General features: G+C 45.3%; 1 protein-coding gene and 1 long non-coding RNA gene across 9 annotated transcripts; both read left to right on the top strand.

Moving 5' to 3' along the window:
* The first annotated feature begins 80,689 nt into the window (after nucleotides 1-80,689).
* LOC132498643 (uncharacterized) lies at nucleotides 80,690-197,891 on the top strand. 3 transcript variants are annotated; one of them, XR_009533783.1, is made up of 6 exons: nucleotides 80,690-81,031; nucleotides 81,440-82,171; nucleotides 82,944-83,019; nucleotides 189,408-189,607; nucleotides 194,619-194,765; nucleotides 197,840-197,891. It is a non-coding gene; the product is annotated as an uncharacterized LOC132498643 (long non-coding RNA). The 3 variants fall into 3 exon arrangements; XR_009533782.1 differs by having other exon boundaries at nucleotides 81,440-82,228; XR_009533784.1 differs by lacking the exons at nucleotides 189,408-189,607; nucleotides 194,619-194,765; nucleotides 197,840-197,891 and adding an exon at nucleotides 110,832-113,456 and having other exon boundaries at nucleotides 81,440-82,228.
* Nucleotides 197,892-222,693: 24,802 nt separating this feature from the next.
* Nucleotides 222,694-257,835, top strand: PARP11 (poly(ADP-ribose) polymerase family member 11). Of its 6 annotated transcripts, XM_060113833.1 has the most exons (9): nucleotides 222,694-222,889; nucleotides 223,434-223,489; nucleotides 241,294-241,422; nucleotides 242,280-242,400; nucleotides 244,714-244,789; nucleotides 247,823-247,895; nucleotides 247,975-248,105; nucleotides 255,482-255,633; nucleotides 257,365-257,835. In XM_060113833.1, exons 3-9 carry the CDS (start codon nucleotides 241,297-241,299, stop codon nucleotides 257,679-257,681), a joined length of 996 nt encoding a protein of 331 aa, XP_059969816.1. In that variant the 5' UTR covers nucleotides 222,694-222,889; nucleotides 223,434-223,489; nucleotides 241,294-241,296; the 3' UTR covers nucleotides 257,682-257,835. The 6 variants fall into 6 exon arrangements, with proteins under 6 accessions (XP_059969816.1, XP_059969815.1, XP_059969814.1 ...); XM_060113832.1 differs by lacking the exon at nucleotides 223,434-223,489 and having other exon boundaries at nucleotides 241,297-241,422; XM_060113831.1 differs by lacking the exon at nucleotides 223,434-223,489.
* Nucleotides 257,836-288,358: the final 30,523 nt, after the last annotated feature.

The raw sequence follows: 288,358 nt of genomic DNA, 5'->3' as shown, positions 1-288,358 counted from the left end.
TTGGAGGAGAGGAAGGTTTCCAGCTGGGGGCTGGAGGTCGTGGGGCAGGAGTGCCCCAGGCACTGCAGAATTGATCAGCTATAAAATCATTCTAATCCCTTCCCTGATCCAAAAAGGTAGGAGATTGTGAATAGAACATTCCTCACGTGAAATACTGTCTATACTTGCCTAGGAGAAGCCTTGGGAAAAAACAGTCGTGTGTGTTTAAATGATGAGCCTCAAGGAAAATCATCAGAGAAGTCCTAGTTCTCATCCTGCTCAATTAACATATGTTAGCCTAGTTTCCAGCCAAGATGGGGGCCCTGCAGAAAACTGGGATCGCTAGGGCCACGGTCATGGCTGTGGGAGCGGAGACTGGAAAGGGAGATGGGCCCTCAGTGGGGAAACGAGTGTGCGGTCGCTGCCATATTCACTCCACCGTGGCCTGGCTAATGGGCCACATTCCTTCTGCAGCGGCATCTTCTATGTGAGCATATACGGTAACCGAGGCATTCCAGAGCCCAGCCACTAGCCAATCAGGACTTGGGGCCTTTCTTCATTTTTTTTCTTTAAGAAGAAGTTTTGGGTCCTCTTAGGAACAGCAAATCAACTGCCTTCTACAGAGTTGTCATCCCCTCCCCCAATCTTCCACCCTCTGGCGTTGTGATGGGGGTGTGTGTGTGTGTTAGGTGGACCTTGGTCCCCATCCTGGGGAGAACCCCATGGAAACAGGCAGTCCCAGGTGTGGGGAATGTGGGCACTGGGGGGAAGAGAGAGAAGCTAGCTGACCAGCTGGGACCATTGTCCAGGGTGAGGGCACTTGTAGGGGGAAGGAAGGGAAGGGAAGAGAGAGAGAGAGAATTCTGTAACTCTCTGTGTGTGTGTGTGTGTGTGTGTGTGTATCTCACCCCCGGAAGCTCTCCCTACTGGACTGGGCAAGTGGCAGGGTGGTGGGAAAGACAAGGAGCTTGATTCAGGATGGGAAAGGAGCAGCTGTCTCTCCAAGAGACGGCTTCTAGAAGCAGCTGCAAGCTGGGGAGGGCCACGGAGCTGCCCGCTGCAGGGATGGACCAGGAGAGGTGGACGGGGTGCTTCAGTCTTGGGGGGCGGTGTGCTGTGATAGTCAAACTCAGAGCTGGCCAACCTCAGATTTCCTTCCTGTTCTTGAAATCTGGGTCCCAACCCTCCTGTCTGTCTCTCTGTCCTTCTTAGGTTTGACTGACTCTGCAGCCGAGCCCCTGGCTCTGTGGCTGTGACCTCTGCTCAACTGCAGGCTGGTTCCCTTTTCTCCCTCTGAGGCTTTGGAGGCTGCTGTCCGGCCTCTTCCAGATGCTGTCCTCTTCCTTCTTCACTTCTCCACTTAGTTCTCCTTTTGTTCAAGGCTGGACAGGTGGACAGACCCACAGGCAGCGTGACCGGCAACCTAGAAGACCAGGTTGGCCTTCTGGGCACGTTTCTTGGTCTGAGCACCTGAGATGCTTTGCTCCCTTAAGTCTTGACTTAACACTCCCTTTGCATGGTAGGCTGTTACTCAGATGAGGACTTTGAGATCAACAGAGGTAAAATAAAGCAGTTTCCAACTCAGGCACTCACACCCAACATCTCACTCAAGCACCTGCCTTGCTCTGGGACCTGGGGCTGTGAAGATAAGGATGCTCCTGCCCTGATCTGAGCTACTGCGCGGGCTCCTGCCAGGCGCGGGCTCCTGCCCTGAATGTAGTCCCCTGACCACCAGCAGCAGCATTACTTAGGAAATTCTTAGAAATGCAAATTCTGAGGTCCCACACCTGACCTGATCAGCCACTCTGGGAGCAGGGCCCAGAGATCTCTGTCTCCTTCACCCCCAATGCTGGAGAAGGACAGCCCTGCACAATGATCTCACTAGACCTTCTCAGCTGGAGGATGGGGCCCAGGCCACATAAACATTTGAGGTCAATTTTCCAAGCTTCCTCTTTCGGTGATTTCACTGTGGAAGGAAGTTGAATATTTATCCACAGCAGGCCTGGGTGCAAGTCCCATTTTCAGATGCAGTGGCCTCAGCCCTACTGACCTTCTGAGAATAAGGATGGTTGATTTCAGTTCGTTTTACACCCTGTTCCTTCCTTCCCTTAATGATTTGAAGCTTGTCCTTTCACAGAAGCTTTTTCCGAAAGTGGTAGTTTAAGGATTTCAAGCCTAGGAAGGCATATCACATGGGAGAGAGTTTCTTAAAGACAGAATAACAGCACGAGACATTTAGGTTGATCAGTTCAGTAGTGTGGCAGTATTGATCTGGATTTTTGGGGGTGGCCTCAATTTGAAACACAACGCCCTCGAATCCACACAAGTACAGTGATACTTGCAAGATGACATTTTAAAATTTTAATTTCTTAGTTGACTATTGGAAAGTGATTACCATGTAGTTGGAAGACAAATTAATGCCTCACGTAGGGAATATGTCTATGGGAATCAGGGAAGATGCACAGGGAGGTGTTGTTTAGTCCAACAATTTGTATGAAGTGGAAGCACAATTTGGTGATGGGTCCCTTTGGGCAAAGACTTTAAGGATGGAGCTGGGGGTATAGGTGACTTGGAAGTTTTAATTCTGATTCTTCTCACTAGTAGTATGGTATAAGCAAGTCCCTTAAATTTTCTGTGATTTCATTCCCCATTTTGTTTTCTTTAGATTTTTTTTTAGCTTTTCATTTTGAAGTTGTTAGCAGACAATTTTCCATGGTCTTTCCTGTTTCTGCACATGTTGTGAAGAAAGCCATGGATAGACTTTTGTTCAGGATTATCTTTTTAAGAATGTTTGTACAGCCAACAGCCTTAGGTATTGGAGAGAATGTCTTCCTTTGGAGAAAAGGACTGGTTTCTTTTGCAATGTAATAAAGATAACGTCTCTGTCCAGGCCAGGATTTGGGTGGGTTTGCATGCGCCTCCTATAAGAGATGGGGATTTAAGTTGTGTGATAGAGACTCGCTGCCTGTGAGTCACCTGTGTCACCCTGGTGGGACTTGGGGGGAGAGGTGGAGCCATTGTGATTATGATGCTTATGCGACACGATCTGCCAAAAGAATGAAGTCTTTCGTCTCTGACCCTGGAGTAGGAGTATCATGTCTTCTGCCAGCATTACTGACATTGTAGCAGGTTAAGTTGTGAGTGTACAAGCAGGGTAAAATCTTAGATCCTTCGCAGTTCTTGGCAGAAATAATTTCAGACTGGCAAAAATGAGACAATGAATTTCCATTTCTCCTTCACTCACTAAAATTAGTTTCCCCATGTGTTACCTTATAGAACCACAGTACAATGATCAAGAATTCCCTGGTGGTCCAGTGGTTAGGACTTGGTGCTTTCACTGTGGCCCAGGTTCAATCCCTGGTCGGGAAACTAATCCTGCAAGTCACGCGACACAGCCAAAAAAAAAAAAAAAAAAAAAAACTGATTTGATTACAATGATCAAAGCCAGGAAATTAGCATCACACACAATTTATACTATTAACTAGTACTATTAATTAATCTAGAGATCTTATTTAAATTTCATCAATTGTACTACCAGCGTCACCTTTCTGGACCAGGATCTAATCCTGACATTTAATGCATTTAGTTGTCATGGTTCTTCTCCTGTCCTTTAATCAAGGTTGGTCCTTCGTCCTGTTTCTGTCTTTCATGACCTGGACACTTGGAAAGGTATTGACTAATTTTTTGTTAAAAGGCCCTCAGTTTGGATTTGACCAACGTTTCCATGTAATTAATGCACTTTGGGGGAAGACAAGACAGTAAGATTGTGCCTTTCTGAGTGCACTGTACACGGAAGCACACGATGTCACATTATTTCATTAGTGGTGATGTCGATTTTGCTCATGTGGTGAAGATGGTGTTTTCCAGGAGTCATCCCTATAGAAGTTACTATTTTTTCCTTTGTGATGAATAAATATCTTGTGGTGGGATACTTTGAGACTGTGCAAATATCACGTTTCTCATCATATTTTTGCCTACTAATTTTGGAGGCAATAGCTTAACAATACTTTTAAAATATACTACTTAGCAGGTGGGACAACAAAGGAAGATCTCAGAGGCCAGAAATGAAGATCACCTAGAGTACAGAATAATGAGCAAGTACTGGGATTGGTATCTGCCATGTCACTGGTGACCTAGCTTAGGTTTCAATAGGTCATGCATTGAAGACAGAAGACAAAGCATCAGGTCCATCCACGTGAGGAGGTCCATGTTGGAGAGTCACTCAGAAAGCTGGGATACTTTCAACGTCTGAACCAAGGGAAAAACTCACCTCCTAGGAGAAGATAGTAGGATGTCTATCCTACTACGGCATATAAGGGAATAAAGGAAAAGTCTCCTTTGGGACTCTGCAATTTCATGCTCATTCCCACATGGGTTGTGACCTGACATTAAAAAAATCTTTCCGCTAAAATGATAGCTCCCCTAATCACCTGGCAAAAACCAACAGAAACTCTCTCTGAAGAAGTACACTTTAAACCCTAGCCTCAGAGAATTCCTTCCAAAGAATGAATATGAGCTCACAATTAAAATGTATTTTTTTTTACAAAACACGGAAATCAGAAATTCATTAGCTGAAAACAAGCAAATTGCAGATTCAGATAGACGAAGCCTACAACTATTGTGATAATCAAATACATATGTAGTATAAGTTAATTTCCATGCATAAAAAATAAAGAGGGTGTTTAAAATGTAATAGAGGAGAAGCATCTATCAGCCTTGACCAGGCACGTTTGAAAAAGAACCAAATAGAATTTTCAGAAAAATGGAAAAATGATTGAAATTGAAATTCAATGGATGGATTCAACAGTAGCTTAGGCTTAACTAAGGAGAGAATTAATAAACTGGAAGATATATTTAAGGAAACCACATTGAATATAATAAAGACAAAGTCAAAAAATATGAAAGAGGTAAAGAAACATTGGAGCCAGACTGAAAAGTTTTAATATGGTTTACAGTTATGGATGGGCAGAAAACAAAGAGAATGAGGAAGAAAGGAGAATTAGAAGACATAATGGTTGAGAGTTTTAGTAAATTGTTGAATGGCATGGTTGTTTAGAGTCAGGAAGCTCTATAAATTCCAAGCATGATAAATATTGACATATTCATAGTAAAACTACAAAGCACCAAAGACAAAAAAAAAAAAAAGATCTTAATAGCTAGAGGAAAAGACTGCTTATCTATAAAGGATGACTTTTTAGCTGCAACAGAGGAAGCTAAGAAAGCTGCGCACTGAGAGAAAATTGGTCTTGATCTAGATATACATACCCAGCAAAGCAATCTTCCTAAAGGGGGGATAAAATAAAGATGTTTTCAACAAAATCTACCAACAGGGCTTCCCTGGTGGGGCAGTGATTAGGAATCTGCCTGCCAATTCAGGGGACATGGGTTCGAGCCCTGGTCCGGGAAGATCCCACATGCCGAGGAGCAACTAAGCACATGCACCACAACTACTGAGCCTGTGCTCTAGAGCCCGTGCTCCACAACAAGAGAAGCCACCGCAACAAGAAGCTCACACACCGCAGCAAAGAGTAGCCCCCGCTCGCCACAACTAGAGAAAGCCCGCGTGCAGCAACGAAGACCCAATGCAGCCAAAAGTAAATTTAAAAAAAAAAAAAGAAAAAAACTACCAACAGATGTTCAGTAAAGGAACCTCTAGACTAGGGTATAGTTCAGGGAGAAAGAATGATTCCAAAAGAATTGAGATGCAAGAAGAAATGGTGATTGAAGAAAAGGATAAACACATGGGCAAATCTGAACATTCAACAAAGCAATAACAATAATGTGTAGTTTGTGGGGTTTAAGGAAAGAAAGAGCTAAAATAGGGCAAAAAAAGATAAAAGTTGGGGTGAAGTACAACTAGGGTTGAAACATGCTAAAGTCCTTGTATTGATCAGGAGATGAGTAAAAAGTTAACTTTTGATTTTTGCTTAATAACCACATGAAGAATAGAAATGGAAGACTATAACGTTGAAACGAGTGAAGGAAAAATTGAATGAGTTTTTTAAAAATGAAAGAAGACAGAAAAGAAGGGGAAGAAATAAAGAACAATATGGTAGAAATAAATATATCAGTCATCACTAAAATGTAAATGGACTAAATCTCCAATGAAAAGAAATGAAATAATTGTTAGATTAAATTCTTCCACAGAAGGGCAAATATGGTTAGACTGGATTTAAAAATCTGATCTATGCTATTCTCAAGAGACACAGCTCAAACATAAAAATGCTAAAAGAGTAAAAGCAAAAGCCTGGGAAAAGATCTACTTGATAAAAAGTAATAAAAGAGGAAGTAATATCAGACAAAATTTACTATAAGGCAAAAAGCTTTATTGGACAGAAAGAGACACATTCACAATGATAAAAAGGTCAATTCACAAGAAAGACACAACAATCTTAAACTTGTATGTAACCAGTAATGTAGCTTCAAAATATATAAAACAAAATTGTAAAAACCACAGGGAGAAACCGACAAATCCATAACACAGTGGAAGCTTTAATATTCTCTCTCAATACCTGATAGGTCAAGCAACAGAAAAATAAAAGAATATAGAAGATTTGGACAATGCAATTAATGAGCTTGATCTAAAGGATATATATAGAACTCTAAAAAGAGGCATTGTTGTTAAAGAGTACTTGAAACATTTAAGAGAATTGTCTACATGTTTTGCCATAAGCCAAGTCTCAAGAAGTTTCAAAGGATCAGTATCTCATAGATTACATACTACAATTACAAAGAAATTAAGTAAGAAATCAAGAGCAAAAAGATAATTTTAAAAAATAATTCTGTTTGCAAGTTTAAAGATACACTTTTATATAACTCTAGGGTCAAAGAAGAAATCATAATAAAAATTAGAAATACTTAATATTTATTGATAAGGATAACATTGTATATTAAAATGTAGTAAATAAGGTTAAAACAGTGGCTATAAGTAGTTAGAAAGTGTTAGAGGAAAATATATAGCTTATATGCTTCCATATGAAGAGAGAAGAAAGTTTGAATAGTAGCATGTAAACCTCCAAATTAAGAAATTATAATAAAAGAATAAGCTTTTTAAAAGTAGAAGGATGAATTAAATAGAGCAGGATTAATGAAACAGGGGAAAAAAAGATAAAAGAGGATTAACAAAGCTGAAAGATGTTTCTTTAAAAGATTGATGAAATTGAGAACTCCCAGCAAGAATGACTAAGAAAGAGGAAAGGTACAAACAAGAACATTACAAATGAGAAAGAGATGGGACTTCCCTGGCAGTCCAGTGGTTGGACTCCGTGCTTCCACCACAGGGGGTGCGTGTTCGATCCCTGGTCGGGGAACTAAAATCCCTCATGTTGCATGGCATAGTCTCCCCAAAAAAGGAAGAAAAAAAGAAAAGAAAGAAAAAGGAAAAATGAGAAAGAGGGTTTAACTACTTGTTATGAGTTGAACTGGGTCCCCCACAAAAGATGTGTTTAACCCCTAGTACGTGTTAATGTAACCTTAATAGGAAACAGAGTCTTTGCAGCTATAATCAAATTAAGATGGGGTCATTAGAACAGTCTATAATCCAATATGACTGGTGTCTTTATAAGAAGGGAAGAGACACATTTATAGACACAGTTAGTACATCATGGAAAGATGAAGGCAGTGACTGGAGTGATGTGTCTACAAGCCAAGGAACACCAAAGGTTGCCAGCCATCCTCAGAAGCTAGGGGAGCGGCATGGAACAGATTGTCCCTCAGAGCCCTCGAAAGGAACTAACTCTGTTGACACCTTGGTTTCAGATTTCTAGCCTCTAGAACTGAGACAATAAATTTTTGTTGTTATAAGCCACCCATCTTCTGGTGCCTTGTTATAGCAGCCTTTGGAAACTAGAATTCTGCTGATGCAGCAGCAGTGAAAACCTGAAAGAACATTTTAAGTCATTTATTGCCAATAAATTTGAAAACTTAAATGAAAAGGACAAATTACCAGCAAAATACGAATTGCCAAAATGGACCCAAGGGTAAACGGAAAACCATTACGTTTGGGTAATGAATAGTTAACAATCTCTCTTCTTAGAAAATACCAATCCCAGATGATTTGATAGATGAGTATGCCAAATATTAAAGAAAATGATAATTCCGATGTTATTTTGGCTCTTCTATAGAATAGAAGGAAAAGGAACATTTCTTAAGACATTCTATGAGGCCAGCATACTCCTGATGCCAAGTTCAGACATAGTTGTCAGAGAAAAAAAATCACAGAACCATTTCACCAATGAATGTAGATGCAAAAAATTTAAACACAGCAATAACATTGACACTAGCCAAATAGAAAAAAAGATAATAAATGATGACCAAGTTGGATTTTTTCCATGAAGTCCAGCATCAGAAAATTTCTCTATGTAGTTCACTATATAACAGCTCATTAAAAGAAGAAAGACTATATGATCATCTCAATAGAGACAAAAAGCATTTGATAACATTGAATATTTTTCCTTACGATAAAAAGCTCTCGTCCTTGCCCAACAAGGAATCAAAGGTAACTTCCTCAACCTGATAAAGGTTTTGTGGCACACACTCATGGGTGTGTGAGCTCATATGTGTGCACAAACACAGTTCTCCTAATCACATATTCAATAATAAAATATTAAAATTTTCCTTCTTGACATTCTGGAGAAGGCAAAACTACAGGGCTGGAAAACAAATCAGAGGTTGCCAAAACCTAGGAGGTGGTGAGGGAATTGTCCATAAAGAGGCACAAGGAATTTTGGGGGTGATGGAAATGCTCTCCATCTGGATTGTGGTGGTGGGTACACCATCCATCGGGCTGTCAAAATTCCTAGAATGTTAAACCCCCAGAGGGTAATTTTACTGCATATAAATTAGACCTCATCTCTCCTGATTTTTTAAGAAAGGAACGCTATATTACTTAGAGACACATCTACGAATGGCAAAGCTATTTTTAAAAGCAAGTTACTTTTTTTTTTTTTTTTTGCGGTACGCGGGCCTCTCACTGCTGCGGCCTCTCCCCTTGCGGAGCACAGGCTCCGGACGCGCAGGCTCAGCGGCCATGGCTCACGGGCCCAGCCGCTCTGCGGCACGTGGGATCCTCCCGGACCGGGGCACGAACCCGTGTCCCCTGCATCGGCAGGTGGACTCTCAACCACTGTGCCACCAGGGAAGCCCTAAAAGCAAGTTACTTTTGAGAGTGAGGGTGTCGGGCAGAAATCGGGAGCAGCACATAGGTGACCTCAAACTTTGAGAGTTAAGTGTCTTCAGGTAGAAAAGGAACAGAACTGAATTGTTAAAACAGGATTATATTATTTGGGAGAAAGGGGTGAAGTGAAATACTAACCCTGTCCTCTTGGCTTGAGGTCACTCATCCACGAGGGACTTGGGGGAACTGGGGGTGACCGAAGGTGTGGGATGGCGCCTAAAAGGGAAGGGCCAGCATTTTTCATTGTCCCTGGAGCACCGTCCTCCATCCTTCCTTGCTGAGCAGGTGCAGAGGCAGCTGGACACCAATATCTGCCTTAGTGCCTTCCCCAGTCTGCCCCCTGCACGTACGTTTTGTTTTCTTTTTTTGGCTGCACCGCGCGACATGCAGGATCTTAGTTCCCCAACCAGGGATCCATCCTGTGTCCCCTGCAGTAGAAGCGCAGAGCCCTAACCACTGGACCGCCAGGGAATTCCCCCAGCCTGCCCTTGGAAGTGAAGAAGGCAACCAGTCCCAGAGGAGAGCCTCAGGCTGGTGCCCATGCTGACCCCTATCTTATCCACCAAACACAATTTCTTAACCAAAAGACAAGCTGGAAAGAAACATTCTTGAAGGCAGGGATCACATGGTAATAGAAAAAACGTGCACTTTGGAGTCAGAACAAGTTTGGAATCCAGGCTGGTTTACCAAGTTGAGTGCCCTTGGGCAAGTGAATGAACCCTTTGAGACCTCTATTTCCTTGCTGATAAAAATGGCCATTATACCTACCCAACCTGTAGGGCTTTGCTATACTGTGATGTGTTTTGAAATAGAGAAGTACAGTCTGAAAACCCAAGAGGAAGGGCCAGAGAAGGTGGGGGCTTCCTGGAAGACCAGCTCCTGGTGGCGTGAGATCTTGGTCTGCGTCTGGCCCTCCATCCAGTCCTGGATCTCTGCAGGGTCAGCTCTGGCATCTGAATGGAGCCGCTTGGGGCTGACACTCGTTCTCTCCTTGGGGATAAAGTACTCGGGAAGTCAGGTTACACTCACGTGGCCGTTTGGTGCATACAGAATGAAATCACAAAAGTTGGTTGTAAAATGAAAATGTGTCATTCTGTCATGTGATGATAATTTGATGTGTTCATCTCCACAAGAAAGACACAGCTGTCTTTAGCACCAAGGTATTCTCTCCAGGCCAGCTCTCTGGATTCTCCCTAGGACTCCTTTTTTTCTGTGTTTCTGTGGCTGACCTGTCGCCCCCTTTTAGGACTGTCCACCTGTTCTATAGGTGGTCCTTCAGATGGAGGCTGGATGCCTAGAGAATCATTCTCTCCTGAAGGTCATTGCAGGCTCTGCTCTGAGGCAGTGTGTGTTAATTCCACAGTTTGACCCTGTGAGAGCAGTTTTATTCCCCTCATTTCCAGATTCCTGGGGGCAGAAAGGAAAGGGTGCATCCCCACGTCCAACGGGCGTCCCATTCACCCACGGTGTTTTCTTGATCACTGTTCCCTTTCCACGTACGTAAGAGACTCATTCATTCCTCATGTTAAGTTATTTACTGGGGTACTTTGCGTGTGTGAGTGTGTGTGTGTGTGTCCAGCATTGTGCAGGGACAATTATGCTGCCCAGAAACCGTGGCACTGGTCCCTCCAGATGCTGCAGCCACAAGACAGCCCCTGAGCCTATCCCTCCTCCCTCCAATTCTCTAAATACGACATCAGGACACACTGTGAATCGTGATGTCTCTGGGGCCTGCGGGATCAAGGCTCATCCGTCACCAGCCGCTCAGGGTCTTCTCCAACAAGGCCCCGACATCCCTCTGTAATCTCTCAACACAGCTATAGACCTATAACCACAGCTTCTGCTGCCTACGGTCTGCCTTCCTCAGTGTCTCTTGTGTTTATTGCCCCTGCACCGGCACCAAACATTCATTCCTTTTCTCCTTAGGCTGAACTCATGACAACAAGGCCACATGTCACCAAACAGCCCCTGGGACCTGGTCTTTCTCTGAACAGCCACCTTGTCACACCACCCTTGGCTCTCACCATGTATTTATTTTTCAAAGCCACAAAAAGAACTAGGAGGCAGGAAGGCGAGAACAGGTCTGAGCTCACCAGGGGATCTCCCCTCCCCTAGGGTCCGGGAACATTCACTGTCTGTGCCGCCCCATTGGCCATGCTTCATAAGGACTGCACATCCCGTAGAATTTAGGAACGATGCTCTTCCTTGGTACATAGCGCATGCTGACTCTATGTAGATCCGAAGTCTCTACTTAGAATATGAATGAATAACTGAAATGAACAAATGAAGAATTCCTGGTAGATAGGGAAGAGGATGGCTGAAAAACACCAGTTGTCACAGCATGGTGGTTGGTGCCTGAATACGGGAGGGTTTCGTGGAAGGGAAAAGAGGACTCAGGGTATATTCTGAGCGACAGCTTGGTGTAGATGCTGAAAACATATGCTTTGGAGTCCGATAGGGTTTGAATCTGAGCTCGGCTGTGTGACCTTGGCCAAATTACTGAACCTCTCTGTGCTTTTACTCTGTCACCGGTAAGAAGGGGATGAATACCTACCTTGCAGGGTCGTTATGATGATTAAATAAGATAATCTGCGTAAGTGCCTGGCCCAGAGGGATGTTCCATAAAGGATGGTCCATTATGATTAGAGAGGACAAGGGGAGCTAAGAGGCAGACTGGAGGAAGGCCACGTTTAGGGAGTTTGGAAGTGTGTCTAGAGCCATCCCGCGCTGGCCCCGTGGTTATCAGTGTCTTCGCTGTCTTGGCACAGACGTCCCGGAGCCCCCATTTTGGTCGTGGCTCTCTCTGGCTTCTGGAAGTGGCAGCCACAGGTGCCCGCTGGGTGGTGGCAGGGGCGGGGGTCGGTGTGAATGGTGGTTTGGGGGAGGATGGAGGGTATTCAGGTGGGGGAGGAGGAAGGGATAGCAGTGGGGGAGCACTGAAGCTGAACCGTTGGTTTATTTCAAGGTTGCAAGACCTCCAACCAGCTCTTCCTATAAGCCCCGCTGACATGAGGGCACAGGAGCTGAGCCGGGACCAGATGTTTCCTCTCTCTCACCATCGATGGATGGCTTGGCGACACGGGGGGAGGGAGAGGGAAGGAAATAAGGCAGTGAGACAGATTCCTTCGTTGGGAACCCATCCTCCTCCACGTGGGTCTGCAGCTTGGAGCGTCTGCCCCCTGAAGTTCTAGGAAACACTGAGATTAGTTGCACGGCCAAACTGAGGGTCATATGGCCCGTTTCCTGGAGGAGCCCCTTGGGAGGGAACTTGGAGGGTGGTTAGAAGCTTCTGCCCAATTCAGTGAAGAATAACTCAGGACAGGAGAGGCTAAGAATAGCTCTTTGTCAGAAATAGACTCACAGACATAGAAGACAAACTTGTGGTTACCATAGGGCATAGCAGGAGGTTAGGGGAGAGATCAGTTAGGAGCTTGGGATTAAGAGATACACAGCACTGTACATAAAATAGATAACCAACAAGGACCTACTGTAGAGCACAGGGAACTCTACTCAGTATTTTGTAATAACCTATAATGGAAAAGAATCTGAAAAGGAATATATGTATATATGTACACACATGTATATATGTGTAACTGAATCACCTTGCTATACACCTGACAGTAACACAACATTGTAAATTAGCTATACTTCAATTAAAAGAGAGTTAAAAAAAGAACAGCTCTTTGTGTCACTTGGAGAAATCCTGAGCAGCAGGGATAGACTCTCAGAGAGTCCAGCACCTTCAAACTCCACCACCAGGATCTCCCTGGCATCAGTTTTTCCATCTGTAAAATGGGGAGAATACTCACACCTGTCCAGATGACTTTACTCCCTCACTGGGAGGACTTCATGGGCAAGAATTGTCACGACAGTGCTTTACAAATGTGCAGGATCAGCGGGAGGGAGGTTTCATGCAGCAGCAGCACAAGGGACCTCTTTGCAGGTGGGGGAAGCACTGAAGGGCCCACCACCTGCTGTACCACAGAGGGGCCTCAGGTTGGGGGCAGGTGTACCTCCCCCCCCGCATTACTCTGAAATCAGTGTGGGTGCCCAGGAAGCACTTCTTGGCTAGAGAACAACTGAAAACTGCTTCGGGCTTAAAACCTCCAGCACTGATTAATCATTTTGGGGCCTTTGGTCTAATCTCCTTTCCTGAGATACATCTTTTTTTCTCACGCGAGTGGCTGTGAGGCCCCCGTGAATCAGCGAGTGTACCGAGCTGAGCTGGGCACACGGTTTTTCTTGGTGGTCCTCCCAGTTTCTATCTCTAAAGGCAAAGAAGGTGCCTTCATCCCTCCCGAGACTCTAAAAGCCCAGCCAAGCTTGAGGGTCTTTGCGATGCTACTGGGAATGGAGGGAATCGCCTCCAGGTGTAGTGGGTTCCCTAGCCCGGAGGCGGTCGACAACCAATGGGGCATATTTCCCAGCACTGACACCATGCGAAGGAGGCCCTTCTCGTGTGCTATCTTCACAACGGCCACAGCCCTCTGAAGAGGGAATGATTATCATCACCTCCCCCCATTTTACAGATGAGGAGACTGAGGCTCCAGGAGGGTAAGTGGCCCTGGTTTCACAGCTGCATGGCGGCCTTCTGAGAGCTTGGAGATCAGGCTGCTAGGGATAGGCATGGCCCGCCAGGGGACCACACGGCCCACTGAGTGGGGCCCAACGGGGCAGCGGTGAATTCCTCTCCAGAGGGAAGGGCTTTAGCTGAACCTCAGAAAATCTACCCTGGCGTCAGCCTTGACCACCCTCACACTCCACCTACAACAGGGTGCACCCTCCACCAGGGCTCACCTTCCTCCACCTCGAGCCAGAGGGGCTGGGAGGGAAACCTGAGAGGTGGGTACAGCATGACCTGGGAACGATGCTTTTACCCTTCATAACCATGATACTGAATGCTGTGTGTGTGTGTATGTGTGTGTGTGTGTGTGTGTGTGTGAGAGAGAGAGAGAGAGAGAGAGAGGAAGAAGAGAGTGTTGTTTTTGTATGACTGTCTCTTTTTCTTTCTTTCTTTCTTTCTTTCTTTCTTTCTTTCTTTCTTTCTTTTTTCTCCCTTCCTTCTTTCCTTCCTTCTCTCCCTCCCTCCTTCTTTCTTTCTCTCTTTTGCTAACCACAGACCAGCTACACATTCTTTGGCAGTTTCCCAAAGATGAACTTTAGATTTTGTGGAGAGAGAGAGAGAAAAAAAAAAAAGAAAGAAAAGAGCAGGGGGAGGGAAGAAGTGGAGGAGAAAGCTATGGAGCACATGCACACACACGCACACAACGCCTGGCAATCGGGAAGTGAGACTAGATCTTTTTCATGAATGGGCTTAGCTCAGTCTGGCTTCACTTCCGCTCTCCCATTCACCAGCATTCAGATTTCACCTCTGACCATCCAAGGCAGCTGGCTGCTGGCCCAGGAATGAGGAGCAGTTTCAGATCATCCCCCGACCACAGGCAACTGTGTGCTCACAAGAATCTTCTTTTGTGAGCTGGCAAATGCAAATGATCAGCGTATTTGTAGGACACCAGGTTTGGGGCGGGGGACACTGACCCCTGGGTCCCCTGCAACGACAGCGACCCCCAGGGCTGTGGCTTACATCCTGGGAAGCTCGGAAAGGACAGCAGGAAGTGCCTGCAGAGGACACGCTCCCTCCAGGGGCTGCATTCTGCGAGGTGTTCGCCTGCTTTAAGTGATGCTGGGAGATGAGCCTCACCGTTTGGAGAGGACACTTAGACTTCTCCCTCTGGGGGCCAGGGGGCAGGGGGCCGTGGCTTGTGGCCTGAGAGGGTGGCATTCTTTCATTCTGGATGGGAGCTGGCTGAGGAGCAGGGTGCCACTGAAGCTGCTGTCCCTTGAAAATTGGTCTGGCGTTTCCAGAGGGTTCTCCCGGGCTGTGGGACGTCCAGCTGCAAGATCTTGATCATGTCATTGAATTTTGCAGTGGCTGGGAAATCTGGGGTGTTAACGCCTTCTGCAGAGCTGCTGTGACACCTCAGTGAGCTGAGGCCGGAGAGTGGCCCCCCAGCACCTGCCCCGACCAAGGGTGCTCAGTCACTGTTCACATAGGACGGACAACCCTGCCGCCCTGAAGCTCCAGGAACGGGGGCTGAGACAGGCTCTGGATTCATGGCCTGGAAGGAGAGGGAAGCAGGGGTGGCCTGGCCTGGACACAAAGCAAGAAGAGGAAGGAGAAAGGTGAGAGTGTAGAGACCCCCCTGCCCCTGGCTGTGCTGTTCTTTCTCTGTGCTCCTTCCCCCCTCCTGCAGCCCTTCTAGTGGAAGGTCAAGGAGACAACAGAGAAAGGGACATCATTCTCCTGTCCCCACCCTGGTGCCCCTGGTCCCCACACTCGGATGGGTCGGCGGGGGGCGCCCCAAACACCCACGTCTTCAGATATTTCGGCCCAGAGGCAAGGGCATGGATGAGATGACCTACAGAGTGCCTCCCCTCTTCTGGGGCCACGAGCCTTTCCCCGAAAATGAAATCCAGGGCAAAGTGCTGGGGAGCCGCATTCCACTCCCTGCAGCTGCCGTGCTGCCGGGCCCAGCTCTGGGCACTGGGAATGGACTCGGAAATACCAGTGGGCTTTGTTGGGGCTGATGACTCACAGCAAAGGAATGACATCCATTCCATCAGACTTTCTAGGAACTTGCCTGCAGCTGGAGCGTCCATGTCCCTAGGTCCTCCCTCGAGCACAGAGAGGATGCTAGCAGAGGCCTGGTGCTGCTCACGACGGAGCGTGGACCGATGCCAGCGGACCCCAGGAGGGGCCGGTGTGATTCTCCTTTGATCAAGTTAGGCTCTGAGGCCCCTCCCCTGTGATAAGTGAAGGCATCTTTCTTGACCCATTCTCCTGTCTCCTCTCCCTCTTCTGCCTGGCCACCCCCCATACACACAGGCAGAGCAAAAGAAAGCTGGATCTGAGGAATGTGCACTAGGACAGCAGTGATGTGAGGAAATGCCCGCTGATCTTGGGGGCTCTGATCATGAAAGCCGCTCTATCTCCCCTAATCCTCGCAGCCTGCCTTCCAGCAGCCCTATCGCTGTGCACTTTTTACAGATGCTGACGAGGAGCCTCAGAGAGATCAAGAAATTCTTCCGAGATTACACAGCTAGCAAATGGCAGAGCTGGGAATTAAGTCCATCTCCGCTCAGTCGCGAAGCCTGTGGGTTTAGCTCGTCTCTCTTGGATGCACCCTATCAGTTCCACTTTTATGAGGAAGAGAGATGAAGCACCACCGGAGGGGAAGGCCACATTTTACTTTTTCTCCATTTATCTCTACAAGATACCCACAACTCCTCTGAAAAAGCAGCGGCCAGAATTGGCTGGGATGCTGGAGGATGTGCAGGATACGCTGCCTTGGCGGGGGGTGGGGGGTGGTCTGGAGGCCACAGGGGCTGAAGGGACGCTAGAGCAAGTCTGGACCTTGTCCCTCCTGCAGGGGCGCCCCTTCCACGGCTGCTGATCCACTCCTATTGCTGCTGTTCACGGCTATGTCTCCTTCCCCATCTTCCACCAGGTCCACCTGCTGGGGTTTTCCCGCCTCCTGGTCCATGCCTGCCTTCTCTCTGCTCCTCCTAACCGTCTACCTGGAGCCCGGCGGCCCAGTGACCACTTTTCTCTCCGCTCTCCTTCCCCGAGCCACGATGGTTTCCGTGGCTCCCTCTCCCTCTGTCTCTAAGCTCCTGGACCACCCCCTCTCCGTGTCCTCTCAGTAGCTCACATTCAGAAGTCCTGCCGGAGGCTCTAATTGGTTAGTGACTGTCCCATCTAGAGCCATTGTAGCCAGCCTGACTTTCAGGCAGCTGGCCTTCTAGAGGGGACCCCAGGATCCCACCCCCTGTCCAAGTTGTTGGGGCCACGGTGGCAGGGTAATGTGGTCCAAAGCATATGGGTTCAGTTGTGTTATCCCCAGTTTAAAGATGGGGACCTGACACACAGAGGTTAAGCAACCTGTCTGAAGTCAAGTATTTAGAAAACAGTAGAATCTAGGATCCAGATTAGGACACCAGTCTTCCGTGTCCAATAGCCTGAGAATTTTCTACTCTATGGTGCTTCCTCCCAAGAAAAATGAATTGTGTTTGGTTTTTGTGTTTTAGAGTAATTAATTACATTTTATTTTATTTTATTTATTTTTATTTTATTTTTATTTTTATTTTTTTTGCGATATGCGGGCCTCTCACTGTTGTGGTCTCTCCCGTTGCGGAGCACAGGCTCCGGACGCACAGGCCCAGCAGCCATGGCTCACAGGCCCAGCCGCTCCGCGGCATGTGGGATCCTCCCAGACCGGGGCACGAACTCGTTTCCCCTGCATCGGCAGGCGGACTCTCAACCACTGCGCCACCAGAGAAGCCCCAATTACATTTTAAATCATAGAAAAATGATCATTTCTATAAGGTCTTCCCCTCAGCCAACCGGAAACTTCCGTCATTCTGAATAAATGAAAACATATTATCATAAGGGTGTTAATGTTAAATAAAAACCTTAGCACTAAGTCTGACATAGAATTGCTTGAATGATGATAATATTATTAATAGCATTATTCGTTAATTACATACCAATTACTGCTGTTTGCTAAAAATCAAAACAGTAGAACTGGTAGTAATAATACTGCAAAAATCTATTCAGAACAAAACAGACACAAAAGCAGTGGTCGTGGATTAAGAGGCTCGACTCAGCTACCACGAGCTGGCTCTGTGGTGGGGCAAAATGTTGTCCCTCTGGGACCCCTCAAACGAGGGGCTTGGACTTCCCTGGCGGTGCAGTGGTTAAGACTCCATGCTTCCACTGCAGGGGGTGTGGGTTCTTTCCCTGGTTGGGGAAGTTCTGCATGCCATAGGGTGCGGCCAAAAACAAATGAGGGGCTTGGTCTAAATAATCTCTATGACTCCTTCTAGCTCCAACATTCTACAAAGCTAAGCATTTGGTTCTGCAGCCACACAAGAGGCTGAAGAAACTATGTAAACTGAGGGTATATTGCAGCTAAGCCATGAGACCTCCTCCGCCCTGCAGCTGGGTGGTCTCACGGGACTTGAAGGCAGGGACAGTACACAGAAGAGGTTTTTGCTACAACCTGAAGACTTCCTGTCTGAGCCATGCTAACTGGTTGCCCTTCAGGGACTAAAAAGCTTCCTCCACACTCCACTGGACACACATAGGTCATCCCAGTGGCCATGCCCCCTCCCTCGGTTCTCATCTGCTGGCCTCTACAGGCAGCAGAATTTCCATCCGCTCAAGCAGCTGCCGATAGCTGCAGGGTCTGGGGTGGTCTCTGTTAACCCGCCAGCTGCTTCAACAGCAGGCGGGAGGAGCTTCCTCTGGCTTGAATGCAGCTGCTCAGAGCCTCCCTGGAACAATGGTTGACTTCCACGACAAGAATGTGTCAAAACCGATTTTTTTTAACACAGAAAATGATTTCAGATTGACTTGCAAACTAGTCCAAATATGTTCTCTGGAATATACAACATGGTGATAAAGTGCCCCCAATAATGCCTCACACGTAGCAAGTATTCAGTAAATTTTACCTCATTATTATGAATATTAGAGCTCCCAGGATAACGAGATTGAAATGATGATGATATCCAAACTCTACTCATCCTCCCCAGACCGGCTCAAATTCCCTTTCCTCCAGAAATTTCTCCTGCACTCCCTAGTCTATATTCATATTCATTCATTCATTCATTCAGCAAATACTTTTCAAGTGCTTGGGGTTCTAGGTGTTGAGGATGTCATGGAGAATAAGAGTCAAGGTCCCTGCCCTGACCGAGTTTGTATTCTGGTGGGCAGAGACAGATCATAGTTAACACATTAAAAAAACAACAACATTCATTCATTCAATTAAATACTTACTCAGCACCTACTCTGTGCCAGACACATTTTTAGGTGTCTGGCGATACAGTGTTGAGACAAACACCATCTCCCAACTTAAAGAGCTTTCCTTTTAGTGGAGAGACAAAGAACAAACGGATTAAAAAGTTCAGACATGGTAACTGTTTGAAGAACATGCAACAGGGGTGTGTGCCTGGGGTGAAGGGGGAGGGGAGGTGTGCTGCTCTAACCAAGGAGGTCAGGTTTCAATCATTTCTGGAGAATACAAATCACAACCCTAACTCCTACTGCACTCACTGTCCAGCTCAGTCATTTCCTACACTATATCCTTAAAGACTTCTCCTGTTTAAACATCTCTGGAACGCTGGCTTAAATATAGTAGCCACCTGCTGTATTTGAGGAGTTTCTTAGTTGAGTTTAGCAGAGAATAGGGAAAACAAGCTCTTTAGCTTGAGTGAAGCTACTTCTGAAGTGTCTCCGTTACAAAGGTCTTAAGAATCTGGGGGCTTGTGTGAGCAAGGGCAGGTGGGGGGAGAGTGGTGGAAAAGAACTTTTGGGGAGCACAGGAGGATGAGATTCTATAAAGAAGTACTAGAACACACAGGCCTGACTTCCAGCGAGAAGCCCTGACTGACATCACAGGTTGCTGAAAGCAAAGCCTGGCTCTTCCGCAGCCCAGCCAGGATGTCATTACACATCCTGACACTACCACTACCTCCCCTCTGTATCAAGATTTGGACTTTCAGAACACTTTTCTTTCCAGCTTGAGGTTTACGGCATCCTTGCGAGATAAAAGTGACAAATACTATTATCTCTGTTGAGAGTGAGGGGGTGGAGAGAAAAAGGTCAGAAGTCTTATCCAAGGCCACCCAGTTAGTTGTCAGCTGGGTGAGCAGCCAGGAACGGATGTACCCTCCTAATTCAGAGTCCTCTCTTCTGCCCACCACATGGCCCGTCAGTACCATAATTCGCTAGATCCGCGTGAAATACGCATTCATTCTGAGCTCTTCTGTGCGTTTAGAATAATGATCTGACTTGGAACTTTTTCTTGAAGAATGAACTCTCCGTCTTCTCTTTGACTTCCCAGATGCTGCCTGGCTTTCCTTGTGGGTGGTGGGGAAGGAACCCACAGCTATGGGCAGTGTAGGAGGCGGACACTTGGGGCTGAGCTCAGGACAGCTGTCCCTGATTAGGGAAGGGTGCACTCGAGTCCCCAACACAGCCTGCTCCACACTGTTCCTGAATTGCTGAAGGCAGTGAGGAAAACCTCAGCCAGACTGTTGACCAGACAGGACAGTACTGGTGGGTCAGGCTGGTGGAGACCGACACCAGGTCTCACACTTAGCTGCGACCTTCTCCTCCCAGGTTTCCCTCCATCTCAAGAAGATGCACACTGGCCTGTGTGAGGGATAGTGCCTTGTGAACCCCTTGGAAAGAGGGCAATTTCCTGTTCCTACACTGACCTCTCTTCATCCCCTGCATCCCCATGCCCATGCAGCCGTCAGCGTGGCCTTTGAAAACAGAGCTCATCATTACTCTCTCCTGCTTGAAACCCTTCAAGAACCCCCTTCTTGCTCCAAGGATAAAACCTCACATGGCTCACAACTGCTTGCAGGATGTGGTACCTCCCGCTTACTCACCAGCATTATTTCAGATCAGCTGCCTCTCCCTCTCTCCTCATGGTCTCTCTGAGCCTTGAAAGTGCCAAGGTCCTTCTGCCTCAGGGCTTTTGCATAGGCCCGTCCCTCTGCCTGGAACCCTTCCTTCCTGTCCGCTACTTCTTTGCTTGAGCACCTCTTACTCACTTTCAGATCTCAGCTTAAATGCCTCTTCCCTTGATTCCTCCGACTAGATTATACTCCAGTTATATTTTCTCATAGCACTTTCCCACTTCTCTAACGTAGTACCTTTCACAATTGTGCTTAAAAAAAAAAAAAAAACCCAATTGTTTACTAATTCACCTCCCCCCTCCTCCTTTTGGTATCAGGAGCTCCCTAGTTCCTAGGACACTGCCTGGCCCTCCATTATTTGTTGAATGATTGAAGGAACCCACATGTCCTAACGGTTGGGAGGACTTTTAGGATCATCACATCTAATGAGTCTCCTTTGCAGCATCCCTGCCGGCCATCCCCTAGTTGTGCTTTGGAGCCTCCGTGGAGGGGAACGTGCTGGCTCTCAGGGTGGCCAGTCCGTGTAAGGACACAGCCCCACCAGGGACTAAATTCTTAGGGCCCTGAGTACGTTATTTAGCTCCTCTGGTTCCTCTCCTGTAAATGTGATAAGAATAATACCCACCCACAGGAACGTCGTAATTATTCAATGAAATCAGGGACGCGAAACGCAGTGACGGACACCACGCAATGGTTCCATAAATGTGAGTTAATAGTATTATTATTTCCATCATCGTCGTCACAGAAGAGGCAATTTTCCTTACGTTGCATTATAACGGATTTCTCTGTAAATCCGCTTCTACCTTTGGGTCTGCATAGAATGTCTCTGGCATGTTCCACGTGACAGCCATTGGAATCTTCGAAGACAGAGTCATGTTGACAGTGTCTTCTCCAGTTTACCCTGGGACAGATACTGGACTGGTTTCGAGCTTCTCACCATCTTGGCCCCTCTCTGAATAATTCCTCTTCGTCTACGTCCCCTGATGTCTTGGGCCGTCCTAGGGATGAGGAAGGTGCTGGTCCTAACAGATCCAGGGCTATGGGCATCAGAGAGAGAGTGACAAGGAATTGTTAATACTTAAGCTTTGGACCCAGTTAAGGTATAAGGAGATTTACGGGTTCTTTAGCAAACCTTGGGGGTTTCCGTTCTCCATCTTGACATGGGAGCTGAAGGATACAACGTGAGGAGTTCAGCTCTGACCATAGGCAAACTTGACCTGTTCTAATCCACCATTTCTTTTCTTCCTACCTCTTCTTTTTTTAAAGGCTATAACAGGCACCCAGTGCTCACACGCCCCTCCAGCTCACACACAGACTGTCCCACGTACACAACCATGAAAGTTGCACAGATCTTCTCTTTAGAACTTACCGGTCTTTCGTTAGACTCTTCCAAGGTCCTTTCTCTCCTGAGTTAATATACCAGATTAGTTCCTGCTAAAGTGTTAATGACTAACCTTGGTCCCCTTCCTGCCTGCCGTCTGTCCCCCCCCACTCCCCAAAGGGCTGGATACATTTGAACTTTAGACGTGGATGGCGGGGTCTGTGAGGGAGTTCATTTCGAGCAGGTGGAGATCTCACCTAGGGTTCTCCCATTCGCCCTGTGCAGGTGGCTTCCTCTTCTACCTGTGCATGAAGCCAGCCAACCCTACAAGTTGCACAATCCGGTGGAAAAGAGGGTTGTTCCAGTTAGGAGTCAGTTAATATGAAGACCGCCATCTACTGGTAGATGGTATCTATCGGCCCCATTGGTGTGCTTAGTGAGTTACTGCTTCTGCCTCGACTTTCCTGATTGGATTGCCTGAGCAAGGACGACCGGTCATCTCCCCCATTCCTTTTCTCTAATCTTACTTTTTAAAAAATTCCTTTTTAAATGGTGATTCCTTAATGTACACAATGTTTCACAGAGCCTTTGAGCTGAAAGGGATTGTTGGAGTCATAACCACTGTAAGCCATTAACACTTTAGTATAAATTAACCCATTGGACTACCACCATTCTAGAGACTGAGCTGGAATTCTAAGGAGATGACAAATCGGTTGTCTTCCTTCTTTCCTTCCTCCCTTCCTCCATCTCTTCTTTTTTTCTTTTCTTTCTCTCTCCGTTCCTGTCCCTCTCTCTTTTCTGTCTCTCTCCCTCCCCGTGTCCCTCATTCCCTTCTCCCTCCCTCTGTTCCTCTCTCCCTTGCCCCCCTCTCACTTTCTCTATCCTCTCCCTCTTCTATCATTGAATATAAAACTTCAGCTCAAAAGCAAAATCTTACCTGTGGATAGGAAAGGATGGCAAAACATTCTCATTTACCAAGAGGTAGCTGTGGACATTTTTAAAAAGGTGTTGTTCCACTGGCGTTACTTACTCCATCAAAGCTCATTTGTACCCATTTCTGAGTCTCTGAAACAAATGCAACTCCTCCGGAAATCTCCCATCTTCTCCCATATTTCCAGTTCCTTCCCCCCCTCTAACAGTCTCCAACCTCCCTTCCAATTAGAAGTGTAAATATATTTGCCATCTTCTTAACCACGTTTTATGTGTGGTGTGTTCATTTTATGTGTGTCCATCTGGCCTCTCCTCATGGGTTATTACTTCTGAAGACATTTGGCTTCTCTTTGTTTTGGGGCTTTTTGGGGGACAGAGAGTAAATCTACTCTGGGTGATTTGTTTTACAATGATGACTGCCTTCAATGATTAGGCTAAATTGTGGATGTTATTCATAAAATGGTGTGTTAAATCTGCAGCTTTTAAAAGCTTGATAACAATAAAAAATAAAGCTTATGATAATATAAAATAATTTTACAAAAAAGTTCTGGCAAATATGTATTGAATTAACAATATTTCGATTTATCTAACTCTAGGTATATCAAAGTAGAAGGTACCTTTAAGAAAAAGAATAACACAGGGCTTCCCTGGTGGTGCAGTGGTTGAGAGTCCGCCTGCCGATGCAGGGGACACGGGTTTGTGCTCCGGTCCGGGAAGATCCCACATGCCTTGGAGTGGCTGGGCCCGTGAGCCATGGCCGCTGAGCCTGTGCGTCCGTAGCCTGTGCTCCGCCACGGGAGAGGCCACAGCAGTGAGAAGCCCACGTACCGCAAAAAAAAAAAAAAAAAAAAGGATAACACAGATAATTAATAATCATTTGATGTGTCTTAGTCAAGTATTTTAAATGACTTCTCAGAAACAGAGAAGGTTAATGACTGCAAAGACTGAAAAATAGATATTTGTAAGTCAGATGTTTTCTGATTCTTTGCTTTCAGTGATATCAGAAGAGGACCTAATGGAGTTGTCAGCTGATAGATTATTAAAAATAATTCTTGATGATAGAGCAGTATGTTATTTTTGGCATAGAACTTGGAAAGGGTTCAGAGAGTTAAATCATATCGCTATAATAAAACTCCTTCTAAATGATTTATGTGAACAAAATTTCCCAGCATTACTTCTATAAAAATGAGAAGCAGGAATGGAATGGAATGGATACTGCTCTCTGTCTAATTCTAATAACAAGTAATATCACTCATGGATACATAAAGTAATTAAAAATAAAAGTCTTAATCTTTTTATTAAGGGATAATTTTCTAATAAAAATTCTTAATTGAACTTCTTAATTTGAGAAAATAGATTCACATGCAGTTGTAAGAAATTTTACACAGATATCCTGTGTACGGGCTACCCAATGGTAACATCTTGCATACAATATTGTAACCAGAACATTGATACAGTCAAGAGATAGATTCTATTTCCATCACCATGAGGGTTCTTCATGTTATACTTTTATACCACACCCTCTTCCATTCTGTCTGGCACCTCCTTAACCACTATTCTGTTCTTCATTCCTATGATTTTGTCATTTCAAGAATGTTGTATAATAGAATTGTACACTATGTAACCCTTTGGGATTGGCTTTTTTCACTCAGTAATATTCTCTGGAGATTCATTCAGGTGTTATATGTATCAATAGTTCGTTCCTTTTTGTTGCTGAGTGATATTCCATGGTATCAATGGACCATAGTTATTTAACCATCCACACCATCCTTTTCCAGAATGTTATATACTTATAATTGTTCAGTGTGTGGCCTCTTCTGATTGGTTTCTTAAAATCAGCAATATGCTTTTAAGGTTCCTCCACTTCTTTTCATGGCTTGATAACTCATTTCTTTTTAGTGCGAAATAATATTTCATTGTATAGATGTGCCACTATTTTTTTATCCATTTACCCTTTGAAGAACACTCATTATCTGGCAATTATGAATAATGCTGATATAGACATTTGTGCACAGGGTTTTGTGTGGGCATAAGTTTTCAACTCATTTGGGTAATACCAAGGAACACAATTGTGGATTGTATGATAAGATTACATTTAGCTTTGTAAGAAGCTGCTGGACTGTCTTACAAAGTGGCTGCACCATTTTGCATTCCTACCAGTAATGAATGAGAGTTCCTGTTGCTCTCTCCTCACCAGCATTTGGTGTTATCAGTGTTTTGGGTTCTAACCATTCTAATAGGTATGTAGTACCTGTTTGATTAATTTACAGTTCCCTAATGATCTATGATGTGGAGCATCTTTTTTATGCTTGTTTGTAATTTGTGTATCTTCTTTGGTGAGGTTTCTGTCAAATCTTTTGCCCGCTTTTTTATTGAATTGTTTGCTTTCTGGTTGTCTTATTGCTGAGTTTTAAGAGTTCTTTGTATATTTTAGATAACAGATTTTTTAAAAAATCAGATGTGTGTTTGGCAAAGATTTTTTTTCCAGCCTCTGACTTGTCTTTTTCTTCCCAGCATCTGACTTGTCTTTTCATTCTCTTAACAGTATCTTTCACAGAATAGAAGTTTTTAATTTTGATGAAGTCCAACTTACCAAATATTTCTTTCATGGATCGTGTTTTGGTGTTGTATTTAACTGTCATGGCCAAATCTGATGTTACATAGATCTTCTCCATGTTATCTTCTAGCAGTTTTATAGTTTTGCATAATGTCTGTGTCTAGATTAATTTTTTTCTTTTTGCATGTGAATGTCCAATCATTCTTCGCACTATTTGTTGAAAATACTATCTTTTCGCTATTGAATTGCCATTGGTCGTTTGTCAAAGATCAGTTGACTATATTAGCATGGGTCTAGTTCTGAATTCTCTCTTCTGTTCCATTCATCTATTTGTCTATACTTTCGTCAACACTGTACTGTCTTGATTACTGTAGCTTTATAGTAAGTCTTGAAGTCGAGTAGTGTCTACCTTCTGATTTCGTTCTTTTTCAGTATTGTGTTGGCTATTCTGGATCTTTTGACCCATATAAACTTTAGAATTCGTTTGCTGGGATTTACACTGGGATTGTATTGAATCTATGGCTCATTTTGGGAAGAACTTTAACATCTGAACAATATCGAGTCTTCCTATCAATGAACATGGAATATTTTTCCACTTATTTGGATATTCTTTGATTTCTTCCATCAGAGTTCTGTAGTTTTCCTCATATAGTTTTCTCACACGTTTTATAAGATTTATACTTAAGTATTTCATTTTTGAGGGGTGCTAGTGTAAATGGTGGTGGGTTTTTAATTTTTAAATTCCAAACATTATTGGTATATAGGAACGCAATTAAATTTTTTTGTATTTTTTGTATTCTGCAACCTTGCTATAATTGTTTATTAGTTCCTGAAGCTTTTTTCGTTGTTGCTGTTAATTCTTTGGGATTTTCTACATGGACAATTGTGTCATCTGCAAATGAAGAAAATTTTAATTCTTTCTTATCAATTTACTTCCTTTCTTGTCTTTTTGCATTAGCTAGGACTTCCAGGATAATGTTGAATTAGAGTGGTGAGAGAGGATATCTTTGCCTCATTGATTCAATTATATTTTATTTTAACCAGTCTGATGAGGGTGTAATGATATCTCGTGATTTTATTTGCATTTCCCTAATGGCTAATGATATTGAATCTTTTTTCATGCACTTATTTGCTATCCTTATATTCTCTTTGGTGAAATGTCTTTTCATGTCTTTTGCCCATTTTTTAGTTGGATTTTTTGCTTTTCCACTGTTAAGTTAAAAAGTTTTACCTTTCTGAAGGAGTTTTTTAAAAAAATACATTCTGGATACTGGTATTAGTCTGCAGATATTTTCCTCCTATCTGTAGCTTGAATTTTTATCTTCCTGATGGGATCTTTTGCAGAGCAAAAGTTTTAAATTTCGATAAAGTCTAATTTATCAGTTTTTTCTTATACAGATTGTACTCTGTGTCAGATCTAAAAACTCGTTTGCTTTGCCTAAATCCCGATGATTTGCCCTTATTTTTTTCTACCAAATTTATAGTTTTATAATGAACATTTAAGCCTGTGATCCATTTTGAATTAATTTTTGTATAAAGTGTAAGACTTAAGTTGAGAAATTCTTATTGTTACTTTTTAAAATTTATTTTTATGTCCATGGCTATCCAATTGCTCCAGCACCATTTGTTGATAAAGCTAACTTTCCTCCATTGTGTTGCTTTTGCATAATCGTCAAAAAGAAGTTGGATAACTTTGTGTGTGTCTGTTTCTGTGTTCTGTATTCTGTTCCATTCATCTTTATGTCTGTTCTTTCACCAATAGCACACGGTCCTGATTATTGATTTATTGAAGCTATAAGTAAGTCTTGAAATCAGGTAGACTGATACTTCTCTATTTTTGTTTTTCAAAATTATTCTGGCATTTCTAGTTCCTTTGTCTTTCCATTAAAATTTTAGAATCATCTTGTGAATATTTACCAAAATCTTGCTGGGATTTTGATAAGAAGTGTGTTGTACATGTATATCAATTTGGGAAGAATTGACATATTTACTGTGTTAAGTCTTATGATACATAAACACAGCATGTCTCTCCATTTAGATCTTACATGTTTCATTAGAGTTATACATAAATATTTCCGTTTTTCAAGCAATTGTTAATATGATATTACATTTTTAATTTTGGTGTCCATTTGTTTGTTGCCAGAATATGGGAATACAACTAACTGGTTTTTGTATGTTTATCTAATATTCTGTGAACTTGCCAAACTCACTTATTAGTTCTAAGAGTCTTTTGTAGATTCCTTGGGATTTTCTTCACAGACAATCATATCATCTGCAAATAGTTTTATTTCTTTGTTCTGATCTATATGCTTTTAATTTCCTTTTCTTGCTTTATTGCCCTGGCAAGAACTTCCAGCACTATATTGAATAAAGTGGTAAAAGCAGACATTGTTGCCTTGCTCCCAGTTTTAGAGAGAAAGCATTTAGCTTTTAAACTTTAAGGATAATGTCAGTTATAAATTTTTTGTAGATGCTCTTCATCAAGTTGAGGAAGCTCCTCTCTATTCTGTATTTTTTTCCTGAGAGTTTTTATCATGAATGGATGCTGAATTTTGTCACATGTTTTTTCTGCCTTGGTTGATATAATCATATAATTTTTCTTCTTTAACTTGTTAATATGGCTGATTATATGGATGGATTTTTTAAAGTTTAATAAAATGAAGTTTATTAATATGTTTATTATAAAAATATCAGCAAAGCTATCCACATTGTAAATCTTTCCAACCTTCCTGAATAAGGAAGTAAAGTATACTAGAGAAGGAATCTTTTTCTTCTAAAATAATAAATAGCCATCAATCAAGCCCTCAAGTCTCAAATCTTGACTATGTTCTGTTGCCTTTCATTGATGGATTTTAAAATATTGAACTATCCTTACATCTGTGGAATAAACCCCACTTGGTTATAGTGTATAACTCTTTTTATAATTGTTGAATTCTATTTGCCAATATTTTATTAAGAATTATTATCTATACTTATGAGATTTATTGGTCTGTAGGCTTTTTTTTTTGTACTGGTTTTGGTATCATGATAATACCAGCTTCATAAAATGAATGGAAATATCTTTCCTCCTCTTGTGTTTTCTGGAAGAAATTGTATAGAATTGGTATTAATTCTTCTTTAAATGCTTGGAGAATTATCCAGTGAAACCATCTGGGCCTGGAGATTTTTTTTTTTTTTTTTTTGAGTTTTAAAGTTACAAATTCAATTTTCGTAATGGTTATAGGATTATTTAGATTATCTATTTCATATTGAGTGAGTTGTAATTATTTATAAGTTTGTGTCTTTTTGAGGATATGGGGAGGGGGAAGGGTAAGCTGTGACAAAGCGAAAGAGAGGCATGGACATATATACACTACCAAACGTAGGGTAGATAGATAGTGGGAAGCAGCCGCAGAGCACAGGGAGATCAGCTCGGTGCTTTGTGACTGCCTGGAGGGGAGGGATGGGGAGGGTGGGAGGGAGGGAGATGCATGAGGGAGGGGATATGGGAACAGATGTATATGTATGACTGATTCACTTTGTTATAAAGCAGAAACTAATAAAAAAAATAGAAAAAAAAATAAAAATAATAAAAATAAAAAAATAAAAAAATAAAAAATAAAGAAAACAATGAAAAAAAAATAAGTTTGTGTCTTTTGAGGCATTCATTGGTCCATTTCATCCAAATTGTCAAGTTTATGAGAGCAGAGTTGTTTGTAGAATTCCTTTATTATCATGTTGATGTCTTCATCTAGCACTCTGTAGTGATAGTCCCAGTTTCGTTCCTGATATTGGTCATTTGTGGTCTCTCTCTCTCTTTTCTGTAAGTCTTGTTGGAGATTTGTCAATTTTGTTTATCTTTCCAAAGAACCAGCTTTTTATTTCACAGATTTTCTCTATTGCTTTTCTGTTTTTAAATTTCATTGATTTTTACTCTTATCTTTATTATTTCCTTCCTTCTGCTCACCCTTTGGTTTATTTGCTCTTCATTTCCTAGGCTCTTAAGATGGGAGATTTGGTTATTGATATGAGACTTTCTCTCTTTTGTAATATAAGCATTTAGTGCTACATGTTTTCCTCTCTGCCTAGCTGTGTCCCATAACTTTCGCTATGATGTATTTTCATTTTCTTTCAGTTCAATGTATTTTTGGACTTCCCTCGAGACTTCCTTGCTTCCTATGGATTATGTACAAGTGTTTTGGTATTTTCCTCTTGTCTTTCTGTTATTGATTTCTAGTTTGATTCCACGGTGGATGGAGAACACATTCTGTATTATCTTAATTATTTTAAATGTGTTGAGGTTTGTTTCACCACCCAGGATATGGTCTATATTGGTATATTCTACTTTTAAAATTTTCTTATCAAAATGTGCAATATTTTATACTTTTTTGTCAACTCTATACTAATAATAATTGTTATTATAACCTAATACAGAATAATAATTTTGACAATTAGAACATAACAGTTATAGGAACTTTGAAAACTATGTTTCTGCACATATTTTTGTTGAATTACAACAAGTGAAGCGAAGTAGAAATACAACTTCAAACAGAAAAGGGAACAATATGACTCACACACATAAAGAATTTGTTTATAAATTTTTAAATATATGATGTGTCTCAAATAATTATTGTAAACGTGTAGAAGTGTCATTTAGGGATTTTGTTTTAAAATGCCAATTTCTATAATACTCCGAAATTACATCCATTTTAACTACATGTTTAACTTTTGATGTAAACGTGTGGATGTTAACTTACAAATGAAAGAGAATATGTAATTTTAAAAAATTTTTTTGTGTGTGTAGGGGGTAGTGAGTAAGCTAGGAATGTCTGAAGACCACTGTTCTGAGATGAGTGAGGGGGATAGATTAAAAAAAGTGTCTGATGAAGACGATGTGCCATGTTGGGTGTTTATTCATTCATTGAACTAGCTGCATTATTCAGTACCATGTGTTGTTATGTGCTACTTCCTCTGCTAAGTGCTAGGAGAGAGACAGGTGACTGATTCAAGGTCCCAGCCCTCAAGTAAAGCATCAGTTAACGAGACACAAGGGGCAACACCACCATTCATCGGGGTATCTGGGTCTATGCTTGTCCTCCAGCCTTAATTGCTGTAATGAGACAATGGATGGGGAGGGTGTGCAAGAGCCTCATTTTTTAAACTTGGACCATGGAACTATATAGCCCCACCCTGCTCTCATCCTTCTATAGTTACTCTCATCCATGGCACATCATCCTCTGTGCTAATCAGTTCACACAGAGAGAGGAAGAACAGGACACACACTTCAATGACTGAAGCAAATCACAGGCATACGACTTAGTCATAGAAACTCTGCTTGAGCTGGTTGACCATAAATGAAGTCTGGCTTCTCAGTTCAGACCTCCTCCGCCTCTGGCCAGCCAGACTTCCCCCATCCACCCAGCCACGGCTCCTTGAGGAAGGAAGACAGTGCAGTAGAGTGGGGAGAGCTTGGAGAGAACTTGATGGAAACTAGATTCTTGTCCCAGTGGTGACCCTGTGTCACCTTGAATAAGGGAGCCCAGCATCTTCATCTGCAAAAGGCAGAGGCTGGACTAGATGATTTACAAGGGTCCGTCGACTGAAAAAAAGTGCACAAGCTAAACGTTGAGAATTATGTTTTATTTGACAGACACACTGAGGAATTAAGGGAGACAGCCTCTCAGCTCTGAAAGACTGCTCTGAAGAGGTCAGGGAGGAGCCAGGATATACAGGAGTTTTTGTTAAAACAAAAAAACAAAAAACATGTAGTCGGAACATCAAAAGATTACTGTTAAAGAAAACCCAGACACCTCAAGTTAATGAATTTAGCACTTTTCTACACATGGGAAGATGCAAGAGTCTGGGCTCACTGAAATCATTCCTTTGATGTGCATCTCAGCTCTCTGGGGCCCGTATCCTGCTTTTCTCCATCTTGAACCCCCTCAGGGTGCACAGTGGGGCCTGCAGTGGCTGCTGGCTTGATGGCCCCAGCATCCTTTGTTCACTGATATGGTGGGCTAGTCCACAGGCCCTTTAGTCTGAGGACTCCATGATTCTAAGTCCCTTTGGGTCAGGTCTCACAGAGAATCTCCAAGCCCCAAGCACTCTTCTCCTGATTTGCTGTCCTGTCCCTCACTCTGCATGAGGCTCCTCGCGTAGTCTTTTCAATTCCTTAATTCAGGTTCTGCCATCTTACTGTCTCCTGCTTACCCTCCCCAAGAGGACCTGTGTTTCTCCTCCAGCTGCTTCCTCCACAGCCTCCCTCAGCATCCAGGGTCTGTGCCTGCCTCTCTCTTGACTTGGTTCATCCTTCCCGTCTGTGGTGCCAGCGTCAGCAGGGCACCTTGTAATTCCTGAATCATTCGCTTATGAGCGTGGACCACTCCCACAGAATAGCGCTCCAGGGAGAAGTTGCCTACGTCCATCAATGGGCAAGAACTCGTCCTCCACAACTAAGAGTGACTCTTCTCTCCTCTGCAAAGGAGGCTTTCAGATTCCCCCAAAGCTGCAGCCCTCTTGAGGCCAAAAAAAGTTTGGTTTTCCCAGGTAACTAGGCTTCGTCTTCAAACGTGGCATGCAAGAGAAGCCAGAAGGTAGTCCAGACAATCTAAGACAACGTGAAATTTAAATATTTTATCTCTTGGATAAACAACAGGATCCTACTGTATAGCACGGGAACTATATTCAATATCCTGTGATAAACCATAATGGAAAAGAATATGAAAAAGAATATATATGTATATAACTGAGTCACTTTGCTGTACAGCAGAAATGAACACTACATTGTAAACAACTATACTTCAATAAAATTGAAAAAAAATGTATCTTGGGGGAAGCGATAGTTAGGAAGATTGGGATTGACATGTACACACGGCTATATTTAAAATGGATAACAAACAAGGACCAATTGTATAGCACAGGGAACTCTGCTCAATATTATGTAACAGCCTAAATGGGAAAAGAATTTGAAAGGAATAGATACATGTATATGTATAACTGAGTCACTTTGCTGTACACCTGAAACTAACACAGCATTGTTAATCAGCTATAGTCCAATATAAACTAAAAAGGTAAAAATATATTCTATCTCTTGTCTCTATAAGCCATCAAAATATCTGGGGACCATCTAAACACATGAAAGGTTCTCAGCACTCAAATTGGGACAGCCAGGTACCATGTGTCTGCTGAGGTGATGTAGCAGGAAGTACACGGCATCATCCATGTGTGCTCCTGCTAAAACACGCACCTCGTCAAGCCTTTGGATCTCGATTTTACAGGAAGTACAGGAGACAGAAGAACAAGTTAAATACACCTCAAGGAAGCAATCCCATAAACCCAGGGAGTGAAAGATTCATGACAGTGGGCAACGTTTCTTTAACAGACGATGATGCTGGAAAGAAAAAAGAGGATACGATTCTAAATGGAGAGACTTAGGGGACATAAAACAAAGCACAGTATGTGGCTCTTGCTTGGATCCTTCTTGAAAGAAGCCAAATGTAAAAAGGCATCTTCTGAGACACGAGGAGAAATTAGAGTTGAACTGAGTATTTGGCGATATTAAGAAATTTTGATCTGCTTTAGGTGTTTGGTTTTGTGATTCTGTCAGAAATCCCTTCTTCCCTCTCTTTCCCCCCTGTTTAGAGCTACATATGGAAGTATTTAGGCTCAAAACAACAAAATGTCAGGAATTTTCTTTAACTAACGTACTAGAGAAAAAAGAGGAAAAGAAGAAAGGGAGAGATGTTAAGTGCGGCAAAATATTGGTCACTGTTGAACCCGGGAGATGGGAGTTTATTTCCTACTCTGTGACTTTTCTGTACAACTAAACACTGTTAGTGTAAAGCAAACAAACAAACAAAAAGGTCTGAGAAATGCCAGTGTCTTGGTGTCAAAATGATACGTGACGCTCTGAGAAGCCTGTAATTACACCTCTGAGTTGAGTGTTAGAGTGGTGAGTACAGGACCAGATGGCAATCCCCGCTCTGGCACTTGTTAACCGGGTGATCTCGGACACTTCGCTCAGCCAGGTCTCAGAACCTCACTGCTTACATGGCTGCTGTGAGAGGAAATGAAATCATGCACATTAAGGGCTCAGCAAAATAGATATTTTGGAAAGCGTTGAAATAGAAGTTATTATCATCTTTAAGCCCAGAAGCATCGGAGAAAGCCTCTGTCTGGCCATGTGTCCTAGGTGGGGTTCAAGAAATAGAAATTCGGAGAAGAGAGAATCGGGAAAAAAAATATGGAAAAAATATGGCCCACGCTCTCAGAGCTGATGAGACTCTGAAGTCCCCCAGGGAAAGAGGCAGTGGCCTCATTAACCCCCAGCACCCAGCCCAAGCGGGAGGGGCGGAGCTTTTGGACCAAAGTCTGCGGAGGAGGAGGCCCTTGTGTCAAGCAGGGAAGTGAACCAATTTAGAGCCCTGGGAGGGGGCCGGGCCCAGGAAGAGGATTCAGGTTCACCTCCCAGTTGCTTCTGCACCCACTAAGACCATGAGTCGCTAGGAAGAATCTATATCTATAGCGTGTTGTGTTGAAACGTTTCCTTCCGACAGCGCACTGAGCATTTTCTCTCATGGAGCTCAGATTCCCCATCCTGGAAAGTGAAATCGTTTACAGGCTCCCAAGGGAAGGCGGAGCCCCGGATTCATTTTTCCCCAGAGAAAGCATGTTTGCTGGAAACCAGAGAAGGTAATTGGAGAAGGCTAGGGAAGAAAAGGACCTGCAGGGGTCATGGAGTCCATCCTCCAGCCTCCAGGCAGGAGGGAAACTAACTGGTTCCAGATGGTGACAGTCCCCAGCTGCTGAAGACCGCCAAGAGAGACCCCCGGAGCCTGACTCAGCGGCTCATTCCAGGGGAGGCCGGAGCACGTGGCCTTCGGGTCACCGACTCGCAAATCAGAATCAGTCGCCTTGGGTCCCAGGTTTCCCACCTATAAAATGAGGGAGGTTGGTTCTGCCTTGCTGCTCTGAGATTAAATCCTAACACAAAACGGAAATGAGCTTTGTGCCCAGGAAGAGGCCAAGGTGTAAAAGGCCCAGTAGCTTCTATTGTCAGCATTTTAAAGAGGTTTAAAAACTCTCTTAACGCTTATGGAAATAAGGCCTTATCACCACTGCTTCTTCTGTCCTTATGGAAGACAGTGGGAGGTGGCAATATTCCCTCCGAGAAGAAAATTCCTACTGGTGCCACAAAAATAAAGTATTGGTGTCATTTGCTCAGAACAAAACGGAGTCCTTGGCAGTGATGAAGTATCCAGAGGCATTGACATCAGGGCGACACTAACCACGTTAGGAAAGAACTCAGCCACGTGTGAGCCAGGGTTACGGTCCATGGTGTGTCTGCCGGGCTGAGGAAGGCGACTTAGCACAGGGCTCAAGCATAGGGATGGAGGCCCAGAGAGATTAAAAAGCACAGCCAACAAGGGGTGGAAGAGACTAGAACCAGAGCTGTTTGGTCCCTGCTCCATACCAGACACTGTGGTGATGGGTGCTGAGAAGGTCCAGCCCTCATGAAGCTTAACGGTGAATGGGGAAGATAGACATCCAACAGCTGGTCAGTGTCACAGAGGAGGAGTCCAGGGGGTCGTGAGAAACTGGGAAGAGTCAACCTGGACCACCCGATCTAGGTCCTCAGTCATGGTGGGGAGCCGGTTATCACAGCAAAGTCACTGTGACGTGCACAGACAGCCTTGGATCGGGTCCTTGGCCTCGATCAGACCTGGACTCCTGTCACCTCTTCCATAGCATCCTTGACATCCTTTTGTAACGGAAGTGAAATTCACGTAAGATACACTTAACCTTTGTGTGTGTGTGTGTGTGTGTGTGTGTTATGTGGGCCTCTCACCACTGTGGCCTCTCCCGCTGCGGAGCACAGGCTCCGGACGCGCAGGCTCAGCGGCCATGGCTCATGGGTCCAGCCGCTCCGTGGCATGTGGGGTCTTCCCAGACCGGGGCACGAACCTGTGTCCCCTGCATCGGCAGGCGGACTCTCAGCCACTACGCCACCAGGGAAGCCCTCTTCAACTACATTTTAAGTCCCATGGAGATAAGACTATGTTATGCCCATTTCTACCCTCACGTCACTGAGAATGATGCCTGCCTCTTACTAGCTGTTCAGTACATGTCTCTTGAGTGGGTAACGACTTGAATACTTGAATGGATGAAGGATGAAATGCTACCTGACTGAGGGAAACTGCTTCCTTCCAGGTCACTCAACCAATATTCATTGAATAAATGAGTGAACAAGTGAACGAATGACTGAATAAAGTGGTGGAGAGGAAGCATTACCCTCTGGCCTAGAATTTCAAAACTCTGCCTTCCCTCCCTCTACCTATGCAGCACTAGTCCTGGAATGGCCTAATGGCCCAAAGGGGATGACTACTGAAAATAGCAATGGTACCAAGAGAACACAGACTTTCAGCCTGGAAATGATGTTCTGGGCAAAGAAAAGTAGGGGTTCCGAGACCATCTGCTGCTACAGAGAGTTTAATCCCAAGTGCTGGGGCTCCAAAGAGGAACAAGTGTGGACATGGACCATCAGTACAAGCTCAGATGGCTCACTTCAAAAATAATCCAACCAGCCAGACCTCCCTGGGGTTGGCTAGGAAAAAGGAGGCATGTAAAGGAACAGCCCTTGTCATCTGCAAACTCATTGTCCTGCCTACCCCGCCTGCCTTGAGTTAGATAAACAAGAGGGGGAGAGTCATCCCAGCACAAAAACACTCATGAATGAACTGATCTCTTTTCAAATTAATCCACCTTCAAACAGCCCTTACTTTTTCAAACTTTATTTTAGTTTATTCTATTTTTAAAATTGAAGTAGAGTTGATTTACAGTATTATATTAGTTTCCGGTGTACCAAACATCCCTTCTTAGTACACGTATATCTTCACAAAACAAAATGACAAACCTCGCAAAAGACTCTGAATCCTATCAGGTTGACTAAAGTGATGTTGGAGAACCACTCAAGTTGCAGATAGATCCACCAAGCGGGGGAGGACCTGGCTCAGTTATCTAGTAAGGGGGAGGGGGCGGGGGGGGGGGCATTGAGGGGCCACCCCCAAAAAGGGGGCTGGGCTTCCAAAGAGAAAGGTTTGAGTATCAAGGGATTCAGGAAGAGCCCTTGAGATAAGTGATGAAGTGACTCTCTGTACAATTTCATTTTGAAAGGCAAAAATTAATTGAAAGATGGCTTATGGTGCCATTATAAAACTGTGCAAGAAAAATGATGCCCAAACAAGTCAATTTTTCACTCACTATTTATTCTGTGATTTTACAGGTAGCGGCAACTACAACGCACATTTCATTTTCTTCATTGCATGCTTTCATAATCTGTAGTATAATTCTTCTTCTTTTTTTTTTTTTTTTTTTTTACTATTTACCGTAAAATCCCAGGATCTATTTTTAGGGGCCCTTTTCCTGTTCTAATTATGCTTTGTGACAAGCAGCTCCTGTATCCTTTTCAGACATGGGGACTGTTATAATTCTGAGCTCACTGTAATTGATGCACGTGACTCTCTATCAGGGGTCAAGAGACCTGAACTGTATTTCGGTTCCACGTTTGGTTTCCTGTGTGACTTTGGCAAAGCCGCTTACTGTCTTTGTGTCCCCAGTTTCTAAGTCTGGGAAAATTAGGATAATGATCCCTGCCTGCCTTCTAACTCCACAGGGGTCTTGGTGGGACCATATATGATCCTTATGAAGGGTGGTCCTCAGGGAGAGGATGATGCTGTGACCTGATCAGGTCCCCATTCCTGGTGCTAAAGGAATGGAAGACCCCTAAACATGATTTCTATTTACTTTTGGTATCATTACGATAAATGAATTTCAGGTTTCTTTCAGCCCTGATATTCGATGATATATGTCTTCAGAGCAGATTTGTCTTCCTAATTAGAGTTTCCTCAGGGTAACTTTATAACTCTGTTTCCTAAGCGCCCTTCCACTGATGGATGGGGAAGCAACCCAGGGCTGTTATGACTGATTTACGTGTTGATTCTCAAGGGCTCACAGGAAATTCAAGGAAGGATCGCCATCACCCTACCATTCACTTTGCCCCATGACATGCTGTGAGGTCAAGACCTGGGCTTTCCCCCTATTTGACAGATATGGAAATTGAGGCAGGCTCTGAAACCAGCAAAACAGTTCACTCACCCGGGCTTAAATCTGCACCTCTCCATCCCCATTTTTTAAATTCTATTACCTCCTTTGTAAGATTGCAGAAACGAAACCAAAACCATCCGGGGTCCCTACCACCGCCACACAGTGTTTTGGCACCATACTGGGAAGCAGGGGGAGGGGCCCTGACATCTAGGTCAGGGGACACAGCGGGGCAGAGGGAGGAGGTCGCCCAGGGTCTTGGGCAGCTTCTCCAGAGCCGAGCCGAGCTCCACCCCAGCACCACGGTGCCAAGCCCTTTCCTCCTAATTGCTGTAGTTTACGAGCATTGGGAGAAAAATGTCATCCAGCTGGTCTGGATTTCTCAGCACGTAAGGGATCCAGAGAGTGTTTTGTAAGCTCTTTTGGATGACCATCCTGGGTCTCTGTTAGGAATCAACTGGAGCCCTTTTCATTAATGGAGGGAAATTGCATTTCACCAGCTGTCCCAGCCTGGAGGTGGAAGGGCTGCCTGGAGAACGACGACGTAGGGCCCTGGTGCCGAGCAAGGACAGGGCTGCTTCCAAGTCCCCTGCTGGCTGCGCAGTCTGCTCACAGCAAGGCTTACAGACCGCAGGAGTCACGCTGGCCCTCGCAGGGCCCCCTACAGCAGGAGGCCCAGCCCAGATTTGGGAAGCAGAAGGGGGTCACTGATGTAGTGGGGACGCCTCAGCAGCAGCACGGTGGAACCAGCACTGCTGGTCCCAGGGCTTGTTGCCCACAAAGCTTCCATCACCGACTTGGGTCCAAATCTTGGTCTGTGTGACGTTGGGAAATCACCAAATGATCATGAACCTTAACTTTGCTCATCTTTGAAGTGGGGATGATAAAACCTCCTTCTTGGAATGCTGGGAATATTAAAATAAAAGCATATATACCGAATACCCAGCATGTTGCCAGGCAAATGGTGGTTTATTGAATTATGAAAATCCATATCAACCAGCAAATGTCCCCAGGCCTCATGTATGAGTGCCATAGGCAACAAGCATTCCAAATTTAAAGAGGGGAGTTCTCTGTGAATTGGGCGGATCAAGGAGGGCTTCTTGGAAGAAGCAGAAATAGATCTTGTCCTAGTGGCCGCAGAAAACTCAAGTTGGTTATTTAGTGACCCTGCTAGAACTCTTCTAGAAGCTGGTTGTTTATCTTCTGACGTTTGCCCACGTCTTTGCGGGGGGAAGAGGCAGGACAGATGGAGCCTCTGTTCCAGTCCTTGCTGGGTGAGCTCACTCCACCAGGGCCAGGAGGAGGCTGACCACCAGACCCGCTGCCGTTGGCACTGGTGGCAACTGGGCCGGACCTTAAGGATTGTTCCCAAGTTCTCAGCATCTGGGTCACTATTCCCAAGAAGTCTCCAAAGCCAGCTTGTCTCAAGAGCTGGATTTCCCTGGGATACTTGTGAGCAACGTTAGGGGCTTCTGTCCATTTGGAGGGACAGCAGGACCTGGGGGTGTCGAACCCAGAAGGTAACCAGGACGGTGGTCCCAGAGAGGGATGCTTTCCAGAAAGCAAATCCCCCGGAAGGGAGTTTTCCGGTGTGGTGTCTTCAGATGCACGAGTGTGTGAGAGAGAAAGGGCAGAGAGGGGAGGCGCAAGCAGGGATAGCAGACACAGCTCCGGGAAGTTTGCTTTCCACACGGCCCTTTATCTGCTGTCAAATATATTTCCTGGGAAAAGACAACATTTCTCAGGGCAGTCCCACGGGAACCTCTCTCCTCCTTCTTGTGATTTACGTTGGGGCTGCTGGGGGCGTCTGTGGTCCCATGGGGAGCAGGAGGGGCTCCAGGGCTCCAGTGGGCCCTGCAGGTGGAGGGGACAGTAGAGAAGCAAGGGGTACCCACCCTCCCAGCCTGGCAGCCGGAGCAGGCCTGGGTCTCATCTACACGGAGTGCCCGGGAGCTGGATTGCAGTGTGAACATGTGATGGGGCATCGTTACAGCCCAATATAAAGGCCTCATCACGGTCTGCCCGCTGGCCTCTAGGCCTGTCCCCCACCTCAATCACAGTGTCCACATCTATACAATGGCAGTGACAGTACCACGCAAGGCTGCAGAGGCAAATGCGTCCTCGTTACATTAGGAAACACACAAGGACATAAGTTGTTCTTAGGTAGTCGGTGCCGAGGAAGGAGGCTAGGGTTGGGGGTCAGAAGATCTGGGGTCCCAGCCCCCCACAGTGTGGCCACAGCCAGGTGTGTTCCAGCTGTGTCTTCTCTGCTTCACCTGAAAAGTGGAGGGAAAGCCCTTCACCCCATCTCACTGGGGCTCACGGAGGAGTCGGTGGGTCATGACTCTGAAAGCATGTTGTATGGTGAACTGCTGTATACAGTCCTGGGTTCATATTATTAGAAATTATATTTAGGGCTGAACCAGCTCAGAGGACAAACGGGAGCTTGTAGAGAAGCACCAGCCAATATTTTCTGCCCTTTACTTCAGCCACTGGAATCCCTGGACTTTCCCGGTGGCCTGGCCACTTGAGAATATTCTTGTTTGGAATTAAGTCATTTTTTAAAATTGAAGTATAGTTGATTTACAGTGTTGTGTTAATTTGTGCTGTACAGTGAAGTGATACCATTATACATACATATATATATATATTTACATACTTTCTTAAAATATTCTTTTCCATTATGGTTTATCACAGGATATTGAATATAGTTCTCTGTGCTTTACAGTAGGACTTTGGTGTTTACCTAAGGAATGAAATCAAGGCACCAGGAATGAAACAGGTCCTACAAACATCAACAGGATAATAAAGGAGTACTACAAACCACTCTACATATGTGAATTTGAAAGCTTAGATGAAATGGACAACTTTTTAAAAAATACAAACCACAACTCACCCAATATGAAATTCAAATTTTAAGTAGCCCTGCAACTATTAAGATAATTGAATTCATAATTGTTAAACTCCCCCAGAAGAAATTTCCAGAGCCAGATGGTTTCACTGGAGAATTCTACAAAACATTTTTTAAAAATTAACACTAATTCTACACAATATCTTCCAGAAAATAAAAGAGGAAGACACTTCCCAATCCATTTTATGAAGCTAGTATTACTTATCAGAAAACCAGACAAAACACTACAAAACAAAAAAGAACTACAGACCAATATCCCAACATATAATCCTTAAAAAATATTAGCAAAAGGAGTTCAACAATACGTAATAGGAAATATACACCATAACGAAGTGGGGTTTATTCTAGGGATGCAATGTTGATTTGATATTTGAAAATCAGTCAATCCACCATATCAACAGGCAAAAGAAGAAACGAAATTACATAATCATATCAAAAGATGTAGAAAAGTATTTGACAAAGTTCAATACTCATTCATATTAAAAACTCCCAGAGGAAAAAAAAAGAAGAGAATGAAACTTCCTCAACTTCATAAAAAGCATCTTCAAAAAACTTACAGCTAACATTATAATTAATGATGAAAAACTGAATGCTTTCTCCCTGAGATCAGGAACAATGCAAGGATGTTCACTCCACATAGTGCTGAAGTTGTAGCCAGTGCAATGAGGCAAGAAAAGGAAATACAGGGCATGTGAATTACAAAGAAAGAAAGAAAACTGCCCGAATTTGCAGATGACATGATTATCTGTCTACAAAGAAAATCCAAAGCAATCTCCAAAAAATTCCTAAACTAATAAGTGAGTTTAACAAAGGTGCAGGACACAAGATAAACACATGGAAATCAATTGTATTTCTATATAATAGCAATGAACATGTAGACACCAAAATTAATAACACAATACTATTTATACTTACTAAAAAAATTAAATACTTAGGTGTAAGTCTAACAAGATATGTATAGGGCTCTATGCTGAAGACTATAAAATGCTGATGAAAGAAATCAAAGAATATCTAAATAAATGGAGAGATGTACTATATTTATTAGATTAGAATTAGATTAGGATTAGAAGATTCCACATAGTGAAGATGTCAATTCTTCCAAAATTAATATACAGATTTAAAATAATTCCTATCAAAATCCCAGCAAGGCTTTTGTTTGATATACACAGTATTATACTAAAACTTATGGAAAAGCAAAGGGACTAGAATAGCTGAAATAATTCTGTAAAAGAAGAATAAGTTGGGAGGATCAGTCTTCTCAATTTTAAGACTTACTATATAGCTAATCAAAATGATGTGTTATTGGCAGAAAGATAGACACAGAGATCAATGAAACAGAATGGAAAACCAAGAAATAGACCCACAAAAGTATGTCCAGCTTTTTTTTGACAAGGTGCAGAAGCAATTCAACTGGTGGAAAGATAGTCTTTTCAACAAAAGGTGGTAAAGCCATTAGTTATCCATAGACATAAAAACGAACCTCAACGTAAGTCTTAACTCAAAATGGATCACACACTTAAATATAAGTCATTTACAGAACTTGTAGGAAAAAAAAATAGCAGAAAATCTTCACAACCCAGGGCTAGGCAAAGAGTTCTTAGACTTGACACCAAAAAAGTATGATGCATAAAAGGAAAAACTGATAAATTAGACCTCATCAAAATTAAACAAATTTTTTTTGCTCTCTGAAAGACCCTGTTCAAAGAATGAAAAGGAAGACTGGGAGAAAATATTTGCAAACTTCATATCTGAATATAGTCTTGTATCTAGAATATATAAAAATAACCTCCCTGAACTCAACAGTAAAAAACAAACCAAAAAAACCCAGCCAAAACAAAAACAACCCAATTAGAAACTGGGCAAGAGACATAAAGAGACATTTCACTGAAGAGGATTATGGATGGTAACTAAACACATGAGAATATGTTCAATATTATTAGCCATTAGGGAAATGCAGATTAAAACCACAATGAGATAATCAGAAACACTGAATTTTACTGTAGTTGGATTTATCATTTTCCTTAATATATAGAAATTTTTGTCTAAGATACCTTTCTATATCTCCAAGTTAACAAAGATATTCTTCTGTATTACCTTCCAAAAGCCTGTAGTTTGTATTTCCCATTTAGGTCTATATGCACTCACTGATTTTGTGTAGTCCAACATCATTTTTTCCTATATAGTTATCTAATTGCCCTGGCATCATTTATTAAAGACGCTTGTATTTATTAAAGAAAAAAATCACAATGAGATATCATTACATACTGATCAGAATAGCCAAAATAAAAAGTAGTACAGGAGAATCCCCAATAATTCATGTAGATACCTCCTCCTCAAAGTGGCGGAACTAAGCTCCCAACCCTGTGAGTGTGGGCTGTGCTGAGGATTTGCTTTCAAAGGGTAAAGTATGGAGGAGGAGGGGGCAGGTAACCTGACAGTGGAGACCCCCGGCAAACACTCCCTTACCCGGATGGTCAAGGTTAACCTCATCCATCACGTTGATTGCATGTACCTTCCATGTGATGTGGTAGGAATGGCGCTTCACCCTTGTGGTTATCCTCCCCCAAATCCATTACCCTGGTCTAACCATGAGAAAAACAAAACAAACCTCAATTGAAGGATATGCTATAAAATACTTGGCCAACATACCTCAAAACTGTTCAGATCATGAAAAAACAAGGAAAGTCTGAGAAACTGTCAGAGACCAGAAAAGGCTAAGGAGACGTGACAAAGGAAAGTGATGTGGTACCCTGGATGGGATCCTCCAACAGAAAAAGGACGCTGGGGACAAACGAGTGAAATCCGAGTAAACTGTGGAGTTTAGTAAAAAGTTATGTTTCAGTGTGGTTTCCTCAGCTGTGACAAGGGTCCCCACAAATGTAAGACGTTAACCATAGAGCAAGTGAGGGAGGGGTACATGGAACTCTCTGTACCATCTTTGCAACTTTTCTATCTGAATCGATTCTAAAATTAAAAGTGTATTTAGAAGAATAATATGTAAAAAAAAAAAAGTGACGCCACCAAATGCTGGAAAAGATACAGAGAAACTGGATCCCTCATAATTGCGGGTGGGAATGTAAAATGGCACAGCTACTCTGAAAGACAGTTTGGCAGTTTCTTGAAACATTAAACATGCAACTATTGAATGACCCAGAAGTTCCACTGCAACACATTTATGCCAGAGACACGAAAGTTTATGTTCACACAAACACCTGTGTGTGAATCTTTATAAAGGCTTTCTTTGTAACAGCCTCTGACTGGAAACAACCCAGGTGTCCTCCATTGTATGGATGGTTGAACAAACCATGGTCCATCCATTGGATATGACTCAGCAGCAAAAAGGAACAAATTGCTGATATGATACTTACAAGACCTGAATGAATATTGCTGAGTGGAAAAAGCCAATCCCGAAGTGTTATATAATACATGATTCTATTATATAACATTGTTGAAGTGACAAAATCATTGAAATGGAGAAGACATGAGTGGTTGCCAGGGATTGGGAATGGGTGGGTGAGGGAGGGAAGTGGGCGTGGCTGGAAAAGGGCAATGCGAAGAATCCTCGTGGGAGTGGAGATGGCTGTATCTTGACAGCATCACTGTCACTATCCTGGTTGGGATATTGTACTATAATGCTGAAGGATGACACCACGAGGGGAAACTGGGTAAAAGGTACATTGGATTTCCCTGGATTAGGTGAATCTAACAATTTTCTCAAAATAAAAAGTCAAAAAAAAAGTGAAAGTCCCAAGCTGAGACACTTTCAAAATCAGGCAACAGACTACATAGAATGTCTCAGTGTCAACAGGGATCACAGAGATCCTAGTATCTGTAGCAGCTCAAGTCCTCTCCCTGCAGAAAGAGAAACAAAAACATGGGATTAGAAATACCAGGAAACATTTGCAGGAGTCAAAAAGGACATGTAATAGAACAGGAAAGAAGAGGAAAAGCGGGTATGGAAATAATAAGGTGGTGACCCTGAGAAACACTTGCTCCTGGTCCCTCTCAAGCAGTCACTCTGGGAGACTGGTCACTCCTTCTGGGAGCTACTAACGCTGAGAAGAGTTTTGCAATCCCTTCCAAACACGCCTTGGAGTCCACGGTGTGTAACGAGCTATACCTCACCAACCTTCTGCCATCTAAAGTGGATTTTATTTTTCTGAAACCAGTAAAAAAAAAGCTGGGAGGCATAGTATACTGTGATGAGTACAGCCTTGGGGGCACTAAGAACCAGGTTTGATTGCATCACTCTCTGCCACCCAGTGACTGCGTGGCCTTAGGCATGTAACTTCTTTACCCATGTCAGTTTCATAATCTGTAGAATAGAGCTAATTATGCCCATCTCCCAGGATTTGTGTAAGATTAAGTGTGATAATGGATAAGAAGGCTCTAGTCCTGTGCCTGGCCCAGAGTCAAGTCTCGTATTTAAGGAGTTTAATTAAGGTTGAAGGGCACAAGTTGATTTTCTTGTGAGACGCCCAAATGGCATCTGAAGGCCATCCAAAGAAGGGTTCAAAATTGTGCTCAGTTGCATCAATCAACTTCTTTGGAATAGGTTGATCGTCTCTCAGGTTGTATGCAGAACAAGTCACATTTTGTTTGGGAAGTTCTGGCATGTTTGTTATAAACCAACTTTATTTCATTAGAGTTATATCCCATGGTGATGTGGCATCATCTATTAAAGAGGCAGTCAGCATCTTCTCCCTCGTCAGACCCAAAGGGAATCATGAGTATTTGTAAGATGACACTCATGATTTATCAAAATCTGTGGGCTCAGGAGATTTTGTTTAAAACCACAGGGATGCATTTCACATATTCCTGTACAAAATGGTTCAAATACATGTTCTTTTTTAAATAGCTTTGTCTTAAAAATAAGACCATTTGACCATTAAAAAGAATAATGAGTGCAGTGGACAGAAATACATCAAATATATAAAAACCTATGAATTCAGGGAACATATTTGCAATCCATGTATCAAACAAAGGACTTATATCCAGAATATACAACACTATAATAAGACAAGTAGCCCAATAAAAAAGGAACAAAAGATTTGAACAGACACTTCACAAAAGAAGACATATGAATGGCCAATAAGTCCATGAAAGAATGCTCAAAATTTCATTTGTCATCAGGAAGTTCAAATTAAAACTTTTTGAGATATCATTTCATACCCCCTAGGATGGCTAACGTTAAAAAAACTGACAAAACCAAGTGCTGAAAAGGATGTGGAGCAACAAAGACTCTCATATGTTGCTGGTGGGAGTGCAAGAGTACAACCACTTTGAAAAACAGTTTGGCAGTTTCTTATAAAGTTAAATATTCACCTACCATACAACTCGGCAATTCTACTCTAAGAGAAATGAAAGCATTTTTCCACAAAAAGACACATACATGAATGTTCACATCAGCACTATTCATAATAGTCAAAAGGTGGAAACACCCCAAATGTCCAACAACAGATGAATAGGTTAAAAAAAAATGTAGTATATTCATAAGACAGAATGTTACTCAGTAATAAAAAAAGAAACAAACTGTTGATACATGTAACAACACAGATGAATCTCAAAAACATTATGCAATGAGAAAGAAGCCACACACAAAGAGTATATACCGGGGCTTCCCTGGTGGTGCAGTGGTTGAGAGTCCGCCTGCTGATGCAGGGGACACGGGTTCATGCCCCTGTCTGGGAAGATCCCACATGCTGCAGAGTGGCTGGGCCCGTGAGCCACGGCCGCTGAGCCTGCGCGTCCGGATCCTGTGCTCCACAACGGGAGAGGCCACAAGAGTGGGAGGCCCGCGTACCGCAAAAAAAAAAAAAAAAAAAAGCATATACTGTATAATTCCATTTATATTGCAGTCTAGAACAGGCAAAACCAATTAATAGTGAAATAAAACAGATCTGTGGGCGCCTGGAGATGGAACTGGAGGGATAATTACTGCAAAGGGGCACGAGAAAAACTTTGGGGGGCATCATAGAATATTCTGTATCTCGATTGTAGTGATTACGTAGTAGCTTATACATTTGTCAAAATGAGTGCAGTATACTTTACGTAAATTATGCTTTGTTAAAGTTGATTTTATTAATAGAAAACTGTCCATAATGATTCCTCAAAACAAAGCAACAAACATCTCTTATTGGATGTCTTTGGAAGTTGTTAGGTCACCTATTATTATTCTGAAAATAAAGAGATTAAATAAATAAAGTATTAAGAATTTATACTGATTTTCCCAGGATATCCAAAGAATTGAAAGTTCTATTTTATATAAGCATACCAATGAACACATCTAGAAGAAATGGCATTTTGCAATGTCTGATAAACCAATGTGATATCACTGGATAGTGAAACCATTAAGTTTCTGGTAGGAAACATCGTAATGGATGAGTCAGGTCGCCAATCCCTAAACTCACTGATCAAACTTCACGTCACTAAGAATGGGATATGCCCCCTGATGCTATGAAATATGAACCCGAATCTACGTGGGATCCCAACTCGACACATTTACAGCAAATAAAAAGAGGAAAACTGTAAATAACAGCACAAGAAAAGAATCAGACAAATACAAAGTCAGAGAAATTTTATAAGACGAATAATCTAAATGTTCTTATTTGTTAAGATACAATATGAAGTATTCTGGCACGAAATTGTAAGATGTCTGGAATTTGTTTTAAAATTCTCTAGTAAAATAAGTAAAATAGATAAAAATAAATGAAACCAAATTGGAAACTTAAAAAAAAACCCTAGATGATGGGTACATCAGGATTCTCTATATTGTTCTCTTTACTTTTATGTACATTTAAATTTTAACTTTTAAAAAGTTAAAAAAAAAAGAAGTTATGGCTTTCAGAGTAAAACTTTAATTATTTGGGAAATCAACTTAATTGTTTGATGATGTCAAACAAAATAGGCATCCCCAGGATGTTTCTTCTTTTAGTCTGATTTTATTTAAGTCAAGCTAATACGTGTTTGAAAAGTCAGACAGTACTATAAAACTTAGAATAATTATCCTGCTAGTTCTTGATTTTTTCACTTTTAGACATTGCTTATTGATCTTCAGATGTCAATGTTGGACATTGCTTATTGATCTTCAAAAGTCAGTGTCTGTCAGTCTTTATCTTGGGTCAGTTAATTTCCCTCTAGAGGGACCTTCCTCTCTGATCCTCTGCTCATGTGGGAGAAAAGGATGGGAAAGGAGCAGTTGCCTGGTTGCCTGGATGGGGAGAGAATTCTCATCTAATCTGTGAAGAAACCCTGGTCTCTGGCCCCACCTTCAGAGGTACTTGGTGCCTCCGCTCCTGGGTTTGCTGGACAGGTTTCCTGTTCATGCCTCCACCATAGGTATCCATGGTTTGCTCAGCTCAGCTAAGTCAGTATCCATTCACCCATTGACCACCATCATCATTTATCCATTTGACAAATAATGTATTGAGGGCCTGCGATGTGATAAATACTGTTTTAGGTGCTTGGGATATAACAGTGAACAAAACAGGCAGTGGGTATAATAAGTAAGTATGTTATGTATGATATTAGAGCAGGAAAAGATAATCAGAAGTGTGGGGAGGAGGGTGTTGGGTTGTAATCTTAAATAGGGTAGACAGAGTGTGGGTGGCATTGACAAGATGACCTTTGATCAAAGACCTGAAGGAGGGAGGGGAGCCATGTGGATGGATTGGGGGACAGCCCCGTTTAGTTGAAGTCTTTTGCCTGTGTGGATCCCTCTTTTTGTCCTTGTAGGGTGTATCTTTTTATTCTGTTCCACCATGTCTATGGGGTTTGGGAAGGGAATGGACATAAATGTAGATGCACTCAATCCAAATCACTTAACCAGAAGGGCTTCCTACTAGCCCCCACTTCTCATCCTGATACATTTCCTGTCTTTCTCAAATTGTCCCACACCAGATGAGTACATAAGACATCAATAATTAATATCTGTTTATTCTTACATTACATTAATAAATCATTAATAGCTAAACCATTAGTTTCAGAAAGCTCTAATTGACTTAAAATTTTGTTCAGCCTCCTACAAGTTCATTTCTTTTCTACATCCCCTTGAAGAGCCACTCCACACCTTGTACTGTCAGCAATGAAATGGTTGTGCACCTCATAGCAGTCAGGGTCCTCAGTAGTGGGTGGGAAAGTGCTCTTCGTGAGGGTTACCTATTCAGAGCAGGATCTTGAAGAAACAATGCATCTCATTGACTAAAATACGGAAAGTAGGGAACTGTGTGTGTGTGATGGAACTGTGTCGTATAGTATTGGGGTGGTGGTTATCTGACTGCAAGCATTTGTCAAAACCCCCAGATCTGTATGCCACAAAGAGGAAACTTCACCATACACAATTTTTCTTTTTTTAAATTAGGATTTCCAGTTTCTGATCCAGCATGAAAGAAGCTTGGAAGTCACCACTCTGTCCTAACAAGAATAAAACACTGAAAAACCTGAAAAATCAGCAACTCTTCTTAGATCCATAAATAAAATAAAATATAGAAGAAATTATGTCGATTCTCTATAAGCGCTTTCAGAAGACAGAAGCAGAGGGAATACTTCCTAACTCATTCTGTGAGGTCAACATTACCCTAATGCCCAATCCAAACAAAGATATTACAAGAAAAGGAAACTACAGACCAATATCTCTCATAAACATAGATGCAAATGTCCTCAACAAAATATCAGCAAATCAAATCCTACAAGGTATACAAAGGTTTATAAAACTATGACCAAGTGGAATTTATGGCAGGTAGGTAAGGCTGGTTCAACATTTGATAATCAGTAATGTAATCCATTATATCAATAGGCTACAGGAGGAAATTCACATGATCACATTAGTAGATGTGAAAAAACATTCGATAGAATCCAACACTCAAATTCATGATAAAAAGTCTCAGTAAACTAGGAAAACAGGGAAACTTCCCTAACCCAGTACAGAATATCTACAAAAAACCTACAGCTAACAGCGTACTTAATGGTGAGAAACTTGAAGCCTTCCTGCAAAGAGCAGGAACAAGGCAAGGATGTCCCCTCTCACCACTGCTTTTCAACATCATACCAGAAGTCCTAGCTAATGCAATAAAACAATAAAAGGTATACAGATTGGGTAGGAAGTAATAAAACAATATTTGTTTGTAGATAACATGATCATCTATGTTAAAAAGGTAGGCTTCCCTGGTGGCGCAGTGGTTGAGAGTCCGCCTGCGGATGCAGGGGACACGGGTTTGTGCCCCGGTCCGGGAAGTTCCCACATGCCGCAGAGCGGCTGGGCCCGTGAGCCATGGCTGCTGAGCCTGCGCGTCCGGAGCCTGTGCTCCGCAGCGGGAGAGGCCACAACAATGAGAGGCCCGCGTACCGCAAAAAATAAATAAATAAATAAATTAATTAATTAAAAGGTAGAAAGGAATCTACAAAAAATCCTGGAACTAATAAGCTATTATAGCAAAGTTGCAGGTTACAGATTAATACACAAAAGTCAATCACTTTCCTAAATAGCAGCAATGAACAAGTGGAATTTGAAATTAAAAACAATATAAACATCCTCCTAAAAATGAAATACTTAGGTATAATCTAGCAAAATGTGTACAAGATCTGTACAAGGAAAACTACAAAACTCTGATGAAAGATATCAAAGAACTAAATAAATGGGGAGATATTCCATCTTCATGGATAGGAAGATTCAATATTGTCAAGGTGTTACATTTTCCCAATTTGATCTATAGATTCAAAGCAATTTCAATCAAACTCCCCAAATTCTTTTGTGGATATCAACAAACTGATTCTAAAGTTTATATCGAGAGGCAAAAGATCCAGAATAGCCACCACAATTTTGAAGTAGAAGAATATGTGCTACCAGACTTCAAGTCTATCAGGCTAAAGTAATCAAGACAGAATAGATCAATGGAACAGAATAGACAGCCCCGAAACAGACCCACATAAATATAGTCAGCAATCTCTGACAAAGGAGCAAAGGCAATACAAAGGAGAAAAGACAGGTTTTTCAACATTTCAACAAATGGTGCTGGAAAAATTGGACATCCACATGCAAAAAAAAGAATCCAGGCACAGACGTTATACCTTCACAAAAATTAACTCAAAATGGATCACAGAACTAAGTGTAATATGCAAAACTATAAAACTCCTAGAAGATAGTATAGACAAGAATCTAGATGACCTTGGGTTTGGTAATTACTGCTTAGATACAGCACCCCAGGCATGTTCCACAAAAGAAATAATTGATAAGCTAGACTTCATTAAAATGAAAAATTTCTGTTCTGTGAGACACACTGACAAGAGAATGAAAAGACAACCACCCATACAGGGAGAAAATATTTGCAAAAGGCAATCTGATAAAGGACTATTACCTAAAATATACAAAGAACACTTAACACTCAATAATAGGAAATCAAACATCCTGATTAAAAAATGGGCTGAAGACCTTAACAGACACCTCACCAAAGAGGGCATTCAGATAACAGATAAGCACATGAAAAGATGCTCCACATCATATGTCATCAAGGGTAATCCAAACTTGAACAACAATGAGATACCACTACACAGCAGTTAGAATGGCCAGAACACGGACAACATAAAATGCTGACAAGGGTGTGGAGCAACAGGAACTCTCTCATTCACTACAATGGGAATACAAATTGGTACAGCCACTTTGGAAGGCAGCTTGGTACTTTCCTCACAAAACTAAACGTACACTACCATAGGATCTAGCCATCACACTATTTAGCATTTATCCAAAGGAGATGCAAACTTATGTCCACACAAAACTCTGCACAGATGTTCATAGCAGCTTTATTCCTAATTGCCAAAACTTGGAAGCAACCAAGATGTCCTTCAGTAGGTGAATGGATAACTGTGGTCCATCCAGACAATGGACTATTATTCAGCACTAAGAAGAAATGAGCTATCAAGTTACGAAAAGGCTACATACTGTGTGATTCCAACTATATGACATAATGGGAAAGGCAAAACTTGGGGGCAGGAAAAAGATCAGTGGCCACTAGGGGCTGGATGAGGGGGAGAAGGGATGAAAAGGCTAAGCACAGAGGGTTTTTAGGGCGGTGAAAATAGTATCTGTATGATACTATAATAATGGATACCTGTCATTGTACATGAGTCCAAACCCAAAAGTGAGCCCTAAGCTAAACTATGGACTTGGGGTGATTATGACTTGTCAGTGTAGGTTCATCAATCATAAAAAATGTACCACACTAGTGAGGGACGTTGATAATGTGGAGGCTGTGCATGTGTGGGGTGGGGCTGTATGGGAAATCTCTGTATCTTCTGCTCAATTTTTTCTGTGAACCTAAGACTGCTCTCAACAGTAAAGGCTATTTTTAAAAACCAACCAGGAGGCTGGGGGATCCTAGAATGTCATGGAGACTTTGACAAATGGATCTAATAACTGTATCACAAATGTATGACTTAACCACACTGAAGGGGAGTGAGGGGGGGGGGACGGGAAGGGGGGAAGGAGCTGACCTAAGTGACTGTGGGAAATGGTGTTTTAACTGGAAACAGTAAGGCTACAGACAGAAAGCCCTGTACAAAACACTGTCTTCTCACTGGAAAATGTGTTTCTCACAGAGGTACAGGTTAGCAATTCTGAAACTACTTTATGTGTAAACCAGGGCTGAACAAATAAGTAAATAAACTATGGATAAAAGAGCCAAATTTCTCACCACCAGAAAAAGAAGTTACATTTTCGCTGGAGGGAAGGCTAGAGTCCAGCATGCAGTTGGAGAGAGCGGTAAGAACTTATTTAATACGTATATAGATCTAGAGATACAAAAATGAATATAGATATGTGTGTGTACATGACTTAGCACATATACATATATTTCCTAACTCTGTCTGTAGAGAGGACCCAGAAGCAGCCACACCCTCTTGGCAACAAACATACCCACCACTTGGATCCTTATTTCTAAATAACATTCTCCAATAAAAGGAATCAAAGCTGTCTGGAGAAATGGCTGATTCTAGGGCTAGGACAGGGAAAATATAAGGTGAGCCTGGAACATCTTTTGGTGTCAGGAGGTAAAGAAGACACACAGAGACAGAGAGACAGAGACAGAGAAAAGGAAGGAAAAGAGAAGAAAAGAGAAAGAAAGATGGGGACGTGCGAAAAAGATACAAACGCTAACCTGGAAGAGGTCCCCAGGGCCAAAGCTGGAACCCTTTGAGGAAACAAGCAAACAGATTCGAATCTAAAGAATACAATAAATCTTCCTGAGTCCGTATTGATTGGATTGGATTGGATTGAATCGTGTCCCCTCAAAATTCATGTCTGCTGGAATACCACAATGTGACTTGGTTTGGAAACAGTGTCTGTTCAGATATAATTAGTTAACGAACTCGAGCTGAAATCATCCTGAATTTAGAGTGTCCTTATAGGAAGAGGAGAAGGTGATACAGAGATGGAGGTAGAGACCAGAGGGATGCCTTTAAGGCCAAGGAGCAGCAAGCATTGCCAGCAAACACCAGAAGCCAGGAGAGAGGCGTGAAACGGGATGGTCCTCCCTTGGACCCTCCAATAGGAACCAACCCTGCCAACACCTTGATTTCAGACCTCCACCCTCCTGAATTGTGAAAGAACACATTTTTATTCTTTTAAGCCATCCCGTTTGTGGTAATTTGTTATGGTGGTGCTGAGCAACTGATACACTGATATAAGTAAATCATTAAACAAATAAAGGAGAGAGAAGGAACAAATTTTCCCTACAGGGGAATTTCAAATAGTATGTCTAGATAATCCCCTCTCCCAGAAGTGAAGCTTAATTCTTCTCCCCTTGAGTGTGGGCTAGACTTAGTGACTTGCTTCCAAAGAATAGAATAAAGAAAGAGAAAAAAGAACAACTCTACAGAAAAATAGGAACTCCATAGAAACATACCCCTTTAAACTAGTGATCAAGTTAATATCACCAGTAATAGGTCATGTTGACGGTGTGCATTCCCCATTATGATGCAGTGAGAAGGGCACTTCGCTTTCATGGTATTCTTTCCCCAAACCCATAACCTCGGTCTAATCATGGGACAACATTAGATAAACCCAAATCGAGAGACATTCTACAGAATACCTGACCATCACCCTTTATAGCTGTCAAGGTCATAAAAAAAAAAAAAAAAGACTGAGAAACTGACATACATCAAAGGATACTTAAGGAGCTATGACGATTACATGCAATGTGGGATCCTGGATTGGATCCTGGAACAGAAAAAGGGCAGGAACGGGGGAACTGGTGACACTGAGTAAACTGTGGCATTTAGTTCATAGTGTGGCACCAACGTCACTGTCCTAGTTTTGGCACACGCACCACACTTAAGTAAGATGTTAACAGCGGGAGAAGTTGGCTGAGAGATATACAGGAACTTTCTTTACTGTCTTTGTAACATTTTGGTAAACCTAAAATAATTCCAAATTAAAGTTTTGTGGTTTTTTTTTTTTAAATACAACTGTGAGTAAATGATCTAGAAGCCAGTCAGCACTTTCTCTACCTTGACTTTCCATCTGTGGTTTTATTTCCTTTCTCTGAGATGGAAGAGAATCTTGACTCAACTTCTGTTTGACACCCTCCCCCTCCCAATCTCTTTCCCAAACTAACAAACACGTTTTAAAAATAAGAAAGTAAGCAAATGAACGAATGAATGAACGAACAAATAGATAACTTGCAGTAGATTGAGGGCATCCAGCAGTTTGGTGGGAACCATTAGAGAGTGTAAATATTTAGCCCTCGTGGCTTGCCCATCACAAGGGCAACAGCCGCACCAGCACAGTGCTTCAAAATGAAAGTTCAATATCTATTCTGGTTCCCCAGTCCCTCGTCCACCACGGCTCCCTGCACAGCTGGCTTTCGGATGGAGACAAGGCCCCTCCTATGGGCCTCCCGATTTCCCACTCCACGTGTGTTGTAGGTAAACAATCCGCTGGTGTCCGCTCCATCTTATTGGCGGTCAGGAAGGAAAAGCCCGGTCAGAAGAAGGGGACCACTCCTCACCCACTCTTGGGTACCTTCAGCAGGTGTCTGTGCAGATCAGATGCCCTGGATAAGTCACTGAGTGTCCTCTGTGAACCGGAAGGCACTCCGGAATCTCGGGATCTTGTAAGGCAGCGATGTTGCTAGGATTGGCCCTGTGCTTTGGTTCTCTCTGGACTATGAGGCTCTCCTTGCCACAAGACCAGATAACCTGCACAGGCATCTAACACACAGCAAGCCAGCCGGACTTGCTTTCTCTGCCCTTGCAGCCCTTGATTCTGTGGCTGAGACACTTGATCCTTATGACTTTGGGATCAGCTCTATAGTCATCCCTTGATTTAAAAAAAAATTAATTCGGGACTTCCCTGGTGGTCCAGTGGTTAAGACTCTGCACTTCCATTGCAGGGGGCACGGGTTTGATCCCTGGTCGGGGAACTAAGATTCCCCCCACACACACAAAAAAAAATTAATTCAACCTCATGGCAGCTCTGTGCTAGGTATAGGAACACAGAGATACAGAAGACACAATTCCTAACTTGGAAACGATCACTCTTGGCTGCTCCTTTGCTTTGTTTCTAATCCCATTTGGTACCCTTAGTTTAGCTTTTCCTCTCTCCTCCAACTCCAGGCTTGTCTCTCTCTCTCTCTCTGGCTGGTCCATCCAGACTACTCCACTGGTGATGTGATTCTCCAGTTTGGCTTTAGACTCCTTCCCGTTGGGCCATCCCCAGCATAGCAGCAGCATAAGGGAGAGGAAGTAGTTTTGGTATCCTTGCTAGTTCTTAGCCTTGGAGGTTCAGGGGTCTGGCAGTGTTGGCTATCCACCTTCCTGCCTGGGCATCAAGTTTCTGGAGTTCCTTGCTGCCTTTCTCCCTCACCTGTTGGGACATTCTGGCCATCCTTGGGACATTCTACTATGTCATCTTAGGTGCTTGCACCCACATCCTGTCTGGACCTCAGTGGACTTTTGCACATACCCCTAAGCACTGATTTGCCCTTCAGATGGAACCTCTGAGCAGCAGCACTGGGACCTTGCCTCCATCCCATCTTGCTTCCACTAAGGCATGGGAATCTTCTTCCTGATCACAGTTCCTCCATGGCTGCTGAGAGGGTCCAGCTGAAAATGACTGGACAACATGTCACCTTAGCAAGAGGAGGGTTCTGCCCCAATTAGGAGAGGCACAACTGCTCAGCATCCTTAAGATTTTCATCTTTTCCAGGAACTTTGACAAGAGGCACATTCTTGCTCAAGTCTGAACCAGTTTTCTGAGTCCTACCAAGCGATCAAAGTCTAGTCTTGAAGCCAAAATATCTCATTTTTGGCCTTAATGTCTGTATCTCGTTTAAAGTTTTCCTCTTTTTTTTTTTTTCCAGAGATGGGGGAAACCTAACTGAGAATGGCTGTACTGGTCTGGAGGTTGGCAGAGGTTAGGGTATCAGCTAGCAGCAGAGTTGCTTGGAACATGGCTTTCCCTCTGATGTCCAGCAACCCAGTTCCAGGGAGAGATAACCATCCCCTCAGCCCTCAGGGCCAGTCACTTCTGCAAGACAGCAGAGAGCAGGGAGCTCCATTTACTCTGTGAATATCATTATTTTTCCTATGTGTTCCATGACGTGAAAATGGTTGAGACGCTCTCTTGTAGGTTCAGACATCGACTGCTACCTTCCTCATTGCTCTGGCGGAGACAATGCCTTAGAATTCTGGGGTACAGCTGGTGGGGAGGAGAGAAGGATGGACTAGACCAGCTGGAGAGAGGTCCAGGAGCCACTCATAGGAGAGAATGTCTCTCAGTTAACGATCTCAGAGATGCTGAAGGCAAAAAAGTGAAGAGCCAAGCTTTGGACCATAAGACCAAGGAGTCTAGATCTATCATTGACTCAAGGAAACTGGGGGAGTTTCTGGCCCAGATGTGAAGGACCAGGAAGTGAGAACATCGGGGAGCTGATGAGAGGACCAAAGGAAGGGAGTCTGAAAGATGTTGCATCCTTGTTGGACTTTCACCTGGGACCCGTGAGAACTAGATGCATTTCAAGGGCCAGAGTGGATCAGAGAAATTCATCATTGGCAAGCCCTACCCTACCAGTGCTTGCAACTGGAAGTATTCTTTTCCCTCCCTTCCACCTCTTCAAATCCTACTCCTCCTTTGAGGTCCAGCTCAAGACTGACCTCCCTCTGTAACTCGCCATGTCCTCTGAACTCCCACCACCATCTTGATCTCCATCATTCACTTTGGCATGTGACTGCTGATGCATTGCATTGTAAAGGCTCACAGGTACCACCTTAGCCTAGTTTCTCTCCTGGAAACAAGGCACCCTGTCTTAGGTCCTTTCATAACCCTCCCTGCATCTAGCATTCTGTTGGGCTTAGTAAATTCTCATGAAATGGACACAGTCATCAAGTGATATTGACATTCTCAACGGCCCAGATGCTTCACCAAACTTGGGTGTTGCCTGTCTGGCTCCATGCAAATAAACAAATGTCTGTAAATGGAAAGATTTTCCTAACCCATGTCAACTGGTAGAGGCTAAACTTAGTGCCAGTAGGAGAGGCACACCATGGAGCTTAACAAATTAGGCTAAATCAGTAGTTCTCAACCTTGGATTCCCATTTTCAAAAGCTCCATTCTGCTTTAATTGGTCCAGGATGGAGCCCAACCAAGAGTGTGTTTTAAAAGTTCTCTGGATGATTCTAATAGACAACTGGGATTGAGAACTTCATTTCATATTCTGAATCTTTTCAATGTGCTTTTCATACTCTAGTGTCCAAACCTATCTGATCCAGTTTACCCATCCCAATGTCTAACCAGTGTTTTCGGGGCTTCCCTGGTGGCGCAGTGGTTGAGAATCTGCCTGCCAATGCAGGGGACGCGGGTTCGAGCCCTGGTCCGGGAAGATCCCACATGCCGCGGAGCAACTAAGCCTGTGAGCCACAGCTACTGAGCCTGCGCTCTAGAGCCCTTGAGCCACAACTACTGAGCCTGTGCGTCTGGAGCCTGTGCTCCGCAACAAGAGAGGCCGCAACAGTAAGAGGCCCGCATACTGCGATGAAGAGTGGCTCCTGCTTGCCACAGCAAGAGAAAGCCCTCGCACAGAAACGAAGACCCAACACAGCCAAAAATAAATAAATAAATAAGTTTATTAAAAATAAAATAAAATAAAATAACCAGTGTTTTCTACTTTTTTTGTGTAATTTGATTTATTTATCAAGTACTTAGTACATGATGTGCCAGGCAGAAAGAAAGAGAAATCTGGTGGTCTGCCCTCAAGAAACCCACTGTCAAGTGAGAGACACTTTTATGGAAATAAATAAAGGTACAAGTAAACTTTGCTGCCTAAACTCGAGAACTTAAGAGATTCAGATAAATTTTTGGATCACACCGTGCTGTCTGGATTCTCACAGCTTGCTACCTGAAATTCAGAAACCAAACAGATTAAGATAATGTGGGACTCCTCTCTACACAGATTTACCATCCAACCTCTTGCTAAGACTCAAGACCCAAACAGACTGGGAAAGAACACTCTTGTAAGTTCTGTGGAGGAGAATGAGTTGAGAATGGGCAGGAAGGAATGGCCACCCAGAGGAGTAAGGCTCCCTGGTCTTGGGATCTGACAGCTCCCAATAGCCAAGCTAGGTAAAAAAGGAAGCTTTCTGGGCTAAGTTTGTCAATGCTGCGCTCAGTCTCAGCTGGAGATAATTTCTTTTTTCATTTTTGAGACTTTGGTGTCTCCAGTAGCACCTGAATGTAGTTTCAAAGAAAAGGCTGAGAATCTCCCCTGTCTGGTTTAGTTGAGTCCTGCAGATGGCCAGTGACTAGTCAGAAAAATTGGGGCATTTGGGAGGAAAAGTAGGTATAAAGGAGAGGGCAATCAAAGGACGTTGCTTAGCACGGATCAAAAGACTGAAGAGAAAGCTCTAATTAAGAAGCCAGCAGTCGTCCCTGTAGAGTCCAGAAGTACACGCTCCGGGTACCACTCTCCACACTCTCAGTTGACTGTCATACCTCCTTCCCGGGGCACTTGGATGCTTTCTACAACTGCTCATCTGCATCCCATCCCCTGTCTTAACCTTGACTTTGATATATCTTCAGATACATCTGCGGTTACTGATAGCGTGAACCTGTCCATCACTCACTTACCTCATGGTCTTGGGATAAACATGAAGGGGCTTCCGAAGTCATCTCTTTTGTGTCCTACCCAACAATGAGCAGAGGGAAGACCCAGTCTTGCTCTGTGGGATCCGTGGGTGGAGATTCTCCACCAGAACCGGTATCTCACCTCCTCTGATGCTGCCGCTGAAGCCCAGCCCCCAGTTCTGGACTCCTAATACGCCTGCATTTCCCAAGGCATGGCTGACTCTGCCCATCCTCATCTCTGTCTCCTCTTTCCTCTGGCCTCCCTCCTTCTGCAAATTTTTTCTGCACTTGACTCCAACCATAAATTTTATTAATACTTTGTTAAACTAATAACAAAGACAACAATAATAATGGATGGCAAGGTAGCTATATTGGAGACTTTCAGTTTTTTAATAACCAACCTTTGGGAGATTTAGTAACTATTAAAGCATCTACCAAGAGAATCCTCCAGGGACTTCCCTGGTGGCACAGTGGTTAAGAATCCGCTTGCCAATGCAGGGGACACGGGTTCAAGCCCTGGTCCAGGAAGATCCCACATGCCACGGAGCAACTAAGCCCGTGCGCCACAACTACTGAGACTGCGCTCTAGAGCCTGCAAGCCACAACTACTGAAGCCTGTGCGCCTAGAGCCCATGTTCCGTGACAAGAGAAGCCACCGCAATGAGAAGCCCACTCACGGCAACAAAGAGTAGTCCCTGCTCACAACATCTAGAGAAAGCCAGCGCCCAGCAACGAAGACCCAATGCAGCCAAAGATAAATAAAATTTTAAAAAAAGAAAAGAAAATCCTCCAGAGAGACTTATAAATTAAAAAAAGATGGCTATTTGGGACTTCCATCTGATGGAGTTCACTGCACCAGAAAAGGGCCTCGTGTTGCAATTTATGAATGCTCTCTCTGAGTTATGTCCCTCAAAACGATTTCCCAGGCCCTTCATCTGTTGGCCCACAAAGGAGGATTGATAAGAGAGTTCAAGGAAGCCGAAAGCCAGGAGCATTCCCCATGCTGGGCCGAGGAAAGGTTGAAGCAGGCCAGGCACCAACGCTTCAGCTCCTTGTCAGCAGCCTTTGATCTGCGTGGCAGCTGACACGAAAGTAGAATTTGGCCCTCCAACTGTACAGGACGAGACTTGACAAGGAAATCAGTTTCTCTGACAATTTCAAAAGCCCTGACACTTTCGTCACTTGGCACTTGGCCCTGGGGAATGGTGCTGTGGACACACAGGCACCCACCAGAGAAGCCAGTTCCCTGGAAGGACTGACAGGCAAGTGAGGGCAAGTCTGTGAGGAATGAGGGACACACTCTCCCCTGCCCTTCCTGGAGGACAGGGGTTGCGGAAACCAGGAGAACTTTGATCGGAGAACTGAAGGAACTTCCTACCTGTCTGTCTGGGTGGAAAGGCACCAGGAGGGGTGGCCAGGGAGCCTGGAGAAACTCTTTCAGTGTAAAGAATAAGCATAAGTGCTGCCGGGCTTGTAGGTTTAAGCACAAGATACTGTAGCTGGCTCCGGGAAGGACCACTCCACATTGGCGAGGCTACCTGGGATTTAGATGTGCATTTTCAGCGTGCGTCACTGAGCAAACCAAAATACCTTGTGTTTGGCCTTTTATTATAATTCCATCTTACCATTTGGCTGCCTGAGTGCTCTTGTCAGTGGACTCAGCCCTTCTAGGCTGCTCTGTTTGGGATTCATGACCTGGTTCAGGACCCGTGCTTGGCAGTGAGTCGAGCTGACATCTTGAGTGTTCTTGATTAAAAAGCCAGCTAAAGTACAATTACCTTTCAGGGATGCCTAGGACAACTCCTGTTCCAGTGAGAAGTGGATGAAATGTCCTCAGAAACTGACAGCCAGAGTCCATGACATTTTGCTTTGGTGATGGGCTCAGGGCAGCACTAAGTCCCAGAGGCTTCTGGAAGCCAGGCTTGACAGGCAGCAGTAATTATTCCCCCAAAGAGGAATGAGTCTGAAACTGAGTTTGGTGGGAAGGTACGATGAGCAGAGGAGACACAGTTCTCTCCCTCCGGGGGCGTCCCAGCTGACATGGAGTGAGAGACCTCGGGAGATGCCCGCAGTGCATGCCTATCTGTTAAGACGCAGACTGAACTCAAAGTTAGTGTGTGGAGCTGCAGACGTGATATCAGAGCTACCCACACAGGGAACCAAGAGCAAGAGAAGAGGCAGATTCTGAAAGCTTCTGCATCGGGTGGGTAGTAAGGGTGTTAGAGGCCAACGCGCAGTCACCTGGCTGCCGAGAGGGGGGCCTGACCTGTTGTAGGTCAGACTTCCCAGGAAGCAGATTCTGAAATGAAGATTCGTGTGAAGGACATTTATTGGGAAGTGCTCTTTGGATCTCCACCTACGGGGGAAGAGAAGAAAGCAGGTAGGAGCAGAGGGTGGGCTGGGCTGCAGTGCAGTCCCAAAGGCCTCGGCTGGCCCGCCGATGACAGGGGACGTGCCCCCAGAGGTGTCTCAGGCTGAGTCACGGGGCCATGTCTTTGTACCCTTACTGCCCAGGCTGCCTTGGGAAGTGGATCTGTCCATGGAGGAGGCATCTCTGCTCAGCAAGGGCAATTCCGGAGACAGCTGAGGGCTGAGTGCTGTGAGCCGACTGCACCCCTGCCGGGAAGGGGAGGAAATCCTTTGGTCCAGGAGGGAGATCTGCGCAGTACAATGCAGCATCTCCTACACCTGTCAGTCAGACACTTCACAGCTCACCTAGATTCTACTTGCGGACTGGCCTTGGGAAAACTTGGCAGAATGTTCCCATGGTGCCCCTCATCTTTTACATCCCCCTGTCCTTCTAGCATCGCGGAGCTTCAATATCTCCTTATGATTCCATACTAAGGGCTCAGAACTCACTATGTTGCCAGCTCCTAAATGTCAAGGAGCATTTTAAGGGTGTTTCCAAGGGATGTCATGTTTAATTCAAAAGAAAAGGCCATTAGTGGTGCAATTTCCATTACAGTCCAGATTGTTAGAGAGAAATCAAAACCAGAATCCTTTCCCTCAAAGGTAAGCTGTTTGGGGAGACTTTATTTCCCCAGAAGACATGTTCCCTGAACTTTGAGCGAGATCCAAAGCTAGTGAAAGTTTCCCCTCCTGCGTAAGTTCCCAGGAAGGGTAGTGACAGACTTGCGATGCTTGGCAGACGTGAAGATGGAGCTGCCAGAGGGTGGTGAGCAGTGGTGCTTCTGAACTCCCTTCAACACCACATCAGTAATCATCGCGCTCAGCATCCCTCTCCACCACCACCAGAACCATAGAAGTAGCCAAGGGAGGGCTTCCTTAATTAAAGTAACTATCTTGCCTACCCATCAGCACAATTCAAATTTAATGGACCCAGCCACTTCCTTCAAGCCTTCAAATTACAGCTGATCTTAATATTCACATGCTGAAAAAAAAAAAGCCACCATCCATTCTGAAAACCTAAGAAGTGGCAGGGCAATTGGAATGAAAGAGATGGGGTTGTTCTGTGCTGGAGAAAATAACCAAGAGAGATGGCTTGAGAATGACCAGAGGAAAGGCGATCACTTCCTTTTAAGCACTGCCAACTTCCTGGCATGGGGGCAGGGCAGGCATATTAATCAACTAGTCCATTAATAAGCATTTATGCAACACCGCTTTGACCAGGCCCTAGGTTAGGTCCACGGGAGACTTGACAGGAAGGGAAATACAAAGATCAAAACATAGGACCTGATTTCAAGGCACTCACGGACCGCTTCAAATGCCACTTCAGGCATGCGCACTGACATTGTCAGCTAATAAGGCAAGAAAGTCAAGGACCATCTAAAGTCCCAGGAGTTCCAAGAAACCGTGCTGTTTTGGACGACGCAGATCCCGAAGAGGTGGAGAGGAAGTGGAACGCCTTCCAAGAGAGGAAACTTAAGGCATTAAATGCTCACAATAACCGTACGAGGTCGGTCTTATTCTTATCCCCATTTCCCAGATGGGGAAATGGAAGCCCACGGGGATTCAGGAACTTGCCCAAGGTCACACTGGGAGGATAGGGCAGAGCGGAGTCTCAAACGCTGGTGGTTTCATTCCAGACCCGAGAAATATCATGTGAGCTACAGATGTCAGCCACGTACGTAATTTTAAATAGTCTAGTTGCCACATGAAACGTGAAAAGGAATAAGAGGTGAAATTGATTTTAATAATATTGTATTTAACCCAAATTTCTAAAATATAATCATTTCAACATGTCATCAACATACAAATTATGAATGTGCTATTAGACCTTTTCTGAATACTAAGTCTTTAAAATCTGGTGCGTGCTTTACACTTATAGCACACCCTCAGTTCGAACAAACCCCGGTGGTCGCAGGGTGCCGAGACGGGGGAGGTTAGCTGCGGCAGGTTGGGGAAGGTTCCTTGGGGCAGGTGAAGGGGTAAATGGCTTCTAGAGACCCCTTTGGACCCGAGATAACAAATGCGCTGCCTTATATGGAAAGCGAGCCTGCACCCTCTTGTGTGATCCACTCATTGGCACAGAGAAATTACTGTGACTTGTTTCCTAGAGGTCCTGTGGTCCGGCAGAGGAAAGCCTTGATGTTGGAGCCAGGGAGACTGAGGCGTGGCCCTGCTTGCACCACATACGGGTTCTGTGATCTTGGGTAAATTATTTAATCTCTTTAAGCCTTAGAGTCTACATCTACAGCTATAAAATGGGAAGAACATCACCCTGCTATTGTGTGAGGATTACACCATACAATAGAGTTAAAGCTCTTAGGACAGTGCTTGGCACATGGTAAATGCTCAATAAGTGTGAGCCATTACTGTTATCAGGAGCCCCACATTACACAATTACCAAGTTCCAAGTCGCTCAGAGAGCCGGTCACTGGATTGTCACCCAAGTCCCCGCACACTGCCTTCCCATGTGGCCTCTTTCCGTGGTACCAGGTAGAGAGAGGCCCATCAGGCTGGGAATGAACTAGCAGAATCCATGCAGTGACCCAGGAGGGGTGCGGCGGGAAGACCCAGAGGGCTCACTGAGAGCCTATCAGCTGGAGAAAAGCATCCAAGAGATGAACTGGAAGGATGAATAATACCTCCAGGACACGGATTCTCACCCAGCCAAGAGAAGCCATTTAAGATCCTTGAAGAGGAGAGCTGGGAGGAGACTCAGAGATGCTTTGTTTTACAAAGGAAGGAACAGGAATCCAATGAGGTGTCGCTGCCAGTGCCAGGCAGCTCCTTAGGGGCAGAAGCCAGGAATCTCAGTTCCCTGTCTAGGGGTCCACACTTAATGAATCCTCTGGGACTGTGTTGGTCTCCTGTCAGCCCTGGCGTGGTGTCAGGATCACCTGGAAAGCTTTTAAAACCTACAGCTGTTGGGTTCCTTCAAGGAGAGTCACACGAACCTGCCACGTGACATGACTGTTTCCCTGATCCCTCCCTACTGAGGTCTCCGCCCCCCGCTTCAAAACCCAGTTCTTTGCATGTCTCTTCTGTGATGCTCTTCTAGTTCACTACGGTAACAACAAGAGCAATATTAATCCTTGTAATAGCTAACATGGTGAGGGCATATCATAGTGCTATGCCAGCCACTGTGTCAGCACCTTACGTGGATCCTCTCCCTGTATCCTCCTAAGAACGATTCCACTTTTAACAGCCTCACTATATAGAAAGGGAAACCAGGACTCAGTCAGTGGTGAGGGAGTCTGCCCAGCTGTTGTAAGTGACAGAGCCAGAATTCGAACCCATCCCCCGGACTGACTTCAGAGCCCTTGCTCTTCATCCTGATTCTATATAATCGCCACCTTAATTTAAACTGATGGGATTTGCTTAGAACTTCTGTCTTTTTTCTTGCGTCTCTAGCTATCTGTCTTCAATACATTGTAGGTCACCATGCGCAGGAAGATTTCTTCTTCCAGGGAGTCTCTGCTCTTCGTGTAAGCCAGTGTTAGGTCAGTGAGTTAATGGGCTAAGAGGAGGTGGATAGATGGTCACCAAGGAATAGGTGTTTCTGTAGGCTATCCTGGGAACAGCTCTGGAAATGCAATTCTCTATTTAATAGGCATTTTTGAAACAGAAAACTCATAAAAATAGAAAGTTTATGGGCTTCCCTGGTGGTGCAGTGGTTGAGAGTCCGCTTGCCAATGCAGGAGACACGGGTTCCAGCCCTGGTCCGGGAAGATCCCACATGCCGTGGAGCAACTAAGCCCATGTGCCACAGCTACTGAGCCTGAGCTCTGGAGCCCGTGAGCCACAACTACTGAGCCTGTACGCCACAACCACTGAAGCCCGCACGCCTAGAGCCTGTGCTCCGCAACAAGAGAAGCCACCACGATGAGAAGCCCGTGCACCACAAAGAGGAGTGGCCCCCGCTCGTCGCAACTAGAGAAAGTCCGCGTGCAACAATGAAGACCCAATGCAGCCAAAAATAAATAAATAAAATAAATTTATTTTAAAAAAAAAGACTCATCATTATGAACATGGTTTACACTTTCTCCAGAGCCTTCACTCTGCTGATCTCAGATTACTTCTCCCAACATCCCAATAATGTTAGAGAGAAGAAGAAGGCAACTGAGCAGAAGGAAGTGTGCTCAAGACCAAGGGGGAAACTTAGGAAACAAGAATCCAGATCCCGTCCCAAAGCAAGGATGGTTAGATCAACCCTAACTCTGCTGCATTGTCACTCAAAGGCAAGAAGCCACCTCTCTTTTGGGGCTGAAGGCCAGACAATTTCATTTCCCTCTATTAGAAAAGGATATGTTAGGGCTTCCCTGGTGGCGCAGTGGTTGAGAGTCCGCCTGCCGATGCAGGGGACGTCGGTTCGTGCCCTGGTCTGGGAGGATCCCACATGCCACGGAGCGGCTGGGCCCATGAGCCATGGCCACTGAGCCTGTGTGTCCGGAGCCTGTGCTCCGCAACGGGAGAGGCCACGGCAGTGAGAGGCCCACGTACCGTTAAAAAAAAAAAAAAAAAAAAAAAGGATATGTTAAAAGAAGCATTAATTTTTAAAAAAACAGGGAAAGGAAATAAGCAAATTTCCATCTCTATTTTTTCATTTCTCAAAACACCAGCCTCTTCTGTCCCATTGTTCTGAAAAAAAGAAAATTTTTTGCATTTTTCTACATTTTTTTTCATTTATTTCCCATAGGTAGCTGTAGTCACCTTTCCCCACTTGTATCATTTAATTCAGGTTCCTGAGTCTTTGGCATCGTTTTGTCTCCCCCCAAATATCTCATTTCATCTCCTCTCTGTCTTTTTTATTGGAAGACTTTCTTCAAGCTGCAAGAAAACTCACCCCTTGTCTTTTCCCCACTCTTTCCCTTTCAGCTGCTTTCCTGAATGGCTGCTGCACCAATTCTGTTTTCTTGACCACAATTGGTGCAGCTGGGATAGAGAAGGACCAACTGAAAAGGAAATGCTAATCAGACCATTTTGCAGAGTACAGTGAACACACACACACACGCATGCACACACGCACACACATGCACACAAATTAAAAAGGGCTCTGATTTAAGGAGAAAAATATCTTTTCTCAGTATCCCACATTACTACGATGGTGGGGTTTCTGACATTCTCCTGATATGCTTTTCCTCCAGTGCTCCGAGGAGGCCAGGGGACAGCCACGCATGGCTTGTCCTCTCCACAGTCCCCTCTTTCATTGAGCGGTTTCAGACTGAGCTGGAACATTCGGAGGGGGAAAAGTGCACGTACACTCGAAGGCACATTCATCAGCTCCATGTCTGGCTAGGGGCTGCCGGGGGAGCTAGAAAGGGCGCCAGAGGAGGTGTCCAGGTAGCAATGGAGCCGTGAGCTTGCTTCTGCTTCAGCTGGGAAACACAGAGAAAGCTCAGGTGGACCTTTGCCCTGAGACCAGAGGCACGAACCGTATTACGTAGAGGGTTTGGGGGTTGTTGTTGGTCTTTTGTGTTTTAACATGGGGGAGAGGAAGGGCAAGTGGCAAGGCCACAGCTGATGCTCCAAATCCCGTGTGACCTGATATCCAAGGTGCTTTACTGGATTTCTTGGAGGATATTCTCAAACCCCTAGCTGGGGAGGAGGGAGGAAAATTGAAAGAGAAGATGAGCAAACAGGAGGAAGCTTGTCAGAAAGGAAAGAGCCCCAGGTTCGCACACAACTCACGCGCAGCTCTCGTAAGGGATGGGACACATCACTTACTCCCTCTGGGCTCTGCTGTCCTCATCTGCAGAAACAGTTTTAAATTGGTGAATCTCAAAGTGACTTTCCAGCCCTGGTATTTACATTACCGAATAGTAGAAATAAAAGCATTCCACCAACAAGGACCTACTGTAGAGCACAGGGAACTATACTTAATATTTTGTAATACCCTATAAGGGAAAAGAACCTGAAAAAGACTAGATAGATACATATACGTATAACTGAACCATTTTGCTGTATACCTGAAACTAACACAATATTGTAAATCAACTAAACTTCAATAAAACACATAAAACAAAACCAAAGAATTCTCCTTAAATTAAAATCCTCTTTTGCTGTGGACAAGCACATTGGGCTATTACTTACTGAAGCTTATTTCTCCACAGAGAAACTAAACACAAAGGGGATGTAATGTACACTATGGTGACTAGAGTAATAATACTGTATTGTGAATTTGAAAGTTGCTAGAGGCAGTAAATATTAAAAGTTCTCGGGACTTCCCTGGCGGTTCAGTGGTTAGGACTCCGGGCTTCCACTGCAGGGGGCGTGGGTTTGATCCCTGGTCAGGGAACTAAGATCACGCCTGTGGTGTGGCAAAAAAAAAAAAAAAAAAAAAAAAAAAAATTCTCATCACAAGGAAAGAAAAAAGAAACGCATACCCCCGGTCTGTTTTGTTATGGGGGGGATAGAGAATAGTCATGAAGTGGGACTTAATTTATCTTGGGCAGTGTCTCCACCAAGCCAAAAAGCACCATCTTTGAGTGTGAGCCTTGCTTTCTCTCTCTCTCTCTCTTCCCCTCCCCCTCCACGTCTGACGTGGCAAGTGATGGGGAGTTGGGGGGATGCAGGGGAGAGGAAAGGAGGACATGGGAGTTTTCTAATGATCTTCTTTAGTTAATAGGCACAAGTTGTTAGCTGGATCTGAGAAGGCTTCTTTCCCCGTGTGCCAATACTCCCCCCTCCTTTCTGTAATGGGTTTAGTTCCCACAGCTAATGCACTGCGTAATGAGGCGGAGGGGAGCCAGTGCTCTGGAGTAATGATACGGAGCCTCCCGGGCCTGACAAAGGACAGAGAGCCCGGCTGGACAGTCTTAATGACGGGTCCAGGCTCCTTTCACTCACGGCACATTGGAGCCTCCTGCCAGGGCTGGTGTAAGCAGAGTGGCACAGTCCAGGCCCTGGTGTAAAACCCCAAGCGGTCCTGGGACAGGACAGATCCCTGCCAGGCCAAGTTCGTTTCTTTCTCGAAGCCCTGATCTAGCCTCCCCGCCCCTCCCGCCTGGTCTTCCATCCACTGGCTCAGGGGCTCTTGCTCTCAGGATGGGGTACCCTTTCCCCATCGAACCCTCTCCCCATAGGGTAAGAAAGGCCCCTGCCCTGTTCCGTCAGCCTTTATCAGGCTGCAAATGAGTACAGAAGAGACACAGGCAATGGCCCAGCAAGAGAAGTGGCCACCTTGAGGAGGGGACTCTAATCCCCTCGGCCGGTTTTGATGGCTCAGGCCTCCGGGTCCCCCAGCACTTTGCTCTGGTGGAGCTTCACCTGCTTTACTGTGCAAGGTCTCCCCGTGCTGTGTGCATCCATCACTCCCGTTCGACCTGTGCTCTGTGATGTCCCCTTATTCACCTTTAACTCCTCACAGCCTCCAGTTATAACACACAACCCAGACTGGAAGCTCACGCCACGTGTACTGAGTTGAAATTATTTGAATGACAGGGAAATGGGCTCTGAATATTTATGTCCTTGGGAAAAACCTAGGGATCATTATAGATTATTCCCTGAAGCCATCGACCCAGTGGGCTCCAGGGATTCCCAAAGGGAAGGGAGGACAGGAGGAGAGGTAAGGTCAGAATCAAGGGGGAAAATATTTATCCTTTGGACAAATCCAGTGTTCACTTGTCCATTAAAAAAAATTAAAATTCCACAGCCAGGGGCTTCCCTGGCGGCACAGTGGTTGAGAGTCCACCTGCCAATGCAGGGGACATGGGTTCGTGCCCCGGTCCGGGAGGATCCCACATGCCGCGGAGCGGCTAGACGCGTGAGCCATGGCCGCTGAGCCTGCGCCTCCGGAGCCTGTGCTCCGCAATGGGAGAGACCACAACAGTGTGAGGCCCGCATACCGCAAAAAAAAAAAAAAAAAAAGAAAGAAAGAAATAGCAGGGTCATCCAGCCCCACTGTGTGTCACCTCTGTGCTAGTGCTTTGTCTCCCAGGGGAATTCTATGATTGGACAGGGCCCCTGCCCTCATGGGTCTACTTTAAGAGATGATGCTAATGGGAAATATAAAAAACTTTAAAGGCAACTGGGAAGTCATATCTGATGATCCCAAATAGTTTAGTGGAAAAGTGGGGAGTCGGGGAAAGCTTCCCAGTCCTCTGAAGCTGATACTGGCTTTGCTTTTCCTCCACCAAAACTGCCTTGGACACTGAACGGTGACAGACCCCGGACTGAGCCAGAGCCACGCAGCTCTGTGTTCTGACGCACGAGGCCATTTCTCAGACTCCCTGCTAAGTCACGGGCAGTCCTCATGGCCTCTTCTCATCTCTTGGAAAGTCCCAAGATGCGTGGTCCCTCTGGCCTGCATCTCCACTGTGGGCCTTGCCCTGCCCCAGGCCTGTCCCTAAGTTCTCCAGAGAAGAGCCTCTCAGCAGTGAATCACTCATTTTCCTCAACCAGCAGGAACAGAACATTTACCTTTAGCCAGGGATCAAGCCACACTCCAGACACGTGGCCTCCTTGTGGTTCCACCTCAGAGCACATCCCTTGGCCTGGAACCCACCCCTGCCCCCATGCCACGGTGATCACGTGACCATCTCCCTCCCCATCCAGGCCTCTACACCTCCTCCAAGAGAGAGTCCCTCACTAGGCATCATCCCTCCGACTATTCTGTCCCCTGGCCCTGATCCATTTGTGTTCCTGCTTCTTACCCCTACCTCACAACAGATCTACTTCCTTCTCTGTTTATTGCCAGAATGTAATCTCCACTTCAGGAAAGAATCTTGCTTTTGTTGACCACTATGTCGCCAGTTCTTAGGAAAGCGACTGGCACATAGTAGGCGCTCAATAAATGTTTGCCCAGTGAATGAGTGACACGGAGAGTTCCCATTCCTCAGATCACTTGCAACTAAAAACTGGAGTCGGAACTTCTCTGGTGGTCCAGTGGTTAAGACTCCCCACTCCTGGGCTTCCCTGGTGGCGCAGTGGTTAAGAATCCACCTGCCAATGCAGGGGCCACGGGTTCGAGCCCTGGCCCGGGAAGATCCCACATGCCGCGGAGCAACTAAGCCCGTGCACCACAACTACTGAGCCTGCACTGTAGAGCCCGTGAGCCACAACGACTGAGCCCGCGTGCCACAACTACTGAAGCCTGCGCGCCTCGAGCCCACGCTCCACAGGGAGAGAAGCCACCGCAATGAGAAGCCCACGCACCGCAACAAAGAGTAGCCCCTGCTCACCACAGCTAGAGAAAAGCCCGCGCACAGCAATGAAGACCCAGTGCAGCCCAAACTAACTAACTTAATTAATTAATTAATTATTTAAAAAAAGACTCCCCACTCCCAATGCAGGGGGCCCAGGTTCGATCCCTGGTCAGGGAACTAGATCCCACATGCCACAACTAAGAACCTGCATGCCGCAACTAAATATCCTGCATGCTGCAACGAAGACCTGGTGCAGCCAAATAAATAAATAAATAATTTTAAAAAACCAAAACCAGGGCTTCCTAGTGGCGCAGAGGTTGAGAGTCTGCCCGCCGATGCCGGGGACACGGGTTCGTGCCCCGGTCCGGGAAGATCCCACATGCCGCGGAGCGGCTGGGCCCGTGAGCCATGGCCGCTGAGCCTGCGCGTCCTGAGCCTGTGCTCCGCAACGAGAGAGGCCACAACAGTGAGAGGCCCGCGTACCGCAAAAAAAAAAAAAAAAAAAAAAAACCAAACCCAAAAACTGGAGCCAACTCAAGGGCTAGGTTCCCAAAGCACTTCTCCTTCTTCCTGGCCTCATTTCATGTGCAATATCTAGAGCAGTCATTGTCACCACTGCTACTACCACGGCTGTTATTATTTGTTTATCAGCACGATGGCTAATGGTTTCACAAAGATTCATTAGACTAATATGATCTTAGTAATTAATGAGATGCCTATAATAGAACAGCAGTGCGCCTGGCAGACAGCAGCAGATCGGTTACCCTTTGTTCACTGGCTCTCGAGATAGTACAGGCTCTCAGTCAAGAGGGTCACGGTCACAACGAAGGAGCTGTGACCATCCATCAGGTGGGGTCTGTTGGGCACACACCAAGTTTTGGGGGCTTTCAAGTACATTTCCTTATTCAGTTCTCTCAAGAGCCCCAAGACGTAGGCATTCTCATCCTCCAAGGTCACAGTTAGAATCTGAGGTTGCTGGTATTCCCACTCAAGTCTGTACTAAACATGCCCTGTCCTAGAAAAAGTCCTCTCAGTTACTCCTGGAATAAGCCCTGGTTTCTTCACCTGTAAAATGAAAGCACTGGCCTGAGAGAACTTTTTTTTTTTAATGCAAGAAATATTTTTTTATTGAAGTATAGTTGATTGACAATATTATATTAGTTTTAGGTGTACAACACAGTGATTCAATATTTTATAGATGATACTCTATTTAAAGTTATTACAAAATAAAGGCTATATTTCCCTGTGGTGTACAATATACCCTTATTGCTTTTTTAAATTTTATACAGAGTAGTTTGTAGTAGATACAAGCTACTATGGATAAAATAAAGTACCCAGAGACCTCCAAGAGACCTTGCAGTTTTAAGTTCTAGATTTTCTCTCCCCTCTGCCTTGGTGTGAGCAGAATCATCTCATGCTCACATAACGAGCTTTACCACCTGCCTCTCTCTCCGCAAGATCTGATGACTTCAAAAGACCCTCAGATACTGTCTCCTCGCTTTACACCTCTTTTTACTTCTCAGAGCATTTTCCTCCTCTGGAAAGGTCGTGGGATCCCCCTCTGGATCTCATTTGCCTCTCCAGGAAAAGGCTTCCCCCAGGTTCTGCTCCCCGACACACACACCCTCATCAGAAACCAGAGACGCACTCTCTCAGTTGGCCCCATCACGTCCTCCTGGTTTCGCCCAGAGCTGCTGCCATGACTTCCCACCTCGCCTGTCTGGCGAACATAACTCCTGTGTGCTAGGGCTCGGGTATCGGAAAGGAAACAAGACACATTTCCACCAACAACCCATAAGTCCATCAAGCCCAGGAGGTCGGGCCAGCCTTCTTCATCAGTTATCAAAGTGAGGGAATTAGGACCCAAGCCCTCCTCCTAGAACCAAAGTCTATTTACCCCAAACACCAGCAGTCACTAGCAGAGTGATGCACCAGCTTGATTTGGGGAAAAAAAATTCCTGGCATTCTAAGCTGCAAGCACGAAAACACTGCAAGGACATACTGGTTGGGAGAACAGAGGGGGTTTATGATCCACTTAAAATATTTGTGTAAGGAAAGCAGGGATTCACCACCTGTTTCCCCCTCCCACTGATATTTATGACAGCTGAGGAATCTTACCCTTTACGAAAGCCTCGGCTCCATGCCCGAACTTTCTCGCCTATTTTTTCCATTTACATGAACATGAACATTTTCATAGAAAAGCCTAAATCTCGTCCTGTCTTGAGAAAGCAGAGTCCTTCCAATGCCTAGTGGGGTGGGGAGCATTTTTCTACAGGTCTTGACAGCTCAGCCCCAACTTCCGGTTTGGAGTGTGAGGCGCATGGGCTGCCCTCCTCTTCCAGATCCAGCCCGGTGTTTGCCTCTCAGCATCTCCTGATGGAGGGAGTTTAAGAACAGGGTGCACAGTAGGCATGCGAACAAGAGGTGGCAATGCCCCCAGCCTCTTCTAGTGCCTCTTACTCCTAAAGCATCATTGGCTTCCTCCTGGAAGGTGACTGGGTGGGTGGGATCTATCTGCCACCCCTCCACCACCACCTTCCAGGGCTGGTCATGCCAGGAACCCCATAGGTGAGGTTCTCCCCTGCCCCTGAGGAGCTTACAGTCTTCTGGAGGGGGGCACCCCTGCGAAAGCAGAAGATTCCAGAGCTGTAGGTGCCCTTCAAGGTGATTTGGTCCAAATCTCCTCCTTGAATAACCTGGAGACTGGAGAAGCAAAGTGAGACTGGATTCAAGGTCGCCCAGCTCATGGGTGGCAGGCAGGGACTCCACCAGAGCTTCTGACTTCCAATCCAGTGCACTTTTCATTGCGACATCAGGATCGCGATAACAAATAATTGATTGAGCACCTGTCTTTGGAGGAAGCTGCTAAACAAAGCACAGTTGATAGACCTGGTCCAGGCCCTTTGCCCAAAGTCTCGCGTGAGGACAGAGGGCTGAACGCATCCACGGCGGCAGCGCTGTTGGAAAGGATGCTGTGGTCAGAGCACATACACTTGACCAAGGGGAATGCAGTCAACCACGTGCTGCTGTACTGCCAGGGTTCTTGGTGGAATGATGACATTCTAGCAATTCCTGTAAGTCGTGTCAGAGCGGAGAGATGGGAGAGTAGCTGTGGTTTGTTGGGCAGTGATAGAGGCAAGGAGGCAGCCTATTGAGAGACCCTGGGTCCAGATGACAGATTTTGCACACGCTTCAGCATCACCCTTTCACCCCCAACCCCTAGACATCATGTACTTTAAACATCCATAAAATGCCAGAAAGCGGGAAGCCTCGGGAGGTTCTAGAATGCCAGGTTTGGAGAGCATTCTAGAGCACCCCCAGAGGCCAGCCCATCCCTCCTGGAGGGAGGGCTCCACCCATATACACCTGCAGGCTTTTAAAAAGACTTATGTACACTGTCTCAAAATCGAGAGAGAAGAGAATTCTGCAGCCTGCAGGGAGCCCTCTCCAATGCTGCCCTAACCCTCATCCCCGGGAGCCTCAATTCAGCGTGCTTCATCCGATGGCCATTCCTGCTTGCCTTGGAGGGAGGAGAAGCAGAGACTTAGCTGCGTTTTGTCGCTACCGCACCATCCCTCATAATAACTATGCCCTCTATATCCCTCTCCATCCTCTCTAGCCATTTCCTCTGCAGATGATAGAGATGCAGCTTTCCAAACTTCATGATCCTCCCAGAGCCCTCCCCTTGCTTCACCTTCATACAAGCCCAGAAAAACTGCTTCTACATTCAACCCTGGCCACCCTCCTGTGGCAGATTCTGGATCCTCTGGAGGGCTTTTCTGACTGTCTCCAGAGTGAGGGTCATGAACTGGCCAGTATCACAGCCTATGATTAAGCCACGAATAGTTAAGCATCGTGAAGTAATAGTCACCAGCTCATTTTAAAGGGGCTCTTTTCCCCCGAGTCCAATGTGCCTCCTAACTGTTACACTGTTACATCCCCTTATTACACGAAAAGCCAGCAAGACAGTGTTGAAAATCTGAACCAAAATCTCTGCCTCGTCCTATCTTAGCGTCCTTTCCCCTCATGGGGTTCACTGTAGTCCACTGAAGCCACCACTATCTGCCTCTGGATCGATGCTCAGTTCTCAATTATCCACATATAGAATGGCTATCTTGTGGGTCTTTATGTGCTGATGTGTTGAGACACAGTCCTAAGGCTGGGACCTGGGACCCGGGACCCTTTGCTGCCGTGCTTGCACCTGGATAAACGTCTCCTGGAGCAACAAAATACAAAGAAACCATGAGGGACTAAAAATAACGGTGTGCATGTGCAGTTGGGCCAAATTATGGACAACAAGACACAAAAAGACCAAAAAAACCCAACTGCCACTTCTAAAGAGCTGGGAGCAAACACAAGGTGTTGGGCGCCAAAGCAGGGTACTGCGCATGCCCCCTGCACACAACGCTACCGGAGAGGTGAGCAAGCCCCCTATAACCCACCCCTCTGGCCCGACACCCTCACCCATAGAAGGAGCCAGCCTGCTGCATTCCCACCTCGGGGAGTGAGCAAGGGAACTTGTTGCTTCTTTTTACTCCCCCCTGCTGCAGCAGGGACCCCAATAAAGCCTTGCCTGAATTTCTCATCTGGCCTCTAGTCAATTTCTATTGCTTGGAGAAGGCCAAGAACCCTGGTTGGTATCAGCGTGGCAAGGACTTCCAGAAGCCAGGCCATTCAGTGCAAACTATAAGAGGAAAGCAGACGTCTGCGCCACAGAGAGCTGAACGCAGAAACTTGGAATGGCCGAGCCAAAGCTTGGCCCACCCCAGGGACCAGGTGCTGTGCGGTCAGCTCCTCGGGCTTAAGGGAGAGGAAAGTCATCTGCTCTTCTAAGAAAGCTGGGTCCTGGGTGATGATCAGCATCCCCCGTGAGCTTAACGGGATGCTGCAAATGTTCGTTGATGAACAGGCATCATTAGTTAATCCATCTGCAGGCTCTAACCACCCACAAGGGATTTGAATTCCACACGACTGAAGCAGCAGCAGAGGCACCAGCTGTCGATCGGCACCTGCCACAGGGGAACTGGCCAGATTTCAGAAAGGGTCCTCTGAGGCCAAAGACCGCAGGAAGGAGAGATTCCAGGGGGATCGGGGGCGACAGCTGGGGCTGGAGGGGAAGGTGCGGAGAGGAACTTGACGGGGAAAAAAGAAAGGAGAATGTGCGAAAAAAAGCAAAGGACCCTCCATGAACATAGGAAGAAAAAGGCTAAATGGCAAAGGAGTGACCTCAAAATGAAGCCAGAGATGACTTAGGGGAGTCCTGGCAGGAAATCTCGGACAGCCTTTCCCAAGGACACCATCCTGCTATTTTGGCCACCAGAGGGCTCCTGTATTCCAAAAATATTATGGAAAAGTGGCAAATGTCTCCAATATTTTCCACTCTGAGCATACACACGTGAAATTAGCCCTTTCTGTGTATGCATACAGAAAACTGTCTTTGAGAGTTGCAGATTCAATTCTGATTTCGACGGGGTCCCTGAGTCAATATGGACAGAAAGTATCAACCTCCCTGCTCCATTCCTCTATCTGCCAAAATGGAGAGGTGGCCCCATATCTTGTTACAATCCACAGCCAGAATCAGGTGGGAGAGAAGGAGAGGGAGAAAAGGGCTCTACTGAGTCAGACTTGAGATTTCACAAAGACATCACCTCTTCTCAGTATTTATATTTAGCTAAGGATAAGAAGTCCTGTATCTTGGATATCTTGTACCACCCTTGCCTTGGTGAAACTCGTATATCAAGGGAAAAAATTAATGCACACGTGTTTGGCAAAAGGCTCAGGTCAATGGGCCAGTTCTGTCAATTTCTAACTATATGGCCTTGGCCTAAACCCCTAACCTCATGAGCTACAATTCCCTCCTCTATAAAAGGTAAAGTGTTCTTATCTCAGAGGCTGGATGCAGAATTGAATGAGCTCATGTCTTTGAAGGGAGTTGGCACACGGTCAAAGCTCAGGATTCACACACTTACTAGAATCTGTCCTACACGTGAAATTGACATTACAGAGAGTAGCAACACGATTGCAAAACTGGCACAGACTGGGCATGAGGAAGAGAAGACTAAGAATGCCATCACCCCTGCCTTCAAATATTTGAAGGACTATTATGATTAGGACTTTGATCACCCCAAGGTGTAGAAAGAGGACTCATGAATGGCAGAACTGGGGAATCAGATCAGGCTTGCTAGAGAATGACTGCAATTTCCAACCATGAAAGCTTCCCGCAGACCGAGTAAGTAGTCCCTGTAAAACAGCAGTGAGCAGTCAGTGTTCCAGGAGAGGTCGGCTGAGCGACAGAAGGGAAGTGACAGTGCAGATTCCTGCATCAGGTGGGAAGGGCTGGATTCGGTGACCCACAAGAACCTTTCCAACTCAGGAAGTTCTATTATTCTCTGTTCCAAGCAAAGGGACAAAAGGGAAAGCATTGTTATGTCAGGCTGGTGAAAAGGATGGTCTGTTTTCCAACCTGGCGTTTGTGACACCTTTCCTACATCATCTGCTCTTTATGCATCTAGCCACCTCTGGTCTTCTTCCTGCACGTCGAGCGGCTGGCGCTTAAGCCTTGAATAATGACTTCTATGCCAAGAGTAGGGTTATGCATATCAAAGATGGTTAGTATAGACTCACTCCAATAGTTTTGGAATGACTGATCGGTGTTTCTGACACAATAGTGGTGTCCAGAGAAAGGTAGGGATGGAGGGCAAAGCCGTGAATAAGGAGTGAATACGTGCTGAAGAAAAGGGGATAGGTTGGCTCAGAGTTCAAGCTTATTTAGATCAGGAACTGTGTAATCTGGGGCACTTTCCTTTCCTCTCTTCTATCTGACGCTGAGAACAATCCTTTTTTTCACAACCAGGGAACCCCATAAAAAGGCAGAAGTCTGAACATACAACTTTTGGAAATTCTTCCTCTGTGTGAGTCCCAGCGCAAGACTAACTTCCACTGGGACCTTCTATCTTAAGGAGGTAAGTGAGTTTTCCTGCTTTTTCTAAGATAGAATGGGCCAAGAGAGAGAAGGTATTCCCAGCTCTGGGGAAGGATGGTTTTGAAAGGAATCAGGAGATGCAGTATATCTCAGGGGTCAAAGCATGGGTTACCATCTCGAGAAACTTGGTTTTGAGACTCAGCTTGATCATTCGCAAGATGTGAAACGTTTAACAATATCCAAGTTTTGGTGCCTCTATCTGTAAAAGAGAGATCATAATATCTCCTGGAATTTTGCTGAATATATAAAGTGTCCAGTATAGGGTGTGGCACAGAGTGGTGTTCAGACCACGATTGGTTGGTCTTGCTATTGCAAATTTGGTACCAGTCAGGAACAAGGGGCAAAGGAACTGGAAAAATCCCAGCTCAGATAGGAAGGATATGCAGATTTATGGAGTCCAAGAGAGGCGTGGGTATGTTTGCCCTGAAGTTGTAACCAGGAAGCTGTATGTCTGGAGCTACAAAAATGGGCTGGTATCTGTACCATAGGGTTTGCTTGGGGTAGGGAGAGGAGGGCGTGGGTGTGTACAGTGTGTCATCGCAGGCAGTGTCCGTCACCTTATAAAGAAACAGACTGGACCATGCTGCATTACAGCCAGGGATCAACATTCTCCACGTGACTGAACTCTGGAAAGTAACAAAACCCTGTTGCATGTAAGGCTGTCCGAGTTAGGACAAACGTAGACCCTGAGAACCAGTCTTAAAGCAACGAGTATGTCCTAGGGCCTATGGTGGCAGCAGGTCTGGGTTTTGTGAGGCCAGCAGAAGGGAGATGTCCTATGACTGCATAAATGGGAAACTACATGTGAATGAAAAAAGGGGCTGTCCTATCAGTAAACCAAGGATGTGGCAGCCACCAAGCCAACGCATTACAGCTGCCCCGACGGTAAGCGCTGACGAAACTCAGGATGGAAACAGGATGCCCACCATCAAGCCATCAGCCCCTGCAGCCACCCCCGACGGTTCCTTAACTTGAGATGTCTGGTTTTTCTTTAATCAACAATGATCTTTTGATGTTCCGGCTACCCAGTCTTTGTTGCAAAAACCCGTATAGATCCTGGTTCTTCCCTTACCTGTTCAGAGCGGTCCCTCGGTGTGACCTGAGATGCTGTGGCCCGGGCTTAAGTCCTCAGTTTTGTCTGCCAAATAAAACATAATTCTCAACTTTTAGGTTGTGCATTTTTTCCAGTTGACATACATTATCCCCACAGGGCTTCCCTACACTCAGGTCTGTTAAGACACTGGTATTACTGACCACAGACATTATGAAGTCATCTTCTTCAGTGCTTTAAACATAAGGCCATTACTCACGAGTGGGGGATGACGTCTGTCTCCCATCTTCACTGAACTGGTACCCAGATACCAATCACACCATATCAGGGAACCGTACACATCTACTGGCCCCCACTGATGGCTGCAGTAGGTGCATCATGTTTCATTGGAAGAATGGAAAACACCATGGTTTTAATCACAGCATCATGATTTGTATCAGGATCATGAGGGTCTGGGGCAGAGATTGGAAGGAACCAAATTCCAGCTCCTGGCCATGTTATGTGCTCTGTCAGGCAGGTGTCCTGCCAATGCAGCAGGCTACCAAATACTTCAATAGCTCCCTCCGTCATGCAGGGCAAATGTAATCACCTTTCCTCTGCAGAGGAGGCCTTGGAAGAGATCAGCTAACTGTCTTCAAAAGTTAAGCAACTTCCTTCTCAGGAACTTGAAGTGGGAGAGAATGCAGGTCGCCTGTTGTTTGCAAGAACTTCCTGTGTCTCCGCCCTCCAGCCCACCCCCCTGGAGGGGCTGCAAATACAATGGAGTTCAGACTTTTAAGATCATGGCTGACAGTAGTAAGTACCTTTTATATCGTCACCCAGGACACACACACAATCATACGCACAAAGACATATACTTCGTGAACCAGTACATACTACGTGCATGTTCTTTGATATTTTCTATTTCATTCTATACTTATCCATTCCATTTTTAAGTTGTTCATGACCTGAATTTCACTGTATAACCTGACCTTTGAACTATGTTCTTCACCATTGATCTTGCCTACCGATTCAAAAGCCTGCAATTCCTCTCCATTTCCTCTCAAATAAAGCCCAAATTCTTTAATACGACAGATAAGACCATTTAAGTGGTCTCTATCTTCCATTTCAGTTCTGCCATCTTCACCTAAGCACCCTATGCTCCCAACACACCTTGAGTCACTCCTAGGTGACTCAAGCCCACCATGCACTCTCCCATCTCTCTGCCTTGCTCGTGCCCTACCCTCAGCATAGATGTGCTTCTCGCTGCAGGGAAAATTCCTCTCCATCCTTAAGAACTATCCCAGATGTCACCTCCTCTGAAGACTACCTTGACCTGCCCAAGCAGAGACAAACTCTCCACTAGGTTCCCACAGTCTTGAGGAATTCCCCTTTTGCTTATCATTTAGTGATCATCTGACCCTCCTTGTCATAGCTGAGCTGGCCTTTTCTATTTTTGAATTGGTAGAAATAGCTTTAAAAGAAAAAAATACCACTTTTGGTCTTTTCTTTCCTTTATGATTGGCCCTTGCCTTCTTCCTTCTTTATCTCCAACCTACCTCTCGCTCCACCACCATCTCCACGATACTCAGAAGCACCAAGAGATTGGGAAGGTCAGATTAGGAGGAAGAGGCACGGTCAAAATTAGTGGTGGCAAACCAGTCTGGTTCTAGTTTCTCTTCCTCCAGACTGACAGGGAATCCAAGCTTGGTAAAGGCACAACGCAATCCATCAGAGTCACAGGAGGTTGGAAAAGGCAAGGGGAGGTGGAGAAACCAAAGCAGAGTGAGAACACTGGCAAAGGCGCTGACGTGAGGAACGGAATAAATACTGATTCACGGGCTGCAGCAAACCCTGATGCCAAACAAAGGCCCTGTGGCCGCCTAAGATGGTAGGCAGTAGAGGCCCTGATTTACAACTAGTCACAGAGTTTAACCGAAAGACCCCCGGTGCTCTGTTGTTTTCAGAGCAATCATCCACACATTATTCCATTTCACTATGGGGTGTCAGAGCTGGAGGGAACTTTCAGAGAGGTCAATTAGCCTTATCCCTCCTCCCACAGCAAGTCAAAAGGCAGGCAAGTGACTTGTCCGAGGTCACATCCCTGAGTTAGCAGCTGAGAGTGGGATGCTCTTTTATCAAGCCTGCTTCACACACACGGGTGCCCAGAGCTCCCCTGTTCCCGTGGATTCAGAGGGCTCTCACAGTTTTACACAGCCTGCACTTCAAATCCCCTCAAGGAAGCAGTGTGGTGCCTACCAGATCTTTGAAAGATTCCCAGGCAAGACTCTACAGCCTCCCTCTGGTCAACCTTCTTAAAATTTGCTGCCACATGAGCTAAGCTGATCTTCACAGTATCATATCCCTATGACCAAGAGTGCCTAAGCTATGAACTCACCAGTAACTCGTGCCAAGCTGCCTCTTCTTTTGCACAAGATGTTCATTTAAAATCAAATTGCACATAAATCCCTCCAGTTTCTGCTCATTTCCCTCAGCCCTTGGCCTTTTTTGGTCTTTTTTCCCCTCTCTGCTCCCAACCCTGTCTGCTGCGAGTCTCTGAGATGACACACGGACAGGGAAAGCTGGGCGGTCTAGGGGAGCATCCTGGAGTCGCGCTGGAGCCGGTGGGCGAGCCCCAGGGCCGCGTCCGCCCAAAGCGCACAGGCTCCCCGAGGGGGTTACAGGGATGGCCTGATGCAAAGCAACTACCCTCACAGAATTGGAACGCCCCTTAAGGACTCTTCTAGAACAACTCCTTCGTCTTACAGATGTGGAAAATGAGGCCCGGAGTGCAGAACGACTTGCCTTTGCAATTGGGGAACCCAAGCTAGGAGAGCACCCCAAGTGGCCCCTCTCCTGGACTAGTTCACTTTCTGGACCGCTGCCTCTGACTCTGCGGATGCGGAAACTGAAGCTTAGAGAGGTGAAGATATCAGCCATGATCCCAGGGCTACAGAGTGCGGGCTTCAGTACTGGACCCACAGTGCGATGGGAGCGGCAGCTAAGGGAGGACCGGGAAGGGGTTGGCCAGGCATTTCTCACGCGGCGGGAGACGCCTGCACAACTCCAGGGGGCGCTGTTCGTACCGCCCCGCCAGTATGTGCCCCGCTGGAGACTGGGCTGGGGGCGCAGGGTGGGGAGGAAGGTGCCCCGATCCTGCTGACAATCAGCCCCTGGGCCCGGCATGTCGGGGGTGCCCGCCCGGGGTGGGGTGCCTGGTTCCCCAGCACCGCCCGCGGCCCCTGTTCGGGAAGATGGGGAACGGGTCCGAAGGCCTTTTCCCATTCAGTGGGATTATCCCTTTTGAATTGTTGTTTTTTTTTTTTTAAAGCTGCAGCGAGCGAACCCTGCCTGACAACACCGAAGGAATTTTTCCCAGGGATCGGCCGAAAGCTGACTCACATTTAAAGACTTGCCCAAAGTGGTCATGCCCCTCTGAGCAAATACCACAGGCATGTCAAACCCCGCTCCCCACGGCCCCGCCGCCAGGCCCCGCAGCTGCCCGGCCCGGCCCAGCCCGGCCCGGCCCGCGATTGGACGAGCGCCGCGCTGCTGAGCCAGGCCAGCCAATCGCGGCTCGCGTAGCACGGCCAGCCAATCGTGGCGCCGCTTAGCCCGGCGCAGCCAACCGCAGCGCCGCTTAGTCGGGCCAGCCAATCGCAGCGCCACCTAGCCGGTTGCTATCCGGGTCCCGGGTCCTAGGGAGGTGCGGCGGATGGCGGTTGCTGCTTGTTTTCTGTCCCGCGGGCGGGGGTGGAGCGGGAGGCTTCGGCTGTGTGTTTAGGCAGGTAGGGCCCCGGAGGGAAGTGAAGAGTGAGGGCTGAGCCGCCTACGAGGGAGGGAGGCTGCCTCAGGGCCTTGAGCCGCAAAGTGCCACTGCTGCACGTGAGCTGCTGCGAGCTGCCAGGGGCTCCGGCGCCGGCGCGGGGCGCATCCCTGGGAACCCATCCTTGGGAGCTGACAGTCCAGTTCCAGGCTGCCCCAGAGCTCCAGCACCCGTCAGTCTTTTCTCCTCCAGTTGTGGAAGGCAAGAAGAGGCACTGACCCATCAAGAGTGCAGAAGGTGCTGGAAAGATATCAAACGTCCGAGGTGTCTCTGTGTTCACAGATAAATACACATGTGAGCCTGGCTGAGTCTGTTCACAACTATGGTTCTCGATTTTTCTCATTTTAAAATGAGAGGTTTGGGCCCCTGTCACCTCTAAGATTCTGGTTCTTATCTCAACACCGAGAGGAACATTGAGGTCCCTTGGCCAACTCCTAACTCCTCCAGGTCTAAGCATAAATGTCACCCTGATCTGAATTGGTCCCACTGCCATTCCCTCTTATGGCACCCTGTGGTTTTCCATCATAGCACACACCCTAAACTGTAATTTTATAAGTTTATTTGTATTTATTTGCTTAATGTCTCCTCCACTAGAAAGGACAGAGGCCAGTTCTGTTTTTTTTTTTTTTTTTTTTTTGTTTTTTTTTTTTGTACCACATCCCCAGTGTCTACCACAGTGCCTGCCACTCGGTAAATATTAGGTTGAATTCATTGAAAAATTATCTTCAGGAGAGTAAAGAATCATTGTACCCATTTAACAGATGAGGCTGTGGAAGCTCAGACAGGTTAAGTAACTTACCTACATTCAAATGGTCAAAAGGTGACCAAACTTATCTCTGGTCTTCAGTTTCTGTTAGGCAATTGTATTAGGAGATCATAGGCCTTCCAAGAGGTAGCAAATAAATACTAGAACAGATGGTTATAGCATTTTGGGTGCTGTGGTTTTCCTTCTGCTATCCAGGACTCTTTCCAGCCCATTGAAAGTTCCATTCACTTATTCATTCTACAGATATTTATGGAGCATCGGTTATGATGAGCCCAGCAGCCCAAGGTTAAACAGGAGAGTTCCCTTCCAGAACTTACTGGTAAGTGTGAGCTTCCAGACCACAAGCTATAGCCTTGTCTACCAAAGAGCAGAATCTACTGTGTCCATATAGTAAAAAAATGTGGTCATCTATTCTGATGTTTTGTTGATTTCAGTGTCTGTTCTGGTATGTAGTAGGCTTAACCTGTATTTTTAACTGGACTAAAAAAATGCATTCCCAAAGCTGGAATATATTTTTTAAAGTTTAACCTACTGTTTCTTTGGATTAACAGTGTTGTCTGGGAACCAATCATGGTTATTTCTAAAGGAGAAAGATGCTACAGCAGGGAAATGTACACATGGCAAGAGACTTTTCTGGGTACCATTCCCTTAGCTGTGATCTAGAAGCTGGCTCTGCTGTCAGCTGCACCAAAGACACACACACACCACCAGCACCACTGCCACGGCCACTGCCACTGCCACCACCAAATGGCTGAGTCAAAATGACATAAAAGGGGAGGGAGATAATACTCAGACCAAGTCCCAGCTCCCCCATCTAGCCAAGCCAAGTGATCTCTGGCAAGTCTCTGCCCTTCCAAGCCCCAGGCTCCTAATCTGGCCCCAGTGCTTTCCAGCTATGAAGCATCTGTAAAATGAACTGGCTCCATTACTTTATTCCTTTACTTATTCAGCAACATTTATTAATCATCTCCTATAGGCCAGGCACTCTGTCCAGCACTGGGACTACAATTGGGTGTAAAACTAACTATGGTCTCTGTCCTCAGAGAGCTTACGCTCCAGTGGCGGATACAACCATCAATTAAACAGTCACTGATCAAACAATCACCATACACATAGAATTACAAATTGAACTGAGTGCCTCTGGGTGATCACATTGGCGTGTGCACCAACCCTGTGGCAGGAAGCCTCCTGCACACTGAAGGAACCAGAGGAATCCAGCATGGCTAGAAGAGAGCTGGGAGGAGAGGAGGGCCCAAGTGCTGCAGGGCCTTGAAGGACATGTTGGGGACTTCAGTCTTGATCCTGACGGTGATGGAAAACCACGGGAGGGTTTTCAGGGAAGGTTTGGTTGTTCCAGTTTTTATTTTAGAAATATTTCCAGCTGAGGTACGGGGCATGAGTTAACAGAGTGGAAGTGAGAAGACAGGTTGGGAGGTGAGAGATGTTGGGAACTTGAATTAGGTTGATGATGGTGGGGAGGATATGATAGTGATGGGGAAGAAGTGATGATGGTGGGGAAAAGATGATAGTGAGGAAGAGTTGATGATGGTGGGGAAGAGGTGATGATGGTGGGGAAGAGGTGATGATGGAGGGGAAGAGGTGATGATGGTGGGGAAGAGGTGATGATGGTGAGGAAGAGGTGATGGAGGGGAAGAGGCGATGATGGAGGGGAAGAGGCGATGATGGTGGGGAAAATATGGTGAAGAGGATGGTGGGAAGAGGTGATGATGGAGGGGAAGAGGCGATGATGGAGGGGAAGAGATGATGGTGGGGAAGAGGCGATGATGGAGGAGAAGAGGCAATGATGGTGGGGAAAATATGGTGAAGAGGATGGTGGGAAGAGGTGATGATGGAGGGGAAGAGGCGATGATGGAGGGGAAGAGGTGATGATGGAGGGGAAGAGGCGATGATGGAGGGGAAGAGGTGATGGTGGGGAAGAGGTGATGATGGAGGGGAAGAGGCGATGATGGTGGGGAAAATATGGTGAAGAGGATGGTGGGAAGAGGTGATGATGGAGGGGAAGAGGCGATGATGGAGGGGAAGAGATGATGGTGGGGAAGAGGCGATGATGGAGGAGAAGAGGCAATGATGGTGGGGAAAATATGGTGAAGAGGATGGTGGGAAGAGGCGATGATGGAGGGGAAGAGGTGATGATGGTGGGGAAGAGGCAATGATGGTGGGGAAGAGGCGATGATGGAGGGGAAGAGGTGATGATGGTGGGGAAAAGATGGTGAAGAGGTGATGATGGTGGGAAGAGGCGATGATGGAGGGGAAGAGGCGATAATGGTGGGGAAGAGGCGATGATGGAGGGGAAGAGGCGATGATGGAGGGGAAGAGGCGATGATGGTGGGGAAGAGGCGATGACGGTGGGGAAGAGCAAGAAGCTGTCAAACTGGAGAGAGTACATCAACACTGGTCTATCTTCAAAGCCCAGTTTCTCATTTTTTTTCCATTTTCTCCCAGTAAAGAGTGCATGCGAGACTGTAAAACTCAGCCCTTTCCATACCTGACACTGCAGCAGACTTGGTCTATATGTTCTTGTACGGGTTCCCATTGACTGTGGATTCTGGACACCCAGCGTGGATCCCAGAGCTGAGAGTCTACAAAAATATATTTGTATCTTCTCTCATTGTCCTCCTGGCTGTGAACAAGTCACCACACATCGTTGCCTCTGTGGGCGCTTTGGGAGGGGATGTCTGCCTTTCCCTTGAACTGACTTCCAGAGCAAGTATTGCTCCTGCTGCTTTGACTTCTGTTGTGGGTGACATGGGGGAGGTTGAGAGCCTGCAGTGTGGACTCCTTGTGGGCAGAGCTGGTGGGGAAGGGTGTGGCGAGCAGGCCATTTTCCACGTTCACCCTAGGGCCCTTGTATAGACATGATTCACTGGAGTCAGCCATTCCCTTCTTGGGCCCATCTTGGCCCTTTGTTCATCCTTCCTGTGAGCCCCAGCAAGGCCCCTTGCCTGATTCACTTTCAGTTCCCCAGCCTCTCTCTCTGTCTGTCTCTCTCTAACACACACACACACACCCACAGCCTCAGGCTGTGGTGTTTCCACCCAAGAGGGAACATGTCACCTGCTCCGTACGAAATGAGTCTTGTCTAAATGAGAAAATGCGTGCATATGTGTGTTCTTGACTATTTCACAAAGCTGCCCTCTTTAACCACCATCTTCATGGAATCCTTCTGCTGACTCCACCTGAAAAGGTAGATCTTCGGGTAGCCAAGCCCTGAGCTCCACTGGCGGGCTCCCTGGGGTGGGGATCCCAGTGAGGACCCAGTGCGCTGCCTCGGGGACCGGGAGCTCCATACCAGAGAACATCTTCCCAGCTCCCCTGGCCTCCTGCCCCCCAGGGCCCCCGGCAGTCCCTGTCCCAAGAGAGTCTAGGTGAGCGATGTGAATAGCTCCGGACCCTCCCTCCCGACTGCGGTGTGTGTAGGAGGGTGAGCATCCCCTTTTCTATAAAGGCAGCACGTGTTCGGAGTTCTGAGACTCTGACAGCATCCACTTAGCAACAGCCAGCACGTGGGTCTGGCTCGGGTCTGTGCTGGAGAGAAAGTGGGGTGCCTGATGGGTTTGACTCTGATCAGAAAGCAGTGAGCAGAAGGCTTTTTTTTTTTTTTTTTTTTTTTGTAGGGGTGGAACTTTTCAACTTTATTGAGAAACGACTTATGTAAAATGAGCTACATTCAAAGTACAATTCCATGAGTTTTAACGGTTGTGTATACCCATACAAAACATTTCCATCACCACACAATGGGGTTTTTAAAAATCATTTTAGATTGTTAATATAGTATTACACTTTCTACTGACTGGCCCTTCCCAGGTTCCGTTCATTCTTGCCTTCATCACTCACCAGGCTAAGAGGAGTCACCCAAAGGCAGGTCATATCGTATGCATCTGTATATTCCCGCCTCTGAGCACAGAGCGTGTTCAGTGAATGAACCCATTTGGCGACCATTCACCCCGTGCCGTGCATGGCCCTGGAGGACCCAAGGCAGGTACAGGACACCGTCCTTGCCTTCTGGAACTCCCAGTCTGGGTGGAGGGTCAGCTGTGGCAGAGTGATTGCCCAAGCTGTAACTGTAGGCCAGGGCTGGAGGTGACCCTGCTGCAGATGAGGACTCCACCCTCAGGATGAGCCCCTGTCCTGTCACTGATTCCTCTCCTGCCGCCTCTGCACTGGCTCCAGGCTTCACGTCTTCCACGGCCTCCCTGGGGTCCTATGACCCACGTCGGGGGTGTGCTTTCCGCACGGGGACAGGCACAGATCTGACAGTGGAGTTGGGATCCAGTTTCCATCAGTCCCCTGCTGTCTGACTTGCACGTGTTCTCCAGCCTTCCGGAGCTTCAGTTTCTTAATCTGCGAAAATGACAGCCAACGTCACAAGCCGTTTCCCTGTGCCAGGCTTGGTTTTGACTTATTTGGTCCTCCCAGCACCAATGGTCTTGGTTTTACAGATAAGAAAGTGAGGCCCAGGGAGGGAGCAACCCGTCCACAGGGGCAAGAGCCGAATTGAAACCCTGGGAAGCAGCTCCCAGCCCAAGCCTGACTTTGGCCCGCGCCGGCTCTCAGGCCCCCTTCCCAGGCCCCCTTGCTCTCAGCCTCTCAGGCCAGCTGCACCCAAGCAGAGCACGTCTCCTGGCATCACCGGCCTTTCAGAAACACGGGTCCCTCTGTCTCTTTCCGCAGGCCTTGACCTCAAGTCCAAGCCCAGACTCCAGGCGCGTCCTGCCGCCCCGCCCCCTGGGCTGAGCTCCCCCCTCCCCTTTCCTGGGCGCACAGCCTCAGGTCAGCGGTCAGCGGTCAGGTTCTCTGACCCGTCCCCTCTAGCACTCCCCTTTTCCCGGCCGGCCCAGCAGTCTTTCAACCTCAATTGACTCCTGCTGTTTTCTCCTCCCGGGCTCTCTCACTTCCTTTGCCCCTTTCATCCCTGCCCCCCACTCGGCTCCCACATCCTGCCCTGGGGCCCTCTCCCTGGCCCCAAGAAGTCTGTCTCGGTATTGTTCGCCAATTCCAACATTAGCATTCTCAAAACCCACATTTGCATTTTGATGGCTCCTGTCCCAGCTAGACAGGGGTACTTTGATGCCTATATATTTTGGAGAGGAGAGCTTTCTCCTGCACAGTCTCATTTTCCACTTTGACTCCAGTGCATTCTCTGGTTCTGGCCCTGATTTACTCTGGGTCAAGACAGACAAGCCAGCACCTTTAGGCTACGCTGGGGCTTACAGGCTCAGGGGCGGCTTTGCCTGTAGGAGCTCCGGCGAACAGAAGTCTCACTTCCCCCGCCTCCCAGCCCTGCTCCCAACATGAAAGCTTCTTGCAGGCTCGCATCTGCAACCAGTGTTTTCTCCTCCCAGGCTCCAAGACCTGGCCTCCAGCATTCCGCAGCACAATGCGGAGGCCGGGGACTGGGGTTCGCGGTGTCACCCCTAGCCGGGACACCCACCTGCGACATGAACCATCTCCGGCCTCGGTTCTAGGAAAAGCCACGAGGATGGGATAAAGAAGCCTAGTCAGCCAGTATTTCCCAGGGCAGGGGTGTTCCGGCTTTTAGTTTTTCTCTGCCTCTGGGCTTCTGGGGTTCAGCCAGAATTAGAACGGCCAAGTGCCAAGCAACTGAGAGAAAGGAATCTCCTGCCAGGTCTCCAGGGGGTTCAAGGCCACTTCTTACAGAGGTTTAGGGAATTGTGGTTTGCATGGCAGGGCTTCCTGGGGTTGCATCACAACTTCAGAGTGATTTATGACTCCTCTTCCTTTGAGAAGCTCTCGACCTCCGTTTCCACCTACAGCGGAGTTCCTTCCATGCGGCGACCCTACGGAACATCTTATATATATGGTGTGGGGGTGGATATTGAGGCACTTGGACTGGGGAAACAGAGGCACTTCCGGGGGCGAGGGGAGCGGGGCGGGGCGGGGCGTGATCCTGGAGGCTTCTGACTCCAGGGCGCCAGCGGGCCCATCCAGGGCAGCAGCAAAGGAGACAAGAGGAAATCTTGATTCCTCCAGTTTTGTCAGGATTCAGCTAGCATTGCTGGGAAGAGTTCTGTATTCCTGGCTCTGTGCTGGTGACTAAGGTTGATGCACAAAACAAAACAAAACAAAAAGAAGTTGGTGAGCCTAAAACTCCAAGTATTTATGTTCTAGTAGGAAATACATAAATGCATCATATTATTAATAATGACTGCCCATCGATCACTTGCTCGTGTGGGGTGTTTTTACATGCATTATTTCTAACTTTCACAGCAAGGTTATATTCTGGTGCCAGTCTTACAGATGGGGGAAAGAAGGCTCCTATTAAAGGCTCCAAGGTCACACGGCTAGGCAGTTGCTGAGCCAGAATTTACACCCATTCGAAGTTCATGGCCCATGCTCCTTCCCCAGCACCAAAGTGCAAGACGAGGCTCAGCCCAAGTACCAGAGGGTGTAAAATCACCATGTGCAGGGGAATCCAGGGAGGGAGCGCCCCCATCTCGCTCTGGGAACAGGAGGTGCGTGCAAGGGGGGGTGGGCATCTCTGGAGAGAGGACTCAGGGAGCAGAAGCACTGAGGTGCACCAGAGCAACAGTGAGTCATCCTGTTACCGAACCAAACGTGGGGCTGCTCGCCTGTGCACAGTAAAGCCCATCTACTGACCCCAGGTTGTAGGGAAGGAAAGGGCAGTGTTTATTGCAGGTGCCAAGCAAGGAGTCCGGGACAGCTCGTGCTCCAAACACCCGAACTCCCCAAAGGGTTTCAGCAAAGCACTTTCAAAGGCCAAGTAAGGGAGGGGTGTCCGGGGGTATGTGATCAGCTCGTGCACAGTTCTCTGACTGGCTGATGGTGAGGTAACAGGGTGGTGTCGCAGGGATTCACATCAATCCTTAGGCTCCGGGAGGCCTGGGGTCTATGTGCTCATGGTCATCAAGTAGTTAGCGTCTCCCATTTGATGGGGGGCGAGGGCGGTTTCACATCTGTAAATTAACTTGGGACATGTGCATCAGATACTATTGGGTTGGCCAAAAAGTTCCTTTGGGCTTTTTGTAACATCTTGCAGAAAAACCCAAACAAACTTTTTGGCCAACCCAATATTATCTAAGCCCTTCAGAGAAGAGCTAAAGCAGAGGATATGGGGGAGAGGTCTGCCCCGGGAAGCCCCCATAGGTTACAATCCTGGAGTCCAGGATCTGAGGAGAAGAGAGTAGAGAGTAGGTGGGCACCAGAACACAGATGCGTCTGTAGGCATCTGGCCATGTTCTGTAGGTGTTAGGGGAACATGGAAAAAATTTGAGTAAGCTAGTGATGTGAGAACTCAAGAAGACGTAGGTAAGGAGTCTTGGGATGGGGAGAGAGTAAAATGACGCAGGAGATTCAGGTTATTGAAATCCCAGCGAGGGGCAAAGAGATCTGGAAAAAGGTAGCCTGCGAATGGCAACATGGTGTTAAGTATCTGAAATGATTTGGGGATGAAATGGGGGTCTGGAGCACGAGGTGAGGTGTGAGCTGGAGCTTCAGGTTTGGAGATTGCAACTTAAAAGGTGATGCTTCGGACTCCCTGGTGGCGCAGTGGTTAAGAATCCGCCTGCCAATGCAGGGGACACAGGTTCGAGCCCTGGTCCGGGAAGATCCCACATGCCGTGGAGCAGCTAAGCCCGTGCGCCACAACTACTGAGCCTGCACTTGAGAGCCCACAAGCCACAGCTACTGAGCCCGCGGGCCTAGAGCCTGTGCTCCGCAACAGGAGAAGCCACCACAATGAGAAGCCCATGCACCGCAAAGAGTATCCCCGGCTCACCGCAACTAGAGAAAGCCCGTGCACAGCAACAAAAACCCAATGCAGCCAAAAAATAAAAATAAAAATAAAATAAAATTAGAAAAAAAAAAAAAAGAAAGGTGATGCCTGAAACCCTAGGAATGGATTTAAGCAAGAGGGGTAACAGAAGACAAGAGAGGCGGGGATCAAATCTAGACTCAAAGGTCAGAGGGCAAAGGGGAGACGCAAAGGAGATGGAAAAGAAGCAGTGGGAGGGGAGAAAGTAAATTCCAAGGTGGCTGCCTCAGTCAACTCTGTCTTGTCCCTGCTTGAGACTCACGTACCAGATTGGGGCGTGACTGCCAACCCTCCCACCTGGCCTGTACTCTGAGCATCAGCGTCCTATTTTGTAAAAGGAAACACGGCATGAGTGTGGCATCTTACATGATGGCTGGAGAAACAGCACTTCCTAGGGGCTCACTCATTGGCAGCTCTCATGGTTGTAAGTGTTGTCTATTTACCCTATTCTTTTCCAAGTTCAGGACCTCCTCGAGATCAGGGGCCAGATCTTTGTATGTACCCCGGCTGACACCGGGCACATTATAGTCACTCTTCAGATGTCTCTCGAGTGCTGAGAAGATGGGATGGATGAGTATTTCCTGTTGCCACCCTGATCGTTTAGCCCTTGTTGGCTGTTAGTCAGGGAAGAGCTTGAGAGTCAAGAACCAGACCCTCTGGAGGCTCTGAACGCCAGCCCCTTCCTGTTCTCTGCTTCGTTTCCTCTGCCTAGAATATCAACCTCAAGTTTCCATTGATAGGGCCGTGGGCAGAGACCCGGGGCCAAGACAGCAGCCCTGAGATGTGGTTGGTGCCAAGCCTGGTTCCGAGGGTGGGTATCGGGGACTTACGAGGCCACCTGCGTCACTCAGACAAGGTCATGGGAAGGACCTGCTGCTTTCTAGATTTCCGTGATCTCAGTTGGTGAGGGATGGGTGGGAGAAGCTTGGAAAAGCAAGGGCACCTACCCACACCCCCTTAGTGGGGGGAGTGGTGGGGAACAGAGGCTGGGCAGGACCAAGGCCAGGACAGTGTGGCTGCACCTGAAGCCAAGGTGCTTTTTTCTCAGCCTTGAGGTGAGAGTAGAGACATCCATCCCATGGGTCTGGTGGAAGGATTTGGGGAAGGCTTCTTTCCCTCTCATCAGCACATCCTGGCGTGTCCTTGCCAAGCTGGCTCGAGGAGTCTGCCCTGGGAACCGTCTGTTAAAATCCGCTCTCCACTAATGAGGGCTTTTCTGCCCACGTTTGTCTGAGTGAGGCAGAGGTGTGAAGGGTGCAGGGTGTGTGGACGCCCAGCGCCCCCCTTGCCCTTGGCTGTCCCAGGCTCTGATAATGCCGGTGGCCGAGGCGGCCCCTGAGCTATCAGGCCCCCGCTCCCCGAGCTGGCGGCTCGGCTTTCATCTCTGTTTGTGGCCAAGGACAGGGACAAGGGGACCAGTGCCCAGGCTGGCTAATGAGTAATGGGAGCCTTGTCCGTCTGTGGCCCTGGACGTGCCCCTGGGATGACCTTGAGGTTGCTGGAGCTGCGCAGGCCAAGGCCAGGGGGCTATATCCTCTTTATCCTCTCTGCTGCTACCCCCCCCCATGAGTCTCCCACCCCCTTCACCTAAATGCCTCGGTCTGAGTCATTTATGAAAGTTATTCCAAAGGCTTTCCTCCTCCACTCTGCTTTTATGACACAGTGGAGAATGATGGGGCAAGTCTGGTGTCCATCTGAGTCAGCGAACTGTGCAGACTCTGGTTACCTTCTTCCTCTCCCCACCCTGAGTGTTTGTGCAAATCTCCCTCTAGGGATGATGAACAAAGCCATGGAGGGGTCAGGCGCACACCTTTGTCAGGGGCTACGTCATCTTGATCTTCCTTCCTCGGGTCAGATCGCTTCCTGCCTTTCTCTCCAAGGGCCTTGAATGGCGGCCCAGGAGGAAGGCAGCGGTCTTCGCTTCCTCCCCCTCTTCCTCCCCGTGTGCCTCCCGTGCCTGCCCACATGGGAGTCTCTTCCCCAGGCCCGTGACTTGCTTGCAGCTCTGGGTCCCTGGTGCAGTTACCCAAACTCTCCAAGCTGCACCAAGGGGCCTGCGGCACCCCTTCCTGGGGCTGGCGGGGAGATGCACAGAGGGCAGATGTCAAGTGCGAACAGCAACAAGAGATGGTAATTCCCTGTTTTGGAGCCTCCTGTCTGTCCTCCTCCCCACCAGCAGCATGAAACACGACACGTGAAAAATGTTTTCCAGAGGAATGACTGAATAAATGCATTGCTAATGGCAGCAAATATAGGTGGGCATCTGTCCTCAGGGAACGAATCAGTTCACTGATTCTGAAATGTCACTGTCTCGCAAGGAGTTGAACCAGGCACGTGGAAACCATGGCCTGAAACAACTGAATTGGGCCTTTAAAAGGAGCAAGACTTTCCTATTTTGTCTTGGGTTAGTTTTTAGGGAGATGAACATTTGAGAAAGAGCTCCAGCCACTGACAGCACGTAATTAGATTGTAGCGTCTGTATCTTGTTAGGTGTTGGATATATTTCTACGGGGTGGAGAAATGGATGAGTGACAGATTAGCCATCGGCGATGGGAACAGTGCTTATATGAGCTGCTGGGGCTTGGGTACTTCTCAGGGGTCTGGGTACCAGCTTGCCATATGGCCTTTGCGATGCCTCTTACCCTCTCTTCCTCCACCTGCCTGCCCCCCAAATCGGAGGCGTGAAGCACCACAATCCCCAGTCTCCGCATCTCACAGGAGAGCTAGAAGGCGAGTACAACCTGGGACATGGGCCTTCAGCAGCCTCCCAGGCCAATCGCCTATGAACATGATCACATATCCTTCTGGGGCCTTTAGAGCAAGCAGAGTTGAGGGAGAGGAAGGGAAGAGGATGACGGGGGAAAAGTGAACTGGACACGTCACCGCAGGGCAGTGGGGCCCAAGAGAGCACCTTTATCTCCCTCCCTGCCGTCCTGTCTCCAGGCAGCATCCATTCTGCCTTCCCGAACAGTTAGGCTGTCTCCTAGGGACTGGGCCTGGCAACCCAGAGGAGAGGCAGGCAAAATGCTGGTGGATTAACTTGCAGAGCTCTTTCTCATCCCCTACTTTAAAGCAGCTGTTTCTTCAGGAAGTTCTGACAGGCCCCTCAGAGTTGTGACGGGGCCTGTGGCTGGTGGGGCTCTGGGCTGCCTCAGCCGGGAGGCTGCATTTTCTCAGCTGGGAGCCGGAACCTTGTGACGCGTCCTGCGAGGAATTCCAGGAGGGCTGGTGACTGGCTCTGGAGCTTAGAACAGCTGCTGGGTGGTGGCAGAAGTTCCAATCTTACTTCCTCCAGGAAGCCTTCTGGGATTCCCCAGCCAGGTGCTCCCTTCCCAAGTCCTGTAGAGCTTTTCTGGGGACACTTAAGACTCTCTTCTGTAGTCTCATGCTTGCGTCGTTGTTTTCTCCCTTTACTAGTCTGGCAGCTGATAACAGGAAGGATCCTGATCTCATTTTTCTTGCATTGGTTGAGTGTCTATAAATACTGTTGACTCAGTGAAGAAATAAATGGCCGAGTCACCTGTGCTGGCCTTCTCACCTCCCCAAGTTATTTCCAGGAGAAAGGAGGCAAAGGTTAAAGCGCCTTCAATACCTATTTTGGCCGCCTGTGTTGACGGTGCAGGCAGGATGAGGGTGCAGCGCCCCAGGGGAGGGAAGTCCAGGAAGTAAAGTAATGGGCAGACAGTTTAGCGGAATGGAATTCACGTGGGTGCTAACCCTTGGGTCCCATTTTCTGGTTTCTTGGCCTGCCCTGTTTGTAAGGTCACAGGGCCTTGCTCTGTGAAATACTAGCTTGAACAAACCTGCTTTTTTACAGCCCCACTTTGGGCTTCAAAGAGTGAGCCCCTCATTAAGTTTCAAGAGGCAGTCTAGCAAGGTGGGTGGGATCTCAGGTTCTAGAACCCACTTCCTAGATTCACCACTAAATGGCCGTGGAAACTTAAGCAAGTTACTTAACCTCTCTGTGCATATGCAAATGAGGAAAAGAATAGAAGCCGCCTCCTAGCATACAGAGGATTGAAGGACTGAGCCTGTGGAAGGCTCTTAGAATAGTGCCCGGGCGGTGCTCGTGGATGAAAGCATCGGCATTCAGACAGCATCTTTCGATCCTAAGTTACTGAGGTCTTGCTTCCCAAAAAGCCACGCTGATATACCTGTTAATGGAGAAACTTTTTCTGGGTCTTCCCTGAATGCAAGATGCACTGAACATCCACTCCCCACCACCATCAGCACCTCCTGACCTTTATCTCCTGTGACCCCTGACCCCGACCGGGTCAGAATGTGGAGGCTCAGCCCAGGGGAAAGACGGGCTGACCCTGGGTCAGCCTAGACAAACACCTGCCTTCCGGGGAGGCCAGGTGATAGCATTCCTGAGGCCTGAGTGGGCTACACTATGTGTCAGCAGCAATCCTGTCTGCTCACTGCCGAGGACCCCTTCATCAGGTGGCCGGGCATCCCAGCAAACTCCCCAAGGCCTCTGGCTCGGTTAGAAGAGCTTCAGTGGCCTTGGCGCACAGATTCTCAAGCCTGGAGTTAGAACGCATACCTGGCTGTGTTCAGTGCCATGTCTGGTTGTAAGATCCCCCTTCCAGAGAACAGGCGAAGGAAAGGGAGCTCATGCCCAGGGGCAGGTTGAGTCAGTGGTCAGGACCGTCACAAACTCTTCTTTAAAATAGGCAGTTTGTGGTGGGAGGAATTGGGAGATTGGGATTGACATATATACACTATTGATACTAAGTATAAAATAGATAACTAATGAGAACCTACTGTGTAGCTCAGGGAACTCCACTCAGTGGTCTGTGGTGACCTAAATGGGAAGAAAATCCAAAAAAGAGGGGATTTATGTATACGTACAGCTGATTCATTTTGCTGTACAGTAGAAACTAGAACAACATTGTAAAACAACTATACTCCAATAAAAATTAATTTAAAAGGATAAAATAAAATAGGCAGTTTTAGGGTCGATGCACAGAATGATTTCAGAAAGGAAATCCAATGGAGCGGTTGACGAAGACCTGGGTGAGAGGTAAGACTTCGAACGCCAGCCGGTGAGAAAGCCAGGTCCTAGTAGAATTCCAGCATTTGTTTCATGGCCAGGCAGGTGTTCGGTGCAGTGCACAACCTCAGCACAACCCTCTGAGGTGTGCTTGAGGAAACAGACTCAGACAGGGTCCATCACACGACCTGTAAGTAGGGGAGGTTTGAACCCCAGTCTCCTGGCTTCTGGCCCAGTTCTTAGTCCACTGTTCACATCTGTTCATCCTGGAAGGGACCCTGGAGCTAGTCCTGCCCAGACTCTGGCCAAGTAGAGCATTAATCTAGCAGGATGCCTCCCCAGCAAGAGTTCTGTACAATCCATCCCCCCACCCCCCACCCCGTGGAGATGCATGAGGAACGGTCAAGGCTCTGAGGCATCCTGCAGTAGAGACCCACGTGTCCTGGTGTTTCTGAAAGGTACTTAACCACAGAGGGCCTTCTTTCATGTAACAATCATTAACCTCCTGAGGAACTGTCCTTTGGAACGAACGTCTCCTGGGAAATACTAATCAAGTCCGATGTGTTCACTTATTAACGGGGAAATGGAAGCACAGGGTGAGGAAGGAATTGCCTGAGGGCAGCCAGCCAGTTAGCGGCAGAACTGGGATGACAACCCAGTCTTCCTGACCCTCAGCTCTATTTTTCTACCACGCCTGGCTGATGATGTTCATTAGCTTGGTATAGACCCAGTGGGGACCCAGAGTGAGGAAAGGCGGAGATTTTACCTCTGGCTGGACACAGGTCAGGAAAAGGTCTCAGGAATATTTACATTCAACAGATCAGCAAAAGTATATCTTCAAGGGTAGTAGGATATCCAGCTGCTGACGAGGGGTGAGATCAAAGCCTGGGCTGTGGGTTGGATGATTCTAGGAAGGATTTCTGAAAGATGGAAGTGTGGAGACAGATTTTGAGAGGCTGAATCACTTGTATTTATTTTTTTCTGTTTTAGTAGTTTTTTAATTGAAGTATAAGATGTGTTCATTTCTGCTCGACAGCAAAATGATCCAGTTATACATATATATTTTTGTATTCTTTTCCATGATGGTTTATCATAGGATATTGAATACAGTTCCCTGTGCTCTACAGTTGGACCTCGTTGTTGATCCGTTCTGTATATAAAAGCCTACATCTGCTCCCACTCCATCCCTCCCCCAAGTCCCTCCCCCCTTGGCAACCACCAACCTCTTCTCTATGTTCTTGCTGAGTCACTTGTAAAGGGAAAATAATTAAATGTCGAACGTGAAAATCTTATTTTATTCATTTAAGAAAACGACTTTGCACAGATATGCGTCCTATAAAGATTAGCTGACCCCCCCCAAAGTGCCTTTACCTCTTGCCTCCAGATGTGCTAACTGAATATCTTACATGAACCACCACAATTCACCCACCACGATCCACCCTGACACCTTCTGCTCCAAGGTAAGGCAGCAAGCATTCAAGGGCAACAGCAGTACACTTGGAATAGGAAAAATCCACGTTTGAGCTCTGGCTTTGTGATTTGGGGTCCTTCCCTTTATCTTTCTGGGTCTAAGTTTTCTTAATAAAAAAAAAGAGAGGATTAAACCCAAACATGGGTCCACAGGCAGACAGCATCAGCATCACCTGAGTTAATGAAAGGGACAGCTTCCTGGGCCCTACACAAGAAGTACTGCAGCAGAATTTCCAGGGCCCATGATTTTAACAAAGGCACTAAGTATTTCTGATGTGGAATCAGGCTTAGGAACATTGGACTAAATTATTTTTGAGCGCTTCCAGCTCTCAAATGAGTTGCTTACGCTTACGGAATGTCAATATTCTTGTCCTAAAATGAGATATTAATATTCACCTCTGAGTCATATATATTATATCAACATATTGAGGACCTCATCAACTCTAAAACCACCTACAAATAATATCAATATTTGTAGAAGACAATTTTGATGTACAAAAACTCACTTCATAGGGAAAATATAGAAAGCTCGCACCCAAGTCTGTGGGCATCTCCTGCATGGTATTTTGCATGAGACCTTAAAATCGAGCTGGTCTCAAGCACAACTATGAAACAGATAAAATTTTTACCTGGTCATGTTTTTAACCTTTTGGAACTTTTCCAGCTCCCATTAATCTCCCTTTACTTCTCTGGATTATCCAGAGAGAAAGCTGCAGAAGTGGTTTACACAAAGTCAGCGTTTCCCAAAGTGTGTCCCGTGGAACACTAACAGGTGTTAGGGAAAGAATGGGGGAGGTTTCTGGGTCAACTCCATTTGGGAAACGCGGTGCTGACCAAGTTTTATCAAGAATTTCGAGAGCCTTTACCACGCTAATATGAACAGCAAATCTGCAAGAAAGCAAAAAGTGTGGTTAGCATTGCCAAGCATATTTGATCAGGGAGACCCTTTATCGAGGGCCATCTCTCAGGACCAGGATAATTTTGCATTAAGGTTCCAGCCATCTGGGCTCATTCCTCTGAGGTGTCCTTCCTTTTCAAATTAGGACAGCTGGGAAAGCAAGACTCAAATCAAAGTGAACTAAAACCTGGCTGTGGATCACCAGGGGAGCATTTAACAAATGTGAATCCCTGCTCTCCACCCCCGCCCAGCATACTGAGTCAGTGTGCAACCAGCCCCAGATCATCTTTGGACCAGTGATTGGGAATCCTCCAAGGAATGAATCACTTCAGGCATCTAAGTGGGAGGAATGCTTTTGGGTGTAGAGGGTAGAGAGGGAGGAAGACTGGTTGGTCCTCCAGCATTCCTTAAATTGCATCAGGCTGTCAGGGCATCAGCTCTCTCCTGTGAAGCTGGACCCTCCCCAGAGGAAGGGAGGAGGCTTCTCAAATGTTCTCAAATGTACCTGAAACCTGGAGACTTGGATTGTTGTTCAGATGTAATCATAGCCTCTCTGTGTGACCATGCACCAGTCCCATAACCTCTCCGAGTTTCACTTTTCTCTTTGCAAATAGGCAGTGTTCATAGACACCTTGGGCCCTTTATGGAGACATGGTGGAAACAAAGGAGGCTAGGTAAACAACAAGGATTTACTGTATAGCACAGGGAACTATATTCCTTATCTTCTAATAACCTATAATGGAAAAGAATCTGCAGCTGTACACCTGAAACTAACATAATAGTGTAAATCAACTATAGTTTAATTAAAAAAAAAAAACAAGGCTGTGTTTCTGGCTTTTCCAAAAGCAACAGCAAGTCAGGCGATTACGATGATTAATCCAGATTTAATGTCTGTGAAAAACTAGCACTTAAGGTGCTAAAAGACACAACCCTCTTTCTTTCCTCCGAAGAATCTTTGCATACAGTTTGAAATAGTGAATCAACATTGTATTTTTAAATAAATATATTAAGGAAAGGATCAGTGAAACAAGCAGGTCTATACTGGGCAAGACAGGGCAGGGACTGGCACAACTGTCCTGATCACTCAGCCCCAGGCGTCCCCGATTTGGGGTGGGGATTATCTAGAAAATTGCCTCAGCTGTCCACTTCATTTTCGGTGCTTGCTCAATGAACCACTGTTACATACATTTTTTAAAAACCTTCCAGCCTGCCACTAAGATTGGGGGTTATGACGACAGTCCACAAACCTGGACGTGTGGAAAGAATTTCATTTTTTTTTTATTTTATTTTTTGATGTGGACCATTTTTTTAAAGTCTTTATTGAATTTGTCACAATACTGCTTCTGTTTTCTGTTTTGGTTTTTTGGCCCCAAGGCATGTGGGATCTTAGCTCCCTGACCAGGGATCGAACCCACACCCCCTGCATTGGAAGGCGAAGTCTTAACCACTGGATCGCCAGGGAAGTCCCAAATTTCATTTTTTTAAAAATGCATGATGTCCACTGGATTAAACTAATTGGGGCAAGACCACGCCTCTCAAAGAAAGTGAGACTGGTTATGAAACCACTGTTTGCCGAATACCCATCATGTGCCAGGTCTCAAACTAGCTCCTTTTGTAAGTGTCATCTCATTTAATCCTCAGATCCATTTAATTACTTTAAAGTAGATGGGGGATAAACAACAAGGTCCTACGGTATAGCACAGAGAACTGTATTCAATATCCTATGATAAACCATAATGGAAAAGAATATACAGAATAATATATATATATGTATAACTGAATCACTTTGCTGTACAGCAGAAATTAACACGTAGATCAACTATACTTCATTAAAAAAGTATTAAAACTGGAAAAAATTAAGTAGATAGGTAAGGAACTGGAGATGTTAAGAAAACAACCAATTAACAAAAAAAGCAAAAACCACAACCTGCCCGAAGACCACAGTTGGGGGGTTTGAAGACCAGTGTTTCCAGTGCCTGTTGCTACTTTCATTCCTAGCCTCTTCCTTCCAGAATGGGAATCTTTTAAACTTACAAGTCTCAAGGAGGCATAAGATCTATTCTCCTTTCATATTTCATATTAAGACAGCACAGGACATGGAAAAGTCTTAATTCTAACTATGCAAGAATAGAGCTCAGGGGGCTTCCCTGGTGGCGCAGTGGTTGAGAGTCCGCCTGCCGATGCAGGGGACACAGGTTCGTGTCCCGGTCCGGGAAGATCCCACATGCTGCGGAGCGGCTGGGCCCGTGAGCCATGGCCACTGGGCCTGCGCATCCGGAGCCTGTGCTCTGCAACGGGAGAGGCCACAACAGTGAGAGGCCCGCATACCACAAAAAAAAAAAAAAAAAAGAGTTAACCCTCCTACCCTGGGCTTTTCAAAAAAAGAGGATTCGCCATTGCAGATCCAGCACGAGGGCATGCCTGGAGGGTGGCCCAGCACCCCTTTAGAGAGGGCCTGTGAGCTGTGCAAGACACAGATGAAGTGGGAAATTATACCCCATCCTAATGGCTGGGCCTCCGTGTTCTCCCCGCTGTGAAAGGGGAGTGAGAATAACTTACCCACCTGAAGTCCGGAGGTGATCTTCCGGCCCAGGCAGGGAGGCTGCATTTCCAAAGGATGGATGCCTGGAGAGCTTCCATTTCCCCATTTGAATGGGCTCCCCCCTGCTCTCCCCTGAAAGGTACTTCGAGCAGGAAAGTGTGTTTCTTCCCTTGCGGGTCCACTTAACCCTGAATAGAAGCCAGGCATCCTGCCTTCCAGCCCAAGCTAGTCCGGACCTGGCACATCCCCACCTTATAGGACACTATAAGCCTACTTGTGTAAGATCTTTCAAAACCATCCTTCCCACAGTCTGTGGGATGTTCAGAGGACCTGGCACCCATGGAGAAGGGGCAGGCAAGCCGCCAGCCCAAATACCTTTCCCGAGGCCCTGGGGAGGAGAACCCATCAGTGGGAGGGCATGTCCCACTCAGGGAGGCACGAGCTGGAGGGGCCGGGCCAGATTCAGGACGATAACAGGGAAGTCTGCACGTAGCTGCCAGCCCAGGCTGGGATGTGTTCACCTGGAAACTCGGTGCCCCCAAGAATGGGTGCAGCTGTGGGGTTTGCCTCTCGGGGTCCCAAGCTCCCGGCCAGGTGGTAGGAGACTGCCACGGCTGGAGCAGGCGCTGCAGGTCTTGCCCTGGAAGGAGAGTGGGGCGCTGAGGTGCAAGATGGCACCAGGGAGCCGCAGTCCCTGTGCAACTGGCACCCGGCGCCTCCGGGCACAGATTTCTTTATTTTTATTTTTATTTTGTTTTTGCGGTACGTGGGCCTCTCACTGTTGTGGCCTCTCCCGTTGCAGAGCACAGGCTCCGGACGTGCAGGCTCAGCGGCCATGGCTCACGGGCCCGGCCGCTCCGCGGCATGTGGGATCTTCCCGGACCAGGGCATGAACCCGTGTCCCCTGCATCGGCAGGTGGGCTCTCAACCACTGTGCCACCAGGGAAGCCCCGGGCACAGATTTCTTATCCACAGCTTCCGGAGGTTGCTCTCAACCAGGCCTCGATGTCTCTCCCGGTCCTGGCATTCATCGGCACCCAGGGCTTTGTGCAGTGACAGCCTCCTCTCCTGACTCAGACCCAGCTGAGCCTCCTAAAGCTGTGACTCTAGTGAGCCCGGGGGTCAGGACCTCCGTGTGTCCCTCCTGTCTTGGCTTTAGTTGGCTGCGTGTTTTGAGAAAATCACCTGACCTGCTGTACCTTGGATCCCCCAGCTCCATCTAAACACCTGGTTTATGAAAAGCAAAGGTGGGGACTCCCTGGCGGTCCAGTGGTTAAGACTCCGCGCTTCCACGGAAGGGGGCACGCGCTCGATCCCTGGTCGGGGAACTAAGATCCCACATACTGTGCGGTGGTGCAGCCAAAAAACACTTTTTTTAAAAAAGTGTATGATTCAATGGTTTAAAAAAAAAAAAGCAAAGGTGGATGTAGAGATTCTGCCAATTCTGGCCATTGAGGAATGAGAAAGCGGGTCTGTCCAAGATGGAAAAGTAATTATTCAGGACAAAGTAGAGCTAGGTCCGCTAGTGTCGCTAGTAGCTATCACCGGCTTCTTCCTTAGACACGCAATCCGTAACCCAAACAGAAGATGGATGACATGTATCGACTTCCCTTGTGGCAGTAGAGCTTAGGGGAAGTGTCGTGGGCACGTTCCTGGAAGTGTCTTTTTTTTTTTTTTTTTTTTTTAATTTATTATTTATTTATATGTTTTTTGGCTGTGTTGGGTCTTCGTTGCTGCACGCAGGCTTTCTCTAGTTGCAGCGAGCGGGGGCTACTCTTCGTTGTGGTGAGCGGGCTTCTCGTTGCGGTGGCTTCTCTTGCTGCAGAGCACGGGCTCTAGGCGCATGGGCTTCAGTAGTTGTAGCACTCAGGCTCAGTATTTGTGGCTCACGGGCTCTAGAGCGCAGGCTCAGTAGTTGTGGCGCACAGGCTTAGCTGCTCCACGGCATGTGGGATCTTCCCGGACCAGGGCTCGAACCTGTGTCCCCTGCATCAGCAGGCGGATTCTTAACCACTGCGCCACCAGGGAAGTCCTGGAAGTGTCTTTAAAGGGAAGAAGTGTGTCCCTCTTCACTGCTTCCTTGTTTCGGCAGGTGGGCTGCCGGCCTGAGAGCTGGAGCTCAGCAGTCATTCTGAGCCATGAGGTAGCAGCCAAGCTCTGAGAATAACAGGATCCACATAAAAGGATCCTAGGTCCCTGATGACCTTAGGAAGGCCCCCTGGCACCCCTGCACTAACTCCTCCAGACTTCTATTGGAGGGAGAAATAACTGTCCATCTTGTTTGCGCCAATACTATTTCTGTCACTTGCCGTCAAAGCTAAAACTCATGGTACCAAGAAGACAGTACGTGGTTCATTTGGAAGAAATAGCCAGTTCTAGAGATCCACTCCATTAGGAAAGCTTATAGTTTAATTTGCGTACAAGAAAGGATCTCGTCATCTTGCAAGAGGCAGTCTCTTGCCTACAGCTCAAGGCCAGGGTCCAGAACCTTAAACAAAAATTTCAAAAGGGGAGCTCTGTTTTTATTGATTGAAAAATAAAAAGAAATGCCTTTTGGGGAAGGTCACTGCCCCAAAGAGGTTGACTAGGTAACTTTAACCTATGTGTGGCACTTAGGATTGGGAAAGTGGGGAGGGGAGCCTTACAGCACATTCATCCACAGCTGGGTGTGGAGTAACATCTTTGTGTGGCCGGCAGGGGGGCAGGGATAAGAGCCCTTAGGTGTGGAAGGAGGAGGTGGGTGGAAGTAGTCCAGACACTGAAGCCATACACGGCCCATCGCATTATAGTCGTTTATGCATTTACTCTGGTTTATTAAGCAGCTATTAAGTTCAAGGCAAAAGAGGACACGATGATCAGACACAGACCCTGTCTTTATGCAGCTTGTGAAGCCTAGTAGGGAAGGTAGGATGTCGCTTACCTGTGAACCCGAGATACAGTGATACACACCTGGGCAGGGGCTGGATCAGGTGCTGTGGGTGTGCGGAGCATAAAGAGGTCCCTGCCAGGCGTGTTTCAGGGAAGCTTTGCGGAGGATGGGCTTTGTCTGTGGTCTTGCAGGGCGGGTCAGGTGTGGACGTGCAGGCCCGGTGGGGACAGAGAGTGCCTTCTCCCGGGTCCCCCCTTCTCCAGACCACTGGTAAGATGTCCACTTCCTGGCAGTGTGATGACTAACTAGCCCCTCCCAAGGCTATGGATACCGTCGCTGTTTGCTGCGGGCAGGAGTGTGTTCTGTATAAGACGCAGGTGGCTTGGGGATGTCGTAATGGTCCAAAGCTGGAAGAGGAAGGACCAGGCCAGCCCTCGGTTTCTGAGGTAGACACACTTTGACTGGCATCTCAGCTCAGTTCCTCGAGCTCCTCAGGACTGGAGGCTTGGATTGAGATGGCCCCGCCAGCTGTGGCCAGGCCTCAGAGGCGGGCCTTAGGAGAAGCCTAGGGAGGTGGTCGTGAGGGGGGCGGGAGCTGGGCCTCCCCCGAGCCCATCATTCCATCTCCAGGGCCCTAGAACCATGGTCTGGTGTAGGAGGCAGCTCCAAGCTTAGGGACACGGGAAACACCAAAGCAGATTAGTGCCTGGGAGAGGCTGTAAGAGGGCCGGGTCCCCTGGCCCTGGAGGCCATAGGAACTGATGGTCAGGCTGTCGGGGACACTGGAGGCAAACCATGAGGAGGACCCCTGGCGCTCGGGGCTTCATGGTACATAGATGTGCTGACTGGGGGAGGAGTGGCTTCCCATAATTCCAGTGTTCTGTTCTGTTCCTTTTTCTTCTCTTCCCTTCTCTTTCTCCTCCTCCTCTCGTTCCCTTTCCTTTCGAGGATGAATCAGCACAGACCCACGAAGATTCACCACCACCATGCCTAGGACGCACACCTCCATACCCAGGGTCCGTGCTCATACATGACCATACCCAGGGGAGCTGGCGTTTCGCCTTTGTCTTTAGTTTTATGAGTGCTCTGGAGGCAGAGGGACTGAGGGAGGGGCGGTGATCAGTAAGGAAAGCAGAAACGCTTTTGCCTCCCTTCGCAAGAATAATGGGAGAAAAAAGCTAGACCTCAAATGGTGAGGTGTTTGTTGCCCCGGAGAAGAGCGTGTCCAGGGGTGGGGTGTGAGGGCACGTTTTACTGCTCTTCTCTGAGACCTTTGCCTGGAACCAGGAAGTTTGTTTGGCCCACTTTACCTGCCGGGGTCACTTTCTATCTACCTGGAGGCACAATCTGCCGTTTGTAATATCAGGGTCCGTTGCCGTGGAGACCGTGACGTGAGCACATCAGCCTTCTGGCTGGAGGAAGGGAACAGTCTGCCGAGACAGGGCCCCGTGTACAAATAAATACATTCCAAAGCAACAGGTGAGCCTCAGAGAAGCCAGGTCTCTGGTTTCCACTGAAATGTTTCTGCCATTAAACAAACATCGGAGGAAACACAAGCATCTGTCTAGAAGCGAAGCCTGGAGCTCATGAATTCCAGGGCTGCGCCAGGGCCCCTGATCTGATTTCCTGTGTGGGCCGAGACCACTGGCTCACCCTCTCTGTGTCTTGGTGAACTGGCTGTCTCTCCTTCCTGGCTTCCACCCTCAGCCCCGGCCTCTTGGTGAGCTTAGGGGGGCAGATGCAATTGGCAAGTAGAAGGAAGTGTTTCATTCCACGGTGGCACTAGGCAGAAGTGGTCAGGAGAGATGGTCACCCTGCCAGGGCTCGTAACATCCTCTCTCCCAGCAAAATACCACCACTGGTTAACCCCTTCCCATCTGCAGTTATTTCACTATACTAATGTGGGAAAAAGTCCACAGGACGTGGTACCTCTTAGGATGATCTGTGTCTTAAGGGCAATTTCAGCTCTTGTTGGGGAACCTGGCACGTGAAATAGTTCAGCAAGCCTGTGCGTTCAGTTTCACTATGTGCTGGATACGTGGTTTAGTTCCTGAGCAAGATATACTCTCTGAGCTTACTCGTAGCTAGCATGAGTGTGGGGACCCATCATCTCCTGCAAGCTCAAGTCACTGATAACGTATCCTAAATTTCCAACCTTCTTCTTGGTACATACAGGCTGAAATACCAACGTAAATAGTTTGGTTTACTTTGAAATTCAAATATACAACTAGCTTATGCTCATCTTTAAGTCATAACTGAGCACTAACATTGCTTTCCATGTAACAAAGAACTACTGAATGAACGAACGAACGAATGAATGAATGAATGAATTAGTGTTAACATTCATAATCTGGGTGCAGTGGTCCGTGTGTGTGTGTGTCCATGTGTACACAGATGAATATTTAACCCTAACGTTTTAGAGCCAGAAGGGACTTTAGAATCATTTGTTCCAGCATCTTATTTTACACAAGGTGGGGCCTGGGACTCAGATTGATGCAGTGACCTTCCCCAAGTTGCAGCTAAAAGCACAGTCACACTAAACTCCGAGACCATAGAGTCTTAGCCCCGAAACCATAAGACTCCTAGAAGAAAACATAGGCATAAGCTCTTTGACGTCAGTGTCAGCAGTATATTTCTTCCATTTGTCTTCTCAGGCAAGGGCAGCAAAAGCAAAAATGAAAATCTTCTGCACAGTGAAGGAATCATTAACAACCTACTGAATGGGAGAAGGTATTTGCAAACAATATAACCAATAAGGGGTTAATGTCCAAAGTTATTTATAAACACTCAACTCAATATCAAAAAATAAAATCTAATTACAACACGGACGGAGGATCTGAACAGACATTTGTCCACAGAAGATATACAAATGGCAAAGAGACACATGAAAAGAAGCCCAGCATCACTAATCATCAGGGAAATGCAAATCAAAACCGCAATGAGACATCACCTCACACCTGTCAGAATGCCTGTTATCAGAAAGACAAGAAATAACAAGTGTTGGTGAGGGTGCAGAGAAAGGGGAGCCCTCCTACACTGTTGGTGGGCGTGAATTGGTGCAGCCAGTGTGGAAAACAGTATGGAGGTTCCTCAAAAAATTAAAAATAGAACTACCATATGATCCAGCAATTCCATTTCTGAGTATTTATCCGAAGAAAATGAAAACACTAATTTGAAAAGTTATATGCACCCCTATGTTCACTGCAGCACTATTTACAATAGCCAAGACATGGACACCAAAGTGTCCATCCATAGATGAATAAAGAAGATGTGGTATATGTTTATACAATAGAATATTACTCAACCATAGAAAAGAATATTTGCAACAACATGGATGGACCTAGAGGGTATTGTGCTAAGTGAAATAAGTCAGCGAAAGACAAATACCATATGATTTCACTTATATAGGAAATCTTAAAAAAAAAAAAAAAAAAAGAAACCAAAGGAGCAAACACACACAAAAAGGCAGAAACAGGCTCATAGATACAGAGAACAAATGGGTGATTGCCAGAGGGAAGGGAAGGGGGGATGGGCAAAATAGGCAAAAGGGATTATGAGGTGCAAAGTCCCAGTTATAAAATTTAAATGTCACAGAGATGTAATGTACAGCATAGGGAATATAGCCAATAATATAGTAATAACTTTGTATGGAGACAGATGGTAACTAGACTTATCGTGGTGATCATTTTGGAACGTATAAAAATATTGAATTACTATGTGGTTCACCTGAAACTAATATAATACTGTACGTCACTTATACTTCAATTGAAAAAAAAAAAAGGCCGTGGATTCCCAGTCCATTGCTTTTTCTCTCATTTCCCTCCGCACTCCTATGCTGCACCCTCACCCCATCCTTCCTTCCCTCTTCCTCCTGATCCAGTGGGGAAAGGCCACTCAAGCTTCCTGAAGTCACGGGGACTGCACAGATAGCTCTGTACTGCCTTTACTTGGAGCTTGCACCCAGCAAGGCCCTTGGAAAGGGCTGGGAGGCCAGGCTGCCGGGTCTGGCTCTCTTCCTCTTCCCAACTTGGAATCAGGAATTTTGTGTTTGAGCTTCAGCTCAGTGATGTTCCAGCTGTGTAACCTTGACCAAATCATTTCAATTCCTGGGACTCGGCTTCCTCCTCTGTAAAAGAACAGTCATAGTTCCTGCCTTGTTTGTGTTCCAGGTCTGGGGGGATCAAGTGAGATAATATGTGTACGGAGACTAGGAAACGTGATACCTATATCAAGGCATAGTAATATGACAATAATCGTTACGATCATTTTCAGTGATTTCTTACCTGAGAAGAGTGAGGTACCCAGTTAACTGTGCCCTACAGTGTTTCTAAAACATCTGTAGGACAGAGATGGGCACCAGCCACACATAACTTTGGGTGTTGACTCCACCTACATTTACCAGGGCTTCTCTCCCTGGCCACACCTCCCCCTCCAACTCTCCCAGGTCACAGGCAAACCAGCGCTTCCAGCCATGATCCTAAAGGCTCCCCATAAAGACTGTCGTTCTTCCTTGCTGGAGAGAGCTGGACGCTGGTCCATACTCAGTGCCATCCATCCCTTGATGTAGCCCCTTTCAGGCTAAGTACACAGAGGGTTTTAGTTTTTTGCCATGTTGGAGTCAAATCAACCCTAAGCACCAAACAGCCTTTAGTGTGTACCTCTGAAAACCAAGACGGATGGCGTCTTCTTTTTTAGTTTTCCTTGCAGCTCTGTAAGCCCAGCAGCTTACAGCCAGTGAGCCCCCTCCCACCCACAATGTTTGGGGTGCTGTGGGGTTACCTACGGGGAGCCTCCCACCCCAGAAGGTCTTGCCCGAATCTGCCATCCTGAGCTTCCTGCCACCTCTGTGTGGAAGCCGGGCACCTTGTTTGTTTCCACCAGTGCCTTCTACCCATTTGTTACAGGAGTGCTGGCTGTGAAATCAGCAAACTGGAGAACCACGGGGAGGGTGCTTACCCCGTGTTTGCTCCAGTCTCATCTTTAAAATGGGGCCGTCCCTGCCCTGGTCAACATCACAGTCCATCCTGAGGTTTCAGGGACGTGCAGGGCATGGAAGCACGCTTTGTAAGCAGTTACACAGATCGCAGGGTGATTACTTGGATGTCATTGTTCTCCCTTCCTGTATGACACCTGCCTCCCCCCTCCCCCGCCCTTAGAGGTTCCAGTCCACACCACGCTCAGCCCGTGAGGCCTGACCTGACCCTGCACACACCTGACTTTCTGGAGTTAGTTTTGTCCCAGAGGGTCACTGTTTGCATTCTGCTGGGTACCACGTGGCTCCTCAGTTTGGAAGTGGCGAGTTGGTGAATTCAATTCTCCCATTTAGCAGATGAAATAACTGAGGTCCAGAAAAAGTCAGGGGTGAAGGACGTCCTCCAGGTCTGTGGAGGAGCCCTCGTTTATTACCCTGGAGTAGAAAGTCTTCTTTCCCAGAGTTTTGCAGGAAAGGAATGCAGGGAAACAACCTCCTCTGGTGCTGATTTGCATGCAGTCGGTTGGGCTCAAGGGGCCCCAGGGGAGGAGAAGTCCTTTCGGGGAACCAGTGCAGGCTAATTATGCCCGACTCCCTCTCCCTCCCGAATGCACAAGTGCTTGACAGCTGCTTCTTTGTACCCTTAAATATTTGAGCAGCCTGCGATCCTGGGATCCTGGCTGAGGGCTTGTCACTGCCGGCTCCCTCCACCCGGGAAGCGCCCAGGTCTTGCTGGGCTGCCCGTCATTCCTGTGATTAGATATGGTGCCTGTCAGGAGATAAAGAGGGGTCAGAGGCCCCAGGGGAAGAGGGAAGGAGGCGGCATCTTCTTTTCCCAGAAAACAATCCCCACGGTCTCTGAAGGTTATTAAGAAGGTATTAATGTAGAATTCAAGTTCATTCCAGCACAGAGTGGGTTTGCCAAGTCCAGCCAAGGGGGTTTTGTGGGTCAAGGACTATGACCTCAACTGTCCATCACTGAAGTGTACGTATTGACTGAAGGCAGGTCATTCTGTCTTGACAGAAACAGCAGGAAGAAGCTGACTCTGGAGAGAAGGAATAGAGAAGAGTGTGGGCTGCAGTTCGTAGACACACACACACACACACACACACACACACGTTGACACACACACACTCTCGTAGACACACACACTCTCGTAGACACACACACTCGTAGACACACACACACACTCTCATAGACACACACGTAAGACACACACACACACACACACACACACACACACACACACACACTCTTGTATTAATTGACAAGTCACCACTGCCCTCTACTGGCAAAGCTATCACCTTCTCCCAGTGTTAGAAACCGCCTGGAACCTTTGTTGCTTCAGAAAATAATTTGATGGCTTATTGCATGATTTTTCACACAACTTGCAAATAAACTGTATTTCATAGGTTTTAGACAGTGCGTTCATTCATTCATTCATTCCACAAGTAGTAACGGAAATGGGAAGGGCGTGTGTGTCCCCGCTCTCCAGGAAGTTATCCTCTTCTATTTCTAAAAGGAGGAAAGGAATGCTAATTTAATGAGTGCAAGTCATTTCACCTTGTCCAGGTTTAGTACCCACCGCACAAGCCCCCCGACCCATGGAGCTCAGGTTCAGACCTGCCAGTTTTCACCTGCCATTAGGATACAGCTGGAGAAAGGAGCTCTTTCTCACTGTCAAGGAACATCTGGACTGGAATAATTATCTGGGAATCATGGATCTGGAAGCTCATTCAAGACTCAGCCAAATCAGAGTGTGAGGTTTCTAAGTCCAGATGGAAACGCCTCCTAACAATTCTTAGAGTCTAACACCTCCTTCAGGTGTGGGAGCCTGTTTCTCCCACTTCTCCCTGCAGACCCCAATGTGGCTTCAGATTCTTGGAAACCATGCTAAAGGGCTGCCTTTGCCTCCCCACCTTCCTAAGATTTTCAAGCTCTTTGTAAATCCTGGGGTTTTCCTGGGCAACTTAAATAGGCATGGTTCCATCCAAAGCTTCTGATCCTGGTTTTGCTTTTTGTGCTTTTCTTTAATCAAATTAGGCAAAGTACGTATCCTTTTTCCCCCTAACATTTTTTTGGATTAGGTAATGCAATTCACATGGCCCAAAATCAAAACAATAAAAATGCTTAAGGTAAATTTCAGTTCACCGTGTCATCCACCGACCCTCACATCCCTACCCTCAGGTCCCTCTTTCCTCTCTCCTCTGCCAGGAGAAACCATTGTTGTTAATTTCATGTGTATTCTCTTCCTGTTTCTGTATGCAAACGCAAACACGTGTAAATATACATTATTGTTGCCCTTCCCCATTAGACAAAAAGGAAGCACCCTTTGTACACATTTTGAAACTTTTTGTTGCAGAACAGTGTACATTGGATAACTTTCCATATCAATATATTTTTTAAACTTCCTCATTCTTTTTATAGCTGTTGATGTTCCATTGTGTGAGAATATTGTGGTTTATATAACCAGTCTCCTATTGATGGGAACTAGGTTTTTTTTTTTTTTAAAGAATAAGTACTTTCGAGCTCATCTTAGTATACTATGTTTGCTCCCTTCTTCTCCCCAGCCTTTTCACTATCTAATACGGTTTGAAACAGTGTTACTGAACCATTGGAGGTTTACCTGCCTGGGGACTCACTTTTGAGCGCCAGCTGCACACTAAGAGCTCTGCGAACGTCCCCAGGAGAGCAGATTGCGGGACCAAGCTCTCCATGGCCGTGGGCAGAATGCCACACCTTCGGACAAGGTCTGCTCATAAATGGCACCTGGCTTGGTAAAGAGAACTTTTACTCCAGAACTCCGAGGAGAAGAATGATGGGACTTTCTGGGGGGATGGATGGAGACAATGACCCTGGGATGTGCTACAAGTCACCTGCAGGGAACTGAAACTTTATAGTCCTTGGGTGGGCACAGGAGCCCAGGCAGTGAAGGGGCCAAAGAAACGAGCATGGAATGGAACACTGTCAGACTTAAAAGAAATGTAAGAGACCCACTTGTCCTTTCCAAAGCTGCACCAGAGCATTCCAACGCGCTCCTGATCCTGTCTACACGGTGTCAAGATGCGTGGGTGATTCCTTCAGTTCCGAGGAATGAGGCAGTCCTGTGGGTGGTTTGCAGCCCATGCGGCAGTCAGTGATAGACTGACTTTGAAACATGACCGAAAGAAGTCACGGCTTCACTGGTGTCTGGCCGCAAACACGATCACAGAGCGTTTCAGTGTGTTTACTGCTGTGTAACAAACCACCCCAAAACTTAGCATCTTAAAACGACAATTCTGTACAGGGTCAGGAAGTTGGGCAGGACTCAGCCAGGCAGTTCTGGCCATGAGGAGTCATCTGGGGTCATTCATTGGCTGCATTCTGCTGGCTCTGAGCTGGCGGGAAACCAAGATCTCAGTCCTGTGTCTGGGGCCTTGGGGTCCTGCACGTGGCTTCTCCTCTGGCTGCCTTGGGCTTCCCCACAGCACATGGGCTTGGGCTCTCTGGCATTTTACATCCCTGCTGGCTTCCAAAGAGAGAGGAAGCAGGAGCTTCCAATCCTCTGACAATCAGGGCTTGGAAGTCCCAGGTTACTTTAGCCAAATTCTGTAGGTCAAAACCAGTCACAGGCCAGCCCAGATCAAGAGGAAAGGAAAGAGACGCCATCTCCTCACCAGGGAGAAATGCCTACCAGCACAGGGTGGGGAGAGCTTTGGTGGGGGGGCAGTGTTGGAGACTGGCATCCACACACAGTGGACAGAAAGCTGCGGGTAGGAGGTGCCTGCAGAATTTGGGGACATTTTGAATAAGACCCAGGGGCTGCTGGTGTCTCTGTGATTTGGTTTCTCTTTGCATACTGGGGATTGGAAGGTTCAAAAAGCTTTTTCTCTCCACTGGAAAATCACTCGTCTCAATGGCCAAGCAAGGGCTGGGGAGCCCCGAGCATGCTTGCCGTGGGCTGGAGAAAGGGAGGGCACCTCTTTGGAGTTACGGATGGAGCTCTGCAGGCTTGGGGACGTGTGTTCTTCCGGGGTGCACTGGCTTGCCTGTTTCTATGCCAAGTTCAGGGGCTGCAGTTTGAGTCACCATTCTCCCCCTCACCCATAGCAGACATTTGGACCACTCTTCCTAGTAAACCTTGGAATTCTTGTTAACACACAACCTAGGTAGACAATGCAGGCGGATCTGAGGTGTAGCATGCCTTGAAATCTATAGACTAATACAGGCTGTCCTCTCTGAAAGGCACCAAAGAGGCACTCACAATCCCCAAGTAAGAAAGAAAGTCTAGCTGCCCCTGGGGTGGGGAGAGGTCAGGGGGAGAGAGGAGGATACCCTCCTGACAGGTGTTTCCCAGGTACCACAGGGGAACACACCTGCTGTGGTTTGTTGGGAACCATGCTCAGGTGCCCTTGGAGGTGGAGTCATGGCGCCAGCAGGAGAGGAAAGTGATGCACCAGGGGCAGGAGACCTTGGGCGTGGCATGCTCTCCCCTGACTGGTGAGAGGGCTGGTCATTAACAGGGGAGCTGGAGAGATAGAGGTCTGGACACTCTGTTGTGACCCTGGGGCCCCAGGGGCCTCAGTGTCATCATCTGTAAAGTAAGGGAGCTTGTTTCTGTGCCCTGTTCCAGCTCTAACATGCTGTGGTCCTAGAACTAGCTGAACCATGGAGGTCTTTCTTATAGCAAGAGATGGGCGACTTTTCAAAGCAGATCAAGGGGGTGTGATCCCTGACTTTCTTGCTTCAGACACAGTGAAACAGACAAGGAAGGATGTTTGGCCAACGCTGTACTTGGGCCGCAGCTAAGGGGCAGACTTAGAATCAGAGACTTCTCCGCGTGGCAGGATGGCTTAGAGATTGTTTTTTTTAATTTGCCTTTTATGACAAGAGTCAGAGGGAGGGCAGTAGATGACGGGCATCAGCCCTCTGCCTGGGATTCAGGCGTCCATACTCTGACCACTGGCTTGCATCACCAACGCCAACCAGAGGCTGACTCTTCTGGCTAAAACAGCCCCTTTCCCAACTGGGGTCTGGCTGGGGTCTGGGAATGCCCATTAAAATCCAGTTCCACCCACTCAGCCTCTTCCTCTGGTCCCCCTTTTCCCTTTCTCGACCTGCACCTGGTGTTCTCGCCTTTGCCAAAAAGGCTTAAACCTTGTCAACTTCTCAGCGATGAGAAATCCCACGCACCCTCCGGCTCCCCCAGCCCCAGTTGCCCGATCAGGCTTCAGGAAGAAGTTGCAGAATCCTCAGAGATGTGTCCATCAGAACTTCCCAACCCCTGAGAAAGTGGAAAACATGAGTCGAAGTGGGGTCTTGAACAGATCCAGGTGGAGCAGAATCCTCTGAATGGACTAGACATGCAGGAGGGAGAGAGAACACGAGGAAGACAGAAAAGAGACAAAGCAAAAGGCAAAGGGAGGGTAGCAAGAGAGAGGCCTGATAGATGGGGCCTCTCCCTCCTCGGCAGCTGGGCCTCTGCTGAGAGCACGGCTGAGTGAGGGTCGCTCTGAGCAGGGGCCCGGGGCCCCATGTTCCCTGAGAACGCAGGGGAGATTCAGTGGGGCGGGAAGATGCCAGGCCAGGCGCTGGGGAGCCTGTGAGGGCCGTGACATCCAAGCCGTCTCCAAGGCCTGCTGGGGCAGGCCAGGCATCCCCACGCGGTCTGGGGCCGCACAGCAGCCTGGGCCCCAGCCCCAGCCGTGCGGCCCTGCTCCGAATTTCACACCATGTCTAATCCAATCACCGGCAGATTGCAAGCTCTCTGCCTACCTCCCAGATCGAGAATTCTTGGCCGGCTCGGCCCAGCCCGGCTGGCTGTCCTCCTGCTCATCCATGTAGGCCATGCTGTGGCCCCCTCTGGCCCCTACCTCCCCTTCTGGGCCCACAGAGTTAATCCTGTTTGCCTGGTCTGTCAATTTAAACAGCTTTAAGTATGCCTCCCCAGGTCTGGGTGGCAGAACCCTGATGCTTAAAAACAGAGGCCTCGCCTCAAAGGGGGCCGGGTCGGGGGACACAGGCCACAAGGGTGTCATTCAGAGACATAAAACCCACTGCTTGTTCAAAACAAAAAAAAGCAAGCCAAGTGAATCATACACACGTAAAGAAAAAAAAACCCTCACCACCCCACAAAACCGAGTGCCCTGTACTGAGCGCAAAAACAGCTCCAAAGTGGGGCAATGTGGGGCTGCAGCCAGCAGGACCCCAGCTGGGTGAGAAGCTCGGGCTTCTCCAGTAGAAACAGCGATCGATGGAGAGACCCATCGCCTGGAGGACCGCTCCCACCCGGCTAGGCTTGAGGTAGATGGCTGGGATGATTTTGGAGCCAAGCCCGCTGCCCTCGGGGGCTCAGGGAAGGGTGTGGTGTAGGAATCTGGCTCTGGGTCGAGGCTCCTGCCCCAAAGCTCACGGTGAATGAGGAGACTGAGCCCTAGCCCAGGGCTTCTCAAACTTTTATGGACAGATGAGTCACTGGGAGATCTTGATAAAATTGCAGAAGCGAAATCAGTAGGTCTGGGGTGGGACCCGAGATTCTGCATTTCTCCTTGGCTCCCAGGGGAAGCAGATGCTCCTGGGCCGTGGACCACAGTTTGAGGAGCCAGGGTTTAGATGGAGCCAAGCGTCCTCAGCCTTGGACGCAGCTGCCTTGGTTTTGACTTCAGTCCCTCCTCCTCCAGCCCGCTGCTGCCCTGTTCCCTTCTCCACAAGAGATAAGACAGGAGGGACTGGTCTTGTGTTAGAGCAGGTGACATCTAACCCAGATCTCAAAAAGGTGTCGTTCCCTGTCTGTCCCATGTTCGTGGAGCTGCCCGTCGCTGGAGTGTGAATGATCAGGGCCTGATTCAGGGCAGGCCCGCAGCCAGGGGTCTATCTGCAGAGGAGGACGGGAAGCCTTCGCTGGAGGGGGATGCAAGCAATGACCCTTAAGGGGGCTTTCTCAGCCCAAGATTCTCTTATCATCACTCCTGACCTTGGCTTTGATAAGGGAAAGCATCCTCCCTCCATCGCGTAGGGAGTGACCCAGGGTGCCGGCTAGAAACTGATATCTGTGGAGGTCTCGTGCTCCAAACAGATCAGCGGGGGCCTTGGGAGATGCAGGAAGGCTGTTTGCACTCGGTTTTGCAAGTTCTGTTTTGACTTCTAGAGAGAGGGGGCAGGCCCGCTGTCCCACGACTGCTCGAAACAGAGCCTGCTAGCGACAGGGGCACCCAGCTGGCCTGTTAGCATCCTCCGCCCGTCCACACCTCCCCAAACTCCACCTGTCACCCCGCATCAGTGTCTCCAAAGAGGGGACGAGGTTGGTCCAGTCCAACCTGGTCAGAGTTCCTCTCTACTTGGAGTCCATGTTGCCCAGGCCTGACACAGGCCAGGAGCACAACACGCAAAGCTGGGGAGAAAGAGCAGGACATGTCCAAGGAAACGCCCAGTGGCCGGTGCTCCGGGGACCTCTTGGGACAGTGGGGGGGGGGGGAGGCGACTGCAACCACAGTGGGCGGGGCTCAAGGCAGCAGCCTCACTGGGCCACCCGAAGCCAGCAGCCGAGTGGAGGTGGGTCAGTTTCGGGGAGGCTATGGTGGAAGAGGCAGGGAGGCTGATGGGAATGAACGTCTTTATCAAAGGTAGAGTCCAAACCAAAACCACGTGAAAGAGGAAGCAGAAAGTGCAGCTCCAAGCACTCAGCCAAGATCTTTACCTGGATCTTCACCTCAGTCACACACGAGTGTCCCCTGGAGGCAAGCAAAGTGCCAAGCGGGCAAGACTGAGGTGGCCCTCGCCCTCAGAGCTGGGCAGGAATGCCTCACTTGCCTCACCTTAGTTCCAGCCCTGCCCTCCAGTCCTGAGCTGGTTTTCAGAGAAAAGAAAGACATGCAGATCCAGAGAGATTTTTTTTTTTTTTTTTGGTCTAAGTCAGATGATAAATAAGGTCCCTGCTGCTCCATTTTGGACAGAAGCAGAAGTCCCACGTTATTTTTCTAGCCCTTGGTGTCTTCATTTGTAAAATAAGATTGTTGGATTAGAAGGGTGTACACATTTCTATTATAAAACTGTTAGCCTCTCAGTCATTAGTTCTTCGGATAAATCACTCAGCAGCAGAACTCCCGGGACACGCTCTTCCCTATCCCTGACTCAAACCCGTACTCTTGTGTTAATGAGGGGGAGGTTCCTCCCTAACCCTAGATCTCTGCACAGGGGATCTAGTCAGAAAAGCTCATGCCTGAGTAGGATGTGTGATCCACCTGAGATCTAGATGCTGATGAGTCAAGGGTAGGCTTCCTTACCCCCTTCTGTTTCCCTCCCTCCCTCCCTCCCTTCCTCCCTCCCTCCCTCCCTTCCTCCCTCCCTTCCTCCCTCCCTCCCTTCCCTCCCTCCTTCCCTCCTTCCTTCCCTTCCTTCCTTCCTCCCTCCCTCCTTCCCTCCTTCCTTCCCTTCCTTCCTTCCTCCCTCCCTCCTTCCCTTCCTCCCTTCCCCTTCCTCCCTCCCTCCCTTCTTCCCTCCCTCCCTTCCTCCCTCCCTCCTTCCCTTCCTCCCTTCCCCTTCCTCCCTCCCTCCCTTCTTCCCTCCCTCCCTCCCTCCCCTCCCTCCCTCCCTTCCCTCTTCCCTCCCTCCCTCCTTCCCTCCCTTCCCTCCTCCTTCCCTCCTCCCTTCCCTCTCTCCCTCCTTCCCTCCCTTCCCTCCTTCCCTCCCTCCCTCCCTTCCCTCCTTCCCTCCCTCCCTCCCTTCCCTCTTCCCTCCCTCCCTCCTTCCCTCCCTTCCCTCCTCCTTCCCTCCTCCCTTCCCTCTCTCCCTCCTTCCCTCCCTTCCCTCCTTCCCTCCCTCCCTCCCTCCCTCCTTCCCTTCCTTCCTTTCTTCCTTCTGTCCTTCCTCCCTTCCTTCCAACACACATTGAGAGCCTGCGCTGTGCAACACTTAGTGAAGAGGTCTCCCTGTTTTCCCCGGGGAAACAGCCACCTGATATATAACTTACAACATGCAAGAAGTGACCTGAAGATACCCTTTGTGAACCTTGGCCCACCTGGCACTGCCAGCAGTGAATAGAAACTCCATCTCCTGGGCGTCGCCTGCCTTAGTCTTAACCTCCCTGCGATAAAGGGGGGAAAGGGCAGCAAAACAACTGCAGGGAAAGTCCACTGGTAATTTCTGACTCTACTGAAGAACTGTTTTGCTGTTTTGGTCTCTAGAAAATTCTGATGGGAAACTTCCCAGTGAGAAGACGTTGTCTTTGTTTTTCTTCTTTAAGAAAGAAACCTGTTTCGACGATTAGAACTTCATCTTGCTCATTTTGAAATGCCGTTTCCTTTGGGGACCTGGGGGTGTGATGTCACTGTCACCAATGTGTCCTGCATCCTCTCTGCACCAGCGTGATGTCTGAGCCAGAATGATTGTTCATACCTTTTCGAGGATGGATGGGAAAAGGGATGCGTCCTCCTGGCTAATTATGGGCCACTTTTAAACGTTTGTGGGTTTGTGTGTACATATGTGAATGTGTGTGTGTGTCTCAGCATATATATCCCCTTCCTCATGGCATCCCACCCCCATTGTGTGCAGTTTGGGGGAGACCATCCTTTGTCCGCCCCTAGCTAAGTGGTGGTACGTGAACTAAACTAAGCCAATCAGATTCTCTTCCCCAGTCCTTGAGATCTTGAGCCGAGAGCTGAAAGCATGAACCAACACCATCACCACAAAGACCAGAGGGTGTTAATTCCCAGGCCAGTAGCCGGATGAGGGGTCCAGAAGCTGTGGTGATGCCAGGCCTAGTTTCTCCTCTGCGTCCATACCTAGTTCTGCAGGTTCCTGTCCTTCTGGTCCCATCAGTAGATGAAGGGATCCTGCCTTGGTTTCTGTGGCGTGCCACTGAGAACCCCAAGGTGAAACAAACAGCCACCTCCTGTGTGTGGTACGCAAATGATGAAAATCTCCCCTGCCTCCTCCAAACTCACAGAGAAAGCACACTGTGGTGTGTGCGGTGACAAACTGCCCTGAATCCACCTTCCAGATGAAGCGCTTATTCTCCCAGATGCTGGAAGTGTAGTGGGCTGGTCCATCTCTGGGAACTGCCCTCTGCTGAAGACAGCCACCTGACCCAAGGTCACGTACTCCAAAGGGGCAGCCCACATCCGATGACAGGTGGATGTGGGTATATGAACGCCTGGCCCCCTTTCCTCAAGGCAGGACAACTCTTAGAAGGCATCTCAATTCTCCAGAATTCCCCGTGGGAGCATCTGGGGCTGTTGGGACTGTCCGACTTCCCCATAAGTATTTTTCCCACAGTCACTCCCCTGTCATCCTCCATCTCCGGGTGCCTGTTGAAGAACTGACTTAAGACACTCGCCCAAAGCACTGATCTTTCTTTCTTTGGTTTCAAAGTAAGGGTGTTATAGACCCCCCAAGTCTGAGCCGTGCAGCTCTAACAGGACTGTAGCAGAAGTGCCCCAGGCACACCTGAATTTTTTAAGCAATGTAATTGCAGCGGGTGGCTACGGTCATCCCTCTTCCCCTCGGGGCTGAGTGTCATACCCTGATGTATAGAAAATAGTCTGACCTTTTAGAGGCCAAGGAGAGGAGCAGATTCCCTTGACTGAAGTTAAGAGGCAGGGGGGTGAGTAGGAAGAGGTGAGGCTGGGAAAAGAAACGGGGCATTAAGTTGTGGTTCCCCCAAATCATAAATACTATAGATCATCTAACTAAGGGGATGCGTTCATGGGATTACCCAGGTTCTTCCTGGTTCCTTCCTCGCCATCCTGCTATGAATTAATACAGAAATACGTGAACACAGTGATAAGCAACTCTCCCATCAGGGAGGGACCGTGTCACGTTCAGATCAGCCCATATCAGATGTTTAACAGAAGGCAGAAAGTTCAAACTGAAACCAACCCTCTCGGTTTCTTTCGAGTTTCTTTCACAGAAAGAGAAAATAAGTGTTAGAATATCTGTAAATCATCATTTTACCCGTTCCCTGCCCCTGCTATAGACCCTCAAACGTTGACCAAATACAGTAGCAGAGATGACAAAAGTCATGCTGCCAGTTTGCAACTTAAAGGTCATGGCTGCTAATAACTCAGAGGAAACCTAAAGTTCAACCCGTCGGCTGCCCTCTTTTGTCAGATGAGAAGACTGAGGTCAGAGATGTAACCGGGTTGTCAAAGGTCACGGGGCCGATGTTCGTGGCTCCTTCACCAGAATCACCACCCTCTTTGTCACACTGGGATATTGACCGTGACTCAAAAGGTTGAGGGTCACAAAGCAAGCCTTGGAGATGCCGGGGAGTTCTCCCTAGCAGTCTCTGTGCACTTGGGGGAGTTACCACCTCAAAGGACTATGATGCCTGCCGGGGGTCTACGGGCCTCAAGATTTTCCTACAGTCGAAGATAACTTTCAAAAGTTCTTGAGGGCTTCCCTGGTGGCGCAGTGGTTGGGAGTCCGCCTGCCGATGCAGGGGACACGGGTTCGTGCCCCGGTCCGGGAAGATCCCACATGCCGCGGAGCGGCTGGGCCCGTGAGCCATGGCCGCTGAGCCTGCACGTCCGGAGCCTGTGCTCCGCAACGGGAGAGGCCACAACAGTGAGAGGCCCACGTACCGCAAAAAAAAAAAAAGTTCTTGAATTTTCTACAAAAATGTCATTCTTTATGAAAGTCTTAACACCCATTGAAATCACTCCCTAATGTCTGCTTGTGCCAATGAGATCAAAGTTCAAAAATGATATAACACGCAGAAAAACGTTAAGTATATCTGTAGTTAACTTCACATTTAAATAATTTTTTATCGGAATGCAGTTGATTTACAATGTTTGTTAGTTTCAGTTGTACAGCAAAGTGAATCAGTTATACATATATATGTATCCACTCTTTCTTAGATTCTTTTCCCATATAGGTCATTACAGAGCACGGTGTAGAGTTCCCTGTGCTGTACAGTAGGTCCTTATTAGTTATCTATTTTATGTATAGTAGTGTGTGTATGTCTAACTTCACATTCATCAAACAGTTCTGAATACAGTTTTCACTAACTGGGGTGTTTGGATTTATTTTTTATTTTTATTTTTTTTAACATCTTTATTGGAGTATAATTGTTTTACAATGGTGTATTACTTTCTGCTTTATAACAAAGTGAATCAGTTATACATATACATATGTTCCCAGATCCCCTCCCTCTTGCGTCTCCCCCCCTCCCACCCTCCCTATCCCACCCCTCTAGGTGGTCACAAAGCACCAAGCTGATCGGATTTATTTTTAACAGCTATGAACTAGCTTTTCTGTTCTGTTGTGGTTGGTTTTCAGGGATAATGAGTCTTTACCTCTTTTCACCCTCTGCTCTGTAGTTTGCTGCCACAAGAAACTTCTCTTAATGTTCAGCAGAAAAACACATCCTGCTTATCTCGCTGGGTTTAGCACTCAGCTGACCCCTATTCTCTATAGTGAATGAAATTACGTCATTCCTTTGTGATGGTTTTTCTCTAGAGAGATTTCAGCTTCATTGTACAACCAGTTAACTTCCCTTAACTTACTGCTAAAGATTGTTTACTTTCTTTTATTTACTTGAAATACAGTTGACAATATGATGCTAGTTTCAGGTGTACTGTAGTGACTGGACATTTGCATACATTATGAAATGATCACCACGATACATGTAGTAACCATCTGTCCCCATACAAAGTATTACAACACTATTGACCGTCTTCTTTATGTGGTATATTACATCCCTGTGCCTCATGTATTTTCCCTCTAGAGGTCTGTACCTCTTATTCTTCTTCACCTTCTTTGCCCTCCCATTTCCCCCTTCCCTCTGGCAACTACTGATGGTTCTCTGTATCTATGAGACTGTTTTCATTTTGTTTTTTTGTTTGTTTTGTTTTTTAGATTCCACAGGTGAGATCGTACTGTATTTGTCTTTCTCAATTCACTTAGCATAATACCCTCTAGATTCATCCACATTGTCACAAATGGTAAGAGCTCATTTTTGTATGGCTGAGTAGTATTTCCTTTATACACACACACACACACACACCACACCTTCTTTATCCATTCATCTATCAATGGACACTTAAGTTGCTTCTGTATCTTGGCTACTGTATATAATGCTGCAATGAACATTTGTGTGGATATATCTTTTCAAATATGTGTTTTCATTTTCTTTGGATAAATACCCAGAAATGAAATTGCTGGATCATATGGCAGTTTTATTTTTAATTTTTGGAGGAAGCTCCATAGTGTTTTCCATAGCGGCTGTACCAATTTACAATACTACCAATGATGCACGAGGATCCAAAGATTGTTTTTCTCCAGGCAAAGATTGTTTCAAAACAAACAAGCAAACCAACTTCCTTAGAAGAGCATAGCAAACATTAGCCATCTTCACTAGTCACTAAATGACAGTGTACAAGCACATAAGCTTTAAAGAAATGCAAGAGTTGTGACATTTCTCACTAATAATCATGGGCAATCTTTTAAATGCTTTATATCTTTTAATTAACTAATCTTTAGGAAAGCCTTAGTAGGTAAATATTTTTCTTATGCCCAATTTATAGGTCAAGAAACTGAAACAGCCAAGTTAAGCATCTTGTCCCAGGTCCCTCTGGCTAGTGGTGGGGCTCAGATTTGCGCCCAGGAGGTCTGACTCTGGGTGTCACCCAGGACACTCTTCCCTCTCCAATACTTACTGTAATCTCACTTCAGAACCTTCTTTGGAGAGGCTGAGTCCTTTCCCCCCAGACTATTAGAAAACCCACGTCCACATAGCAGAGTGGCAGTTCACCAAGTCATCAAGTCATTTGTTATAAATAATAAGAGACCCAAGAACGCTTCGACGTCATGGGAGTTTTCTTATCTTTGGAAATGACCTTACATTATTACTGCTGGAGACAGAACTCTAGCCCAAGGGTCAGCAAACTTGCTCGGTAAAGGGCCAGAGAGCAACCACTCTGGGCTTTGTGGGCCATGTGGCCTCTGTTGCAACTACTCACTGCAGCCACCTTAGGGCAGAAGCACCCATGGACCACAGGGAAACCAAGGGCAGGGCTGTGTCCCAATAAAACTTTACCTGTGGACGCTGAGATCTGAATTTCATCTAATTTCCACATGCCACCACATACAATTCCTCTTTTGATTTTTACAAAACCAAGTAAAAAGCTGGCGGGTCCTGTAAAACCAGGCCTTGGACCACGTTGGCCCGGGGAGCGCCAGTTTGCCAACCTCACTCTAGCTGCCCCTTCCACCTCCCCGGGAGCTCCCGGAGGGGAGAGCGTATCAGAGTCAGCTTGGAACATTACAGACGTTCAGTGGAAGTTTGCTGGATGGAAATGAACTGAACTTGGAAAGGAGGCGGGGGGTTGTTTTCAGAAAGCCCTTCCGGCCTCAGGCTCAGAGAGGAACTAAACTCAAACAGTGGGGGACAGCCTTGCCTGCCTGCATGCCGCCCTGGCTATTCGGAATAGTTTTGTTCGCTTTTGATTGCGCTGATTCCTGGCTGATGCGGGTCTCCCCCGTGAGCTCACTCCCTCTCCCTCTCTCTGTAGGGCAGGTTTCAGGCTTCAACCTGTAGATAGAGACCAAGAAGGGAAGAAGACAGGCTAACAGGCTGCTCTCCGGCACTCCCTGCTAATCAGCGCCCCCAGCACTGCAAGCCAAGGGGACCGTCCAGGGGAGTCCGTGCTTGTTCATTTGGCTGCCTGGCAAAGCAGAGCGCTTCTTTCTGATTTCTGCTCCTGATAGCACAAGGGCACCCAGATCAAAGGACGGAGTGCTCCAAATCACGCTGGGAGCTTCTGCCTGTTTGGGAAGTGTGGGAATCTAGCAGGTTTGCAGCTCAGAGAAGAATACAGGGCACCTCGCTGAAGGTCTCTGCAGATGTAGGAATTAGAGACCCCTGGGATGCTGGGGCTTTTTAAGATGAGGGGACATCCTAACTATCCTGTGATAGAGACAGACTGTGACCTCGGAAGGCTTCTCCCGGTGGGGAGACTTGGTTCCTAGAAACAAAACCTCATCCGCATCTACAGGAAGTGACAAGTGAGTCTGAAGACTCTACAGCCAGTCAGGTTAGCTGGGTGCAAGGCTGCTTTCTGGCTGCTTGGAGGGTTTGGGGCTTTACTGTGGGCACCCCTCTCCTGTGTGTCTGCAGTGCCTGGAGATTGGTTCTTGGCAGGGCAGAGAGAGAAAAATGGCGTTTTTCGTTCGGGTGGGATATTTTCCAGCCTGAGCGTGAGAATCTTCCCCACACCCATCTTCCCCAACAGCACCTGCTCTGAACAGTGAACCCCTAAAGGCAGCTTACACAGGTACCCACCCCTCTGCTCTTCAGGTCTACTTCTCCAAGCACTCAGCAGGTGACGGAGGGGACTTCCCCAGAGGTGTCACCACGTGCTTCTCTCTTTGGGCGATGCACTGCTAGTGTCTTTGCTTTTTCACTGAAATAATTGGCACTGTGTTTTGCTTTTTCCTCCCACTGTTACTGCATTTTTTCAGTCCTAGTTTGTCCCTGCCTACGGCCCTAGTCTGGAGACTTGAAGGAATCCCCAAGTTTTTCTCCAGAACTGCCTGAAATTCTACTATTATTGACTCACTTATTTGGGTGAAGCATTGACCCTTTACTGTAATTCTTAAAAGTCAAAACAAACACAAACAAAAACCCAACAAGCAACCATGGATATGACCGAAAGGGCGGCGTTTCAAACTTTGAGCTCTTATTCATTTATAGTCTAACTTTTCTACTGAATAAGAGGGATGACCCATCATGGACACAGTGACGATTGTGGGAAAGGCCCAGGGTTCTTCCTGATATGTTACCAAAAACGCCCACGAGACCCCTTGTGGCTTGCTCCGGCCACCTCGCCTTCAGCCTGCATCCTGCCCCCATCTTTCCTGTGCCGTAACATCATTATTTCTCTTTCTCAGACACATGAAGCTCATTCCCACCTCAGGGCATTTGCAGATGCTGTTCTGTCTGCCAGAAGTTTGCATGGCTACTTCCTTCTTGTCATTCGCGTTTACACTTAAATACCACTTCCTGCTACATAATCTAAAGTTGCCCACGGATACTCTCTATCATGTTGCCTTAGATTGTTTTTATAGTAGTTGTTACTCTCTGAAATTATCTTGGCTTTTTTTTTTTTTTTTTTTTTTGGCTGTGACGCGCAGCTTGCAGGTTCTTAGTTCCCTGACCAGGGATCGAACCCGGGCCCTCAGCAGTGAAAGCACCAAGTCCTAACCACTGGTCAGCCAGGGAATTCCCTATCTTGGCTTTTTATTGTGTTTCTTTCTGTGGATTCTCACTAGACTGTAAGCCCCGTGGGAGAAGGAACCTTCTCCACCTTACTTAATAAATGAATAAAAGAATGAGAGTCAGATCTTCCAACAAGGACTAAAAGCAAAGAAATAGGAAGTTTAAGCAGAAGCTTCAGGAGAGCAAGGACTGTGACCTGGGGGGTCATGGACAGGTGACCAGTCCAATGCTGGGAGCCCCCCGAGGGTGACTTTCTTTAGGAGACATAGTGGGAGCCTTGATTCAATAAGTACCATTCCTCCGTCCCATCCTGATTCAGAGCCATCAGGGGAATAAGGCAAAGGAGGAAGTGATGGGAGCTGAACTGTCCCTTTCATTACTGACAAATTGGAGAAAGTGATTTACATCTATGGACGAGAGGGCTCACTCTGTGAAACACCAGTATTGGGCAGACTGTCCACTCAGCCGCAGCAGGGCTGTGCTGCCTTCTCTGGGGCCAGGCCTCTGGCAAAACTGAGAGCACAGAGTAGAGGGCAGGATGCAGGCTTGTGTGGGCAGCCGGCTTCCAAAAGAAGAAGAGAGGAAAGGGCTCACCAGCTTCTCCTTCCAAATTTACCAGTGAAATACACCCTCCACCTCCCTGGGACAGAGTGGGTGTGGGGAGGTGGAGAGGCGGGGTATCAGGGCGGCCAGCGGCAGCTCCAGGTGGAAGGAGGCGTCAGAGCGGGAAGATCGGCTTTCCTCCAACCACGGCTCATCTCAGAGGTGGGACTGGATGGACCAGGGTAGTGGGTCCCTAAAGGGCAGAACATCTGAGGACCTCGACTACCTGGCTGCACCTGGCCCTGACCCCTCCTCTGTCTAACCTTGCTCATTTCACTCATGCTTTATTTATCCATTTGCAGACTTGTTCCACAGACATAGAGGCTACGCAGGGCTAGAGATGAGCGGACATACTGCTTTCCTGGGTGGTCCCAGACTAGCCCTGGCCCGGCCCCTCCCACTTCTCTGGCTTCTCCCCCAGCATCCTCTCTACCCCAGGGTTCCAGCCACTCGGCTTCCTTGGGTCCCATGTGTGTGATGCTCTCTACTCAAGCCCCGTGTGCTTGCTGTCCCCTCTGCTGGAAGTCTCCTCCCCCGTCCTGTACCTATTTGGTGACCTGGTTTCCAGAGAAATCAGCTCACTCATTGCTTCATCTGAGAAAACCTTCCCCACCTACCGTGATTCTCTCCCTTAAGTGCTCGTATCATACCATCTCTCTCCGTCCTTCAGAATACTTGTCACCAGTGGAATTTTGCATTTAGTTGTGTGATTCTGTTATTTACGTTAAAAAACCTTTTTTTATGGAAAATTTCACACATATACAAAAGTAGAGAGGATAGTAAAAATAACTCCGTGTATCCACCACCCAGTTTTAACAATTATTAACTCAGGACCAATCTTACTGATTCTTTTTTTGCTTATTCATTCTCTTCGATAGAATTTAAGCTCCAGGAAGGTAAAGAGAGTGTTTTTGTTTTGTTTTGTTTTTGTTTTTGTTTTTGAATTTAATAAGTTTAATGCCTTTATTTTTTTAGCAACCAAATCATACTTTAGTATTCTACATATTGAGTGTTTGTTTTTATTACCACTGAATCCCTAGTACCTAGTGCAGCATCTTGCTCATGTAAAGCCCATGTTTTTGAATGAATAATGGGGTTGAAAGGATGAATGGAGATGTATTATCATTGTGTAAAAGGACAGCCCAAGTTGCTATGAGAGCGCAGAGCAGCAGCATCTCGCCTCAACGGAAGAGTTCTCACATGTCCACTCTGCCATCTTGGTTCTGATACCGAAGCTTTGTGGGGCAGAGGGCAGGGTGTGCAGGATGGAGAAGACGGGAGGTGGGATTGGGGGGGGGCGGGTAGGGTCCACTAAACCCAGGAGAGGGCAACACAGACCTGCTTGGCATCGTGGCTAGCAGTGGTCCAGTCCACCAGTCTTGCTAAATGGTTTGTTGTCTCTACACCAGAACTGATGCTTTAGCACTGCTGGCCTCAAATAGTAATTCCCAAGATCACTACTCTGGAGGGCTGCTTCTTAATACAAAGGGTCATTGGTCTAGAGGCTTGGGAATGCTGCTTTCTCTGCCCTCTTCTTGGCTATTCCCTCTTGCAGGTTTTTTTTTTTTTTTTTTTTTTTTTTTTTTTTTTTGCGGTACGCGGGCCTCTCACTGTTGTGGCCCCTCCCATTGCGGAGCACAGGCTCCGGACGCGCAGGCTCAGCGGCCATGGCTCACGGGCCCAGCCGCTCCGCGGCATATGGGATCCTCCCAGACCGGGGCACGAACCCGTATCCCCTGCATCGGCAGGCGGACTCTCAACCACTGCGCCACCAGGGAGGCCCCCCCTCTTGCAGTTTTTAAAGGTTTTAATTTGGTCTAAGACAGATCTTTCCAAATTTAATTATCAAGGACCCCATTAATTATCAGGGACCTTCATTAATGCATGAAGAACCAGTGTCTGCAGAATACACTTTGGGACACATTATAAACACATTTTCTCCATGACTTGCCACTTCCAAAAGAAGAAAACTTTTAAGCTTGTTCCTTTTCTTATTTTAACCTTTTCCTCTTTTTAGTATATAATTAACACATGGCTAATAGAGAAGAAACAGAAAATAAAAATAAAACAAAGGAGAAATAACATCACATAGTAAATAAATAAATAACTGTTTATTTTAATGATTCCATACATAGAAATAACCCCCTGACTATTTTTGGTGCATCTGTTTCTGCATTAAAAGATGCATAATTACTACACATATTTCTCAAAAGATATTTTATTTATTTATTTATTTATTGAACTACAGTTGATTTACAAGGTTGTATTAGTTTCAGGTGTACAGCACAGTGATTCGGTTATGCATATACATATATCTATTCTTTTTCAGACTGTTTTCCCATATCGGTTATTTCAGAATACTGAGCAGAGTTCCCTGTGCTATACAGTAGGTCCTTGTTGGTTGTCTATTTTATATATAGTAGTGTGTATATGTTAATCCCAACCTCCTAATTTATCCTTCTCTACTTTAAAAAAGTAATCACTGACACTGATTCCCAGGGACAATGACAAAACAGTTTTTTTGTTTGTTTTGTTTGTTGGTTTGGTTTTTTTGCGGTACGTGGGCCTCTCACTGTTGTGGCCTCTCCCGTTGCGGAGCACAGGCTCCGGACACGCAGGCTCTGGACGTGCAGGCTCAGCGGCCATGGCTCACGGGCCCAGCCACTCCGCGGCATGTAGGATCTTCCCGGACCGGGGCATGAACCCGTGTCCCCTGCATCGGCAGGCGGACTCTCAACCACTGCGCCACCAGGGAAGCCCGACAAAACAGTTTTAAAGGAGAATGCATCCCTGACAACTTAAGTATGGGGTTCTTCTTGGCGAATTCCAAAGTGCTTTATTACCTTTTGTTCCTTTGTTTTATTGTGAGTGAATTCCAGTTGCTTTCCTCTGTTTACCTGACATCCCCCCCAGGCTAGAGTTAGTCCAACTAAACAGACAGATTACTAGTTCAAATACAGGTAGGACACCAAACTTAATCACCGCCCGGTGCAGGGAAAGAATGAAAATTGCCTCCCTTCTCGATATCAAATGACTGAAAAAGTTCCTCAGCAGAAACTTTTATAGGTGGAGAGGTGGGGGGCTCTCCTTTAACTAGGGTCCCACCTACTCGAGCCCAAGAGACTTGGAAATGAGCTTGAGTTACTCCCCAGTTATGGGCCTTTGGAGTCCTACTAAAAAGTAGTTTTCAGCTTCTGTGGGCTGCTTTCTCTTGGAAGCTGGGTCACCCAGCATTTCTGAGTTTTCAGTGCTTGCCATTTTCTTCCTACTCTGCTCTGAAAATACTTCATAGCATAGATCTGTTGGCATTTGAAGTTAAAGTGATTTGGAGAACTTTGAAAGGAATTATCCTGACACCCTTTGAATGGACTGGAAGCCTGTTCTGAGAGCTTGAAGGTTAGCTGGGGGCATCTTTCTCTTAGACTTTACATGGAGGTCCTTGAGCACTGGTCTCCCTGCAGTGATGTCAGGCATCTCTGCCCTTGTGTGTTCTCATGGTAGGCAGGGTGGACTTCCCCGTCCTGGACCTTGATCTTGGCCATATGACTTTCTTTGGTCAACAGGTTGTAGCACGAGCAAAGGCTTGAATGTACTTTAGCGATGGGGCCGGTCCTCTGTGTGCCTTTCTTTGCCCTGAGATGCATTTACCCTGGGAAACCACTGGCCCAAGGAGGAAGAGAGACACATGGAGCCGACCAGAAACCAAGCCAAGCCCAGCTGAGTCACGGAGGCGTGAGCAAGAAGTAGATGCTTAGAGCCGTACACTGTTGAATTTCAGGGGATTTCCCCCCAGCATGATTGTGATATAGCTGCTTGGTACATGTAGGCGAGATCTGCATGTGAAAAGCAGAAATGGAGTGCCTGATGCAAAAGCCAGTGAATAAGCATCAAATAGTAAACATTTAGGAGTCTAGTATAGTGGTAACACTAAGACTTGAATTCTCCTGGGACCCAATTGCAAATATGTGACACTGTTTCCCTCTAAGGAACATTCTCATCCAGGTGTAAGTGATTTGGAAAATACTACTGTGTGTCTGGCACTGGGCTTCATGGAGGACTTTACAGAGAACACAGAAAAGAATAAAGGCAGTTTGGTGTGCACAAAAGAGCCTAGACTTTGAATTCTGAAAGATGTGATTTTTAACTTACACCTTTTTTGGGCTACTTACTAGCCATAGGACCCATGGCAAGTGACTTAACATCTCTGAGATGTAGTGCCCCATGTGAACAGAGTGGTCTTTAATCTTTCCCTGCCTTGTGGGATGTAAACATCTAGCACAAAGTCGATGCATAGGAGGCACCCAGAAAAATAGTTACTCTAATAGTAATTGTCATTAATCTAGTATCTCAAGGAGCTAAGTGTCGTTTACATGTAGACTTATCTCACAGAAGCATGAGTAAGGATGGCGAACAGAATATGGAAGATGCCCTCTGAGCACAGATGTTGGCTGGGTTAGAGGGATCCACGTAGGAGTCAAGAGAGAGAGACTGAAAAGGCAAGTGTGGGCAATGGAGGTCTTTACGTGATTCTGATGAAGCTGAGCTTCAGGCCTCCTTGCAGCCATGGACCCCTCCCAAAACCTGGCGAGGCTCCAGCTATTTGGTTGGTGTCCTTTTTCTTAAAGAGGGCCTCACAAATTGCAAAAGCCTCAGAGACCCACAGATGCATAGCTCTGGGTACTTTATAGGGCGATGAGCCTCAAGGGCTGGGCTGGGGAGCTGGGATTTCTCGTGTAAGCCCCTGGGGAGCTCGCCAGTGGGAGGAAGTGGCAGTTAGTACTTCTGGAAACCACCCAGCTGCCTGACATCCAGGGAGTTTGCTCAGCCCCTCTGGGCTGGCAAAGACGCCTCACGGAGCATGCCCGGAGCAGCAGACTGAGAGAAAACCCTGAACCCAGCTCCCCTCCCTCGGACAAGCCAGTGCAGGCCCCTCTGATTGTGTGGGATCACCCACCACTCCCAACAATCTGGGGAATCTGAGGCACGATGCTGCTTTCCTACCGGCTCCCGGCCGGCTGACACCACCATCCGGCTAAGGAGATTAAGCAGCTTTATTTACCGAAGCCTCCTGGCGACAGCAGCCCCAGCGCACCCAGGTAGAGCCTGGGAAGAATGAAAGCACATTCCTTTCTGGGCGCCGCTGGATGCCTGGGCAAAGTCTCCATCAGAGGCTGTCTGCACAGGTACCAGCAACCCCACCGAGGCTGACCACCAGTCAGCATCACGGGAAGAGGACCCTAGTGCGGGGCCTGGAGCACAGCGGGCCAGAGCAGAGACAGGGCCTGATGTCCAGAGGGGCCTCCGCCACCTGCACTGAATTTAGCTCAGGAAAGGGACTTAATGAGCATTTTCTGAATGAATGAATGAATGGCAATGACCACCCCAGCTGCCTCTGTGTCATACCCCTTCCCCAGTCCTCATTTCTGGAAGAAAGAGTTTTTCAAAGTAAAAAAGTATTTTATAAACACATGTATTAATAAAACTTATTTTATTAATAAGCAGTTGCAATCTACCCCTTAAGTGTGGAGCTTTCACTCAAAGAGTCTGAAAGGACAGAAATAAATGACTCCCGCCTCCTTCCACCACATGCCTTTCTTTCACTTGTGTGCCTGTGTACACACACACACACACACACACACATGCACACACGTGCCTGAGAGACAGTCCTGCATAGTGATGAGTGTGATCTCTAGAGTCAGATGCTTTGGGCTAGGAACCCATTTCTTCCACTTATGAATGGAATGACCTTGGGCAAGTTACTTCACCTTTCTGAGCCTCAGTTTTCTTATCTGTAAGATGGGATGATGACACCAACCACTTTCCAGGGTTTGTTATGAGGATCGATGAAGATAATAAAAAGTGCCATAAAACCTGTGAAGAGCACTTCACAGTTATTGCTGCCAACACAGCATCCTCGGATGAGTGAACAGGAGCATCTTGCTTTCCCTCTCCCTGGCACTCAGTGGGGACCGAAAAAGGACATGCATCCATTCCCACTCTGTGCAGACAGGGCTGGGTAGATGATGCTATCCTGGAAATATCTCTGTGGAATAAGTTGCTAAACTTTCATGGAGAAACCAGCAGGAGACCAGGGAAGACTTCCCAAAGGAAGTGATTTTGAAAAACGTCAGAGATGCCTAATCCCTTGGCCCTTAACCCCACTTTTTCAAAACCGAAATACCTTGGTTATCTCTGACCCCCATAAAGATCGTGACTTGTGTTTCTGATTTCTCTTCCAAGTTCCATGTGTTTTCTTGAATTTCCACCCATGAATGTCATTTGTTGATTTCTCTACTGTAAGTTGTGTAGCCCATGGTTCTCTTTGTGAGGGTCCCAGCAAAACCTTTTGGTTGTTGTATTCGTGTGCTTGGGCTGCTCTAACGAAATGCCGTCAATGGCATGGCTGAAACAACAAACATTTACTTCTCACAGTTGCGGAGTCTTGCTGGGTCCACACATGGCAGAGAGAGAGAGAGCAGGAGAGATCATGAGCGAGCCCTGGTCTCTTCCTCCTTTCATGAGGACACTAATCCCATCATGAGGGCTTCACCCTCATGACCTCATCTCAACCTCATTACCTTCCAGAGGCCCCATTTCCAAACAGTATCATATTGGGGGTTAGGACTTCAACATATGAATGGGGGGACCACAATTCAGTCCATAGATTTCTGCTCCTGCCCTTTCCCCAAATCATGTCCTTCTTGCATGCAAAATACATAGATTCCATCCTGACAGCCCCTAAATTCTTAGCTCATTCCACCATCAACTCTTATGTCTCAAGTTCAGTCTCATCTAAATATCCTCTAAATCAGACATGAACGACATTTGAGGTGTTATTTATCCCGAGGCCAAATTCCTCTCTAGCCGTGAACCTGTGAAACCACACAAGACGTGATTTCAAACTACAATGATGGGACAAGCATAGGACAGATATCTTCCCTCCCAAAGAGAGAAGTAGGCAAGATGGAAGGGGTGATGGGTCCCAAGCAAGTCCCAGACCTAGCAGGGCAAATTCCATGAGATCCGAGGCCTCAAGGGAAATCCTCTTTGACTCAGTGCTGTGCCCTCCAGCCCCACTGGGGTGGCAACGTCATCCCCACAACGGTGCAGGGGCTCCAGGTGGGGCCCCGTCCGTAAGGTGGCTCTCTGGGGGATGGGGCGACAGCCCACACTGTGGGTCTCTGCTGAGGGCCACAGGCCTCTCCTCTGACACAGAGGGGGAGATAGCCTCGCCCTCCCCTTTCCCCTCAGACCCCTGGCCTGTGCTCTCTGGGCCTTGTGGTGGGAGTGGCAGCCCGGGTCATCTCTGAATTGCCTTTGGGGTCCCTCCTCCCTTTTCTGGAAGGATAGCTCACACGTGTAGCCAGAGAGCTCTATGGTCCCAACCTGTAGCATCCAGGACGTCTAACAGCCTTCGTTTACCCCATGCCTCTTCCTTGGCTCCCTCTGCTTCATACCGGAGTATCTGCTGGCATAATCTCACCTCTAATACTGCCTCTCCTGAGCAGGCTGGGTGAATCTATGAGTCACACTCGCCATCTCCTTGTCACATCATTGCCCAGCCACGCCCTTAGTGTTCTCCTCAGAACAAACTTGATTCTTTGCAGTAGGGACAGGCTGGGAATTTCCCAAACTTCCAAGTTCTGTTTTTTGTTTTCTGGGTTTTTCTTGGCTTATAATCCTCTCTTCGTGTTATCTCTCTCCTCACTCTTTGCTGTAGAGAGTCATGAGGAATCAAGCTGCTCCTTCTACAGTTGGCTTAGAAAGCTCCTCAGCTGAATTTCCAACGTCCTTGCTCGCAGTACGTGGTAAATGGTATAGGAGAGGGACAGTGTGTTATAGGATACCTGGTATGGAGCTCATCCAATTATGGGGTTCAATGCAGGCGTTGGAGAACGGGTGAGAATCTTGAGGATGGGTGTGTGATGGGGAAGGGGAGAGTGGAGAAAGAGTGTAGGTGGGCAGAGAGGACCGAATGACGTGACGTAGGGGATGGGAGGATGGAATTCAGGGAAGGCAGCCTCGGGAGGCCCTGGAAGAGTTTGGACTGTATTGGTTAGAACATGGGGGCACCTATGGTCTTGAACATTCGGGAAGCCTGCTTTAAAGGAGAAAAGCCTCTCTCCATCCTTGGCCCAGAGCTGTCTGTGCCTTGCCAATACTACCCGGTCACAGAAGGAACCAGGGAACAGAAGTGGATGACTTGGATTCCTGGAAAACAGACCAAACCCAGGTCCAGCAAGGGAACGGGGGTGGTGGTACCATGGCTGGTCTTGCTGTGGACGTTACCTCTCCTTGGGAATCCACCCTCTAAGGATAGCAAACATTCCGCGGATCTCTAGTGGTCCAAATGGCACCGAAATGGTCCCACATACCCCTACTTCACAAACCTATCCCCAGGGATAATGGTGGAGCAAGAAATTGCTTAGAATAGAGCCTCTGTCCTTCCAGCCGCTCCTTTTATTGCCCTCCACGGGCTTTCCTTCTTTATTAAGCTAAATCTGTCTGCTCACTCTCTGAGCAAAAGTGTCTGACCCAAGTCAGTAACCTTCAGGGCTGGAGGAGACATGACACTTCTCTGGGTTGGTCACAGCCCGCTGAAGCTCTTTTCACCTCATGAAGCATCCTGTTTGCCGTGAAGGATGAGCACACATTAAAGTCAATATCTTACTCACAGTTAAGTTTTCCTAGACTGTGAAGTAGGGTCAGGTGTTCTAAAAATAATCACTAAGGCTTAACACTATGTCAGATGACATTCTGAGCATTTTAGATATAAAATTTTACTTAATCTTCACAAAAACTCTTAGAGGCAGGCATTTTACAGTTTTTTTCTTTTCCATTATGGTTTATTATAGGCTATTGAATATAGTTCCCTGTGCTGTCCAATAGGACCTTCTTGTTCATCCGTTCTACATATAATAGCTTGCATCTGCTCATCCCAAGCTTCCAGTCCTTCCCTCCCTCCCCCCCTCCCCCTTGGCAACCACAAGTCTCTTCTCTATGTCTGTGAGTCTGTTTCTGTTTTGCGGATAAGTACATTTATGTCATATTTTAGATGCCATGTAAGTGATATCATATGATATTTGTCTTTGTCTGACTTGCTTCACTTAGTATGATAATCTCTAGGTCCATCCATGTTGCTGCAAATGGCATTATTTCACTCTTTTTTATGGCTGAGTAGTATTCCATTGTGTGTGTGTGTGTGTGTGTGTGTGTGTGTGTGTATACCACATAGAAGCAGGCATTTTAAAGAAGAGGAAATTGAGGCACAAAGAAGTGGGTAACAAGCTCGAGATTACAAAGATAGGCAGTGATACAACAGACACCTGACCCAGGCAGCATCATTGCAGAACTTGTGCTCTTAGACACCACAGGATGTTGCTTCCCAGCCTCATGTTGGACCAGCCAAGGGACATCCCTACAGTCCCTGGGCCTCTGCTTCCTCATCTGCCACATGAGGGGATTGGATTAGAGTAGACGCATCAGACTTAGACGTGGAACAGACAGAGACAACAGACACAGAGCATTTGCTTTAGCTGAAGGGGGGCTGATAACCCAGCTCACTTTTTCTCTCCTCCCTGCCCTCTTCCCCATCCAAGGGGCTCTTAAACTCCTGGGAAAGATCTCAGGACTCCAGGGGCACCACGGAATTACTTAGTGAGCATTTATTTAGCATTTACTGTATTTCTGGTATCTTATTCAGTGTTTTAGAAATATTATATCCCTAATTCTCACAACAATCTCACGAGGTAGCTGTTATTATGCCCATTTTACAGATGAGTAAACTAAGCACGGAGAGAATCAAATAACTAGCCCAAAGTCACACAGCCAGTAACCGGCAAAACTGGGATGTGAATCTAGGTCTGCCTGATGCCAAAGTCCATGCCTTTCACAGCAAACTCCGAGATCCCTCTGCCAGTGAGACTGTGTGCTGGGAATCGGTGTCCTGGGGTCTGGTTCCAAGCCTCCCCCTGAGTCACTGTGCCAGGTAAGGAGAAGGTGAGGACGATCTTTCCTCAGGGCAGCGGGAAGCAGCAGCTAGAGCCGAACTCACGGGAGGAGCATCCGCTCTCCAGCTCAGCAGACAACCAGCCACCAGGGCCATAGCCTGTCCGTAAGCATGGAGACGATCTCTGCCCTTAACAGAAGCTTTCAGTTGAAGGAAGCTGTTCTGACTCAAGCCTGTCCGGTCAGGGTCCCTTTCTAGATTCTGGCTCCCACACTAGGAGGGTGTACAAGCAGACAGCTGTGCCACCAGCCCAGACACAAGCTGCCTCTCGGGGGAGACGGCTTGCCCTGGCTCAGCAGGGCTGTGGGATCAGCCCACGTCACTCAGCCTACGCAGTGGTTGGTTATCTCCACTTGGCAGGTAAAGAGAAATGGTTGGTTAGAGGCCCCCAGGAGGCCCCCTTTCTTGAAGTCACGTGTTGTTTCTCCAGCTTGTGGTTCTCGCTCTAAATCCAGGGACCAGATAGAAAAGGGATACCAATGGGTCCTTGATGCCTCCTCTCAGTTTAGAAAAGACCTGATTTCTAAGAGAAACCTTAGTAGAAGAGAATCAGAAGCAGAGCATCTCAGCAGCTTCTTAGAAGAAAATCTCAACAGAATCATTTGTCTGAACAGAATCATACACAGTTTTGAAGCTTACCATTTTATTTTATTTTATTTTTTCACTGCAATTTACTTTTATTTTTTATTTTGATTTTATTTTTTGAAAAAAAGATCATCTTTGTTCACAGGCAAAATAATTGTGTCGTTATTGATAGAATAGTTTTCTTTAAAAAAGATATGAAAGCAGTATTTAGCAAGGCTACAAGATTAGTACACAAAAGTCAGTTATACTTCAATTCACTGGCTATTTTTTATTTTTTGATTGAAGTATAGTTGCTATACAATTTTATAGAAGTTACAGGTGTACAATATAGTGACTCACCAGTTTTAAAGGGTATATTCCATTTATAGTTATTATAAAATATCGGCTATATTCCCTGTGTTGTACAACATATTCTTGTAGCTTATTTTATACCTAGTAGTTTGTGCCTCTGAATCCCCGGCTATATTCCCTGTGTTGTACAACATATTCTTGTAGCTTATTTTATACCTAGTAGTTTGTGCCTCTGAATCCCCTACCCCTATATTGCCCCTCTCCCATTCCCTCTCCTCAGTGGTAACCATAGTTTGTTCTCTATATCTGTGAGTCTGCTTATTTTTTGTTAAATTCACTAGTTTGTTGTACTTTTGAGATTCCACATGAAAGTGATATCACACAGTGTTTGTCTCACCATTTTATTAGTCTTTTGTAAACTAAGACATCACACCCTAATCTATCTTTCCAGCAAATGTTGATTTTAATTGTTTCATGCCAGATTATTTTTAGTGTCTGAACCATTGGACGTGACCATAGTTGAAATAAACTCCAAGATAAATCCAAAGAGACCTGGAATGAAAGTTGGATTCGCTCTGGGCTAGTGACGCAGCTGTCATCCTCACCATTTCCTTCCACAGTCACCAACGAGAGGGTCAAGGACAAATAAGAAAGGGTCCTCGTCTTTGAAGAGTCCACAGTCTAGTGGAGGAAATGGATGTACAAGGGGAATATCTCAATACAGTGCGATACATGCGCTTACAGACGTATATTCAAAGGGTGATGGTCAAGGCTGTAATTTTTAGAAAAGACAAAGTACCTCCATTTCCCTGGATCATAAGCCCCTACAAAAAAGAATATATTTTAGGCCAAGCTGTATGGGTGCAGTCAAAGCACAGAGCAAATATGCCCATTAGAACAAGAATTGATGCTTCTGGGGTCCAGACCACTACCCCACTCAGCCTCCAATCGCTGCAGCCTGGCCCCTCAGAGGAGACTGCCCAGCCTGCAGTCCAGGAGGGCCGGGCTCCTCCATGGCCCCATGAACTGAGGGGACCACTTTCTGATCCCCTGGAATGGTGCCCAGTGATGGTTCTCACCAGTGTTTGCCTGGGTTCCTGGGTGGAGGGCCTCTGCCTTGAACACCAACCTCAGAGAAGGGCTGATGGTGTCTTGAGGGGCAGGAAAAGGAGCAGGCCTGGGAAGTAAGGAGATTGGGGTCCGGAAGGAACCGGGGGTGGGGGCGAGGAGGGGAATCAAGCCATGGTCTCTGGGTCTAATCAGAGCCTCACTTGTGGAGGCCCAGCCCTCATCTGGCGTAAGTGCCCCCGAGCATCCATGGTCAGGCTGGACCACAGCTGCGGTGTCGGGCTGCATCCATCTGGGGAGGTCGGCCCACGGTGACCTTGGCCTCTTCCAAAACCTGTGCGGTCAGCCCAGGCTAAAGCACTGGGGCGGGGGGAGGGGGGAAGCAGGAGGCCAGATGGCAGGGGCCAGAGCTGGGTGGACTGATATGTCCAGGACCCCTGGCTGAACTTCTGTGCCCGTCCCCGCCCAGCCCTCCTGCTAGGGGTCGGCAGGAAGAAGTGGTGGCCATAGGGAATTAGTAACAAGATATGGAGTCATTCACCTCCAGACCACTAGTTCAAAACCAGGTCCACCGGGAGTCAAAGTTCCTGACCACGGAGGCCGTGGTGGTTCATTTGAATGGCTTGAAGGCAGATATTCATGCTCTCAGAAGACAGCGCAGGCAGGTCAGCCAGGGCCACGGGGCGAGGAGCTGTGTCCCTGGTGACAATGCAGTGCAGGCAGAGAGGCCTCTACCGGGGGCTCGTCCTTCTGGTCCATTCTCTCCAGGACCCCACTTCTCTGCCCCCAGGCCAGGTCACACCACCGTGTGCTCACATCAGGGTTGCCTGTCCAAAGAATCCAGGTGGGCAGCTCCCAGAGCATCTGGTGAGCGCTCTGCATTCTTACAAGTCTCTGCCTCTGAGGGCAGGGACCACAGTGATTTTATATCATATGCATATGATATAATCACTCTCTAGCACATCCTGATTTCATTATTATTTTGCCTTATCGTTTTCTCAACTAGTTTATTTGTTTACTTATTTGTTTTTGTTTATTTATTTGTTTACTTGTCTCTTGCCTGAGTCTTAATACTATTAACATTAAGCTCTTTGAAAGCAGAGACCCCGTCTATGGCTGGCACTCATTAGATGCTTACACATTGTTTATTGAATGAATAAATACATAAAATAAGGAATGAACCCCTGGTGCCTCACGATGTCTGGCAGAGAGGATGTGCTCAAAGATTTTTGCTGGATGAATAAATGAAGGAGGAATGAATGAAAATTTTGAGAAATAGCAGCTCCCAGCATGCCGGTGGGACCATTTTACTGTTAGAGAATCAGCAAGTTTTTCTCAATACAAAACTGAAATCTGTAAACCCCAAGCATGGTGCTTGGTGCACAGTAGGTGCTTGGAAAATGTTTCTTGAGTGAATGGCTGATAAGTGGATGGATGGATAGATGGATGGATGGACAGGAGGGTCAAGCAAGTAAGGCTAGCATGCATGGATGAGGCCAAACCCAAAAGGTTGATGAAAATTAATTTTTTCCTTCTTATCCAACATGTTGGCCTTTTGGTTTCCCTCTCTCCATAACTCCAGATCTGGGAGTTTCTCATTCATTCAGTTTGCACATAATTAAGTTTTTCATTCATTCATCCATCCAAGCAAATGAAGTGTTTGCTTAGTCCACACTCAACTCGGTGTGTTGTACATGCGAGACACATACCATGACGAATAAGATACGATCCAAGCCATAAGTCCAGTGGTCAGACATACCTTCTAACTTCCTCTGTCTGCCACTTGGCTAAAGTTTCCCTTTTTTTATCACATGATCTCTTGCCCACTCATTTGTGTTTATTCGTGTGTTCATTGAACACTTGCTCCATGTCAGTGACTGTGCTGTGGGGTTACAACAGTGAGTAAGACAGCCTGGTTATGTTTTTGTATTGTTGTCTTCATGTCTTGCAGCTGTACTGTCTGCCCTAGATTATAAGTGACCCCTCACTCAGCTATCGAAATGGAATTTCGTCATGAGTCAGGACTAATATCCAATAAAAATTATGGGCAGAGGCTAGACTGAGCCTATTTGCCCTGTATTGTGACTAACCTAGCACCAGTGACAATTAGCAGTTATGCAGAAATTTTCAAAAATAAGGCTGCTAATGACACACAAAGGTACCATAATTGCAAGCTATATATCTCTGGGCAAGAATTGAATAGCCTCATAATTCAAGACAATTGCTATTGCATCTTAGAGTGTCTACCATGTGCCAGGTATTGTGCTACATGTTGGGGATGATGGATAAAATCTTGCTTTGGCCCCATAAAAGATCTGAATCTAGCTAAAGATGTAAAAATGCTTTGTTCTATGTGATAAGGATTCTAAACAAGGTATGTATGTAGTGGGAGCATTGGGGAGGGCTTGATTAGTTATGTTTTGGAGTGTTGGAGCCAATATTTGGGGTTTGCTCTGGCCAGAAAACAGCAGTTTGTGAAATGAGAGAAGGATGCAGCAGAGCCTACGTCTGGCAGTTGTAGGTGTGTGGAAGTTGGTAGAACCATGAGCTGTCTGTGTGGCTAGAATGTAGGGCATTAAGAAGAGATGGACCTGGGTATATATCCGGAAAAGAAAAAAAACCAAAACCCAAAACACTAATTCAAAAAGATACATGCAGCCCATTGTTCATAGCAGTGTTATTTACAAAAAGCAAAACATGGAAACGACCTAAGTGTCCATCAACAGATGAATGGATGAAGAAGAAGTGGACTACTCACACATAAAAAAGAACGAAATCTTGCCATTTGCAGCAACATGGATGGACTTGGAAGGCGTTATGCTAAGTGAAATAAGCCAGACAGAGAAAGATAAACACCATATGATATCGCTTATATGTGGAATCTAAAAAAATACAACAAACTAGTGACTATAACATAAAAGAAGCAGACTCACAGATATAGAGAATGAACTAATGGTTACCCGTGGGGAGGGACGGTGGGCAATATCGGGGTGGGGAATTTAGACATACAAACTATTGAGTGTCAGACAGGCTCAAGGATGTATTCTACAACACGGGAGTATAGCCAATATTTTGTAGTAACTGTAAATGGAAAATAAACTTTAAAAATTATGTAAAAATAAAAAAGAATTTTTTAAAAAGAAGAGAGAGATGGAAAACAGAACAGGAAAAGCACGTATGAGCCAGACTGTTTTCTCCAGGTCATGCTAATAAGCTGGGTAGTTACTGTTAAGGTAATGGGGAATCATCAAGTTAGTGCTTTTGACTGTTATGTCTGGGTAGGGGGGATCCCTATTTTCTACAATATGGCACATTAGATGACCTGAAAACTCTCCTATCTCAAAACCCCTAGAAATGCTGAACAAAAAATATATATTAAAAAATTGTTTTTTCTACATGCAAAGATGAGCTCACAGAAAGTAAGAAAGATCCCCCAGGAGAAAACAAGCAGGAATTGAAAATGAGTGAACGGATGTGGGGTGACCCTGGATGCTGGGACAGGTATGGGGAGGATTGGGTTTTTAGGCTTTTAGGATTTAAATTTTTCTAATTTAGTTTGGGTTTTTAGGTCCACAGAAATTTGAATATGAGGCCTTGGGTCTGTGCCAGATGGAGAGTTGGAATGAAGGCTTTCACGTAACGCGAGGAAAAGGTTTATAAGGAAACATTCTGCTCACCTACAAAGGGAGATGCTGTATAAGCTTGTCTGTTGAGGCTGGGCTATGAGTGGAAGGAAAACAAGTGCCCCCTGTAATCTCATAATTACATGCTGACCTTCACGTGGAGCAGGGGTTTGCATTGACATTACTTGAGTGGTCCAGGAACCCTCAAATCAACAAAATAATGAGAAGCCAGCTTTTGGACAGTGCTGCTGGGATCCTATGGAGAACTGTACACAGATGGCCCTTGCAGGACACACGCTCAGTGCAGCCCCTTCAGAATTCTCATTCCCACCATAGTGAATTCTCAACTCTGAAGTTATAGTCTCACAACCCCCCATGGGCGAACATCAGCATATACAACAAACAATAGGTGTAGATCACCGAGAATCTTCATTCAGAAAATAGAGCTATTGGAGACAGACTAGACATCAGTGTTTTCTTTAACTCGTTAAAGGTATATATAAAGGGGAGAAAAATCATTAAGACACTACCAAAAGAAACCCAGACAGATTTGAAGAAACAAATAGAACCTAGAAAAGCAAAGTGCAGTAAATGACATGGGTTACACATAGCTGAAGTAAGAGTTTAAGAACTGGCAGATTTCGGAAAACTGCCTCAAATGCAGCATAGATACATAAATAGAAAATATAAAAACAAGATGAAGAGACATGGAGGATAGAAAGAGGGGAAACGTATGAGTAATAGAGTTTCAGGTAGAGAATATTAAGAGAAGGAGGAAAGAAAACAACCAAAGAGAAAAAGGCTGAGAATTTTCCAGAACCTATGAGAGAAACAAATCTTCAGAGGCAGGAAATGAGTCCTAAGAAAGATTGAATGAAACTTGTACCCATAACATCATAGAAAAACTTTTGAAAACCAAAAAGAAATAGATCTTAAAAGCGGCAAGAGAGAAATATGGATTGCTCACTAAGAAATCATAATTGGACGTATAACTGACTTCTCAAAAGCAACAGTGGAGACAGAAGTCAATGAAATAATATTTTTAAGGTGCTGAGAGAAAAAAAATGGTCAGTCTTCATTTCTACCATCTTCAACTATCATTTAAAAACAAAAGGAAAGGGGCTTCCCTGGTGGCGCAGTGGTTGAGAGTCCGCCTGCCGATGCAGAGGATGCGGGTTCATGCCCCGGTCCAGGAAGATCCCACATGACGCAGAGCGGCTGGGCCCGTGAGCCATGGCCGCTGAGCCTGCGCGTCTGGAGCTTGTGCTCCGCCGCAACGGGAGAGGCCACAACAGTGAGAGGCCCGCATACCTCAAAAAAAAAAAAAAAAGGAAATAAAGATATTCTAAAGCAATGACCAAAAAAATGTATTATTCAAGGACACTCATGGAAAAGACTTCTAGAGTATGTGTTTTAGGAAAGGAGAAATTGAAATCAGAGGTAAAGATTCAGAGGCAAGAAGGCATGGTTATTAAAGATGCTGATAAACATCTAGGCAAAGCCAAAAAATGCATTAATTTGCTCAAAGCCAACAATAATGAAAATAATAACACTTAGGGTATAAAACTAAAGTGGAACTATCTAAAATGTTGGATAGCGATAATATGTAAGATGGGTTAAAATATTCTAAATTCCTTATATTATTTAGGAAGAGGGTAGTAATATTAACTTTAGAATTTAGGTCCAACTGGCTTGGCAAAAGTTTCAGGATAACCCCTGAAAGAGTAGAAACAGAACATGTAATTTCTAAATTAATTGAGGAAAAGAGAGAAATACGGAAACCTTGACTGATCCAAAAGAAGACAAAAAAAAGAGGAAGAAAAGGCATTAAAAAGCAGAGTAAATAGAAAGTCCCGCAAGAAATGGAGGAAATAAATCTAAATATATTAAGAAACACAATAAATCTAAGTGGATTACACTCACAAGTTGAAAGACAGTTGTCAGGTTCGATGTGAAAAAAATAGAAAGAAAACTTACTTATGCCGCTTTCAAAATACATATTGATATCTAAAACAGAAGGATTCAAAACAATTGTAAGTAAATGATAAAAAGAGGTATACTTGGCAAATACTAATCAAAACAAAACTAACTAGAAGCCTGCAGCAGAGTAAATGTCTTTAAGGCAAAAAGAAGGTCATTATATAGTGATAAAAGCAACAATTCATCAGGAGGGTATAACACATCCAAATTTGTATTTACCTATTTTAGACCCTCAAAATGTACAAAAGCAAAAATTTGACCGAATTTCAGGGAGGAACTGACAAATCGTTACAGGAGATTTTAAAATACACCTTTCTGGTAATTGGTAAGTCAGGAGGCATAAAAATTGACAAGACTGTCTAAGATTTGAATAACGCAATGAACAAGTTGATCTAACAGACCTGTATAGAATCATGTACCCAACAGTTGAAGAATGCACGTTTTTCAAACACAGAAGAGATAGTTACAGAAACCGACAAGGTACTCAGCCACAAAGCAAGTCTCCACAAATGCAAAAGAATAAGGATTGTAGAGCCCACCTTCCCTGACCCAGTCTAATTAGGTTATAAATGAACAACAAAAAGGCAACTAAAAAAAAGCAAGATACGTTTAGAATTTAAAACCTTTCGAATTGATTCATAGGTTAAAGAAAAAAGCATAATATCAATGAACAAATATTTAGAACAAAATCTATTTTTTATTTATATATATATATTTTAATTTTTATTGGAGTATAGTTGATTTACAATGTTGTGTTCGTTCAGGTGTACAGCAAAGTGAATCAGATATATCTATATATCTATATCTATATATCTCGATTCTTTTTCAGATTCTTTTTCCATATAGGTTATTACAGAATATTAAGTAGAGTTCCCTGTGCTATATGGTAGGTCCTTGTTGGTTATCTATTTTATATATAGTAGTGTGTATATATTAATCCCAATCTCCTAATTTATCATTTCCCCCACATTTCCCCTTTGGTAACCGTAAGTTTGATTTCAAGATCTGTGAGCCTTAGAACAAAACTTAAAATCCTACTTCATAAAGCTTGAGGGATGTCGTGAAGAAGTGCTGTGAGCAGTGGTCCTCAACTGGGGACAGTTTTGCTCCTCACAGGGACATTTGGCAATGTCTTGAGACTTCTTTGTTTGTCACGACTATGGGCAGATCTACAAGCATCTAGTGGGTGGAGGCCAGGGGTGCTGCTCTCTTCCAATGCCAAGGACAGCCACCCACAATCCAGTGGGCTGGGCCCCCAGCCCCCAGGTCCTCACCTTGTTCACATGGATGTTATATAAGCCACTGAAGAACAGTTGACAATTCTGCCACGGTGGAGAAAAAGAAAGAGACACGACCACATGTACCACAGCTCAGAGCTTCAAAGACCACACTTAAGGTGCACTTCAAACAGTCATTTTGCAGCTCGAGCTGGTCCCAGACCCAAGACTGTGTAAACAGAATTATATTTACTAGCACGAGGCCTAAAATAGAAATCCCGCAGCAAGCTCTTCTCTCATTAAAGGTGTCTCTTTGATACCTACGTGGGTACCCACTGAAGGGGCCCGTGTCAATTGTTGACGCCAGTGGCTGGTGAGGATGCTCTTCTCTCTCTTTCACATTTTCTGGGGGACTTCAAAGGGCAGTAGATTCATAGTCTGGTGACATCTTTGGTGGAAATGCTCAGATCTTTTTCTCTCTGGCTGTAGCTGGTCTCTATGGGTTGACGTTTGGTATTGAAAAGCCTAAAACAGGTGGCTGAGGGAATCTGTTAGGCTCATTGTTTAACGTTTCAAATAGTCACGAAATGAACTTCTCTGAGCCCCATTTAGGGTCCTAAGGTGTTTCTGACCTAATGAGGTTTTTGGTTTTGTTTTTTTTTCCATCTAGATAAAAGATAGTCTACTAGTCAAGATAGCTGGTATTTTTTATTTATTGGTTTCCCATCAAACTCTCTCTCTCTCTTTGAAGTACACACAGGTCTTTATTTGGTTTGTCTGTGTGTGGGAGAGAGATACACAGACACAGGATAACAGCCACAAAGAAGGGCAAAGCCAGCGTGCCTATGTCTGGCCTGCCGACTGTCTGTCTCTGTGAAACGTAGACTACATAGGACTTCCTCTAAATCAATGATGGTGGTGATGGTGGTGAGAAGAGAGCACAGAAACACCAAGAAATGAGTAGCAAGCCAGGAAGAGAGGAAGAGAGAAGTGAAATGGCAGGAAGGTGAGGATGGCAGACGTTCCTTTTCTCTGCTCTTAGCAGCATTGTCTTGGCTCCATGTCTGTGTGTTCACAAGTCCTGTCCACGTCACTGAGGATGGACCCACTGGGGCCTTGGGCTTATGAGGGTCGAGCAGCAGGAAAAGACTCCAGCATCTCCAGCCTCCATCCTCCTGGAATGGGGGAGGGGGAGGGGAGGGGAGGACTGAGACCCAGGGTATCTTTAACGTCTGCCCGCCTGGCACTGGGCAGCCTTCTTCCTCTTGTAAGGGTCAGGAAGGGAGACTGGTGAAACTTGTACAGACTGGTTGAAATTTTTGTAGGCTGAAGTGATGGTTGGATTCCAACATTAAAACGTTAGGCGATTTGAAAGTTTCTTTGCCTACGAAGATGAATTTACTGAGCACCCTTCCAGGAAAAACAGATGTCACAATGAAAAGTTTTCCCTTTCATCCTGTGAAAGAATTCTAGGGGCTTCCCTGGTGGTGCAGTGGTTAAGAATCCGCCTGCCTATGCAGGGGACACGGGTTCGAGTCCTGGTCCAGGAAGATCCCACATGCTGCAGAGCAGCTAAGCCCGTGAGCCACAACTACTGAGCCCACGTGCCACGGTTGCTGAAGCCCGTGTGCCTAGAGCCCATGCTCCACAACAAGAGAAGCCACTGCAATGAGAAGCCCGCGCACTGCAACAAAGAGTAGCCCCCGCTCGCCACAACTAGAGAAAGCCCGCACGCAGCAACAAAGACCCAACGCAGCCAAAAATAAATAAATAAATAGAAAGAAAGAATTCTAATGCTAATACCTCCCTGTGTATCATAGCACCTTCTGTCTCTTGAGGTTATTTTCACAGCTGCCATCTCATTTGGTTCTGTCAGGGAGTAAGAGGTAGACTGCTATCTCTTTTTATCCCTGGGACATTGGCTTGCTTCCTCCTTTCTGATAAGAAGGATGATGTGACTGATGGTATCTCATGTTTTGCTTTGGTTACCAGGAAGCTCAGAGCCAAATTTATAGCTCAAACATCACTGATTCTCTGTTGTTCTGTACTATATTTTCAGAGTCTAGAGCAGTGCCTGGCACACTGAAGGCCCTTGATAAATACCTACTGAGTGAAAGAGTCAATTATCACATGCCAAATTCTGTGCTAGGAGATGGGAACCAGAGCCTGTTTCATGGGGATGTGACCTTTGCTGAATCACAGGGCGCCACACTTGGTTGAAGGCTGTGCTGTCACCATTTTGAAATACCTAATACACTTTGAATGAGGAGCCCATATTTCCATTTACACTGGGCTCTGTGAATTCTATGATGAGTCCTGATGGGGATGTTCCAGTGTTACTACCTATATGAAGGTTTGATCTGGAGGAAGGAATTCTAAGAAAAGATATGTACCATGAATATGTATTTTAACATGAAAGATATGTGTGTGTACATACACACACACACACACACATCTGCATGAATCTTTTGATGCAGAGCCAATGCCTTTTCTGTCATCTTTCTTGTATAAAACACACCCTTAATGCATCGTCCGTGATTTCCTGTTTTCATTTCTTGAAAGGGGAGGGAGAAGTTAAAGACAGACTTGAAAAGAAATCTGCAGAATTCTTCTGTAGTTTGATAATGCCCTCCCCAATTTTTTACAGTTGTTTCACTCACTGCTAAGCAAGTTTTGGTACCTTACCTTTATCAAGTCTTCCCAAACCTGAAACTATACATACAGAGAACAGATTGGTAATTGCCAGAGGTGGTGGGTGGGGGTGGGCAAAAGGGATGAAGGTGTCAAAAGGCACAAACTTCCAGTTATAATATAAATAAGTCCTGGGGATGTAATGTACAGCATGGTGACTATAGTTAATAATACCATATTATATATTTGAAAGTTGCTAAGGAAGTAAATCTTAAAAGTTCTCACTACAGGGGAAAAAATTTGTAACTGTGTGTGGTGATGGATGTTAACTAGACTTTTTGTGGTGATTATTTTTCAGTATACACAAATATCAAATCATTATGTTGTATGAAACTAATATAATGAAAAAATAAGGACTGTAAATATCCATTGAAACTAGCAACCTGGGGGTCACTGATGACTTTAAAGAAAGCTGTTTCCTGAAGGGATGAGATAGGAAGGCAAATTGGAGTGGGTTGATTAGGCAGTAGGAGATAAGGAGATGGAGGCTCTGCAAATCCTTTCTAGGAGGGAGATAGAGAGATAGATGGATGGATGGATAGAAAGATAGATAGATAGATAGATGATGGATGGATAGATAGATAATGGATGGATAGATGATGGATGGATGGACAGATAGATAATGGATGGATGCATAGATAGATGATAGATGGATGGATAGATAGATGATGGATGGATAGATAGATAATGGATGGATAGATGATGGATGGATAGATAGGTAGATAATGGATGGGTGGATGGATAGATAGATGATGGGTGGATGAATGGATAGATAGATGATAGTTGGATAGATAGACGATGGGTGGATGGGTGGATGGATGAATGGATAGATGGATAGATAGAGATAGATAGATAGATATAGATATATAGATATATTTACACAAATATATGTGGAGATATATATGGATATCCATTTGGATAGTCATATCTATCTCTCTATATACATTTGTATACATACAAACAAATCCCTATTTTATTGTTGAGAAAACAGGTTCAGAGAAATTATATGATTTACTTAAAGTTGTACAGAAAACCTGTAGCCAAGCTATGACCATAAACTAGTCCTCTGACTCACCAGACATAGCTCAGCACCCAGAAAGAGAGTTGGATCTCAGAGCTCTTGGCAAATCACATATTTTCTCCAAGTCTCAGTTTCCTTAGCTTTACCTCATTGGTTGTGAGGATTAAATGCAAGAACCGCTCAACAACCGGACCCTAGCAGCACTCTGTCTCAGTTTCCATGTCCTTCTTACCCCTCAATTTCCTTTTCTCCTTAATCTGAGAAGAGGGAGATAGCATGAAAGGAGAGAGAGCATTTGGATATTTCTTTAGAAGGGTGATGAGCTGGAAATTAGGTTAAAATCAGCTGGAGAGATGGAGGGTAGATGTAGCCAACATACTGGCGGCCAGAAAACTGAGTGAGCAGAATGTGCCATCAAGGAAAACCAGGAAATGTCTTTCCCGGGAAGCCTTTCAGTGGAGGCAATAATTCCTTCTGGGTACTTTGAGCCATTCGTTCAACGCTGCTGATTCTGACCTTCAGAGGGAGTGATCCATTAACAAGTCTGAGAACTTTGTTAGCAATCCCCAAACTGAGTCTTTATTAGCATTTCAGAGGAACATCTAAATGCCACCACTGAAGCACAGGCTCCTTGGTCTCCTGAAAGCACATGTGCAGATTCCTGTGCTGCCTGGCCACTGAGCTGGGTGACCAAGAGGGAATGAGGCTGCCCCCTCCCACGCACCCCACCTCTTCATTCTGTCCAGAGAGTCCAGAAAATGCAGGTTACCTAGGCGCCTATGACTAGTCATCCTCTGCCCCGACCCGAAGATGTTAAACCAATTTAGATGACTGGGTTTTGGCAGAGGTATTTATCTTTTCCAAGTGATTTTCAGGCATGCTGTTATTTCCTAGTGGAGCCCAGCTTAAGAAGAGAACCGTTCCCTTCCAGCCTGAACCAACGTATATATAGATTTATCTAAAGTTGGGGTGGGATGAGGGTGGACAGTGAATGACACTTTCAAGTTCTGACCAACACAAGGGGCACACAGTTTGTAGCCCTGTAGATTACCTTTGAGTTCTCCTACCCAGTGAGGTTTTTGTATTTTTCACATGAACCAAACCCAGAAGTTACAAATGCCATTCCAAGTGCTTGAAGAAACCATTTCCAAATAATTCATTCAGCATCACGGTGATGGCCAGAGGCTCTGTTTCCTGCTAGTTGTGGGCAGGTGTGGAGGAAGAAGTGGGAGGAAATTAAGCCAACTGGATACAGTCAGAATAAATACAAGAGTGGAAGGGTTGCATGGCCCATCAGACTCAGCTCCTGGAAAAGCTTAAGTAAATAACCTTCAGCTATGACCTGAGTGAAACGAGAAACTCAAACCTCCCATTGTATCAGAGAGGTTTCCACAGTTCACGGATTTAGCTGTACTCACGGGTCCCCTTCCCATAGCTGTTCTCTCCCAGCCCCACACAAACACTTAGGTTCAAAGCATTCAGTCCTTTTTTTTAAGGCTTGGGTACTCACCCATGGCATCTCTTTCCTTGGTGAATTTTAGGCCGTGGTTCAACATTTGGTTTATAATTTAAACATCACCCTTAAAAATAACTGAGTGTTTACAAACACACAATGTTCATCCTTCTCTTCTTATAGAATATTAAAGAAGGTCTTAGAGAATCTAGAACAATTTGAACATCAAAATGAATAATAATACTAAAGGAATAATTAAGAATCCATGAATCAACACCTGAAAGAAAGGAAGGAAGAAAGAAAGAAAGAAAGAGAGAGAGAGAAAGAAAGAAAGAAAGGGAGAAAGAAAGAAAGAAAGGGAAAAAGAAAGAAAGAAAAGCTCTTCCTTATCATGGAAAGCCAACTAATAAATGTAGAAGAAATGATGGAATTAGAAAATCACCATTTGGCAACCATCATAATAATTGATTTAGGCAAGAAACATCAATGGATGGTAAAACCGATCGGTAGAAGTTTGAGGAGTATTCAAATTTTATATAATCTCAATGTCTACCCATCATACCCTTACTAATTACAAGGGGGAAAATAGTCATTTTGCAGTGGAGAAACCTAGCAGACACCCTCTTAAATGAGTGATCAAAATTACCATCAGCAATAATGGGACAAATTGACTTTATGTGCTTTCCGAAATGGAGTTCCTGCCAACTATGTACAATTTAATCACCAGGAAACAGTAGACAAACCCAACTTGAAGGACAGTTTACAAACAAATTGAGCTCTACTCTTCAAAAATGTCTACGGCGTGAAAACACAAAGACAGACTGAGGGACTGTTCCAGGTGAAGGGGGACTAAATTAGAGACGTGATAAATGAACACAAGACGAGTCTGGATTTTCTTTTTCAATAAAAGGGCGTTGGGGCCTCCCTGGTGGCGCAGTGGTTAAGAGTCCGCCTGCCGATGCAGGGGATACGGGTTCGTGCCCCGGTCTGGGAGGATCCCATATGCCGCGGAGCGGCTGGGCCCGTGAGCCATGGCCGCTGGGTCTGCGCATCCGGAGCCTGTGCTCCGCAACGGGAGAGGCCACAACAGTGAGAGGCCCGCATACCGCAAAAAGAAAAAAAAAAAAAAAAAAAAAAGGGCGTTTTTGGGGCAATTGGTGAAATCTTTGTCAAGTCTGTAATTTAGATAGTAGTATTGTTATCAATGCTAATTTCTTGATTTATAGAGTTGTATTTTGGTAGTATTAGAGTATGTCTTATTTTTAGGAAAGACAGTCTGACGTACATAGGGGTAAAGGGGCTTCATGTCTGCAATTTAATCTCACACAGTACACACACACACACACACACACAGAGAGAGAGAAAAGGATAAACCAGAGTGAAATGTTAATCTTTGAGGAATCTGGATGAAGAGTGTAGATGGATTCTTTGTATTACTTTCACAACTTTTCTATATATCTGAAGCTACATTTTAAGAACTTTTGAAAGAGGTCTTGTCGATTAGTTGTTAAATCCTCTTGTTCGATGGTAGCGGTCTTGCCCGAGGACATCCAAGGGGCTGGTGGTGGGGTTAGGCTGGGCACTACCTCTGTCGCCTGCCATAAATCCAGGGAGACAGAGGCAAAACCCTTTTGCCTTTCATTGCCAATCATTCTGTGGGCTCTCCTTTGAGATCTTTCTGGATCTTTCATTGTCTGGTTTAAACTTGGATAATGTAACCTATGACAAAAGAAGACACTTAGAACAGCTACTAGGGATTGGTGTTAAGAGTGGGGCTTCTCTGATGAATCCTCCCCAGAACTGTCCTTGATTCAACCATTTCTAAGTGTACCCTAGAGCAGTGAATACATCTGTTGTTGAAAGGAAGGATATTTGAGTCCCCTCCCTGGCCTTATTCTAGGCAGATCTGTGACCTTGGGCTGGACATTGAATCTGTGGTCCTCAATTTTGACTCTGATTTTGCTTTTCTTTGTGCCCTCTCTCAATTATCCAGGAATACCTTGATGGATATTCCATCAAGTGCTAAGACATAAATATTTTCAGGTTTTTAGGAAGGACACCTTCTGCAGCACGTCTTACACGAACGTGGCCATTGAATTCAATATCCTTAAAGAACTACCCACATATGGTTTTTCTCCATCCACAAAACATCCTGGTCGTGTCTACATTTTACCTTCATTTGATTTTATGTGGAAGCACTAGAGTGAGGGGAAATGATGGAAAAATCCAGTTTCCCGCTGGACTATGAAATCCATAATACATGGTCATTCCTCCTCAGACCCTCCCACCTTTCCTTAGCAAATACAAACTCCTTGCCATGGGTTCCTGACTGTCTCCAACTGACTGTCTCCAACTGTTTTCTTTTCTCAGCGGTTGAGATGAGAGAAAAATGAGAATGGAAATAGCGCCTCTTCCCACCTTTTATAGAAGCCTTTCCCACACTATCCACCATTCCCCTCCCAACTCGCCACCTTTAAATCCTTAAAGTTCACTTGTTCTATGGAGATTTCCCATATTGATGCCACTCCATAATAGCAGCTCATATTTATTGAGTTCCAATTTGTTACAGGTTTTATGTGCATGAAATGAGAAAATCTATGCAAAGCGTGAGGCACTAGACTAGCATGTAACAAACATGTAATACATTTGATCATTTACAGGTCCTCAGTGCTTATTCAAAACCCTCAGGGCCAGATGAGTTTTGGAATTAATTTATTAATTAATTTTGCAGATATAAGAAAGGTAATGAGGTACCTGCATTGTACATTAATAAAACACCCTCAGCTGGGTCGGGGGGAGCATTCTCTAATCAAATGCATTAATATGTCTAAAATGAAATGGATGAATATTCATATTAAGTGGAATAAATAAAGCCTATAAATAGCTTTACTTCTAGTCAAGCCCGGTTTTGCAACCAAATGAGTTTGCACCAAACTTACAGTAGAACTTCCTGTTGGGATTCGGGGATTGTGGATGAGAGATTGTGGTATATCAGTATTCTTAAGTTACAGATGCTCAGAGAAGTAAAGAGATTCCTATAGCTGGGAGCAGGGCTGGGGTACAAACACAGATTTTTCTGAACCTGGAGCCCACACTTTTACCAGGGACTGACTCTCCTTCCCTCCAGCTAGCTCAGCCTTCTCTGCAGCTTTATGGGTCTGCATCCCCACTGTTCTGACTCCATCCACTACATTCACTCACCTTTCCCTCCTGGGTAAGTTGTGAAGTCCTTAGACTGAGTCAGAAGTTCTGCCTTTCACACGCATTCCCTGGAGAGGCATCCAGGATTTCCAAAACCGGGATATGTACCACTTCCCCAGGGAAACAAAGGGCCCAGAGAGGCTCATCTCCACAATTTCTTTTAAAATTTTATAGAGAATTTAAAATTTTTATTGGAAATTTACATAACATAAAATTAACAGCTTTAAAGTGAACAATTCAGTGACATTTGGTATCTTCACAGTGTTGTATAACCGCCACATCCATCTACTTCCAAAATATTTGCATCACCCCAGAAAGGAAACTAGTACCCATTAAGCAGCTAGTTCTCATTTCCCCCTCCCTCCAGCCCCTAGCAACCAGCAGTCTGCTCTGACTCTATGGATTTCCTTGTTCTGGGTATTTCACTTAAATGGGATCATATATTGTGTGACCTAGAGTGTCTGGCTTTTTCACTGAGCGTGATGTTTTTGAGGTTCATTTTTATGGTAGCATGGATCAGAACTTCATTCCTTTTTATGGCTTAGTAGTATTCCATGGTATAGATAGACAACATTTTGTTTATCTTTTCATCTATTGATGGGCATTAGGTTATTTTCCCCTTTTGGCTACTGTGAATTGCACTGTGAGGAGCATGCAAGGAAGTGCATTGTTTGCACAATTTCTTTTTTTGTGTGTGTGTGTGTGTGTTCTCACAAAAGGGAGTGAGAACATATCCTTCTACTCCGCCATCTTGGTTCCACCTCTCCCACCATTGAGGTTTTTTTTTTTTTAACATCTTTATTGGAGTATAATTGCTTTACAATGGTGTGTTAGGTTCTGCTTTATAACAAAGTGAATCAGTTATACATATACATATGTTCCCATATCTCTTCCCCCTTGCGTCTCCCTCCCTCCCTCCCACCCTCCCTCCCACCCACCATTGAGGTTTTTTTTTTTTTTTTTTTTTTTTTTTTGCGGTATGCGGACCTCTCACTGTTGTGGCCTCTCCCGTTGCAGAGCACAGGCTCCGGACGTGCAGGCACAGCAGCCATGGCTCACAGGCGTAGCTGCTCCATGGCATGTGGGATCTTCCTGGACAGGGACACGAACCCGTGTCCCCTGCATCGGCAGGCGGACTTTCAACCACTGGGCCACCAGGGAATCCCCACCATTGAGTTGTTTTTTTTTTTTTTTTTTTTTGCTTTATAACAAATTTAATCAGTTATACATATACATATGTTCCCATATCCCCTCCCTTTTGCGTCTCCCTCCCACCCTCCCTATCCCACCCCTCCAGGAGGTCACAAAGCACCGAGCTGATCTCCCTCTGCTATGCGGCTGCTTCCCACTAGCTATCTACCTTACGTTTGGTAGTGTATATATGTCCATGCCGCTCTTTCACTTTGTCACAGCTTACCCTTCCCCCGCCCCATATCCTCAAGTCCATTCTCTAGTAGGTCTGTGTCTTTATTCCTGTCTTGCCCCTATGTTCTTCATGACATTTTTTTTTCTTAAATTCCATATATATGTGTCAGCATACAGTATTTGTCTTTCTCTTTCTGACTTACTTCACTCTGTATGACAGACTCTAGGTCCATCCACCTCATTACAAATAGCTCGATTTCATTTCTTTTTATGGCTGAGTAATATTCCATTGTATATATGTGCCACATCTTCTTTACCCATTCATCTGATGATGGACACTTAGGTTGTTTCCATCTCCGGGCTATTGTAAATAGGGCTGCTATGAACATTTTGGTACATGTCTCTTTTTGAATTATGGTTTTCTCAGGGTATATGCCCAGTAGTGGGACTGCTGGGTCATATGGTAGTTCTATTTGTAGTTTTTTAAGGAACCTCCATACCGTTCTCCATAGTGGCTGTACCAATTCACATTCCCACCAGCAGTGCAAGAGTGTTCCTTTTTTTCCACACCCTCTCCAGCATTTATTGTTTCTAGATTTTTTGATGATGGCCATTCTGACTGGTGTGAGATGATATCTCATTGTAGTTTTGATTTGCATTTCTCTAATGAGCAAAGATGTTGAGCATCCTTTCATGTGTTTGTTGGCAGTCTGTATATCTTCTTTGGAGAAATGTCTATTTAGGTCTTCTGCCCATTTTTGGATTGTGTTGTTTGTTTTTTTGCTATTGAGCTGCATGAGCTGCTTATAAATTTTGGAGATTAATCCTTTGTCAGTTGCTTCATTTACAAATATTTTCTCCCATTCTGAGGGTTGTCTTTTGGTCTTGTTTATGGTTTCCTTTGCTGTGCAAAAGCTTTTAAGTTTCATTAGGTCCCATGTGTTTATTTTTGTCTTTATTTCCATTTCTCTAGGAGGTGGGTCAAAAAGGATCTTTCTGTGATTTATGTCATAGAGTGTTCTGCCTATGTTTTCCTCTAAGAGTTTGATAGTGTCTGGCCTTACATTTAGGTCTTTAATCCATTTTGAGCTTATTTTTGTGTATGGTGTTAGGGAGTGATCTAATCTCATACTTTTACATGTCCCTATCCAGTTTTCCCAGCACCACTTATTGAAGAGACTGTCCTTTCTCCACTGTACATTCCTGCCTCCTTTATCAAAGGTAAGGTGACCATATGTCCGTGGGTTTATCTCTGGGCTTTCTATCCTGTTCCATTGATCTATCTTTCTGTTTTTGTGCCAGTACCATACTGTCTTGATTACTGTAGCTTTGTAGTATAGTCTGAAGTCAGGGAGTCTGATTCCTCCAGCTCCGTTTTTCGTTCTCAAGATTGCTTTGGCTATTTGGGGTCTTTTGTGTTTCCATACAAATTGTGAAATTTTTTGCTCTAGTTCTGTGAAAAATGCCAGTGGTAGTTTGATAGGAATTGCATTGAATTTGTAGATTGCTTTGGGTAGTAGAGTCATTTTCACAATGTTGATTCTTCCAATCCAAGAACATGGTACATCTCTCCATCTATTTGTATCATCTTTAATTTCTTTCATCAGTGTCTTATAATTTTCTGCATACAGGTCTTTTGTCTCCTTAGGTAGGTTTATTCCTAGATATTTTATTCTTTTTGTTGCAATGGTAAATGGGAGTGTTTTCTTGATTTCACTTTCAGATTTTTCATCATTAGTATATAGGAATGCCAGAGATTTCTGTGCATTAATTTTGTATCCTGCAACTTTACCAAATTCATTGATTAGTTCTAGTAGTTTTCTGGTAGCATCTTTAGGATTCTCTATGTATAGTATCATGTCATCTGCAAACAGTGACAGCTTTACTTCTTCTTTTCCGATTTGGATTCCTTTTATTTCCTTTTCTTCTCTGATTGCTGTGGCTAAAACTTCCAAAACTAGGTTGAATAAGAGTGGTGAGAGTGGGCAACCTTGTCTTGTTCCTGATCTTAGTGGAAATGGTTTCAGTTTTTCACCATTGAGGACGATGCTGGCTGTGGGTTTGTCATATATGGCCTTTATTATGTTGAGGAAAGTTCCCTCTATGCCTACTTTCTGCAGGGTTTTTATCATAAATGGGTGTTGAATTTTGTCGAAAGCTTTCTCTGCATCTATTGAGATGATCATATGGTTTTTCTCCTTCAATTTGTTAATATGGTGTATCACGTTGATTGATTTGCATATATTGAAGAATCCTTGCATTCCTGGAATAAACCCCACTTGATCATGGTGTATGATCCTTTTAATGTGCTGTTGGATTCTGTTTGCTAGTATTTTGTTGAGGATTTTTGCATCTATGTTCATCAGTGATATTGGCCTGTAGTTTTCTTTCTTTGTGACATCCTTGTCTGGTTTTGGTATCAAGGTGATGGTGGCCTCGTAGAATGAGTTTGGGAGTTTTCCTCCCTCTGCTATATTTTGGAAAGAGTTTCAGAAGGATAGGTGTTAGCTCTTCTCTAAATGCTTGGTAGAATTTGCCTGTGAAGCCATCTGGTCCTGGGCTTTTGTTTGTTGGAAGATTTTTTATCACAGTTTCAATTTCAGTGCTTGTGATTGGTCTGTTCATATTTTCTATTTCTTCCTGATTCAGTCTTGGCAGGTTGTGCATTTCTAAGAATTTGTCCATTTCTTCCAGGTTGTCCATTTTATTGGCATAGAGTTGCTTATAGTAATGTCTCATGATCTTTTGTATTTCTGCAGTGTCAGTTGTTACTTCTCCTTTTTCATTTCTAATTCTATTGATTTGAGTCTTCTCCCTTTTTTTCTTGATGAGTCTGGCTAATGGTTTATCAATTTTGTTTATCTTCTCAAAGAACCAGCTTTTAGTTTTATTGATCTTTGCTGTCGTTTCCTTCATTTCTTTTTCATTTATTTCTGATCTGATCTTTATGATTTCTTTCCTTCTGCTAACTTTGGGATGTTTTTGTTCTTCTTTCTCTAATTGCTTTAGGTGCAAGGTTAGGTTGTTTATTCGAGATGTTTCCTGTTTCTTAAGGTGGGATTGTATTGCTATAAACTTCCCTCTTAGAACTGCTTTTGCTGCATCCCATAGGTTTTGGGTCGTCGTGTCTCCATTGTCATTTGTTTCTAGGTATTTTTTAATTTCCCCTTTGATTTCTACAGTGATCACTTTGTTATTAAGTAGTGTATTGTTTAGCCTCCATGTGTTTGTATTTTTTACAGATCTTTTCCTGTAATTGATATCTAGTCTCATAGCATTGTGGTCGGAAAAGATACTTGATGCAATTTCAATTTTCTTAAATTTACCAAGGCTTGATTTGTGACCCAAGATATGATCTATCCTGGAGAATGTTCCATAAGCACTTGAGAAAAATGTGTATTCTGTTGTTTTTGGATGGAATGTCCTATAAATATCAATTAAGTCCATCTTGTTTAATGTATCATTTAAAGCTTGTGTTTCCTTATTTATTTTCATTTTGGATGATCTGTCCATTGGTGAAAGTGGGGTGTTAAAGTCCCCTACTATGAGTGTGTTACTGTCGATTTCTCCTTTTATGGCTGTTAGTATTTGCCTTATGTATTGAGGTGCTCCTATGTTGGGTGCATAAATATTTACAATTGTTATATCTTCTTCTTGGATCAATCCCTTGATCATTATGTAGTGTCCTTCTTTGTCTCTTCTAGTAGTCTTTATTTTAAAGTCTATTTTGTCTGATATGAGAATTGCTACTCCAGCTTTCTTTTGGTTTCCATTTGCATGGAATATCTTTTTCCATCCCCTTACTTTCAGTCTGTATGTGTCTCTAGGTCTGAAGTGGGTCTCTTGTAGACAGCATATATATGGGTCTTGTTTTTGTATCCATTCAGCCAATCTGTGTCTTTTGGTGGGAGCATTTAGTCCATTTACATTTAAGGTAATTATCGATATGTATGTTCCTATTTGCACAATTTCTTTTTAAGATAAACTCTCTGCTCCAGCCAAGTGTCAGCTTTCCCTTTTACTGCTTCACTCGAGGCCCCTCTGCTGGGGTTTAGTACAGATTGGAGCCGGTCTCAGAGCCTAGGATGAGGCTGAATATGCAAAGGATTGAGAGATGAGGGGGCCTAGGAGGAAGGAGACAAAAGGATACTAGTTTTCTTTGCTTTGGCTTTAAATTGTATTTTTTATGCAAAGAAGTAATGCATGTTAATTGTGGAAACTTTTAAATAGGCAGAAAACACAAAGAAGAGCTTTTTGAACCTTCTCTTTAAGTCCATCACCCAGGGAGAGGTTTCTGGTCATTTGTAATAATATCATTTATACTGTTTGTTTGCTTATTTGTTTTTAAAATAGACTACCTTTTAGAACAGTTTTAGATTTACAGAAAAATTGAGAAGATAGTAAGGAGAGCTCACATATACTACCTTACCCAATTTCCCCTATTATTAACATCTTACATTAGTATGGTACATTTGTTGAAATTAATGAACCCATACTGATACATTGTTGACTAAAGTCCACAGTTTATTTAGATGTCCTTATTTTTTACCTAACGTCCTTTCCCCAGGATCCTATCCAGGAAACCTCGTTACATCTAGTCATCATGTCACACAGGCTTTTCTTGGCTGTGACAATTTCTCAGACTTCCCTTGTTTTTGATGACCTTGGCAGTTTTGTGGGGGTCTAGTCAGGTATATTGTATAATGTCCCTTTATTGGAATTTGTCTGATGTTTCTCTCATGATTTAGCTGGGGTTATAAATTTGGGGAGGAAGATCACAGAAGTAAAGTGCCAGTTTCCTCACATCATATCAAGGGTGCATATTATCAACATTACCTGTAACTGCTGACATTGGCCTGGATCACCTGGCTGTCACAGTGTTTCTCTGGTTTCTTCATTGTAAACTTACTCTTTTCTCCACTCTTTCCATATTGATCTCTTTGGAAACAGTTACTATGCATAGCCCATACCTAAGGGGTGGGGAGGTCCCATTGTGTTTTAAACACCATTATTTTGAACAGTAGGTGTTCACTAAATAAGTGATCACTGGGGCTTCCCTGGTGGCTCAGTGGTTGAGAATCTGACTGCCAATGCAGGGGATGTGGGTTCGATCCTTGGTCCGGGAGGATCCCACATGCCACGGAGCAACTAAGCCTGTGCGCCACAACTACTGAGCCTGCGCTCTAGAGCCCGCAGCCACAAGTACTGAAGCCCGCGCGCCTAGAGCCTGTGCTCTGAAACAAGAGAAGCCACTGCAGTGAGAGGCCCACGCACCACAATGAAGAGTAGCCCCTGCTCGCGCAACTAGAGAAAGCCCACGTGCAGCAATGAAGATCCAACGACGAAGACCCAACACAGCCAAAAATAAATAAATAAATTTATTTTTAAAAAAATTCATTGACGCCTTTATTGTAATATTGTTCTATACCAAAAAAGTCCTGCCTTTATTTGTTTATTTTCTCTGCTAGATTAATTTTACAATTAATTTGTCAAGATACATTAAAAACATCTGTTGCAATTTTCATTGGGATTTTTTAAAATTCATGAATTAATTTGGGGAAATTAACTTTATAATATAGAACACTTTTACCATGGCACAGAAACTTCCTTTTACTCAAATCTTTTTTATGTTGTTCAGTAAAGAAAGTGTCATAGTTTTACTTTATAGATCTTCTATGTTTCTTATTAAGTATATGTCTATTTTTAGGACTTTGTTGCTATAGTAAATGCTATTAGATTTATTATTTGGTTATTGATGATTTATAGGAGAGCAATTCATTCTTGTATATTTTTAGCACTATCTGACATCTATTGATTCCAATAATTTTTTTTTTTTTTTGGCCGTGCCTCACGGCATGTGGAATCTTAGTTCCCCGACCAGGGATTGAACCCGCGCCCCCTGCATTGGGAGTACAGAGTGTTAACCACTGGACCGCCAGGGATAATTTTACATATATAGATATAGATATATATATATAATCTTGGATTTTCAAAGTAGATGATCATGCAGTCTGCATACAATAACAGTTTTGTCTTTTCTTTTTTATTATTTCTGTGTATATTTTTGTGTGTATAGAATTTGTCTGGATCTCCAGTAAAATGTTGAGTAACAGCAATAATCGAGGTATCCTTTTTTTGTTCCTCATTTTGATGGGTAGGCTTCTGTTTTCACCATTCCTGGTAGATAACCCACATACACTGAAGAAAATTTCCTTGTATTCCTAGTTTGAAAATGGGATTTTTTTTTCTTATGATGTTAATATATAAATTATGCCGCTAGTGTTGAACCAGCTTTGCATTCCTGAAATAAATCTTACTTGGTCATGAGATATTATCCTTATATTATATGGTTGAATTTGATTTGCCTATATTTTGTTTAGGATTTTTGCATCTAGTTCATATGTAAGGCTGGCTTATAATTTCTTTGCTAGGCTTTGTCTTTGGGATTACATTAAACTTTTTTAATGAGTTTTGTGTCCTTCACCTTTTTTCTCTGCTCTGGAACAATTTATATATCACAAAGATTATCTGCAACTTTTAGGGTCAGGTAGAGTTCATCCATGGATACATCTGGGTCTAGTGACTTTAAATTTTTTTTTTAACATTCTAATTGAAGTATGTCATACACAGAGATAAACACTCAATTCATAAGTTTTGGCTTGATGAATTATTCCAGAGTTAACATTCTCCTAGGACCACCACCCAGGCCATGAAATAGAGCATGACTTAGACCCAAGAAATAGAGCATGGCTTAGACCCAAGAAATAGAGCATATGGCTTAGACGCAAGAAATAGAGCATGACTTAGACCCAAGAAATAGAACATGACTTAGACCCAAGAAGCCCCTTCCTGCCTCCTCCCAGCCTCTGCCCCCCACTTTCCTCCCCAGACATCATTGCTGCCCTGACTTCTATCACCTTGGATTAGTTTTGCCTGATTTTGCATTTTATATAAATGGAATCATACAGTATATATACTCTTGTGTTCTTTTGTGGTGTGAAGCAAGAGTCTGTTCATTTTAGTTGTCTAGTATTTCATTGTATAAAATATGCCACAATTTATCTATTCATTCTGCTATTGAGGGGCATTTGCATGATTTTCGGTTTTAGAGCGTTATGAGTAACCCTGCTCTGAACACTTTTGTACATGTCTTTGCGGCATTCACTCACACATTTCTACTGGGAGTGGAAAAATAGGGTCAGTGAATGTGCATATGTCGACCGTTACTAGGCTCCACCAACTGCTTTTCAAAGTGGGTGTATAAATTCATATTCCCAGAAGTAGTGCATGAGAACTTTAGTTGCTCAGTATCCTTACCAACACTTGGTGGTATTATGAGTCTTCTTTTTTATTTTATTTTAGCCACTGTGGTCTGTGTTCAGTTGTATTTCAGTGGGTTTAAATTTGCTGCTCCTGATAGCTGAGTTGAGCACATTTTCTTACATGTTTTGGCAATTTGGATATTGTCTTTTGTGAATGCCTATTTGGGATATTTACCTATTTTTTTCCCCACTTACTTGTTTTTTCCTTATGTGTAGGATCATTGAGTTTTAGATTAAAAACTTAGCTCTCCAAATATATGCACTTAACGCTATACACTTTATCCTGTTACGTACTATATTAGCTGTATCCCATATATTTTGATTTGTCATATTTTCATAATAATTTAATTTTAAAATATCTACTATTTCTTCTTTGTCCTACAGGTTATTTAGAAACATGTTGCTTAATTTCCAACTACATGGAGATTTTCTCGTTATCTTTGTATTATTGATTTCTAGTTTAATCTACTGTGATCAGAGGACATATTCTGCATAATTTGAAAATGTTTTGAGACTTGCTTTATGAACTAGCATATAGTCAGTTCTGGTAAATATATTTTGTCAAGTCTATATGCACTTGAATTCTGCATTTGTTGGGTATCATACATTGTATATGTAAATTAAGTCAAGTTTATTAATTATGTTGTTTAAATCTTTTATAATCTTACTGACTTCTGTCTGCTTATTCTATAGTTCCTAAGAAACATATTATAATCTCCCACTATAAAGCATTACACTTATAATGTGTGTACTTTTCTATATATGATATATTTTGATAAGAATTTCACTAAATATCTCCCACTGTGGTTGTGAATTTGTCCATTTCACCTTTAAGTTTTGTCAGTATTTGTTTATGCATTTTGAAGGTATGTGGTTTTTTGGGTTTTTTTTTTTTTTGGTAAATACAAATTTACAAGTTTTATGTCTTCCTGGTGAAATGACTTCCTTTACCATATTAAAATACCTTCCTCGTCTCTACTAAAGACATATTTCTATATTTCTTGCTTTAAAATCTACTTTGTCTGATATTAATACAGCTGCAAGTTTTGTTTGGGTTAGTGTTTTCATTGTATATTTTTTTATCTAGATATTTTATATAAAATATTGGAGAGATAATTTGATTTTCTATGTAGTGTCCTCTTCCATAAAATTTTGTTGTTGTTGTTTCTTGTAGGCAGTTAGATTAAGGCTGATCAATAATCCAACTAGAGACTTGAAGTGGGCTTTTGTGTTGGTGGGGGCCAGTATGGTTCTGGTTCACCCTTACCCCTAAGGTATAGTCTTTTGGGATCTCAATGGAAAACCAGGGAGGGTAACCAGGTATTTCCTCTTGGGGGGGTTCTGATCTCCAAACTTTGTTCCCCAAACCTTGACAGGTGCTGAAAGTGCTCTCAGCTTCACAGCCACAATTTTTGATCAAATGTCGCTAAGGGAAGAGCCACATCGAGTGTTGAACTCACCAATCTGGACTTCCCTCTGGGATCTTGTTCTTACAAATATTTGCTGCCCTGGTGGCTCTCCAGTACCTTGAATAGATTATTTCTTTATTTATTTAACTATTAATCCAGCTTTTCTACTTGTTCTCAGGGACAGGTTTGGTCTAAAACAGGCTGGAACAAGCTTCCATGACTGAAAGTAAAAAGGTTAGAGCATTTCCTGATGCCATTTTAAGAGTTACATCTTTCATTACCTTTTTAGTTTTGCTGTCATTATTGGTCTAAGTCAGGTTTTCTACATCTTTTAAGTAAGTCTTCTAGAAAATCATTTATTTCATCTAAGTTAAAGTTGTTACAAAATTATATATGGTATTCTTTCGCAATTAAAAAATATCAGTATATCTTTTGTTATGTTTCTTTTCTCATTCTTAAGTTTCTAAAAATATTTAATACAGTTTTCTCTACCAGAGTTGGCAAATATTTATTTTATTGTTCTTTTCAATAATCATATTTCTTGTCTATCAATTAAGTTTATGGTTTTAAAAAATTTGTTCCCTAGAGGATCTCAGTTTTGGGCCAAGTCAAGATGGTAACTTGAGAAACATTAAAAAAATAAATGAAAACCTTCCCTTTGGTGTAAGAGAGAGTCACATTTCAATCCTGAATCTATCATTTACTATCTGTCTCATCTTGGGTAAATGGCTCCGTGTCTCTTAGCCTCATCTGTAAAAGAAGAAGAATATCTATTCTACAGTTTGTTATGAGATAATATATTAAAGAACTTATTACAATGCCTGGCATGTGATTAAATACAAAAATAAGTTGTTGTTATTCTGACATGTGAACAATGGAGCAACGATGACGTAGTTAGAATTGTCACAGGGCAGATATCACAACTGCCGACACACATTTGGGATGCCACATAAAGAAATTACTCTTACAGAATGAGGTGTCGAAGGTAAGAGAGAGACCTAATTGGTCAGACTTGGGTTTGGATCTTGGCTCTACCTCTTACTTAGCTGTGTGACCTTGCATGTGGTACTTAACATCTCTGAGCCTCAGTTTCTCACCTGTAATATGCAGATAATAATAGGACTATTTTGCGGGCTAACTGATGTAATGTATACAAGATTCTTAAAACAAGGTCTCGCACATAAACTTTAATACATTTAGCTATTACTATTAAATGGCTAACTCCAGAAGGTAGAACTGGGACCAACAAGTAGAAGTAAACGGGCAATCTTTGGCTCAGTTTGAGAAGGATGTTTCCAAAGATTAACGTTCTCCGACAATGGACAGGGCTAGCGATTGTAGTAATAAGTTATATACTGAGCTGCACATTCAATCTCCAAGGCGTTTTCAGCACTGTAATTCTATGATTTCACAACAGTATGAGTGTTCCAGATATTTTCCCCTTTCCAGATTCCTATGCTGTTTTACCTTTTCTCTCACTTGGCAATTGCTTCTCCATGTTGTGTGTTCTTTCTTGGCATATTTGTTTATTCTTTCATTCCATCGCAGTGCAGGAAGCCCCATGCCAGATGTTGATAATAAAGTGAGGACCGACACCAGACCACCCCCTCCCCCTTCCAAACTCTCCTGTGGCCACAGGCCAGCAGGGGAGAGAGACATTAGTCAACATTCTCCTGACTGAGTGTGTGGCCACAGTCTGAGATGAGTGCCCCGAATAGAGGTGAGCGTGGAGAACCTGACCCAGATGCGTGCTCAGGGTCCCCCTGAGTAACTGACATGCACAGTAAAATTCACATCGGGCTTGGGATGGCTGAAGCAAAGTAGGGGAATGGGTGAGTCCTGTCATAGGTGTCCCTCCACCTCCCCTAAAGCCACCGTCTCCCCCCACTTGGGCTCATGCTCTTCTCACATTGCATCCATCACCTGGGCAGTTCCTCACGTCGGGCGTCTCTCCGGAACCATCCGTCCTGACGTGTCAGAACTTACCTGTCTGCCGTCTCACTTCCTTATGCTTGGCTCAGCGTTAAATACGCGAAGTATAAGATGCTACTTCTTTTCGATTAAATCTTTGTGTTTTATCAGAAGCTCTTATTGTATTAAAGAAGCAGGATATGTAATGAGGGCATTCCAGCTATTTTCTCAGGCTTGGGGAAGCCATATTTTGGGGCAAAGAGCCTTTCACTTCCTCACTCACCACCCCATGCAGTGGTTGTACACTTGATCTCCACTGAATCCCCACCCTGCTTCTCCCCACCCCATCCTCTACCTCAACACCCCACCCCCATCTCCCCACACCCACAGACTTTCCACAATAGCCCTGGGTCCCTCCTACCCAAGCATTCACACTTGGGGTGTTCTTTCTGCGGGGCTCCAAGGGAAAACAACAGGCAAAGGAATCTGCTCCACCTCGTCCAAGGAAGGAGACCTCGAGAGGAAGCAGCACTTCCTCTGCTCAGCCTCTCTTCCTGGGTAGCAACTAGGATCAGCCGCTGTCAGCTTCTCCCCCAAGGAAGAGAGAGAGCATAAGGGGAACCAGTTCCTGCTCCGGCACCTTTGGGTCTGGCTTTGTCGTCTTAAATCATCTGCCTCGAGCCCCTCTCTCAGGCATTGGAATACACAGAACTGTTTTACTTTGGGAGCAGACAGACTATGAAGTGAGCGCTCGAGCAGAAGGCTTCTGCTGAAATAGATAAATACTCTAAATACTGTCTACTCTAAAATACTCTATGATATCAACTGGTTACTTTTGTCTCTCCCTCCTCATAAAAAAGAAGTCCAGGCAGCACCATTTGGTGACGTTGTTGTCGTTATTTTTATTATTAAGTGTCATGTTGGCAAGGACTGTCTGTGTGCGTGCACGTTCTGTCTAGACTTCTAGAAGAATTATTCTACATCAGTGATGACAAATCGATTGATGGCTGTGAGAGAAAGGAGTCTTGTAGTCTCAGAGAAGGAGAAGTCAACCAGGGTGATTAGAGTCAAAGAAAATAGATTCCCAGGGTGGATAATCTACTTCTGTTGACGATTTCAATAGGTTATCAGCAGAGGAGCCGAGAGGGGGCAGTAGGCAAGGTGGTGGTGAATGGATGGAGTGCTTGTCCTAAGGCAGTGGAAAGGGTGGCAACTACATGCAAGGGTGGGGGTGTCAAGATCTAGAAGAAAGCTCCGGAAATGACCACATGGCAGAACATGGGATTTGGGAAGAAAGACACCAAAAGTACTCAGAGAAGAGAACAGAAGATTGAGAAGTCTTTGAGGATACGAATGAGTCCACAATCACTGCCGTCCTGGGATCCAATATGGTTTTCCATCAATGGACGTGTAAGTAAGACGTGTCTGACCAGAACTGGTGGTCAGATCCTGGCCTGGACTGACTAGGCAACTAACAGCAAGATGGTCAGCATCTGAGCGCTTAGTCACATCTTGGCTTAGAAGTGGGGATATGGAGAAGCCACTTTCATGCAGTTTTTCTAAGCTTTCCTGAAGTAGGGTTTCCTGCAGAATGCGTGAGGCCAGTACATAGACAGAAGAGCACAAAAGGAGCCCGTGCCAGCAAAGAGCCGCCTGTGGTCCTGTCTACCTGCTCGACACCCTCCTCCTCTTAAATTTTCCAGTGGATATGAATACATATATCAAGACATCAAGTTGTACACTTTAAATATATGCAATTTTTATATGTCAAAGTTATCTCAGTAGAGTTGTTTTAAAAAAAACTACGGTTAGATCTTTCAAAGTCTCTAAATAGATGGGGTATCAGACAACAAGTTTTGATGAGTAGCAGACAGAGAAGGGTCCAAGTCAGAGCATTATTGAGGAGGTAGGTCTTGAGCAGAGGGTTCCATGAGCACGCAGTGGAACGTGGGCATTGGGTGTCTGAGGTCATCCAAACAGCGGAGAGACATTCCAGGAGGGAAGGCAGTGGACCCCAAATTACTGATTTGAAGGCTTTTCTGAGCCAGTGGGAGTAGTGTCCTTGCTAAGCTGCCATTGGGTCATAATTCCAGAGCTAAAACATTCAGTTGTGCCCTTTTAGTTAAACCCTCAAAGCCACTTTTAAAACAATCATTCTTAAGCACCTCTTGCCCTCTTGTGGGCATATTTTTACAATAAAATCTAAAGTTAACCCTTTCCCAGTTTGCGACTAGTCCATTTTGCTTTTATTTTATTTTTTTAAAATAAATTTATTTATTTATTTATTCTTGGCTGCGTTGGGTCTTCGTTGCTGCACGCGGGCTTTCTCTAGTTGTGGCAAGCAGGGGCTATTCTTCGTTGCGCGGGCTTCTCATTGCAGTGGCTTCTCTTGTTGCAGAGCACGGGCTCTAGGTGCACGGGCTTCAGTAGTTGTGGCACATGGACTCAGTAGTTGTGGGTTGTGAGCTCTAGAGCACAGTCTCAGTAGTTGTGGCTCATGGGCTTAGTTGCTACGTGGCATGCTGGATCTTCCCGAACCAGGGCTCGAACCTGTGTGCCCTGCATTGGCAGGCGGATTCTTAACCACTGCCCCAGTAGGGAAGCCCCATTTTGCCTTTATCACTGCATTTCTCCCCAGTAAAAATTTCTTGCATGATTGCTGGATGTCAGAACTCATGGTTATGTGGATGCATATTTCACTACTGGCCTGGATTGACCCTCAGTACTGTGTGGCAAGGCCATGATGGAGGTATGTATTGGGTGCTGCGGAGAACAAAGGATGAAAACTTGACTTTTGCCTTGAAAACTAGAAGAGCATCCCAAAGGAAATATTTGGGATGGGTTTTGAAGGATGAGTAAGAGTTTGCTAGGCCATAAAGGCAAGAAAGGAGACAAGAGGTTTTAGGTAGAGGAATACATATGCAAAATACAGATGCTCTAAAAAACACTATTTGTTTGGAGACAATAAGAAGTTCTGTAGGGCTGTGTCAAAATGTAAAAAATTAATAGAGACTAATATTTATTGAGTGCTTACTAAGTACCAGGCACTATCTGAGCACTTTAAGTGTAGGAACTGAACTGAGTCTCCCAACAGCCATGTGAGTTTTATCATCCCCATTTTAATGATGAGGAAACTGAGGTACACAGATGCTCCCATGTGTGGAGGGAGGGTATGAGATGTAGCACAGTAGAAGGCTGGAAATCTTGGGGCCAGATTGTGAAGGGCATTCTGTGTCATGCTACGGTGTTGGCTTCTTGTCTGTTAGGCCATTGTTTCTCAAGCTCTGTCATGTGAAGCCAGTGGTCCTTTGGAGGTACCTTAAGAGCAGTTACTAGTGTCAAGGGGGTGGTGGAGCAGGTTGTTTCCAGCTGTTACTCGTTACATTTAATGGTGGGTTAGTGAATATTTCATGTGGAAAAACTGTGCTGCTGTTCAAAGGAATGTCCAGAAAAGCACTTCTTTTGACCACAAGGAGCCATTACAGTAAGTCCCCTACATACGAACCTTCAAGTTTCGAACTTTCAAACAGGCAAACGTGCGTTCACATGTCCAATCACGTAAGTTAGTTCACGTGTCTGACGTACATTGTCACGTGCGTGCATCCTCTACAAGTGGTTGTGCTTTTGTGTACTTTACTGTACAGTACTGTATAGAGTACCGTAGTACAGTGTCTTTCTTTCAAGCTAGATCTGCAAGAGGAGGACTTCATTGAACTCCTTGCCATGCAACACGAGGAGCTGAGTAATGAAGACCTGATGGAATTGGAGGCCCAGAGAAAAGGACGAAGAGAGACAAGAGGAGCAAGAAGTAACTGAAGAACTGAAGAGATGCATGATGCAGGAAATGGCAAGGGGATTTTCTTTACTTGAGGAGGCACTGTTAGTTTCTGAGGCACAGGACCCGAACGTAGAATGGTGCACGAAGGTTGCAGCAGCCATTCAGAATGCAGTCCAGGGCTACCGTGTCATCTATGATGAGAAAAAAAGAGCTACTACCTAGACATCACTGGATCGTTTTTTCAAGAGGTTGGATAGAATTGAATCCACCAAGGAACCAGAACCTGTGCCATCAACGTCAGGCGTGAGTGAAATTGCAGCTTGCCCTCCGCCTCCGTCTCCTGTTGCTGAGGATCCTTCAGCTCTACCATCTCCCACCTCCTCTCCCTCCTCCAGTCAGTAACTCTTCTTGCCTGTTCACTCGATGCCAGCCCCTGTGTGCCAGCTGTTGTACCATACTGCTGTACTTTCCAAGGGACTGTATGTAAGATTAAAAGTTTTCTTTATTTTTTGTTTCTTTATGTATTATTTGTGTGAAAAATATTATAAACCTATTACAGTACGGTACTATATAGCCGATTGTGTTAGTTGGGCACCTAGGCTAACTTTGTTGGACTTGTGAACAAACTGCACTTACGAACACGCTCTCAGAACGGAGCTCGTTTGTATGTAGGGGGCTTACTGTATAGAGTTTTAGACAGGAAAACAGAATGTTTGTACCTTTTCGTGTCGATCTTTGTAGAGCAGGATTAGATGGGGGACACTGAGGGCAATGAATTGGCTTCCTTGTCAAGAAAGAAAATACCATGGTGCTTAGAATGCAGGACGCCCCTCTTAGATATTTGCCGAAGGTTCCGGGCTTTTTAGAGTTTACGATTCAGGCTTCACAACCCTGATAAATCTAAAACATGCACATGTAAGAGAAGCAGCTATTTATCTCTATGTGAACTGGGAATGGGATAATTTGTGTACTAAGATATTTACAAAAGCAAGGACCTGTTCTTCTCTAAATACAGTGATATCTCTTCTATTCAGCCTTGCTTATTCTACAACTTCAACATCCTAGAACCAGGAAACCTTCAGAGCAGTCAAAGCAGATATCATACTGCCCATGCACTGAAACTCACGGACCTTACTCAGATCCATTTGTTCTTACTGACGTACAATTCTTAAAAGCCATAATGCTGTATAAACTGCTTTCATATATATTATCTCACTTTAATTTTCACTCCCTTTACTTTTTGAGGACTTCCTTACTTTCTGGAAATGCAAGGTGCTCCAGACTTGTTTTGTGTATTTCCTGACCCAGTCTTTGAATCGGCTATTTCTTTGAGAAGCCTTGTCCCTTTCACTGGAGGATGGTGTTAGAAACCAAGATCTGGGTACTAGCTGTGCTCATTGCTACTGGAGTGCCATTGCTTTTAGGCTCTTTCAGCTGGCAAAGCAAGGCGATAAATGTGTGTATACTATCTCATGTATGTAGTACACATATCAGTAAAGATTTCCAGGTGTAACCATGTGGGGACATGAGTTCATGCTAACGTCTTCAACTCTAATCCATTACCACATGGTTTATTCTAGCCTCCACCCCTTGCTTATCTGTAATCTCTCACTCCAACAGTGAACAATTGGCCCCCACTCCCCACCTTCCATTTACTTAATTGTCCATTTCCAGTACACAGTTATAGCAGAATCATATTGTTTACTCCTACCCCCATAGGAAATAACTTTATCAGCTGGAGTACAGTGCTTATGTGCAGTTGCTTTGCCTGTAGCCTTACAGGTTTTTATCTATTGATCTCCTGTTTTCAATTGTATTGATTTCTACTCTCATTTTTCTTGTTTCTTTTATTCTGTTTTTTTTGGGGGGTGGGGTGGTAATTTGCTCTTCTTTTTCTAGTTTCTTAAGATGGAAGCTTAGATGACTGATTTTAGATCTTTTTTTCTTCTAATATATATATTTGCTGCTATAAATTTCCCTCTAAGCATGGTTTTTGTTGCATCTCACAAATTTTGACAAGTTCTATTTTCATTTTCATTTAGTTTAAAAAAAAATTTTTTTAATTTCCCTTGAGATTTCTTCTTGGATCCTTCTGTTATTTAGAACTGTGTCGTTTGCTAAGTATTTGGGGATTTTCCACCTACCTTTCTATTATAGATTTCTAGTTTAATTCCACTGTGGTCTGAGAGCAGACATTGTATTTTAAAATACATTAGTGTGTGTTTTATAGCCCAGGATGTGGTAATCTTCGTGAACACTGCCTGTGAGCTTGAGAAGAACATGCCTTCTGCTGTTGTTGGATAAAGAGTTGATAGGTATCAATCATAGTCAGTTGATTGATGGTGCTATTGATTTCAATTCGTCCTTGCTAATTTTTTTTCTGCTCAATCAACCCATTTCCGATAGAGGGGTGTTGAAGTTTCCAGCTATAGTAGTGGACTCATCTATTTCTCCTCGCCGTTCTTTCAATCTTTTGCCTCACAGTGTGACGCTCTGTTGTTAGGTGCATAGACATTTAGGATTGTTATGTCGTCTTGAAGGACTGGCCCCTTTATCATTACATAATGCCCCTCCTTATCCCTGATAACCTGTCTTGCTCTGAAATCTGCTCTGTCTGAAATTAATATAGCTGCACCACTTTCTTTTGATTACTGTTAGCATACTGTTAGCATCTTTCTCTATCCTTTTACTTTTAATCTATATGTGTCTTTGTATTTAAAATGGTTTTCTTTTCTTTTTTTTTCTTTTTTTGCGGTACGCGGGCCTCTCACTGTTGTGGCCTCTCCCGTTGCAGAGCACAGGCTCCAGACGCGCAGGCTCAGTGGCCACGGCTCACGGGCCCAGCCGCTCCGTGGCATGTGGGATCTTCCCGGACTGGGGCACGAACCCGTGTCCCCTGCATCGGCAGGTGGACTCTCAACCACTGCACCACCAGGGAAGCCCTATCCTAAATGGTTTTCCTGTAGATAACGTATAGTTGGGTCTTCTTTTTTATCCTCTCTGACAATCTCTGTCTTTAATTGGTATATTTAGACCACTGACATTTAAAGTGCTTATAGATATAGTTGGATTAATATCTACCATATATGTTACTGTTTTCTATCCCTTGTCTTTATTCTTCATTCCTATTTTTGTTTTCCACTCTCTTTTATGGTGTGTGTATGTGTGTGTTTTATTGTGGTAAAAAATACATAACATAAAATTTACCATCCTAGCCATTTTAAGTGTACAGTACAAAAGTGTTAACTGTATGCAAACTGTTCTGGAAATTTTTCATCTTGCATGACTGAAAGCTTATACTTATTGACCAGCAACTCCCTGTATCTGCCTCCCTCCAGCCCCTGGCTACCACTCTTCTACTTTCTGCTTCTGTGGGTTTGACTAATTTAGACACCTCATCTATGCGGGATCATGCAGTATTTGTTCTTCTGTGATTGGCTTTTTCCACTATGCATAACGTCTCAAAGTTCATTCATGTCGTAGCTTATGACAGGAGTCTCTCTTTTTTGAGGCTGATATTATGTTGTGTGTATATACCACATTTTCTCTGTCTATTCGTCTGTTGATGGATGCTTAAGCTGTTTCCTCCTCTTACCTATTCTGAATAATGCTGCAGTGAACGTGGGAGTGCAGATACTTCTTCAAGACTTATACACTACCATGTGTAAAATAGATAGCTAGCGGGAACCTGCTATAAAGCACAGGAAGCTCAGCTCTGTGCTCTGTGATGACCTAAGTGAGTGGGATGGGGGTGGGAGGGAGGGAGGTTCAAGAGGGAGGGGATATATGTATACAAATAGCTGATTCACTTCATTGTACAGCAGAAACTAACACAAAATTGTAAAGCAGTTGTACTCCAATTAAAAAAAAAAAAAAAAAAAGAAGACTGTGCCTTCAATTCTTTTGGCTAAATATCCAGAAGTGGGATCACTGGATCATACGGTAGTTCTATTTTTATTTTTTGAGGAACCTCCATACCGTTTTCAATAGCAGTTGCACCATTTTAGGTTCCCACCGACAGTGCACAAGGGTTACAATTTCTTTACCTTCGGCACCACACTTGTTATTTTCCGTGCGTGTTTTTTAAAAATAGTAGCCATCCTAATGAGTGTGAGGTGTTCTCATTGTGGTTTTTGATTTGCATTTCCCTGATGATAAGGGATGTTGTGCATCTTTTCATGTACTTATTCACCATTTTCATGCTTTCTTTGAAAAAATGCTTATGGACGTCTTTTGCCCATTTTTAAATCAGGTTAAAAAATTTTTTGCTACTGAGTTTTAGGAGTTTCTTATTTTTTTAGATATTAATACCTTATCATATATATGTTTTGCAAATATTTTCTCCCATCCTATAGATTGCCTTTGAATTCTGCTAATGAGTCCCTTTGCTGTGCTGAAGTTTGATGTAGTTCTGTTTCTCAGTTTTTGCTTTTACTTCCTGTGATCTCAGCGTAATATCCACTGCCTTTGTGGGCTTAATTGAGCATTTTACAATGATTCTATTTTCTATAGTTTCTTAGTGTATCAGTAATACTTCTTCTTTTTTTAAAAACTTGTTTAGTGGTTGCCCTAGAGTTTGCAATATATATTTACAACTAATCCAAGTCCACTTTCAAATAACACTGTAGTGCTTCATGTATAAGTACTTTGTACTAACAAAATAATCCTAATTCCTCCCTCCCATACCTTGTATCTTTGCTGTCCTTCATTTCACTTATATATAAGCATATATATATATATACATAAGCATACATAATAGAATATATTGTTGCTATTAATTCGAACAAACTGTTATCTTTTAGATGAATTAAGAACAAGAAAAATAAGTTAGCCTTCACTTATTCCTTCTTTAATGCTCTTCCTCTTTTTATGTAGATCCAAGTTTCTGACTGATATTGTTTTTCTTCTCTCTGAAGAGCTTCTTCTAACATTTCTTCCAAGGCAGATACGCTGGCAATGAATTCCCTTAATGTCTGTCTGAGAAAGTTTTTATTTACCCTTCCGTTTTGAAGGATCATTTTGATGGATACAGAATTCTAGGTTAGTGAGTTTTTTCCTCAACACTTGAAATGTTTTTACTCCACTGTTTTCTTGCTTGCATGGTTTTTTGAGAAGTTGGATGTAATTCTTATCCTTGTTTCTTTATAGAATAGATGAGGTTTTTTTGCCCCCCTCTGGCTTCTATCTAGATTTTTTCTTTATTTTTGATGTTCTGCAGTTTGAATATGACCTGTGTAGGTATAGTTTTGTGGCATTTATCCTGCTTGATATTCTCTGAGATTCCTGCATCTGTGATTTAGTGTCTGATATTAATTTGGGAAAATTCTCAGTCATTATTACTTCAAATATTTCTTCTGTTCTTTCTTTCTTTCTTCTCCTTCTGGTATTCCCATTACACAGGCATTACACCCTTTGTAGTTGTCTCCCAGGTCTTAGACACTTTTTCTTCCCCCTCCCCCTCCCCCTCCCTCATCCTCCTCCCCCCCTCCCTTCCCTCTCCTTCTCCTTCTCCTTCTTCTTCTTCTTCCTCTGTCTTTTTCTCTCCTTGTTTTTCAGTTTTGGAATTTTCTATTGAAATATCCTCAAGTTGAGATATATATAGAGAGATAGATAGAGATTCTTTTTCCAATTCTTTTCCATTGTAAGTTATTACAAGGTATTGAATACAGCTCCCTATACTATACCTTGTTGTGCTAGGACCTTGTTGCTTATTGAGAGATCCTTTCCTTAGCTGTATGTGATCTAGTGTGCCCATCAAAGGCATCCTTCATTTCTGTGACAGTGCTTTCTATCTCTAGCCTGTCTTTTAGATTCTTTCTTAGAATTTCCATCTCTCTGCTTACATTGCCAATCTGTGTTATCCATTAGAGCCCTTAGGTTATTAATCGTGGTTGTTTTAAATTCCTAGTCTGATCATTCTAACATCCCTGCCACATACCAGTCTGGTTCTGATGCTTACTCCACCTCTTCAAACTTTGTCTTTGCCTTTTAGTATGCCTTGTAATTTGTTCTTGCTGAGTGGACATGATATCCTGGGTGCAAAGACTTTAGGGATGTAGTGGTGAGACTAGGGGGAGAGGAAGCCTTCTATGGTCCTCTAATAGGTCTCAGTCCTTTAGTGAGCTTGTGTCCCTGGACTGTGAGCTCCAGAAGCACCTCTCAGTCCTCCACCTCCATGCTTTAGGTGGGATACGATGTCTAGAGTGGGCTGTAGGTATTTCCCTTCCCCCACTGGTTGGGCTGTGATCAGACCCCAGTAGGATAGATTCCAGTAAAATAGTTTCTCTTGAGGCCAGGCCTTGTTAAGAAGAACAGAATGCTCTTCCTTTTCCCTCCCCCACCCCCAATAATCACTGTGAGAACCTGGTAGAGATCCTGGAGGTAGAACTGACAAAAATGGGGAGGGGCTCCCCCTGGAGTTTTACCTCTCAGACTTGTCCATCCTGAGGCTCCAGCACCTGTCAGTTACACTTTAGGTTTTCCTACCCTGGCTGGTGGGTTTCTAGTCCTCTAAGTTGTGCTTTTCTGTATTCACTTGTCTGTCTCTCCAGTTTGGGGGGCAGTGCTTTGGGTTCTGACTTCACCTCTCTGATGGATCTAAGATTTGTTGATTGTTCAGTTTGTTTAGCTTTTTACTTGTTGGCAGGATGGAGTGATGACTTCCAAGCTCTTTCCATGAGAGACTAGATACTGGGAGTCAATGATACCCTCTCCCTCCTTGGCATGTACAGAAATCCGGTTCACACCCTCCTTGACCTTCATGGTGATCCTTAACCAAGGAACTGCTATCTCTGCCATAGTGTCAGGTCGCAGCAGAAGTGTAAGCATCACATGCCCACATCTGAGGGGCTCACCAGGTCACTCATCTGCTTGCCTGGGGGAAATTCTCTTAGACCAGTGGTAGTTCTCAACTGACAGAGATTTTGTCCTCCAGGGAACATTTAGAAAGGCCTGGAGACCGTTTTGGTTGTTAAAACCGGGGAAGCTGCTACAGGCATCTAGTTGGTAGAGGACACTAACCATCCTAATGGCACAAGACAGCACCCCCCTTAACAAAGAATCACGCAGCCCCAGATGTCAGTAGCTGAGGTTGGGAAACCCTGTCCTAGATTAACCTCGCAGTTTTCTTCCCCAATCACACCCCACGCCCGCATCTTCCGTACAACCAGGGTTGAACCACCTTGACGCCTTGAAATTCAACTTTTCTCTTGATTGTTTTTTGGTCTTTTCACCAACCTTAGGAGCCAGTCAAGATTCAGCCAACATTTTACTGTTTCTGGCTTACAGGGCAGCGTGCTCGTTACTTTCTCTTGTTATCTTGCTTTATTCATTCTCATTAGATATTAACTGAGCCCTGACTATGTGCCAGGTATAGTACTTCAATATGTGGGAAGGGTTCTACCCCTGTTTTGGCAGATGAGAAAGCTGAAGCTCAGAGAGGTTAAGCGATGTATCCCAAACCACACAGCTTGGAACTGGCTTATCTGCTGGATACACATACTGAGAGTAGCCACTGCAACCCTCCTCTCTGCTGGGATTTGCAGGTGCCCAGATGCTCCGGCCAAATGAGGCTGACGTCAGCATCTGGGTTGAGGAGGTGACATCATCGTGGCCAAGGGAAGAAGAGATCCTCGTGTTCCAAGTCCCCACCCAGGTGCTCGCAGCCCTCCCAGAGAGCGTGAATGGGTTTTGATGGGGGATAATAGTCTCTCTCCAAATACACTCACTGCTGGCCCTTCTTACTGAGCCATTCAGCTTTCAAACGGCTCTGTACATTAGCCCAAAGGATGGGTGTTTTGTCTTCTTTTCCCCCTGCCTTTTTCTTTTTTTAGGGAAAGCAATTTGCTCCTTTCTGATGTCGAATGAGATCTGGCAAGTAAGCGCCTGCACTGCTCCCTCCCCTGTACCCCTCCCACCCTTGGTTGGAAAAACGTTGCCGGGGGGAGCGAGGGGGAGAGGAACACAGGATCCATGCTAAGCAAAACTATTTGCATAAGCCGTACACTTGGTTCTTAGAGCTTGGGCTGATCTAACCTATGACAAATTCCTCCGTCTCGGCTACCTGCCAGCTGCGTTTTCATCGGGGCTGGCAAGACAACTAAAGTCTACATTCTGTACCAATTAACGACCTTCAGGGAGAAGACCACCAATCGCAATGCCAGCACACTCTGCTTGTTAAAGGGGACAGGGGGCCTTGTTGGACAAGGCCCAGGCTTTTTTCTTTAGGGTGGTGGGCGGCGGGGAAGCAGGCCAGGAGGAGTGAGGGGTGGACTGGGGCGGGAAACGCACCAGAAAGACCAACTCTGAAGTTGTAGGAACCCTCCGGAAGCCATCTGCACAGGCCAGAACGTCGTAGCGAAGCCTGGCATACGCAAGGTGACTCTAGCAAGTAGGGAAGGGCCTGGAGTGAGGGGCTCCCTTTTGGGGAAAAGGATCTCTGCTGGCCCTGAGGGCCGCAGACGACCAAGGGCAGCCCTGTCTGGAAACGTCGGGGCTGCCTTGCCCGCTGGCACCAGGATGGGAGACGGGGAGGTGCCTTGGCCACACCCACCGTGCAGACAGCCGTAGGCTCTGGTAGCATCATCATCTCTGGTGCAGAGATCACAGATGTGTGTCTACAAGCCACAGAGGGAGAAAAGCCTCTCTTCCCCCAGGATTCCAGCGATTTCATTTCTCTTTACTGTTGGGCGGTGTGGAGCGCGATGACAGGACCTTCTTAAAGAACATTTGGGGTGAGGGGAAGACCCATGCATGACCTTGTCATCTCCCCCAGCTGCCCACTTGTGTGCTATTGTACGTTGTACGGCCCTTGGCCACTTCCTGCAAACTCTGTAGCCATCCCGCTTTTCCTTCTTCACCTGGATGGAGAAGACCTCCAACTCTAACACATGAGGGCCTGAGGGGACCCCAAGAGATCATTCCCCTGACCACCCTGGCTTCAAAACTTACCCCTCAGAAACTAACCCCAGGTGGGTGATGGCATGGCAAGTTTTTACAGAATGAAAGAGGGTACCCAGCATCCTGTCTTACCTGCTTGGATGTTGGAAGGCACAGGGAATTTCTTTGTGGGAAGGATGGAGGCCCAGTGCTCCTGGTGGAACCCCCCTTCTCCCAGGACCTCCCTCCTACCTGCCCAGCTGTGCCTCAGTTTCCTTGAGGGAAAACGGTACCCTCTGTCTTCCAGCTCACATCCACCCCCCCAAACCAAGCATCCCATCTCCAAAGCCTCTGATGTGGAACTAGTCACATCCATCTGGACAGTGAGAGGTAAAAGAGGGGCTGAGGGTCCTTTTCCTCTAGAGGAGCCTGGAGTGGAAAGATGGGGTGCCCCTGGCTCACCCCTAGCCCTCACAGGCCCCCAACCACCCCCATATCCCCAGCCCCATGCTTCATTAAGGGAGCACAATGTGTCCCCATGGTCGCCTGCCAGCCGGGATGTCCTGTATGACAGCAGATGCAAAGAGAATGAACAGGCGGCTGAAAGAGCTGGGGACAAAAAGAGCACATTGTCCCAAGCGCTGAAAGGGCTGCCTGAGAGGGGACATATGCATCTGAAAAAAATACCCCAGTGGGTCTCCCCCCTGCTGGCCCCAGCCCGCCCTCACCCAGCCTTCAACCGATGCTGCACAAAGGGGTCCCCAAGCCAGGCAGGGCCGGCCCAGCTCCAGGCTGACAGCAGGACGAGCTTGGAGGGAAGGGTCTCAGAGGCACAGGCTCCCTCCAGGGAAATTCTCCACCCTTGTCCCCTGTCCATCATGGAACCCTGGAAGCCCGGGAGCTGGGAGTGTCTCTGGAAATCTCTGGCCCCGCCGCCTTAATTTACAGGTGACAACGCCCAGGCCCAGGATAGGTGATGCCCTACAGCTCGACAGGAGATGCCAGGCTGCCTGGGTACCCAGATCTCCCACAAGCCTGGTTCCCCACACCTTGGGGCCATAGCCACACATCCAGAGGATCACGGTGGGCTTTCCAAAGGGGTTGGAGCGTGTGGCTGAAACCCCCCTCTGCTGCTCTGCCGGGGTGTGTGGACCCCAAACTCAACTTGGGAAGAGACTGTGTCCTACCCACAAGAATCCCAGGGCTTGGTCGGATTTGTGAGACAGGGGCCTCAAGAAGTGGGAGAAGAAGAAAAAGCCAGCTTGAGAGACCACGTCACGGTTTTGCAAAAGGAAAAGCACGTGGGTTTACAAGTCAGATGCAAGAGCCTGAGTCCTCTGTTCTGGTTTGTGAACTTGGGCGATCCAGGAAGCCTCTGTAAGTCTCCGATTCCACGTTAGAAAATCAGGGTGGATGCTCTGCCCACGTCAGCATCCACATCAGTACCCATCCTGGTACCAACACGGAGGTTAGCGCTATCTGCCCACCTCTCCCAGACGGCCACCTGGGGATCAGATGCCACAAGTGAAAGGGTGAAAGCTCTTTGTGGACTATGGGGCATGTACACATTAAAACATTACTTTTAACCCTAGAAAGCTGTCGTGGTCCAGGACCATATTCCTTTGTAGGATATTTTCTAACCAGCAGTCGCTTCTTGACTTTGACTTTGGGGAGGGAGGAGGAGGACTTGATGGGAGTGAAGTTTCTTTTTAAAATCCATTGTACATTTGATAATACCTCCTTTCAACCATAACGGACAAAGGGACTTTCTCGAAAGCAAACTCTCTTCGTCAAGGCAGGCGTCCGTGGGCTCCCTCGCCCTTCAGCCTGTCTCCAGTGAGCTTTCTGATGTGAGAAAGGTCTCCTTCCACCTGGGGCCACTTCCTCTTTCCTCCGCAGCCCCTCCCGAGGTAGACTGACGTGGACCCCACAGACTCAGACGGCAGCCCCCGGGGAAATGAGCTCACCGACTGGATGCTAGCAGATGTGGGGAATCTGTGTGGTCTCTCACACAGCTGTTCAGAATTCTTTTCCCCTGAAAGTTTCCATTCTGTATCTGGGGTGGTGGGCAGGGGGAGGGCAGGCCAGCAGGCAGGGAAGGAATGTCAGCTCTCCACCCTGTTTGGGGGCTGCTTTGTTTTTCTGAGACCTTAGTGTGGCAGAGACATCATGCACCCTGCAAGATGTTAGAAATGAGTTTGTTTTGTTCCAGATGTGACACCAGGATCTCCGAATCGGATTATACATATTATGTTGCCATGCCAACACACACACACACACACACACACGCACACACACACGCACACATGCACACACACACACACCAGGATCCCAAACTGTGCTCAGCGCTGAGGAGCGAAACAGAGGCCTAAGAGAAATAATGTTTTCTTTCAGAGGAATTTCCCATGTGACATTTCTGAACCAATCAGAGGCCTGGTCAATGTCATGCTGCCCAGAACCCAGAGGAAGGAGTTTCCCTTTGGATGGAGCTGATCAGAAGAGGCTTTGTGGGGAAGGTGGGACTGGACCTGACTAGAAAGAAGGCTCTAACTTGGGCAGAAAGGCAGGGCTGGGCACCCTACCCGGTGTGACAGGGCGAGGGAGAGGTGGAACTGGGTGAGCCTCTTGCCCACGGGCACCCACATATGCCCCGAAGTCATCTTAAAGACTCCTGGAGCTGAAGGGCAGTGGAGAGCCAGGTCTGTCCCCACCACCAAACAGGATCAGGACCAAATTATCCTCCCTCATTTGTAAAGCCCAAGAAAAAGATTCCAGAATTTCTGCTAAGTTTTTCTGGAGTTTTATGACCATAATTGTCAACATATCTTCCCTCATATTTGCTTTGAATCCTTCTGGCAGCCTGGGATTCATGCCTGAAACCAAGTCTTATACTTTGAAAATCCGTGGCCCCAGAGAGGTTTTGGGGGCAGAGAGGTGTCGCTACAAACATGATGAACTCCTCCAGTGCACCGGGCCCTGTCAGGCACCGGGCAGTCAGAGGTAAATTAGTATTTTCTTGGCTGCAGGATGCTCAGGATGTAATAAGCAATTGAAGCATAACGTCAGATAGTCTATTGTAAATTATAGGCAAAAAGAATTCACAGAAGAGTTACCAAGTCTGCTCAGAGGTTAGGGGATGATCAGGAAGGCTTCCCAGAGGAGGTCGTGGTTGTGCCGAGCTTGAAAGGATGGAGAAGCGTTTGCCCGGCAGACAGGGAGGCCCGGGCATTCTACACACTGATCCACAGGAAATGCACCAGGGCTGGGCAAGCATCCCTCTTGTTTCCTCCAAGATCTTGCTCTCATAGTCAACTTAGCATATGCTAAAAGAATAATAAACGAATGAGCTTAGAAGTAGTGCAGCAAGTCACAGCATCATCCAGGGGATTTGCCAACCTTATAGGTACCAGTGTCCATAGGGTCTACTATTAAATGGTTGGCACTCAAGACAAAGTGTCTGAGCTCTGACATTCCTGGCAGAGAGCTGAGCACGCTGGGGGCAGGTGGTCGTTTACTCATGCACAGACCACCTGAGAAAAGGATGCAGTGGGAGGTGAGGACAGCTTGAGCTGAGGCCGTGAAAGCTAGAATAATAACGGGGGTGGAGGTGGGGTGGAAGCAGTGGGAGTGGGTCATTGCTGGTCTGCTGGGTGGCCTCCCGTCCATCCTCAAGTGCTCTTGTCACATTGTCTGTGTCCACGGCCCCTTCCTCGTTGGGCTGGGAGAGCAGCACCATATGGTAACAGTAACCGCAAAAGTAACAGTGACGCTGGAAACCGACCGTGAACCAGGCTCTGCTCTAAGTACCACATGTTTCTTAGGTCACTTAATCCTCACGACTCTGTGAGCTACGTGCGACATCAGCCCCCTTTCACAGACAAGGAAACTGGAGTGTCAAGTGAAGCAAATTGCTCAGCGTCACATCGCTGACTAGTATCAGGACCCACAGCTGAGCCCAGGCGAGGGGGTCCCGGAGGCTGGGGTCCTGATCACGACCCTCTGGCCCTGCCTTCAGTGACAGAGGGCAAACCAGAACCCTTACCCTACCCCCTGATGCCTGTTTACTGCATTTCAAGTAGTCAGAATCGTTGTTATTATTATAACTGCCTTTCCTACCCTCCCATCTTCATTTTCTCCTAATCTCAGGATACAGGGGTAGGGGGGCCGCCCAGAAAATAAATGGGTGTCAGAGTGAGGATAGGGGCGGATCCTATATTGCTTGATGAGCTGAAAGGCGTTCTGGGCCTCTCTGTATCCCATAGAGTCTTTTTCTTTTACTGGAGGCGGGGACGGGATTAGAAGCTCCCCTTTGACCCTCCAAAACCCTAAAAGAAGGATATCTCATTACATAGATGGGAAACTGAGGCACTGGGACAAAAATTCATGTACCAGTCATAGGACCCTGAGAACATCAGGGCAAGATAGGACAGTGACTCCTATTATACTGTCTGACTTCTCCCTGTCACTCGTCCAGGACCAGACTGGGAAGGGTGACAGCCACGTGTCACACAAGCCTGCATTTCCCATCCCTCCTCCAGGACAGACTTCGCAAATCCATGGGGCCTTCTTTCCCACTGAGCTTGGATGCTGACTCAGCGGACTTGTCAGTGTAATGCTTTAGGGAGTCACTGTCTCCTAATCTGATCTGGCCCATGAGCTGAAACCCCCTTTGATACCCCTGGACCAGCCATTAGCTGTTTGAAGGCCTTATTGAGATCTTGAGTATCTTCCTAGATCTATAACTAATGTACTGTCTCCAAGGGGAACTGGACATTTTCTCACTGTGAGGCTATTGGGCTAACTCGTGTTTCTTTCATCTTTTATGGGACCAGGGCAGGAGGAGTAAAAATCTGAGCAGAGGCCTCACATTAGGTTGAATAAACAAACTTTTGTTGTGTGCCAGGCCCTATTAACAATAAGATCCAACTAGCCCAAAGCTGCTGCTTAGAGCTGTGCAGGATATATTTAGACTACAGTGTGAATGGCACCCCAGAGGGTTGAACAGTGCACAACCTGTACAACTGTCTCCTGAGGGCCTCCCCCAGGTAGCTCATAGTCTAGATGGGGAAGTGATCTCTAAACAGACCACCATAAATCAGCCTCCTCAGCACTGTCACTGAGGCACCTCCCAAGAGCACAGTGAAGGAAGAAGCCAGGATCTTTCTACCTGGGAGGCGGAGAAGTCTTCCCCATGTGAGCGCCCTTAAAGCTAAGCACTGAACAATGAACAGGAGTTCCCCAAGCAGAGCAGGAAAGAAGGGGCATTGTGGGCAGAGGCGCCGGAGCGTGGTGAACGGTTCGTCGTGTGTGTGGCTCTGGTGGACGTCGGCTGACCATGTTTGCAGACCACACAGCGATGCCTGGGTGCCTGCAGTGAGGTCAGGCCCCTCCCGAGAATCCCCTTGTCTGTGTGCTGCTCAGGGCTGCCTGGGAAGTAAAGGTCCTCAGAGACAAGCATGACCAGTGCAGAGAGGAAATGCAGAGAGTTTTTTTTTTTTTTTTAAGGCCGAAACCCCAAGCCTCAGCCCCATAGTACAGCAGTGTGTAGCAGTCAGAGCCACAATTCACAGCCTGCCTGCAAGGGCTGGGAAGGGAGCCTTTCTGGGGGTGAGGTGAGAGCAAGGCAGCTCCGGGAGACTCTAGGCTCTGTTTGTACAGACAGCATGGAATCTTTTCAAGCCGGGAGCGTGTGGATTCCTCTGTTTCCCTCCAGGAAAATCCATGACGTGGTGAGGACTGGGCAGCCAGAGCAGGGGGCTGGCGCCCGGGGGCCCTTTGCCCATCGTGGTGGTCTATCTCCTGGGGGGAGCACAGAGCTTCAAAGACTGAGAGCTTCAGCTTGAGAGCGCCGGCTCAGGCTGAAGGTCAGGACCATGGCCTGGTTGAGGAGAGGGAAGGCAGTGAGGATTCTCAAGAAAAACGCTCCAAGGACAGACAGATCCAGCCCCAGGCCAGATGAATCCCCAGGCCCCAGAGGGAAGCGTCCAGTGGGTTCTGCAGCCGCGGGGGATATTGTAGAAAGCACCGCAGCCTCAAGACACAGGGCCAAGGCCGGCTGACCACTGGGGCCAGCGCTATTGGACTTGGGGTTCGTGTCACTGTTCCCAAAGCTTCCATCCCTGTTCTTGCCTGTGAGTAGGACCCCGTGTCCTCACTGTGGCTCATTTAGGTCCATCAATATCTTTCTCCATCCCCCCTCAGCTCACCACGTTATCGCTGCGGTTCTGGCTCCCTGGGCCGCACCCCACCAGGCTGTGCCTGCAGCTCCTCTGCGGAGAAGCAGCCCAGCGGTCCAGCTGGCTCCCCTGATTCTAGCTCCAGTACCGCGATCCTGTTTCTCCTTCCTGCACAGGCAGACCTGTGTGGTTTGTGCCTTGGTTTAAAATAAAATTCAGTTTATCCAATAAAAAGATGAGTGGGGGTGTGTCTTTCATTGGATTTTGAACTTCTTAAGGGCAGGAACCGATCTCCCACAGTGCCTTGTATAAGAATCTCACACAGTCACCGTGTGTTGCTGGAAGGAAGGAAGGAAGGAAGGAAAGAAGGGAGGGAGGGAGGGAGGGAGGGAAGAAGTCATATATTTTTGTGAAGACTCCTCTGTTACGGAGGTGATTTCTTGTTCTTGAAGGCCGTCCTCACAGACACTGCCTTCTTGTGTGGATCTAACAAATTCTGTCTGAAACAGAAATCCCGTAAGCCATATGCTTTCACAAGGATACCTACAGGGGATGTGGCATTCCATATCTAATACACAAAGAATGACAGATAGTTTTCATAAAATGTGTCCTTAATTATGTTCAAGACAGATTTCTCCAGCACCTACGCTATGGCAGCCGCTACACTGAAAAGGAATGAGGGATAGAGGTTGGGGTCTGTCCTCAAGGAGCTCAGAGTCTAGAGGCAAAGAGAAAACGGGAGCCCAAATCCACTCAAGGTCAAAGTCCTCACATGGGGTGAGGGATGGAGAAGAAGGAGGAGGACTTGCCTCCGCCCTGGAGACATGTGACACAGGGGCTTTCTGCCTGGAAAGTCTGGGGAGGAATTGTAAATCTGTTTATTGATTGCCAAGAATGCTTGCCTTGGAAACCAGAGGGCCGCAGAGCCAGTCCCAGTGATAAAGCGTCTCTAAACTGGGTCAGGGACAAAAGCAAAGGACGGGCGAGACCGTAAATAACGAAGAACGTATAGGGCAGAAGGTGTCAGCTCCAGCTCTGCAAGGGAGAGGGAACCGGGAGAGTAAGGATTTGATGAGAGGTTTAAGAAGACTTCAAAACCAATCCATCCGTTCGTTATTTCGTTCCGCACTTTTCGCACCTCCCTAGAATACGACAGCTACTCCCGAATTGATTTCCCCAACTTCAATCCCTCCTTGGTCTCATCCACGCTCTACAGCGTTGCAAGGTTGATTTTCTGGGCTATCTCTTTGATCTCGTCATTTCTTCTGTTACAAACTTTCACAAGTTCCACTGAAAAAGAATAAAAATAAAATTTCGATGGGCATTCGAAGTCATTTTAGATTCTTTTTAACAAGCCGTCCAAGGAATTCTGAGGCCCGCTAAGGTTTGTGAATTATTCCTTATGTGGCTTATCTCTTCTACAAAGGAAGTTGATCTCCCCGGGGGAAGAGCCTCCCTCATACATCAGCTCAGAGGCCGGCACATGGCAGGTGGTCAAGAAATCATGGAAATGTGACACGTGTCTTCCAAGCAAAGGCTGCCTGTCAAGTGGCGTTGGGTGCCCTGGGGAATGGAGGAGAATTAGAGGTGTTACCGTGCGTGGTTCAGTCTTATCAGAGGAGACAGGATTCAAGCACACAGCGGCGTGAGGATAGCGCAGTGCCGGGCTGCAGAGTGCTGTTCCTGAAAGCGACAGAGCACAGCCGAGAGAGGAGGCCCTGGACGCTTTCATCATATGGCCTTATACGGCTGGACACTTTCTCCATGGTGCTTGTCCCATTCCTAAGAGGCCAGCAGACCAGAGTAAGATGACTATGGTGACAATCACAGTCCCATTACCGCTTGTGATAAGAGCAGGCGACGTTTACAGGGCACCGCGCTGTGTCATGCACTTTTCTCAGCACTTTATATATTAGCTTATTTCATCCTCATCACGATCCAACGACAGAGATCGGAGAGAGGTTGGAGTCGGAGAGATTAATTTGGAAGCTATTGCATTGTGCGAGGCAACCCAATGGGACGATGTTATTAACCGGTTTTACAGAGGTGGAAACTGAGGCCCAGAGAAGTTAGGAGAGACTCTGCTGATTTAAAGTGACAGGTTTGAACCCCCTGGGTGCTAAGGGGTTTGGGAAGGGAGGGACCTCGGGGGGGACCTGCAAAGTGCAGAATGGGATTTTAGACCAAACCAGGAAACTCTTGGCACCTCCAGCCTTATCCTTCGTTCTGGCTGGCTGTTGCTCCTTGTTTGGCCCTCTGAGAGCTTTCTGGCTCTGTGCTGAGCTCACCTTTTCCCCTCCTTGGGAAATCTCTCTTTCTCTTTATCCATCTCGCTTGAACATCCTCCCACCATCCTCCCACCCCTTCGGAAATCCCAGCGGTCTCTCGGCGTGGTACCCCTACATCCGGTCATCGTCCCCTCCTTGCCCGTGGCTTGGATGGGCTCTCTTAAAACGCTGAGGATCTTTGAGGGGTCCTCCACCCTAGGTCATTCTTTTCACGTCTTCCTTTCCTTCATCCCATAAGGTATGGAAAAACTAGGTCTTATAGCTCCTCCTGTAACTAGAGCTTAAACCAGAGGCACAGAGGCATAGATCCGTGTGATCCTGCAGGGCCAGTGCTCTGGGGGACTCGCAGCAACTAAGTTCTATGCCACCCCTGACTTACTGTGTGACCTCGGGGCCAGCCACTTGCCCTCTCTGTGTCTCAGTCCCCCGCGGTGGGATCATAATATCTAACGCCAAGCAGTGCTCCGAGCATGAATGAATTATTATCCCAAACGCCCTCTGAGCTTCTGGGACAAAGGTGCTATGTTAATACACAGTACCCCTCTTCTTCTTCTTCTCGTTAGTATTATTCAAACCCAGATGGCATTATTATTGTAGTTGATTGACAGCCCCGCATAGCTCCATTCACGGGTGTCAGAGAGCCAGGCGGTAGTTAACACAAGCAAACACCATGTTTAAAACAAAGCCCAAGGAACACTCCAGTCGTCTGTGCCTTGGGTTGCTATTAGCACCAGAGCAGCTGCGGTGGCAACACGGAGGGACAGGGCAAGGAAATGCACCCCGGAGCACAAAGAGGGAAAGTGGGTCTTGACACTGATCATATAATCGTGCTGGGCTTTTATAGACACTGGGAGGCCTCAGACAGAATAAACGCTTGAACTTTATCCACGGTTTACAGGCAGCGGCTGTAAAGGTCTTTGTTGCTGTTGCTGCTATATTAATGACCCAGCTTGGGGCACTGCCGCCGCCGCCGGCCGCTTCTTCCAAAGAAAACAAATCAAAGTGAGTAACTCGATGTCCGGCAATGAGTTTTCCATGATAGAAAAATAAGTATAAATCTTTCCCAGTTGGGCAGCCACACCGCGACGTCGGAGGCTGGTAGAGAGGTCAAGGTCGCTAGATGCTTTGAACCCCTGAACCGGCGCATCAGAAAGAGGCGCCTTCTCTTTGTTAACTGCAAAATCAACAGATGAAAATAAACGGTGGTGCACAGGCTCTGGAGACGGCGTTTGCACCAAAGGAGTGAGGGTCGGATGTAGGGGGAGTGGGGTTCCTTGAACTGGTTCTCCGTTACCTTTCCCACTCTGCCGACGCTGATAAAACCCCACGAGCCATTGACTCCGGACATGCAGGGACATTAATCTTCAGCTCCGGGCCAGGCCCTGCAACGTCCAAGACATTGGATCAAGTGGTATCTTGAGCAGAGGCAATGCAGTGCCTTGGAGGTTTTCAAAAAGGATTGTCCCTAAAAGTTCCTATTGTCTTAACAGAACTTGGGGGGCTTTTAGGAAGCTGAGCAGTTAAGACAGCATGCCTCTGGTGGGGGATTCGGACCAATGGATGAATGACGTGCCCTCCTAGGGTGTGGAAAAGGGAGATGAATTGGGGGAGAGAATCAGCGTGGGAAAATAGGAGGAAGGTGGGGACCCTGAGTAAGAGAGAAGACTGGGGGGTTTGTCCCTGGTGGGGTGTGATGGTTTGGGGGTGCAGCAAAAGGCAGGGCAGGGACGGAGTTAGTGCCAAGGGAAGGAAGTCAGGCATCTGGAGGCCTAGGAAGTGAGGCCTGAAGAGGGGAGGCTGGTGATTCCTAAGTGGTGCTGGTTCTAGGGTCTGGGACCCCCTCCCACTCTCAGTCTTCATTTAGAAGCAGCAGAAATAGCCCAAGGTGCTGTTTGGATGTGCAGGACTTTTCTCCCCTAAAATAGGAGTTACCAGCCCCCGCAAAAATACATGTGTTGCTTTTACCCAAACCCTTTGTTTTCTTCTCTGTATTTTCTCGCACCTTCCTCCTCACCAAACCTCCTTCCTTCACTGGCTCCCCCCCACACACCTTTTCTTTCCCTACCGACCACCTCTTCTGTGCCACCCGGTGAGCGTCCATCCATCCGTTCACTCTGTCCGTGTGGGACTCCTTCCAGAAACCATCCTAGAGGAGAATAAGGCAGCGTCTCCGTCCGGAAGCATCAGAGGCAAGCTGGTGCCGAGCAAGAGGGAAAACAGAAGCCAGCGTGGGTGCGCCTGGGTCAGCTTCGGCGGGGGTGAGGGGTGGTACCAGCAGGGAAGGCGTCAAGGAGAAGAGGGTGTCTGAGCCGAAACGTGAAAACCAAAAGGGAACTCGCTGGGGAAGCAGGGCAAATGGATCTGACATGACGGGGAAATGCACCATGTGCTCAGATGCATGTAAGTCGGCCAGAGAGAGAGAAGGGACACGGTGAGAGGCAGAACCGATGCAGGACAGGGGAGGGGGGCCAGGCGGGCTCTGGGTGATGGGCTCCTCAGAGAAGCTGGAGCAGACGATGGAGAGAGATGGGGCTGGGAGGGCAGATCACAGAAGACTGACGCACCACGATGAGGGGCTCGGACCTGATCCTGAGGGTGTGGGATCCACCAAGGGGCTTGGGGTAGGAGGTGGGTCGGGGACTAGATCAGACTAAAGACAGGCCACTGGGGCTGTGAGCTGCATGGGTAGGGGCCGGGGCGTGGGGAGGGACCGGTTGGCCAAGAGGCTGCGTCATCTCCGGGGAGAGACAACCTGAGCTGAGCTAAGCCAGAAGGGGGCAAAGAAGACAGAGTGTCTAAAAAGGTGGAATCGTCCAGAGGAAGGTGGGGAGAAGCAGGGAGAGGAACCGGCCAGAATCCCAGCAAGTCTAACTAACTCCCCGTCCCACTCCCGCCTTCCGCAGCTTTTCCCTCGAGTGTATTTCATACTCCTCCCCTTCAAATTCCTCTCCTGTGTCTCTGCTTTTGTTCACATCTCCCCCCAAGAACTTCCTCCCACCTGGGTACATCATCGTGCTTCCAAACGATGTTTCCTCTCTCGTCTCCTAAAAGTCCTTCTCTGAAGCTCATTTTCACCTTTGTCATTCTCTCCTTTTCCCAGTCCCATGCTTTTCCCAGCTTGATGCCACAGTGGGAGCCGGGACCTGCTGCTGGTTGCAGGGGCTAGACTGGCTTCCAGTCTCTTGCTTCAGGGCTGCTTGGGAGACAGAGTTGAAGGCTTCTGCTGGGAAGCAGCATGGAGGAGGTTTGGGCTGTGGAGGAGAGAAACCCAGAAAGATGACATCCAGGGTGGATTTAAGGCAGACGTAAAATTAAATGGGTCTTGTTTCTTCCCTGAAATAGTCCTTTGGGAACAGATTCAATGTGGTCCCTGGAGATGTCCACATTCCATAGTCCTAAACTGGGGATTTTTTTTAGTATGGGAGCGATCCTACTTCCTAAGAGGGCAAGAGGGAAGCTGCCTTCCCCCAACTCCTCCCCAGCAAAGCATCCTCCCCGTGGGAGCATAGACTCCTGATTCCAAAAGCTTCAGGAACGACCAGTGGAGGTTTCAGAGGACCCATGCGGAGTCACTTCTGTAGTTTCCATATTAATGAGGCCAGAGGAGGTTAGTGATCATCTGCTGGATGTTTTGCTCTGCTACTTTACATACTTTGTATCTCCTCTAACCTTCACATCAACCTTTGGAGGTAAGTGTAATTATAATTCCGCTTTAGAGATGGAGAAACTGAGGTTTGTGGCCTTAGGAAACTTGCCCAGGTCTGCATGAGTCCTCAGCCTTCCCCACTTGGCCATGCACTCCTTCTACTGTCAAGCTAATGTTTGAAAATAAAAGTAAAACAATAATAACCTACATTAGCCTAACATAAATTTAAGCCCACATTTTTTTCCTTCTCTCTCCTGAGATGTTAGAAATGGATCTCACTGTCTGGGTTTTGCTTGCAAACAGAGAATTAAAAATGTTTCCCACAGAATTCTGATGCTTTTCTCCAGATGAAATATTTGGTACCCTGAAAAGGTATTTGTTTGTTTGTTTTTTGAAGACAGCCTCCAATAAAAACTTTGACTAAGCCTGTCTTTCAGCTCTTTCCCAAGACAGCTCCTCTGGGGAACCAATCTTTGGAGGGATATGTTGGAAGGATTTCCCAGGACCTTCAGAAGCAGTCGAAGTTCTGGAAGAAAATTGTCTACCACTGCCTGGAAGGGGACTGGAAGCAGGCTTCCTGGGCGGCCTCTGGAGGTGGAAATAGACAAGGGAGTCCAAAGTCGTCGGTGTGCAGAAGGTGAGAGACGAGTGGAATGGCTGCTGTCACCAAACACCTAAAAATATGAGAGTGGCTTTGGGACAGTGGAGGACGGCAGCTGGAACGACCTTGAGGACAGTATTAGTAAAAATCTAGAGTCTCAAAGAGGCTGTTAGCAGAAGCCTGGTGTCCCTCGAGAAAGCTAGCTCTCAGGATTAAAGAAAAATGAGGGAAATGTTACTGGCAACTAGACAGAAGAGGATCCATTATGCAGAGGCAGAAAGTTGAGCAACGCTCTTGCCTGCAATAATGGGGAAAATAGAAAGTGCACCCTTTGAGGTGGGTGATCTAGCTAAGATTTCCAGGCAGGGTTAAAGGTTACCCTGACTTCTTCTTGCTGCTTATATTAAAATTTGAGAGGAGAGAGAGAAGCTCAAGGAAACAAAAAAGTTAAGTATAAAGGAAACACACTCTGCACAGTTTGGAAAGTCTCCTGCCTCTCCAGATGGACATCAATGTTACATCAAGAATAGCGTCGGGCTTCCCTGGTGGCGCAGTGGTTGAGAGTCCGCCTGCCGATGCAGGGGAAACGGGTTCGTGCCCCGGTCTGGGAAGATCCCACATGCCGCAGAGCGGCTGGGCCCGTGAGCCATGGCCGCTGAGCCTGCGCTTCCGGAGCCTGTGCTCCGCAACGGGGGAGGCCACAACAGTGAGAGGCCCGTGTACCACAAAAAAAAAAAAAAAAAAAAAAAAAAAAGAATAGCGTCTGGAAAAAAATAAAATTCAGAGAATGGGCAGAAAAACATGGTGTAAAGACAAAATTGAGAGTACGATTGTAAAGTCCTTTGATAAGACCTTGGAAAGATGTAATGCCTTAGGGAACTGTTCATTCAAAAACGAAAACAAAAATGAAAACAAACAAACAAAATCCAGGACTTTTAAGAATCCTTGGTAGCTTTGGCAGAAGCCAAAGGGAGAGAATGATTTATCCCCAAGAGGTTTGTGGATGTGACTTTTTATCTTTCTAATGGCATGAACCACAGTAAGATTCATAGGAGGTTTCCAAAGGTTTTAAGAAAATTGTACAAGCGGAAACACCACTAGCTTGGACTGAAAGAGACAGAGAACATACCAAAAAAAAAAAAAAAAAAAAAAGGTCTTTGGACCCCCAAATTTTTACAGACTGAAAATAGTCTGAGAAAATGTCTCAGCTGCAAATATAGGTTTTACCTTTTCAGGAAAAGGAAGGACGGCTGTTAGAACAGAGCCAAGACCGCAGCAGGTAATTTCCAGGGCTTTGGTCTCTCATCAGGGAACGGACCACCTGCTCCCATCAGATTTCAGAGTTGCTTTAGACCAGGGACTCCGGTATGTCTCCTGTTTCCCCCCTTTTGAATGGGAGTGTCTCTAGTGGCTATTCCATGCCCGTTCCACCACCGTGTGTTGGGTGTAGGGGAGAGGGCAGATAACTTGTCTCGTTAGTTCCCAGGTGCTCAGATAGAGAAGACTGCCCTGGAGGGAGGGTGTGTTTCCTTGGACCATCCAGCACAACCTCCTTGGCACTTTGCACACACTGTTCCCTCTGCCTAGACTCGTCTTCCCTCCCCTCCCCACCTGGTTAATTCCTGTTTGTACTCTAAGATTCAGCTCAACATGACTGCTCCACGAAGCCTCCCCAGTTTCATCAGCTAAAGTTAAGAGCTATGTTTTCTGTCTTTCTGGAGGATTTGCTATGGCTTTGATCACCCTGAACTGAAATAGTTTACCTACTTTCTTCCTCCCCAACTGGCCCATGAGTTCAAACGTGGTAGGGATTGTGTCTTATCATTTTTGTTGTTTATCCAAACTTATTGCAAAATTAACACAGAAGCTCAACCAACATCTGACATTAAAGCAATAAATAGGAGGCTACAGATGGCCTAAAACCTTTGATGAAGGAGAGAGAGTGAAGAAAACCTAAATGGTGTGCTTAGCAACCGGGGCTTGGAGAGGAAGTTGGATAAAGTCCTGTCCTGGAGGTCAGTGTCACCGACTTGGCGTTTGGGAAATCTGAATGCACTTCCCAAGGGGTGAGCGAGCACAGGGAAGAAGTAGCTTCATCCCTTTTGGGGAGAGGCTGGGCACCTTGTTCTCCTTGACATATAATCAGCAACTTAGAACTAAGTGCCTGCAGCATTTGGCAACACATTACAGAGCGTGAAGGGGTATCGGGGGATTCTGGAAGTCGGAGCATCAAATTCCCAGAGATCATCTCAGACCTAAAATCTTCTGTTTGGAGAAACCACCTTGGAAACTTCTGTTAAGATCTATGAGACCAGGGCTTCCCTGGTGGCGCAGTGGTTGAGAGTCCGCCTACCGATGCAGGGGACACGGGCTCGTGCCCCGGTCCGGGAAGATCCCACATGCCGCGGAGCGGCTGGGTCCGTGAGCCATGGCCGCTGAGCCTGCTCATCCGGAGCCTGTGCTCCGCAACGGGAGAGGCCACAACAGTGAGAGGCCCGCGTACTGCAAAAAAAAAAAAATCTATGAGACCAGAGACTGACTGTGGCCCCTTGTACCTGCTGGCACGTAGCAGGCACTAATTTTTTTTTTTTTTTAATGGATGATTATTGGCAGATGGGAAGAAGGAAGAAGGGAAGGGGATGTTTTGGAAATTGTCTAATGTTGCTTGAATGGGTAGGGGTTTTTAAATGAATGGTGTGAGTTTATACAGTGGGTATGATATCGTAGGGGAGGTTTTCTACCATCAGGACAGTGATATCCAATGGCTGTGTCTCTCGGACCTTTCTCCAGAAGGCCTCCTTCATCTGGATGGGACCCTGTCCTCCCTGAATTCTTAGTAATACTCCATCTGAGAGAGTCTGAGACTCTCATGTCTCCTATTGTCATGGAAACCCCATCTGAATTCCAGGGAACCAGAGTCTTGAGGAGAGAGGATTCATGTTGGGCCCAAAATAAGATTTATTGAAATGATTGATATTTCTATTCTTTTTCTGTTTCTCCCTGAGAGAATCTCAAGGTCAAGACCTATGAATGATCACAAATACACAAATATGTATCTCCTCGACTCCACAGAACTTATACAAAGACAATGCAGGGGGGCCACTTGTGAGATGCATCTTAAGAGGGGCTGGCAAGACCTCTCCCCAGCCCCCAAATCCCCTTTCAGCACAAAACTGCCCCTGGCTAGGTCAGTGGCTCTGTGAAAAGGAGAAAAGTCAGCCCTTCCTTCAGGAGGACACGGCTCTGTGCCGGCGGGGCGTGGCTTGGTGAGCAGAGTGCAGATGGGTTTACCGTCTCACTCACCCCTCAGCTTCAAGTTCTACGTCAAGAACAATCTACACAATCGTAGATGAAAGTCCTAACGTCATGGAGTCCAAAATTCCATCACGAGGATCCATTCTACGTACCTGGATGAAAGCATCATTCCCCACTTCATCAAGTGTGAACACCCCCAGATACTGGGTACCCATCCAGCTCCTGTCGGCCAGCTATCACTGCATTCTCTTTACCAAACGACAAGAAGTAGTGGCAGAGATGGGGAGGGGACACCAGGCAGAGACCTGAGCTGTGGAAGATCCCAGGGGAAAAGACTGGTTTCTGGGAGGACCTGGAAGGCCAGGGAGGCCGAAGTTCAGGAAGGAGGCTGGGAGCAGTGGGCTGGGGGGAAGGTCAGCAGGGCCAGACCACATTCACCTATTTCTTTTTTTAAAAAAATCTTTCCAAAGTTCGAAATGTTATTTTTTAATCTTTTTATTTTTTCCAATATTTGAACATTTGCAAAACTTATTTCCTTTTCATCTTTTTCATGTGGCTACTAGAAACTTCCAAATTACATATGTGGCTTGCATTATATCTCTATTGGGTGGTACTGGTCTAGAACTCAGCTCAGAACCTGGCACTTAGCAGATGCTCGTAAATGTGATTTGAAATGAAAAGAACTGAAATGTACCACAGTTACCTGTCTCAGAGCTGATTGATGTATCCTCTTTAGACAGTGCTTCTTTTTCTTCGTGGCTATTGTTTGCTCTCCTCTGTCTTCTTTTTCCCCAGAGTTTATTGAGATATAATTGACATGCATCACTGTATAAGTTGAAGGTGCACAACATAATGGTTGGACGTATATATATTGTGAATTTTGTTCTCCTCTTCAAAAATTCATAGTTGCTTAGCACAAAAGATCAAGCCAATAAGCAAAAAGATATTTCCAGATATTTTTTCTTTAAGTAACAAAAATCCCCATGTCCCACTCCCTCATCCCCTTCTCTGGGAGGGACTACGATCTCTCAAGTACAGTGAGATGGCTGGTTATACAAGGAGAAAAGACAGTTTATCGAATTTCGATCCTTTCTGTAGACGTTGAAATCGATTCAGAATTCTCAATTGTCGAAACTCCAAATCCTTCCCTTTGAAGCCCCACGATGGCTTCAAAGTATCTATGAGAAACAGTGCAAAGAGCAGAGTAAGTAGTTAACCATCTTCTGTTAAATAACGTTAAATGAATAAAGCTTTGAGCTCAGATTAGGAATGCAGAGGAAATAGCAATCTGGAGAAAAATTTAGGGTTTCTTTTTTTTCTGAATCACTAGGAAGAAGAAAAAATCTCGCATAAGTTAAATTTCAGGTTTTCAGAAGTCTGTGACGACTCCTGGCAAGAGGGAGCAAAGTTCTGGAGTTAAATGGGATGATAAGTTCACCTTCGCTTCCGAATTCTCTTCCCCATGTTTTGCATATGTGGTTTTACCCAACACGTGCCTGGGCCAGACACAGGAGCCCTGCCATAACGGTGCTGGACCAGGGGAAGGTGGGCTTGTGGGAGAGGGGAATCATCACCGCGGCTGGGCTTTGGGGGAAGAGGTACAGGCAAGAAGCGGGTGTAGACAGGCGCCAGAGGAGGCTGTGGTTTTAGGCATTTGTTTGTTTGTTTGTTTAATTACTTGTTAGAATGGATTGCATTTCTCTGCCCAGAAGAGATACAGGTTTGAGATGAATTTTAGATGTTTTTAGAACAAAAATGCTACTCATTTTTGAATCTTCTGTTTTTGCCGTAGCTGTGCAACCAAACTGGAGAAAAAGAAAGCACAAGGAACTTCCACCAGACTGAAACCCTTTTGGTTTCTTGCATGTCACAGAGCCTTCATTCTGTTCCTGAGGAAGAAATAGTATCCTGAAAGATTCCCAAAAAGCTGGACAATTAGGTAAATATTTTTGCTCCAAAAACATGCCATTTGGTACCACTTTCCTTGATAAATTATCTTTCCCCTGTCAAAAAGGGAGCAAAAAAAAGAAAAAAAAAGTAACCTTTCTCCTGAGATGAAATTATAATGAATAGAAAGATACAATTGGGTTTTTATAGTGTTACAACAGTTAAGCATACTAGAGCTTGAAGTCATTAAGCTTTTTCCATCAAATTTTAAACTTTTCTAAAAATAAAAAAATAGAGCTCAGGGTAACATCTGTTCTTTAAAAGGATACCCTGATATTGAGGAAGGAAGTGAGACAGTTGGTCCCTAATCATGTTGCCTTAATAGTTGTAAAAGTCACACTTTTACAAAAGGGATATGGGTTACCTTAACCAGCTTCATGCAGAGTTAGCATAATGGCCGTGATATAAGACAAGCTTCATGGAAAAACTGTCTCCACTGTTTTCCCCTTATTTCTAAATGCACTTGATCAATATGATACACTACAGTTGATCAGAGCAGACCTTTAGATAAACAACTGACCATAGAGGTAACATTATGGCTGTAAACCACATGTACTTGTGTCTACCCAATCTTTTACACCATATGATTCATTCATTCATTCATTCATTCGCTCAGTACACATGTGTTGAGTGCATTGTATGGAGAAGAAATAACTTAGCCTAGAGGATCTCAAGCCAACTTCCCAGGTGAAACGGTTTTTGATCAAGGTCTTGGAGATTACACGTGTGGCAGAATGGCCATCCTGACAGAAGAAACAGCACATATAAATACACAGAAGAATGAGAGCACGTGCTATGTTCAGGGAGCAGCAGTTAACTTCAAGTGAGCAGAATCCAGGATGCCCGCCATGGAGTGGACTGCATCTGGATTGCAAAAGACCTTGAGTGCCAGCCCAAGGGGTTTATATTTTACTTTTTAAGAAAAAGATGATATGAAATGGACCTCCAGTCAAGTAGGCTCCCGTTCATTTCATATTTCTCCATATTCGCTGTGCTCTAAGCACAAAGCAATGAAAGACAAAGTATAAAAAGAAAAAACAAACCTAAAAATATATAGCCAAACTCAAAAAGAAGAAAAAATATCTTTATGGATCACTCAAAGCCGTGAGGAGGGATGAAGCCATGGCCTTGCAGGTCACAGCAGAAAGGAGCCTGGCTCTTATGGGGTAACAGAAGCTAAGTGTCCATGCAAAGGATGGTGGAAGCAGGCTAACTGTCCGAAGACAGGGTCTGACTCTCCCAGAAGATGTAGGATGAGGGAGGTGGGACCCAGGCTCCCAACAAGGAACTGGTCCAGGTTCTGTGAGTGACTCTGCAATGTTCTTATTCTCACTGTGGGGCAGGAGACCCCAGAAAACCATCATAAACGTGGCTATGGACTGAGGGCGTAGGGTGCTGGGTGGAAGCATGCACAAAGCTTTTCAACTGGATGCAAGAGAGAGGGAACAAAACAAAAAGCCTCCCGTGTAAAGTGAGCCTGCAAACTTTCCAGAATATACATAGGAAGTGAGTGCTAAGAAAAACAATCAACAAAATTGATAATTCACGCCAAATGAAAATAATTTTACAAAGCAGTCTGATGAAGGCTTAAATAGAAAGTTTAAAATAATCAAAGAGATGGAAAAGAAATTTCATTCATTAAAAATAAACAAAATAAGATAATAAGAATTCATAATTCTGTACTTGCAGTTGGATTAAAGGCAACAACTGAAAGCAGAGATTATCAAAATGAATGAGAGAGAAAGAGAAAGAGATCCAACCATATACTAGTGTCTGGAAAAATACACCTAAAACAGTATCAGTCCAAAAGACTGAAAACAAAGGGTGGGCAAGAGAGAAGATAGATCATTCAAATTCCAAAAGAACGTTGAGCAGCAATATTAATATTAGGCAAAATGGAATTTATGGCAAAAAAATAAAGAAAAAGAGAGACACCATATAGTAAAAAATGAGTCATCTGCCAAGATGATGTAGCAACCATGACTTTGCATACACTGAACAACATGGCTTCAAATGATATAAAAGGGGGAAACTGATCATTTTATACAAATAATAGGAGATTTTTAATATTCTTCCAATAGAAAATGATGAATTGTAAAAAAAACTTTGTAAGACTATAGAATATTTGAAGAAAATATATGTAAATTTATTTAACAGCTTTATACAGAACCCCCCCCACAATAAATAAAGATTATAATTGATTTTCATGTTACATGGAACATTTGCAAACTTGACCATGTCACAAAGAAGATTTTAACAATTTTCCAAGAATTTATATCATACATATTTTCTGATCACTATGCAATTAAATTCGATATCTACAAGCCAGGGAAAGAGGTTTTTGTTTTGTCTTTTTTTTTTTTTTTAATAAGTGGAGAAAAAAGCATGTTTGGTAGCTTAAAAGTGCTCTCCTAAATAACTTTTGGGTTCAAGAAGAAATCATAAAGTCTAAAATAATTTAAACTAAGAAAAAAGGAAAGGATTACATAAACACATGTGATGCAGTTAGAGTAGACTTATAAGGTTCAATTAAGACCTAAATTTAATTTATAAAAAGAAAGAAAGGTAAAAAGTAAATGAGTCTACAGTCAATTCAAGAAGCAAGGGGGGTAAAAAACAGGAAGACCCTAAAAAGAGAAGGAAGGAAAAAATAAGGGTGAGCTAGAAAACTAACAATACAAAAGATCAATAAAATTAAAATTTGATTTTTTGAATAAAAGAAAAAAGTCTAGTAAGCATAATAAAGAAAAAGGCACGAATAAACAATACCAAGAACAAAAAGGGGAACAGAACTATATTGCCTTAGAAGGGAGATTAAACAGATCATAAGAGAAAATGATACATTTATGCAAATAAAATTGAAAATTAAGAAGAAAGGATTAAGGTGTTTTTTTTACAATGGAATAAAGGGAGAATGAACACCAGGGTGAAATTAGCAATCTCAGCCATACTTTCTAGGCCTAGTTTATTAAGTTTTTAAAAAATTCGTAAGTAAACGATAAATTTTATTGAATGTTTTTTCTTCATCCCTTGAGAAAAGCATAAAATTTTACCCTTTACATTCAGATGGCACAGCATAATAAGAAGAACCTGGATCTCTGAGATGTCCCAAACAGACTGGATCTCTTGAGCATGAAAAATAAATTTCTATCTTGTTTAATCCACTGCCATTTAGTCTTTTTGTGTTACTCTCAGCCAAGCCTAATCCTAACTGATAGGAAAAAGGAGCACGTTAACCTAGTAAAGAATATTTATTAAAATATATTACAAAATCACATCTAGTGGCAAAGTAATGTGAGCTGGGCCCCTGGAGTCTTGCCTTGCAGGGGTCCTGAGAAGTGAAACTCAGTAAGCACCCATGTCCAAGTCAGGAGGAAACAGAACTGCTCACTCTCACTGCTTCTTTTTTCTTAATTTTTTTTTATTAGTTTCTGCTTTATAACAAAGTGAATCAGTCATACATATACATCTGTTCCCACATCCCTTCCCTCTGTCTCCCTCCCTCCCACCCTCCCTATCCCACCCCTCCAGGCGGTCACACAGCACCGAGCTGATCTCCCTGTGCTATGCAGCTGCTTCCCGCTATCTATCTACCTTACATTTGGTGCTATATATATATGTCCATGCCTCTCTTTCGCTTTGTCACAGCTTACTCTTCCCCCTCCCCATATCCTCAAGTCCATTCTCTAGTAGGTCTGTGTCTTTATTCCTGTCTTACCCCTAGGTTCTTCATGACATTTTTTTTTCTTAAATTCCATATATGTGTGTTAGCATACGGTATTTGTCCTGTACCAGAAGTCTTAGCTAATACAATCAGATAAAGAATTTAAAAGCAAAAGGAAAACGGTCTTTATTAGCAGATGATATGATAGTCTGTAAGAAATTTTATAGGTAAACTTTTGGAATGAGTAAGAGTGATCACTAAGCTGGATGTAAGACCAACAAACAAATCAGTAGCCTACCTAATCACCAGTCTTAGACAATTAGGAATGTAATTTTTTAAAATGTCTTATTCACAAAACTGAAGAAGGGGCTTGTGGAGAAGCAGATGGAATATTATTGAAGGAAATGAAAAAAGACATGGTATATTAATTAGGATGCTTTCACATGCAGGTAACACATGCCAACCAGAAATGTCTTAACTATGAGAATATTTATTATTTGGTGTAACAAGAAGTCCAGCCCAGGCAGGTACAGGTTAGTCCTGCAACGCAAAGATGTCATCAGACGCTCAGGATCTTTCCATCTTTCTGCGGCAGGGCTTCTACCCTCAGATTTGTCCTCTCATGGCTGTAGGTTGGTTGTATTAGCTACAGTCTACGTGTAAAGTCCCCTTCGTACAGCCTCATTCTGAAGGAAGTAAAAGAAGTATCTCCTCACACATCCGTGTTTATCAAACTGTTCTCATAGAATGTCACCTCTAGTCGCACTCCCCGGGATTAAGTTGTGAGGTCATGCCTACCAGCAAGGGAGGCTGAGAAAGCATCTCATATTTTCAGCCTCTATCGTGGGAAGTGTGTTTTTCCAATAAGAAAGGGGGTGGTGTGGAGCAGATTACTGAGGAAGAGGCCACCCCCAAATAAACGGATGGAGAGACCCGATAGCATTAGTGCTCCTCCAATTTAAGTCTATGAATTCAGGGCAATTACAATCAAAATGGAAATGAGTTTTTTCCCAAGCACTTGAAAAGCTTATACAAAAATTAATATGGGAAGAAAAAAAGGGCCAAGAATAGCTCAGACAATTTTGGAAGGGAAAAATATTGGGGACACGTGCCCAACTAGAGATCGAAATACCTTGTAAAGCCATAATAACCAAAGGCGAGAACACTTATGACAACACCCACTTCACAAAACTGTTACAAGAGTCACGTTATAAGGTGTACGTGAAAAAGGCTTTGTTGACTGTAAAATGCTGTCTAGATGTGAGAACACACAGAGGACAAAGACGTATATTGCATCTCTGAGCTACAACGCTTCCTCCAGCCGTAAAATTAATGACATCGACTTCTTTACTCCCTACCTGCCATAAATTCTTCCTGTGAGTGGGCTCAGAGGAGGGTAAGAAGGAAGCACGAAATCTTCCAGTTGGAGGGAATCTTGGAGGTTATTATTTCAGTCTCCCACTCAGTGGAGGAGTCCTATCTACAAATTCCGGCCCCAGGTGGCCATCCTGTCTTGGCTTGAACACTTTCTGTGATGGAAGGGTTACTCCCTCTCAAAGCATCTCGGTCCTCGGGCAGGCAACAGTGATAGTTAGAGATGGAGCTGAAATCCGACTCCCTCCAACCTTTTTCCACTTGTCTTAGTTCAGCCTTCGGGAACAGCACAAAGCGAATTCACTCCCTTCCACCCTTGACAGCTAATCAAGGGTTTGAAGATGGCCATCAGGGCCTTTCCCTGGGATAAACATTCTCAGCTTTTTAACTGTCCCTCTAAGACCTTTCCCTAAACAGGCTGGCCTCCCTGGGGTGCCCACTCCCTGGTCAATATCCTTTTCAAACCTGGTGGCACCTCCCTGCCACCGCCTCCAAATGGAAACAGCTTAAATGTCCACGAGTGAGTCAGTTTAAACAAATTAAGGCATATGCATATGATAATGGATGGTGTGACTATTAAAACTGTGTTTTCAAAGAATATATAATGAGTTGGGGGGAGGAATTCAGGATATGATGTTAATCTCAAAAAAAAAAAATTCCCCTCCATATTCCTCCATCTCACACAAAAAAAGACTTGAAGGACACATACCGAAACGATACCAGTAGTTATCACTAAATGGTGACAGGTAGATCATTTTTGTTTTCATTTTTTTCACCTTTCTACATTTGTAGGTTTTCTCCCATGACTATACTTTTCTTTTGTAATTAAAAAAAAAATTACAGAGGCCCACAAAGCTGAATGTGAAGGAGAAACATGGTGCCTGGAACAAACCCGGATGCTCTGATGTGGGCAGCCAACGGGGTGCTCACCATCTTGGTGTGGCCATGACAAGCATTAGCTTTTTGGAGCCATGTCAGAAATTTGTCAGAAAATTGAAAAAATCCTCAAGACTTTTTTTTTTTCACATGAACTCTCGTCAATAGTTTGAATAACTGAGTCCTTTTTTTAAATCAAAATGAAAATCTTTCATTTTCCCCCATTAAATTCCGTGTGTTTGTTTTGGCTCCTTGCTTAGCAAACAATGTCCTGTTTCTGCTATGCTGTGTATTACTTATACGTTTCCATTTTGTGTCAGCCTTCATTTATATGTTGGCCTATTCCGTTCACGTCATTGAAAGATATTTAACAGAACTGGTCCCCACAGAAGGACCGGAGGCATCTTACACTGTACACCTTTTTTTGGATGACTTGGCTCAATCATTCAGTGCTTTCTGGATACAGTGGGTTGCCTAGTTGTGCCTTTACCCAGCTGGAGATCATCTCTTCCTTATCTGTTCATCTTACCATGAGAAACTTTGCCCAAACCCCTGCTGAAAGATTCAGTACCTCTGGGACAACCTGGTGATTTTTGATAACCTTTCAAGAAAGAAAAAAATATGAAATGATGTTAGTATGATGTGGTTTGTTGTACACAAACTTGTGCTGGCTTTTTGAGATTTCTGCTTCCTTTTTGAAGCGATTTCAATCTACCTCTTTAATAACCCAGGTTAAGGTTTGCTGGGGATCAAAGTTAAACTCAACGGTGCAAACTTTCCGGAACCTACATATTCCCCCTTTTGATAACTCGGACCATTTCCCATCACTAATCCTTTGGCATCACTCCTGAGATTCCTGAAAGATTACCAACAATGGTTCTGTGATGAAACCTACAAGTTCTGTCATCCACGGGGATGAGATTTGTCAGGACCTGGAGACCTGAGCTTATTTAAAGAGGCCAGGTATTTACTTCCTGCAGAGCTTCACACCTAGGGCTGTAGTTTCCTTTTAACCATGTTGAAGATCCTTCTTGGAGATAGAGGAGATGACAGCTACTTAGGAGTGGAACAACTCTGCTTTGTATCTGTCATCTTCTAGCGTAACACCATCTGCCCCGGCCCTTCCCTATTCTCCCAGCTCAAAGCACACTCACACAAAGCTCTTTTAGCTGTTCCGGAGCATTTTTTTGCAAGTCTCAGCTAGATTCTGAGCCCCAGCCTTGCTAACACGATGGCTACAAACCCATGACACTCTTTGCTGTTCTCCTCTTGTTCTGTGCCCCTCCCTTGCACTGTTGTAAAGGCTCCTGCTGGAGGGCTTCCTTCGCTGGCTCTGGGTCTTCCCTTTGCTTCATTGTCGGGATCGTGGGATATTGTAATGTCAGAATTTAATTTCGGGAAGAATTTTTTTTTAAGTTGAAGGATAGTTGATTTACAAGGCTGTGTTAGTTTCACGTGTACAGCAAAGTGATTCAGTTATAATATATATATGTATATATACATATATATATATTCTTTTTCAGATTCTTTTCCATTATAGTTTATTATAAGATATTGAACACAGTTCCCTGTGCTATGCAATAGGACCTTGTCGTTTAGTTATTTTATATGCAGCAGTGTGTATCTGCTAATCCCAAACTCCTAATTTATCCCTCCCGATCCCCTTTCCCCTTTGGTAACCATAAATTTGTTTTCTATGTCTGTGAGTCTATTTCTGTTTTATAAATAAGTTCACTTGTATCATTAGTTTAGATTCCACATATAAGGGATATCATATGATATTTGTCTTTCTCTGACTTACATCACTTAGTATGAAAATCTCTAGACCCATCCATGTTGCTGCAAATGGCATTATTTCATTCTTTTTTATGTATATCCAGTGGTATTCCACTGTATATACATCTTCTTTATCCATTCATCTGTCGATGGATTTTTAGGTTGCAGGAAGAATGTTTCTTTAATACATCCTCTGTCCTCTTACCTTTAAACAACAAAACACCAACATAATAAAATAAAACACAATAACAACAGCAACAAAAAGCTCCTCTTTAGGCTTGCTTCTCATCACGGATGCAAACGAGGTCTGATAAGATGCTGGAAGTGGGCATTCAGGCTCCTCGTGGTACATTTTCTTCGAAAAACATATGACAAATGATGAAAAATGTTGCTTCACTTGCTTCAAATACGAATGTGGAGGAGCTATTCTTTCCTGTTTACTGTGCAGTGAGAAAGAGGGGAGAGGAGAGATGGAGAAACAAGGGAAATTAGTATTGAGTACCAACCACGTGGTTTCATTTAATCTTCCTATCAATCCTGGAAGCACCGTCCCAATTTTAAAGGTGGGAAAAACATGAAGCTCAGGTTAAGTAACTTGAAATAACTTTGTTCATGGTCCAAAAGGTAGAACCAAGGGTTGAACTCAGAATCAGTATGATTCTGCCAACTCATGCCTTTTTCTACATAACAGGTTGTAGGTAGGCAGCTCACAGGACAATCCAGCCCAGAGATGTGTTTTCTGGCCCACCCTGTGTTTTAAATTTTTTGAATATATTGCCAACATTTACAATGTAGGAGATTTTACATCAAATTCCAGATTTCCAGCTTCTTTTGAAAATCTCTGGACCCACATTTCTCCCCATGGCGACCACTGGCCAAGCTGAGTACTGGCGATCCCTTTAGAGAGACCACGCCCCCTCCAGGTTGCCATAATCTCCTATTCTATCCTCATTTACACCCTCCACTTGGTCCTGCTGGTATCTGCATTTGCAGTGCCCTGGGCCATGCTGATGCTCTACTGGTTTTCCTGGTTTCAGAGAGAAAGGCTGCTGCCATATGCAAAAGAAGGGAGCAAAGGATATGAAAATCACAGATGTGTCTCTTACACTCAATTCAGCCTCATTATTGCCCTGGAAAGGGGGGTCCCAGAAACTCAAGATGTCCCCAAAAGAATGTGCTTGTTTGTCCTCTGTTCCCAGTTATGTACTCAACTCTCTGTACTGTTACTTAAACCACAGCGTCTAATAAGAGGATCATTTAAGACTTTGTAACCTCCAACAATGGGCAAAAGAGTTTGTTCCTGTGACCGTTTAAACGGGGGTCCCAGGCATGATCAAGCTCTGTGCTGTCCCAGAATCTCTGGCTAAGCCCACCCTCACAGCTGGATGCTACAGACAGAACAGTACAGAACAGTAAAAATGTACACAGGCTAAATAGGCCAGACAGTGGGGAGAACCAGGCCGGGGGTCAGGAACCTGTGTCCTGCGCTTGGTCCTGTTCTTATAAGGACACCAGAGTGTAGGATATTACAGTAATACAGACCTGAAGAGGTAAGTCTGAAACTGGGGCTAGTAAGTTTGAATGACAAATGCAGGGGGAAATATGAAAATCATTTTGAAGGGAGAAATTCATTCAGTCATTGGACACATATGTATTATGTGTCCACTACATGTCAGACACATTTTAGGCCATGAGGATTCAGAAGTGAATGAGACAGATAGAAATTCCTGCCATCAGGGAGCATACTTTTTTATAGGGAAAGAGAGACCATAACCAACCAAACAAGCAAGACTAAAAAGGAAATATATATAATGTCAATTGATGATAAGGCTGTGGAAAAACTCAAGCAGGGGAAGGGAGTTAGGGAGCTTTGAGACTGCCAAGGGGGATATTTAAATAGAGTGGAGTCTGACCTCAGAATTAATGCGGGTTCAGTTCCAGACCACAGCAATAAAGTGAGGATGGCAATAAGGCAAGTCCCATGAAGTTTTTGGTGTCCCAGTGCATAGAAAAGTTCTGTTCACACTATATTGTAGACAACTAAGTGTGCAATAACATTATGTCTAGAAAAACAATGTACAGACATTCACTAAAAAATACTTTATTCCTAAAAGATGCTAACCATCATCTGAGCCTTCAGCAAGTTGCATTCCTCTTGCAATGGTAACATTGAAGATCATGGATCACAGGTCAACCACCACAAATATAATAATGATAAAGTTTGAAATACTACGAGAATTACCCAGATGTGGCACAGAGACATGAAGTGAGCAAATGCTGTCGGGAGAATGGTGCCGACAGACTTGGTTGATGCAGCGTTGCCACCAACCTTCAATTTGTGAAAAATGCAGTATCTGTGAAGAGCGATAAAGCAAAGCATAATACAATGAGGTCTGCCTGTAATTGAAGCCTCTCCACCAGGAAGATGATATTTGGATAGAGACCTTGAAGGGAGTCAGGAAGCAAGCCCTGTAGGTATCTGGGGGGAAGCCTGTGCAGACCTGGAGGTAGGACCAGGGCCAGCATGTGTTTGAGGTGGAGTGGAGGCTGGGTAGCTGGAGAGGAGCAGTCAAGGGAGAGAGTGGTTGGAAAAGGGGTGGACGGGCCACATGGCCCCAGGCCATGGAGGGGCTTGCAGGTCCGCGTCAACACTCGACTTTTGCTCTGGTTGTCCTGGGAGGCAGGGAGGTGACATGATCAGACTTACATTTTAACGGGATCACTCTGAGAGCTCTGCTGAGAATAGTGTAGGCAACTCGGTAGAAGCAGCGAGTCCAGTTAGGAGGCTATTAAACAGTGGATGGTCTAGGGAGCAGCCTTGGAAGAGGTGAGATGTGGTTATAGTGTGTACATAGTTTGAAGGTAAAGAGAGTAGGATTTGGAGAAGAATTAACATAGAGTATGGGGAGGGGAGAGAGGAACAGGGAGGAAGGGAGGGAGGGAAGGAAGGAAGGAGGGAGAAAGAAAGGAAGAAAGAAAGAGAAAGGAAGAAAAGAAAGGAAAGAAAGAAAAAGAAAGAAAGGAAGAGAAAGAGAGAGGGAAAGAAAGAAAGAGAGAGAAAGAAAGAAAGAAAAAGAAAGAAAGAAAGAAAGAAACTCTAAGATTCTCCCCTGAGCAACCAGAAGGAGGCCATTAACTGAGTTAGGGAACGTGGTGGGAAGAGCAGGCTTTGGTAAACAAGGCCAGGAGTTAGTTTTTGGTATGTTCAGATGCCCATTAAACAGTGAAATAGAGACCGTGAATAGGAAATTTGCATGTACATGCATGATTATAAATGAGGGTATCACAAGCGTATTAATTATATTTAAGACCATAGACTGGATGAGCCCACGAAGGAAGAGGGAGTACTTAGGAAAGGGGAGAGGACCGAGGACTGGGCCTTGGGCGTTCTGATATTGAGAAGCAGGAAAAAGATGGTAGAGTCAGCAAAGGAGACAGAAAAGGGGTGTCCAGGAAGCAAGACTGACAATCCAAAGAGGAAAGTATATTCAGGAAGAATGGGGTGATCCGCTCTGTCAAACGCCACCCGGGGCCCAGTGTGGTGAGGACTGGGAGTGGCCCTAGGCTGTGTGGTGGACAGGTCGCTATGATCTGGGTAAGGACAGCTTTAGCAGTGGTGGGATGTGTGGGAGGGACCTGGACGGTGGGCGGGGCCATGAAATCCTAGATAGAATGAGTTCAACAGAGAGAATGGCAGAGGGAAGACTGGAGAGTGTGAGTATGAAAACCATTTCAAGGAGTTTTGCCGCGAAGAGAAGGAGAGAAGCAAGCGGGACATGGTGGAGGAGAAAGTGGGGTTAGAGGGGGTTTGCTGCGTGTGTTTGTTTCTAAGGCGGGAGCAGGTCTGAGCGCTCGTGAGGCAGATCCAGTGGAGCCTGGGGTGGGGGGGAGGGGAGAACTGCTGGGCCAGTGAGTGAATTTGAGGGCTGGGACCCTGCACACACGTGGGGGAGCAGGCCAGCCCATCCCTGGGGATGGTATAAAGGCAGAGACAGATAGGCGGTACACGGGGTGACCGGAGCTTCTATAGCCGGGCCAGTCACCAGGCTGAACACGGGGCCTGCAGGGAGGGGACAACTCAGGAGCCGGGACCAAAGGCCTGCGGAGAGGTCAGTAAGGGGAGACGTCTTTAGTTCCAGTAACTGAATCTAGAGGACAGGCCTTTAAACCATGAGACACAGGAGAGCTGGGAGTCACAAGGAAATGAAGACTGTGGAAGCTTCCATCAGAGCCTGAAAACCTGGGACGGGGTGAACCCTCTAAGAAAGAGGGGAGCAGAGAGAGGAGCCCGGGCCAAGGGGGTGCCTTGCAGGAGTCCCCACTCAGGGAGCCGTGTGTATGTGTGTGTGTGTGTGTGTGTGTGTGCACGTACTGGGGTGGAAGAGGAAGCACAGAGCCTTGCTTTGTCTGTCGGTTCAGACCTACTTTCTTGCCTGAAGGACTGGAGACAACGGAACCTGCAAAGGGGTGGAAAGCATCGCTTGAAGGAAGGAAGGAGCCGCCAGCTGGGCCACCAGCCTCGGGAGGCCACGCAGAGGGGGATGGTGGCTTAGAAAGTCTCCAGATTGAGAGGAAGAAGGTCCCCGGCTTTCGAGGGAACAGCTGCAGCAGAGGAAGGTGGGCAGATGCCAGTCGCGGGGGCTTAAGATGCGATGAAAGGAAGAAGTGGAGGCAGCACGTGGGTGGGAGGTCCCACATGTCGAAGTGGTGTCCCTACCCAACGAACAAACAGAGGAAAAGCCGTACGGTGCCTCCAAGGACCAAGCAAGACATTTTAAGGGAGTTGGAGGAGGACCTCAGGAAAGGGACCCTTGGAGAGGGCGGGATGGTGGAGACGGCGGTCACCACGCCCACACGCGGCCCGGGGTGTTTCTGTCTGGGCTTCCTCCCAGCAGAGCCGGCAGCTGCAGGACGTGTCCAGACCCTTCACTTGTCCCCGAGCTTCCTGGCAAGGTGGTGCACAACAAGGACACGGGAAAAGGAGAAGCACGGTGTCCTAACATCTCCCAGATCTGTCTGGGTGGGAGGCTCCACGGCTGGCACGAGGCAGCGTGAAGCAGAAGGTGTAGCTATCGGTCTTGTGTTGCTTTCCTCATTCTCTTTTTGACTTACTTTCCCCACTTGTCTCTAAGTCTGGATGCAAACGTGTGTCTCTGGGGGCCGTTCTAACAGAGCTCTATTCAACGTGAGAAGTCCGACAGTTTCCTCCTGCGGATGGTGACTTCAGGGCTGGACCCTGCATCATTTGGGAAATGATAACACATTGTGCTTTGGGTCCTAAAACATCCCCCTAGAACCACCTTACGAAGGCCTTCATGGACACGCATAGCCAAAACCTTCAGCCACAGTAGAACAAGACAGCTTCACGCCGCCCTCCTGCTATGTACTCCTCTTAGGCTCTTAGAGAAGGTCTTATTAAGCCTTTTAGAGCTAACGCACCAGCGAAAATTTTTACTCTGGGAAAGAACTTCTGTTTTTCTTATATTTTATTTATTTATTTATTTTTCTTTTTGCGGTATGTGGGCCTCTCACTGTTGTGGCCTCTCCCGTTGCGGAGCACAGGCTCCGGATGCGCAGGCCCAGCGGCCATGGCTCACGGGCCCAGCCGCTCCGCGGCATATGGGATCCTCCCAGACCGGGGCACGAACCCGTATCCCCTGCATCGGCAGGCGGACTCTTAACCACTTGCGCCACCAGGGAGGCCCCTTTTCTTATATTTTAAAGATACATGTACTTATTTTTTATGCATTGATTAATTTATTCATCAGTACATTAAAGTGCAGAAAATAAAGTTTAAAAAAGATAAACCTCTCTACTTAAGGGAACAGCCATTTTCACATAATAAAACAGATATTGCTGATAGTACGTGAAATATGCCAATCCTGGGCCCCGTGCTTGATGTGCATGATCAGATTTAATCTTCAGAACACATTGATGAGGTACGTAATTACTGTCCCTATTTTATAAATGCGGAAATGGAGGCTCAGAGACATCCACCGGCCCAAGACCAAGAGCTGGTAAAGGGCAGAGCCAGGCCCCATGCCCCATCTGCTCCCCTGAACGCGTGTTTCTACATCACTGGGATCCCCTGATGGGTTGTTGTTGTTGTTGTTGTTGTTTTGCGGTACGCGGGCCTCTCACTGTTGTGGCCTCTCCCGTCGCGGAGCACAGACTCCGGACGCGCAGGCTCAGCGGCCATAGCTCACGGGCCCAGCCGCTCCGTGGCATGTGGGATCCTCCCGGACCGGGGCACGAACCCGTGTCCCCTGCATCGGCAGGCGGACTCTCAACCACTGCGCCACCAGGGAAGCCCCCCTGATGGGGTTTAATGAGCATTTGTTCACCACCGTCGTGATGAGGGGCTTCCCCGTGGGAGGAAATCCTGCAGCCCATCCCTTCTCATCCTGCACTAGTGATGCCCTGGTTCCAAGAGGACCTGGACTACCTCCATTCCTGTCTCAGGAGAGCCTCTGGGGGTGGAAAGAGGCAGGAACGGAGTCTCCTGCTGGTGGGAGGCCGGCTGTGCAGATGCTCAGGGGTTCACAAAGCAGCCGGGTCCTGTCCTGGGGCCCCTGGAAACCTGACCTTGCCCTTCACTTGCTCAGGAGGAAGGAGGGGCTGATCTTACCCTCCTCCCTTGAAAGACCCAGCAGGGGAGTGGGAAGTATCAGAGACCAAGCTGGAAGGGAAGGGGAGAGACTGTGGCACAGCCGGGGTCCAGGCAATGGGCTGCCTGGAATTTGCAACCTGGGAAGCTGGGGGGATGAGGGTCAGGGGTTCAGACACGGGAGGGATAAGCCTGGCTTCCCAGGCGTAGGATTTCCCAGGGAAAGTACTTCCTTAGCTCCTAGTGACAAGGTTTGGCAACAGCAGGAGATGTGGCTTAGGTGGTGTCATTTCTGGATGATCGTTACATGAAAGGGAGCCAGGGTGCAGGAGTTTATGTTCCCACGCCTGACGATCCATCCAGCAACACATGCGGCCGGGCTGTTCCTTCACACACTTTTACTTTTGCTTTCCTGGAAGGAGTTCCAGTGTTATCATTATGTTTAACAGTTATAAACACTCCCATCTATTACGAGCTTACTAAGCACCGGTTTCACTTCTCTTTGCCTGGGAAATTTGCGTTTATCACCCCCAACCAGGGCAATGAAAGCGCTGTACAAACACTGCTTTACAAGCTGGGAGTGACTTGTTAGTTTGCAGCTTCATTATAGCAAGTAAGCGATGCGGCCTCTCTGTCCCTGACTTCTCCTAGAGATGGAAGACTCCCCCTAAGGCAGAGGTAGTGACCCCAGGGAAGTGAGAGAGCCCCTTCTGCCCCGTGTGGGGAGGTCTTAGGAGCGGGGAGAAGGTGTTTGCTAGTGTGGCCCAGGGCACTCCCCACAGGAAGAGAGATGTTCACTTCCTCCTAAGTTCTGGGCTGTAGCCTCACTAATCACTGTCACAGCTCTTCTCATATCACAGTTTGTTTGGCAGCCTCTCCCCCAAGACTGTGAACTTCTTGTAAGCAAAGTCTCTGTATCTTTCTGTATCTCCGCATCCCTAGCACCATGTCTGCAGCAGGGTCTGGTCCCTGGGGAATGCCCAGTGCATGTGTTTCTGACATGCTTCCTGAGCATGTGAGTAGCTTATTTTTGGAAAGACTTTACTTTTCCTTTGTTACAGTCTCATCACAAGTCTTTCCTCACAACTCTAGTACTTTTATGACAGTGGTGTGATCCTGAAATGCTCTGTTAAGCTTACTCACTACAGTTTACAACTTACTATGGACAAGTATCTCACAAATGGGGTGCGGAGGAGAGCCTGTCCTGCCTTTCCATGTGCTAATGTCTTTGCACAATCCACGTCTGCTGGGGTGTACACCTGGTACTGATGTAGGACACATAGAAGCAGTTCTCCCTTGCTAAGAAATGTAACTATACTATTTATTAGGTAAGTATAAACCTGGCCTCCAACCCAAAGCTTTAGGTATAGGAAAGGTTGGACTAGCATAGGCACCAATGAGTCAGGCTCCATCCTGAACCAATGAGTAATTTTGTACATTCAGCAACTTTTCTCCAATCCCTAATCTGCACTGGCTTCCAGAAGAAAGTGAGCCAGTTTGGGCTTCATTATCAACTGTGTACTAGAGTCCCGTTTTTGTCTTGAAGTATATCAAGAGGTCAAGAGTTCACCTACTGGATCTCACCTTTCCTTGACTCCTAAGATGAAAAAGGCACTTCCCCGTGTTAGGGGAAGTTCTTTTTTTTTTTTTTTTTTTACAGCATAGAGATTTTTTTTTTTTTTTGGTTTAAAAAAATTTTTTTAACATCTTTATTGGAGTATAATTGCTTTACAATGGTGTGTTACTTTCTGCTTTATAACAAAGTGAATCAGATATCCCCATATCTCCTCCTTCTTGCATCTCCCTCCCACCCTCCCTATCCCACCCCTCTAGGTGGTCACAAAGCACCGAGTTGATCTCCCTGTGCTATGCGTCTGCTTCCCACTAGCTATCTATTTTACATTTGGTAGTATATATAAGTCCATGCCACTCTCTCACTTCGTCCCATCTTACCCTTCTCCCTCCCCGTGTCCTCAGGTCCATTCTCTATGTCTGTGTCTTTATTCCTGTCCTGCCCCTAGGCTCTTCAGAACCTTTTTTTTTTTTTTTTTTGGATTCCATATATATGTGTTAGCATACGCTATTTGTTTTTCTTTCTGACTTACTTCACTCTGTGTGACAAACTCTAGGTCCATCCACCTCACTACAAATAACTCAATTTCGTTTCTTTTTATGGCTGAGTAATATTCTATTTATATATGTGCCACATCTTCTTTATCCATTCATCTGTCGATGGACACTTAGGTTGCTTCCATGTCCTGGCTATTGTAAATAGAGCTGCAGTGAACATTGTGATACGTGACTCTTTTTGAATTATAGTTTTCTCAGGGTATATGCCCAGTAGTGGGATTGCTGGGTCGTACGGTAGCTTTAGTTTTAGTTTTTAAGGAACCTCCATACTGTTCTCCATAGTGGCTGTATCAATTTACATTCCCACCAACAGTGCAAGAGGGTTCCCTTTTCTCCACACCCTCTGCAGCATTTATTGTTTGTAGATTTTTTGATGATAGCCATTCTGACTGGTGTCAGGTGATACCTCATTGTAGTTTTGATTTGCATTTCTCTAACGATTAGTGATGTTGAGCATTCTTTCTTGTGTTTGTTGGCGATGATAATGGCCTGGAATTCATTCATCATCGAGGAGGGTTTATTGAGCACCCCAGGCATTGCTCAATAAGGGTAAATCAACAACTGTAGAATTCAACAATACACCCACACCCAGATGCCACAAGGATTGTCATGAGAAAGGGCCAGATGATTTGCACTGAGTGCATCAGAAATTTAGAGGAAGGAGAGCCTGGGGCTGGGAGTGGTGCAGAAACACTTCCCAAGGGAATTGCTAATGGGAACCGGGTCTTAAAGGAGGAGTAGAATCTGACTGAGCAAGGTGGCTGGGAATAATAGTCCACCTTGGGGAAGTGACCTTAGGATGGGGAGGAGCCCACACACACAGAAAAGTGGGCATGCCCACCTGAATGGAGAGAAGGCTGGTACCCGGGGAACATGGGTGGGATGGAATGTCAGGCCAGGTATGTCGGCTCTGAGTGGCACACTGAGGTGTTTGGATTCTAAACCAAAATGTATCCTCAAAACAAAAGAAGGAGGACCTACTTACAGCACAGGGAACTCTACTCAACATTTTGTAATAACCTATAAGGGAAAAGAATCTGAAAATATATATATGCATATATAGACACATGTATATATATATCTGAATCACTGTGCTGTACACCTGAAACTAACACGACATTGTAAATCAACTCTACTTCAATTAAAAGAAAAAGGTAGAACAATTTTACTGAGAGGACACTGAAAGCCAAGATAAATGAGAACAGTTAGTTAGAAAATGTTAGCTGGCTCAAGACATAGAACAGAGACCTTCAGACCTTGAAGGGGCCTTCAACTTCATCTGGTCCAAATGCCTATTTCCCAGATGGAGAAATTACAGCTGAAATAAAATCAAAACCTGCCCGCGTGCACTCAGCGGATAAAGGGAAAAGCCAGAGCTAGAAACTAGTGTGGTGTTTTTTCCCCGCCCCTGCCCCCTTAATAAATTCAAATCTCCAGACTTAGACAAATCACATCCCAGGTTGCTCAAAGAACTCCCAGAACCCTTGTCAATAATGTTTGAAAAAGCATGGAGAATAGCGGAACTGTTAACAGACAAGAGAAGAACAAAGTTGTCCCAATTCTCAAAAAAGGGGGAAAGGGGCACATTATAAAAACGATAAGCCAGTCAGCTTGACAATTATCCCTGGCAGAATATTCTAGAACAGAATTTTAAAAAGCTATTTACTCCACAACCATTATTATAATGATAGAAACGAAGGGGGAAATAACCCACAATTTGACCACTTTAACCCATCAACTGAACAGATTATTAAGTAGACTCTTTGTAAGTCTTTAGAAAAGCAGAGATCGCTCAGAGCCAACCCGAAATCTCAGAAAACAAAACACGTCTTCATTTATTCCTTTTTTGATGGGGATGTTGGACTAGTAGAAAGCAGTGGCGTCAAAACCATACTTGCTTTCAGCACGGCGCTTGACAAGATCCATCATAACCTCCTTGTGGCTAAGACGTGAACTGGCTCACAGCCAGTGGGAACAGCCATGGCTGGTGTAAGAATTGTACCTAAAGACTGCTGATTAGTGTGTATATCAGCCTGAAAGGACGCTATGGTGGTGAGCCATGGAGGTCTCTCTTTACTCTTCCATGAGAGTATTTTTGTCTTACAGGGGATACTTATCAGATTTTCACATGACATGGACAAGGAGGAATAGCTAATATGAAGGACCCTTGCTGTGTTCTGTGAATTATGTTAAATATGCTTTTCCCACAAAATTATCACACTTAAATCCTACCACCCTGCGAGGCAGGTAGGAATGTTATCTACATTTTAGAGATGAGGAAATTGATGATTTGAGATGAATCGTTTGCTTAAGATGACACAGCTCAGGAGGGGAGGAACAAAATTTTGAATCCAGGTTTTTGTCTGGCCCCAGAGTCGTAATGATGTGTCATTTTGACAGACTACGGCTATGAGCTTAAATCCACATTGTATCACAGAGCTTAACACCTGCATTTTAATTCTAAAAATCAATTGCATATCCAAGGATTGGGCCGATCTGACCTACCACACCCATGGGAATGACCTGGGGGTTTTAGTTGCCCACAGGCTCCATCGACAAAACAGTGAAGAGAGTTAACCAAATTTGGGCTGCATTTATTGATACATAGTATTTAAATCAAGGCAGCTAAGGATCCTGCTGGCTATGTGATCAAAACATATTTGAAGATACATCAGAGAAAAGTAACCAAGAAAGATGCAGAAACTATGTTATATGAAAAATGGTTGAAGAAACGGATACATTTTAGGCTGAGAAAGCCGAAATCATCACATATTCAATGAGAAGTCAATATAAAAAAACAGCAGAACGGGATCCGTGAGTAGAAGTTATGAAGGGCCAGGCTTTGGCGCAATCTGAGGACGAACTTTCTAACTGTTGGAACTGTCTGGAAATTAAGACAGTGGTCAGTTTGCAGTTACCATGAGAGTTTAAAAAGACTGGACGAGCCCTCGTTAACGTGGAGGTGGTTACCGTGGGAGCTGAGAGGGAGACAGAGGCCACATATGCTTCCCTCCAAATCCAAAATCCCGACCCCGCTTAGATGTTCGCTTATTGGAACTTGGTTAGTCGTTAGAGTTCAAATAGCGAAATATTCATCAACTGATTCATCACATAATCCTCACAGAGATCCAGATTTGTTAAAACAATATGGTTTCTTGGGAAGTAGGAGAGTTCCTACTTTAATTCCTAATTTCATTTGGGGCTACCCGAATTCAGGTCAGCATCATCTCACTGGCAAAGACCCATCTGTATCAGAATAAGAATCTAGACCTTATCACCAACTCTGTTTTTGGACACTACTTAGTTAAGAGATTTATAGTTCTTTACTAATACTTTTACCCCGAAGTATATCATCCTGCTTTCATTCAGTCCTGACCATTTCGCCGTTTTAGGGTAAAACAGTACAGTTAGATTATGGCTATTCCAGAAAGCTATTCTGACATGTGCTTGACAAAAGCAGATCTTGGTCATCCAGAAACAAAGGAATTCTCTGGTTTATTAGAAGGCTTGTGCTCACATTTTAACATCAGAGCCATTCTTGCCTGTCTGCCAGCGCCATCTAGTGATGCAATGATGCACATTTTTCCAGCCTGGGAGTAACAACCCAGTTTTGAATAATCTATGAGGGACCACCATTCTTTTCTGGACCCCAGAATATTTGGATTGGAAGAAACCTCTTGGGGCCAAATGTTTAATACCCGTGTATCATCCAGGCAGGCCTTCCCCAAGATCACACCCAGAGATATCAATTTGTAGTCTAGTCTCCAGAGTGAGGATTAATCCAGGAGGCCGGAGCTCCCAGGAAGAATGAAAATGAACAAATTGAATGGGAGAGATCATAGTGATTTTTCTCATCTATTTCCTTTCCATTTCAATTTTTTTAGAACTTGGGGCAGGTTAAGACTTGATGCAAAGGCTTGTGCCCGGAGACTTGCAGAGATGTTCAGAAACAGCCCCGGAGAGTAGATGGGACTAGATAGGAAAATGCACAAATATCCTACAAAGTGGTGTAAGAACTGAATTCTTTTTTAGGGCACTGATCTTTGAGAAGTGGCTGCTGGGCAGATATTGTTCAAGTCTATATCAATGACAAGACTTGTCTTAAACCATTTCTTATTTAACCCACTGTGCTTTGAAGAGAAGGATATTATGTGCATTCCTGTTCTTGTTTCAGGATTATTCAGGATTGAGGATAATGTTGAGGATAATTCTATCAAATTATTATAAGCACAAGACAAGCACCCTCCCAAATGCTAAATGGAGATGGAGGTGTTTGGATTGGATGATGCTAAGATCCCTTTTCTCCTCTGAGAGTTTCTTATTTGGTGATTTGAGGCCATCCACAAGATCGATAAGGTGTGCCTTTGTATTACAGGCACCCAGCCCATGAGACCCAGGACCCGGCAGGGTAAGAGCCTCCTTGTTGCTTTAGGTGCACAGCTGAGTCAAAGCAAGGTGAACTGGATCAGAGATCTGATCACTCCTGATTCTCAGCTACTTCCTGTCCCTTGCATTCTTTACATGGTTTATCTTATATCTTTGTCAAGTCTTACATGTGGCTCTCTTTTTAGTCTCCTCCAGTAAATGAAAAGTTCCTCAAAGGCACAGAGTCTATCTTTTGCTTCCTGTATCTCTTGCCTGACATATCTGACCCCAGCATCTCCTTATGGCATCAAATCATGGGCTGTGAGAGCTGGCAGCCACCTTGGAGATTACCTGGTCCACTTATCTCATCAGATGAGAAACAGAGGCCCCAAAAGGGATGTGACTTGCTTAACACCATTCACCTCATCAGAACCAGAACTTGGATCAGCCCCTGAATCTCCTGACTGTCCTAGACATTAACATGGGTCATCCCATAGTGGCAGAGAGGCAGGTCGCCTCCCCACCCCCAGCTGGGAGCAGCTAACCACGAACAAGAAACTGCTCCAAACCCTCATGTATGTGACTATTGCCTTCTACTCCATAATATGTACGTGTTTGTTTTTGTTTTTGTTTTTGTTTTTGTTTTTGTGGTACGCGGGCCTCTCACTGCTGTGGCCTCTCCTGTTGCGGAGCACAGGCTCCGGACGCGCAGGCTCAGCGGCCATGGCTCATGGGCCCAGCCGCTCCGGGGCACGTGGGATCTTCCCGGACCGGGGCACGAACCCGTGTCCCCTGCATTGGCAGGCAGACTCTCAACCACTGCGCCACCAGGGAAGCCCTATGTGTTTGTTTTAACATAAAAATGTTAGAATTATTTTTTCTCGTAAGGAAAATTGATACTGAAGTTATAATGGGAAAGAGTAGTTTGTCTTCCTTGGCATAAAGCTGTAACCCTCAGAGTCAAAACAAAGTTGTAACTTTTGTGCTTGGGGCTGAGGAACGGTGAACATCTTTCTGAGTGTGGCTCTGGGTCCCTGAGGATAGAGGTCAGGAGGAGGGGAAACCAGGGAGGGGAAAGCCAAGATCCTATCTTTTTAAAAAATTGATTGTTTTAACAGCCTGATCGAGCTATAACTCACATACCATACAATTCCTCCATTTAAATTGCATAATTCAGTGGTTTTTGGTATAAGGGTGCTTTGTCTTGAGTGAACAGCTACAAACATACATCCCCACACAGCGCCTGGTGGAGCAGAAGGAAAGGTGAGATCTAGTTTTTAAATGCAATTTACGCTCCACCCTGCGTCCTCAAGATCTGTAGGGCATTCTTCATCCACAGACGCACCCCTTCACTGCCCCCCAACTCCCCCTCCCAAGCTGAACGGAAGCTCTATCCATAGACAGTTATTTAATTTTCTGGGCAGAAGCAATGGACCGCAGTGATGAACTTGCAGGAGAGTCAGTTCTAGGGCTGGTAGAGAAGGGAGCAAAGGGCCAGGGAGAGGGTTGTAGGTGATAAAGCAGGGAACAACACTGCTTTTTTAAAAAGAACATAAATTTGTCCTAGCGGAGTACTTGAATTCCAATTGCAATTGGGTGACCGGGGCCGGTTGTAGAAGGGGATGGCTGGAAACCACGCCAGAGTAGTGGTCAGGAGCACAGGTTCTGAGGCCAGGACCCGAGGTTCAGATTCTTGTTTTTGGACAGGTTAAATAATATCCCTGTGCCTCAGTTTCTTTTCAGGTAGGAGGGGTTAAAGAGAGTACCTACTTTACAGGGTTGCTGTGAGAATTCTATTTGTTAATTACATAAAGAGCTTATAACAGTGTCAGGCCCTAACTTCGTGTTATACCAGGCCCTGTTCCATCGGCACACCTTTTTTTTTTTTTTTTTTTTTTTGCGGTACGTGGGCCTCTCACCGCTGTGGCCTCTCCCGTTGCGGAGCACAGGCTCCGGACACACGGGCTCAGCGGCCATGGCTCACGGGCCCAGCCGCTCCGCGGCATGTGGGATCCTCCCGGACCGGGGCATGAACCCGTGTCCCCTGCATCGGCAGGCGGACTCTCAACCACTGCGCCACCAGGGAAGCCCCATCTGCACACCTTCTCCTCAAACACATACATACACACAAACACACACACACACACACACACACACACATACACTCTCTCTCTCTCTCTCTTAGGACCTCTGACCAGCTGTTCCCTCTGCATGGAATCCTCTTTGCCCAGATATCACTCAGCTTGCTCCCTTACTTCCTCAAATCTTAGCTTCTCAATGAGGACCATCTTGAATACTCTCAACATCCCTTACCCGTATCTACGTTTTTTCTATAGCTCTTATCACCTTACAGCATACTATACAATGTGCTTGTTTATTACATCACATTATCTGTGTCCACGCCCCCACACCCAAGCCCCAAGCCTGCCCCACCTCACCTTCCCCAGCACATTCCACAAGGGTAGGGATTTTCCTCTATTTTGTTCACTGATAGAGCCCAGGGAGCTAGGGACAGTGCCTGGAACATTGAGGGAGCTTGCTAAATATTTGCTGAATGAAGAACTGAAGAGCAACTCATATTAGATAATCTGCTGAGGTCTCCTGACCTCCCTGGGTGTGATTCTTAGGAACTGGCGAAAAGTCCCCATGTCTGCAGTGACCCAAGTGCAGGCGGGACACCCTCCAGCCGCCCTTTCCACCACTCAAGGCTGGTACTTGCCTCCCTCTCTCCTGACTTTAAAAATGATATCTTATTGACATGCTTTGCTGCTTTCTGCTTTTCACCTTGAAGCTTCTCACACGCTAAGTCGTTTCTGTTCTCTCTTTCCAGATCATTCCTATTAAGTCCTTTTTGACCATGCGATGACCAAAACCCTGAAGTGGCATTCCTGGAAGGAAAGCACCAGCCCAAGAGCCTTTTCAGAATTCTCTATCCTCTAATTAGGATGGCCACACATCTCAGCTGCTGCTTTTGACTGCTGCTGTGAGCTGCATGTTGATGTCCATCACCGTGCCTACATCTTCCCCCCCCGCCCCCCCACCCAGCAGCAAAAACTAATCATCAGTGGTATTTGCAAGAGAGCCTTTCCGTTCAGTGTGAGTGAATTATTTAGCACTTCATTTTTTTTTCAGTTGAAGTTAATTCCTTGTCCTGTTTCCTAATTAGGAAGATTTACAGGATTCATTCTGATTTTTTGAAACAAAATTCCTTCCCAGGGATGCTTATCTCGGCTTCAGCAAATGTTTCATCTGCTTATTTCACCTCTTAATTCCTGCTGGAGTTGTTAACTGTCAGACTCCAGCAGCAGGGCTGATTCTGGCGCTGCTTCACTGTTGGCTCTTTTTCAGACTGAGGCTGGGTCTTTATATTCAGGGCCGATGGGCACAAATGCAGCTTTTTCTCCCTCACTCCTGGACCCTCTCGCGGCCCCTCCTCTCTCCCTGTGCCTCTTCCCGTCTCCTGCTTCCCCCTTTCTGTCGAAAACAGCCTGTCCCCCATATACATTCCTAGCTAGCCCCCTCCATTTCTGGCTGTCCATGTGGCTGTTAAAAATAAAAACAATGACGAAAATAACATTTAGATAATACTATATCATGCATCTCACCAGTTACTTGGTTCTTTTTTCTCTTTCTGTTGTCTTAGGGGAGGTTGATTTCCAACCCCCCCCCCCAACAAATCGACCTTGCCATTCTCTTCCTTCATCTGCCTGTTTTCTCCATCTGATTATTTTCTTGCTTTCCAGACAGAAGATAGGTCTGCCCTGCTCCTGTTCCCCACCTCTCCTTTCCCCTTGGGCAATTCCTCCCTGCTCTCCTAGCATTCCAAGATCTAATCAACTCATCCAGGTGCAAGGGAGGCTGTCATCCCTCAGGATCCCTGGGCTGGGTTTAGCATAGTTTAAGATATCATCACCCAGAACACACATAGGACACATGAAAGATAAAGGAAAATGTCTCCTATTTGTCTGGCTTTCCTGAGAAAACTAGTGACCCTGGTCAGGATGCATAGTTTCTACAGCTGTGGCACTTAGCCTGGAACGATGATGCAGAAGGAAGCCGTCACCAGCCCCAGACCTTGTCACAGAGAGTCATCTCTTGGAAGACCATGAGAGGCTGAGCCCCATGTCTGAACCCTCCCTGGAAAAAGTTATGGGAAAGTGTATAACGTTGTTTCCTATGAGAACATTCTAGAATGTCCCAGATCCATTCCACTTCCTCAGCAAAATAAGAGGTGGATTATCATCAGTTATGACCCCAAATACCTAAGGGGCCCAGGAAGGTCATTTAAACGAGGAAAAGAGATACAGGTCTGGTAACTCAGGTAAATCTAAGAACCTGTTCCCAGTCCAAAGGGGTCGGTAGGACCAGTCGTTGGCACAGGAGGATGGTGTGTAAGGGAAGCTGGAGAAACACATTATTTAATGTGAAATTTCCCAATTTTAAAATGGTGGGCACTTATCAAAACTTTTAAAATACTTTGTGGGCTAAAGCTCATTAGCTCTGTTTGTGACCCCTGGACTAAAGGATCTAAGGTCCCTTCCCACACTTGCTCTCTTACGGTGGTCATAAATCCAGAATAATAAGAATAAAGATAATTACCAGACTTTTCACAACTCTTTTCAGTTTATGAAATGTGTTCTCTTCATATTAGGGATATGGCAGTATATTTGAAAACATATCCACCTGAGATATATCCACGTCAGTTGTGTTCTCTCCACCTCCCTCTCTGACCACCAGCCCAGACAACCCCAAGGCTTCAAGGAAATGAAGTATAGCTCCAACCCCCCAAAAAGTTAAGGACGTCATCCTAATCTTTCCAATTAAACTTGCTTTGTAAAAATCCACTCCACCTTCGAAGAAGAGCTAGTTCCCAAATTATTTAAATTGCTACTGTTCACTTTGCAAAACTTAAAGACAATCACCAAAACCCACCGATAACAATGGATCAATTTCATGACTTATAAATAAATTTTATTCCTAAATAAAAGATTAACAAATTGAATGCAGCAGTTTTTTCAAAGAATAATGAATATGTGACTAAGTAGAGTTTATTTCAAGAAGGTAAGGATGGGTTGAACATTAGAAAACCTACTAGCATAGTTCATTAAATTAATGAATCAGAATAAAAAAGGAATATAGTGATAGAGCTCAAGAGACAGTTGATAAATTTAATATCCTTTCCCAATTAAAAGCTTATAGTGAACTAGGAATAGAAAGAAATTTCTTTAAAGATGATAGTGTATTTAAAGAATATCTAGGGGCTTCTCTGGTGGTGCAGTGGTTAAGAATCCACCTGCCAATGCAGGGGACACGGGTTCAAGCCCTGGTCTGGGAAGATCCCACATGCCGCGGAGCAACTAAGCCTGTGTGCCACAACTACTGAGCCTGCGTTCTAGAGCCCACGAGCCACAACTACTGAGTCCTAGTGGCCACAGCTACTGAAGCCCGCATGCCTAGAGCCCGTGCTCTGCAAGAAGAGAAGCCACAGCAATGAGAAGCCCGCGCAATGAAGAGTAGCCCCGGCTCACCGCAACTAGAGAAAACGTTTGCCACACCTAACTAAAAACTGAACGCTCATTACCTTGTCCTGTATTCTTCAAAAATTTTCTGAAATTTTGGCCAATGCAATACAAAGAGTGAAAACTGCATTATTTGTAGGTGATGTGATTGTTAACATAGAAATTGCAGAGAGATTGGCTGACAAGCTATTAAAACTAATAAGACATTTTCAGCGTGGTAGGATGCAAGATACATACACATAGCATTTCATAGCTTGTATGCATGTTCCATACATATACACTTGAAATAATCCACTGTGATAGTTAAGTAGTTTTCAATTGTTTACTATTCCAAAAAATTCAGCAATAAACATTCTTGTACAGATTATTGTGTACATTTGTCTATTTACCTCCTTGAAATTAGTTCCTAGAAATGGAATTGTTTAATAAAAGATTATGGAAATTTCAAATTTTGATACATAATGCCAAACTAGACTCAAGAATAGTGTGTGAGCACCTAAGACCCAACACAGCCAAAAATAAATAAATTAAAAAAAATAAATCTTAAAAAAATAAAATTTGCACTCTCTAATTTATTCTGGTAAATGGATTGGGATAGGGATCTTCACTTTACCTTTTTTTTTTTTCCTCTTTAATTTTTGCCAAATGCTAAACCAGTTGCCCCAGTATCACTTCTCGAATAATCCTTTCTTTCCCCACTACTTTGAAATAGAATTACTCTACATATTGGAATGAAGGATATCTATATCATAGTAGGTGAAAAAATCTGTAGGTATTCTTTGATCAAGTAAAAAAATTTTAATGTGTGGAGGCATAGAAAAATTCAGAAGGAGCTTAAACTGTTCCTTTTTCATTTCCTATGGGTAGATGGTGCTTCTTTGCCTGGAAGACTCTTCCCCTCTTGTAGCTCAGGTAACTTCAATAGGAGGGCATCCTTGAAGTTTTTGTTTAAACTTCTTGGTGGGGGGGTTGGATTGGGGGGCGGCAGACACCCTGTCCTAGGTAGGCACCCTCTCAAAGAACCCTGTACTTGCCATACTACCTGTAGGCCATCCTTCACCTTTTAATTTTATCTAAATTACTTCTTACTTTTTTCTCTAGACTCTAAGCTCCATGAGGACTGCATATGGGTCACTCTTGCTCACTGCAGAGCCTAGCACAGTGTCAGTGTCTGGCAAATAACCGTCACTCATTGAGCACTTACTGTATACCAAACACCATGCTAGGTGCCTTCAATGATCACACTACACGCTTAGATACTATTATTATCACCTCCATTCTGAGCACGAGGAAACCGAGTCGGAAGCTTGTCTCACAGGATATTAATTCCCAGGCCTGTCTGCCTCTTGGCCACTACACTCCCTATACGGTGATCAATAAATATCGGAGGTCATCAATAAATATCGAGGCTTGAGGATCACTTGGAGGGGACTTTGCAGAAGGGATGCAGCACTGGAGGGTGGCTGGACTGGTAGCCCTTTAACAACCACATTACGAATCAGACCCTCGCAGGCCCCGCCCACTCCGCGCCGAGGCCGGAAGGGAGAGGCAGGGACGGGGGCGAGCTTCCGGGGACGGGGCGGGGCGGAGCTGGCGGTGGTTGGCCGGCTTCGACCGGAAGTCGGGAGGTTCGAGGGGGTTCGAAGACGCCGGCTTATGACGGGGAACCTTTCGTGGAGGTTGCTTCTCCGTCCTTTCGCTCCCCGGGCCCTCGGGAAAAACCCAGCACCCCGGCCCCGCGGCCAGCCCCTTCCGCCAGGCTCTCTCCGCTAGATTTCGCCACCGTTATGTGGGAAGCGAATCCGGTGAGTAGCCGGGCGGGACGGGGCGGACCGATGGGCGGGGTTGATGGGAGAGGGCGGGAGGGGTTCCTGGGAACTACGCCCCCCCCACCCCCGCCCCCAACTTCCCCCCAGGCCGCGCCGACTGCCTGGCGAGTTCCGGGACGCGAAGGCCCCGGCCCCGGCGGCTCGGGCAGCCGCCTTGCGAGCAATGGAGACGGCTCGGTGGGTCCCCAGCGCCGTGCGGCTGTCCTGTCCCACTGATTGGACTCGCTGTGGTTTCTCCGCCCCCGTCCCTCCACCCTTTGTAAACTTGGCGTTTTGCTCTCTGGCTGGAGTTCCTGGACTTCGGACCTGTGACTGACTTAGGCTCAGGTGTACCTGCCAGCCCCACCCCCATCCCCGTCCAAAGCGAGGGGACTCGCCTTCCGGGTCCTGAAATGGGCCTAAGAGGAACCTCTGGGGCTCGTTTTCCCTTCCTGGTGGACAGCCATGGAAAACTGGGGTGGTCGAGCGTGTGTTCTAAGCCTCTAGATGGTGAGGTTCTTAGATTTTTTTTTTTTTCCAGTGGACAGAAACTGATGACCTGGAGCTTTTCCACTGCAAGTCTTTTGTCTCCCTCCGGTATTTGCATTGTGTCTGCATGCATTTTTGTTTACCTTGCTTTTGTACATTCATTTATTTAATATGCAGCCTTAAAAGAGTGGAATCCGCTTGCCAAGAGTATTCCATTAACCTGTTAGAATTGAAATCGCCTAGTTACACGGCAAATAGACACTATTTACGCCTTTGAGTTGACTGGGAAAATGGCAGAATCACGTATCAGCAAATTGTTGGCCTAAATATGTGCAACTACCCCATGTGCTGAGATAACTTCCTAAATTTAGTTTAATAAGCCTGTTTCCATATTTGCAGTAACTTCTTTGCTGTAATCATTACTTCTTTTTTTTTTCCATTCCTGGCATATATTTCCAGATAATTTAGAGAGTTTGTCAGTAAATTTGCTTCTGTTTTTACGTTTTTACCCAGTAGAAAGTAGTCTGTTGGTCTGGATTGTTTTGGTTGCGTATCATGGTTACGTCCCAGGCCATCGAATAGCGATGATCATCATCTAAGACCGCCCCGCCCCCCCCCCCCCTTTTTTTGGTTCAAACATCCAATCCTTTAAGGCCACATCAGAGGAAAGTAATTGCTGGGTTTCGATTTTAGCAAAAATAATTTCAAATTGTGAGAATGTGCTCTCTGCTTATATATTCAGTTTCACTATCTGTCATCAGTAAGTTTCATTTTCTGTTATTATATGTGTGTTTGTGTTGTATTCAGTTTTTATTGGCAGTCCTTCTCCCTCCTGGTTTCTCCGTAACATACCCTTTTGTCTGTTTTGTTTACTGCGGTATCCTCAGACTAGGGAACAGAGCCTGACATATAGTAGGCACTCAGTAAATATCCATTGAATTAACAAAGTGGTTGCATCAGTACTAGAAAGAGTCCTTTGCTCCGTTCGTTCTCCCTCCTCCATCACATATACATCAGAACTGGCTACTGGGTCACTCATGTGTTTGTGAGGATTATAAAGGCATTAATGAGTATCTCATATATTTGCTTTGTTACAGCATTATCTCACTTCTTTGGAAGGAAGGCTTGGTTTTCTCTGAAATCTCCCTAATGATTTTGCTTGAGTTCAGTAGAGCAGACTGACTTTTGTTAATAGTGGTGAACCTTCCACCTACAAGCCCACATTCTTCTTTTGACCCTTATCATGCTGCTCTGATAGATCTTAATGCTCCTGTGTTTTCTTACCGGTACTGTTTTTCTTCCTCTGAGCGTATGAATGTTGTCAATAAGGACAGTTTCATTTTGTAAAAGTACAGTGAACATTCTGCATATGGATTTCCTCTTGTAATTTGTTAGTTTCTTTGAATAGAAGAGGCATCTGAATAGTCTGTCCAGCTGCGCTTGTGGGATGAAAATTAATTTTAATGTTTCTCTAAGCCAAACACAATTGGAAAGATGAAAAAAAAACCCACAGTGCATCCTAAAGATAAATACGGATGACTTTTGTATTACCCACCAATTTAAATTACTGTTTACCATTTCTTTCCATTGAATGATACAATAAATTCTGCTTCGTGGAGGAAGGCCATAGAGAACTGCTTTAACTGAAGACTTCCGCTAGCTTCTCCCTGTATTTTTTTAGTAGCTTCCATGACTTTGATATGCCACCTGTGATCTGCAAATTTATCTCCTCTTGCAAATACGCCTTCAGTGTGATACTGTATTCCACTCGCAAGTGTTTTGAGGAAATACTACACTGACTCTGGCCATGATAAAGCTCAGAAGCAGTCGCCCCCTCTACATGGAAAGTCTCCATGACATGGTTTGAGTGTGGAAAATCACCATTGAACTTGGAACATTTTCTTGGGCGGGGGAACCCAAAACAAGATAACCAAGGAGCTATAAATAAACTTTATCTCAGTGCACCATTTTATTTTATTTTTCAAGACAGTCATGAGGTCAGGGATGATTCTGTTCAAGCCTTTCACCGACCAGGCCCCTTGAGGTCCCTGCCGAGGCAGAAGCAGGTTGACAGGGCATCAGGCACTCAGTTCTGGTGTGAGATCCTGGCAGTTCTCCACCCACCCGGGGGGCGGTGGCCCTGGACTGATGTCCCCCAGTGTAGGAAAATGGCGGATCTGTAGGAAGGAGTTGGAGGGGATGCCATCACTGCCTGGACTCTGTGTACCCTGACTTTGCCCTGCCGTCTTCTGTCTCTTTGCCGCTGTCTTCCCCCTCTTTGCAGGAAACGGAGTCAGTATCAGCATTGCATAGGAGGGAGTTTCAGTTTCTCTCTGACGACAGAAAATGAAAAATGACAAACATCTGTTACGATAACAAATCATCTGTTGTGGTGATAGGACCTTACTTTGTAAAGAGTGATAAACTCTTCAACATTCCTTTTCGCTTATTAATTCATATGATTAGAACAATCTAATGAGTTAGCTAAGGGGGAGGGAAGTGACTTTCCCAAGATCTCGCAGGCGGGTGAGCCACAGAGTCCTCTCTGCCACCGCCCTGCCACTCGGTCGGGGCAGTGATAACGTTTGTAAACCGGTCCAGCGCTTTACCCGCTGAGCCTCCCTTTTCTCTGTTATTTTATATTCACAGCTGCTTCCACGCTCCCTTGGCACTATGATTCTCTCTTTCCTCTGTCCAGCCTCTTGAGAGAATAGTCTTAATACTTCTTGTCCTTCGTACTCAGACCTCAGCACCCCCAGCCCCGCCTCTGCCCCAGCACCTGACTTGCTAGGGGGTCACCGAGAGTTTTCGAATCACCACGCACAGCGGCTGCCTGCACACCTCACTCTCTTCTGTCATTTTGCAACAGTAATGCCACTGGAGGTGTTGCTCAAAACTCCTTTTTTGATTTCCTGGGACTGTATCCCTTTGGATTTTGTCTCCTCTCTATGATTCATCCTTGAATCATAATCTTGGGTGAGCTGCACTGCTTTCTTCTGCCCCTGAAATGTTCCGCCTTAACCTTCTTCTTCTCTCGGCAAATCCTTTTTTGGTGAGCCCCAAGGCTTCAGATATCTCTTTAGTGACTCTGCCTGCCAAATGTACGTCTTTAGTCCTGACCCCCTTTCTGAACTGGGTGATGGACAGCTCTACTGGTTGTCCGTCCAGGAGTTCAAAGTCAGTATGTCTAAATCCAACTCCCTCAGTCACTGAGTCATTATTTCACGCAGTCAGTCAACAAACACTGAATAAACATCTATTGTCTGGAAAACATTCCGGACACTGGGGGGGGGGGCAGGGCAAACCTGGACCAAGTCAGAGCCTGCCCTCCAGGGCCTGGAGACACGGTTTGAGTGGGGATAGTGTTACCAGAGGGCACCTGGGGGCCTGGGAAGGTTTGTTGAAGCAAGTTACACTTGAGCTAGGTGTCCAGGTCCCAGAAGTGGTCTTGTGGGAAAGGCAGAGGAAGCAACATGGCCAAAGGCCACAGAAGTGAGAGAGAGAATGGCCACTACAGCTTGGATGGAGGAGTGACGTGGACAAAGCGCATGTCCTGTGGTCGTCTCGGTGAGGACATTGCGAGAGGATGAGGGTGGGCTGCTGCGAGGACAGCAGCTGGCATCTGTGGGACATCCTGTCTGAGGAGGCAGTATATTCTATAGACGTACCTTCGGGCTGGAGGGGGACAGAGGTAGGATGTGTTCCTGGCAGTGAAAGTTCCAGAGAACGTAGTGTCTATGAAGATGTGTTCTCAGGGTCAGTGTACACTCACAGGTTCATAACTGACAGCTTTATCTTCTTGGCATTCATTGTAATTGTTCTAGCAGTGGGTTTAGCTGAGCTGACAGAGGAGTGTGACGTGCCAGTGTTTGGTGGCTGGGGGCAGTCTAAATAGAGTATGGGGTCATCCAGTACCTCTGAGGTGGGGATTTATAAATTATTGTTCTCTTTTTTAGTGATGAGACTAAGGCTCAGAGTTGGGTGCACTTTCTGAATGAGGACAGCCAGGTTCTAAACACAGAACTTTCTGGCTCCAGAACAGGTACTCTTCCCAGTCCAACTTAGGATCTAGGCTTTAAAGTGAGTAGAAAAGACCCTGTGGGAGAGTCACAGGGACTCTGAGCTAAAGGAAGGGTTCTCGAACTGCAGGAAACCTTGACGTTTCTGTGACACCAGCTCCTGTGCGCCTGGAACTTTGCTAGTGATGCAGCCCATGAGCAGGAGGAGAGAGTACTGTGGCCTCTTCCCAGGGTTGGCACGGCAGATGCTGCACAAGGCTAAGGAATGAGTCTAGTAGTTTTTGGTATCAGGGGACAAAACAGAGTTTGGGAAGCAGGCTGGAGGCACGTGTTTGTGGTCGAGGCCTGAGGGATGGGGTGAGGCCGTTTGCCCACTGTGACCCGCCTGGCCTGATGCTCAAGCAGGATGCCGAGGTCCTTGGCTCATGCAACTCCCCCTCTAGGAGTTAGACCTGCTTTGGAAACAACGTGTGAGGGCACTCATGTATTTATTTAGCACCTACTATAAGCCAGTCAGCTCTGAATCCCAGGGTTTACCGTGGTGAGCAGAACAGAACAGGCCCAGCCCACGCCGGTCTGCAGTCTGTGCAGGTGGCGACATTAAGCCGATAATTACACAGTAACGTTGAGCTCCAATTGTAGTAGAAGCTCTGAAAGAAAAAGTACGATGAGGTGTAATAGGGGGAGCTAGTGCTGGACTTGGAGGTCAGGTCAGGCCACCCAGTGAAAGTCACTTCTACAGAGATCTGAAGGGTTGAGCAAGAGTTAGCCACGGAAAGGCTGGGTGGGAGGGGAGGAGGGCTGTTCAGACAGCCGAAACAGCCTGAGCAAAGGCCCCGGGGCAGAAAGGAGCTTGTGAGAGAAGCCATGCGTGGCTGGAATGCGGTGAACCAGGAGTTAGGGCCAGCAGGTAGGTAGGAACAAGCCATGTGTGGCTTTGTGGCACATGTTTAGGATTTGAAATTTACCCTTGGAGGAGTGGGGGCCATTGAAGCGTTTTACACAGGAAGTGACATGAACATACTTGTGTTTGGAAAAAGATCATTCTGGCTGCTGTGTGGAACACGAGTTATTTATTAGAGAGTGTACGAGGCAGATGATGGCCTGCCACAGATAACCATGTCCGTGTCACCGGGAACTGGGAATGTGTTCGGTCCCCAAGCAAAGGGGGGTTAAGATCGCTGATCAGCCGACTACTGACAGGGAGATTATCTTGGATTATCCAGGCTGGGTCCTTAAAAGTATCCATAGAGGATGCAGACAGAAGTGAGTCGATGTGAGGATGGGAGGATAATCAAAGATAACAAGGGCGGGGGGGGGGGGGAATTGGGAGATTGGGTTGACATATATACACTATTGATGCCATGTATAAAATAGATAACTAACGAGAACCTGCTGTATAGCACAGGGAACTCTACTCGGTGCTCTGTGGTGACCTAAATGGGAAGGAAATCCGGAAAAGAGGGAATATATGTATACGTACAGCTGATTCACTTTGCTGTACAGCAGAAACTAATGCAACATTGTAAAGCAACTCTAATCCAATAAAAATGAATTAAAAAAACCAAAGATATACAAAGTTGCTGGCTTTGGAGATGAAGGGGACCACGAAGCAAGGAATGTGATAAGCTTCTAGAAGCAGGAAAAGCCAAGGAAATAGATTCCTGCCCACGCCCCCGCCCAGCCCCCCCGCCGACAGCCTCCAGACAGGAATCACTAGTTGATTTTAGTCCGGTGAGTCCCACGTCAGACTTCAGCAGAACTGTAAGATAAGAAATTGTGTCCCTGGGGCTTCCCTGGTGGCGCAGTGGTTGAGGGTCCGCCTGCCGATGCAGGGGACATGGGTTCGTGCCCCGGTCCGGGAAGACCCCACATCCCGCGGAGCGGCTGGGCCCGTGAGCCATGGCCGCTGAGCCTGCGCGTCCGGAGCCTGTGCTCTGCAACAGGAGAGGCCACAGCAGTGAGAGGCCCACGTACTGCAAAAAAAAAAAAGAAAGAAAAAAAAAAGAAATTGTGTTCCTTTAAGCCACTAAGTTGGTGGTAATTTGTTCCAGCAGCGATTAAAAACTTACACAGAGAGCATCAGAAGGTCTGTTCGAAGACACTTAGGAACCTACAGTGTAGTCCAGGGTGAGAGTGAAGGGGACTTGGACTAAGCCGGGGAGAGAGAGGAGTGGATCAACCCAGGCTGCACTTTGAGTGGTGGAGGCTGGGTTCCTGGCACAGGCAGCCGGGAAGAAGGACCACTTTCACTGAGATGGGGAGACTGGGAAAAGGGGAGACGTGGAGGGGACCAGGAGTTTGGTTCGGGGCCTGTGACGGGTTTAACGTGCCTGTGAGGCATTCAAGTAAAAAGTCAAAGGGGCAGTTGGATAAGTGAGTGGAGCTCAGAGGAGAAGGCTGGGCTAGAAATGGCTGTTTATGGTCTCAGCCTGTATAGACAGAAGGCTTTTAAAATCTTGGGAGCAAGTGAGATCCCTAGGACAGTGTTTCTCAAATTTTCAGCACCCATGCAGATCACCAATTTTAAACAATATTTTATTGTTTATTTTAATTTTATATTACGTATTTTTAAAATGAGTAATGTTTTTATTGTTAAAAAGATGACTTTTTTTTTTACATCTTTATTGGAGTATAATTGCTTAACAATGGTGTGTTAGTTTCTGCTTTATAACAAAATGAATCAGTTATACATACACATATGTTCCCACATCCCCTCCCTCGTGTGTCTCCCTCCCACCCTCCCTATCCCACCCCTCCAGGCGGTCACAAAGCACCGAGCTGATCTCCCTGTGCTATGCGGCTGCTTCCCACCAGCTATCTACCTTACGTTTGGTAGTGTATATATGTCCATGCCTCTCTTTCGCTTTGTCACAGCTTACCCTTCCCCCTCCCCATATCCTCAAGTCCATTCTCTAGTAGGTCTGTGTCTTTATTCCTGTCTTACCCCTAGGTTCTTCATGACATTCTTTTTCTTCTTAAATTCCATATATATATATACACATGTGTTAGCCTATGGTATTTGTCTTTCTCTTTCTGACTTACTTCACTCTGTATGACAGACTCTAGGTCTATCCACCTCATTACAAAGAGCTCAATTTCGTTTCAAAAAGATGACATTTTTGCAGCCTCTTACAAAGTATCTAACTTGATAGGTAGCTTGAGATGTGGGTTAGACCCAGACACTTGAATTTTTTACCCTATATTTCTATTAAAGTAGGAAATCCCATGCTATAATTATAGATCGTCAAGATTTGTAACTAGTGTTTGCTGGCCCTGTTAGATGTTTTGGAATACCAAGATAAAACACAGACTGAGAAATTACGGGAATTCTGGGACTATTCCTAGTCCCTGAAGACTTCCTACTGCTCTGTCATTGCCAAATTGATACACTTACATAACTGTAGGGGTGGATGTTTCAACCAGCCGGAATGTTTGGAAGCAGGGAGCGAATGGATTCTGGGACTGCTTCAGTCTCCGGAAAATATCTGTTCACGTTTTCTTGTAACGTTGGCTGTGTTCTTTATACAGCCACAATAGTACAGTCAGTCTCACTCTCCAATGAGTAAAGAAAACCATCAGATTCTGGGAAGAAATCACAGCCTAGCAATGGAGCCATGTGCAGCATCGTTTGCTGACTTTGAGAAATCTGGTGTCTTGCTCTCAGCATTAAAATTTGGGGTATTTTGGCCTTGAAATAGTAGGTTCTAGTTGTTTATGTTGCTGACTGTATTTCAGCATCTACTTCAGTAGGCCTCTGGAAACCAGGAATGACCATTGGTATCATTAGCATCATGAAGAAACGTTTTTATCTCATCCCTCCTTTCAGGAACCTTTGTCAGCACTTCTGTCCTTGACAGCCAGTAAACTTAGGTGGGAAGAGCAATCTTGCACACACTGCCATTGCTTTCCTCAGCATCTGAGAGCACATACTCTGAGCTGTCAAGATTTGCTAGTATTCAGTTTTCACTGTTTCCTTCCACACTCGGTTACAATCAGGAGGCACATTGGTGCCTTCTGACTGTCCCAGATGTTTAAAACATCTTTTAGGAACCCAGCCGCACCCTTCCTTGCTATTCGTATAGCTCATGCTCTGTCAGCTTTGAATGGATTGCACCTTTTTCACCCCGTGTCACACCTCACAGGAATACCATCGCCTGAATGAAAACTGACTTCCCTTGTACCGTGAGCTTCCGCCCACAAGCAGAACAAAAAGTTGTCGAGTATTTCTACCCCGTTACATACTACGTGTGCTGCAAGAACGGATTTGTATTTTTGCTCAGGTAGTTTGTTCAGTTTTAAAACTAAACATGTTGAAGCACTCAAGTGATAATAATTGCTTTTCTATGTCATGTGCCACTGATAAGATGTGACTTCCAACAGAGTCATTTAATAAAGAAATTTTGTCAGTAGTTTATTTTTTTTTTGTTACAGCAATTAAATTGGGCATTAAATTTGGATTGACAGCTTCTCAGCAGTATTCCAACTTTTACCTGCTTTAGCTGGGTAATGCCCCTTTAGTCTTGGTCCCTTCTCTATCCTTATCCACACAGCAAATTGACTTGGGGCTCTGTTAGAAGATTATGTGAACATTTATTTGGTTTTACAGCATTGTATTTGCTGAACACTAGCTGATATGAACTCAGTAACACAGACTGAACATATTGAGATGCTATGAAAATAAAAGGATTTTTGTGAAAATTGTAATTAATCTTATATTTCAGCTTTGCAAACTGTATGTGATCAAATTTCTTTCATTACTTTTTTTCTGTGAAAAATGCCTTTGAACTACTTCCTAATTCTTGAGGACCATGTTTTAAAGATGCTGAGAAAGACAAAAAAGGGCTAAGACTGAGCCCGAGTAACCTACAAGTTATAGGCTGAACCGAAGTAAAGTTGCAGAGGATTGAGAGTTTGTGGCCAGAAATCTAAGATGATCTGGAGAGAGTCATTTAACGGAAACCAAGAAAAAAGTAATGCAGGACAGTGGGTAAACTGTGAAATGTTACTGAGAGGTCAAATAAGACAAGGTCTGATAAAAATGCATAGGATTTGGTAACTTGAAGCTCATTGGAGATCCTAGCAAGTGCCTCCTTGTGTGTGTGTGTGTGTGTGTGTGTGTGTGAGAGAGAGAGAGAGAGAGAGAGAGGCGGTGGTGGGAGATATTAGCCCAGAAGCTAGAAAAGCTAAATTAGAGTGGGTTTTGGCATGCATGGAAAGTGAAGAAATAAACAGTGTGTGTAGACACACAAAGAGTTATAAGCCACCAAGGGAGATAAAGTGGAATTCCGAAGAAAAGAAGGTATATGATAAGGGGAACAAAGAACAGATGGGACAAAGCAAGATGATAAACTTAAACCTAACCATATCAATAATCATACCAAAATAAATGCTCTAAACACCCCAATTAGAAGGCAGATTGTCAGACTGGATTAGAAAGCAGGACCCAACTGTAAGTTGTCTACAAGAAACACACGTTGAATGCAAAGACACGAGTAGGGGGACTTCCCTGGTGGCACAGTGGTTAAGAATCCGCCTGCCAATGCAGGGGACACGGGTTCGAGCCCTGGTCCGGGAAGATGCCACATGCCGCAGAGGAACTAAGCCCGCGAGCCACAACTACTGAGCCCGCGTGCCACAACTACTGAAGCCCGCGTGCCTCGAGCCCATGCTCCTCAACAAGAGAAGCCACCGCAATGAGAAGCCCACACACCACAATGAAGAGTAGCCCCTGCTCCCCACAACTAGAGAAAGCCTGCGTGGGACAATGAAGACCCAACGCAGCCAAAAATAAATAAATAAAAAATATAAATTATTTTTAAAAAAGACACAAGTAGGATAAATAGAAAGAGATATACAGTGCTAACACTAGAGAGAAAGCTTGTGTGGTATGTTAATATTAAAGTAGGTTTCAGAGATAATATTATTAGTGATAAAGAATGTCATTTCCTAATGATAAAGAGGTCTGTTAATCAGTAACAATCTTAAACATTTATACACCTAATAATAGAGTGTCAAGATACATGAAACAAAACTAATAGAGCTGTAAGGAGAAATAGGCAAATCCCATTATAGTTGGAGATTTTAATACCCCTCTCTGAATAATTGATAGAATTAGTAGGTAGAAATAAGCAAGGATGTGGAAGACTTGAACATCATCAACCAGCTTGACCTAATTAATATTTATAGACCAGTACACCAGCAACAGCTGAGTACACATTTTTTTCAACTACACAGAGAACATTTAACAAGGTAGACCATATTCTGGGCCATAAAAGGAGTCCCAATACATTTAAAAGAATTCAGGTCTTATAAAGTACACTATCTGATTAAAATGGAATTAAATTAGAATTCAATAAAAGAAAGATCTGTAAAATCCTCGAGTATTGATAAATAGCACGCTCTAAAATAACCCATTGATCAAAGAAATAAAAAGGGAAAATAGAACATATGAAAGCATATCAAATTTGTGGTATGCTGCTACAACAGTTCTTAGAAGGAAATTTATAGCTGTACTGATGCTTATATCAAAAAAGAAATGTCACAAATCAATGACCACAGCTTCCTCCTTAAGAAATGAGAGAAGAGCAAGTTAAGCTCAAGCAGGAGCAAAGAAATAAAGTTTAGAGTGCAAAACACTAAAATGAAAACAACAGAGAAAATGAAACCAAAAGGAAAAAGAAAAAGAGGGAATACAAATTAGCGATACTGAGAATGAGAGAGATAATATCACTACAGATTCTACAAACGTTAAAGGATAATAATGGCATGTTATGAACAACTTAATGTCAATCAGTGTGACAGCTGAGATGAAATGGACCTATTTTCTAAGACACAAACTACCAGGGCTCCCTCAAGAAGAACTAAATCCCATGAATGTCCCAATATCTACCAAAGAATTTAAATTTAAAGAAAAAGCCTACCCACAAAGAAAACTCTAGGCCCAGTGGTTTCACTGGTGAATTCTAACAAACATTTAAGGAAGAAATAATACCATTCTGCACAAACTTTCAGAATATAGAAATGGAGGTAATACTTCATAACTCTATGAAACTGGCATTACCCTAATTCCAAAACCAGTCAAAGACATTATAAGACCACTACAGACCAATATCCCTAATGAGCATAGATGCAAAAATTCTAAACAAAATTTTTGCAAATCAAATCTAACAGTATATAAGAAGGTGAATGCATCATTATCAAATGATGTTTATCCCCAAAATACAAGGTTTGTTTAATATTTGAACAGCATCAGTGTAACTCATTCTGTAAGCAAACTAAAATGAAAAACTGTTGATTATTTCAATGCACGCAGAAAAAAGCATTTGACAAAATCCAGTATCTATTCCTGATAACAGACCCTCAGCAGCCTTGGGCAAGAAGAGAACTTGTTCAGCCTGATATGGGGTGTGCAGGAAAGGTTAACTCAACAGGCCTGGGTTGCTCAAACCTTGTACATTCTCAAGAAAGGCCTGTTTCCATGACTGTCCTTTGCCTAGCTCCAGAGAACTGAACTCCTGGAATGGTTTGTCTCATGAGTGTATCTGCATGCCTGAGAACTTCAGCCATGCTCCACCAGTCTGTCCAGAAAGTTTATACTGATTTATGGTGAGTTCCTTCCCTCTGGACATCTGGAACTTCAGCAGCTGATGTCATTCACACAGGCGCTCTAGGCTTACATGACCACCTCCCAATAAAAACCCTGGACACCTGGGCTCAGGTGAACACCCCTGATAGGCAACACTTTGCAGTGGTCACACATGGTTGCTGGGAGAATTAAGTGTGTCCTGTGTGACTCCACTGGGAGGGGCTGCTTGGAAGCTTGTACATGGTTTCCTCTGGAGTTCATCCCACCTACTTTTTCCCTTGTGTTTGTTTCACTTTGTATACTTTTACTGTGATAAACTGTAACCATGAGTAGAACAATTTCTGAGTTCTTCTCTTATGAACTAGAGAGTGGTCTTGGGGACCCCTGACACAAGGGGCATCTGCAAAATACCTGTATCTAATATCAAACTTAGTAGTCAAAGGCCAAGTGCTTCCCCACTAAGATCAGGAACAAGGAAATAATGCCTGTTCTTTATTCAGCATTGTACTGGTGATTACAACCAGTGCAGTAAGGCATGAAAAAGAAATAACAGGCATCTGTATGCTAGAAGAAAGAAGTAAAGCTATCTATCTATCTATCTAATGCCTATAGAAAATCTGATGGAATGTCCAAAAATCTCCTAGAACTAATAAGTGGGTTTAGTAAGGTTGCTGGATAGAGGAACCGTATCCAAAAATCAGTGTATCACTATGTACTAGCAACATTCAATCAGAAATTGAAATTTAAAATGCAATTCCATTTGCAATAGTATCAAAAATACGAAATACGTAGTCGTGAATCTTGCATAAGTGATATGCAGGGCTGTACACTGAAAACTATAAAACGTTGAAACAGTTACATAAGACCTAAATAAGTCAAGAGATGTACCTCATTCATGGGCTGGAATACTCCATATTGTTGAGATGCCAATTCTTCCACATAGGTCACTATGCAATCCCAGTCGAAATTGAAAAGATCTAACCAAAGCAGTTCTGAAAAAGAAGAATAAATTTGGAGTGCTAACACTACAGTGTAGTATTGGTATCAAGATAGAGAAAATGTTTATTAGAACAGAATAGAGGGTCCAGAAATAGGCCCACAAACAAACAACTGATCTCCTATAAAAGTAAGCCTCAGTGGAGAAAGGATAGTTCACTCCGTGTTTGGTCAGAGGTTATGTTTAACCCCCTTGTGCCAGTGAGGCTACCCCCTGTGTTGATGGGTCTGTGGGCAGCCTTGGGAATGCTGTCGTGTCTGCCCTGTGACCTGCTCTGACTGCTCCTGGGTAGATACAACCTAGAGCTTGAGCACAGCCTTCCCGACTCCCACCGGTGACTGTAATCCCAGGAGGGCTTTCTTGGCCGTCCCTGGTTCTCTATGTTAAATTTCTGCCTACTGTGCCATTCTGCTTGTATCAGAGCTCCGGGCCTCTCCTTAATGGTTTTTCATCAAAGAGTTCCATTGTTTTTCGATAATGCTCTTAGACATGAGGTTCTCTATACTCGGTTACACATAGACTCAGTCCCCTCAGGCAGAGTCATGGATCTCTTTGTCCTTAGGATGTGCTTTTCCTCCTGCAGTAGAGCCTCTGTGTCACTGGAGCTGGAGTTGGGAGCCCACTCTTCCCAGAGTGACGCCCTGGGTGGGAGGGGTGGTGGCAGCCCCTGGTCTCCTTGACTTAGCCCTCCTGCCATGAAACCACTACCCTAGAAACCACCCTGTACCTGGGTGGGAGCAATCAGCGCCCAGGATTCACAGCCGGCTGGGCCTGGACTGGAGCTTCTACCAAATGAGTGGGGACCGGGTAGAGGAAAGGAGATCGGTCCTCTGTGATGCCTGCCCGGAGTAGACCTTGTGCACTTGTGGGCAGCCTGACCCTTCCAGGGTGAAATAGGCCCAGATTGGGAGCTGGAGGGAAAGGGAGCCCGTCTTCTCGTCTGCAACACTGAGTGGGTGGGGTGGGGAGTGGTGGACCAGATCTCGGCCCAAATGCCAGACCCTTGCCTGTTCTGGAGATTTCGTAGATTTTCCTGAATAAATATTTCTCTATTTGCTAGATGATCTTAAGACAATTTCCAGAGACGTTAAATGTTGTTGTTTTTTTAATGTCCACCAGTTAAAATGCAGTTTTGCTGGGGAGGGGCCCACGGCACCCCTTACTCTGCCATTCCAAAAGTTCCACCCTGTTTGTAAGCTTTCAGTATCCAGTTTTGGACCTTCTGCCTATAAGAGACAAGGAAGTTTTCATTACCAACTATGATTTCCTCAAGGTGTTATGTTTATCCCAACAAAATAAATTATATTTTGTTTATTTTAATAAACTCATCAGAAAGGTTTTAACCAATCTGGAAGGTGGCATTATTTTTCTCCCATAGACCAGGATTTTGATTTTAAGCCCATCTTCCACCCGGCCTTTCAATTTGATGATCCAGATTGATTGCTCCCAGGCTCCATAAATATTCCGGTTGAAATAGCTAGCATTGTAGACAGGTTCCACCAGCATACCCATTGCACTGGAAAATTTACAAAACGCTTTTCCAACTTATACTAGCTTTTTTGTCCTTCTCAGCCTGAAGTGCAGGAAGTATCATCGTCTGCCAATCAAAAACCAGAAAAGCAAGGCAGATTATGGTGTTGTGGCTGATCTAATTCATTCCACTAACATTCATTCACTGCCTTTTCCCTGGTGGACAACTGGCGCACACTCCTTTTGTTGCCTGTAAATGTATTCTATCCTGGATCCATTACTACTCTGGTTACAGTATTTTAAAGTGATTCATTGAAGCTTGACCTAACTCTTTGAGCCTAATTATACAGAATAGCCATTCCTTTGGAGGATGAACTTGTAGAGAACCATAAGAGTCAGTCTTATGAAGTGAGTCTGAGTCTTTGGAAAGAAAGCCATAGCATCTGTGAAGCAAAGCAGTCACATTCAGCTTTGGACCCAGAGGAGAGAAGGAACGACTGTCCCTGTAGGAAAACGAGGCAGGGGACCGACAGCTTAGGGAAGAGCTGACGGTCCGGAGGCCTCGGGTGTTTCTAGAATCTTCTTTGAACTGCCAGCTCCATGATTCTAGACAACATAATTGTATCTTCTCTGCTTCAGGTTTTTTCCCTAAAGTTAATTGGAGAATGACTTCTCTTGTGCTTTGGGTTGTAGAGGAAAAAATTAGTGTAAACTTACAAGGAATTTTATAAAATCTGAAGCGCTTCAGGGCAGTGGTAGCTGTCTGTGGTGCTGCCCTCTCCGCACAGGGATGAAGATGAGATGAGTCTGTCCTGCCCACCTCCCCCCGCGAGAGCTGCTTACGACAGGATGCTCTGAAAGGACTTTTGTGAAACATGTCCACTTGTAACCTGGCTCACGGTGTGGTCTTGGGAACAGTGTGACGTAGCAAAGCACACATGTTGCATGTATGCTGTGTAAAGGGGGCTTTCGTATTTCCCATTCCCTTTTCTCCTAGATGGAACTCATAAGCCACATTTTTATCTTAACTATTTCCTTGAATCTCATCCTTCCAAATTTTTCTGGTTATTTTCAGAAGAAAAATAAATTTAAGTCACTCTCACTTTCTTTGTCTCTCAGAGTAAAATGAGCAAATTATGTGAACAATAAATAATAGAAGGAAGAGCAGGTGTTGTGAATAGTTAACCTACACAACTGATCTTAAATTTTAAATCATTGCCTTTTTTATTGGGTTAAAATAGATAAGGTAAATAGTGGGCCCCAAATCTGTAGCTCTTGCTCTTAGGGTGTTCTGGTTTTCATTTCTTAGTGGCCAATCCACTTTAAAACATGAAGGAGGGCCTCCCTGGTGGCGCAAGTGGTTGAGGGTCCGCCTGCCGATGCAGGGGATACGGGTTCGTGCCCCGGTCTGGGAGGATCCCATACGCCACGGAGCGGCTGGGCCCGTGAGCCATGGCCGCTGAGCCTGCGCGTCCGGAGCCTGCGCGTCCGGAGCCTGTGCTCCGCAACGGGGGAGGCCACAACAGTGAGAGGCCCGCATACCGCAAAAAAAAAAAAAAAATTGAAGGAAAAATCCCGAACATAATCATAAAGCATCCCTTGGAGAGAGTTTCCAAAAGTGAATGAGAAAATAACAAGCCCCATTCCCTGAGCTCAGGTACTGTGCCTGGTACTTCACTGCAGTACCGAGCGTCACCTCTCCCAGCAGCCCCGGGAGGAAGGAGCCTTTCATCTAGGTTCTGTGAGGAGGAAGCTGTGGCCTTGACAAGGCCATGGAAGCTTATCCCAGGTTACACCACTTCTGTACACTTTAAGCAATGAAATTTAAAGCAAATATTTTCCAAATTACCCAAGTATAGTACATATTCTTTGTTAAAAAAAAAACACAGAGATATAGGAAATCACATTTTTAACAAATCAGCAGAAGCCATATAAGTTTATATGTGTGTCTATGATGAAACACACACACACACACGCAGAGAGAGAGAGAGCAAAGCCTGAAAGTTGCACAGTAAGCAAACAGTATTGATTAACCCTGGTGAAGGAAGGTGAGAGGTGTCAGGAATGGAAATGATAGTCAAAAAGAGTCTTTAGCTTTATCTTAAATGCTCTGGTTTTTTTGCAGGGAGAGATTTTCATGTATTAGCTGCGCAAATTTAAATTAATAATTTAAAAACCCTTAAAGACTGAGGACAGAAAGCCGCATTCCAGATAAAGCTGAATCTTCTTTGACTAACTTCTTCGCCCCTTTTCTGATGACCTCTTCTTCATCACAGTCTCCACCCAAGAGTGTTTAAAACTTTTCAAAAATAATGTGTACATAATATAGGCAAGATTATAACGTCATTGATAAGGAAGTATAAGGTAGTATTCTATGGTGCTTACATGGGCAGACCCTGGATCCAGACTGCCTGGGTCTGAATCCTGGCTTCCCCATTGTGTGACCTCCTCATTTATAAATTTGAGGTATTAATAGTACATACCTTAAAGGGTTGTTGTGAGGCCCAAATGACTTAATATTTGTGCAGTACTGAGGACAGCACCTGGCACATAGGAAGAGCCCTATAAGGATTACTATTATTATGATCCTAATATTCAGGAAAAACTATGATAAATGTTTATGTATCCATCCAGACTTTTTCTGTGTGTATGTACATATGCGTATACCCACACATACAGATACATACACAAACATTCACGTGGGTAAATATAGATGTATTTTTTATTAAAATCGGGTCATACTATTTCTATTTATCGTAACATTCTTTGTACTCAGCACTATATGTTATAAACATCTTTCTGTGCCACTGAATGAAATATGAATACTTTATTTATTTGGCCACGCTGAGCGGCTTGCAGGATCTTAGTTCCCCAACGAGGGATTGAACCCAGGCCCTGGCAGTGAAAGCGCCGAGTCCTAACCCCTGGGCTGCCAGGGAATTCCCGAAATACGAATATCTAAAACAAAAATCAGTTGTATTTGGTCTTAACTAGTTGTGATAGTGGATCCTTTTGACCAAATACGTGAACATTTGATAAGACAGAAATTGCTTGGCATTAAACTGAGAATCTGGAGTGCTTATAGGTGTTGATACAGCTTACTTAAGTAGTTGCGTGGGCATTGATATATCCACCTAAGTGTCTGATTGTTTGTCTTATTTGTTAAGTGTGAGGATATTCAACATTTTTTAAAATAAAGACCAGATTTTTTAATCAGATCGTGGACAGTTTAAACAAAAAATTAAATTTGTGGTTATTTCATAATCCCAAACTGAATCTTTCCTTTTTCTTTCTAAACAGTCTACTATAGAATTTTTCTTATAAGCAATTAACCCAAAACACCCAAATCATTTCTGTAGCAGTTGCTGCTAAAAAACTGGAATGTTAAGGCCCATGTCCAAGAAAGATGTGCAGATGTGATAATTTAACATTTTAAAATGTTTATCTTCAGGGCTTCCCTGGTGGCGCAGTGGTTGGGAGTCCGCCTGCCGATGCAGGGGACGTGGGTTCGGGCCCCGGTCTGGGAGGATCCCACATGCTGCGGAGCGGCTGGGCCCGTGAGCCATGGCCGCTGGGCCTGCGCGTCCGGAGCCTGTGCTCCGCAACGGGAGAGGCCACGGCAGTGAGAGGCCCGTGTACCGCAAAATAAATAAATAAATAAATAAATAAATAATAAATAAATAAATAAAATGTTTATCTTCAGGGCCAGTGTGCGAGATAGAATGCTATTTGTCAACATCACTGTTGGAATACAGCTCTTTGTGAGAAGAAAAATGCTATGTGAAAAGCACACGGGTTATTAAAAGAACGATTTCTTCCTCTCTTCCCGGCACTTCAGAAGATGTTCCACAGAGCGGAAGAATTCTTACCCAAGACTACAAACAGCGAGACGGATGAGATGGACACCTCGGACACGCAGTGGGGCTGGTTTTTCCTGGCCGAGTGTGGGAAGTGGCACATGTTTCAGGTAACGCCCCTCGGGCGGAGCAGGCGGGGTTTCGACTCACCGAGCACCGTGGTGCCGGTGTGAAAAGGGAGTCCGGGCAGCACCCGAAAGAAATCAAACCTCAGGGAAGTCAGAGGGCGGAACGAAAAGAAAAATCAGAAATTCTTCTGGTCCTTTTCCTTTCCCCAGGTTTTCACAGTGTTTACTTAGAAGACACGGTGTGTGTTTTCTGTATGTCCAGAGTGCAAGCGTGACTGAGGGGTACGTGGTCTCGGCACATGTGAGCAAGGCCAGGCCTGCTTTGCTGGACAAAGGGAAGGGGAAGCGACCAAGCCGGTCTTAAACGCCTCTGTGCTCCTGGTGTTAGGTTAGGGGGTGTAGAGATGTCTTCTCCTCCAGCCTCACAGCAACCCGAAAGCAGATGCTAGCACTCTGTCTTACAGCCAAAGACAGTGCAACTCAGAGAAGTTACTGTAATTGGTCTTGAGCCACACAGCTCGTTAACGGTTAAGCTGAGACCTGAACCCATACTCAAGAGCTCGAGGACTTTTTTTTTTTTTTTTTTCTTACAAGGCTACTTAAAGAAGATTTGATTTGAGCCACTTAAGATGTGTAATTTTGGCAATAATTTGGAAACACTGTAATACTTTGGAAAAAGTCCTTATAACCAGTTATCGAAGTTTCTTTGCTGGAAATCCTTAAGCTATTTTCCATATGCTGTCTTAGCTGTGGTTCTCCCCGTGTGTTGGGAACTAGAACAGGTGATTAGTAAGTTTCCTCTGTCCCTCCACTCTCTGTCTCCGTCCCCCATTACTGCCTTTGTGGCCAAGCCATTCCTGTGAACAGCTGGTAAATGAACTTTCTGGTTTGTCTTAAAGCCGGATACCAACATTCAGTGTTCAGTTAGCAGTGAAGATATCGAAAAAAGCTTCAAAACAAACCCTTGTGGCTCCATTTCTTTTACTACTTCCAAATTCAGCTACAAGATAGACTTTGCAGGTATGTTTTTTTCCCTAATAGTTGTGTGTTCTTAGTATGTTGCTATGGTGAAATCTGCAGTTCTGAAAATCAGAATTAGTTGACATACTTGCAAACAACAGAGTAAATCCTTTTTGTAACACATTAAAATACCTGTACAAAAATTCAAGATTTAAAATCTTTTTGAGCAACATTGCCTTTTATAAAGGTTATTTATATGCTTATAGGTACTACCACATATGGAGATTGTCATGTATTTTCCTGTAATGCTTCTCTTCTAAGGAACACAGAACACCTCTAAGCCATTGTTTTATGCATCATCCTCTCAGCCTTTTGCAATAGGTAGGATCCGTCAGGTATTTTAAGGGTCAATCAGAGAGGTTCCACGACAGAGTCACAGGTAGCTGGATGGAGTTTTAGGACCAAAGTTCAGCTGAATGACCCATCTCTTGGTGTCTTTCCTAGAAAACTGCTCTTCAATGGACATTGCCTCCTGCCACTTTCTGCTTTTGTTGGCTCTTTCACAGATTAACCAGCTAATCTGGAAATCAGCCCTGCTTTATATTTCATCCATGATACATGGGCATGTTTTTAGGGACCCCATGAGATACCTGTTGGACTCACCCTGCAGTTTCAAGCTGCCAGCCTCAGCTGTTTATTGCTTAGAGGCAAACTAAACCTGGAGGGAGAGGCTTTCTTAACAAAAGCGCCTTTGGGCTGCCCCACAGCTCAGTCCTCTAGATGTTCTTTCCTATTTTCTGTGAGTAGAGTCCTTATGACAGAGTCAGTGCTATACTGTGGTGAGGGAGGGTGTTCCCTTGGAGGATCCAAGGCCCAGACGTGCTGCAGGAGATTTGTCCACGAAGACACTGATGACATCAGATCTCTAATGACTGTTGTGCCCCCAGAGTTAGTTCTTTTTTTTTAATCAAGAGTTAAAGCCGTTAGATTCTTACCCCTGACTAGGCGTAATATATTTTACGACATTAGGCAAATAGGCTGCCTTTAAGGGGGCCCGACATTCGTCTTAGACGGAAGGTGTCAGCAGACACTTCAGTCTCGTGTACACCTGTCAGTGTTGAAGCCATACTGAGACATCACAATGTGCAGACATCAAGCTTCATGCAGAGCACGGAGTTTGTCAGAGCTTTTGGTAGGTAGCCCAGCAAGCCACATTGTCTGAAAGGGTATTTTCCAGTAAGCTGTATTTTTTGGAAGTTTTCTCTCAGACGGTGCAGTTTGTTTAAGTCTTTATCAAAGACCAGGAGTCACATATAATAGCGCCAGCTCCCGCTCCTCTGTGTGATGGCGCTGTTTCAGAGGCACGGGCAGTAGCCTTCCCCATGCACCACTTGTAAAGTTAGCCCCCGTGGTTCTGCCACCAGCCAGCTCGGCTTCTCTATAAAAATGGTGAAAAGCAAACTCCAAACGAGGTAGTATGGGAAGAACGCAGCACGGGCTTCCCTGCATGTGCTGGGATGACCTTTCTTTTTCCCTGCGCGGTGGTCACGCCAGTGTGTGCAGATCCTAGGAGAATACGGAAAGGGCAAACACACTTCACACAGCACGGGCCTGGATGGGTGAACCCCTTTATCTTGGAGTGGAATGATGCCAGTTAGACAAGGTAAACTGACGAGAATCTCACATTAAGGCTTAGCACCTAACTTTGCGGGAATGAAGAGGGGGACCTAGTAAATATTGCCACAGCTGAGGAACAGAGGAAAGAAGAAAATGATACTTTAGTTGGTTCATTAGTCTTGCATCACTAGAATCTTTCATGTAAGTCTGTGTTGAGTCTAGCTAGGTTTTCTGTTTTTTTGGTTTAGGTGTACAATTTAAAGAGAAGGCAAGAAATGTACAAAATTTTGAAACTCTCTGAATTGTACACATTTTATCATGGTAATGTATCTTTTTAATCATTTCCAAAATTTTTGGAGAAATCCAAGTAACCTTTTTCACTTAAGAAGCCAACCAGAAGATTCAGTACTGTAATTTCTTTCTCTTTCTAGTACTCTTAATTTCCCTAAGTTGAGAACTCTCCTTTTTTCAAGTCAGTTTAACCCAAGTATGGTTACAGAAAGGGATAGACCTTACATACTGAGCCGTGTATGAGGTTAGCTTCCTCCTGTGTGAGCTTAGATCAAGCGATGAAGCTGCTTTTTATGCCATGATAAACAGATGTTGGTCAGGTATCCCTAATATACTGTGCTTAGTAGCTACTCCCAAAGCTCCATGATTCCCTGACCATCATGTAGTGTGGTTAGAAATTTTCATGACAATTTATAGCACAGTGTGTTTCTGTGACTTATCTAGCATCTTTGTCTTTTTGCACAGAAATGAAGCAGATGAATCTCACCACTGGAAAACAGCGCTTAATAAAAAGAGCCCCTTTTTCTATCAGTGCTTTCAGGTATTGTGGAGAGAATGGGGTGGAAAGCCAGAGTGGGCTTTTTCTCTCTCTTGTCTTCCTTAATATTTAACAGAGGAACAAATAAACTGAAAATGTTTCGGTAGGTTATTTAATAATCTTAATATTGATCTTTTCTGTACTGAATTTCACATTCATTGATGCAAGAGCAGTATTGTTATTTTCTGCTGGCATTTCCTTTCCTGTTGTCCTTTTCATTTCCCCTTATATGTTTGTATTTTTCAATTCTTTAGAGCACTTTGCATGGTAGTTACAAAATGCTTTATGCTCTCTGCTATAAATCCTTAACGTAACCTACTGAGGTAAGTTTTAATTAGCTTGGAAAGACTCTCACAGGACCATCCAGTTATTTGGGCCATAAATCCTAGGTAATTACCCACTTTGTCCTCACCTGCACTGAACCCCATTGGGCAACTCCTAGAAGTAATTTCAAATCTGTAGTGACTAAAGGGGACCTGGGAAGATGGGGATGCATGGGACAAGGGCACAGCCCCCTGCTCCCTGGATCTGGGTGGCAAGTTTTCCTTTTTCTGTCTCCTGCTGTCTATAGCCTGAAAAGAGAGTATAAATGCCAGAAGAGAATAAATATTTGTTATTCATATGAATGGAGTTGAAGGGCATGTCTCCTGTTTTCTGGAACGATTCCTCAATCAAGTATTGAAATCCCTGCTGTTCAAAGAATTTAAAATGAAACAGAAACAATGCTAGCATGTGAATTGTAGGAGATGCCCATTTGTTCCTTTCAAGGAGATATTTTGAATGGATTAAAGATAGACATTTTTAAAGTTTCTGTCAGTTAGCTTCTTGAGACTTTCGGCTTACATTTTAGGGTCATGATTTAAAAGTTACTCAAGTACTTATATAATGAATGCTCTAGTACTTCTGTGGAAGGGAGAGAATCTTACTTCCTTCCCAGCTACATCACATCCTCATTCTTAAGTGTAAGGGTTTTAATAAAGGAATTACTTATCTTCAAGGGGTGTGGAACCTGGGAGAAAAATGAGACATAATAATGGAAAATTGTTATTGTAACTGTGTGTTATTATATCTGGTACCCTTTGGTGGGGAGAAGCACTTATTGGGGTCAAGCACTTTGTTCTCTCACAGACTGTACGAGCCATAGAACAAAGATAGGAGAGGGAGAGAACTAACGACAACAGAGGACAAAAAACAAGATAATAAGAGAGGAAGAACAGTTAGGATACAGCAGAGTGGTGAAGATGAGGAGGTATTGATACACCGATGTTTATTTATTACAGGAATACACTGAGCATTTTTTGACATGCAAAGTGAATCGTACATTTCCTGTCGACAAGGAATTTATAATTAAGGCTACAAACATTAAACAAACAAACAAAAATCTTTTCCATAGCTAAAAGATACATCAGGCAAAGTAAACATACAAAAAAAAAAAACAAAGAAAACCTGGGAAAGGTATTGTTACTCGGTATCACAGTCAAGGGGTTCATCTGTATAGTATTTGAAGTACTTTTTGGAATCTCTAAGTAGAAGACCAGCAACCCCTTAGAAGGATGAGAACAGAAGAATTCTTAGAAGAATTTGAACAGTTCATGCAACGTCACTCGTAATAAGGGAAATACAGATTATACCAGATTATTTCTTACCATCAGATTGACAAAAATTCTCAAGTTTGACAACACACTCCTTTGGAGAGGTTGTTGGCAAATAGGCATTCTCTACATTTCTGGGGGAAATGTCAATGAGTATAGCCTTCGAGGAGGGCACTTCGGCAGTTTCTGTCAAAATCAGGAATAAATATATTCTTTGACTCAGAAATGCCATTTCAAAGATGTTATCCTAAAAATTGACACGTGGCCGTGTACAATGACAAAGGGACAGACTTGTTCTTTGCAGCATCCTTAACAGTAGCAAAGAGTTGAAAAAGGCTAAATGTCATCAGTCGGGGACTTGTAATCAGTAGGGGTGTGTCCATGCAACAGTGTCTGCCCTGTGCCAGGCTCTGTGCTAGGATGCTGTCTTACCTACTGATATGCAAGGATCTCTAAGAACATAGTGAAAAAAAAGAGCAGTTGCAAAAGACACACGATTATGCTACCATTCGTGTGTGCAAAAAAAAAAAAAAAAAAAAAAAAAAGGCTTGTGTTAACCTAGAGAAGTTCTGGAAGAATACCCAAGAGACTAAAAACAGTAGAGGTGGGAAGTGAGAAGAGCAAGAGGTGAGAAGCCCAAGGACTGGAGTGGGAGGGAAACCATCCACCGTTCACTTTTTTATACCTATTCATCTTTAAATCATATGATTGTGTGATCTTCCTGAAGTTAAAACGAGTTAAAAAATTTGCTAAAGATAGGCTTGAAATTTATGGATGTCTTCCATAACCTGCAGTCACCAGGAAAAGGATTCATATCAATATTATCGGTCACAGCCTTTTGCCATCCAGCTCGCCAAGATCATTGTTTTTTTCTGTGTTCACATCCAGTGGCTTAAACATGGTGGATAACTTTACTGGCTTCTGCGCTGAGTGAGTTCATGCGGACTGTGCAGGGGGATAGTGGACAGTAAAGAGAGAAAGGTTTAGGTTTGAGTTAGATCTTGAAGGATGTTGAACATGCAGCCGAGGGTTTTGGATGGTATTTAATAGGCAGTATATATCTGTTAAAGAGGTTTGTTTTTTGAATCAAGAATTTTTGATTTTCTTCTTGGAAATTGCTTTTCTTCACCTAAAATCTTCCTACATTTAAAAGAAATTCTGAAAAAATAAGAAAAGACTGAATTAAACGACTATTTTTGAAATTTTAATGTTATGTAGGATCAGGCGTTTCCCATCAGATTTCTCAATTCAGCCCCTAAAAAGCTGCACACAAGCGGATATTCAATAAATATTTTAAAATAAAGAAACCAAGGACTACATTTAATTTGCATTTGTCACAGTACCTCAGCATGAAAATTCAGCTTGGGAGAAAACGTCTAAGTCATTGACAGTGATTCTAATATTTTGTTTTGTCTTTTTTTTTTTTTGTCTTTTCTATTTAAAGTTATATCTGTGAAAATGAGGCCATCCCCATGCCACTCCACTGGGAGAATGTGAATACCGACCTGCCCTATCAGGTGAGAGCAGCACCGACCAACTGCAGGTGGGAGAGGTTGGAAAGAACCCCAGTAAAACTGTGCAAACTTCTCTTTCCAGCTCATTCCTTTGCACAATCAAACACACGAATACAATGAAGTTGCTAGTCTCTTTGGGAAAACAGTGGATCGCAGCAGAATTAAAAGAATTCAGAGAATTCAAAACCTAGACTTGTGGGAGTTCTTTTGCAGGTGAGACAGTTTCTACTCTGACCCCCCTCCTTGGCCTCTGAGACTTTTACAGTCTCAGAGACGGTGAAGCACAAAGGTTTAATCGTATTCATGGTCAGTGGTACCACCACGTGAGCTGTGTAGATGCACTGTACGTGTTTTGACCTGGTTTTTCAGCTCTTTTCCGCATCCTCAGGGAGAGCTGCTCTGTAAGCCAGCATCAGCATCCCGTACAACACTGTCTGACAGCCTCTTCTGCACTGCTTTCAGAGTTCCGAGCTGGGCATCGTGGCTGAATCAGCATTACCAGGGGGTCTGGGGAGCTGTTTAGTTCTGTTACTATGACTTTGTTGGCTCAGACTTCCCAGCCTGTAAGTCATTTGCTTGTTTTTAGTTTTGAAGGACATTGTAAAACGTACCTTCAAATTCCCTGCTTAGCCCAGGGTTTATGTTCTAGATTTAAAATCTCCATTCATTACTCAATTTAGGTTGGAGATGACCCATTGGATTGCTTTGGTGTGCACTTAACCTAAAAATAAAGCCCATTACAAGAAACTTAACAGGTGTTGTCCACATGAACACATTGTGCTGTATTTTTTTGAATAATAAGCATTACTTAAAATAAGTGATTTTCTGAAATACTTTTATTAAATCTGTGTTCAAGGTTTGACGTCTAATATTTTTTAATACAAGCATTTAACCTTTAGTCAGGAAAATGTCAAATAATAGAGTCTGATGTCATGAACCCTGTGTATCCATCATCCTGATTTAGCATTTATCTAGATTTACCATCATAATCTATCTCCTCTTTTGCTATGTTATTGTTGTTGCTGAAGTATTTTAAAGCAAATCCCAGGCCTTAACTCATGTCATTCTCATATACTTGAAAATCAGGCTGACTTTTGTTTGGTGATAATATGCGGAATTCTTTCATACTTCTGGTAGGTCAGTTCCTACAGCCTGAGTAAACTCCAGGTTTTATTCTCATAATAGTTTATATTATAAAATAAGGGTTTTCAGCTTGTATTCTTTGTAATTTTGAGTCTTTGGGCCCAGACCACTTTTATTTCTGACAGTACTGAGTTTAACTGAGTTTAGGTTTTATTCAGGTCTTGTTTAGGTGATTCTTTTGTGGAGGAGTATGGAAGCCTCCGTCTTCTTTGATCTTATTCTCTCAGTGAATAAAGTAAGTTTTCCTAAAAGGTTCTGATGAAGACTTAATTCCTTCTTCTTAATCAGGCCTCTGAGGTGGAACTCCTATCAGTCTTCCTCGTAATTTTAAACCTCAGTTAATTCCTAGTGGTAGAAATGTTCCAGTGAATCCCCAACGCATCATATACTAAGAATCTCACTGGAGATGTTTTTACTCTGTAGATGCCATTCATGATGTTATGTGAGGTCAGCCTATAGAAATCTGTGATGGGAAATGAACCTGCCACCTGCCGTGACAGCGGAAAATACTGAGTCGCATTTTAAGGACAGCCTGTCATTCTGATCTCTGCCTGAAGGACGAAAATAAACTCGTCCACCCCATTGTCATGTAACCTGTGACTCAGTATACAGGCGGGAAGCCCACATGAGTCCAGCAGATGTCAGTTTGCATGTTGTCCAGGCCTTCCTTCCTTCCTCCCTTCTTCCAGAAATATGTTCCAGAACCAGCTTTGTGCCAGGCACTGTTCTAGGCACTCGGGATGTAAGAGTGCACAGGACCAGAGCTTGGACAGAAGTAGGTTGTGTGTGGGGTGTCACGGAGCACTTCCTAAGCCCGTGGCATCTAGGCTGGACGTGGGAGGAAAGGGGAGGGCACCCCAGGCATCGGGAGCAGCATGGGCCAGAGATCGATGACAAGAGGGAATGTAGAACATTGAGAGGATTTCAAATAGGACCGAAGATAGGATGAATGGTGAGAGAAGATGCTAGAAAAGGACTCGGGAGGTAGAGCGTGCAGGGGTTTGTGGGAGACCCACTGGGTGGTCGTGTGATTTCCTCCATCAGCCTTATGAGTTGGACTGACCTGGCGTCTGGGTCAGAGGGTTGGCACAGGCCAGGCCACGCGGGGCCTTGTAAACAAACTAAGGGGTTTGGGTTTTTTCCCTGGGACAGTGGAAAGCCATTGCAGGACTTTAAGCAAGGGAGTGATGGAGCTGATGTGCATTTTAGAAAAATGATTTATCAGGCTGCACTGTGGAGAAGGCGTTTAAAGCAGTGGTTCTCAGTTAGGGGTGATTTTGCCCACCAGGGGACGTTTGGCAAAGACTGGAACTGTTTTTGATCGTCGTGGGGTAGGATGGGGGTGACCACTGCATCTGCGGGGCGGAGGGCAGGGGTGCTAAACATCCTGCGGTGCACAAGAAGGGCCACACGACAAAGAGCTCCCCAGCCCAAAACGTCGGCAGTGCTGAGGTTGAGAAACTGGTTAGAAAGGGTGACCAACCAACTTAGGAAATTGTTTCAATCGTTACAAATGGGACACAGTGGATGGCCTGAGTCAAGGTGCTGTCGGTACCACTGCAGTGAAGAGGACTGTTTTGAGCTATTAAAGATACAGAATGCTATTGCCCGGTACTCGGTTTAACGTGCATGATGGGGTGGGTAGGGGAGATGGGAAAGATAACTCCAAGGATTCAGACTTATTTGTTCTCACTGACTGAGGGAAATGGGTAGGAACAGGTTTTGGTCTGGGGAGGACGGGGCGGGGTCAGCAGTTGACACGCGGGTTGGGAGCTCAGGAGAGCCGTGTAGACAGAGATACAGGTTTTGGAGTTACTGGAAAGTTTGGGGTCACAGAAGCCACAGGAATTGATAAGGTGACCAGGTATTGATGTCGATTAGGAAAAGAAGGGGGTAAGGACCAAACTCTGGAAGGAACGAGCAGAGGAGGAGAAAGCTCAGGGAGGAAGCGGAGAAGTGACCACATGAAGGTGAAGAAAACCCGTAGAATGTGGAGTCACGGGAGCCAAAGGAAGAACCTGGTTGACACAAGTATGTGTCATCCTCAGGGTCACATACGGCAGAGACACCAAGAAAGATGAATGTTGAACATGTCCTTTGGATTTTGCAATAAAATATCCTTGGTACCTAGGCGAGAGCAGCGTTGGTAGAGGCTATACTGTGTGTACAGCAAACGCCGGCAACTCTTTCAAGGCGCTGGGCAGTGAGGAGAGAGAGTGAGAGATGTGAGAAGGTGGGGATGTGGGCGCGGGAAGGGCGCTTGGTTTTGTTTTTCGAATTTGAAGATGGGAGAGACCTGAGGAGATTCACATTATTATAGGAAAGAACCTATGCAGAGGGAGAGTTTAAAAGACAGCAGAGAGAGGGCGGGGTGATGGGGTGGGACTCAGAGAACACGGGTCAGAAGGAGAGAGACAGGGTGGTCCAGTTAGATTTACAGATGAGGAGGGGGAGGGGATCGGAGATGAGGTAGGTCAGGGAGTTCCTTCCTGATACTTCGTTTCCTTGGGGCAAGAAGCAGTGAGGTCGCCTGCAGAGAATGAGGTGCTAGGAAGGGGGATGTGAGGGGGAGAGGAAAAGCGGAGACAGGAAACAGCCACTGTGGAACACGGGACGGGGGTGGGGAGAAAGAGCTAACCTGGGAACCATGGGGTCTCCGTCAGTGTCGAGGGCTGAGCTGACGTGGGAACGTGCGGATTTGGGGTGGGAACCATGGCGATGTTGTTTGATTGATTCCAGCACTCCCAATTCCAGAGCAGTGAGGGGACACGGTTGGGTTGGTGCAGGGTTGGGAAGGATACGGCAGCAGGAAATAAGAGCAGGGAAGGCGGCTGCTTTGTTAAGAAGGCTGATTTAGGTGCGAGGTTCTGCATCCTGGCTGCCTGTCAGAATCACCTGGGGAAGCTCTTGAACCTGTATGGGCACCTGTCACCCATCCCAGAGCCACTGAATCAGAGCCTCTGCGTTCTGACAGTTGTATCTTTAAAAAGGTCTACAAGTGATTCCGGTGTTCAGCCAGGAGGGAGAACCGCTGGTCTAAACTGGACGAACCTATTTCAGTCCAGAGCGCGAAGCTCTTCCTGCTGCATTTGGAATGTGGGGCACACCCAGCCTGGCCCGGTTGGCACCCTAGTCCCTGGGGGGGAGGGTACTTTTAAGACATCTTTGAGAAGTGGGTGCAACAGCATTTTCAGTAAGTTCAGAGATGAGTGTGGGGTTGGGCAAAGGTGGGCAGGGTGGTGGAGAACCTAGTTTGGTTTCAATCCTGTGACTTTCCCTGAAGGTTTAACTGGAGCCCAAGAGGCCCTGGAACCCAGTGTTAGCCTTTCTAGAGCAAGGTCATAGTGTGAGTCTCTGCTTGTCCTGGGTGCCTTGGCGATGGGCACTAAAGTAAACCGTGCACACCGTGGGGGGTGCAGAGCTGTGACCACCCCATCCCATAGACGCTGTACCTATCCAGTGACTGAGCAGAGTTTCGGTGCCCACACTTCGGCTCTTTCACTAACCACCCCTTCACTTACCTTATCTAAGAGAGACTTGAGTGAATTTTCAAACCAAAGTTCATTCTACACCTGAAAAGTAGTGACGAGTGAATATCCTGATTATAGCGTGGATTCTAGTCATTATAGACCGTGAAGCTTAATATTTGAAGGACATATGTTAAAGAAATGTTTGCTTAGAAAAAACCAGAATGAATTCACTGATGTTCCGCTAACTAAGAGGACTGCCGTAGTGGTAGGTGGATAAGCCCCTTAGACAGTGTAACTTGATTTCTACGAGTGGTTGAGAAAGGTCCTTACGTTGGAGGCGAGATGGAGAGATGGGTGCCGGGTGAACATACAGAGGGAGAAAGTAATGTCTGGTTAAAAGCCTTATCAAAGAGTAACTTGAATGGCATGCATGCTTTCTCCTTGAGCCCTTCCACACCTCTGTCAGGAATTTGGATGAAAATGTAGGAGGCTTGCTTATCACCCTTGTGAAAGGTTCAAAACTAGAAGGGGGGGCTTCCCTGGTGGCGCAGTGGTTGAGAGTCCGCCTGCCGATGCAGGGGACACGGGTTCGTGCCCCGGTCCGGGAAGATCCCACATGCCGCGGAGCGGCTGGGCCCGTGAGCCATGGCCGCTGAGCCTGCGCGCCCGGAGCCTGTGCTCCGCAAGGGGAGAGGCCACAACAGTGAGAGGTTAAAAGCCTTATCAAAGAGTAACTTGAATGGCGTGCATGCTTTCTCCTTGAGCCCTTCCACACCTCTGTCGGGAATTTGGATGAAAATGTAGGAGGCTTGCTTATCACACTTGTGGAAGGTTCAAAACTAGAAGGGGAAGCTTACTCGTAGGGTGAATTAATCAGGAGTCAGAAAGACCTTGGAAGATTCAAACAGTGAGTCTAAACAAATGTGATTATCTTCTCTTAAAAAGATTTTTTTCTTAGTTAGAAAAGCAACAAATGTGCATTGTAAAAAAAACAAGGCAGACAGTACATAAAGGTCTCAAAAGAAAGTTGGCATAATTTGTTCTTTGTGAAAACATGCTGGCTTCTTCTGAAATAAATGTTTGTTTAATGCACATCCTCCTAACGTCATGCTTAATGGTCTGAAAAGACTGTCTCCGGTAGATGAAAGCATGAAAGCGTATGCATTTGAATTTTGATACATGCTGCCAGAGGGCTCTGAGAAAGACCATATACATTTCCATTCTCTCATCATTTAAGGGCAAGTGTCCTTCCCCCAACCCCGAACAGTCCCTAAGCTGCCTGCTCTTTATAAATTCTATACTTTTAAAATTACTATATCAAGATAGAGCTTAATTGAAATAAACCTATTACATGAGATTTAGAAATCAGTTGCACAAATCTAGCGAGCCTAGAGAAGCCTGCTTTGAGAAAGCCCCGGCAGTTTTAACTGACTACAAGCTTCCATCAGTAGCATGATGCCTGGTGCAGAGGGAGCTCAGCTCGGCGCCGTCCCACGACATCTAGGCCCTGTTTCTGTTTCTTCCCAGCATTTTTGGCCTAGAAGGTGTCCAGCAGATTCCTGCCCACTAAAGGCTGTCCAGGGTGGAGAAAGGCCTAGAAGCTGTGCCATGGGAGGAATAGTTGAGACAGTGGTGTCTGTTCACCTGGGGAAGAAAGCCTATCAGTGTTCACAGTTATTCCTGGATATTTGGAGTTGTTTTGTGTTAAGTGTTTGGTTGTTCTGTGTTCAGAAGGGAATAACTAAGACCGATGGTAGAAGTACCAGGGAGGCAGATTCTGGTTCACCGTCGGGGGGTGACTTTCTCACAGTTACAGCTGATGGTCAGTAGACTGGCTGCTGTGCAGGGCGGGGAGTGCTGGACACGTGCGCGCGGATCAGGCACCGGGCAGCTCTCACTGCAGAGCTAACGGGGGAGGGGTCTTTTTCATCTTAAAGACATCTTTTGAATGAAATATGTTTAAATGAAAATGCAGCCAACAGTTTACAGACACCCGTGTACCTACCAATCAGATTTGACATTTTAATATTTGTGACATTTTCTTCATCTTTGTGTCTGGGTTTTTTTGCTTTTGTTTTTGTTTTTGTCTTTTTAAGATACACAGAATTAGAGATCAAGGTGGAGTGTTTCCCCCATCCCCATCCTCTCCTCCTTCTTTCCCCCTCAAGTTGCTGTGATACCTTCTTATCCATGTTTTTATATTTTTTACTACCTATGTTTGTATACCTCTACAATACACATTATTATTTTGAGTTATAGGTCTCTTTTTGCATCATTCTTTTTACATTAAACATTATTTTTCAAGAGGTATCTACGTTAATACATATAGATCTAGTTCATTATTTTAACTTTCATGTATAAATATATAATTATTCATTTTGCTGTGAAAGAATTTTAGGCTGTTTTCGGTTTGTTTGTTTTTTTACTATTACAAGAAGTCCTACATTGAATAGCATTTTATGTGTTGGAAGAGGATTGGCCATTGGCAAGAGGTTTGAACTGGGTGGCTTCACGTCCCTCCCAGCCCTAAGATGCAAAGTTCAGTTCAGTTTAACCAACATGTCCTACTGTGGGGATAAAAAGATGGTCCGTGCTCAAGGAATTCACTGTTTAAAGACTCTGTGAACTAGGTATTATTTACTGTTTGTAGTGTCATTTTTAGGCATCTGTAAAGCTTGGCTGGTTTAGGCGATCAGTCACTTTACTATGATGGGGCATTGTCTGGGATATCTATAGTTTTTGGTATAATTTTCAACATTCAGTGTCAATATTAACTAATAATTTTTGATGAGATGATTTATGTGTCCAAGATCATTTGAGATTATTTTTTTTACAGACCTATTTGTCCACTTATGATGTATGTTAAAGAACTGTGTTCTGTTTTACCCTTTCTATTGAGGTTTGCTCCTTGAAAAATTCATAATGCCACTTATGGTAGATATCTGTGTGTTTTGTGTCTGTGTATTGTGTTTTTAGGAAAAAGGCTCAGCTCAAGAAAAAAAGAGGTGTGCCTCAGATTAATGAACAGATGCTATTTCATGGCACCAGCAGTGAATTCGTGGAAGCAATTTGCATTCATAACTTTGATTGGAGGATCAATGGTATACACGGTGCTCTCTTTGGAAAAGGTAACTATCAGAATCCAGTTGGAGCGCTAGAAGAGAATCTCCTCTCCTGAGAGAGGACTGACTGTTTGTAGCTCAGGGGCTTGAGAGTCACTAAGTTAAAAGTTACTGTACTGGGTTCCTGGCACACCCTCAGAGTTTCTGAGACACCGAAAAGCCACTTCCTGCGTGTGCAAGATGGAAGGAAGACTTTTTACACCTCTACCAGATTAGATAACCCCCCAAGTCCCAGTCATTCAGATGGGGCATCATATCCAGATTAGCTGATTTTTGCATTATGACGTTTACTTTCCATGCATAAGTCCTTTCCACAGATAAACCCATACACTGAACTGCTTTATGTCAAGTACATAGGGCACTATAAAATAAATCAACTAATGTGTGCATTGTACGTAGGTCCATTTTTTTGTTTGTTTTATTTTTTACAAAATGATAAGTAGGAATATTAATGAGCATCAAGGAATAATGGGGGAAATCCTCACCTTTTTTCTAATGTGGTGAAAGTCTGAGTTCTCCAGTTTGTGCTCACTACTCAAGCAAATTAAGGAGAGAGGGCAGGGGAAAAGGTAAGGGATGGACATTTCTTTGCTTGGTCCTTATTTTGTACCTTCCCTCCAGCAAGAGAACTGGCTACCACTCAGGGTTGGGAGGTGCTACTTTTTTTTTTTTGCAGTACGCGGGCCTCTCACTGTTGTGGCCTCTCCCATTGCGGAGCACAGGCTCCAGACATGCAGGCTCAGCAGCCATGGCTCACAGGCCCAGCCGCTCTGCGGCATGTGAGATCTTCCCGGACTGGGGCACGAACGCGTGTCCCCTGCATCGGCAGGCAGACTCTCAACCACTGCGCCACCAGGGAAGCCCAGGAAGTGCTACATTCTTAAGAGTAAATTAATTTTAAAAATAACGACTTTAAAGGCCATCCCATTTATTTAACTGTAAGAGGATCAGAAAGGTGTTACATTAAGTCCCGTCGGATTTGGGTAATAGGAGACTTTGCAGTTCATTTCCGAAATGTTTTAGGGTAAGTATTCCCTTCATGATGTCAGCCTCCTAGGCCTACCATTTTGGAAGAGTCGGATTCTTCGTGGAGGTTTCCTCTTTAGGCAGCAGACAAGTGAGGTTGTCCTTTTGGAACATTCAGGTGTGAATAGGATCACACTCTCCAGAAATCTTTTCCTGGATATGAGGTTCTCTCATCTCCAGAAATATTATTGAACGGTTACCCTGTAGCACAGAAATGTGGTTTCTTGGGGTTTGAAATCATCTTTGCAGACCCATGGTTTCACTGTGCTCTCCAGTGGATGCTTAGATGGGTGGGTGGTGGATGGGGAAAGGGTGGAAGGAAACAGAAGTGGGAGGGAGGTTCGAGCAGTGACAAGGCAGGTCCTGTCACTTGTAATCACAGAAACCATTTGTATCCATCTTACGTATTGGATTTCTTTATAAGACTCTTTTTGAAAACACAAGTCTGGTTGCTACATTTTGGTGGGGACGGGGATGGTGTTGGTGGTGGGGACTCTGGTCTGTACTAACAGATCTATCCCAGTGGCAGCCTGCATCACAGCTGTCCATAACAGACGGATTTCTGTTCTTTTCTTCAAAAGTATTCCATGTCTATTCCTGTTACACAATTCCGTGTGTCTCTTCCCCTAACAATCACAGTGGGTTTTTTTTGCTTGTGTTTCATACACTCCTTGGAGTAATCTTGGCTCTTTGGGCTCCTTTTTGTTTAAGGAACCTATTTTGCTCGAGATGCTGCTTATGCCAGCCGCTTCTGCAAAGACGAGGTAAAGCATGGAAACACATTCCAGATTCACGGCGTAACCCTGCAACAGCAGCATCTGTTCAGAACGTACAAATCTATGTTTCTTGCCCGAGTGCTGATTGGAGATTACATAAACGGAGACTCCAAATACGTGCGCCCTCCTTCCAAAGACGGGAGCTACGTGAACTTGTATGACAGCTGTGTGGATGACACCTGGAACCCCAGGGTCTTCGTGGTGTTCGACGCCAACCAGATCTACCCCGAGTACTTGATAGACTTCCATTGAGTTCATTTCCAAGCTTCACTGTCGAAGAAGTTTTATTCTTTTTGGCAGGGAGATCGGCTTGCCAGTCACCTAGCTGCTCAATGTTAATTATCTGATACTTTTGAAGCAGATATGGAAGAAAGGGGCCTCCCTATAAAAAGACATACTAACTTTAGGGTTGGTTTGTTGTTGTTTTGTTTTTGTCCATTACTCATATGTTTGTTACTCATGTTTGTTACAGATCGATACCATTGCTGTTTTAACACCTGGGGTGAAAGACAGCGGTCAAAACGCAGTCAGCTGAGTCCCTCCGTCTTTAAAGTTTACATCCGTGTCTTCAGGGTAAATGTTTTCAGCTCAAATAGACTTATTAATACGTATGTTCAAAAAATAAAAATATAGACCTAAAGGTGTCCCTTCAGAGGAACTAGGCCCTTGTAAACGAATTCTGAAATGATTGTCCACCGATCTACGTGTTGCTTTGTTAGTCTTCCGAAGGGGGGTGGAATTTAAAACCTTGACGCAGCCTGAGTACCTTGAGAGAAATAGAAACAAGAGAATCGTTGGTAGTGCTGCCAAACAAGCCAGAAGGAGAGGATCAAGACAGGGCGCCCTGCTCCCGACGCCTTCGGGCAGCAGGCTGCACACTCGGCCTTGCCCCTCTTCTCTTCTGCTGAACTGACCGTCATCCGCCCGCGTGTCATCCCCCAGCGCTCCTGAATTCTTGTACCAAGACTTACTGCACAAGGTTTTTATTGCATCTTCAGAGTGAAACTTTTATTTATTATTTAAAACACATACTTTCCCTTTGTTTTGGGGTCCCTACAATGATTCCTTCTAAGAGAGATTTTTATCTGCTGCCCCCCCACACACAGCTATTCAGCAATGATTTACAAAATTCACACTTTTAAATTGTATCTCCCCATTTTGAGTCATTTGCAGAAAGCCTGGGATGCGTGGAACAAATCCGGTTTATTCTTTTGAGTAGCAATTGAGAATCTGCTAACTCTTGAAAAGTTAGGTATAGGGCATAATCATGCCCAGTGGAAGTTTGCTTACCTGCTGCATCTGTTTGGCTATTCTGTTTTAAGGAGGGCTAAGTGATGTTGGTACAGCTTCCTGCCCCTCAAGCTCTTCTAGCAGAGGCTGGACAACAACGAGGCAGAGATGTTATACAGGAGTTTGGGTGTCAGGTGGGGGAATTGGCCATATGACTGTTAAGTGTTGTTTTTCCAACCTTGATTTTCTATGATTCTACCTGAAAAAAAAAAAAAAAAGAACACTGGTATCTTTTCTGGGAAACCTTTTTCTAACTCAGTTTAATACTAAATTCCCTCTCCATTATCTTCCCTCAGTTTGGGCTGAAAGGTAGTGAACGTAATTTAACTTCTCAAGAAAAATCCAGTAGATGTCTATGCCTGGGACGCTCGTTCCATCACTTGAACTGGGAAGGCATCTAGAAATCATACAAATAAGGAGTAGGGAGCATGATTAGGTGTGTAATTCTTCAGCTGCCACATACCCCCAGAGCCTCATTGTAGCCCAGAGTACACGTGATGGTGCAGCCGAAAGTAACTCGTGCACAGGGAGTACCTAGTACCCAGGCAATTGCATGTCCACTACTTTGCAGTCAAGTGACAACAAAGATTCCCCAATTCCGATGCGCAGACTAACAGCCGGTTTCCATGAAGTGCTGCTAGTGTTTAGAAAGGACACATCTTAGAAACATGCCGAGGTCATCAGGGAACTAAAGGCGGGGAAGTCACCAGGCCGCCTCGTGGGAGGTGGCACGCCGCTGCTCCGGACTGGCTCCCAAAAGAGGGCCTTAGAGACACCAGGGAGTCCGATTCTGAAAAGCTCACTCTTCTGCTTGTTATTTGCATACAAAACGATGTTACAGTGGTCCTCACTTCAACACGGCTATCTTTTTTTTTTTTTTTTTTGTCCAATTTAACATGATGGCCTCTTGCATCACTTGAAATGGGATAACTGTTGTAGCTTTGGGGGTTGTTACTCTCTTGGACACGTGCCGATCTGATCTATAGGAGACTACGAGCCCAAGGTTGAAACTTGCCAGGCAACCGGTGTGAACTCTGCACTTCGCTAGCTGGCTCATCTCTAGTAGGCAGAGTGCCCTGCAGTAGACACTGTAAGTAACAACTGTGCTGTTATTCATGTCTGAGACCTACTCCAACTCCCCTTTGATAAGAAAGAGCTGATTGTGATGACCTTTTTAAACGTGATAGTGTGGAGTTCATTGATGTTAGTGTTCTCTTCGTTTTCATCAGTAGGTCGAGTTGAGAATCGTATCATCAGTGTAATCAGACCAGACACCGCCGCCGCCGTTTGCCATCTTTTCTCTTGTCATCACATAGTGTTGGGGGTGGGAGTGGGGAGAGAAGCATTCCAGAGTCATGAATAAATGATTTTTTAAATTCTGCATTAAAGACACTCCAGCTGATAATAACTCTTCTTTTCCACTTTGGTAATATCAGCCTCAGGGTGAAAAAACACTGTGTTTATAAGAAACAGTCTCCTAAATCTTGGCGGTAACGAACAGGAAGGTTTTGTATTAATGCCAAATACAAAATACAATAGACTGTTCCAGTGAGGATGGTCAAGACTTGGGAGCCATTTTGGATGTATGAATGTATTGTTTTTACATGGAGTGATTAAAGCTTTCCGTAGCAGGTCCTGGAGGTCTGTGTGTGCCATATATTTGTTTCTGTGATTTCTGTGTCTCATCTCCACCTTGCATTATTTAAACCTAAGTTTTCAGCTCAAACTTAATGGACTCCGGAGGTGTTTGTTTCCTGTAACCCTTATGTAACCGGCTTGCAGGTGGGGGAAGACCCTCGCTCTCAGTTTGAATCATCACGAGCACTAGCTAAGCATATAACCCGTGGGGAACAGCATTTACTCCGTGCAACTAAAAATTCTGAAATAGAATAGACCAAGGCCTGGCACCTTTACGCTCAGTGGCTCCTGGCCCAGAGGAGCATTCTGGAGGGTGTCGGCCATCACCCGAAGAGCAAGCTTCCTGAGTCCACCAACCTCCAGCCACTCCCGGTATGTCCTTTTGAAGTACGTTAGACATTTCACTTCCTCTTTTAAGCTTCTGTTGGCCAAAAAAGAAGGTATCAAAGATACCTTAATTGTAGAGCTGGGAGAAATGCAAAGCAGAATGACCAAGGCTTATCTACCCATGGAAACAGTCAAGTTTTCCGTTCGCTAAAACCATGTCCCAGTCTGTAAATGCTGGACTATTATTGAGATTCATTATGAGGAAAATTCACCTGAGCTTTGATGATGTAGGAAAGTGACATCTTTGCAGAATTGTGCCTAAGCCATCCAGGTATTTGAGGTCACCTCCCGGGTCACCAGGAGCAGCGCTAAAAGCAATCTTAATCGTGAGCTGTCCTGTTCATGCTTCAGTCCCAGACTGCCCTCTGGCCCCAGGGAAGGATGTTTTATTTATTTTTCAACAAACATTTTATTTTGCGTAAAACAGTCCACTTCTAGATGAAAGTATACATTCTGTACTTGTAAAGAGAAAAAGGAAAGGTAATGAAAAGATAGCAAGGAAAAGAAAAACAAAAGCCTTGTCAAACAATTTCTGATCAGAAGCTTTAGCAAAGTGATTTTGCTTCGTTTTACCCCTTTGCACCAAGTGCAGGAAGAGGTTTGTTGAAACAAGCCGCCATGCCTCACTCCCTGGGAATAATTGGATCATGATGCTCGGGCACCGCTGATGGAAGAAAGGAACATTTTAAAGAAATATGAGGTCCCTGGTTCTCGGGGGCTGCCTGGTCAGCGAGAGTGATGTATAAGGGAGAGGTGAGCCCCAGACGTCTTGGAAAGATGTTCATTGTTCATCATTAACCTTCACTATTCCTCAGGAGTAGTTTTCTTCTCACGTTTTCCCAGACTCCAGGCTGGGAGCTAGCTGGGGAGCTGGTTTGGTCCCTCTCTTCCCCCGCCCCCCTCCTCTGCTGCCCTGGGCTCCATCCATCCCAGGTCGGAAGGTGTCTTGCTTATTCCTAACACCTGACGGCTCCTTCCTTGCTGTGACTCAGCTCAGCCTCCTGCTGTAAGATTATGTAATGCGTTTTCTCAAGTCTAATTTCCTGGCTTTCATTCCTCAGCCCTGCAGGCTAAGAACTTGGCTTTTATTTGAACTTTCTCCCTGGGTGGCTGTGGATCTAAGAAATTAGCACTGGTTTCTTGTGAGAACGGAGCATAGGGCCTTGCCAAAGACATTTGTGTTCCCTGCAGCTTTTTAGCTTTGCTGTACCTTCTATGGAGACGCTGCACAGCAAGCTGATTCCGACTCTCATCTCACTATTTAAGCCAGCTCAGGAGAGTCACAATCCAGAATTGAATTCAGATCATCTCTGCAATCTTAACCATAAATCCAGATGGTGCTTCTTGTGTTTTCCTGTTCCTTTTTAAGAAATACCTTGTCCTGAGAGGCTCATTACACTTTAGTATCTCCTTGGGTCACACGTGGAAGCTGCAGGCATTCTAAGTCCACACTCGATGGCATTGTGAGAGAATCAGTATTCCAACCCAGTTCCTCCTCTTTATTCCTTTCAGAAAAAGATCACAGAACTTCCCTGGCGGTCCAGTGGTTAAGACTTCACGCTTCTACTGCAAGGGGCACGGGTTTGATCCCTGGTCTGGGAACTAAACTCCTGCAAGCCATGCAGACAAAAAAAAAAAAAAAAATCAAGCCCCATCTTTTTTTTTTTTTTCTTCTTAGCGTTACGCAGGCCTCTCACTGTTGTGGCCTCTTCCGTTGCGGAGCACAGGCTCCAGACGTGCAGGCCCAGCGGCCATGGCTCACGGGCCCAGCCGCTCCGCGGCATGTGGGATCCTCCCGGACCGGGGCATGAACTTGTGTGCCCTGCATCGGCAGGCGGACTCTCAGCCACTGTGCCACCAGGGAAGCCCTTTTTTAACATCTTTATTGGAGTATAATTGCTTTACAATGGTGTGTTAGTTTCTGCTTTATAACAAAGGGAATCAGCTATACATATACATATCAAGGCCCATCTTGAGAGCGCTGATCTGAGTTTTCTTTCTGGCTTTGCTGTTTGGCTCCATGTGACCTTGGATAACTCACCAGAGGGGGAAGGTCACTTCTCAGAAGGTGAAGTTTGTGAAGGACTCACCGGACTCTTGTTAGAAGAAAAGCCCGTGCGTGTATTTCTCTAGGCAACACCTGACCTGGCTGAGGCCCAAGAGGCAAGCGTTGGGGACGGGAAGGGAAAGGGATTGACCTGATTCTCCCCGAATCTCCCGCCACTCAGTCTGTTCCTCCTTGAGTTCACGACTCTGAGTTCCCGGGGTGCGCCCGGCAGTGACCGAGCCCAACACAGCCCTGCCCTCGCGGGACTTAGCGTCCAGCATGAGGACACATCCTGAACTGTCACAAGAGCGACCAAAAGAGAAGTTGAGGCCACTCGGGAGCGTGTGACAAAGAGATCTAACCTATCCCGGGCGTCAGAGGAGGCTTCCCTAAGAAGTGACATCTGGATGTGGAGACCCAAAAGAGGGGTGGGCGTTAGTTAGGTGGATTCTGGATTCTGGCCACACCCAGCTACCCTACCAGGCTCTGAGAGATGAGGCACTAGGTGTGGGTGGAGGCCCCTGGAGCACTTTTTATCATTAAAGTGAAGGTGACAGGATCAAAGCCACTTAAAGAACCAGAATGTGTTGCCCTAATGCCTGCACTGGCCCTGGCCCTGGGAGCCAGGCTTCAGGGAGCCAGGCCAGTGCTGGGGTTACCTGGGGACAGCAGCGGGGCTTGCGAAGATTTTTACTCAACTTACTAAAATGTCCAGATGCGCGTTAGGCAGAGTTGTTACTTCCTGCCCCCGGGCCTTTGCTCATGCCTTCCTGTGTGCCCCCTCCCGCCCTCCCAGAACACAGCTGCATACCTCCTTCTACCTTCAGAGTCCTGTTTATCTGAGGCTTGGGCTCTGGAGTCAGAGGACCTCGTTGAACCCTAGCGCCACGCGCCACCACTTGCCAGCTGTCTGACCCTGGGGAGGTTACTTAACCTCTCTGTGCTTCACCTCCTCATCTGTCAGTAGGGATAATAATAGTGCTACCTTGCACGATGAAATGACGTCTGTGAAGTGCTTAGGATAACGCCTAGGGAAGTATTGTCGGGTGTTAATATATAAGACCCTTCCTCTTTCAGGAAGCGTTCTGTAACGAACACAACTCTCACAGCCCTGGGATCCTTACAGGATCCACGCTGCACTTGGGGCATTCTTTTTGTCTCTCCTTAACATTTACTTGGTCAGTGCCCTTTGGCCAAACACCCGCAGAAGCAGCCCTGGAGCTAAACAAGCAGGGTTGCAGCGAACGAGAGTTCAGACCAGGAGCGGTGGAGTGTCCCAGGAAGGGGGGCTTAGAAAGAGCTTACTGAGGATTTGGGGGAACATCTAAGGAAATGGGGCTTTGCCCTAGATTGAAGGCTGCCAGGAAGCAGGCAGGCAAGTCTACGATTAGGTCTTATCTGCAGGAGGGAAAGACAAGCCTGTGGATAAGCTGTAAATTGTAAAGAAGCAGCAGACCTCGTTGTGGCTGAGGGATGGGTGTTTGGTGTTCTGTGGGTGGCACACTGACCTTATTTTCGTCTGTGCTTAGACAAAATTATGAGGTGGCCTTGCCGTGTCTCATTTGGTCATAGTCTCCTCGTAACCTTGCCCGAGGTTGGCATTCCGTGAGTTTATGAGCAATGGAAGAATAACATGGCAGTGCAGGTGCCAGGCGAGGTTCTAAGTGTCAGGGGCTGTTCTCTTTTTCTCTCTCAACCTATTAATTAACTATTTGGACTAGTTTTCTTCTCCCAGGGCAATTGTAAGTGAATATATTCATTCATTCGACAAAGCACTAGCTGAGTATCTATCTGGACTAGGTCCAGGCACTGTGTCAGGCAGGATACAGTGGTGAAAACTCTGCCTTCCTTCAAGGAACTCAAAGTCAGGCATAGGAGGAAACTTAAAGACTGTCTGTGTCACTCCAGTTTGCTCGTTGAAATGCCTTCTTCAACTTGCCCACCAGGAAATTCTCCATCCTGTCTGGAACTCCCAAACGACCAACCCCTGCCCCCACGAGGCGGGGCTAGAAACTCAGCATGAAGTTTAGACCTGCCACCCCTCCCCGTACCTTGCACCCCTCGGACTGTGTCTGCCCAGTAAAGATACCCAGACCAGGTGTTCTGCGTGTTCCCCGCTGCACCCCTGTGGGGTCCACACTCGGGGTGTAAGGGAACTTCTCACATCTCAACACTGAACTGGCTCCTCTCATAGTTTTCTCAAAACGATATTTTCATTCAACAAACAACTTAATGTTTTCTGAATGGCTTTGCTATGTAGAGCGATTCTGTCTGGGTGGAGGACCCACACCACGATGCTGGGGGTTCCTAATTAGACTGGCATCTGGGCAGTGAGAGGCTGTTGAGGGTGGAGCAGCGGGCACTAGAAGGCAGCATCTCACCCCAGAGCCCAAGCCGCAAAGTCAGGAACTGAGCTCCTGTGACTAAGCTTCAGAGCACAGGGTCCTCTCCAGAAAGTACCTGGTCTCCTCTGCCACGATGGGGCACCGTCCCCGGTCAAGTCCATCTGGGTCTGTATTCTTCCCTTTTGTAATAATTGCTGGGAAAAGCAGGCCCCTTTCCAACAGTAGCCTCTTCAAATGTTTTAGAATCTGGCCTGTCGGAAAGCGCTTCCCAGATAGCCTCTTTCCATACTATCATTGAATCCTATTTTCTTTCCTTTTCTCATATGAAATTTTATGTCATCCAGCAAATAATTTGGGGGTACTTTCTGAGTCCATAAATACAAAGATACTCTTCAAACCTTCCCTCTTCAGGCATCAAATAAAGTAAAGTCACAGTCTCTAATCCTGTAACTTCTCTCTTGCTTTACTCTTCACCTCTTATTTCTTTTTATTTATTTATTTATTTTTTTGCGGTATGCGGGCCTCTCACTGTTGTGGCCTCTCCCGTTGCGGAGCACAGGCTCCGGACGTGCAGGCTCAGCGGCCATGGCTCACGGGCCCAGCCACTCCGCGACATGTGGGATCCTCCCGGACTGGGGCACGAACCCGTGTCCCCTGCATCAGCAGGCGGACTCTCAACCACTGCGCCACCAGGGAAGCCCTACTCTTCACCTCTTAATCTCCCTATGAGGCTACCTCCGGGGATGCTCTGTGTCATCATTAAGTTATGGAGCCCCAGAGTTTCACCATCCTCCTTGGCACAGATAAGAGAGTCACTTTCTTACAATTGTAAAGTCAGCACCTCGGAACACTGCGTGTCTGTGCTCTTTACTAAATGTGTGTCCAAAAGTTGGGCCATAAACTTAGCTTAAAATTGGAATCGATGACATATCAACACACATTTCTGAAATACTTCTCTCAAAGTCCGAGGAATTGAACTTGGTACACTGCAGATTTTTTAAAGGTAAAATTTCATACCGTTCCTGTGAAACTGAGGTGGGGTCAGGTAGTAATTTGTCACTGCGAGGGCAGGAAAAGCTGGCTCCCGAGGTCATGTGTCAGTCTCAGAGCTGGCAGAGATCCCAGCCACAGGCTTTGTGATCACGGGGCCAGCGATCCATCTTTTACTGTAACTTCGTTGTAATGTGGCTATAGTTGCCTGCTCTGGGCTCCACTATCCTCCATTTTAAAACTATGTGTATTATGAGATCAACATTTAAAACATATGTGTGTCCTGGGTTTAGCATTTTCTGTTTGCAAAGCGATGTGATGTAATGAAAAACATAAGTTTCAGAGTCAGACCACCGTGTGTTACAGACCCCGCTGAGCCACTTTCTAGCCACGTGGGCTGGGAGAAGTCGCCCAGCTTCTCTGATGAAAGCGCTTGGTACAGTGTCTGGTGCACACTGGCTGCTCCACACTTAGATACAGTTTTATCCCTGGCTGAGCTCTTCCCAGAGGAGGGCATCTATCAGGCCAGGGTGAAGGCCCAGAGGTCTGGGTAAAGTGACAGTGGCGAGCTAGTGTCAGATCTCAACACAGGCCTTCGTCTCTCAAGGAGCCTAAGAGCACAGGATGCAGGAGAGGAAACCCAGGCACGGACAGGCCAAGCGGCACGAGTAAGAATCCATCTGTGACCTAGATTCCATCCCCCGGCGTGCAGACAGCCTGGTGGGCTGGGGGCGGAGCAGGTTGTTGATAAGAGTAGTAGGATTTCGGATATTCCTTCCAGCCCGAGGCCTCTCTGTTGAGAAGTCTTCATACATTTTCATCATCAACAATAACAATAGCACCTAATGCTTTGGCTCTTCCTAGATTACCATGGCCTGCGGTTAAGAACCTGCCATCACGACGGTCATGTCCTCAGGGCCGGGTTGTAATTTTTCTTCTCTTTTCTTCTGGCAGAATCTAGCTCATTGTCTTAAATATGCACATGTATATTCGTTGGTTTCACAGTTACCTGCGTTCACTCGAATCTCATCCTGGCTCTTCCCCAACCTTGGCAAGTCACTTCCTCCCGCTGGGCCTCAGCTCCACATCTGTAACATGAGGGGGTGGCCTAAGGCCCATTCTAGCTCTCGTCTTCTGTGATCCACAGCTCTCACTCAGAGCCGCCAAAAGTAAAAACAAGGTCGCTTCTGCAAAGCAATTTATGTTCCCAGTTCTCCCAGTTTAGCATCAGACTTGGACCATAAAAAGGAAGGTAGACAGAACACTAAATAATAAGCAAAATATACTAAAGTAAAGGATGAAGTAGCAGAGATTGAGGGTATTTCAGTGGAGCCAGAGGTTTTGTTTTGGGTTTTTTTTTTTTGCAGTACGTGGGCCTCCCACTGCTGTGGCCTCTCCCGTTGCAGAGCACAGGCTCCGGACGCGCAGGCTCAGCGGCCATGGCTCACGGGCCCAGCCGCTCCGCGGCATGTGGGATCTTCCCGGACCAGGGGCACGAACCCGCGTCCCCTGCATCGGCAGGCGGACTCTCAACCACTGCGCCACCAGGGAAGCCCAAGAGCTACCTTTTTAATTTAAATTTTAAAATAATAAAAATATTTTAATAAAAAAGGCATCTCCTTGGCTATAATGATTGTTCTAAGGGTGGATACCAGATACAAGCTAGTTCAATCATATTGTCTTATTTTCTCCACTGTCTTGAGTGTTTGACCAACATATGGGCATGTGACCTAATCTGAGACCTTCCGTGATAATTCTGAATTTTGACTTGTCACTAAGGGTAAGGGCCTTTTTTTTTTTTTTTTTTCTGATGGTGAATCTGTCAAGTTCCAAACCTAGAGATGCTAATGGTTATGTCTCTAATATTTGGAAAAAGCTCACCTTCAGTTGAAAAAAAAAATAAAAGTAACATATGCAGAGAAGTAGACGTGAGAGACAAAAGGAAGGAAGTTCTGGTGCCCTTTCAGCCTCTGGTGCCAGGCATCCCTGAAACTAGTTTCATCCCTGCCTGTCCTACGGTTTGGTTAACACGAGCCAATAAAGTACCCTCTTTGCCTCAGGTAGTTACTATTGGGTTTCTGACACTTGCAAACGAGAGTCCTGACTGATGAAAACAGGAAGATATGAAGTCTGATCTTGATCCATTGCAGTTTAAAAGACTCTTCTCTGGGTGGTAATGGAGCTCAAGGGGAAGATCAGGACCAGCGATAGAGATTTGGAGGTCATGTTTGGATTAGTAGTTGTCTGAGCCACGGAAGCAAATGAGCTCACCCAAGGTGAGCGTAGGAAGCGACTGGAGGTGGGAAGTGGCTGGCGGTGGGGAGGCATCTTGAAGAATGCCAGCATCCAGGGGCACAGAGGAGGAGGAGGACCAGCTGCCTCACCCTCAGGCCTTTTCTGATTTCACCCAGCTCTTCTGTTCTCATGGTCCTCCGTGGGGAGAAGGCAATCTCTAAATCCACAAGGGGCCACCAGCGCTCTCTCTCCCTCACTTTTAACTGTTCTAGGGCCACATCTTTTGAAATCTGCCTCCTATAGCTTTTAGGCATCAGAGCAATTCTAATTCTTCTTCCCCCAAACGCTCTTCCTTATATTTGAAATCTGTGATCTCATAGCTTCGGTCTTCTTCAGGGTTAAGTCTCTCACGTCTTTCAGCCGATACTCATCCAACAGTGATTGGATTTTACTGAACCTTTCGGGTCTTTTTCGTGGATGGTCGTTCTGTAGATAGTGGCATTGTTGGTGTGCTCGTGAGAGGATGTGAGCTCAGGGTCTTTCTACTCCGGGTCTTAGCTGCTCTCTGAACTCTTCTAGATGCTTGTCCATGTTGCTTGGGAAGGGTGGTGTCTGGAACAGATACTATTCCCGATTTAATGTGCCCAGCACAGAGCACAGTGGAACTAATGTCTCCCTGACCTGAGCACCATGCTGGTTGAACAGTTGGGAAATACTGCCCTTGTGAATAACCAAAAGATCCTAAGGCTTTCTTTTCTTCTAGAAATTGCTGGGAAACCAGACAAATAGAATCTATAGTTGTGATAGTGTTCGAGCCTAAATAAAGGCCTTTACATTTTTCTCTGTGAAATTATTTTTAGTATAAAAAGATGATCATTGTAACATTATTTTGTAAGACCAAATACAAGCACACCTCATTTTATCACACTTCACAGATATTGTGTTTTTACAAATTGAAGGTTTGTGGCCACCCTGTGTCGAGCACGTCTATCAGCTCATTTTTCCAACCACGTTTGACTTACTTCGTGTCTCTGTGTCCCATTTTGGTAATTCTCACAATATTTTAGACTTTTTCATTGTTATTATATTTGTTATGGTGATCTTTGATATTACTGTTGCAAAAAGGCTACAACTCACTGAAGGCTTACATAATGGTTAGCCTTTTTTAGCAATAAAGTATTTTTTAATTAAAGTATATATATGGGTTTTTCTAGACATAATGCTATCGCACAGTTAATAGACTACTGTGTTGGATAAATACAACTATTACATGCACTGAGAAGACAAAAAATTCACGTGACTCACTTTATTGAGATATTCACTTTATTGCTGTGGTCTGGAACCAGGCCCACAGTATCTCTGAGGTCTGCCTGTAATTAGAAACAACATACCTGGTCAAAATAGGAGAATGAAAAATATATTTCAGTACATACATAAGATGGAATATTGTGTGTCTGTGAGATGGTCTTTCTGAAGGAAGGATTTAGGAGGTAGTAACTGGATTAAAAAAAACCTGCTAGGACCACCTCAAATTATTTAGGATCAAATTAAAATATAACATTGATTTCTCTCTTTATTCCTCACTTTGCCCCTTGCCTCTCCCTAAGGAGGCGGCCATCTGGGTGGGGAGCAGACTCCCCTTGTCCCCTAAAACTGCAATTGTAGAATGAACTTCTGTGGGTTTTAATAGTGATGACGTGGTCCCAGGGTGCATCCTAGTCTATTTATTGTCTTTGGAAGGAAATCACTAGCCACCTTGCCCCTGCCTACATCCAACAGCTTGTCCGTGGCCAAAGACAATTGCACTGTCTTCCATGTCACTACATTTGGCAGAAACTTGTTTGCGTGAAAGTGAAGGACCGTGTCTGTGTCCTGTTTTCTCCGTCAGTCCATGATGGGCAATTGTGTCTGGAGCTCTGGAGGAACTTCTTAACTGTCTCCAACCCCCTAAAGGGTTGTGATGCAGAAGATGGTGCCCAGATGCCCTCCATCCTCTCTGAGGACAGACCAGAGGGACCAGATTGAAACGACAGAACAAGATGTTTCCGGAGACATCAAAAAGAATTGTCTATCGTGGTTTGGTTTTATTTTATTTTTACATTAATTTTTATTGGAGTATAGTTGATTTACAATGTTGTATTAATTTCTGCTGTATATCTATCCACTCTTTTTTAGATTCTCTTCCCGTATTAGTCATTACAGGGTGTTGAGTAGAGCTCCCTGTGCTATGCGGTAGGTCCTTACTCCCGTCATGGTTTTAAAACGCAGAACTGGTGACAAAGGCGGCAATGGAATTCCTTGCCTTGAGGATGTTTAAGGACAGGAAAGACAGGCAGCTGGACTGGGCAACCGCCTAGGGAAGGTGACGTGGTGAGGCCACCCCTTCATGGATGACCCTCCAGGCAGACACGCACTTGTCCTTAGAGCTGCTCTCATGGCTGATCACGAGGTGGGCTCGTGCCTCATCTCCCCCCGCCCCCGCCCCAGCCTCTAACAATGTTTGGGGCAAGGAGACTATCTGACGTGGCCCCTTGTACATAGGAGAGACTCAGAAACGGTTTTGGAGGGAGTGAATCCGTGCAGATGAAAAGCGTGTTCGGAATTCCTCAGTCCCTCACCTTCTTTTTCACCTCTTCCTCCTTTCAGCCCAGTCCCCAGCTCAGGTGAGCTCCCAAATCTCTTCCAGCTCAGGAATTTTACTAGTCCGGGTTTGCTTGGGTTGTCACGACACCTTTCACCTTTCTTGGCAAACACAGATCTTACAAGTCACACCTAAATGTGAATTTCCTAACAGAAATAATAGCTGCAGAATATTATACATTATTTCAATGAATCCTCACAATGCTATGGACTGGCATCATCATCCCAATTTTACAAATAAGCAAAGCTCAAAGAGACTGTGACATGTCCCAGGTTCGGTAACTAACAAGGATGTAAACTCACATCTGTCTGACTCCAAAGCCCAGCAGTTAAACACAAGGCCAAGTGAGTTCTCTCACCCAGGAATATACAAAATTATCTAAGTGTATTATCTATGTATATGTATATGGATACCTATATCTATACCTGTGTCTATACATATACCTATATCTATATATCTATCAAGGAGGAAAAGCCCAAGAGACATTAGTCTCTTTGCTTAGTCTCCTGTGATGGGAGAGCAAGTCCTGTTCACCAGGGTGAGGGAGACATAAGTTGCATCGTATGAGGGACGAAATCCCCGCCTACATTGGAGACCAGTCCTGGTTTCCGGCTGCCTGAGCCTAGCTGGCCCCAACCTGCTCTGCTCAGCGTATAAGGGGAGGCAGGTCCCCAGCTGTCTACTGGCATGGGGGTTACCGGGTGCCTTACGGGTGTTTGGCACCCTGATGCTTGAGTGTGTGTTACTGCCTGGCCAGCGTGGGCCTCAGCATCGCGTCCACCCGCAGGGCCAGTTTCTTTCACCTCCGATCTGGCATCTGAACCACGGGAATAAGGATCTCTGTCAACAGCCCAATTTTATGGTTTATATTTCTCTCCTTCAGTTGATTTGTTCTCATTTTGGGTCACTAATCCCCTGCGGGGAACTGATGATCAGACTTAGGTCACAGAGGACCAAGGCTGTTATGGATTTAACTGCTACATCAGAAATAGCAAATACTGAGGGCCTCCCTGGTGGCGCAAGTGGTTGAGAGTCCGCCTGCCGATGCAGGGGATACAGGTTTGTGCCCCGGTCTGGGAGGATCCCATATGCCGCGGAGCGGCTGGGCCCGTGAGCCATGGCCGCTGAGCCTGCGCGTCCGGAGCCTGCGCGTCCGGAGCCTGTGCTCCGCAACGGGGGAGGCCACAACAGTGAGAGGCCCGCATACCGCAAAAAAAAAAAAAAAAAAAAGAAATAGCAAATACTGAAATCCAGCGCATGTTACCTGCGGGCCTTGTGCATGGAGTTCTCCTGGCGAATTTCTTACTTTTTGACCAAATTTGTTGGTCTTCTGAGACTCCTTTTTAAGAAAGTTATAAATTCCCTCCTTGTCATTGTAGTGTAATTCGCCAGGAAAGTAGGGTTTAATTTGCACACAATTTTCTTGGATTGAATAAATCAGCCTAAGGCAATGATCTATTGAAGGTTTGTTATCCCATCACTGGAGAAGACAGTCTATAGTATCATTTAGGGCAGGGACTGGCCCTTCTAAGGTGAGGGCTGAAGGGGAAACACGGGCCTTGGTTTCCAAAAACTTTCATCCTCTGTGCTGAGGCGAAGACAGGGCAGGGGGAGCTGGGGCTTGGGGCCCCTACTTTGAAAGGGTAATGAGCTCTGGGAGTACACCCACTAGACTGTGTAATTCTCCGTGGGTGAGGCCTATTGCCATACACTTGTCTCCAGGGCAGCACAGTGCGGTGAGTAGCAGTATAGACTCTGAAGCCAGGCAGCCTGGGTTCAAGTCCTGCTAGGAGCACTCGCAGGCTGTGTGGCCCCTCTGTGCTTCAGCTGCCCCGTCAGTAAAGCATCACCTGTCTCCCAGGGCTGCTGTGACAGCTCGATGGGTCAGTACACCTCAGTGTTAGAACACAGCCTGGACTGTAAGCAAGTACTTTACAGCTAACACGGTGCCCAGTGCCTCCTGGGCTCACATAAGTCTGTGAATGAATACAGCAGCCTTCCAGGGCTTGCCTGTCCTAATCCCCAAGGATAAGGGGTATCCTTACCCCTGGATCAGAAAGGTAGGGACACACCTCTAGAAAGAAAAAACTGACTAGTGGGAATGACTGACCGGGAGGGGAGTGACATCTCTTTCTTTGTGGTTCTCGTAACAATCCTGACTCTCCTGGGTCCAGGAGTCTGGGGTGTAGTCCTGCGTATAATACCAGGAGCTGGCGGTGGCGGAGGGAAGGGGCTCGTGAGTTCTTTTTTTTTTTTTTTTTTTTTGCTTTACAGTTTTATTGAAGTATAATTTACATATAACAAAACTGCCTATATTTAAATTGTACAATTTGATAATTTTAGACATATGTTTAACTTGTGAAACAATCACTGAAATCAAAATAGTGAACTCATCCATCAAACCCCAAAATTTCTTTGTTTACCTTTGTAACCTTTCCTTTCTGTCCTTCATGTTCCTCCCTTCCTCAGTGAGTTCTTCAAACCAGAGAAAGGATGATCCTCTGCCCTGACCGTGCGCGGGTCCACGCTGGCTACAGCCGCCGCCGTCCGCCAGAGGGCGCCCTGGGGTTGACGTCCCCGAGACAGTAACCGCGCCTACCCCTCCAGGGGGTCTCAGCTGGGTTTCTCAAGGACTGTCCTTGGTCTCTATCGAATTTTTACCGCCTGGAGCCTTGACACTATCAGCTCCCCCTCCCACCCTTCTTCATCCTCTTTCCTGTGACCCCGAGCCTCTGGTTAAGGACTATGCCCTGTATCGCTTCACAGTATTTAGAGACCACAGTGAACGCGATTCTGTGATCCCTTGGAGGAGATTGTCTGGTGGTCTTCTAAGCATTATCGTTGTGGCAGATCCTCTCACTGTCAGCCTGTCTTTAACGTGTGTGTTTGCATGCACGTACGCATGTGCACATATACCCACTTGTATGTAATTTATAAGTGAGTATAAGTACATGCACTTTAAAAATATGATGTTTGTACTCGTATTCCCTTAAGCTGTAAAATGCCTTGCTTCCCCTACTGCTTGAGGCTTCTGGCTTTCTGTGTTCCTTCTACCTTCCCAAGATTGCCATCTCCAGAACACTTACCTTGCTACCGGACCAAACTTGGGTCCCCTTGCTCACGGGCAGTAAAGCCGTTCTACTGACCCTGGGTTGTAGGGAAGGAAAGGGCAGTGTTTATTGCAGGTGCCAAGCAAGGAGCCCGGGACAGCTCGTGCTCCAAACACCGGAACTCCCCCATGGGTTTCAGGAAAGGATTTTTTGTTGTTGTTGTTGTTATGCGGGCCTCTCACTGCTGTGGCCTCTCCCATTGCGGAGCACAGGCTCCGGACGCGCAGGCTCAGCGGCCACGGCTCACGGGCCCAGCCGCTCCATGGCACGTGGGATCCTCCCGGACCGGGGCACGAACCCGTGTCCCCCAAACCGGCAGGCGGACTCTCAACCACTGCGCCACCAGGGAAGCCCTCAGAAAAGGATTTTTAAAGGCCAGGTGAGGGAGAGGAGGCCCAGAGTATGTGATCACCTTGTGCACAGTTCTCCGATTGGCTGATGGTGAGGTCCCAGGGCAGTGTCCCAGGGGTTCCCATGATCAGTCCTCAGCCTCCAGGAGTCCTGGGGTCTATGTGCTCGTGGTCATCAAGTAGTTAACGTCTCCCATTTGGTGGGGGGGTTTCACATCTGTAAAACAACTCAGGAAATGTGCATCAGATACTATTATCTGGCTCCTTCAGAGAGGAGCTACAGCAGAGGATACAGGGAGGGGTCGGACCCCGAAGGCCCCATAGGTTCCTGCTTGGTTACAGCCTTGCACCAAATGTGAGGTGTAGTTCAATGCCTGGAAGCGAAAGGAAAGAAAAGGAAAAAATTGTCCCATCTCATATTCTGCTAGCATGAGAATGCTTTATATTTTTCAGGAAACATTAACTTTACCAGGAGTTGAACTTTTAATTCCTGCCAAGTGAGCTACTTGACCATACCTTACACACACCGCAGGTACACAGACCATACCTCCCACACACCGCATCTACCGAGTAGTATACTGTCTCCACATGTGTTCTCCCCGAATTCTCCATCCTCCAGATGCCAGGGTCCTCAGGGAAAGAGACGGCGCTTTTCAGCTTTTATCCCCAGCCTCCCTACCAGAGCCTGAAAGACAGTGATTAGTTGCATGAAGTTAGGGTAGTCATTTCCTTGACCGGCTGGTTGTGAGGGTTGGCGGGCGGGGGGACTGTGCATGTTGTTTGCAAAAGCAGACGTTTCTGCCAGCTCCAGAGGAACAAGGGGGTTCATTGCAGGATGACATGAGAGCTGGAACTGGAAACCGTACCAGGATTTCAGCAGTTTTAAGACACCTGTCCTCCTCCTCTCTGCCTCAGTGTCCCTCTCATGACACAGTTTCTCATCTCCGTGTATCTGCTCTTCTTCCCTTTTGTCCTTGCAGGTCCATCCCCTCCATCCTCTCCAGCCTAAATCCTGATGGGCTTAACTCACTCCTACTGCTCTATTGGACGGCACGCTTCTTGCAGACTGCCTCATGGATCAGGGCCCAGCCTACGACTGAGCTTCCCGGGGTCCGATGCATAATCATCTCATCAGTGGCCACACGCGCCAAAAAGACTGCCTGGCTGCGCAGCTTTGAAGGCTGCAAGGGCAGTGCAGCTAAAGGGAGCAATGAACACAGCAGGAACATTGCAACTCACAGCAGAGCATCCCTGGAAAAGGGCACTGCTACCCTGTAACAAACAAGCAAAAGAGTGACAACTCCTGTGATCTTTTGGGCCAAGTGTGTTTCAAGCCCTTCACACATAGTCACTCATCTGACCATTTATGACGTAGCGTTAGGGTTGCCAGATTTAGCAAGTACAGAAACAGGATGGGCATCCCTGCAATATTTGGAACATACTTAGTTTGCAGGAAGGGGAACTGCTTCCAGGGCCCGAGAGTGGGCTTTTGTCCAACACTCAGAGATAAATCGTCTGAGGAGATACACGTGCTGACAAAGAAAGAGACTTTATTGGGAAGCAGGAGGGTAGGGGAACCCAGGAGGACGGCTCTGCCACGTGGTTTGCAGTCTCGGGTTTTATGGTGATCAGGTGAGTTTCCAGGTTGTCTCTGGCCAATCATTCTGACTGAGGGTCCTTCCTGGTGGCCCGCACATCACTCAGCCAGGATGGATTCCAGCGAGAAGGATTCTGGGAGGTTGGTAGGACATATGGACTGGAATCTCCTCTCTCCTTTGGACCTTTCCCGAATTCTTCTGGTTGGTGGTAGCTCGTTAGTTCTGTGTTCCTTACCAGGACCTCCTGTTGTAAGATAACTCATGCAGACCTGGCCAGGGCAGGGGGTTTTAGTCAGTGGTTCCCCTAACACGTATACGAAGGAATTATTTGTTGTTTATCTGAAATTCCTATTTAACTGGGCACATTGTATTTTATATGGTAAGCCTATTTATCCCCATTTTACAGATGAGGACACTGAGGCACAAGGAGACTATTTGCCCAAGGATACACAGCTAGGAGGTGGCAAAGCCAGTTTGGCTTCATTTCCCGTGCTCTTAGCCATGGTGCTAAGTTGCCACTTTAAACCTATGTTAATGGCAAAGACATGCAAACACACACACACTTTCTAATAAAAGAGAGTCTTTCGTGCAAAATAAAAAGAGTCCTTTCTTCAAAAATAAAAATCAAACACCACAGTGTACTTAGTGTACTCAGAGTCCAGGCGAGAGACAGAAATCACAGCGGTACGTTTGAACAGGGAAATTTAATAAAGAGACTTTTGACTATAGAAGGGGTTGGCAACTATGAAAAGGGGTCCAAGATAACTCTAAGGGATAGAGAGCCAGTAACTGCAGGAAGCAGCTACTTGGCTGGGGACTGAGGGAAAAGTGAACAGGGAAGAAGCTTAGAAACTCAGAGTAAAGGGCCCACATGCACGCTGGCCTCAGACCCCAGAGGAGAGTTTCCTGTGTCACGGGAACACGCTGCTTGCAGCACGGTGATGGGTGATGGTGACCAGGATGAAGATGCCCACTGCTGACCGCCAAGGGCAGCCTGCCGCCCCTATGAGTAGCCACTGGGACGCCTGCTCGCTGATCTGCTTGCCGCTGCTCTGAGAAACAGACAATGGGAAGAGGAAGAAAAAGGCTCTGCTTTCTCTCCCAGCCCTGCATTGTCCCACCCACACTGTCATTGTCCAAACCTCACGTCCAGCCAGCTGGCAACAAGGAACCTAGCCTGTAGGGTCCAGCTCCAGTGTTACAAAGCAGGAGAAAGATGGGGGTTTGGAGCTGAAAGACATTAAATTAATAACTGGCACAGATGGAAGGTAGAGTTTTCATCCCGAGGATGGAAAGAAGCCCAAAACATCATCATGCAAAAGGGAGATAGATTGACTCAGAGAGGCATTTGCACCTAAAAATCCGAAGGTTTGCATGAAAACATCTCGGAGTAGGGCTATGCAATGCAGTCTGCTGGCTGCCAAGGTATTGGGGTAAGCAAGACAGGGTGTTATAAAGCCTATTGTGGAAAGATGTGCAGAATGCCGAGGGCTTTTCAACTGAGCAAATGCCCAATGCCGAGTTAATGTCTTTTAATGACTGAGTAAAAAAGTCAATGATTAAAAGACAGATCACTCTTTTAGGAGCCTCTTTAGTTATTACTTTCAAAAATGGTGATAAGCTTGTCCTGTGCAAAATAGCATTTACCCCCTGGAATCTTGACATTTCTGGAGAGTGTGAGACTGATGTTTGTAAGGTCTAGGGCACAGACTTGGTTAGCTGCAAAGACCCCACTCACTGCCTGAGGGGGTGAGTCTGAGGATGATGAATGAAGACGGCTCTTTGCACGTGAAGGAGAGGAAGTCAGGCATCTGTCCGGTCTGCGGCCTCTGCTTGCGATGGTGGCCGATTCGTGCAGCCAGCAGGTACTGCCGTCTCCGCACAGCGCCGACCTTCCTGCCTCCATAGCAGCTTCTCTAATTGCAAAGTGTCGTCCTTGATTTGCTCTCCAGACCCTCAGGTCCGTGCCGCGAAGTGCTGACTCTCAGCCTTGCTGGGCAAATGGAACACATCACTCTTTGAAATGCTGGCGGTGCCAGGGTCAGTCCAAGGCGCCCTCTTCTATATTGAAGCATGCTTCCTCCTCCTGCCCACCCCAGCGCTGGTGTCTCTTAGGATTTATGGGACGCCTACCCCCAGCTGTACCAGGTCTGCGTGAATGGAGTCAAGCCCCAGGCCATCCTGTAGGCATGGAAATACGGCCTACCTAAAGCCCATGCTTTAAATGCACACTCTTTAAACTTGAGACCAGGGCTACATCCTACTCCTTATTCAAATATCTAAGTGTGTTTTAGGGATTTTATACTTCTAATACTTACTTGAGAAGCAATATAGCACAGCGCTTAAAACCATGAGCTAGACTTCCTGGGTTCAAATCCCACCTCTAACGTTAACCAGGTTCATGAATTGGATTGAGATTTTTCATTCCTCTGTGTCTAGTTTCCACATCTGTAAGATGAGCGTAACAATAATAGTGTCTATTTCAGAGGGCTATAATGAGAATTAATGTACATAAACGGGACTTAGAATAGAAGCCACAGCTTTGGGAACTTCCCTCCTGCCCTAAAGAATTAGAAGACAGGGGCTTCCCTGGTGGCGCAGTGGCTGAGAATCCGTCTGCCAATGCAGGGGACACAGATTCAAGCCCTGGTCCGGGAAGATCCCACATGCTGCGGAGCAACTAAGCCCATGCGGCACAACTACTGAGCCTGCACTCTAGAGCCTGCGAGCCACAACTACTGAGCCCCTGTGCCACAGCTACTAAAGCCCGCATGCCTAGAGCCTGTGCTCAGCAACAGGAGAAGCCACCACAATGAGAAGCCCGTGCACCGCAACAGAAGAGTGGCCCCCCCCTCGCCGCAACTAGAGAGAGCTTGCGCACAGCAACAAAGACTCAATGCAGCGAAAAATAAATAAATTTATTAAAAAAAAAGAATTAGAAGACATTGAACATCAGGGAGTGTAGGACTAGGATCTCTGAAAGAAGAGAAGCAAACTAGGGGAGCCCTGTGATGCCCCACCTGACTGTCTGGAGGCAGTTTACAGGCTGCAATGCAGGGCAAGGGGATACAAAGGAAGTCCTGCAGTCTCATTAAATGGATCAGAGATTGGGGAGGCCAAGGCAGCCAGAATTTGTGGTGCAGAGAAGCCCCAGACAGCTGCAGAGGGGTCCCCTCCAGTCTATGGCTGATGATCTGCATTTGTGTGAAGCAAAACTCCACAAGGCTGAAGAAATAATCATCAGAAAGAAGTAGGTTGAGCAATTACCAGAGCTCATACAAGACTAAGGATATTTCCCATTCCACTGACCTGAATGGAGAAAAATTACAATACACAGGACATCGGGCAGAGTTCTTAGAAGGGTCATCCTTTATAGTAGAGCTTTGCTCTGGACCCACTTTATCAAGCTTAAAAGCAAGTCTCTAAAAGAATAAACACACCTGCTGGTAACTTAATCATATTCCAGGACAAAACCCAACATTCTTTAAAGGCGTACAACAAAATCCAGCACTCAACATCATAAAATTCACAATGTTTGTCACACAATAAGAAATTACTAGGGATCCAAAGAGGTAGGAAAATGTGACCCATAGCCAGGAGAAAAAAAAATTGATAGAAATAGATAAAAAAATGAGAGAGATGATGGAATTAGCAGATAAGGACCTTGAACAATTATATATATGCTAAAAGATGTAGAGAGAAACATTAACATATCGAAGAAGAAAATGGAATATATAAAAAAAACCCAAATAGAACTTCTAAAGATGCAAAATATAATGTCTGAAATGAAAAGTATACTATCAAGCAGTGTGAACTAATTGATATTGATAGAACATTCCACCCAGCAAAAGCACAATACACATTTTCTTGAAGTCCACATGAAACTTTCACCAAAATAGACCATATACTGGTCCATAAAATTAGTCTCAATAAATTTAAAGTATTTGAAATTATGTGGAGTATGTTCTTTGGCCACAACAAAAATAATAACATAAATATATCAGGAAAATCCCCATATAATTGCAAATTAACACTCTTCTAAATAACACATGGTCAAAAAAGAAATTAAAAAGAGAATTAGAAAATACTTTGAACTGAATGAATATGAAAACACACATGCTAAAATTTGTGAGATGCAGCTAAAAGAGTGCTTAGGGAAAGATTTATCACGTTGATCACATTAGAGAATTAAAAAGGTCTTAAATTAATAATCGTATCTTCCATCTTCAAAACTACAAAAAGAAGAGCAAGTTAAGCCTGAAATAAGCAGAAGGAAGGAAATAATAAAAATAAAAAGTTAAACTAATGATACAAAAAAGAAGTAGAGGAAATCAATGAAACCAAGACCAGGTTCATTTGAAGAAATCAATAAAATTGATAAACCTCTAGCCAACCTGATCAGTAAAAGGAGAGAACACACAATATCAGCAATGAAAAAAGGAAGTCACTACAGATTCTACAGACGTTAAAAGAATAACCAGGGAATATTATAAACATCTTTATGCCAATATATTCAACAACTTCAATGAAATGAAAAATTCCTAAAAAACTCAAACTAACAAAGCCCATTCAAGAAGAAAGTGATCGACTGGAAATTCATATAACTATTTAATATTTTAAATCTGGAACTTAAAACTTGTCCACAAACTCCAGACCCAAATGGTTTCCCTGGTGAATTTTATCAAATATTTAAGGAAGAAATAATACCAATCCTACAAAAATGCTTTTATAAAGCAAAAGAGAAAAGGTGTTTCCTAACTCGTTTTATGAGTTCAGCATTATTCTCATACCCAAACCAGACAAAATTATTACATGCGTCCTCTGTTTTTTGAAAGTTCGCTTTGTGCCACTTCACTTTTATGAAAGACCTATATTAGTACCTGTTTCTGCCTACTGAAAGAAATCCAAAGAGGATTTTTGCTGTTATGAAAAAAGGCAAACAGCTTTCAACGCTTGTTTTGTAGTGAGCCATTAGAGAGGCAGTGTGCACCCCAGAGCGGCAGCAAGAGTGGCCCGGCCAAGCTCCTTCCCCAGGGAGCAACACTCAGCATCTCCGCATCTCAGCCTCAAGCCTCCACTGCTTTGAACTGTGTCTGTGAGCATCCGTGCTTTATCTTGATTAATTTTGTGCATCCATTAGCAAGATGTGTCCTAAGGTCATTGCTTCTTTGCTTTATGCCATTTCAGCTTACAAAAGGTTTCATAGAATGCTCTACTTTCGGAGAGCAGAGAAAACCGATACTAGAAAGCTACAGACCAGTGCTCCTCAAGAACATAAATGCAAAAAGCCCTTAACAAAATATTAGCAAATTAAATCCAGCAACATATAAAGAGAATAAACAACCTGGCAAAGTGGAGTTTGTCCCAGGAATGAAATATTAATTTAATCTTTAAAAATCAAGCAATGTATCAATAATTCATCACATCGGTAGACAAAAAGAGAAATCACATGATCGACTCAATAGATGAAGGAAAAGGATTTGAGAACATTCAACACTCATTCATGATAAAAACACACAGCAAACTGGAAATGTACTGGAACTTCCTCAGACTAATGAATGGAATCTAGGAGAAGCCAACAGCTAACATCATATTTATCGGTGAACAATTAAGGTTCCCTCCTTAAAATTAGAAAGAAGACAAGGATGTCTGCTTTCCTCACTTCTACTCAACGTTATACCAAAGCTCTTTGGAAAAGAAGTCAAGTAGAAAAAGAATAAAAGGAAGGGAAAGGAGGAAGTGAATTGGAAAGGAAGAGATAAAACAATATTTACAGTTGACATACTCATACTATGTACAAAAAAGTAAATCTACAAAAAGTGAAAGAACTACAAAAATGAACCTACAAAAAAGTGAATAGAACTAACTAGAGTTTAGCAAGATTGCACATACGAGGACAATACACAACATATCAATTGTGTTTCTATATACTAGCAACTAATAATTGGAAATTGGGCTAAAGATAATACTGTTTACAATAGTGTCAAAAAACATGAAATACTTAAAGTTTACCAAGAGCTTTACACTAAAAACTATATGCTTATGGAAGAAAAGACTGAATATTGTTAAGATGTCAGTTGTCCTCAAGTTGTTCTATAAATTCGACACATTATCAAGCAGATTCTTAAATTTATATGGAAACTCAAAGATCTTAGAGTAGTCAAGACAATTTTGAAAAAGGAGAAGATTTGCACCAGCTTGCATTACCCACTTTCAAGACATATTAGAAGCTACAGTAATCAAGACAGTATCATATTGGAATAAAGACAGACAAGAAAGTTCAGAAATAGACCCACACATATATAATCGATTGATTTTTGTTAAAGCCACCAATTCTATGGGAGAAAAGGTAAACTTTTTAACAAATAGTGGAACAATTGGATAGCTATGTAGGAAAAAATAAAACATTGACTCATGTCACACCATACATTAAAAAATAACCCACAATACTATAAATCTAAACATAGAGCTAACATTTTTTAAACTTTAGAAGAAACTATAGGAGAAAAATTTTGTTACATTGGGTAGGCATAGGTAGGACACAAAAGGTACAAACCAAAAGTACTGATGAATTAAACTTCATCAAAATTTAAAATTTTGCTCTTGAAAGACAATTTCAAGAAAATAAAAAGGCAAGTCACAGACTAGGTAAAAATATTTGCAAAACATGTATCTGATAAAGGACTTTTATCCAAAACAAGAACTCTTACAATTAAGTTGTAAGAAGAAAAATGATTCTTTTTTTTAAGTGTAAAAGATTTAAACAGACACTTCACCAGAGAAAATAGATGATTGGCAAATAAGCTCATGAATAGATGCTCAACACTATTTAGTCATTGGGGAAATGCAAATTAAAGCCACATTGAGATACCATTACACATCCACTGGAATGGCCAAAATTAAAGAGACTAGCAATCGGAAGTGGTGACAAGGTGTTTGAGCTATGGGACCTTTCATACATTGCTGATGGGAAAGCAAAAATGATACAGCCACTTTGGAAAAACAGTTTGGTAGTTTCTTATAAAGTTACTAAATGCCTCAGCAATCCCACTTTTACATAATTATCCAACAGAAATGAGAACATACGTTTATACAAAGACTTACTTGTACACGGATTTTCTTAGCAGCTTTATTAATAATAGCCCCAAACTAGATACATCCAAAGTGTTCATCAGTTAGTTAAGAGATAAACAAATTGTGATACATTCATTCATTAGGAGACTACTGATAACAGGCAACAATGTGGATAAATTCAGAAACAGCATGGTAAGTAAAAGCAGACACTCAAGTCTACACAGTGTATAAGTGCATTTATATGAAGTATAAAAGGCACAACTATAGTGATAAAAAGCAGAACAGTAGTGCCTGGGGTCATGGTGTGAGAAAGGTTTGGTGGTAAAGGGGGCACAAGGGAGCTTTTGGAGGTAATGGAAATGTTCTGTCTTGCTTGTCGTGATGGTTACAGGGTATATACATTTGCCAAAGCCCGTCCAGTTGCACTCAAAATGGAGAATGGATAAACAATGGCATATTATTCAATAATAAATAGTTATAAACTACTGATGTATAGCAATGTGGGTAAATCTCACAGACATTATGCTGGGGAAAAAAGCCAGACATACAAGAATACATAGTGTATTATTCTGTTATATATTATCTACAGTGAAGAAAAAGAGAGATGTGTTTGGATCTGAAGCAGGGCCCGGGGAGTATTGACTGGGAAAAGTTAACTTTTTGGGGTGGTAGTGATGTCTGCATTTTGATTGAAGTGTATGTAGGTTACACAGGTGTGTACGTTCGTTTAAAAAAAACTCATTGAACTGTATACTTAAGCTCTATGAATTTCATTGCATACAAATTATTCCTCAATAAAATTTTCTTAACAATTAAGAAATGTTTTCATACACATTATTTTGTTTGTTCTCCACAACAGACTGACAGAGGAATGCAGCGAAAATTCTCCCCATTTCACATTTCAGAAATCCAATGTTCAGTTAAAAAATTCTATGAGTTTCCTGAGATCACATAACTGTGATAAGATTCAGTCTTTTACTCCTATTCTATTCTTCTTTCTATTACTTGTGGTATTTAGTGGTTTTAGCAGAACCATGAAACAGCGTGTAAGTTGGGTCTTTTATAAATACATGAATGGGATATAATGTTCCAGAGCGAAACCAAACCTGCTTGTTTCCTGAAACAATTGACTCAAATAAAAACTAGAACATAAAAATATTCTCTGCAGTGATATTTCACATAGGCATGCACAACATTTATTTTAAAAATTAAAAAACTGAAATATAGTTGATGTATAATATTATGTTATTTTCAGGTGTACTAGGTAGTGATTTAATATTTGCATACATTGTGAAATTATCACCATGATAAACCTAGTAGCCATCTGTCCCTATACAAAATTATTACAATATTTTATTTATATTCCTTATGCTAAATATTACATTCCTGTGGCTTATTTATTTTATAACTGGAGGTTTGTACCTCTTAATTCCCTTCACCTTATTCACCTGTCCCCCCACCTCCCTCCTCTCTGGCAACCACTCATTTGTTCTCTGTATCTATGAGTCTGTTTCCATTTTGTTTTCTTTGTTTGTTCTGTTTTTTAGAATCCACACAAAGTGAGATCATACAGTATTTGTCTTTCTCTATCTGACTTATTTCACTTAGCATAATACCCTCTAGATCCATCCATGTTGTCACAAATAGCAAGATCTCATTTTTTAATGGCTGAGTAATATTTCTTCAGTAATATACATTGCATGTATATATATGTGAATATGTATGTGTATATACGTGTATATATATGTGTGTGTGTGTGTGTGTTGTCTTTTTTGATAGTAGCTGTTCTGACAGATGTGAGATGATATCGCATTGTGGTTTTAATTTCCATGATGATTAGTGTTGTTGAACATCTTTTCATGTGTCTGTTAGCCATCTGTATATCTTCTTTGGAAAAATGTCTATTCAGGTCCTCTGCCCACTTTTTAATCAAGTTGTTTGCCTTTTTGATGTTGAGTTGCGTGAGTTCTCTGTAAATTTTGGATATTAGTCCCTTTTCAGGTATATCATTTGCAAATATCCTTGCCCATTCAATAGTCTGCCTTATGTTTTGTTGATAGTTTCCTTCACTGTGCAAAAGCCTTTTAGTTTGACATAGTCCTATTTATTTTTGCTTTTGTTTTCCTTGCCTGAGGAGACATATCCAAAAAATATTGCCAAGACAAATATCCAAGAATGTACTGCCTCTGTTTTTTTCTGGAAGTTTTATGGTTTCAGTTCTTGCATTTAAGTCTTTAATACATTTGAGCTTATTTTTGTATATAGTGTGAGAAAGTAGTCCAGTTTTATTCTTTTGCATGTAGCTGTCCAGTTTTCCCAGCACCATTTATTGAAGAGGCTGTCTTTTCCCCACTGTATATTCTTCCCTCCTTTGTCTTAGATTAATTGACCATAAGTGTGTGGGTTTATTTCTGGGCTCTCTATCCTGTTCCATTGATCTATATGTCTGTGTTTGTGCCAGTACCATGCTGTTTTGATTATTATAGCTTTGTAGTATAGTCTGAAGTCTGGGATCCTGATTCCTCCAGCTCAATATTGTTTTGGCTATTGGGGGTCTTTTGTGTTTCCATAAAAATTTTAGAATTATTTGTTCTAGCTCTGTGAAAAATGCCATTGGTATTTTAATAGGAATTGCACTGAATATGTAGATTGCCTTGGTAGTGTGGTCACTTAACAATATTAATTCGTCCAATCCAAGAACACAGCACATCTTTCCATCTGTTTGTATTGTCTTCAATTTCTTTCATCAGTGTCTTATAGCTTTCCAAGTACAGGTCTTTTACCTCCTTAGTTAGATTTATTCCTAGGTATTTTATTCTTGTTGATGTGATTGTAAATGGGATTATTTTCTTAATTTCTCTTTCTGATAGTTTGTTATTAGCATATAGAAATGCCACATATTTCTGTATATTAATTTTGTATGCTGCAGCTCTACTGAATTCACTTACTAGTTCTAATAGTTTTTGGGTAGTGTCTCGAGGATTTTCTATATATAGCACCATGTCACTGCAAACATTGCTATAATTAAGTGGCTTCTTACAAAGGTTACTTTGGTGTAAGTTCCAGCTTTACCTGCTCAGTGGTTTACATTTCTGGGAAAACTTCAGAAAGGGTCCATTCCTGCATCTCTCTACCTCTAGATGGCACTCTTCTCATCCCAACCCAGATTTCAAGGTTTTCAAAAATGCCAGGGAAGAAGATGGCACAGACATTGTCATGTATTCTTCTTTTTTTTTTTTTTTTTTTGCGGTACGCGGGCCTCTCACTGTTGTGGCCTCCCCCGTTGAGGAGCACAGGCTCTGGACGTGCAGGCTCAGAGGCCATGGCTCATGGGTCTAGCCACTCCGCAGCATGTGGGATCTTCCTGGACCGGGGCATGAACCCGTGTCCCCTGCATCAGCAGGCGGACTCTCAACCACTGTGCCACCAGGGAAGCCCTTCATGTATTCTTCTTTGTGTGAAGGTTCTCACACAAAGAATCTCCCTCCCTCCCTCCTTCCCTTCCTTCCTTCCTTCCTTCCTTCCTTCCTTCCTTCTTTCCTCTTGTTCAGCAAATGTCATTGAGCACCTACTATATGCCAGGCATTGAAAATGCAAATGACACAATCCTTTTCCTTAAATTACATCTAGTAACAGAGACAGATGTGTACCCAGATAATCAACATGATTTTAAAGTGTGTGATAAAAGCAGGGAGGAAGAGGACCCCAGAAGGGAAGGTTAGGTCTAGATTGTGAAGGGACTTGTATACCATCTAAGGGGCTAGATTTACTCGGGGGAGGGGGGACATTAGAGAACCTGGGGGAGCCTTAGCAGGCAGGAGTCAAGACCACATCTGAGTTTGGAGAGGTCACCCTGGCCTCAGCATGAAGGGTGGATTAAGCTCTGAGAAGATCAGAGCCTCCTTTGCTGGCTGTCCCTCCTTTTCCTGACCTCCAGATACTGGAGGATCTCAAGGCTCCATCCTGGGCATTCTCATACCTCCCTTTCGCACATCTTGTCTTCTCTAGCTGCACCCCATATTGGCTGACCATCGTGCTAGTGGTAGGGACCAGCCCACCTGGTCCTTGAAACACGAGAGACCATGCATGTAGGAAGGCCATCCTCACTTTCTAAGCTTCAGAAGAGACTGACATGTGAGCAGACCATGCCTGGGACACATCCCCCAGTGGCCAGCTCTTATCCCCAAGATCCATACTTGGCTCTGGCCACACAGGGCCTCAAAAGATGAGAGTTCATTTTCCGTTCATGGCCTCCCAGGGCCCACCGAGCTTCAGTCTCAGGCTGGATGGGAATTAAAGGTCACCCAGGAGAACCGTCCATATTTTGTGACCATATGGGGACATTCTCCCGGTGTGACTTATGGATCTGGTCAGGATGGAGCCAGAGTCTGCATCTCCATCATTTACGTGCCTTTTGAGTCAGAGAAGGTTCACGTTGCCTGCCCAGAAGTGAATCAAAATCTTGCCTGGGAGTCGATGTCCCACGTGATTGGACTTCAACTTATATTTATAGACTCGTGCTACTGCTCCCTGGCACAATTCTGTATTTTAACAAAACGATATGGTCTTTCTCCCAAATACATCGTGTGCTTTCCCATTTCTAAAAGCCTCTACTTCCATGTACATATCTTTGCTTCTACTAGTGGTCTTGCCACTTTGTCACTCACAGTTACATCCACCCTGAAGGTCTGATTTCAGCAATACTTTCTCCATAAAGACTTTCCTGACTCTTCCCCTCAAAGGTTTCTTGCTTCCTCAAAACTCTGACGGCTCAGTTTGTATCACTGTTACCACGTTAGCTACTAGTTTAGGTATTTGTGTGCACCTTGTCTACCTCCTGCTGGAACTGGATGGTAAACTCTCCGAGGACGGCCATTCTCTGACATCTCTGTATGCCCCACAGCATCTACGATAGCCTTTTGCACAAACTAGGAGCTCCATAAACATCTGTTGTGAAGTGAATGAGAATCAAGAAATGAGTAGTTAAGGAATTTTGGAAAACTCAGCTGGCGACGGGGTCCAGAGTAAAAGAAAGTCAAGAGCAGGAAATGTGCTGGTTTGATCCCTCTTTGGAGGAAGCCAGCTGCAGCCCTAACAAAATTCTTTCCTTAGAAGAAGAAAAGAAAAGAAAAGAAAAGTCCCAAAGCAGCACAGTTGGCAGAGGAAGTGATGACATCAGCCTTTCATTCCTTCCCAGATGTGTCCCTCAAAGAACACTCAAGAC

The sequence above is a fragment of the Mesoplodon densirostris genome, chromosome 11, assembly GCF_025265405.1.
Source record: "Mesoplodon densirostris isolate mMesDen1 chromosome 11, mMesDen1 primary haplotype, whole genome shotgun sequence".
In the NCBI taxonomy this organism is placed as follows: Eukaryota; Metazoa; Chordata; class Mammalia; order Artiodactyla; family Ziphiidae; genus Mesoplodon; species Mesoplodon densirostris.
Note: the sequence above shows the minus strand (reverse complement) of the source record. Positions and strands in the feature narration are given on the sequence as shown.

Excerpts from the sequence above, each read along its gene's own strand:
- PARP11 (XM_060113831.1), top strand. Across the intron at positions 244,790-247,822 it reads TTTTCTATCAGTGCTTTCAG|TTATATCTGTGAAAATGAGG; the intron begins GTATTGTGGAGA and ends TTCTATTTAAAG. Across the intron at positions 255,634-257,364 it reads CGGTGCTCTCTTTGGAAAAG|GAACCTATTTTGCTCGAGAT; the intron begins GTAACTATCAGA and ends TTTTTGTTTAAG.